The sequence below is a fragment of the Falco punctatus genome (genome assembly GCF_963210335.1).
Source record: "Falco punctatus genome assembly, chromosome: 15".
NCBI classification, from domain to species: domain Eukaryota; kingdom Metazoa; phylum Chordata; class Aves; order Falconiformes; family Falconidae; genus Falco; species Falco punctatus.
Genome location: NC_137595.1, coordinates 478,392 through 704,171, shown reverse-complemented (window position 1 = coordinate 704,171; position 225,780 = coordinate 478,392). Strand labels below are relative to the sequence as shown.

Sequence of the window (225,780 nt, the reverse complement as noted above, 5' to 3'; positions counted from 1 at the left end):
GTACACATCCTCATGTAACAACTCTCACTGAGAGCTACTGCCCAAGGCACCGAAATGAGCAGCACTCACTGCCCACCCTCCGCCTCCTCAAGCCCGGGAAGGCGGGAAGGTTTTGCAGTGGGCCTGGCAGGTTGCAGCTGAGGGGCTAAGCAGTTTGGAGACACAATAAACTGAAGAGAGAGTGCCAAGAGCAGCACTACAGGAAAATAAATTCCCTCCCACACAGGAACATTAGATTCCACACGGCAATTTGGTACATGCTGTGGTGGAGTATGACTTGTGCACAATAATCCTGGGACACTTCCAGGACGACTCCCCCGAACCACCCCAAGGACTGAAGCGGTGAGTCACACCAAAAGCAGTGTCAGGAGTTTAATTCTGAGCGCGAGAGAAGCCCCTGGCCATGGCAGTCCTGCGCTGCCCCCCGCCACGGTGACGCTGCGCTGCCCCGGTGCCGGCCCACGCAGCAGGTGTGTCTGGCCGGCACAGGCACAGCGCCACGGTGCACGCTGGCTCTCGGCGAGGGACAGCCGGGCAGGGGCGCTCCCAGAGGCCCAGACCCTCCAGCTGAGGGACCAAGCCAGCCCAGGTCCCTGGGGCCGCAGCATGAGGCTCCGGGCAGCGGGCCCCCTCCCGCCGCTCCTCCGCGCTGCCGCCGGGGGCTGCTCAGCCCCCAGGACACCAGTGGCCCGGGGCTTCGGTTTTACCACATCGCGGTCAGTAACACCGGGACGCCCTCTCGTTACTCTGCCCCTACGCCGTATAGCACAGCGCGGCTCCCCGGTCCTGGCCCCGGTCCTGCCACTGCCGGTCCCCACCCCGTACCGGTGCTCGGCGCTGCAGATCTGAGCCGCTCCCGAACGCTCCTGCAGGGGGCGTTCATTTGCATATCCCCGCCCAGGCGGCAGCGCCCGCCAATGGGAGGTTGGGGAGGCGGGCCGGGGGCGGGGCGCCGGACTTTCGCCGCTGCCTGGGACGCGCCGTGCTCCACGCGGGGTCCCGCGGAGCCCGGTCGGCCTCGGTACGCTCCGTCCTGCCGGTGCCGCCGCGCTGCGTCCTGCCCGCGCTGCCGCTCCCGGTGCGCTCCGTCCTGCCGGCACCGGGACGCAGGTAAGCTGTGGGGTCCGCGCACCTGCCCGCCCGCCCGCGGGGGCGGCTGTCCCGACCCTCCTGGTGCCGGTATCACCGCCGGGCGGGGGCGGTGGAGGTGGCGGGGGGTCGGGATGGACTGCGGCGGGTCCCGCACCCGGGATACACGTGGGCTGCAGCCGGCTGCGGCAGGCACCCCCGAGGGGCACGGGGGGCCGGGGGCGGCGGAGGCCGGGGCGGAGGGGTGCCGGGCAGAGGGCTGCAGGGCGGATGGGCCGCCGGGGGGCCGTGGAGCCCCTGGCCGAGACGTGCCCGGGCATATCCCGGCGCGCTGCCCGCCCTCCCGCGGCCGGGCGGCGGGGGGCGCCGTCGGGGCCGTGCGGCTCTCGGCAGCCGGTCCCGCGTGGCCCGGGCCGCGGCCGGGCTGGGCGCACGGGGCTGGTGGGCGGCGGGCGAGCCGGGGCCTGCCGGGGTGGGGGGGAGGCGGGCGGGGCCCCGGGCGGCAGCCGCTGCAGGCGTGGGGGCCGCTGCCACCCCCCCCGTGCGCGCCGGGCCGGCGCGGGGGCGCCCTCGCAGGGAGCTGCTCGCCGGGCCGGCTGCGGGACCCGCGCGGTGCGCGCCCCGTGGAAACGTTCAGGGGTTCGGCCTGCGGACGGGTGCCAGAACCGTTTCAGGGGCACGTCTCGGTAGTGTGGGTAAGCACTCGTTGCGGTTGTGTTTGTGACGGTGGCCACTCAGATTACGCGATGCTTTTCACAGTGTAATCTCCGTGATGGTGTTTATGATGGTGTTGAAAACTGCAGAAGAAAACCCCAAAACTTTAACCCAGGCAGTCCAGACAGACTGAGTTGTTGTCGCAAGCAAGACCGTGACAGTTACTAAGAAGTAGATGCGGGGCAAAAGCCAGGCGGGAAGAAATGCAGAGCTTTATGAAAACGGGTAGGAGTTCTGGAAGTCTTTCTTGGGATGTCTGGTAAGGCAGAGAGTGTGGATGCCTATGGTGGACAGCCAGAACTTGACAAAAGTCAGTAGGTATGGTCCCAGTCGATAATTACTTACCTCTATGTGGTCAATATAGGCATAGAGCCTTGTGGCTGTAACTCTGGGGCCCTGGGACTGAAGTCATCGGTGTCCTGCAGGGATGTTGTGGTCCTCCAGAACCCTGGATTCTCCCTTCTCAAGCCTCAGTTGTCCACCGTGGTTTGTAGCCTGGCTCCTGGCTCCCTCCAGGGGCACGCAGCACCATCATTTAGGCCAGGATAAACCTGTGCCTGGGCAGTTGCCTTTGTGGGACTCCACGAAGCTGAATGGGAACAGCAGCAAAGCCAGGAGGGTTGTGCTCTGCCCTGTACTGGGGGAGCTGATCGTGTTTCTGATGCCCCTGGCTGCAGCTGGCATCGGCAAGCAGGAGCCAGAAGTGAGCGTTGCAACCTGGGGGCTCTTGCCATGTGATAAAGGGAGATGAGACCAGCTTGGGGTGCTTTCACCTTAAGCAAACAGAAGTTCCCAGCCTCTCCAAATTAAACAATTAGTGCACAATCTGCTGAGTAGGATTTCAAAGTATATTGAAGAACCTGCTGATTTCCAAGCCATGTGGAAAGATTCAGCCTTTCCCCACCCCCTATTTTTTACTTCTCTGAGCAGTCCTTTGTCTGCAAGGCATCTTCCAGGGTGGCAGAGTCACTCCCAGCATGGTTTATAGCATAGGGAGGTGCAGATAGATGCTGTCCAGACAAAATGAGTGCGGGCTAATGAGCAGGAGCAGAGGAATGACTGAGCAAGAGACTGGGACTAGACACTGCCAAATGCAAGGCATGCAGTAATATTTTCCAGATAACATTTCATTTTTCCCCCCTCCTTTCCACTTGCAGTACTTATTTAGGATTTCAGCGCTCTAGTTTTATGTTCCAATGTATACAAGTCTCTCATCTGAGATGCGGTTACTGCCTGGCTGTGCTGGTCTGTAGTACCACAGAGCAGAAACCTGCTGTGATGGTGACGTGGAAGAGCTGCTGCCAGTGTGCAGGTGCCAGAGCCCCTGAAGGTGGGTCTCGGCAACCCCCTCCCTGTCCCCAGCGAGCAGAGACCCACAGCTCAAGGGGACAGGTCCCACGCCTGGGGGCAGTGACCAGCCCAGTCCATCTCCTGCTGCAGGTCCCATGCCACCCTGCCTGCCCCTGGGTACCTGCTGGCCTGTAGTCAGACAGGGAGAAACAGAAGTGATAACACTTCCACTGATGATGCTTTTTGTATGCTTTTGATTTGAAGAATCACTTTACCAATGTATGAGTGAGCAGAAGTTATCTTTATTCAGCAGCGCTAGGTGCATGGGAGATCACTCCACCAAAGTCATGCACACCTAGGGGACTTTTCAGTCTCTTCTTTATACAAGTCACTCATGTCTATTCATTAACTTTCCGGGAAATCGTTTACATATTCATTACAATTCTGGGAACTCATTTACATATCTCACACCTGCACAATATCCTTGAGGAGTGGTCTTCTGGGGGTCTTCAGGATGAAGATTGTGAGTCTTCCTCCAGTGAACTTTTTACCTCTTTGTCTCTGCACAGACTCTGTTCCTCACTAAACTAGTGACCATGATTTCAAGTCCTTGTCTTTGCCACCTTGCATAGACAGCAAGAACTTAGGACCAAATGACCTTCTTAAAGATAACAAAAATCCAAGGGATTAGCAATTAGTACATCCTTTATGTCAACAATAAGGGTCTTTGGACATTTCCCAACTTTCAGATAAACATCTTCAGGTAAGTGGCACATCTTTCATCATTCACTTTCACTTACTGATTTCCTTGCCCTCTTTCTCCTACCAGAATCCATTACTGGACACAAAAGAAATAGTTTAGATTCCCATATAGTCTAATTTTTTTGAAAGTTGCGTTAACGGAGCTCCAGAACTGTCATGGAAGTGAATGAACTGCAACTTGCATTGTAGCTTTGTTGAAATGCTTTTTATCTCATGCAGTGAAACTCATTCAGCAACTCATGTTTTTGCTGCCTTGAACAACAACACAGCGGGTAGCACGTTCTGCTTGCCTTGCTCAGACAAGATGTCTCTTTAAGACAATAAAAGAGTCCTTTAAGAAACAACGATGTCTTTAAGTTAGAAGATTTCATGCATCTTGAAACGATGGCAGTACGTTTTGCTTCCCTCCAACCTAGAAGCGCATTGATACTGTGTCATGTTTATGTTCCTCGCTTGCAAATAAAATCTGTTGCTCTGGCAGTCACCTTGGGATCCCGTGCAGTTTCCAAAGGGTTGGGTGGGTTTTGTTGTTTGTTTTTGCTTTTTACTTTTGGCTAATTAGGACCAGTTGTTTCAGTTGCTTATTAGACTATCAGAAATCGCTGCTTTACCAGAGCAGTGCTGTGTGGTTTGGACGTATGCTCCACTTAACAAATTAAATGTCTTGGTTCTGGTATTGTTAAAATAAGAAGTATAAAAATCCCACAGCTTTGAATTTCATGCCATATAGTCAACAAAGTGTTCATTCCATCTATCATTATATTGTGGCTTGAGAAACAGCAAGACTGCTCTACGCGTAATGGTTCTGCTGGCATGGTTGCGGTCCCCCACTGTCCCAGAGCGATACAGTCATGCTGGCAGATGGCCTTGCGCATGGAGCTGTACCGGCACGGGATACACTGTGTAACTTTCTGTATTGGGAGAAACTGGTTTAAGCTGTGCTCTTCCAGGGAGACAGTCTGCAAGGGGTGTACCCTTAGCCACAGGCCCTGCTGAAGTGCAGAAAAGTCTGTAAATGTATGGGAGAAAGTGGTTGTGTTGTGTTCGCAGGACAGTTTCATCGAAGAGACTGCTGGTTTGGGATTGTTTTTACTTCTTTATTGTGTTATAGCAGCACTTTGGAGAGCTGGTGAAAATTGGTCCCCTTGTTCTCCCGACTCTGGTGTCTTGGCTCATTTTCTGTTGCCTGCAGTCCTGTTTCACATGTCTTGTGCTCTTGGAACGAGTGAAAAGCCTAAATCAAGCTCCGTGCTCTGAGCCAGAGCATCAGCGGTGCTGAGCCCACTGCATGGGGCAGGGGTGAGCCAGGCTGTGACACTGAGCTCCCTGGGAGGGTGGGTTCAGGGTGGCAGCATGCTAGCCCTCTGAAGCAGTTGTCACCCATTTGAGACCTGTCTCCCCCCTTATTATTTTTCCTACTGGATTCAGCCTGTAGCCGAATGCCAGCGCTAAACCCTGTGCTTCTCCCAGGGCACTGGCACCGAGCTCCCTCCTCGCCACCTTCTGAGATGGTGACGAATCTCCTTTATTTATTCGGTAGTGTCAGTAACCTTTACGCTATTTATAGGCTGTGACTGTGCCCCTCCCAAGATGTTTGCAAGATAAATTTAGCTCCCTTTAGCTTCTCATCGCTGGTCCTCACTGGCTTGCTCTGCCTTCCCTTGTATCGGCTGATGAGACCTGGCCGTGTACAGGAGCTACACTGAGGGGTGACTCACTTTCTATGCTCGTTCAGGGCAGGCTTCATCTCGAATGAATCTCAGTCGTTCAGAGCCTGGGGAGCCTGTCCAAGTGTCCACTTCCAAAAGGCAGCTGGGAGTGGTGGGAGATTAAGCTGAGGAGTGCAGAAAAAGCCTGCAGAGGAATGCTGCCATGGGATGTTGTGTTTGGTGCCTGGGAGGGGAAGGGGGCTGTGGCAGGAGGGGGTGCTCGGGGGCCTGCATTCCGCTCCCCTCTCTGCTGCTAGAGCCTTGCAGGGGACGGGCATCCCGGCCAAGCCCTTCCTCCTCCCGAGGCTGCGGAGCAGGACAGCTCTGGTTGACATGCCAGGTTTGCCCAGGTGGTTCAGGGTGGTGATCTTCAAAAGAGCATTTTCAGGTGGTCCTTGTTCTTGGGGGGTGTTTAGAAGTTAATGAGTCTTGCTCCCCAGGCTGGTTGAACACTGTTTCTGTCCTGATTTGCTGCACGAGGTTATGAGGAAAGCAAAATGAAGATTGGTCTAGTGGGGGTGGATTTTATTTCATTTCTGTCATTGTGGAAGAACCCACCTGGAATATGCAGAAAGGAAGAGACAGCCCCAAAACTCCAAATAAATTGCTGGGGTTTGTCGCTTCAGTCAGAGTTGCTTGCTCTCGGCGAGGTGCCTGTCCCGTGTTCCCCTGTGAGCTGCCCTTGTTGATGGTGCAATTGCAGCTGGGGCGGTTCTGCCATTAGCTTCAGCTAAGCCACTGTTTCACCTTGGGAAGGCTCTGGGTGATGTTTTTGTGGGCAGGGGCTGCTTGTTCTGCTGGTCTTCAGAGATCTCTGCAAGCAAGCCCACACTGAGTTGCAAGTGGGCTTGCAGAGCAAGACCCTGAGCAGCCCACACAGCCCCAGGCCAGCACAGCAGGGCTGCAGGTACGTGTCCTGTTCTGCTGGGGATGCAGCTGGCCACCAGCATTTGGTTGTGTCAGACCAAAAGCTGGGACTTTGCTGGGACTGAGCTCTCCTGATAATCTGGGATATCCAGACCTACAGCCAGGGCTGGCAAAGTCCACTGGCAAATCAGTGACCTGAGCAGTTGGTGCATCTACCTTAATACTGGAAGTTAAATTTAATTTGCTCCATTGTGAAGGCTGCAACGTGATAGCAGAAGCAGGTGGTTCATCACCAGCCTTGCTGGGAAGCCCTCCCTGAGCTGCTGGAGCCGCCTTCCATGCAGTGGGAACAGGCAGCCCCCTCCTGCCAGTGATGTCTGTGATGCACAAGAAATGCAGGCTGCCATCCCACCTGCCAGAGTGGAAACTTCTGCCCAGCGAAGGGCATGCTGCTTGTCTGAAAAGTGCTGGGGCTGGCTGTGACCTCTGTCTTCTCCTCTTCTCAGGCTCCCTGCCCCTCTCCAGCCCTGATGGACTGCCAAGAGAGCGAGTACCTGGATGAGCATAGGAAATGCATCCCCTGCAGAAAATGCATGCCCGGGCAGGAGCTTTCCAAGGTAAATCGGCTGCTCTGGAAGGACCGGGCATCATCTAGCACCAAGGCTTTCACAGTGCTAGGTGAATCCTCTGCCAGTCTTCCTTTGGAGGGGTAATGCTAGGTCCTGGCATGCTGGGAAGAGCTGGGACTTGGTGGGAAAGGACAGTGAATGGTCTCACTCACCCTGGACAGAAGGGTGAGATGATGGAAGTAGGAGATGGGAAGGGATTTTGGGTTGCTGCTGCAGTTGCCTTCTTTTCTTTTGCTGATGGAAATCTTAATATCTGAAATCCCAGTCACAGCCCCAAGTGAAGTTGCGCTGCCCAGCCAGGCTGCACAGTGGATGGTCACGAGCAGGACGCTTCTGCTGGGGGTTTGACCCAGCCTCGGAGGTGGGAGTTGCGGTTCCTACCCCAGGGCCCAGGGGTCCCCCCCCTTCCGGCGCTGCCGGAGCTTTCCTTTTCCCTAAACACAGCTGGGGGAGCATGGCAGGGCAGCAGCTTCCCAGCATGTTTCCGTCGGAGCTGCTCTGGTGGCATCTGCTCTTGGCTGGGTTCTGAGGACCCTTTGCATGAGCAGTAACCCCTCCACCCTTTGCCCCCAAAGAAGGGGTGCTGTTTCCATCGGTACCACTTTGGGACCTGAAGTGGCTTCTCACTGCAGCTGTGCACCCAACCTCGTGTCTTGCAGGACTGTGCCGACAGCGGTGGGGGGGATGCGCAGTGTGTTGCCTGCCCTCCCAGGAAGTTTAAGGACAGCTGGGGGCATCACGGCTGCAAGCCATGCCTGTCCTGCGCCCTCATCAACCGCATCCAGAAATCCAACTGCACATCGACGACCAACGCGGTCTGTGGGGAGTGCCTGCCGGGGTGAGCGGAGCCTGGCTCCAGCAGAGCCGCAATGATCTCACCTGGGAGCATGCAAGGAGGGGATGGACAGAGGGGGCTTTATCTGAGGCCACCCAGAACATGGGACATAAGAGGAGCCCTGGTGAGCCAGGCCTGCCTCTTTGAGGACACTGCTAATGACATGCAGGTCAGACCCATCTGATGGCCCCCTTGTAGCTCCATAGAAGGGAACCTGAAGGCTCCCGTGAATGAGCAGTGGAAGAAAACTTCCAGGCCTGAGTTGTTCCTGTGGACACCAGAGTGGTTAAGCCCTGGAAGATGAATGGCTGTAGACCATTACAGTGGGTGGTTACCAAAGAGGACAGAGCATGCCTTGGGTGGTGAGTGTAAGGGGTTGCTGAAATGAAGGCTGCTGCATACAACCAGTCTGAAATGCTGGAGGGCTGTGGACCACATGCCGGCACGCTGTGGGGCTTGGGACAGAGGAACAAGTCGGTGCTCTGGTTTATGAGACTCTTCCCAGATGCATTTGTAGGCTGGAGTGTTCCTGTGCCTTCATGGAGGTATCGTGCATTTTGACAGACCAGGACAGGGGTAGGCTGTTCGAGTGATGTTGCTCCTTGGCAAAAATGGCTGGCCATGAAAAAGTGGCTGCGGGTACGGCTTCAGCCAGCGATGGAGAGACCTGCTGCCTTGGATTATCCCAGTGTGCCAGGGCAGGAGTGTGGGGGGTTGCTCACCATGGGGCCTGCACTGCTGAGACCCTCTGCTCTGTTGGCAGGTTTTACCGCAAGGCACGGATCAGTGGGCAGCTGGACTGGGAGTGCATCCCTTGCACCAAGCAGACACCCTCCTCCGAGCCCCAGTGTACGTGCCGTCCCTCACTGGTGGCGGGCAAGCTGCTGGGGTAGGGTGGGCACTGTGGGCGCGGTGGGGCAGGCTCATGGTGCACACAAAGTCCCTGTGACTGTGCCAAAGATGTGCACTCGGATGTGCACCATCCTTTCACTGATCCTGCTGGCTGCTGCTGTCCTGCAGACCTGCTGGAGGAGGTGCAGTCATTGTGGGTGGAGAGGGACGGGCAGGGAGGGGTGGCCCAAGCCTTGGGATTAGGCTCCAGCATTGTGTGGCTGGTGTGTTTGCAGGTCGGTCCAGAACAAACCTGGTGAAGGTAGCTGTCCCCACCGTACCGCCGCAGGACACGGCCCTTCTTGCACTGACCAGCAGTGCCCTGGTCATCATCGTACTGGTGCTTCTGGCACTCTCCATCATCTACTGCAAACGGTTTTGGAAGAGCCAGTGCCAGCGAGGTGAGTCAGTGCCTGCAGCGCTTCCCCTTCGCTATTCACACGTGCTTGTGGCCCCCTCCCCACTCTCCAGAGCAGTGCCCCCAGCATTGCTGCTCGTGCAGCGACCCAAGCGTTCCTGTGCTCAGACAGGATAAACGCCTCATCCTGTTTTTTACATCTGCAGGACCTCTCTTGTGCTTTCCCTGCTGAAAGATGCAGAGGAACCTCCCTCACCATTAGTACCATAATTAGGAGGAGAAAGCCCTTTGTCAGAACTGGCGATCCTCTCTTCCTGGGGTTTCTCAGGGGTGGGCTGAGGTTGAGTGACTCTTTGCAGGGCAGGGCTGGAGGACTGGTAAGGGAAGGGGGCGGTGGGTTTGGTGGCTGGGGTTGGGGCAAGTTGGCATCCAGCAGCATGCCAGGCAGCTCCCAGCTCCTCACTGGCAGACATACCACACGGCTGAGGAGGTGCTGGGGACGCAGGCCAAGCCTTTGCTCAGACTGGTTCTCCTGTATCCTCCAAGTCTTCCTCAGGACTCAGAACTTCTCAGGCCAGCGAGCAATGTTCCCGACCATGGCACAACCCAGCAGATTCCTGTGTGAGGAGCAGATGTCTGGTCCCTGCTGCCTGGGTGTGAAGAACCTGAGCCCCTGCTACAGGCAGGCAGAAGGTACCTGCTCCTGCTGCCGTCCCCTTCCTCTGGGGAGGGAGGGTGACGTGGAGCTCCCGCGGTCCTGGGAGTTACTGAGATGCCCTTAGGCAGGAAGGGTGGAGCCAGATGATGTCTTGAGTCCCACCAACGTGAAATCTGGGGCCTTTCTTAAAAAACGCTTGCAGACCTTGGAGCAGAAACACTCCTGCGCAGCCCCTGTGGCTCATGATCCTCTCAGCCCAGTTCCCCTGCAACGGGGGGAGGGATAGACCCCAGGCAAAACGTTGCAGAAGGGCGCAAAAGTGGGTTTGCTCAGTGGTGGTGCAGGGGATGAGGCTCTGACCCCTGACAGGGTGCTCCTGGCGCTGCCCGCGGGCCCTGGGCCAGTGGGTTTAGCAGCAGGGCTGGCAGACCCCCTGTGGGGGCCAGGGCAGATCCCGGGCTGTGCTGAGCCACGCTGGTTTCTGCTTTCAGGCCCCATGGAAGCAGTGCAGTTCATCTCAGATGGGGAAGCCGTGGGGCTCCAGCTCCCCTCTCTCCAGCTGGAGATGGACTTGCCGTCGGGTGTCACGGTCAGCGCTGCCTCCAAAGCCCAGCTGGGCAGGGGCCTCCTGGAAAGCCAGCCCCTCATTCGGGCCTCGGGCTGTGGCGACTGCCTGGCCGGGGTTCTGCTGCCCTCCGACCCCAGGCAGGGCCAGCTGGGCATGGCGGAGGCCCTGGCCCCCCTCTCCTCCTGTGCCTCCGAGATGCAGCACAAGTGGCCACACGCCCCAGTGGAGTGCACCGAGCTGGACCTCCAGAAGTTCTCCAGCCAGGCAGAGTTTGCAGGCAGCGAGCGGCCGGAGGAGGCGGCAAGCTGGGCAGCACAGAGGGTCCCGGCAGAGAGCAGTGGCGTGGGGCAGCAGGGGGCCCGGTGCCCACCCTCCACCTTTGCAAATCCCACTGCTGAAAGCGGGGAGCAGCCGGTAAGTTCCTCCAGCCTCATCGCTCCTCTAAACAGCTGCCAGAGACCCGGGCTGGGGCACAGCAGGTTAGGGATGTAGACTAAGGCTCATTAATATCTGGCACTAACCAGCACTTACAAAAAAGCAATTTGCCAGATGTTTAGTGCTGTGTCACTCAACAGGCCATCAGCCATGGAGTTGTGACCTGCGGGGGTGGTTTCGAACACCCAAAAGACCAGAGTCAATTTATTGAATGTACAAGCATATCTTTAATTGATGTGCTCTTGTGTGGCTCCTGTCCTCTTGCTCTCCAGAAAACTGACCTGGTACCGGGGGGGCTGGTTCCACCTCCCTCTCTGGTGAGCTCCTAATGAACCTGGTGACTAACATCATTGAGGCTCAGAAAACGTCTGGCAGAGAGCTGCGTTTTACAGCCTAGCTCCAGGTGACCGTTTATGGAAGCAGTGTGCTGGGAGGCCCTGCAGCATCCCAAGGAGGTTGTTGGCTCTGTGGGATGGTAGTGCTGGAAGGAGAAGTACTGGTCTCTGAGCCTCAGGGATGCCCCTGTGATGGCCCTGGAGCAGTGGCTGGCAATGCTGTTCTCACCAGGCTGCCACCAACTCTGGGGTCTTTGTCTTGCCAGGTGGATGATGCCCAGAGCCTCGTGACCCAGATCAGCAGCACAGCAAAGGGTAAGTGTCTTTCCAGCCTCGTCTTTGTTACTGGTGTAGTGGGGAGAGGCAAATCCTTGGAAGGAAGCTCCTCCAGAAGCCCACCATGGCTGTGTGGAGGTGCCAGTCATGACTGGGACTTTACTTGACTTTCATGGCCTTTGGTACTAGTTCACAGGGTAGGTTTTTTGTGATGCTGCCTGAATGGTCTGTGGGTGGGTGGCAGATGGATGCCCAGTTGTTACCAGTTACCAGCCTCCCCAGGACTAAGCAAACTGAAGGTGATGCTGGAGGAGGTACCTGCCCTGGCAGGGTGGCATTTCACCTGCTTGGTAGGGACAGCGACTGGAGTCTGGCTGCTCAGTTTATCCTTATCCTAGCTGGATAGGTTGGTTTCTACCCCCACTTTGCTGTGTTGCTGTCCCCAGGTCTCCTCGTAGCAGAGCTGCCCCATTCTTTGGTGCAGTCACTTGCCTTCTTGTTGGACCCTTCCTTGAACAGCGTGAAGAACTTCAGCCACGTGGCGCTGGAGCTAGGGGTCGCACCCCAGCTGCTGGGGCGGATACCTGGATTTGAGCAGCTCGTCGCTCACTTTGCTTACTCGGGAGACGCAGTCACCATCCCACTCCTGGCCCAAGCTCTGCAGCGGCTCCAGCGGTTCGATGCCCTGCTCCTGCTCTGTGACCACTTCGTGCTCAGCCAGGCTCAGGGCCACCAGTGCTAGAGAGGACAGGGAAGGGACGAGGAAGCTCCAGGCACTGTGTGTACTGGTATGGGAGAGGATTTGGTAGTCCTGCGGACACATCATCTCTGGTGTGCATGTGGGGAGTACGTGGAGATGGTCTTTGCATTGGGGAACAGAAGGATGCGACGGGGAGCACCCCTCCTCGGGGTTGTGCTGGGAAGCCGCAGCCATGCCTCCTCCCAGGCTCTGTGTGAGAGGGTTTGCTTGGGCCTCTCCGGAGCCCGTTTTTCTCCAGCTGTTGACACCCTTGTCCAGCAGCAGAGTGCTGCCCGTTGCTGTGCCCTGGTGCTCTCACTCTGCAGCAAGCCCCATGCTGCTCCGCTGTTGGCATGGGGTCCCTTGGCCATGGGGCGAAGGTCTTTGCAGGCAGCCATGCTCCTATGGGCACAGCCATTGCCTCTCCCATTCCAGCTTTCCTGTCCTTCATCTGGCCCATGCTCTGCTTTCCCAGGTGCTGGTTACCACTTTCCCTGTTTACTTTTTCACTTGTTCCTCTCCTGTGTGCTGGAGACTGCCCTCACAGGGGACCTGGCTGTGGCTGCTGCGCTGGGCTCCAGCCTTTGGTCTCCCCGTGCCGCCCTGGCACCTTCGCCTTGGTGAAGCGGTGCAGATTCTGTCATTCTAAGTCTCGTACTGATCTCTGGGTTGGGCTGACATTTGTCCTTGTTACAGTGCTGTGGCTGCTGGCCTGGGGAGGGTGCTGGCCCACTCCCCTGGCTCCTGCCGTGCACCCCAGCCCCACAGGCCTCTGCTGAGCACCGAGGTTTGGCAAACACCCCTGTGGTGGCATGGGTGGCTGGGGCAGGGCTGCTTCGGGGCTGGGTCCCGGGGAGAGCCAGCGCTGTGCCAGTGCTGGGCAGCAGCTGAAGCCATGACCGTGGCTGCAGCACACTCAGTGGTGATGTCCCCATGCCAGTCATCACAGAGCTGGCTTGTTTTGAAATATTTTTTTTCCTCTTTTTGTTTGTGGTTTGTTTTTTTTTTTTTCTTTTTCCCTGCCTAAAAATGGCCTGATTTTCTCATTTCTGGGAGTAGCTTCCAGGGAGGGGAGCACCCTTCTGCTTTTAACTTCTTCCTGGAGGACCTGTCAGGGCTTGAAGCAGTCCCGCCTGCGTCGGGCACCCCTGATTTCGGGTGCTGTGTCCCGGGGCTGGTGGCTGCAGGCATAGCCGGGCTGTTCTGAATCTGCCTCCAGCCCCTGGGACGCTCCACAGGATTTTGCTGGCGGCCCGACAGACGGGGCTGGGGGTTGCAGCGGGATCCCGCCTGGCGGGGGTGAGGCGGGGGCGGGCAGGCACGCGGGGGCTGCCGGGGCCGGGGCAGCGCGTTGCTGCCAGCCCGGCCGCGGATGCCGATCCCGTTGAGCTCATGGGTTGCGGCGGGCGCCGTTGGCCCGAAGCTCCCTGCGACCCGCGGATCTACGCTGGGCACCTTTGGGTGGCGGATGCCAAGCGCCGCCCTGGGTTGTCCTGGGACCCCGGGTGGCGTCGCCGGGGCCGAGCCAGCGGTGCTCGCTCCGCGCTTTGTTCCTCAGCGCCACGGCTGGCGCCGGCCTTCTGCCACCCCGCGTTCCGGGTCCCGGCCGAGCAGAGTTTGCCAGCAAGCGGCACTGTTACCCTTGCCGCCCGCCCGGGCACCCGCCAGCCTTCCCGCCGAGCTCTCAAATTTTGCCTTTTATCTGACCACGGTACTTGGAAAAAAGCGGGCGACCTTCTGGGAAGGCAGCCCTTCCCTCGGAGCTGGCCCGATGCGGGTATTAATAGCTGCTGGGTTGTTTTTTTTCTTTTCCCCGCTCCATGCTGTTAAGACTTGAACACACTCAGGATGCGGTTAGATAAGGAGAGGCATGGCCAGTTTCAGCTGGATATGACACTTTCTCTCCCCCGCTGTTTGTTGCTTCCAAGGTCAAGGTCATTTTATTGCTCTTTGCTCCGCAAGACCCAAAAGTATTAGACCTTGTACCTGTTTTAGGCTAGGGTTAGCCAGGCTCTTGTTACATGCTTGGTCTGTTACGGAGCAGTCAGGAAAAGTATTGCTAAAGCAAACGCAGCCTGGGGTCAGGGTATTTTCATTTGAGGTTTATCTGCAGCAGGGAGAGAGTGTTTGGATTAATCATGTAACAAAATCAAATAAATATTTAATCCCTCTGTGGACACGCTTAGTCACTTCCAGCGGGAATTAAGATAAATTTACCTACAGCTGCCTGAGTAAGCATTCCTGTAGCTCAACTCACCAGCTCTGGCTTTGAAGTTGGAACTAGTCAGGGTGGCTTGTCCTGCGTGTCCCTGTGTGGGTGTCACTGGTGCCACCAGTGGGTTGTCCCTTGGGGTGCCCAGAGCTGTGGCCATGGGGCAGGGCGGCAGAGCTGGGCCGCCTCCTGTCCCACCACAGCCTCAGGAGGAAGGGATGGGTGGGAGTGGGTGTTAAATCAAAAACAGTGAATAATGAGGACATCGTCACACATGTGTGCTGCAGGTCCTCACGTTCATCCCTCCCATGTGTGCTGAGCAGTTCTGCTGGCATGCCAGAGGGTGGGCTCTGGACCCATTGGATGGATTACTTCTCAAATTATTATTTTTTTCCTCCCTTTAAAGAAATCAGCCTCACTCCCTTTGTAGTTTTTAAGGTAAACTATTTTTCAACTGTTTGATGTCTAAGCAATATTATTCACGGCCAAAACTTAACCTCTGCCTTGAGGCTGATGTGGCAGCGTGTAGGATGGGTTTGCACCATGCTGTATACAATGTGTAGGGCAGGTTTGTGCCATGCTGTACACGGTGCATGGGGTGGGTTTGTGCTGTGCTGCAGCTCCTGCCCTGCCAGGCGATGCTGGGTGCGCTGCCTGCGGTGCTGGGCTGGCAGGAGCTGGCAGCACGAGGCAGGGGTGCTTTTAAGTGTGTTTTAAGTGTTTTCAGCCCTACCCAGAGCCCCCACACTTGGTGTGAGTTGCTGTGGTTGGTGCTCCAGGGAGGCTTGACCCTGCACAAGGGCATTGTGGGGGGGTGCTTTTCAGCCGTTCAGCCCCCCCAGCTCCTGCCAGCTCACTGGTGTTTGTGGTGGGCACCCTCCTTCCAGCTGTGGTGGCAAACTCAGCTGTGTTTACAGGGGCAGAATTACTACAGGTGGCCTTTAACGCACCCCCGCGGGGGGACCCCTTTGGCCAGACTGCTAGGAGCCCAGCCGAAGCCCTCAGGAGACTGGAACTACCAGAGCCTGAAAAGCAGGACATAACACTGTGAGGTGGACATGGAAACAGCGACTGTCCCTGGGTGATGAATTTCTTTAGCTGGGAGCCAATGGACTTGACACTTGACTCTTGCTTTTTAATAGTATTTTCAGCACAATACTTGGAATGTAAGCAAAGGAAATTCCCATAGCGCTGAATCTCACGTTGCAGCATCAGGAAGCTGTTTGTGCCAAGCTGGCATGACTCAACAAGAGCTGAAAGGAATCAAATAGTTCAGCATCTGTGCAAAATTTGGCTAGGGCTGAACGTTGGAAATACTCTCGTGTGGCAGGATTATTTTTTTTTACAAGCAATTGTTTTTGACACCACTCTTGTCTGGAAGTCTGATTTGCAGAGGAATTTATATGATAATTTTAAATCCAGCCCTGTTGTGGAAAGCTCTTAAGCATAGACTTAAACTAAGCACATGTTTAAATCCTGTTAAAGTGTTCATTAAAACAAACAAATAGTACATCCTTGGGTGCTTTTCTCAATCAGGGTTCTTTTAAGAATTGTACCTTCGATATATTTTTACAGAAGCAGGCAATACTGAAGAAAACTTGGTTTTAATGATCTGGGCACACTTCCTAGAAAAGTCTGCAACTGGTAGGGGGAAATGCCCCATTTGTTTTGGGTTACTTAATAACGCAGACTCTGGTGCTTTTCTTATTTAAAAAAAAAAAAAATTGAATAAATTTCTGTAGCCATAGCTTACCTGGGGCAATACATGGTGTGTTTTATGGTGGATGTTACTTTTCTTTAAGGTTACAAATAGGTTATTTATATTTTTGTAAATTCTGTGTAATTACCGTTGTAATCTTGAAGTAGTTGTTCCTGTTGTTTTCTGGGGTGATGTTTGTATTCAAATAAAGCAGAAGCCGAGGCTCCTGCCCTTTTTGTTAAACAAGGGGTGTGTGCGTGCCCCACATTCCTCCCAGACCCGGTGCTCTCAAATGCTGTGTGTTTGTGGTTAAATAAATTTTGGAGCTGGAGGTGGTGATGCTCAGAGTTTTGATTCTTCTCTCTAGCCTGTGGGTCTGTGTTGGGCAGCAGCATACAGGCAAGGGTGACTGTGAGCCCCCTGCCTGCCCACGGATCTGACAGAGGGGGACGTCTGGGAGGGGCAGGCATCTCAGAGAGCGATGCTGTTGCAGCTGAGTCAGTCAGCCTCATGGCACTGGTGTGGGAACGGGGCAGCAAAGGCTTAATCGGGTGCTGCTAGAGAGGAGCGGCCGTGGCCTGTGGCCACTTCCCCACGAGCTGCCTATTTCTTCTGCAGGCTTAATCTTCAGAAGGGTCAAATCCCAGGGTGGGGGGTTGTTGCGTGGTCTGGGTAGGAGGCAGAGACCCCGTAAATGGTGCCCAAGGACCTCCGGTTCCTGAAGCTTTGCTGTGGAACAGTTGTTGAAGCTTGGTAATTATAGTGCTTATTAAGTCTGTTCATGCCCTTACATTTGGTCTGTTCTTTAAAATACTTATTAGAATGAAGGATGTGATGATTTTTTTTTCTAATTAAAGTTGTTATACTTGTCCAAACTCTTGCAGGCTTTATACGTGCTTGTAGTGCTATAGCTCATTGCTAGTGTGAAGAACACCCACACGTGATGCTGTTGCGGGCAGTCCTGCATCGCTCGCTAGCTGTGCCTCCTGCTAAGGCAATACAATAGGTATGCATAAAGAAGCCTCTGAAATAAAGCCCAGAAGAACCAGACATTCATCACTGAATGCAAAGCCATAGTATCTATCAAGGTGCTGAGTATGCATGGTTTCCAAAGAAGCCTTTTCGATGGAGCTCCTTGGGTGCATGAAGCCTCTGTTTCCACAGATGCTAGAAATAAAGCACTCCAGGTTAATAGTGCAATGAACTTGCTGCTGTACCAAGGGCAACCAGCCTTACTGAAGGTCTGCAAGGGGGAAGTGATCCTGATGCCTCTGCCTGTACCAAGCCCCAAATGAAACCACAGGTGGATGGTGCAGGCAGAGGTGCTGGAGGCTGGGGAGCACCCCAGCCCTCCCGCAGGCGAGGCTGGGCCTGGGCCTGGGGCTGTGAGCCCAGCCCTTGCCCAGCAGCTTGCCTGAGGCTGCTGGCAGGCTGCAGGAAGGCTGCCTTTGGGTGAGAGTACTGGAGGCATCTTTGTTGGGAGAGCAGCCTCTTGCGTGCTGTTGGGATGGGAATTTGGAGTATGCCTTGCCTTATCTTCCAGTGACTACTGGTTATAGGGCTGTAAGCGTCTAGGACTTTGCGTTCTCTGGTGTCTGAGGGCTGGACACACTGCAGTAGGTAAGGTGTGGGTGGGTTTGGCCCTACCTCAAGGGTTTGTTCTTCTGGAGAAGTCCTTGGGGTGACCACTCCCATGCAAAGCAGATGCTTCCACCCAAACCAGGAGCTCCCTGTGAACAAGAGGTTTACACCCTGCACTGCTCCTTGCCTCAGAGCATTTGTGTTGTCTGGTCTCGCCTCAGTTTTGGCTGATGCACAAGGAGAGATGACAAACCATGTTTGGGGGGATTCACAGGAGTGAACTCAAGGAGAAAGCCGGTAATTAAGTTTCAGCTCATTTTCACATCATTAGGGACAGGCCCAGGTGATGCCCAGCTCCCCTGTGCTCTGCTGCTGTTCCTCACATGGGCATTACTCATCCCTGTAGGCATCTGCACTTAGTGCCGTAATAAACCACTTCTGCCGCTTGGCTCGTCTTGCTCAGCCGCACCTCCGTGCTCTCTTTGACAGAGTAATTGCAGCACTGAACCTTTAAATCCACTCTGCACAAATTTCTGTGTGCTCCTGTCTCCTCTGCATAAGCAGCTAGAGGATAGTTAATTAAATTTTGGTTGTTAAAACTGAAGACTTAAATCCATTTCAGAGAACTGTCTTTCCAGTCCCAAATTTCTTTCCTTCTCCACTTTCCTCTTCTTCTCCACACATGACTTTTTTTACGGTTTGTTCTCTGCTTTTCACATTTTGTATTTTCCACAAGCTTTCCCCTTTTTGTATTGCTGCTTCTCTGCAGGACACAAGGGCAATTAAAGTGAATGAAAACACATTTTACAGCATGTTATTGAATTACTGAATGTGTTTGCCAGGAGACAGAAATTTCTTTTTCTTCTACCTTCCAAACTCACCTTTCAAACTGGTGGGCTGACCCACAGGGACTCTGCAGATGCAGTTTTCAAAAAGCAGCTAAAAAGCTCCATGGTGCATGTATCCGGGGCATCAGCATCTCTGGTGGCTTTCCGTCACCTGCGCAGCATGGGCAAACATCACCCCACGGCTTTGCTGGGCAGATGAAGCAGCACCCGTGCCCTGGGTCTGCCTCTGCCGTCACCTGCCCGCCCAGCCCAAAGGAGTGGACCCCCGCCTCAGGTCACGCTGCCCTGGCTGCGTGGGTGGTGGGCTGGGAAACTGGGCATCGTGTTTAGAGGATTAGGAGGATATTAATGGCAGCAAATGCTTTTAACTGGAACCGAACTGGAAGCAACAAGCAGAAGTTCATTTTTTAAGGCAAAACTTTGCAGCTCCAATCATAAAGCCTTGCTGATGAAAACAAGCACTCACTCTGTCTTCAGGGACAGTCTGATGCCAATAACTATTATTATCCATGAAAAATACATTATTATCCCAGTGAAATTCCTGTATTCCTTCCCTGACTCTTGGTGGTAAATGAGGCTTTTTGAGACTGGCCAGCCCATTTCTGTGTGACAATTATTATGCTAACAGGTAATGGGCTGATTTTGGATTCAAATGTAGCTGCGCTGGGGAACAGAGTTTTAGCAAAAGAATAAAGTCGTTTTGCAACCCATTCAATACCTCTTCAAACTCCCCCTCACCCCTCTGAACTGGTTTTAAGGAGTTATTGGATTACAAATAAATGCCTCAATCAAATCCAACAACAATAGGGCCAGTTTTCATCATTTCTTGCTGCCTACAGTTAATTTAACACAAGTAGGAGCAACAAGCACACGATGCCTTGGGATATTTGCCCCAGCCACCTCCAAAGGCTGGACGAGTCGGACACAACCCCGAGCCGGGGGCCTCTGTCCTGCGTCGCCCCGATGCTGCTTGGTGGGTGCCACAGGACCCGGGGCACGCAGCAAGGACCATGGTGGGGGCTGCTCCACCGGCAGAGCTCCACCGGGGGTAGGGCTGGTCGTGAGCGGCTCTGTGTCCTCGATGAGTTCTCACCCTGGTTGTGTCCAAGAGGTTCCTCCCAAAGCATGTGGCCCCTTACCCCAGGCACTAACGGGGGTGCACTCCTGTCCCACGTGCCACAGAAGGGTATCTGAGATTGCACCCTAGCACCCGCAGTGTGTGTATGTATACATGCATACATATATATAAACATAAATTAAATGAAATGGAGGAAAGGCTCATAACCTCCACTTTGTATAGGGAGGGAGAGAATATATTAGCAACACTTAAAACAACAAATAGGAAAATACTGCAGTTCCTCCCACCTTCACCCTCACTCTCTCCTTCCTTTGCAATGACCAGGAGAAATGCAAAGGCGAAACAAAAAATTCTGACAACCCAGCTTTGGAAAGGGTAGGTAAATTGGTTCAGGCTTGGCCACTAGGCTGTTACTAGCCTGGCATAAGCCGAGCCCAGCTCAGGCAGACAGCAGTGGCTGCCTGACCGAGCTGAGCAGGGAGGAGAGGCTGAGGGAGGTAGGATGCAGGACAGGCAAAATGGGGTGCAAAGCTCACGTTGCCAGTGGGACTGCAAGGGGAGAAAGCAGGAGGCATCTGTGGGAGAGCGGTGAGCACTGTGGGTCCACACCGTCCTTTGACCATCACCCACCATTGCTCCAGCCAGCACTGTGAGCACTGCGTTCCAGCAAAGAGCTCTGGTTTTCGTGGTGGTTAACTTTGCCTCATGGAAGTAACTTCCATGGATTTTTACCACACTCTGACTGCCTCACCCACATCAAGTTCTTATTGGAAAACTCCAAATGGAAGAATGAGGTTAGTGGAAAATGTGTTTCATACACGTATAAGATCTCATTAATCTGGCTGACATTTAGCTGAAAATGGCAATACCTGTAACAGAACGCATAGGCACAAGAATGCCAGTTTTCATGGGAAGCTTTAATTTCCTGCTTTTTTACTGTTTGATTCTCCCACACTCATGTCCTTTACAGCTGTCTTGTAAAGGTTTTGGAGTAGAATATGTTGGTCAAACCCGACATAACATCCCCAAACACTTTGCTGTCGCTTGCTGGCCAAGGCAGATGCAGGCTTTCACCTCCTGGCAGCAGGTTCCCCGGAGGTACCAGCAGCCCGTGCCGGTGAGCACACAACCTGCAGCAACGATTGCTCCATTTTTGCTGGTATGAGACACTGTGTCCACACCGCACACACACACTGTGCCCCTCCCTGCCCACCACCACCACCCCCCCCACCACCACCACCCCCCACACACAGAGGAGCTCCAAGAAGATCTCAGCATCTTTCACAAGCAGGCACCAGGCTGCCATTAAATGGTGTGACCATTGTAGTTTCCACACGCTTGGTGCCAAACCTGGAGTCACCATGGAGGGGCCAGCACAAGATGATGAACAAAATGCTGCCAGAGCTACCTTTGCCTCTGGCGAAAGCAGCTGCCGGCACAGATGAACAGGTCTCTGTTGGGGTCCAGCTGCCCACACAATGTGCTCCTGTGAACGACACCTTAGTATAAAGCCTCCCTTCCCTCTCCCTTCCCTCCTTTTAGCTCCCCAGCTTGTTTTTTATTTCCTATTCTATTCATTTGCTGTCATGCCAACGTTCTAAGATAACGAAAAGACAATCGGTGCTCTTCACTTACCAGACATTGTGCCTTGCCATGGTAAGTGCTCAAAGGAACAACCAGATAAAAGCTTGTAAATCAGAACTCTTAAAGTTTCCAAAAGAGCTTTAGTGTTTCCAAGAATATGTAGAATAAAAATCATGGAAAACTACACGATATTTTGGCTTTCTGTGCTATTTTAAGCTTCTGTAACAAGGGGTATTAGGCAGGCTGGTGTTGCCAGTGTCATCCCTTTGCGCTTTTTTTTTTTTTCTTACCCTTTTTATACCAGTCTGCAAGTGCCCAGCTGTTCTGTGGGCCAGACCCTTTCTGGGCACATGTGACATGGTGCCTCTCCCAAAGGCATGCTCTGAGTGCATGTCCCCGTTGATGAGGACACTCCCTATAATTGCCCCTTATGGTGTTCCATAAAGCAGTTGGTTTTGTCATTAGCAGACAAATTAGATGGTCCATCAATCTGATTTTATAAAGCAATTTGTCTGTTCTTATCTGTCAAGGCAAGGAGATTTTTATCAGGTCTGACATGGAAAAGTCTCTTCAAGTAACAGACTTGTGCTGTAAAAGCAGACACATGGCTTCTGCTGGACTCAGCCTGTTGTTTTGGGAGGGGGGTTTATTACTTTTTTTTTTTCCTCTCTCTTCTGATAAGTGACAGCTGATCTTAATTGTCAGCTCATTGCAGAGGGCAGCATCCTCATGTGATTTGGCATTGCTGAACAAGGCATTATTAGCCAGTATGGGCTCATGGGAGAACAAAACCTTGTTACAAGTGCCAAGTGTGTTACTTCGACCCTTATTACTGGGGCAAAGTTAAAAACAGGGGGCAAGGGGGTAGCCAGTCAAGCAGTGCTCTTGCTTTGCTGTCTGGGGAGACTTCCAGCAGCCTCCTAAGGAAGGTTTGCTCTCTTGCAGCACACCAGACACAGCTGACTGCAGACCTCCCTGCTCCGGCAGTGCCGCCTGGCTCCTCTCCTCGCCACTGTTACCTGGCCTCTCCAGCACAACCCAGAGCATCGCTCAGGCCCTCACCAGAGCTGCAGCAGTGTTTGGCAAGCTGCTCCTATGCTCCTGCCTCGTGCCATCAGCCAGTGACCCAAATGGCTTCAGTCCTGTTCCAACATAGACATCCGAAACGCGGCATTGCCAACACATCTTGGCAATGAGTTTGCCACTGGCATGCCTGCTCGGCACTGAGCTGAGTGGTGCAGGCATCGTTGAAAAGGTATGTGCACTGGCAGTGCTCAGGCATCAAGCTCAGGGGAGCAGTTTAGGAATATATACTGGAATTTGGGTAGGGATTACTGCTGAGCACTGGTGGGACAGGGCAGCTTGGTGAGAAGCTCTGAAACCTTACACTGAGCTGACTCCAGCATTGTGCTTGGTGCAACAAACCTGCCTGTGCGCTGTCAGTACTCCTGCTTGGGCTTCATCCAAAGTCTGGGGAGATCAGAAGCATTTTTCTCCCTACCGCAGTGCAGGAGTGATAGCTCGAGGGAGGCAGGCATGTTTGCTCCTCAGTCGGTGAGAGGGTAGAGCCATCTGCCCTGACTTGAGAGAGCAGCTCTCCTTTGCTGCCCATGGCAGAGGGTGTCTGCTCATCATCTTCCAAGTGTTAATTCTGGGTGTGCCCTTTGCATCCAAGCCTCCTGGGAGAGGTTCAGGCTTTTTCCTCCCTGGTCTGGGAGTGACCCAATCTACTGAGTTATATCTCAGCGCAAGAGGATGGTCTCTGACATGGACCCACCTATATTCCCCCTTCCCAGGGCTTGATCTGCATTTCACTGAGGACATTTATTCCTTCAGCATGCTTTGGACAACCCCTCAGTACTGTTTTCCACTTGAAGAGCTAACTGATGATAATTGTATTCTGTTTCTCCTTCCTGAGCTAATTTTCTGACTCATTGTGGGTATTTTTCTGCTTGCTTTTTGTTAATCTAGTTGGCATTTTGTGGTTTCTTTGTTCATTATGTGATGGGGCTATATAAGGGGATTTGTCTCTGGAATTCAGGTATCCCCTGCACTGTGTTCTCTGTTATCGTCTTCATCAGCAGCTATGCTGAAGGCAGTTAGATGCATTTGGCATGAGCTAACCTTAATAAATCTGGGCTGTTAATCACTGAGACATGTCTCTGTTGAATCTTCACATACTGATTTGTGTGTGCTGAAATAGTTTGGAGTAGACTTCTGGTAACTCAGTGTTTTAATAATCTGCCCCCCAAATTCACCCTCGGGGTCTTGCCTCCTGGGGCTTTGCCTGCCCGGGACAGATCCAAGTCATCTGCCTGCCAGGGAGAGCCGTGCCGCAGCTGCCAAAGACAGGGGGTAACGGCTCGGTCTGCAGCACGGGAGCAGGACCAGGGCTCTCTGGATGGCACTGGCTTCCAGGGGGACTCTTTCACCCCACGCTTCTGTCCAGCCCTCCAGCCTCAGGGCTGCCAGGCCATGGGGCTGCCATGCCATGGGGCTGCAGAGAGCCGAGCATGCTGTTTCTGCTGCCCACACACTGCTGCCTGCTGCCCTGGCCAGGGCAGGACTCTGGGCACAAAACCCACAGCAGCCCATGGGCGCAGCCCCTGGGAACAGGGAGGAAAACACCCACTGGGAAGCAGTGGTCCCATTTTTGGAAGCTCTCCCTTGGTCTCGTTGGTTTTGGTCACTGGGCTGCCTCTGGCACCACTCAGGAAGCCATTCCCACAAGTGAGCAGCATGTCTGAAGACAAATTAATGAATGTTTAAGAATCTGTTTACCTGCTGAGCTGGCTCAGGCCTTGGCCAGTTTCAGCAAAAGCAGACTTTCTTAGGTTCTCTGTTCCCAACCTCGGCTGGCTAAGCCCATTGGCTGCGGCAGCAAGCCTTGCGCCTGCAGTTCAGCAGAGCTGCAATCCCTTGCCCCTCAGTCACTGTGCCTTGCTCAAATCAAACAACATAGCTCAGTTTATTATTTTTTTTTTCTTCATGCTGTACGTCCTATAGTTTGCCTGAGTGCCACTGTGTTAGTCAGGGCATCCTCAAGTGATACAAGAGCCTCAAGGCAATGGGCAAAACGTGCAAGGCTTTCAGGCTCACCCAGGCATTGATAATTACCAGCCTAGATAGCTAAGCCATTACGAAGATGCAATACAGTCAGCTCTTACATCATGCCCATTTAGGGGAGAAAAATTTAGCAATGAGGAGATGTTACAATTGACAGATCCAAAGAAAACCAGCTAGATTATTCTTCACAGCAAGATACAGGTAATGACATAGATCAGCAGAAGATCAAGGGGTATGGAGAGAGACCCACTTCTTTGGAATGAGGTCTTTGATTCCTCCAAAAAAAGATTATGAAGCCATTGAAAGAAAGAAAGAAAGAAAGAAAGAAAGAAAGAAAGAAAGAAAGGGTAAAAGACCAACCTAAGAGGTATTAAAGATGGACTCAACACAAGGTTAAGAGACTTCTACCCCACCCATAGCCATTAGATGTGATGGGGGCTCCCAGAACAGCTTTCCTGTTGAAGGGATGATGGGCAGGTATGACCCCAAGGTTTGCTGGTTGCTCCCCACAAATTTGGCTGTTTCTGAGGAAACTAGCAACCACTGTGTACCAGTATTCTTGGAGAAACACCTCAAGAAACTACTGAAAATTTCTGTCTATCCATCTTGCACTGTAAACCAGCCCTGGGGATGGGAATATAATCCCTGGCTTGGCTCGTCGCCCAGAATTTGCCAACAGTGAGATAGATTTCATTTCAGAATCACAGCGAGAGCCATAGCTTTGTATTTCTTGTGGAAGATGGCAGTGTTAGTGTTGTTGCTATGGTTATTTCATAGAAGCCCAAGACATAATATGTACATTGAAAGAAAACATAGGAACAGCTCTTTAGAAACTGTGTGAGTTTTGTGTGCACAGTGCACCATGCACCTGTGGACAGGCACACGGGGAGCACTGTGGGGCTGTGCCTGGGGCTGTGCGTCTGTGCCAGCGATGCTGCTTGGCTCTGGCCTCACGCACAGCTACCTGAGCCATTGCAGAGAGCTCAGCAGGGGCATGATGCCATCTTCCATCTTCTCTTGTTTCTCTGTGAAGTGTTTGCTTTGCAGGTGTTCGTCAAATAGCCCTGGAAAATTTTGTCCGGGGCAATAAAACATGGCAAATAAAGAATATGCTCGTCCAGGATGAAATTTCAGGTGAGTGTTTTTGTTAAACTCTGCATGGTTTTCGGGTGACACCAGTGGTGTTTATCATAAGTATCTGTCTGAATCAGTTGAATAACTGTGAACAGCAAATAAGCCCATGAATCACAGCTAGCCAAGCTCTGCGTCTGCCTTATTAATTGATGGATGATTTAGATTCTCATACTCAAATAATTGTTAGTTTCCAAGCGAAGTGCCCCAGGGATCACATATTCACCCACTGCTGCTGCCACTCATGGTGCTCTGCTGTCTTTTCATGCAGATGGTGCAACATACACCCGAGGTGCAGGGGTGCAGTGGAGTGGGGTCAAGCGGCCTGGAAGTGAGGACCTCCCCACCTTTCTCTGCTGTTCCTTCTCACTGTGCAAATGGGGGAGGGAAGGGGGCTGGTGAAATCAATGCTTAGTTTCCCTTCTTTGGTCTGTCTTATCCTCCCCCAGGAAGCTGGTGGGAGCATGTCCTTGTCCCCACCAGCAACCCAAGTGGCCCCCACTTCTGTCCAGGCAGAAGCTCAGTCCAGGGTAGACCCAGAGCATCCCTGACCCTGAGCAGCCATGCTGCCTTTAAATGCTGAAAACCATCACTTGGTTTGCACCAATTTGACAGGCTCAAAGCCCTCAGCTGCTCCTCACAGGACATGCCTTCCAACCCTGCCACCAGCTCAGTTGCTCTCCTCTGGACATGTTCAAAGGCCTTCACATCCTTCTTAAATGGTGGGGCCCAGCACTATGCACAGCACTCAACGTGAGGCTGCATCAACGCTGGTTATTTTTTTATTCCAAGCAGTTTGTTTGGGTTTTTTTTTGCTATGAGTACAGTGTTTCCCTAGGACTTTCAGGTCTGAAGAACAGAGAAGAACCCCCTTGGCTGGTCTGTACCAGAGCCCCTCTGTCACCACCGCAGCACATACTAGTCGCCAGCACCAAGCGTTGAAGGATCACCCAGGAGTGGTCAGGACTCAAAACACACGTAGCTTTATTCCTGCAAAAGACTTACGACTACTCAACCCAAAGCCTGGATGGGTAAGTAAGTAATAAATATTTTCCTGTCTTTTGTGTGTCTTCTCCAAGTAACAGAAGTCCCCTGCTCAATCTCAGCCAGGGAAGCTGTTAGGCGAAGTCTGGCTTCTCTGGTCTTGGTGCTAATTTTAAGAGGGACGGTATGATGGAGAGAAAGGGACACGCCAGGCCAGGAGGTCATTCCGGTGCCTGCCCCCCAGTGCCCAGCCACTGCTCCACACTACTTGTGAAATCACGTAGCAATTCTGGTTTCTTTCTGCCTTTAATCTCTCTTTTCCTTGTCTTTCCCCACATACCGCCCCCCCTTCTCTCTCATGTGCTAAATCTTTCCTTTGTTCTGCACCCCTTTTTTCACCTGCCTCCTAAGCATTGCTAAATTAAATGGTATTTTTCCCAGAACCATAAACAAAGCTTTCCCTCTTGAAATCAATTCTGTTGTTGACCTGAAAGTCTTTTACAGCAATTAGTAATTATGCACAGTGATTTCATTCTTCACTTAGTGAATGCTACAGCCCTGATGAAATATTTTGTGGCCTTTTGTTTAGTGCCGGTATAGGTTTATTTCCTGAATTAATATATTTATAATAAAACCCCAAAGAAAATCTCCGTGGACTAAACTGGCCTGCCTGTGTGCTGTCTGAGGCCGCTGCGGCTGCTGCCCCGCACGCAGCCATGCTTGCCCCCCGGCCGGGGCTGGCTGGCTGCTGGCAGAGGTGGGGCAGAGCTGGGGCAGAAGGGACGGCGCAAGCTGTGATGGAGCGATGGGTCCCACAGCCTCTGACAGCAGTAAGATGGGAAACCCTGAAGGCAAATCAAGCCGTCTGTGGGCCTCGAGTCCCCTGCATATATAGCTGCCGCTTGGGTCAGGGCAGCTGTGAGCTGTCAGGGAGGGTGCCGGAGAGGCTGTGCCCACCGCATTGCATAAAGGGGGTGCTGCTATGACACAAGTCAAAAATCGGTAGTAGAACACCAGAGCAGCAACATTCAGTTCCTGAGGGTAAGTGGGGAGGTGCCCTTTGATGCCCACTGCATCCAGCCCACCCGCCTCAGCCCTGCGGCTCACAGCTCTGTGTTGGCTGTCTGGGCGTTCCTGGTGGAGCATAGGGTCTGCGAGGCAGGTCCCTTCCTGTGCCTGGCCTGCTCCATCCATGCCTCGTGGCAGGACGTGACTGCAGGCGGCAGCACATCATCCTGAGCCCGGGGCATCCTCTGGCACATGCAGAGCAGCGCCCTGAGCTCCGAGCGGAAGCTCTCGTTCAGCCAGCAGTAGATGAAAGGGTTGTAGCAGGTGCTGCTCATGGCGAACCAGTGCAGGGCAAAATAGAGGGAGTTCTTTGTCTTGATGCCGAGACTGGAGATGAGCACCACGTAGCAGTTGAGCGGGAACCAGCAGACAGCAAAGACCACCACCACCAGCATCAGCATCTTGATGCTCTTCTTCTTGTTCTTGTGGTGGGTGATATACTGCTGCATGGTGATGTCTCCAATGGCATTGCGGAGCCACAGCTTCTTGGCCAGGCGTGTGTACGTGACAGTGATGATTAGCAGAGGCAGGAGGTAAAGAAGGAGAAAGGTAGACAGGTCCAGATACTTCCAGACCAGCTCTGCAGGCTCAGGAAAATCAGGGAGGCACAAACTCCGGACAGTAGCTTCCCTTGAAAACAAAGAAACACATACATGGCATGTGGCCACTGCCGTGCAAACGGGTGCTGCCAGTTTGGCAAACCACAGGGGGGCTTCCACACCACCCACAATCACCTCCTCAGATGTGTTGTACAGGCAGAGGGAGGCAGATAATGCCCAGCTCAACAAAACAAAGCTCAGTCAAACCGCTGCTTCCCAGAGAGTGGTCTGACGATCTTCTCTGTGTCGGTCTCACCGAGGATAGGACTGGCCACTGTGTATTGTTATCTCTTTTTCCTTAGACTGTTGTGTTGTCTGATAGAAGAAATCCTTAGAAAGACAAACTGGAGTTTCCTCTTAGAAACTGCAGCAGATTTTAACTGAACGAGTCCCTCGTGTCCCCTTAATGTGGCAAAAGTCACCTCTGACGGCCCACTCTTACAAAAAGGGCCACTGTGAAAGCAGCACTGACCCGGCTGCATCTGCCCCTTCCCTGAGCACATGGGCACAGCAGTGGCAGCCTTCTCCTCCCCAGAACAACCCCCGTGCACGGACAGCACTTCTTCCTCCCCGTACCGACCATCCCGTGTCCGTCAGCTTTTCAGGAGAGCGGCTGTTAAAACCTTATTGCCACCTCTTATAACAGGCGTAATTATTAGAAAACCTGGTGCTTAACTCAAGTTTAACTTAAGCCTGACAGTTTAACTGTTGATGGCAAATTAACAAAAGAATGGAGTTTAACTACATGTGATAACTTATTTTAACAGCACGTCTGAAGTCTGTCATGTTCAACCCGGTGGATCCAGGCTCTGTTCACACTTTCTGGCCAGCAGCAGCTCTCAGCTGATGCAGCCCAGCACCCTCCACAAAACACCCTGCGTCCCCTCTGCATCCTGCAGCAAGTGACTGGAAGTGATGAAACATTAGGAGAAAGCAGCACTCATACATTTATTTCCAGTGGAAGTTTTCTCCTTTTCTTTCCTTTTTCTACCTCTTACACCACTTTGCCCTTCTCTCTTCAACCCTTGCCTTCTGCTTACTTGTATTCAGCACAGACTTTAGTCCTCATCCAGCTGCGTTATTCATTGCAGTATTGATTAATATCTTTAATATCCTGTTTCCAACCTCTGGAGCTGGCTTTTCTGCCACAGATAGAAGAGTGCCTGCAGACAGATGGCTGTGAGCAGGGCCTGAATGCGCTGCTGGAGGGATGACAACAAGCACGGGAGCAAGGTTCTGCTGAGCACTGCCATAGAGGTCCCTGGAGACGCTGTTCAAGAGGGGAACTGACACAGAAGGGAAAAAAATCATCTTTTCTGAACTGAGCTCCTGACCTTTTCCTCCCCAGGACCTGGCTCACTGCTGGCATGGGTGAAGCCAGCCCCTGCCTGCAGGCAGCTCTGCCCGTCTGCCTGCCAAAGGGCACCTGCCAAAGCAGCCGCAGATCTGGCAGGGGAAGTAAGCGCCATGCCCAAGGTGACACCACAGCGTGGGGTCAAACCTGCCACAGATGAAGAGCAAAGCCATAGGGAAAGAGCAGAAGTGCCGGGGTGAGAGTAGGGTGGACATCCCTCACCACCCCGAATCAGCTGTTTGGGGAATGCCTTGCACTCAGGATGGTGTCTGGGCTGTGGCCATTGGTGCTGGAGTGCAGCTGAGACCTAGAGTGATGCTTTGGTGCTTGCGGAGCTTAAAAACATATTTGAACAGAGCAGGCAGTAGCGTGAGCCCGCAGGTAATCACAACCCATCTGCTGCCCTCACTGCCCCCTGTCCTCCCACCCACTAAAGAGAGGGGCACAGAGTTGTAGAAGAGGCTTATGATTATTTCAGGGAAGAGGCTGGTTGAGAGCAAAACCAGGCAGGATGCTGTGTTTTGGTAAGTTGCGGTAGGGCTGTGGACTTGGCTGCACTGCTGTGCCCTGCAGGCAGGGCGGTTTGGTGCTGGTGGAGCCCATGTCCTCCCATCCCCAGAACTCCAACAGCTCCCTGGTGGGACTGCTGCAAGCACTGGGGCAGGCTGACCAGGGATGGGGTGGAATTGCCATCCCTGGAGGCGTTTAAAAAACATACAGATGAGATGCTTAGGGACAAGGTTTAGTGATGCATTTGGCAGTGCTGGGTTAACGTCTGGACCTGATGATCTCAAAGGCCTTTTCCAACTTAAATGATTCTGTGATTCGATTCTATGCTCAGGAGCCCCTGGCCCTACAAGAGCTATTAAAAGCCATATTACAACTACAATTTTTATTCAATGGAAAGCAGGGATGAGAATAGCATGTCCTGGAAGTCCTTATATTGCTGAGCTGCCTCATGCCGATGTGAGGCTCGGTTTCCTCCGGCCATGCTAAAGGATGAACAGAGACAGATGCCGTGAAACAGATAGTGGTGTTTGTTCATTCATAAGCAATTTGTTCAATAATACCCCGAACACAGCTGCAAAGCAATGCAAGTAGAGGAGTAATCCAGCACTTTGTTTACAAAGTCTAAGCAGTTGAAGATGTTATATCCCCCCCAGAGGCATCTCTCAGTCAAATCAATCACAAGCACAAGGAAAAGCTGCAAAGCCCCAGACTGCACTCCAGATTTGTGTAACCCCTTGCACACAAACAGCGATAAAAAAGCCCGTGCAGGCAGTCACACACTCCCCTGGCCATGCTGATGGGAGGGAAGTGGCTGTGCTGTAGGAGCAAAGGTGTTTGTCCTCAATACAGAAGCTCAATATCTACATCAGGAATTTTTCTCCTGCTGCCTATGGCTGCCTCCTTACCCTGTTCCCTGGGACGCTGCTCGCCAGCTGAAAATACGGTTCACTGTAAGATTATCCTTTCAGCATCAAGCGCGGCATTCCTGTGAAATGCAGGCATCAGCGGTGTAACACACCACCACAAAAAGCACTGGTTTGTGTAGCATGGGCTGTTTTCTAGCCAGGAGAAGTCACAGCAGTCCACAGGCTGGTGGGGACAAGGGGACCAGAACAGGCCGGAGGAACAGAAGACTGCAAGGGTAAACCAACCCAAACCTTCTGCTTCTTTATTTCTCCCTGGTAGAGAGGGTGACTTCCCAGCAATGAATGCCATCATTAGATCAGCTGGAAGTGGGGGAGATAGGCTTTTTCTTTTTTTTCCCCTTTTCTTTTTTTCCCCTCTAGATCAGAACCTTTTCTTCCTTCTGATACTTCAGCAGTCTTCCCATGGATGTGAAATTGCACTTCATCTCCGTTTAATAGCTCCTGTTGTGCTCAGCCAAGCAAAGAGCTCCTGTCCCTGCCGGGCATGGCAAGGAGGCACACTGAGATGGCTTCGTTTCCCTGCCAAAGCACTGCTCCTCACACCAGCTCTTCGCTGCAGAGGAAGAGGCGGAGGTTTCCAGTTTGCTTTTCTTGGTTTTGAGGCAGAGGAGCCTCAAGCTTTAAGGAAGGCTGATCCTGTTTTGTAAATCCAGATGGATGAAATGCAAGGAAGCTAAAATGGATGAACCAGTGTATGAAGCCTTGGAGTCCTGGGGTACACAGCCCTGCTGACTCACAAAGGCAGCCCTCTCCTCCCTGTTCTTTCTGTACAGTCTTGCTAATGTCTACATTATGATGTTTACACTATGAGTTTTATTTTCTTCCTTTTTCAAACTTCAGCTTTGGCTCTCTCATTCCTCCTTGTCTGAGCAAGCTGGCTAGATGTGGTCTTCTCAAGTGTAAGGAGCTGAGTGAGCACGAGGAGGGAAGAGGAAATTCCCTCTTGGCCCTCAGGAGAAAACAGACTTTTGGGGAGAAAGCCCCTCCTGATGGTACCGTGAGACCGGCGGTCGGTCCCTCGGCCCTGCCATACCCCAGCCCGAAGCCTGTCGCTGGCGTGTGGCTGGGCGCAGAGACTCACCCCCTCGGCTGGCCTGGCCGCAGGGGAGGTGGCACAAGCAAAGCCATGTCCTGAGGACGTGCATGCCCTGCAGTGAGCCAGGCAGCTCCGCCTCTGCTGCGGGAAGATGAGGTTTCACCCAGGCACAAACTCCCACCGACCCCATGAAGTCCCTCCCCAGGCCTGGGAGCTCTTCCAGCAGCTCTCACCATGACAGCCGTGGCTGCAGAGGGCTGCCGCACTGCCTCATGCTCGCTTGGAGGGGGAAATAACTCACCTGTAGTTGTACTGGAAAAGCTTTTGATAGATGGCGTGGGGTAGGGAGAAACACGTTGCCATCAGCCAGATAACGGAGATGCTCAGTGCTCCCTTCGTTAGTGACAACCTCTGCTTCAGCGGGTTCAGGATGACCTGCAACAGAGACTTCAGCATGACTCCTACGCGTGGGAAAGCAAAGTCCCTCACTAATGCACACAGCAGAGGCATTTTTTGACATAGTTTAATGCTGTTAAGAAAATGACAGTCATGATTAGGAAAATGTCCTGCTTATTAGAGTGAAATTGGGAACGCTGAACTTTTCGGTCTGCTCAGAAGTGCTTTCACATAAACTTTTTCCTCTATTTTGTTCTGCGAGGACCGTTTTCCTTAAATTGTGGGTTACATTAGATAGGAATAAAAGAAGATACCTAACACAAGTCTCTCCACTTACAGGTATGTTTGTTTAATCTATATGAATTATGTAAAGAAATGTCCCGTGTTCTAGCTGAACCTATGAAGCTGATCCCTTCTCCCCTCTTTTGAGGCATTAACTCACCTGTTACGAAATTTTCTTTGTTGGATGAAAAGGTGAAGAGCCTATAAAACCTGAGAGTCTGGAAGACAATATCGGACTGACTGCTAGAGATCAGTGCGTGGCCTGGGCCGCCCGCTCTCTCCTGTACGGGCAGTGCAGGGTGCGTCCATTGCAGCAGGCAGCTGAGGCAGCCTGGCTGTGGGCAGATGGTGGGTACAGGCTGAAATCTCCTCCCAACAGAGATTTCCCACTCTGCCGCCCTGCTTTATGCTGGTCCAGCACTGGTCCCATAGTTACACCATGGGACATTAGTCTCAGAATTTCTTTTTACTCCAACTGCCCTGCAACTTGACGATACAGCAAATGCCCAATGGGAAAATAAATGCAAAAAGAACAAACAGGCAACTAAATTAGAACTTAAGCTGAAGACGCTACAGACTAGTGTTCTATGGGGTTTGGGTATCAAAGTAAAAGCCTGGAAAAGTTCCCTGTACAGCTGAAGCAAAACTTTGCGCTCAGCGTCGGCTCTGCTGTCTTTCAAGATGCTCCATGTTAAACAAAGCCTCTTGAGCCAACATGCCCTGCCGCACCCACCAGCTCGGTTGGGCCTGGCTCTTTTCAAACTGCATGAAGGAGGCGTCCTCATGCTTTTCACTGAAAGTCTGGAGTGTCCTGTGAAACCTGCGATGCCACTCGGTTCTTCCCTCCCTGCCCTGTACCTGGGAGCCTACAGGAGTCCATCAAGCCTTCCTACCCCAGACATGAGGGGCGTCCTTGAATTTAGCTCTGGAGCATTCTCACTGGATGTGGGTTTAATCCCCAAGATTCAGCCTCCCTGAACCCACGGCTCGCCAGAGACTGACAAGGGCTTGGGGAGAGCCATGCAAGGGACCGGCGGATGGGCAGCATTTCACCTGGTGCCTGTCCAGGGCGATGGCTGTCAGGGTCAGCGTGGAGACGTGGAGGGAGCAGTACTGCACGAAGCGGCTAATGTGGCACATGGCCTTTCCAAAGATCCACGTGCTGTTCACAAACCGAACCTGAGAGGAAAACAACAGGTCAACAGCCAGCAAGTGTACTGAAAACAAATCCATGGGGAAACTGTTTGGGTTGCACCTGAGCTGGCACTTGGCTGGGCAGCTCCACCTGAAACCCAAAGAAAGATTACCCATGCTGGATTTTGAAAAAACATTACATAAGAGTTTACAAGCTCAAAACCCACAGATTAAACAGCGGTGCTGTCGCGGCCCTCCTGGTCTATTCATATAAACACCATTTGTGAACAGCAGTAATAACTTTCTGATTATACCAACTACTACATTTCGAAAAACTGGACCATGGTTTGGCCACAAAATCCCCCTTCAGGTCCAGAGAGCTTTCACTGAAGACCTTACTGTCTTAAGTGTGACTCTCTAGTCCTTTCCTGCATGTACATTAAAAGTACATGCTCAACCAGGCACTTAATTCTGCATTCCCCAGGAATCTCTTGCTGGGGTTTGGTGGCATGCCTGGAGAGACTTTAGAGCCTTTCAGGAGACACAGTCCGACAGAGCAAAGGGAGCCCACAGGCTGCTGAACGGTGTTTTACTTGCCTGGCAGAGCTGTCTATTAGACTTGGCTGTGTTGGGTTCACACCTCAGCCCTAGAAGAGTGTGCACCGAGGGTGTGACCACCCAGCAGAGCGCTCTTGTGAGAGACTCCCCTGAAAGCTGAAGGGACAGCACAGCCGGCCACTTACCAGGGTAAAAGGCGTGTTGAGCAGCGTGATCATAATGTCAGACACTGCCAGGTTGACGATGAAAAGGCTAGTGGCTGAGTGCATCCTCTTGTTCTTCAGCACCACGTGGCACACCAGCATGTTCCCAAAGAGAGACATGATGATAATGACTGAGTATGCCACAATCAGGAGAGCTTTCACTATTGGTTTCTGGGATTCTGGCTCGTATTTAGCCAGCTCAGCAAATTTCTCCCACTCAATAATGCTGCTGTCTGTCCAGTTGAAGGTGGTCTTGTTGGTTGCTTGGGAGATTGACATGAGTTTGGCCAAGGAAGAGTAATGGTCAGACTCCTCAAGAAACCCCATCATCTGTGACCTGTATGACTGAAGCAGCAAGCGAGGCATGGCGGGTTAACCTGAGTCTTCACCCAGCTCGAGGCTGCTAGGATCACAGCTCCAGCTGATGTAGCAAGTGATCCATCACCTCCACTGCTTGACTTTCTAGGAAGCTGGTGAAGGCACAGCTGCCATTACAAACACCACGTTAAAGCAGAAATCTGGAGGGAGCTTGGAAGGTGTGATGGGTTCCCCAGGGGCAAAGGCGTCACTGGGGAGCAGATCCAACCGGCACCTTGGAAAGGGGCTGGTCTGGGACTGCATGGCTCTCAACTCCTTCGTAGATCAAGAAGGGCAATAGCTCCACAGGCAGGCTGGAAAGAAGAACTAGTTATTACATGTAGCAAACGCAGGAAAACCTCAGGCAGGATCTGAAGTTGTTTTAATTCCACATCAGCTTTTTCTTCTTTGTTCTCACCATTTTTCCTCCAAGTTCCACAGGAGGCTGCGCTGTTGGTGCTTCCATCCTTTTGCTTCAAAACACCCAGTTCTTTTCTGTTGAAAGGTAAAGGCAGAGCCATTTAGGGGATCATTTTTAAGAGCAGAGGTAGAATTTGTCTGCATATAACCCGTGCAATTATCCTAAAGCAATTCAGAACCTGGAAATCACACCAGAAGTTGACTTTAGTCTATCTCATAGTTTCTTCTCCATATAACAACTGAATTCTGCTTCCAGTGTTTCAGTTTCAGCGAGAGAACAGTCTTCCCTGCAAAAGGTGAGATTTAGCAGCAGGGGCATGCAGTTCACAGAGGAGCCACTTACACCCTATACAAACAAACCAACACACAGCAGTAGATACACAAAACAACTCCCTAGAAACAAAATCTCTGCTTCCTCACCTTTACTGACATCCATCTTTAGATACTTCTGCTGAGTTTAGATTGCATTGACCTACTGCTGTTAGGTGGAACCTATTAACTAGGCATGCCGGCATTTACAGATATGCTATGCAAGGCAGGAGAAAGTAATTTAGAAGCTCTGTTGGTTCTCGAGAGGGTGGCTGTTTTGTTTGGCGCATGCCATTGCCATCAAGCCCCAAGGCCATGTGCACAAATCAATGGGCTTCGAACAGCATAAAGGATTAATTAGTGGAGCTTTCAGAGTGCTAAAAGGCCCCCCCATACCCTCCCACACAGCAGACCAGCAGGCTGCCCAGGGCAGCCACCTCTCCTCCTGGCAGGCAGTGGCCCAAAGCAGACCACCAGCAGACCCCAAACCAGCCCACCACTCAGTCATGCTGGCAGTGCAAACACCAAGAGTCAGAGATCAGCTGTCCTCTGACCGAAATAAGATGCAGGGGACTGTTTTTACCCACACGTTTTGGCTTGCCTGCTTCCTCTGGGGAGTGTCGCAAGTACCAGAAGCCCTGCAAGAGAGTGTCTCCTAAAGCAAGTGGATGTTAAAGCAACTGGGTGGGGTGGAAGGAAGAGGGAATCATTCAGGAGACGGAGAGAAGAACCAGTCTTGCAAAGAGGCTATGGCTGTTTTCTGGGCAATTTTATGAGTGAAAGAAGCCTAGGTAGGACAGTGTGACAAATGGTCACGGATGCTGTTAGAGCAAAGCAGCTGCAATGCAGCAGGCAGTTCACCTTCTTGTTGTCCCAACACTGGTGGCGTGGGGAGCACCACGACCAGCCCCAGTCCCAGTCTGACTCATAAGATCTGACCCCGGGGAGCTGCCATGAAAGTGGGAGCAGAACTGAAATCAGGGAAAGAGATGAACATTTGTTTGAAAAAGGCGGTTGGCACACAGGACTCATTGCAGCAAAACATGTCTGAGAGTAGGAGCTCGGCACAAGTCAGAAAGGAGTTAATGCTTACACAGGTAATGAGAGAATCCAGAACTACATCCCTCTGGACTTGTGGCGCAGGAGAGCAGAGGGGCTCTCCACTACACTGAGGGCCTAAGGAGACCTGCGAGGTTTATCCCATACCTGGGTATGGCACACAGGGCTCCACACCTCTTTATTGTCCACTGTGGTATATACCAAGGATGTCGTTCTTTACAGTGCGTGACAGCTCACAGTGGGCAGTGAGAGGAGCCTAAGGGTCATGCAGCATGTGTGTAACAAAAAAGTGTTATTTTAGTCAGCTCCAGCTGAACTGTTTTGATCTTTCAATAGGCACAGCTGGGATGTTCATGCTACACTGAAATGCCATCACTGAGCTTGAGAGAGGATGCTGCAGAGTGACAGGTGAAACCACCTATTCCCTTCCCTGCATCAATTTACATTAGGTTCTCATGTGGAAACTTGTCTTTGCTGGCATGAGATCAGGCCGAGTTTCAAGAAACCGCTATAATGCATGTGTCAAATCAGATTTGCAGTCCGTATGCTTCAGACTGGTGGACAGCAAGAAGAAACCTTTACAGATTATTCAATTTTAAGAAGCCAAACAGGTTTTCTTAAGTGCCTGTGTGCTTGAGAAGCCCACTTCTCAAGGACTACCTGTAGGACCTGCACTCCCGAGTGGCTCACAGTGACCAGGGCACCATGGCCTTCAGCGTGGATGATGAATAGGGATGTTCCTTCCTACATATAGTCATTTCTCTTGTGCCTATGTCCAGGTCCCTGTACAACTAAATAAAAATTCTGATCCATCTGAAAATTAAACAAACATTGTTTTCAGCTGGATTGGTCTGCTCTCCTGACCTGACCCATGGCACAGCTGAATCTTGTTCTTTCCAGGTAAGGAACAAGGAGCAAATGCCCGAGGAGGATGGAAGACCTTGACATGATGGAGCTGAAACCTGATTTTCTAACACAGAATTTCTCCTCAGGTCTTTCTATACCCAGTAAAACATCACTTTCAGTAACCGGTGAGGCTCTTGGTATTGGCTGTTGCCCTGGACGAGACCACACGCACGGCAGAGACAACTCCCCTGGTTTCCTGAGGAAGCGTGTGCTTAAACGCGGGTTACCGCGACGGCCGCTCACCAGGGTCCCGCGGTGCAGGACAGCCTGCCTGGCGGGCCCCATATCGCGACATGGCCTGAAGGGCTGCAGGGGCAAAGCCTGCCCCGGTGCAACTTCCCCGGCTGCCGGCGCCTGGGTCAGAGGCTGCCTGCGGGCCCCCGCCGCTGCACCCATCACCTCTTCCCGACGCAGACACGCAAACCCTCCGGTCCCGCGAACCCAAAGTAACGAGCCTGCGCACCCCGACAGCCGCCCACCGGGCGCCCCGTCCCCGGGCGCCCCCGCACCTGCACCGCGCTCCCCGCACCGCTCACCCCGCCGCTGCCGCCGGCCCCGCCGCTGCTGCGCCCGCCCCGCGCCGCACGTGCTGCAGGGCGGGGCCGGGGCGGGGCCGCTGCTCCATTCATGAAAAGGCCCCGGGCACACACACCCCACCCCCCTTTCCCTTAGGGGAGTCGCAGCCCGCGGTAACACGCGTGGGGCGCCGCTCCACGCGCGACAGTGCGGCTCCGCGGCCGCTGTGCCCCTGCGCCCCTGCGGGCAGCGCTGGGGCCGCCCCGCTGCCTGGGGCCGCCCCGCTGCCTCCGCCCGTCCCGCCGAGGAGCGCGGTCCGGCTCCAGGCGCGTGCGCCAGGTCACTGGAAAGCAGCACCGTGCGCTACTGGCCGTGGCTCGACCTCTTGCTGTGCCGCGGGTTTGCATATGCTTTGCAGTACATTTGCATACACTACAAGAGAGTCTGCACAAAGCAGTTCGCAGCATAGAGAACTCTGCAGGAATCCTGACTTGTGTGTTCCTCTGTGGCATTCAGCAAAGAGCTGCTTACAAGTTGCATGTTACTCTCTTTTTAAAAGTGTAGGAAACAGCAGGTAGGGTGCTCGATGCATGTAGTGGAAATTGTCACTGTTCCTTTTGAAGTCGAGTTGCTCTTAAGGCCTTGTGAAAAGGGAACAAGATTCTTTTCTTCTAAGAGATTTGGCTGGTCTCAAAAGCCATTAACGGCAGTTAGAGTAATGCCTCAGTTTTTTCTTCTGTCTGGGTCACCAGAACACATACATGCTGATGCTGAGGATGAAAGTCTGATCTCCTCCCCGTGTTAATTCTCAGGCTAGCTGGTACAGAAAGTTAGTTCCTGTGCCACCTTTCTGAAACGGGATTCTTCAAAAGCCCGATTTGAAGCCTGCTGAGCCCAATGGAGGTCTTTGCACTGACCCTCTGGGCTCCGATCGAGCCCTCGGGCAGGGGTGGGCAGAGCTGCAGTGCCCGTGGCCGCCTGGTGAGGATGCAGCGACTGCCCAAGAGCAGAGCCTGCTGCAGGCACAGACCTGGGCTGGGTGGGCTTCAAGCGTGGGTCCTGCAACACCTGATCTGGTACGGAGCATCTGTGCATGCAGAGACACTGGCAGCTTAAGTAATGGGAAAAAGGGGGGGGTGGGGGGTGGGGACGGGGGGACGGGGGCGGGGAATCTGCACAAAACTCTCCAAGCCTGAATTTCTGAGATGAGGCCCTTAGTTGATTTTCAGCCTTGATGGATTGTTCTCAGATAAGTGTTTTTCCCATATCTAGATTCCTCTTGACAGATGCTGACACAAAAATGTGAGAAAAAAGACAGTTTAGGTTTCAGACAAAGATTTTAAACAACATATTTTTAAACTAGATATTATTGTCTTTCTTATCTTGTATGCTGTGTGTGTTAACCACATCTTATTGAAAAAGCAAGAAAGAAGGTTTTGTTTTCTGCTCCCTTCCAGTCACCTGTGTGATCTGCTGAGGCCCATGGCTCTCCATGCCCATAGCACCTCTCCCAGTGTCCGTTTCTTGCTGGCAGCACCACGGCCATGTCACGCCAAGTTGAAGGCTGGGCTGGCTCCTGGACCACATGTCATCAGCAGGGGAACAGCTATGGGATGGGGAGCACACAGGAGGGACATGGGACACAGAGAACATCCCTCCTGCTAGATTGAGAATTCTGTTTACAGGTTAAAAGGTCACACACTGATGTGTGGAACCAATTTTTCAAATTTATCATGAGTCTAAGGTTTGAACAGTCCAGTCCAATTCAACAAGAAGATGTTGGCAGTCCCGTTTGTTACAGCGATAACAACACTTTTCCAAATGATCTACTTATTGCTAATTCCAATTAATAATGCATTTAAAATTGCTATACACAAGCTTCCTAACATCTGTCCTGTTCTCTGGCAGGAAGTTTGCCTTTTCTGCCTGCTGTGAGAGTGAGCAGTTGGTGTCCTCAGTTCTTCTCTAGAAAGACGGACTAGTCTCCAGTAGCTGTTGCTACCAAGAAATTAAAAAACAGTAATCCAGAAGCATCCTCAGCCTCAGTTTCATGATCCTGGAAAGCTGAGGCGGTGCTGGCAAGAGGTAGCTCGGTGCATGCCCTCCCCTGTGCTGCCCAAAGCTGGAGCTGCTGGCGGCTGTGGAGCCATGAGCAATTGGTCCGTGTGCTCCTGGCTGCTTGCTGAGCTTTGCTGGGATCATTTGTCCCGGCTCTAGCACGCACCCTAGTCTCCAGCCACACTTGCAACCTCTGTCAAGGCAAGTAAACAGTCATGACAATTTCAAGATTTTTTTTTCCCCCAGATTGGGTATATGTTTGCTGTGAAGCAGACTGAGCATCCCAGCTTGCACCACAACAGCTAGAGGCTTTTTGAGAAAGCAGTGAAGATCTTCCTAGTAAATAGGAGAAAAACAGAGCCTAATAGAGATAGGAATTCCTTCTGTGGGAGAAAAAATAATATGTATTTGATATGTGTTTGTTTCCAGTAAACCAGTTCTTTGCTCAGAATTTTGTATTTATTGCTTCCCAGGGTCTCAAAGGTGCTTCAGTTCAAGGCTGTGGCAAAACTCCAATTGCTTTCAGCAGAAGCAGAATGAAGTCTTGTATTTACTATATGGAGTTCCTTGCTCCAGGGCTGTAGGAAGGACACGCTGTATGCTTATTATCGCTACAACAAGATGATCTGGTAGGCTTCTGCTTTTTCCCCCCCGAAGTCATTCTCGTCATGACTGTGAGATTCCTATGCATCTAAAGAGCCATTTCATTATCGTCTCATGTTTTTCTTGCCTGGCACATATTATTACTGGCTTTATAACTGCAAGCATGTTCAAAGAGGAAAGCTACGAATTAAGTCTAATCAAATTTCCAGCAAAATCCCAGACACGTTATGTTTCTCCAGGTGCAAGTTATTCAATTACAGGTATGTGCTAGAACCTCTTGAAACACTCAAGCACTCATTGGTTGAAGAATGAAGACTTGATTCATTACAATTGCTGCACCTAGCCTTCCTTTGTACAACAAGAATCCTTATTAACCCTCCTAACGGGGGACAGAGACTCTTCCCTTTGCAGCTGGTCCCACTACTGCCCACTTACGCCTTATTGCTTGCTTGGTTCCCAGGCTGAGGATAGGTGAGGAGTCATATGCCTGCTACCGCTCCTGGCTTTTCCTCTTGTCCCAGGTTACAGCCCCCCTGCTTGGTGCAAGGGGAAGAGGAAGGGACTGACCAGGAGCTGCTCCCCTTACCCACCCCACTGGCTCTGTCCACTTCTGTGGTGGCCAGCACTGACCTGTGCCCAGCTGGCCGGCTCCCAGCCCCAGCAGGTCCCCCAGCAGGCGTGGGGGGATTCAGCAGAGCACCATACATGGCCCGGTGCTGAGGCAGCTGGATCAGCTGCTGCACTCATGTCCACACGTGTGCCTCCATGTCTGGGTGAGCTGAACATCTCAGAGGATAGCCTGCAACCTGAAACCCAAGCAGGGACTGGAATCATTGTCAGCCACGTTCTCAAAGGCATGGTTCAAAGCATTCGATTGAAATCAAGCTATTTTAAAAGTACTCACAGCAATGAAATAAATGAGTCTTCCCTTGCTTTAAGGCTCCTCTGACACTGACACTGTGCACTTGTGCCTTTGCTCCACGCCAGCCACCTCCTGTCCCACGAATGCTCAATGGAGCTGCCAGTCCTTTGTTTTCCATGTCATTAGACAAGTGTCTGACTCCTGACTGCGTTTTTACCTATCAGAAAATATTTCAGAAGCAGGAATTGTGAAATAAAATGGCTTAGACTTTTTTGCCTGTTTTCTTGGCAATTCAAGCTACCTGCCTGTCTCTGCAGAGACTTTGCAGGCTGGAGATATTAAAGACATTCAGCATCTTTTTCTGTCTTACTTTTAAATGTCAGAGGGTCTTTTTCTTTCCCGGAGGGCTAGATGCCCTCTAGACAGATGAATTAATAATAACGCGGATAGATACTCAGGCACCAGATGTATTGTAACTTATGAGCTGCAAGAACTCCTCCTTTTGCTCTCAAATATTGGCGTCTACTGTGTTATCACCATCAGATTTTAAGGCACAAAATGTATAGCTGAGCCCTTGAAATATTTATTACAAAGTCTTACGCCTGCATGTACTATTTTATGTGCACAGCTGAGCGACATATAGGTCACTCATCCCTTCTCACTCCCGAAACACATGTTTAAAAAGCAAGCTCGAGTTCACCTCGGGTGTGAGCAGCACAGCCAGGGGTTGAATTAATAACTTCTTGTTCTGGTTTAACCCCATCTGGCAATGAAGCCCCAAGCAGCCGCTTGCTCACTCCCCCCACAGTGGGATGGGGAAGAGAATTGGAAGGGTAAAAGTGAGAAGACTTGTGGGCTGATATAAAGACAGTTTAATAAGGAAAGCGAAAGTCATGCACACAGGCAAAGCAAAACAAGGAATTCATTCACCACTTCCCATCGCAGGTAGGTGCTCAGCCATCCCCAGGACAGCCGGGCTCCATCATGCATAACAGGGACTTGGGAAGACAAAAGCCACAATGCTAAACATCCCCACCTTCCTTCTTCTTCCCCCAGTTTATACAGTGAGCATGATGCCATATGGTATGGAATATCCCCTTGGCCAGCCTGGGTTAGCTGTGCTGGCTGTGTGTCCCCCCAGCCCCCCAGCCCTCTTGCTGGCAGGGCCTGAGAAACTGAAAAGTCCTTGATTTAACATAAACTTTATGAAGCAAAAACTAAAGCATCAGTGTGTTCTCAACACCTTTATCTTGCCACATCCAAAACACAGCACTGCACCAGATACTAACAAGAAAACCAACACCATCCCAGCCAAAACTAGTACACTTCTGAACCGTGGGGCAAGATCTGCACCAGACTGCTTCCCTTCATATTGCTGTTTCATCCAAGCTTGGCTCACTAAGGGTGGACTACAAACCTCCACCTGGATGGAGCTACTCAGCAGCAGCCATGCAGAAGTTTTCCTAACCTGGGGTAAACATGCCAGATTTCTAAACAACTGATATTTAACATTTAAAACAGAAACTACAATGAAATTTTAAATTCATCTGCTACCTTAAGTCAAATTAAAATTCAGGTGGCAGGAACTGGGAAGTACAAACTAATCTTCCAGTGATATTCAGTCACAGTTCCCCAGGGTCAGAGTATGAGCTAGCATTAGCTTCCCACCTAAATTCGAACAGTGCCTTCAAACACATTATTTCAATTTTAGAGTGTGCCATTAGCATATATTCTAAATAGCACTTACATTCATCACAAGCGACTGAGCAGAGGGGTTTTACAAAATGGGCCTCAATAGGAGAAATAAGAAAAGAGCAACAATGCAATAGCAATTGCATTTGATTTTCTATGGACAGTTACAATTTAGACTTTATTATTCAAAATACAAATGGCAAGTATGTAATAGCTACTAATGATGGAACTTTGGAGCAGTTGGAAAAGAAAGGCTTTAAAATGGGTTTGATAGTTCTTGAATCTTCAGCTGAAAGCCTTGGGTGGCAAATCAAAGGAAACCAACATGACATTTTAAATCAGCCCTCTCCCTGAGCTGATGGGTATTGTATAGTGACTCCACTGGGATCTGGAGCTTCAGCCTTGATTATTTATTTTTTTTTCCTTTTTTACTCCTTCAAATCACACAGAATGCCACTGATGGCACGTTCAGTTCCTGCCTGACCGCTGGCCCCATGATTTCTGTCATGGCATGAAAAACCAGCAGGTAACAGTGACAGACAGCCAGTGCCTCCAAGCACTCCAGCCTGGCTCATGCGCGGGTTGGCAACCTTCTGTCCTTCAGATTGGAAAGCCCGTATGTGTGGGAAGACCAACCCCTCCGACAGTCTCTGAAGAATTGAATTTTTCTTCGCTGTGGCAGACTCTTGGCTCCAGAAGCCTCCAAGCCTTTAACACCCCACAGTGTGTGTTTTCTTCATAGGAGATTCTTCTTTAGTTCTCCTTCATGCTCTGTGTAGGAGTACAGGACAGAAAAAAACCCAAGCAAACCAACCAATAAACCAAGTTTTTTGCTTAACAGAAAACTCATTGCTAATAAAAGTGAATTGGCAATGAGTAGAAGGGGTAAGTCATTTTTTTTGTGCATGCTGTACATACAATTGCTACTGTGCATGTTTATTTCTCCATCTCTGGCTGCAGCTTGCTCTCGGTGCACCATCCAGCGCGTGTTGCTTTTAGCCTGCCTGTGAAGATACAGAAACAGCAAACAGGGACACTCCCAAGTTCAGGTGAGACCCTGCAAAAGCTACATTTAAAAACGCCCTTCACTGAGTTCGCAGGGGCCCCTGTGGCTTTTGCTGAAATGTTCAAAGCTCCTTCACTTTTCACAGGCTTAAAACTAAGCCTGTCTTGTGGGTGCATGGATGATTTGAGGCCAGAGAGCTGAAACTCTGCAAGGCAGCACCTTGCCACAGGAAACTGCTGCCACCTTGAACCCTTCTGAAGGTGTCTGAGGCCGGGAGGCAAGAGTGCCGGCAGATACCACAGAGACCTCTCATTTGCAGCTTGCCTGTCACGAGCTAAGGAGGCAAAGCCTGAGATTTGGATGCATTTGACAAGGTGAAGAAAACTCAGGTAGCACCTTGGCATTTGCTGTACATTTTCCTGGCTTTTAAATAATGGCATCCTGTAATGGCTCATCCTCTTTGTCCCCTTTAAGGGCCTGATTAATTTAAAGGCATGATTGGTTTGCTGGGACAACTCACATACCAAAGGGAAGGAGGAAGGAAGGAAGAAGAGTCACCAAAAGTAGTGGTAAAATACACATTTACTTCAAAACTCTGTCCCTTTGTGCAGCTCTGACCAAAGGAAGAGAGGTGACAGGGCCCAGCGTTGCAGAAGCCAGCAAAGGACAGTTGTGTCAAGAAACTGACAGCAGCTGCAGCATCCTCCCAAGCTCCAGCTGGGTCCAAGTCACCCACCAAGCCCCTGGTTTGGGGACCGTAACGTGGTGGCAAGTGTGTCTGTGGGCAGCTTTTAGCAGATGTGCCAGGTCAGAAAACCTCTGAGCTGGGGATCTCTGGTGAAAACTCACTTGGTCATCTGGGAAGGCTCTCCCTGCATTTTCCCCATCTTCTGCGTGGGGTAGAAAAGGTAACAGAGCATCAGTGACAGATATCTTCCTGCATCGCCCCTTGGCCTGCCAGCATTTTGCCTTGACCCTCTTCCTGCAGGGCAGGTGCAGAGGCAGGCTTGGGCCAGGGTTGCAGCTCTGCCCATGCAGCCCAGGGTGGCCAGGCCTGGGGCACCAGCACTGGCACCAGTACGGGCACTGGACAAAATGTGCTGAGGCTCCAGCAGGTTTCTGAACAGCAAAAAAGCCAAGTGTAGCAGTGGCATGCTTGCAGGGAGCACGGGGGAGCAAAAGCCTTCATAAAGCTGAGATTCAGTGGGTGACGGGAGGGCTTGGAGCGGTATTTGCAAACAAACATCAGCAGAAACAAAAACAATCAGGAAAGGAGGGAGGTTCTGACTGTAACTTGCTCTGAAGTATTTAATATTTAGTTTTCGGCTAATTGAGGCTAAAGGGGTTATGAAATTATTGTAATGGAATCTGAAGAGCATACTCCAAATGGCACTTCCTCAGGAGGTCTAAATACAAAATTACTGATTATTATGTTTTTTGTTTTAGAAGGTAAACCTGCCTTACCACCAAGGGAATGGAAAATGGCAAACGTGGCATCCTTTTTAAAATGGGCTCTGGCAGCAGTCCTGGTTACTTTACACCCAGCTTCGCTTCCAAGCAGCCTGAAATACAGGATTAATATGCACGTGGAGAAATGTAATTGACTGGAGAAGTACAGACACCTTTGCTTTGGAGAAAGATCTCCTTGCTTGCAGGAGGCAACATGGATAAGGAGGGCCCCCAAATACGGCCAGTTCAGGTCCTCGGGAAGGTTTCAGCTGGGTTTCTCCACAAAGGCTCTTGAAGAAACTGAGCTGCTGCAGGACCGTCAGCGTGCCTGCGCCAGATACACGGAAAACCACAGGGCTGAGGCTCAGAGAAATTCTTCAGGGGAAACAATGCAGCAGAAGAGGAATGACTTAACTGATCTGAAATGAAGAGGGGCATTTTTCAGGGTTGTGCAAAGCCTTGGGTTTGCTGAGCAGTGCTGGGACTTTCCTGAAGGGCTGGCCTCCAGGTGCTGGAAAAATACTGCAGTTCAGACATGTAGTTATGCAGCACCACACTTGCACCTCTACGCCTTTAAGCAAACAAACAGTCCAGGGGCTCGAGAGTCTTATCAAAATGCAGCACTTAAGAAAATTGGAGCCTCAAAATCTCAGGTCTAAGGAGCATAATAAGAGCACTGAGGGGTGATCTCTAGACCTGGCATCAAACAATAGAGGAAGGTTTCCAGAGCTGCTTGGAGACTTAGATTTCTGTAACAATTGTGGGCAAGGTAGTAATTTTCCATTTTTTTCCTTACTGGTACAGAATCCTAAACAACCCAGGCAAGAAACAAGTAAGCAAAACACCCAGCTAGCATATGGCTGTAGACTGCAGCCAGCCAGCAGCCTCTGTGAAGGCGGCTCCTAGTTTCAATTATTGGGAAAACATATTACAAGTACAAACCTTGGCTGTTTTATCTGCAATATTTTGTACAACTTAAACAGAAACAGTCACACAGTGCAAAGTTGACGCCCATCAGTACAGGTGAAGTTGGGGCAGATTTTTTCCTCTTCACGATTATCTTCTTCACAATATTCACGGTATATTGCTTTCTATGAAAAAAATAAAAAAGCATAAATACACGTTTTCAAAAGGCAGTTTTTTCTATTGCAGTTTGTTTCTTCTAAGATCGGCTATCCAAAAGAAACCAGAGAGCTTAAACTGGGAATGAAGTCAGGCACTGGCCAGTCCCCTCTTCTCCCCGAGGAGCCAGCCGGAGCTTGGTGCTCAGAGCGCTGTGGGCACGAACAGCGTCTGCCACCTTTCCCCGGCAGCCTGGCTGTGGCGGGTTTTGCACTGCTGCTGCTCTGGATTTTAAACTTAAACCTTCCAGGACTGGGGAACAAGCGCAGGCGTCAGCAAAACCAGGAAGAAAATACCTTAAGGCATACCCCCTCTTGTCGGTTCATGGGTCTCTGGTCTCCAGACAGCAGCCTCACCGTGCCGCCGGCGCTGGAGCCTGCTCCCGCAGAGCGATCCAGCCGCGCAGCGATGTGTGTGCATCCTGGGTGTGCATCCGCAGGGAGCCAGCGCAGCCCCCTGACCCCCGGGGCACTCACCTGCACACTCACTCTCTGGGTTTGTTAGCTCCAGGGGAATATCAAGCATTTGCCAGCTTCTGCTACATTCCCGCTTAACTTAGCTTAAGGAAAACCCACACAATGTTATTAAACTAGATTAGCTTCTCAAAGAAAAGAGAAAAAACACCTATCATTAGCGAGCACAGCTAGTAAAGCCACCGGAGCCGTCGCTGCGGCAGTGGGGTCCCATCTCAGCTGCTGGGGCTGAGCGCTGCGTCTCAGCCAGTGCCCTTCACATTGTGGGATTTCTGCAGGGGTGGGTGGCCCTCCCCGGCCGAGGTGGAAAATGTTTTCCTTGCCACCGGGTTCAAATGAAGCTTCAAAATACTTTTGAAACTCTCTGGTTTCCCTCCAGATTTAGGGGAGTTTTGCTGAGCGGTTGGGTACTGGTCAGAACAGATGAGAGGCTGTGAGCCCTGTCCCAAGCTAAGGTACTTCTGGCACAAGGAGAGGATTCAGGAATGCTGATTTCCTGCTTCTGTTCAACTTTCTTGCTCGAGGGACTGATCTAAATCACAGTCCTGTGTGGTTCCTCCCTTTCCAGATGTGAGAGCAAAAATTAGGAACCCCCTTCTGGCTTTTGTACTGTTTAGCCAGCAGCTAACGGGAGGCAGCACTAACTGTCCAACAGGTCTGCTGCTGCTTATGGCACCACCAGGCTTTTCCAAGAAACCACCTTGGACAGGGGGGAAAGGAGCAGGGTTTGGGGAGAGGATGCCCACAGGGGCCCACCTGCTCCCTCGCTGCCTGCCCTCCCCGCCTCATGCCCCAAACCCTGAGACACGTCATGTGGGGCTGTGAAGCATTCCGTGTCAACTAGGAAGAGACCCGCATGTGTTGCAGGAGTCTCCCTGTGGGCAAAAACACAAATGCTGAGCAAAATGCTGCTGACTAAGGCTTTTCCCAGGAGAAAATGCAGAACAGGATTTTGAAGCCTTTGGTTGGCTTAACACTGTCCTCCTTGGTGCTGAGGCCAGCGCTGGGGCCTCTGGAAAGACTGCTCAAATTGCCTGTTCATCAGCCTCCCTGGCAACTGGCTGCTCATGTCAGGGATGCTTAATTACAATGGGTGATGGATTAATTTGTGTATTTGGGGCTTATACAATCTGGAACTCAGGTCCTATTCATTTTTCTTCCAGGTTTTTTTCCTGTCCTAGCTGATATCTCTGTCAGGAAACTTCAAATTGAAGAAGTCCCTTCTGCTTCTCTCTCCTGAGACTAAGTACTTACTGTTGAGTGGCTGTGGGGATCAGGTGGATGTATCTTTCAAATGTTTTTTCTTCTTTTATGACTATAGAGTGCCTGGGATTTAAACACATGTTAATGTTCTGTGCTTTCTGTTTCACTGATTAGCTTGGCAAGCACAGCAGCCAAACCTTTCCCAGAGGCAAATGAATGGCTGAAGAGGAGGAATACTAGGAACCTCTCTTTGTTAAGTTAAGAATATGAACACTTAAAACTGAAGAGACAGGCGTTTCCTTTTTATATAGAAAATCTATTACAAAGTGCTGGTCCTGGAGAGCAATTTTCCTTTTTCTATTCAGTTCATTTGTGCTAATCAACAGGGTATAATCTATGTGAAAGACAGTGCAGGTCAGTGACCATGGTTTGCTGGGCCAGAGGGATGGCTGTCTTAGACTAGCCTAAACGTTTTGCAGTTTAGGCTGCAGTTTAGATTTGCAGACCTGAACCCTAAAATCTTTCTGTGATGAAAACAGCTATCCGTTGTCAACATTGGAGACCTCATATGAGAGCAGACATACACTGCAGGGCAGGTGCCATCTGCTTATTTTTGCAGTCTAAGCCCTCCTGTTCAAATTCAGGAAACAATATTTGTTCACCTCTGAAGAGGAGAAGGTACCAAAATGGCCATTTTGCAGGTTGCACAGGAGCTGTGAACACCGACAGGCCGATGTTCTGCTTTGCTTGCTGTTCAGGTGATAATAAATTGACAGTTTCCCCATGTGCGAGGAGCTTATTGTCAGAAAAGATCTGCTGAAGCTAGGGGCAGCTTTCCAAGCGGCTGTGTCTCCACATCTCCTGATCACACCAGCCAGTGTTTTCTGCTCCAGTTAGTCAGGAATACTAGGAACCTCTAGTCCAGTCAATCAGGACTGCAATGAAGCGATGGAAGTGACTTGCAAAGCCACCTGAGTACCTTCATTGCTGCGATGAGGAGGATGAAGACTTCAAGCAGCGAGATTCTTCTGCCATGCTGCCCAGCAAACAATTTCCCTCTTCTCTCTTTAGTACACCATTGGGATCATACAAGCTGGCAGCACATTTGAACAGAAGACTTAAAGAAAGAAAGAAAAAAAGCGTTGTGTCTATGTATGGGGAAATTGGAACAGCAGAAAAATAGCATCCTATAACTTACACCTTGCCACAGGTCTTCTGGTAGCTTCTGCTCCATGGCACAGGCTGTGCTCCAGCTGTGGCTGTTGGTCAGGAGCTGGGCTAGCGGCAGCTGGCAGGTTCCTGCAGCCAAGCAGCCGAGTACCACAGCCTCAGAGCACAGCATCCTCCCTGAGCTCAGAATTATTTCTGACCCATCTGCAGTTACAGCCCTAGGAAGGTGCCTTGGTTCAGCACTTGCAAAGGCTGCAAAGCCAAAGATGCAGCAGACATATGCCAGAGTGAAGATTTCTTGTGCAATATGAATCCTTGCTGCTTTTGTATCTGTTCTATGACAGTCTTCATTTACATAGTCCAGTACTATTTCTCCATCAGGACTTCTGTTTCCACCCCACCAGGACTGGATAATATTTATTTAATGAGTTATCAACAGGCAGTTGCTCTCTGGAGACAAGCTGTCCAGGCATGACGGAGTCTTTCTGCTGGATGACATTCAGACTTCTTACATAGACATTTTTATTCAAAAATCAAAAAAAAAAGCTTTGAACAATCTGTAGCTCTCACTACCGGATGCTATGCTGGAGATGCTAGTCTGGTCTGGAGATAAACAATGAATATTCAAAACTTCAAATCTGGATGAAGCAGTGGTTTTTCTCCATCTTAGCTCGTGCCTCCTTTCTGGAAGTCAATGCATTGCAATGAAAAGCAATTTAATGTAATAGCACTTCAAAGTACTTTAAAATCATGTCAAGAAAATGCCAGCTCCGGTCCTTGGCAAGCATTTGCCCATACCCCCTTGCATGGGGTGCAGATGCTGGGCCGAACCAGCTCACACTCCCTGGCCCCGGTGTGGTCCCTCTCCATGCCTATCCCTGCCTGTTGGGCTGCTGGAGCTGATCCAAATTATCCACAAGCTTGAGTTTGGGGTATGTGACCAGCTCTTGGAGCTCAGAAATACTGAGTGGGTTTGCATTCTCCTCCAGAAACATGACTATCTCACGAAATCAATTTCTTCTACCAAAGGCTGGACATTAACCAGAAGAATATAATGTTGGCTTTGATGCCGTTATTGGTGTTTGTTTGCCTGTTTCTCAAACACTTTGAAGTATGTGAGTTCTCCTTTTACAGGCTGCATCAAAACACTCCCTTTTCTACAGGGCTCAGCAATTAACACTAATCCAAACTCTCTGACAAGTACCAAACATATAAGGCAACCAGAAGACACAGGGCAGCTCTCCACAGGCTGTGAAACTGCTTTCGGAGTTGCTGCAAGTAAAGTCTTCCTGGATGCTCAGGCAACTTACCACTGGGGTAGAAAAGAGATTTCCTGGGAACGTCTCCAGATAGCCTGAGGATTTGTTTCATTAAAATGCCAGAAAAACACCATCCCCATTCTTACACTCTTCCACCTTGAGCTGTATAGAAGGGCTGTTCATTTCTTTCCAAACCAGGAAAGACAGAAACAAACTTTCTTGAATTTATAAAACTGTATGAGAAGTTTGCAAGGATGACCAAATGGGGATGGGATGCGGGAAGGGAGGAGGAACCCTCGCTGGGGATGGGGTGTACTGCTGCTCCTTTGGTCCTTTCCTTCAAGCTCAGCCTCCTTTCCTTCATGCCTCTAACATAACCCAGTCCCCACATTTTTATTTTTCCACATCTGAGCACATGATTTGCTCTTAATTCTCTCTTCAGCATTTAAAACTGCACACAGAAATTGATGACCATAACATCAAAAATCAAAAGTAAAGATAACTGCAGATGAGCTAATATGTGTATTCATCAAGATGCTTTTTGAGGTTGCAGTCTATATATTATTTCCTTTAAAGGTGTGGAAAGAAGGGTATTTTCTGAGAATTAATTGTCTTTTAGGGCTGCAGGCAGTGGATTGCAACAAACTGTTAAAGATATACCTCTGTTTGCAGGCTATTTCACTACTGATGTGAGATCATCACAGAAACAAGGAAAGAAATACCAACGGGCAATCATACTGATTATTTTTTTTTAACACAGATCAACATCTTTAATATTGAGTTACTCAATTAGAGAGCAGATGTCTTTCATTTTGCTCTTTTGGTGATGTCTAAATAACTCCTCTCCCCTCCAATAGTTCTCTGCTGTCCTGCCCTGCGTTATCTCCTGTCATCTGACCAAACCACAATGTTCCGCTGCCTTCCGCTCAAAATAGTGTGGTCCTGACGCAGGAGAAATCAAGAAATGGATGATCTAACTCAGTGCATCGCTGCTGCCGGCCACGCAGCAGCCTGGAGAAAGAATAACGAGTACAGACGAAGGGCAAAAAGACAGTTGGAAGCTGTTAAGCAAAGAAGCAGTTTACAGTCTACTTAATTATGAGAGAAAGCAAAATTGCACTCTCTGGTTAGAGAACCTTCTGTCTATTTTCTCCTGAACTGAACAGGCTTATGTGAGTGGCTGCTGTGCAAAGCCTGAGGGAGAGGCTCAAGGCAAAGCACAGGTCCCAGAAGCTGGGGAGCTTCTTCCTTGCCACAGGGAACCTGGGGTAAACCATGAAGCGCTGAATTTGTATGAGGTCTGAGTCAGCATTTCCAAGCATCACGAAATAGCACCTTTCTGGGCATTGCAGATCATTTACTGGCCAAACGAGTGAGGCTAGCAAAGGCAAAAAGGTCAGTTTCAGTGGCCACAGGATGATCTGATGCCCTTGAATTCTCACAGGTCTATGGCTGTGCTCAGAGAGGCGAGAGTTGTGAAACAGCTTTACCGACAGTGGAGGAGAGAGGTATTATGGCAAGATTCACAGGAGGGAGAAAGTCACTTCATGACTTTGAAAAGTAGGCAGGAACAGGCAATTATACCACTGTGGGTAGCAAATAAGGCTCGTCATTGCAAAGGGAAATCTAAACTCCTGCTGAAACTCTTAAGTGCTTCGTGATCTGGGAACTGAAACTTTGGCTGCATCTCTGCGAAAAGCAGAGCCGCTTGCAAGGTGCGGATGCTGACCGGGAGGAATCCAGAAACACCTGCCAAGCACAGCCAGCCCTCACGCTGCCACCCCACGGGGAAGGTTTATTAAACACCCAACAGCTCAAGCACAAACCCCAGCATTGCTGGGAGCACCATGGGGATCTGCCTCCCTTCATATACCATTTTCCAGTGATGTACATTAGACTCCTGAGCTCCAGGCTGCTTTATTTATGCTCCTCCTGGTATTGAAGCTTACTAAAGGCAATGATTAATCTCTTTATTCCACCCCATATTGTGCAGCATAAACCTGTTCACAGATTTTAAGGCTGTGAAGGAATTATCAGACACCCAGGAAACACTGGATAATCTGTACCTATTCTCATGTCCTGTGGCCCTCTGGCAAATCACCCTGCAGTTTCCTGCTGGTATGGTGCTATAAAATAGAAGGGAAATTGTTTCCTTATGAATCAGAATGATGAGTATCTCTTGCTTGTTTTATCTGGCTGAGCAATTTGTTCTAGTGGGGGAGAAAATTGTGCCCATGATCCCATGAAACATCCACAGCCAAACACCCATAGACCCAAAGGAAGGCAAAGTGACTCTGGACTTGGGAGCCAAATATCGAGACAAATTTCTAATTATTCATTCAGTCTACCAGCTTTTGATTAGACCTTGCAGGCTGTGCCGAGGTGCACAGGCAACATCTCCGGCAGCCTCAGAGGAGCAAAGCATGGAGGATCGCCTGGAAGCCACCGTGTCAGGTTATCATGCATTGCTGTCCCATATGCTCCCGTTCCTGGAACGGGGCCTGCTGGGCGCTGCCGGTGCAGAGCCGGGATGGTGAACAGAGATCATTTATGGCAGAGACACTGTCGCTGCTCTGCTCTGTGTTTACAAAGTTAAGAGTTGCTGTGGAAGCACAAAGAGCAGGATGTGACATGACAACTCCTCTGCCTGTGACCTTAAAAAAAAGACATTTTTATTAACAGCGAATGAACGCTGACAGGTGTTTCTTTTCTGCTGGCAGCCCTCTGTGGTTTTGCAGGCGTTGCATGCGTAGGCCAGGCGGGTTTCTGCCCAGCTCCCTGGGAAGCAGGAAGGCGAGGGGAGATGGACAGACCCCTGCAGAGCTCACGGCACGAAAGCTCTCGCCCTCTGCTCCAGCCAGGGCTGCCCAAGGGCTGGCAGAGCCACAGCAGGCAGGGAGCCCCAAGGGAGGTGTCTCCTCCACGGGAGCTGGGTGCCCTCCTGCACCCAGTGTAGAAGGCCCCCATGGATCCCTGCTTGAGGCAAAGGTGGGGCTTCCCCCTCTGCCTCCATGGATTATCTCACGGTGACTGGGTGTGAGAGGCTGTGTGTGTTATATTAGCGATGGAGTGAAAGCAAGCATTTCCCTGTAGTGCAAGGGGTAAGGTCAGCAGCTCAGTGATTAGGAAGCCTCGGTTTTGTTCCCAGTTTGCTGCAGCCCCAGGAGCAGAGCTCACTGCATCGCCCTGAGCTGCGAGACCTGCGTCCCATGGGTGCTTGCAGGGAAGGCACAGCAGGGTCCCCCAGCACACACCCCTGCCCACTCCCGCAGCGATACCAGGCATGGAGCAAAACCAGGGGTAAAGGAGAGGTACAAGTTTGAGTCAAATGCGGGCTGAGAGTTGAGCTTAGGTTACACCTTTGCTTACTGAGGAGCAGGTGACTCTGTGCTCCCTATGGCCTGAGCTGTAAACTGATCTGGTTTGTTCTGACTTCAGTGGAAGTCTGGATCCAGAACCAAAATTCAGAAGAAACCCACACTGGCACTGATAGCACTCTGTTCCTATCAGTTGTGTCTCTTGCCTTGGCATGTTTCTGCTACACGTCCCTGGACACAGGGCAGCCCATGGCACTGGGGAAGGATGCACTGGGCAAGGGGCAGAGCCCTCCTGCCACCCAGGCAGGTCTTGCCCTGCAAAGCTGGGGACAAGCGCTCCTAAGTGACAAACCAGCCATGCATTAGAGGCCTGTCTCCCAGCCATACCCCACAGCAGGATCCCCCGCCGCTCGGCCAGATCCTGCTCTCAGCATCCCTGGGCTTTGTCCACTGCTGGCACTCTTGGGGCATGGACAGGTGTGCTGCTCCACATATGGGGGCGCCGGGGCAACACGGGGCACCAGTGGCTCCCAATATACAGGGGTGCAGGGGCAGCACAGGGCACCGGTGGCTCCCAAGCTTGTCCCAAGGCACAGAAGCAGCTTGGCATTTCAAAACCCACGACACAGAGCCTATCCCCCAGCCCTGCAGGAGTATCCAAGCCAGCATCTGAGTCTCATAGCAAGTCTGACAGCAGGCACTTTTCTTTGAAATTGTACCTCTTGCAGTCATATCATTTCACAAAGAATTGTGGATTTTGTAAGCAGTGAGTTTATAGTAGTCCTCTTTCCTGAGCAAATGTGACTTTACGGAAGCTTAAAGGGTTTTAAAAATGCTAATCAAGAGGAAGCTGGAATTTGTTACTGTTTATAATCACATTAGCCAGGGGACACATGTTTTTTACAAGCAGCTCCTCAGGAGTACTGCCATGTAAAACAGTGAAGCTCAGTGTGGGGCAACCCTTTCCCTTAGGAATACCACAGAAGACACACACATCTGGATTTCCTCATGCCCTTTAGATGTTGATGTTCCCCTGGGACATTTCCAGTTTCCTCCCATTAAAAGCTGGCCGTGCTGAGCTGTCCTGCTACTCTCACCTGGATCACTGGGATCCTGTCCACATGAGCTCAGTCTCGTTGGTGCTTATTTGAAAGGTCAGGATCTGACTCATGACTCTAGTATGGTGATATTTTTGGCTCCGTTTTAATCATTTTCTCCTGCATGTCTCATGTGCTGCCTGCCAGAAGTTCTTGTCCTCCCAATTATGGTGAAAATAGATTATTAGTAATAGAGTAATTCAGGAACTATGTTGGCGTTATTGATGAATGTGGACTCTAGTCCAACAGTACGAATTCCTTTCATACTCCTTGTTCTGGTAGTGGTACAGGGATAAACGTTGGACCAGGCTTTCCATGTTAGCTGGAGGGTAGAAAGCAAGGGAGATCACTTTCAACTGCTGCTATGAACATTTATCTTAAAATCCTGATGCTTAATGTTAACTTGCCAATACAAAAAGGAAGACAAAACCCCCCACTGCTAAGGTCCTTGGTGTTAACCTGGCATCTCCCTTTCATTTCCGGGGACAGATGCAGCACTTTGTACTCTGCAGAAAACCAGTGCCCTGCTCCTTAAACCCCACAGTCCCATGACATCAGCCACAGGCATTCCAGTCCAGATCACATGAACTCCCAAGTCTTTTTGACATTAACTCGTATTTCCTCAGTCTAGACCCACCGTGCCCAGCTATTTCAGTCCTGAGATCCCAACAGTTTTAAAACTGCATTTCCTCTGCAGCAATTTCATTCCACATTAACACCATGTCTTTTATATCTCATTATTTGGCAAATATTAATTCATACTCAGCCCTCCTGTGAAGTACAGAAATTGCTACCATTAAGCTCATTTTGTGGAAAGGAGAGAGTGGAGAAATCAAGTGATTTGCTGAGGGCATGAGGGAGAATTAGCATTCACATGGGAGTAAGAGCTCAAAGGTCCATCTCTAAAGCATCCCTCTCAGCATCCCGAATGCCAGGCATCCTTTTTTGTGTAGCCAGTACAGAGACCTACATCACACTTTGCTTACATATTCTCTTCTGGTTTAGTCCACAAACTTTTTAATAAACACCAGCGTTGCCCAGGCATTAGAACAACACGGGCAGTCTACCTTCCCTCCTCTTCTATCCAGCAGACCAGCAACAATGTGCCTTCAAAGTTCCTGCATTCAGTGCCCCTTTTCTTCAGCCTGAAGATGATGCCATGCCCCTTCATGGCAAGAACGTGGTCCTTCCATCCCCCGAAGCAGCACTGGACAGCCCGGTCACTGCTGCCACTGCACAGCTCTGCCGTGCCAGTGGGAGCACATGGTACAAACCCCATGCATCACACCAAGGTGAAGAGGTAATGCTGCTCCCTGACACAGTCACAGCTCAGACATGCAAGACAGTCTCTCTGGTTTCCCAGAAGGCAGGGCTTTCTCAGCTGTTTTTTATTTTTGCCGGGTGACACATTTGACACACAGGAGCAGTTAGCTGGTTCCCAGCTGTCACAGGGCTGAGCCGCAGCAAATGTGCCAACAATACTTGACACTGGAACAAAACAAGTGCTCTCCTCAGCAGTCACTGGGCATCCTTTTTTAAGGCTACATGTCCTGGAAACTCATATCTCAGCTGGCAGAAACACGGATTGCCAAAAACTACATCTCAGCTTGGGAAGGTGTCAGGAAAAATATTTTTGAAGTTCTGGATAAGCTCAATCAGTGAATTGTAATTACTATGAAAAACTATTTGTAAAGAAAAACTGTTGCTCACACACAGAGAGGATTATGTACTCCTCAAATGTAGCCAAAAGATAAAGCAGAGCACTCAAAACAGTTTAGGGGACACACTTTTCTGTTAAAAATGCCTCAGATATTTGGGACTTGAGAGAAGGGAAAGTTATCTGTCTGTACACCTAATTTTCCTTTTCTGTTTCTCTCTTGTTTTATTTTGGAGGGGATTATATTTCTTGTCTGATTTTTTCCTGGTCTTTTGGGTATGTGTTAAGCTTTCCAAGAAATGCGTCCATTAAAAAAAAAAAAAAGTCTTTTATAGCCTGAGATATATGACTTTACCACCAAAAAACCCACCCCTCTACCATAACACCCATGTTAGTTGATTGAGTGCTGAAGGCTGAGCACAATTAACAAGACTTCTCCACAAGGCTGCTCATGGGGCCACAAATGTCTGCTCAGCCCCACCAGCTTGCAGCTGGTACATCTCTTCCTACTTAGGTGATCATGGTGAAAAAAAGGAGTTGATTAGTTCTCTAGTCAACTGCAGAGTAACTAGCTTATTATTTATTTTTTTTTTAGAAGATTTTTAACTTCCACACAGATATGAAGTAGAACAGCTTCCCAGAACAAGGCCTGTTTCAAACAGTCTTCCCATGTGGGTGTCTGCTGGAAGCAAGGGTGTTCTCCAAGGAGGGGAGGCATGCTGGCAAAAGCCACCTCCAGCCCCAGAGGCTTTCCCATGGAGGAAGAAGGCTTCCCCATGGAGGAAGAAGGCTTCCCCCTTGCTGGGCAAGTGGTTTAATTGCACAATTTCAGGACAAGCATAGCTCTGAGGATCACTCCAATTCTGCCTGTGGCTGGCATTCCCTGTGAGAGCTTGCCTGACCAAGCCCCTCAGAAGATACAGGTGGGAAGAATCTCTTTTGTGTCCTACCCAAATTACCAGCCTCCTAAGCATATTGCCTCTTTGCAAAATATTGGCTTCTATGGGAAAACAGAGTTATTAGGAGCAACCAGAGGGGCACCTTCAATGGCTAGAGCTTTTTGGGGGATTGCTCCTGCTGCTGCACTATTCCTCAAGATGGATGGTGACACACACAGAAGGGTGTGAGCCAGTTGTGCTCCTGGCCCTTTAAGCCTTGATCTGAAATGTAATACTTCAGGAATACCATAGTTTAAACAATTTTAGTCAATGAGTCAGTTCCGGATTATCAGCCTACAGAGGGAGGGTAGTGACTCTCCCTCATAAATTAGCAACCAACAAGCTCTTCCCTTTGATGAATGTTATTTTAAAGAGTCATCTCACTTTCTAGCTCCAAGTATGCTGCCCATTACTCACTGCAAAGGAACACTGCACCCTCCTCCCCCTGGTGGCTTCATTCCTGGGGTGACTAGTTCAGAATCATCAGAAAAGAAGAAAGAGGGATAAGGAAACAGAAAAGATATAGTCCCACTAGACACATGGGAAAGTACGTGTTGTTATGGGAAAGTTACCTCAAGTGATGGGAAGGACTGGAAAAAGCACACAAGCACACCTGTGAGACTTCTAGACCTAAAAATATTAGAAAACAACTTAACTTGTGCCAGTCTTCAAAGTTTTGCCTGGCTGGGGGAAAAAAAAAAAAAAAAAAAACAACCCAAAAAAACCAAAACAGGTGGGAAAGGTCCTGTGCCAAAACACAAGCAGTTCAGAGCCTGGGCTCAGGAGGGTCTCGTTGCCTCATCTGAAAGTATCTTACCAATTGCCACACACCCTCCAAGTTTTCATGCGAGTTATGCTTGTCTGTATTGACTGTTGCCGTCTCACAAGTATTTAACTCTTCCACTACTTCAGTGAGCTCCTCAGTTTGGCCATGGGTCTGTACCTCTCTCATTCCCAACAAGCTGCGATTTACTGAGAGGCAATACCAGTTAAACAGATCATAACAGCAGCTTCAGCTGCTGAGGAATAAGTTCCTTGCACATAGTTTGGATTTCATATTTCTAGAAACTGAGAGAATCTGTGATTATCCCTGAAGAAAACTCAGTGATACTGGTGAAGAGCCTCTGGCTATGGCTGAGCAGAAAAAAGTCCCAGAAGTATCCGTTCAGTGCATATTTATTCTGTCTTGCAAGGCATCATGGAAGGGTGGTAACTGCAACAGCTGCCAAGATGTGATCCAATCCTCTAAGATCTCAGATCAAATTTATTTGTGGTCTAATTCCAGTAGTTTCTGTGAAAATGGAAAAGGTCAGCCCTTCACATTCAGTATGGGTGAGAGGGATTGTATTTCAAGTGAGCCTTGTATAGTTATATAGACATACATATATACGTATGTGTACACACTCACATTCTCAAGGGCAAAGATGGGGAAAGCTTACTCTCTGACACTGTGGGACAGAAGACTGATGTTGCTTCATACTTGATTCAGATCATGGGGAGGGGCTCACCCCTAGTTTAACTGGGCTTACAAAGCAATGGTCTGGTAGATGCTAGGCGTTTCCAAGAATGACACTATCCAGATGCTCTGCTCTCGGTGTGATGTGGTAGCAGAGGAATGCTGATGGCTTGTAGCTGATTACATGCTCACAGCATCATTTCTATTTATTCCTCACAGGCTCCATGCCACCCTAATGCCACCTTAGCTCAGACAAGCTAAAGCATATGCTTATTTGGAACAGTGTTTGAAACTAACTCTTCCAGGTGAAACCCATCTTTCCAGAAACCCCTTTTTCTGCCTTCCCAGGAGTCTCTACAAACTTCTTGAACCCATTCTTCTCTACTGAGATCCCTTCCTATACTGGAATCTTGTTTGGACATTGGTCATTTGAGGAGCTACACAAGATTTAAGAGAGTCATAGTCAGTGCTGGTCTTGTAGGCTTGCCCATTTGCTCAGAAGTTTGAGGACCCCATGGACAACAGTGGCCCTGGCACCACTTACTGTTCTTCAAACTATTAACTTCTTCAGATTAGAATTTAACCATCAGTAAAACATGCTGACAAGAGAAGGTAAATCTCCACCTGGCTTATCTTCCACCACCGATTATCAGCAGTAAAAAGATTTCTGTTCTAAATTTTACATGGTGGTGAGATACTGCTGCAGCATCTCTCCCTGGAAAGGGCCCAAAGCATGTTCACCAAGGGAATTACTTTAGCATGCCTTGGTCAAAGTGAAGCACATGATGCCTACCAACCCTCACGTCATGAGAAGGTGACTCCTCTTCCCCGATCACAGAGGCCCAGGAAAAGTTTCATAAGGATTTTTAAAGCCCTGATCGGACCTGATTGAAATTTGTTCAACACGCTTTAAAAATCAAGTAATAAGAGGCCATGGGGATCCTCCCATGAGCTTCACCAGACCTAGCACACCACCACCATTAGTTTTACAATTCTTCCTTCCCATTGTTTCTGCATGTTTTTTTTCTGTGGCTTACATTACCAAGTGCTCCCGAAAGGAGATGATCACACTGTTGTCAGGCTCATTAGCAAAGGCATTAAAATCAAGTCTGAATGCTTCAAAATTAATAAAGCCAAGTCATGGTGCGGAAAGCAGGGAAGTGCTTGCCTGGTTGTGCAGGCAGCCCTGAAGGAAGCAATTTTCCAGCTGAAGAGGATTGCTGAGCAGGAACAAGGTCCACCTGAAGCAGAGGGAAGAGTTTCTTTCATCATGGACTTGCTAACTTAGTGAGGAAGCCTTTAAACTAAGATTGATGAGGTCGGTGACATGAGCCTACAGGTGGGTCCAAACCACAGAGACCTGGAAGGAAGCCTAAGTGCAGATAATCAGGCTGAGGACAAGGAGGAAAATAATGGCTCCTTTTTGTTCACCCTCTTTGATGTCTGTGTCCTAGTGAAAGAAATACACAAATAAGTTCTTTGCCAAGAACAGCAGAAAATTCCCATACAAAGAAATAATTCATAAGCAAAAGTGAGTTGTCTGCAATATGAAAATATTCTAAAATAGTATTATTTTTTAAAGTTGCTGTTGGAAAATATTTTTCACCCAGGATTTTTTCAGTTGAAGATTAATAGTGTAGTTTGTATTTTAAGCTAAAAAAATAAATCTGGTTTTCCCATGGCAATTGGCAACTCCTTTTGCTGGCTGAATCTCCTGTGAAACTAGCATGTTTCATAAAATATTTTGGAAGTAGTGTGACCAACAGATGTCATACTGGCTACATGTGCTCTTATCTCTTTCATCTCCTTCCTTAACTCACTGTATCTCAGAATTATCCCAGGGATTTTTGGGAAACTGGCAAAAAGCCTCCAGCAGAAGCCCCTGGGATGCCTCCTTTCGCCCACACAGTGGTTACAGGTGACAATCAGCTCCAGCCCAGCAGGACACAGCCAGGGACACCCTGCTGCCCCGTGCCCCGCTCCCTGCAGCGCCATCCTGGCCCATCCTCATGCACCCAGCAGCCCCTCAGTTCCCAGGCAGCAGGTGAATTAATAACCCAAAGGGGACTCATTAAAGGCTTTCTTTTAAAAACAGTGTCCTGGTGGGCTGGTGTTTTTTTTTTTTTTTTCTGTCGTGACTTCTTTGCCTATCTTAGAATCAAGCAAACAAAAAAATTTTACAGTTAGAATTTTTCTTTACCTAGAAGCAGAAGTTTGTTTTTCCACTTATTTCTAGAAATAGCAGAAACAGTTGCTTGAGAAAACTGTTTTCAGAAGAAAGAGGAAAGCTTTCATGCTTCGGATTTGAAGCAATTTACACTTTCTTTAAAAATAAATGCTAAAGTTTAACACTTTTTAAAATAAAATAAAAAAAAAAAACAAAAACCAATAACGTCTTCACACAGGGAAGAAAACCAGAGCTTTCTGCATTTTAAATGCCAGATTTTCAAGCAGCCGACAGCCCAGGATGAAGCCTGCCAGCTGGACGGTAGCAACAGCCCCAAGCAAGAGGATGATAGCATCGGTGCAAGCTCCTCCAGCCACCTGAAGTATGGCAGAGCTATCGGATGCCCCCCAGGTCAGGGTCGCCCCCCTGCCCCCCAGAGCTGCCCGGAGCCCTGGGCAGGGTACAGCTCTAGGTGTCTGCCGCTGTGTGAGGGCTGGGCAAGCAGCGGTACGGGAGCCCGACACAAACATGATGGGGCTTTACTGGGAAGGGGGAACCTCCTGCTGTGCAGGACCTGGAAAGGCCAAAAAGACACAAGGGGGGATTGTCTCTTCAGCTAGACACAAAGGCAGCATGGTAACAAGGACAAAAAGCTTTTAAATAGACATTTGTTATCATAGGAAAGAACAAGATTATTTAGTTCAGCTAAAAATCTCAGATCACAAAGAAAATTGAATCAACATTTATACACACACACTAATTACCAGGAACATTAGCATTTCATGAGAGCTTCCTAGACTGAAAATACCACAAAATGCATGTTGTTAGGTACCTTGCTTTGGCAACTGCTGCCAGAAAGCTCAGTCAGCTCCAGCAAATTAAAGAAAGGCAAAACTGTAATCACAATGGTGACAGAGCTCACTGCCTAGAACCAAAACAGTGGAAGCTAAAATATAGGTTGAAAATATCTTCCAGGAGACAACAGGTATTCTGGGGCAAGATTTAAGGGTTTTTTTCTGTTCAAAATAGGAACCACAAGTGAAGCAGAGTTTTGTCAGCTTCCAGCCCTAGCAGTAATCCCTGGGGGAAGCCAGCAATTCTCTGCAGAGAGCAAGAAACTAAAGCACACCTCTAATCCTAAGAGGAGGTCCCCCAAATACATCTGAAACCTCTTCTTGGACACGTGGGGGAACGCAAACAGCCCTTGAATTTCTGTACCTGGATTTACACTTCACAGTACCCAGCTCCTTCTAAATCAAGGACGTTTCCCCAAAATACCTTTTGGTATGTATATACCCTTACTATGTATCGTGACAGGACACAGAGGAATCTCACTAAACATCTTAGTATCTATTCTCTTAAGTTTCTTAAGGCAAGCCCATCAGTATCCATCCTACAGGGCAAGAGACCTACTCAGGAAATTGGAGAATAGACAAAAACATGACAAAACTCAACAGAATAAGCCACTTTGTGGCAATGAGCTTACCCTTCTCTGGGAGCTGGATGCGATGGATCCAGCTATCTGACCAGAACAGCAGGAAAAGAGCAGGCTGCTGAGGAACCAGAGCCAAAGGAGCTGTGGGGAGCAAGGTCCTAGAAATCAGCCCTGGGTGATGAGGTGATGAGCTGCAGCTTGCTCAGGGGACGCAACAGCCAACATCTGACAGGGATGGCCTGACACCTGACAACACCTGACAGGGTCATTGTCTTCCATAAACTTTGATTCCTTTTAAAACTCACATTACTTAACAGCATCCACAATCTCTGGTGACACCCCCATCCACTGCCAGCATTTGTAACCTAAATGCGTGTTTATACTGTCCTAATTTTTTAAAGCAATGAGCCCTCTCATCCATTGCATTAGCCATCTCATCCATTGTCATCCATCCTGACAGTAACAGTGCTCTGCTTTCTCCAGGATAGATGCACAGTTAAACCTACTAAATCCCAGGAGGGGTTTCTATACGTTATATGATACAGAATCACAGAATCATGTAGGTTGGAAAAGACCTTTGAGATCATCAGGTCCAACCATTAACCCAGCACTGCCAAGGCCATCATTAAACTGTGTCCCTAAGCACCACATCTGTGTATTTTTTAAATACTTCTAGGAACAGTGATTCCACCACCTCCAAAGAGGAGCCATATAGGGCACTCTCGCCAGCTTCAACTAATACAGAACAAAAATCTTCAGGGGCGACCTCTCACCAGAACTCCACTTAAACTCCTCAGAGTGTAGGAGAGAGGAGAAGAACAATAATTCTGGGATTTGTGTGAATTTGTTCCTTCCTGCAAAGCCCTGGCTTTAGCCTTCAAGCATCTCTCCAAACACAAGGAGTACAGCCTGGGTAAGTGGCTGTGAATGATCTCGTCTGGCTGATATTTTCCTGAATTTATCAACTTCTAACTTCTTTATGACCTTCCTGAGTAAGTACAAACATTGTAAATTATATAATTCTTGAAAGCAGGAGCTGGCAATGTGCGGTAAAGCAGCTGTCAGGAGCATCATTCCAACTTGAGATGATGGTGGGATTCAAAGCATTTTTAATAATGCTTCTGATTTTTATTTCTATCTAAAATAAAAAAAAAAGGAGAAAAACAGAAGAAATACATAATGAGAACGTGTGTTTTGCTTTTACAGTGCACTTTAGTTGAAAGCTTTGTAGCTTTTCAATCAAAATGAAATGATGAAGCCTTTTTCCCACTTGTGTTCATGGAACAAGAAGGAAGCACTCTCCCAAAAGATTAGCAGAAAGGCCTGATTCCACATCTGGAAACTCAAAAAATACACTGGAGGTGCCTAAAATAGGGCACTATGGTGTAGGTGGTAATGCAGCCACCAACTGTGGGTATTCACTGCATGATGTGCTGCGCAGTCAGCACGGCAGGTGTGGGCTGCTGGGCGGCCAGCAGCGAGGCAGTGCCCCGGGCAGGTGGGCTCTGCCCGCTCCCACCGGGCTCACCTGCCATGCCACAGCGCACGTACAGCTCCAGAAAACCCTGCTGTGGCCTGGGCTTAGCTGCCGTGCAAGAGGCTACAGCTGTGAATTCAGCCTCACAGCCACGGAGATGTTTTGTTCCTTTCCTGAAACGGTGGAAGCAAGTGGTGATTTACAGTAATTTATTTATGGTCTGATTCTGCCACCTTTCCGCAGGCACCGGGCCGTGCCTTGCTCCGCACAGGCTGCTGTGCCGAGGCGCTAACGCCCCGGGACGAGCCTCCTTGCTAAACACAGCAGATGATTAAGGCAGAAGAAAGAGGGGAGAGAGAAGTTCATGGCAAGTAATAGCAGTGTTCATCACTTAGAGCATTCACAGAACTCCTGGAAATATTAATTACTCACAGTACCAAAGGTGAGTAGGTGTTAGTGAGGAGCGGGTCTGAGCTCTGCCCTGCTCCTTCAGAAAAGCTTTACCAAAGCACTCGATAGAAAGAGCTGGCTGAATTTTCTGTCTTCAGCTTTCAGATGCTGGAACAGGGATGAGAAATGGAATTTGGATGGATGTGGTAGGGAGGTGAGGAAGCAAGCAAAGTTTTTGCATGGGAGCTGGCACAGCTCCCTGTGTGGTGTGCCCAGCAGCGGCTGGGTCCTGTGCCTCAGTTTCCCTCTCTCTGCTGTGGCCTGTGCAGAGACTTATGGCAGCTCTTGTCTTCAGGTCTTTCCCCCATCCTGCGCTCATACTTTTTTTCTAAAATAAATCTGCACAAGCGGCAGGCTGGCTGTGCCCAGGCAGCCATCCTGCAGCGAGGCAGGAGATGGGCAGAGCAGCCCTGGCTCTTGGAGCAGCCCTCAATGCCCGGTCCCTCTGGAGCAGGCTTTCGGAAGGCAGATGACTGCAGATGGTGACAGCTCTGCCGACCTGGAGAGGGAGGGGAAGTGGCTCGGGGGTTCTGCCAGCACCAACCCAGGGGGCCAGACATGGGCAGCGCTCTCCTGAAAGGCATCTGCCCACCTGCTGCTGCGGACTGGGGCAATGGGAAGAGGCTGCAGGTCCCACAGCCCTCAGCATGGTCTGATTCCCCTCAGCAGCATCCTCAGCTTTTTGCTCAAATTAGAGATGTCAAAAGGCAACAGCCAGCCTTGGCCTCACAACACCGTTGTTTAATTTTCCTCTGCTACCAAGAGAAGCTGCTACCTACGGTCTTCTCTCCACAAAGCACTGTGAAAACAAGCACTACCACCATCATTTCACACGTGGGAAAAGGTCTTCCCCAGGACAACTAGTGCCAGGGAAGAAAAGCTGGAACAAGGCATACAAGCCTCTTTCTCCCACCTTCCCAGGCAGCCACATGCTCTTTCTCTTCATTCTGGTCCTCCCAAATTAGTCCAACTTCTGTATCTCAACATTGTTCATTCACTCCTATGACAAACATGTACATCACTCTACCTTTTTATTCCTCCACAGACTTTTTATAGTTGTCATTTTTAAAATCATTCTTACCAGACTAAGCCAATACCCCTTGTTCTGATACTTTCTTCATAGCACTCTGATCTTAGCATCCTTTCTTCTGTCAGCTGATGGAAAGCAACCTCACATGCATTGCACTTTCCATATAAAAACCACCAAGTTTTGTGATGTTGAGACTAATGTAGAGGACTCAGAAGAGCAGACAAAAGACAGGATGCCCACTCATGAGGAGAAATGGAGAAAAAAGAAGGCTCATTGTTCAAAACAGCCTTCAGAGTGGTGCTGAAACTCTGGAAGATGTGTTAATGACAGGGAAAAATGTCTGTGGCATTCATCTGTTTGTTTTAACTTCCCCAGGGCAAGTGTTTTCCAGTCATGGGCTTTGTGTATATTTAGGTGCAATATTGTTATTAACAAATCATAACCTGGAAAGGAGAGACTTTATGTCAGAGTACAAAAATGGATACCATCAACATTTGGTTCAACTTCCCCGGAAATCTGTGACCTCTCTTGTCTTTTTTGGAAGAGTTCAAAATTTTAAGTTCGGTGTATCAGTGGTATTTGATACACTGCTTTGGCTGACCATTGCGATTTAGCCGTCAAGACCTATTTTTAGTCATATGAATAACGAAGAACTTTTGGAGTGGATCCTGAAATGTCCTGAGGCTCAACAAGGATGTGATAGTGGCGCTCAGCGGAGCCTACTTGCAAGTGCTTTATTTGTTCGTTTGCACAGTGCCTTTTATCCCAGTGTTTGTAGTGAGTCACATTTCCTCTGCCCACCACTTCCTTGTAAAAAGTATGATAATAATGAGGTACTCTTTTGCAGAGTTGGTATTCAGCATAAGTCCAGGAAGTTAAGCTTTTCTATTGATTGTTTTCTATGGTGGTGAGCACAAAAGCCTCTGACAAAGTCCCTCTGCCAGGCAGGCTGGTTAGGATCTGTCAGTGAACTGTTCTGAACACAATTGCTCCGCTTCCTCCGCTGATCTGTGCTCTCACTTCTGGGAACTCAGGACTGACTGCAGTTACCCAGCTGGGTTGCATTTGGACTCAAGGTCAGGCTACCTTATCTTATTTAATGTGCTCTTTTAATGGGTACAGAGCTCCTCAGATGTATATTATGTCTGAGGCCCAACAGATCTCTGCCAAGGCAGAGGGCAAAGCACCAGAATTACAGCACTGGCTGTGATTAGCAGCGAGAAATTTAAACTGAGACACATCCCTCAAAAAGGAAGGTTGGCTGGGTTATCGGGACCTTGGATTTCTTGAGTCACAGGTGAACTTCCAGGGACATGCATGCACTCACACAAATAACCCTTTACTGTATATTGATAATCTCATCTCCTATCGTTGATGACCAAAATGCTCCAAATAGGTGCCCGAGTATGTGTTGTATTTCTCAAGTCTCCGATTGTATTTTGATATGATTTTTCAGATTCTCTGAGAAAACCCTCTTCATTCATACTGCTACAGCAGTGCTGAAAACCAGCAGTGTAACGAGGGTTGTGTGTCTGATAGTCTTCATCCTATTTTCCATTGCCAAAGCAGCTCGAAAATGAATCAAGTTGCTCATCTCAGGTCATGATTTGGAGGACAGGCTTGTTTCCAGCCTGTGACATCCCTTGCTGGCTGCTTCTGCTGTCATACCGGACACCCCAGGGGAAGGCAGCAGCAGGACCACAGCTCCTGGGTGGGGCTAGCACCAGGGGAAGCTCTTGAGCATCTGTGGCAGTAACCCAGTTACTGGCAGTTACAGTTACTGGTGGCTACACCTGCCACCCAGAAGCTGGCAATGGGCTGCCGGGTGGCACGTGTAGCACTCGATGTTTATGTTGACTTCTCCTGCCTCTGCAATGCCGTGTCAGTCATACCCCTGTCTAACCTAAGACAGCAATGCCCCGCTGAACACCCGTCAGTCTCGAGGGGACAATTCCAGCACCACTTGGCGAGTTGCACAGCAGAGCTATTGTGACAGGTTACCTGCATCCGCGCAGCCTGGGGATGAAGCTGGCAGGACCACTGCTGCTTTCAGCCGGCATGCTGGCAGCCCTTCCACCGGCCCTTCCAAGGGGTTCTCAGGGCGGGGGGCATGGGCCGGCAGGCTGCCCTGGGACAGGCACCCGCGGCAAGTGCATGTCTGTGTGCGCATCTTTCCCCTCGCAGAGCATGAGCGAGTGACGGCCAGTGACACATGCTGATGGAAATGCTTCCAGTGCAGCTCATGCAACAACATACCTGCCAGGCCCAAGAGTTCCTCCCACAGATACCAGTGCCCCTTCACCATGTTATTGCAGTCCTTAGAGTCCCCAGCCCCAGGGCAGCGCTGGAGCCAGCTATCAGCCCTGATGACCTCTGGGGGGAGGAAGCAGGTGGAAGCAGGTGCTGGTGGTTGGGTCCTCACCCCCCCATCACTGAGAGCACTTCCAGCTGCTGCAAAGCTGGGGGTGTAAAAGTTATTCCAGGACTTGCCCTTCTGTCTGAAAAGCATCTCTCATCCTCGCCTACAGTTGCAGCGGAGTGCTCCCAGATGCTGCAAGGTGGGGTAGGTGCAGACTGTGAATCCCCCCCATAGCCAGGAGAAGGGCAGCCAGACCCCCCTGATGCTGGGAGCGCGGGACGGCAGAGCCTTGGCCAGCAGGCAGCTACATGCTCACACTGTGAAGACTTCTGAGGTTGAACACTGATTCCCTTTGCTCCTGGAAAAGCAGCAAAAGGCATTTACTACCAAAGACTTGAGCGTGAGCAGGAAGCTACAGGAATAAAAAGAATCTTGGGTGATTTTCATTAACAGTGAGTTCTCAAAGCCACTTAGATCCTCAGAGTGTTTTTTCTCCCCTTTGGACTCTGTGCACTTTAAGCACAAGTATGATTTCATGGAGCAACATTTTTGTTACCTCCTTGTCTCTGATGCTTTTTGCTTTTTCTCAGTGCCACACAGCTCTGACATGCTTGACACAGCAGTGGGTGGGTGCCCAAGAGGGACCCACTCTCATCCCCACACAGTCACTTGCAGCCCGGAGATGCTCCAGGGATTTTTCTCCACCCTAAAAACTAATAGAACATTTGGACTAAATGGAAAAGTTAAAATATAACACAAACATTTTTCTGAAGTAGGGATAACAGGGAAAAAGAAGCAAACAGCTTCCTTCTCTCTAACATGCCACAAGAAAACTTTATTTATGTAGTTCTTTAGTAGGAGGTACAGGAGTATTACTGAGAACATCCTGAAACTCGCTGTCATTCTGTTTAGCGATGCCGGCTGTTGTGCTTCTCGGTGGCTCTAACTTAGAACCAGTCATCAATTATTAGTATCTCAGCTCTGGGTTTCATGGAACCTCTTATGTAGATGGGTCCTGCTATATTTTCATGCTTATTTAAGACAAAAATTCCTTTGGGAAATAAGGTGCCAAGTGAGCTTTGAATCAGAAAGGCAAAGCCTACAGAAATTACTTCCACGCCACTGCATTTGCACTCCTGCATTTGCACTACATCAGCTCCTTCTAAAACAGTTTTGCATCAAGGTCATGCAGAAAGGGAGAGGTCCTTCCTCTGCCTGAGCCACCCTCTAGTGCAAACAGCTGGACAAAATGCTGTGGCTGTGATGCTGGGTGGAACTCAGCCTCATCATTTGGTGTCCGTATTAACACCACTGTATTCAGTGACAAAGTATTTACATACATCAGACCCCCCTCAAGAAGGGAGTCCTGTGACCCTCCTGGAACTGCATGAGGCTGCTCAAAGCTGGTTAAATGATTTGCAGCTTTGAGTTCATTGTTCTGCTTGCGACGTTGCTTTAAAAGGAGAGAGATAAGAAACAGCTTTTCACACATGACAACAATATATTATTTTCTTTTGGTATAGTTGCTTAATTTTAACACTTTAACACTGAAGGGTTATTTTAATGTAGATGTAGCGTGCTTTGTATTTGGCATATTGCTTTTTTCAGTAGGTTGTGGAGCTGGAAATTGATGTGGCAACTTCAGTAACTGGGTTACCTGTCTGAAACTTTGCTATCATACTTCCAGCTTTGCTCTGAGACCAGGTCTTGCATGACCACACTGTGTGTGTTGTTACCAAGCAGTTCCTTTCAAACAAGCATGATTTCATTAACCAGTTTCAAAGAAGTGTGACAGAGGTGGAGCAGCCTCAGCAGTGGGCATGTCCTGCCCTGTTTGCTTGGTGGCAGGTGAGGGGGAGAGCGAGGTCCCCAGCATGGGGAAGGGGACCCATGAGATGGCTGAAGATCCTGGCAGGAGCACTTGGGAGGAATGCGTGAGAAATCAGGATGTGCTTCTGTTCATGGAAGTGTTTACTGGAGAATAAGAATTAAATTCCAGTTAGATGTGCCATGCTCCTGTCTGGACTGAGGCACCCAGGCGAAGAGAAGTGCTGCTGAGACCAACTATTTACTGCATGGAGCTGCAATGAAATGCATGGGAGTGAAACAGCATTTATAGCCGGCACATGTCCATGGCTGACTCCTCATCTGCATAATCACAGCTCTGCCTTTTACAAAGGGCTTTTCATGCTGAAAGATGTCAAAACACATGCAGACCTGTTTTGGTCATGGTTTTGAGACTGTCGGAGGAGCAGTCTATGCCTACTTGTTAACCCCCTTGTAAGAGGGAATATCCCCCTTTCAAAAGTTGAAAGTTACGCAAAACCCACAGCAAAGAGAAGGTCCTAAACAAGATATTTTATTTGGCTGTTATCACCCCCCCCAAAATTGTTGGTGAATCAAAGGCTGTTGTATTACAAACATATGGAAATTTTAATAGAGCTCATATTAAAACAAGAGCATCCAGTGGCAGGTAGCATATAATGACTGTGAAATTTGCCAGATGTTTATAGAAATGTAAGCTTTTGACAATCACCTTGAGGAAATAATTTTTTTTTAAGTCAGCTCAACAATGCCAGACTGCAGACTCTTACTGAAGAAAGCGCTGCTTGTGTAAGGATTAGCACAGGATGTGCAGTTAGGAAACGAATTTGGATTTCCATCTGGGAGCAAATTGTCCCTTAGAGAAACCTTGCCAGACGCAGGAGATCTCTGCACGCCCGCTGCTGTCACACAGGCAGGTCCTGCATTTGACCTTGCTGCACGCTGGGCATCCCTCTGTACAAAGGCCGAAGGAACCCAGACCCAGCTTGCTGTCCTGCTAAACAGATGAGTAGCAAGAACAGGCTCTGTTAATTTTATTTCAGAGTAATGAGTTTAGCAGTTCTCTGGGAGTGCATTGGGATGTACATGCAAACTGCATTATTTAGGTTTCCTGATGTAAAAAGAACATCTGAATGAGAAGCTGTTTCATTGTTTCATTGAATTACTCACCTTAACAATGTTGTATTTGAGTTTGTGGTTTGTTTGTTTTTCTTAACAAAAGACATCTTGTTTATAGAAACTCTCCAGACACTTAAATTATGGAAATGCCATTTGCAGTGGTATGAATTCCAAGTTTTCCAGACAGTAACAAGCCCAGGGTAGTAGTAGTATCAGGTTAATGCAGATATTTACTTGTAACATAGAATGAAAGACTCGGATGCCTGCCTCCACTGTGCCAGCTCCATTCGCATCTCTGCTTACTCCTCTTTTTTACTGTAAACAAAAAAAGATTCACAAGGTAAAGCACACGTGTTAAACACATTTCTTGTAGGTGAATCAGAGGCTTGGGTGCTTGTTCTCTGAAGAGATTTCTCTAATTCAGTTTCCTCCCCTAAGCGCATCCTTCTGCAGAGTGATTCCTGCAAACACATGGCTGAGGCGGCCGATCGCTGTTTGTAAGAGGGGAGCGTTTACTTGAGGCATTGGCTTTGGAAATGCAGGTGTGTTTTGCAGTATCTGAAGGCACATGAGCTCTCTGTTCCTTGCCTGGTGTGCTTCTGTCCTCTCTCCTTCCCCCAACTACCTTAGAAAGAAACAAGATTCCTGTTTCTCTTACTCTTTCCTCAGCTTCACAGTTTTTTTCAGATGCAAATACTTTTTCTGGTCACAATATCTTTGTACCTATAAAAGCATCTTGATACCCAGATTTGAATAGTCTTTCACTCAGGTTTGCAACTGTAGCAAACTACCAGTGGAAATGCCAAACTGTAGAAGTGTAGCGAGTATTATTTTGCATAGGAAGGATGAAACTTATTTTCCTTTCACTGTCTTTTGAGGCTAAAACCTTTTCAATTACAAAGGCTGAGCCAGTGCTGAATGGACACAAAGAAATAGATTATTCTTTTCAAGGAAGAGAAAGATGTGACTTTGGTGAATTTTCACAGCCATTGGTTTGAAGCTGGCCACATGCTCCTGCTTGATATTTCTCCCTGCTGATCAAAATCCAGCTCTGAAATGCTGGGGCTGCTCCCACCGTGACCCATCAGACAGCAGCTGCCTGCACCCGCTGTGCAGGCACCGCACGCCGAAGCACCCACGTGCCGAGGAATCTCGGCTATTTCCTTACGTACCCGGAGCCGCTTCTGGGAACAGGACAAACCTGCTGAAAGCCTTCCATCACCCCTCAGAGCAGCAGGAATGCAAGTATCAGTATTTGAGGCAATTGCTGTGGCGCTTTATCAGATGCTCAGTTTTACTGAGCAGGAGAGTGCGTAGGGGTTTACGGACAGAACTCTTATCTAGTGCCATCTTTTCCTGTCTGCCACCTTTTGGTTTTAAAACTGCAGATCCATCCCGCAGACGCTGAGCTGCGGTGCAGGTTCCACTCAGGCAGAGCAGGGTGCCCGGTCCAGCAGCTGCCAAGCAGCTGGCGCTGCTGCCTGGTGGCTTTGCTCCGGGACCGCAGGCAAGACGGGCTGACCCACCGGGGTGGGCAGCTGCTCCGACAATGAACCCACGGAGGACACAGGTCTTGAGGACTGGTAAAAATTAAAATATTACTGAAACTGAATTTAGACTTGAAAGAAATGTTGATTAACAATGTTAAAACATAGCAATATACGGTTTTCTTAGGAAATAGAATGATGCGACACATCCTTGAGGGAAAGCCTAGTGATGATAAGGAAACCCTCCGTGTATTGGCAGAACAGGCACCTCCTGGCCAGCAACCCTCAACACACCCCAGCAAGGCGATTCAGACTTCACCATCTCTGAGTTCTTGCATACAGTTTTTATTCTTAACCACAAAGTTTTTCATGGAATAGGTAGAGCGCCATATTTGAGTAGCATATTTGTGTGGATGTGTGAGCCCTGACATGAGCCTGCGACCCGCCCACCCTCACAGACAGAGTGAGACCCCCGGTTTGCTTGCCCACAGTGAGGCAGCGCTCCCAGTGCTAGAGAAACTGGTGGCAGCCCAGTTCCCAGCCCTGTCCTGCCAGCTGACCGCCCCGGATTTGGAAGGGGAGGGAGGGAGGCTGGTCTCCCATGTCCATCAGCCCCTGAGTGCCTCCTCCGGATGGACCCAACAGGCTGTTGTCACCCAGCCCGGGGGGCTGCCCTGAAGTCAGCCAGCCCAATTCGCTGGCACCAGTGGACATGACTGTCATGCTATTAAGACTGGTGTCTCCACTGGTACAAGCTCCATAAAATGATGTTGACTGTTAGCATTTGACTTCCAGTTTAGTATCTTGTATGTAGATAACAGAAATACATCAAAAAAGAAAGTAGAAATGGTACAAAGTACAAAACTGAAAAATTCTTCTGGAACCATCTCTGTCTAGTGGGTGGCTGGTGGTGTTTGGCATTAGTCCTTAGCAAACTGACAGGCAGTACGTTTTAAGAAAAGGCTGGTTCCCCAGCTAGCTAGTGCTTGAGAATAAGCTCACTAGGGCAATTTCTTTCTTGCCCACAGATCGCAGTATAAGTGGTGGTTTACAGTGACTACTAGTAATCCTTACAGAACAAAACAAGCCACTGAAAGAAGAACTCCTGTAAAAATGGAGTGAGGTTTTGCTGTCTTGCTTGTAAGCTGTCCTGCTGTTGTGATTTTTGAGCCATTTCCCCTCCAGCAGCAGCCTGGACATCCGCTGTGCTGCACAGCACGTGCCTGGGTGCAGGGAGTGGGCGCGCAGAGCTGCAGTGCTCCTGTGGCCGCAGGGCAAGTGGCTGAGGTATCACGGGTATAAATTTGAGAATGGCTATAAATGTTAATTCATTTCAAACAGGTGAAAAATAAATAAGAAGGAATCAATACAGTGTTTGTCTATGCATAAACAGCCATCATCAGCCTTTAAAACAATACACATCAGCTGGCCTGTGTGTACAATCGGCATAGGTTCCCCTTACTTGCTTAGGCTATGAAAGGCTCTGTGTGCTGTTAAAGAATTCTCTTTATTTTTGCTGACTGTTCTGATGAAAAATTCACTTTGCACCCCTCCTTCTGGAGCCCATGTGGGGGCAGTTCATCCCTGGAGATTTTTGAAAACCTGACTGGATGAGATCCTGAACAACTCAACTGAACATTAAGGGTAGCTTGCTTTGGGCAGAGGGTTGGGCTAGATGGTCTCCAGTAGTCCCTTCCAACTCCATTTTTCCCATGGTTCTGCAATTAGAACACAATGCTGCTTGGCCATCAGATGGAGGGCTTAACTTTCTGCCACAATTGGCTGAACGCTGGATATGTCTGCCTTTGCAGAGTTCCTCTGGGAGGGTGCCCTTGCCTTCTGGCAGGTGCTGCCTCTTTTATAATGGCAGTTCTCAACCCAGGCATGCCTGAAGGGTGGGGAGATGGACCGCAGAGGATGGCTCTGGGCTGCACTCCTGCGCCGGCACACATAGAGCAAGGACTTCAGCTCAGACCTGAAGCTCTCATTCAGCCAGCAGTAAATGAAGGGGTTGTAGCAAGTGCTGCTCATGGCAAACCAGTGAAAAGCAAAGTACAGAGCGTTGCTGCTGTGGATGGCCCTACAGGAGATCAACACCACGTAGCAGTTCAGGGGGAACCAGCATACTGCAAACACAACCACCACCACCATCAGCATCTTCAGTGTCATTTTCTTTTTCCGTTGATGGGCATAGTATTGCTCCATGGTGAGGTCCCCAATGGCATTTCTCAGCCAGAGCTTCTTGGCGACCATGGTATATGTGATGGAGATCACAAGTAAGGGCAGGATGTACAACAGAACAAAAGTAGTCAAGTCCAAATACTTCCAGAAAAGATCAGCAGGAGGAGGGAAGCTGGGGAGGCAGACCATTCGTATTGTTCTGTTTCTGAAAATCAAAGACGGAAAGAACTGTCAGTTACACTACCAGATGCACACAACATCTGGAGGACAAACACTGCAGATGTTCCTACAAATTTCAGTAAAGGCACAGATAGCAGAACTCACTCAGTATTGTGGGCAAGTGCCACTTTCAATGGAAAATTTTGCTTTAGGTTTGACCTTTGGCCCCAGTGAAGATCCTCAGGAAAAGAAAGTAATGATCCATATAGACATCCATGTCCTCTAATGACAAAGAACACCTCTCTTCTGTGCCTGCCTCAGACTACAGGGCTGAAGCTCTGAGCCAAAATCAACTAGAAAACAAGCCTGAAAGCGATTCCATTGATTTTCATTGTCCTTTTGTGAGAAACACACTGCCTGCTCACAGGGAAGGAGGGCTCCCCTGCTTTCCCGTACTTTCTTTTTTAGTAACACAGGTGGAGAGATGTGTGCCTTAGAATCTGTGGGGTTTTGGTTAAGCTGCGTATGTCATAGTAAATAAAAAAAGCACCATGTAAACATCTTACCCAATATAAAATCTTGTCAAAGTCTGATAAATGGCATGAGGCAGTGAGAAGCAGACGGCCATAACCCAGATGATAATGATGCAAATCCCTCCTTTCACTATGGACATGCGTGGCTTGAGAGGGTGCATGATAACCTGCAGAGAACAACCAGTCCTGAGGATTTACAATGTCTTAAATGACAAAACCAAGCTGCAAGCTTTAGGAAAAGAAGAATGTATCTGTGCTTTATCCATGTCCAGGAGCAGGCATTTCACACTGATCACTGAGTAAGCATCAAATTGTGTGTGCGCTTTCCAGGACAGCGTGGGATGCTCAGCGTGGACACCAAGTTTGGCACAAGCTGAAGGCCAAGAGGCATTCTGGCTTGCACTATAGGGAGTGCAAAAAGTCTCCTAATTACTACAAACAAGGTCTCCAATAGAGATGGCAGCCACAGGGCTCACAACGTTCGGCATTTGGTGGAGTTGCAAGACAGAGTGATGCTCGAGAACCAGAGCTGGATGTAATCCTTGGCGAGCGCAGTGCTAACCAACTTGGAGGCTGGTCTGATACTCACAGTTTACCCTGTGCAGTACTGGCTATGACATGGTGTACTCCTTGTTTGCTGCTGCGCAGGGCTACTTTATCTGACAATGTCTTGGACACTCTCTGAGCCTCACATTGTGGTTTGAAGCAGCTCTGCGGCCCTCCGGTATGAAAAGGCAGAAAGGAGAGACTCATCTTACAGCACTTAAGAGTCTACGGGCTGGAAAATGCAAAGAGTTGTGCGAGTATGAAGCAGTACTGCTGGCCTCATGCCCTGAGCAGTGTCACCCATCAGTTTGAGTTCAGAGATCATCATGATGGTTAGATATCTGTTGAGTGACAGGAACTATGGGTGATTATATTAGGCAATGAAACAATAATTAAAAATAGACCTATCATGTCATCCAAGTGATCTCTTGGCTGATGAAGTCTTTGGTATTTTATGCATGTCTTTTCTAGTCTCATTATAACTATCTACTTAATCAAGCTTCTACAACTCCCCTGGAGCATCTGTCTGCTCTGGTACCTTTCAGGACTAGCAATATTTTTAGAGCAAGTGTTGATTTCTCTTTTCTCAGTGGCTTCTCCTTACTTCTGCTCTTATCTCTTTGGGCCATACAAGCTCATTCCAGTTCTGAGGAACCTTCTTCACTGAATTTAAAGGCAGATACTGTGTTTGCCCTTAATTAAACAAACACTTCTTGATACCTAGCCATGCTTTGCAATCAATGCAGAATCTACTGATTAAAACGAATCATTATCAAAATGCTTTGCTTTCAGGAGCTACAGTGTTGCACACAGCATGGGCAGGCTACCAAACCTCTTGTGGTAAACCAGACAGAAACGGATGATCTGTCCTCTGACTGTCACTGTAAGTTTCTGACACCAGATTGAGCACATCCCAGCCCATCAGAGTGGAATCTGTCATTGTTCTGAACTCTAGCCATGTCATCTATCATGTGAAACTGCTTTTCTGTAACAACTGTTTCAGTGACTCCAGCACTGCCAGAAAAATAGTCTGCCTGAGAGCGCACCTTGCAGGATCGGCTCCTCCAGTGCACAGCATTTACCCGCTTAAGCAAAAATTACGAACTGCATTACACTTTAAGGAAATCCTTCGGCTGGCTCTCATTGCTTGACCTGTAAGGCTTTCCTGGTTGGTATGTGCCAAAAAGTATCAGGGCAGGGGGATGGAGAGGAGAATTTCTCACCTGAACTGAATGTGCTAACACAGTTCTCACTGCTTCCAGTCCTAGGCATCACAAAGAGATGGAACAAGCCTAAAAACTGTACAACTCTTTCTAAATACATGCTGTAGGAATGCATTGGCTTGTTGGTGTTTGAACATCAGAATATATTCCTGCCATGCTTTCAGGGTTGTGCTCCATGGAGTGCCTGAGGTCGGCACGGGCCCCGGGAGACCTTATAGCTCAGCGCCCCGTGCAAAGCAGGGTCAGCCAGAGCAGGCTGCCCAGGGCTGCTTCTGCTTGGTTTTGGGGATTCTCCAAGGATGCAGACTGCACAACCTCCCTGGGCAGCCTGATCCTGTGTCTGATCACCCTCGCTGTATAAAACCACAGTTTTTTTGTATACCACTATGAAAGCTAGAGTCCCTTGATTCCCAAAACAATGCAGGTTGCCAGGTACTGGGATAGAAAGGTGAAAAAAATATGTATTTACTGCCTTGTTTTCTAGCCAACACAGGGGTGATGTTATCACTTACCTGATGCCGATCCAGGGCTATGGCAGCAAGGGTCAGCACAGACACATGAACTGAGCAGTACTGAACAAAGCGGCTGATGTGACACATCAGCTTCCCAAAAACCCAGGTACTGCTTACAAACCGCACCTGAAGAACAGACAAAATTGGATTAGAAAGTCTGTGATATCTGAAGAGTAGCAAATAGGCTTCCCAGGAGTATGGTAAGGAAGAAATGCTTTAATATAGTTTCCATATGCTTTGCATTATACTCAGTTTTTCTGGAGAAACAGTGACTATGCATGAGGCTGTGAAACAGGTGAGATTTACTGTACTGTGCAAACAAACCCGCTTGAGTAGTGCTTGTGTATGTGTGTTTAACATGCACGTGTACATATAATGTGGCCCTATTGGAAAATGTAAAGAAATCAAGAAAGCCCCTTGATAAGGCTCTGCAGGGAAAACCAGCAGCTTGCCTCCTTAAAAACAGTTGCACGTTTGAATTTGTGGACGCTGGAAGTTGCATGGGTTCAAAACTCAGTGAGGGAAATTCATAGAAGAAAAAATCATTGAGGGCACTGAAGTAGCGAGATAACACCTTAGAGGTGGGGACGGCCTGTCTGTGGAGCATCCCTGCCTGCCCCTGCCTGTACAATTCCTGGGGTCTGCAGGGACCGTCTCCATGCGGGCGTGAATCCAGGAGCTGGTGGGGGTGGGGGTGAGTGTTGGAGCCCCGGCATTCCATATGAGTGCCCAGGGAGGTGTTACTTATTGTGGCTTTTCTGCAGAGGACATTCTTCCAAGTAATCTTTGTCTCACTCACTTGTCATTCCTGACTATGCAATATTTATTCCAAATTAATGTAAATCATTATGGAAGCAGATTAACCTAACTTGAAATAAAGCACATCTATTACGAAAGATCTGTCCACACAGAAAACTAGTGAAGACTAGCTAATCTGTTTTCAATCCATCTATATTAATTTCCCTATAGAGACAACTCTAGTAGTAACGACTCTGTCACTGGATGCGTAGCACTGTGCTGTTTCTTTGAAGCTGATGTAGAGCTGTTTCCTAGGAGAGATTACAGTTATTTAATCACTTGTGCCTAATGTGTGACTATTGTTGTGCAAACACACCAGAGGGCACTCTCCTTTCCCTGAACGGATCCCGGTATGCAAACGCCGTCAGAGGAGGGCAGAGGAATCACACCAAAGCAGCAGAATCAATTTAAGAAAAGGTGAATTCGAACTGACAGTTCAGCAACTGCTTTTAGAAGGCAGAAGAACACTACAGACAGCTCTGGGCAAGGACTGAAGCAGGAGTATTTAGGATCTTTTGGACCAGAGGTCTGTCAGCTTCTGCTATACGGAGTCTACTTAGACATTGTGTATAGATTATGACAGTGGGGCAATAAATCAATCTGTTCCTCTCAACTCATTCTTTTGAATTTTTTTATGTCTCATATTATTTAGTAACTGAATATAAAAGTGCAATCAGCCCCAAGAAGCACAGTTTGTAGCACCCGAGGAAGAGGTATGCCAGGCTGACAGGGCTCAGCACAGACCTAGCAGTTTCACCCTCACAAGGACCAACCTCATTTGCATCATTTCTGCAGGAAATTGGCAGTTAATTGGACTTCCTACTGTCAAACTTGTCCCTGCTTCCTTCCTCATCAAAAGGGCTTCAACATCCGTGCCTTGCCACCTTTCTGGAAGAGGAAGGAAAGCCACAGTGGAGCGGTGCCTGCCAGCAGCATCGCTAGGGGCACAAGCCCACCAGTTCTGCTTGCCGAGCCCTGCCTGCGTGCGAGGGCTGTCGGGGACGGGGACGGGGGACTGGGGGGGGGCGCACGTCTCTGGCTTCTCCGGGAGGCAAAAGGAGAGAGGAGGGGAGCCAGAAAGAAACTCTGCATGTTAGCCTGTTACTGGCCCATTCAATACATGGGTACACAGCTGACAGGCACACACAGACACCAGCAAAACACAGAGAAGCTGAGTGCTCACCAGCGTGAAGGGGGTGTTCAGAATGGTGATCATCACATCGGCAACAGCCAGGTTCACGATGAAGAGGCTGGTGGCAGAGTGCATCCTTTTGTTCTTGATCACCACGTGGCACACCAGGACGTTGCCGAAGAGCGAGATGCAGATGATCACAGAGTAGGCTACTATCAGCAGCACCTTCACCATCCGGCTCTGGGACTCGCCCTCGTACTTGGTCCCGCTGCCAAAGTCTCCCAGGTCCTCCAGGTCCAAATCACTGTGGAAGAAGGATTGGTTAGGGAAGCTGTACAGTGTAGAGAAGAAGTTGGTCGTGTTGTGATTCTCTGCTCTCCAGAAGGGCTTGGAGATGTACTGCAAAGGGAACCACGTGTGCCTGCTCATGGCTTAGGAAGCAGAGCTCCAGCACTGCCCACGTCCCCAGGCAGGCTGCACGTTCCTATCTGCCCTTCTTCCTGGCAGCTCAAGTGCTGAAGTCAGTAGCTGCAGGAGGAAACACACACACTTGCATTTTAAAATCTGCCCCGTGGTTGGAAACTACATAAAAGAGTTGATAAATGGATCCTTCTTGCTGTGCTGATTACATGTGAGCTTTGCTTTGGGGACTCTCCAGCTGCTGTCCTTTTTCAGTCTCATGCGCCCTACATACAGAAGCTGATTCGGATGCTGAAATATCAGAGATCCCAAAACGCTTTCTCTCTGCACCTAGGGAGAAATCCTAGTGAGTATTTCCTTTTGGGCACTGTTCTGCTTCTCTCCTGCAACTTCTTCTTGGAAATCTGCTTTATTGGTTTCCCACATAGTCCTTCATCTGTCACATTTCTGTTTCCCAAGAGTTTTCACAGCTTGTCAGAATCAAAAAAGCAAGGGCTGCTGTTCCCTTTACTTTCCATCCTCAAAGTATCTCTGAGCTATGCGCCGGAGCAGCTTTGCTCAGAGGCTGAGTGGTCCCTGCTTTCCCTGTGATATATACAGCTGCCAGATGACAACCACGCACGGAATAGCCAATAGCATATCTCTCCCTAGCTTATCCCAACGTACTGCAACCCCACGCAGACGATGGGAGAGTCTGACGTGCAGATCTAGCTGAGCAGCAAAACAGAGGAGGAGTGGATGTGCCCTGATCTTCCCTGGCTCCTCTCTCCTCCTCTCGCCTTCTGGGTACCCGGCACAGCAGCTGCCTGGGGTGAAGCATCTTTACTGATTTGCAGCATTTGTATTTCTCTGCGTTCCAGAGTTGTAGCAGACAGAGAATGTCTGAGGATTTCTGCCTCCAGAGACCTCCCAGCTTTGTGCTCGCCACTGGCCCCTTCTCGCTGTCCCATGGTGTGGAGGTCAGTGTAAAAACTGAAACGCAACCTGAAGATGAGGACAGAAATTTCAGGGTTCTGCTGGGTGCCCAGGGAGGCTGCTGCCGCAGCCCAGCCGTCTGTGCGCTGAGCCAGGAGCGGGGGCAGAGCAGCAGCGTGGGTGGAAGCCCCTTCCCTTCTCCTTCCCTCCCTTTGCAGACACTGCCACTTGCAGAGCAGCTTCGGGCTCCAAGCTCAGAAGCAAAGAGCCGCTCTGGGCTACTCTCCTGCAGCGCTCCCACAGCACTGGCTGCTGGGCGGCTTGGGGGCTGAGCAGGGGGGGGCAGGTTTGCAAATGGAACTGGAAGCAAAAGTCACCTTCTTGTTTTTGACAAACTCGGCATCCCAACATTCACTTGGAGACACAGAATGTCATCTTTTGCTGTAAGTGTTTTCATCGTGCGTGTCTTCAGAGATGTCACCAGGCTTCTCTGCCCTTCCTCAGCACCCCAGACCCCTTGAGGCCCACAGCTGGCCCATACCTGCACTCTGCCCAGGGGCTGAGCCAGGCATGCCGCTGGGTCAGGGCACGAACCAGCAAGCGGGCTGTTTCATCTTTTTCTTCATAGCGTAAGGATGCCAATTAGCTCAGGCTTTTATCTAGAGGGCAGTAAATCACGTCCCTTAGAGCCGTAAAGGCAGAGGGCTGTGGCACGCATCACAGCAGAAGCAGGGCTCTTGCTGCTGAAGGAGGAATGGCAACCATTCCTGCCATGTCTTCTGGAGATGCAGGCTGTCAGAAACTGCTGCTGATGGCTTGGCAGTGAATGCCACCATGCACATATAGGCATATACATACACACACACCCTGTCTGACACAAATGTGCTCATTTGCCAGTGTTCCCTTCCATTTGTCATGCATTAGAAGGACAACTTGGCAGAGCAGCATTTAGATGCACATGCATAAACATGATCCTTTCCATTGCCCCATGTGCCAAAGGCATGATATTCCCATACTTCAGTATTCTTTGCAGAACTGTTTTATTCTGTCAAAGGTTCAAACACTTAAGCAATCACATGCTGGTTTGCTGCAGTTATTATCCACTCATGAACATTCTGAGCTGCTTCTAGCAGACTTCACTGTTCACCATGCATCATAATGCCTGTGCTGGCTCTTCTAAGTCAAACAGAGAAAGCGAGGGAGAAACATACTTTTTCAAACACATCCAGCTGAATTGCACAGGGTCAGCCTTTGTTTCTATAGGAGATTTTTGACTTTCTCGCTTTCACACCACTTGAGTAAAAAATTTTTGGAACTTTTCATTTTCATTAATTGATTTAGCATTTTCATTTCTGGTGCTTTTTTTGTGTCAGAAAGAAATGTCAAATTGCTGAAACTTCAGCTGAGATGAAGATCTATTCTCTGAATAGATCTAGTGTAGACCAAGTGTTACGAGGGCCAAAGAAATGGGCTGTACTATAAAAATTGAAATCCTTGTTTGCTCAGTAGTCTAGCAAATCTAAATACCAAAGAATCAAATTACTTAAAAAAAAAAAATAAACCACATACATTTTGTTGTAGTTTGACAGGGAAAATAAGAAAAGGTCTGAACTTCCCAGTTAAAATTTTCACTCACCAGATACTAGTACCATGTTGTCATCACTTGTATGTCACATCAGCATACTGATGTGACATCATGACTCAATTCCTGTCCCTGACCTCGTAAATGTACCTGGAATTTGACATGCACATTTTTAAAACATAAACTTGCACCTCACCAGTGCAGCTAACCCCGCTGCTGGGAGCGGCCAGGTCTGGCTCTGGAGGCTCATAGAAGTTTTGTCCCACTTGGGGACCTGAAAACACCAGATTATGAGCATTTTCACAGGTCATTGCAATGGTTCATTTTTCGTGGCATTTCACTTGCTCTTCGCCTTTCTCGCTCAGTGCAGCCTCCCAGGACCTGTGACACAGGACAGCATCTGGATAGAGGCAAGGACTGCATCGCCTCTGCTCAGGAAGGCCACGAGCTGTTGGGAAGGAACCACTGATGTTGCGGGTTCCTGGCGTCTTCCCAGCACATGCCTGTGGGGACTTGTTCCTTTCTGACAGAGATAAGGCAGATAATTCAGAAGTCAGTTCCATCGTACAGTATGTAAAAGTGTCTGGGGTCAAGGCTACTTACCCTTGCTCCTTAATTTAAGCTAATTTTAAAGAAATGGCTTCCACAGGCAGGATTCATCTTCATGACTGGTCGGTACTTAACAATTAGCCAAACCATACTAGCAATGGAGTCTTTCTCCCCACGCTGTATCTCCACAGGCTTAGCAGGTATATATATGAAAATGTTTGTCGCTGTCTGCACCCGTGAAGATGTGAATAAAACATCTTCATTACTGGAGTACTGAGCTTGCAAAGCTGAACAAAATTGTCCCTACGGGTCTCTGCAGATTATTATGCTTCATATTTATGAGGTATGTAAACACCTTATAAGAGGGCATAAGAGAAACACAGAGAGTACAAGGCCATCACATTATACATTTTCCTAATGCAGAAGTTCCCATCGGGCTCCAAAGGTGCATTTTTGGCTGCTTGTCCACGTCTCTGCCCATCCTTCTCTGAGCTCCGTTGCTGGTGCCAAGCACAGGCTGGCGGGGAAAGGTTGTGAGAGCTGCTCGAGAAAAGGTGCTGCTCTGAAGCTGCTCCCGCTTTTGAGCCATTCCTGCTTCAGAACATGTAGGGGAGCTTCCCGGAGCAGCCCGCAGGGACACCAGCCATGCCTCTGAGAGCACATTACGACAAAACCTAAAACAAGGTCTGCTGCTGCAATAATAAGATTTCTGGCTTGAAAAAGAAAATGTCTCCGCTTTGCCATTCAGAGTAAAAAGCAACTGGAGTAGAAAGGAAGTTTCAGTGCTTGAGCCTTGTTCAGAGGGAGAAAATTCAACAGCTAAAATTCCCAAGCCTGAACGAGCTGAATGAGGAAAAATAAATTTAATGTGCCTGTTGCATTAGCCAGCCTTTTGAAAGAGTCCTGTTCCCTAGAGAAGCTAATTGTTTACACTTTTCTGTTTTAAATACAGGTTTGATAAACAACAGAAACAATGAGAGCTACATATTATCTCCTAATTTTTTTTTCTTTCACTCTAAAGGTGGATTATAAATAACAGTTTGAACAGTCCTTGGAAACCATGATCTGGGAACTTTTTCTTTTTTTGTGTTTGCTTTAATGCACTGAGGACACTATTCCTCTTCATTCGCAGTGACTAGTGCTGCTTTTATGACTCAGAAAATGTGAGAAGAATGGGCACAGAAATCTTGCAGGACATTTCATGGACTTGATAATATGACTTAATAAATAAACCATGTTTACCAATAATGGAGTGAATACCCTAAGTAATGAATTAGACAAGGCAGCGCTGTAATTCAGGCAGATGCTAACAATTCAAAATCACAAATATATTTAACTTAGGGGCTGTTTACTGTGCAGAACAGCTTAACATCATGGCAATAGCAAAGCCCGCAGCAGACAGGGAAAGGCAGGCAAGATTTGGCACGCCTGGACGTGCTCAGCAGCGGCGTGCTGCCACCGTGCGTGGTGCGGGGAGGGCCAGAGGGCCGGCAGCCTGCTGAGACCCTGCACCGTGCCTGCCAGCCCTGCCGGCATGGCTGCGACTGCAACCACAGCTGGAAACAATGCTCCAAATGGCATCTGATTTAAAAGGTATTCAGAGCCCTTTTACCCCGTGAGGTAGTAGGTGTAGGTACACTGAGTGCTTTGGGGAACACTTTTCCATGCGGGTACACCAAGGTTTGGCTCCTGGGGAGGAGGAGACCTGCACAGCCTGCAGCACTGGGCAACACGGTCCTATCTGTGCCTTCCTTCTTCCCCACTAACATTATTCACCACAGGCTTTCTCTTGTGTCCCCCTCTCGATATGTGAGCACCATTGCAGATACAACCCAACTTTTACAAAATGTTTTTACTAAGAGTGGACTTCTGGGTGAAATCAGAACATTTGCCACCCTGAAATAATAACAGCTGCTAACATATAAATTGGAAACACTCCCTGACAATTAACTCCTTCCATCTCTGCTTCATGGCTATAAAACTGATGGGTGTGTTTGGTGCAGATAAGGGTTATTTAGAGACTCTACAAAGTCCACAGTTTGATCTTTGCATTGTGAACACTTACAAGATTCAGTGCAGCCCAAAAACGGGCCCCCCTTCTGTTAAGTGCAGCACCCCACACTCTTGTCAGAGCAGTTCAATTCAGACCTGGGCAGGATCCCTGCAGCTGTGACCTGCGAATGATCACACATCCTACCTGGCATCTGCCAAGCTGTCTCACCTACCAATCAATGCCCCGTTTAATTATGGGGACATGGAACTAGAGCTCTTCAATCATCTAGCATCAGTCAGGGAGCTGGCGGCAATGTCTTTGGCTTTCAGGACAGGCAGTGGGGGGCTGTGGGCCTTGACCCACAGCCTCCCCCGGCAGAGCAGCGCTGCTCTGGGGAAGGGCAGCCCGACAGGCAACACTGGCAAACCTGGTGCTGAGGTGCTCTCAGGAAGGGAGGGGGTAGTGACTGCGGAGAATGGGGAGCGCTGAACTTCATGGTTGCTGTTGCCTGTGGTGACATACCATTACCCACTGCCAGTGTTACCTCCAGCACCGTCAAGGACCTGCTAAGAATCAAATAAGTGCCGCAGCATGAACAAGTGAACAACTTTGTTCTCCCATCTCAGCAACCTGCAGTAAAGAAAAGAGGCTTTTGGTAGGAAACACCTTACCGTATTCCTTCTTTGTTTCAAGTTCTTTCAGCCCCAACTGTCAGAGTGAAAGGTGTGTTTTAGTCATTGCTTTTACTAATTCTCCCTTAAGTACACTGAAATAAACAGCTGCAGCGCTGTCCTTCCACTCCCCTTTTCGTGCTTGGGCATTCAGGGTCACTCTGCTGCCTTCAGCATCACCCAGGCATGACACGAGAACGTCACATATGCAGGGACAGTCCATCAGTAGGTACTGCCCTGTGACTTCGAGGTTGGATGTCTGCAAGACAGAGGGAAATTATTTAAGACAGTTGAGCTATTTGGGCTGCCACTTCTCAGGGAGCCAGCAGGAGGTAAAGCCCGGCATCTCCCCCGTAACCTGCTCTTCCTACTGTAGGATTCTTGAACCAGAGAAGCCAAATCCTAGCTCAGCATGTGAACTCACAAACTCCTTTCCTGAAATCCTTATGCCCATTTACTCCCCTGTGATACCCACCAAGCTGCTTGGGAAAAAGCCCCTTCAAGGTGGGGGACTTCTTGCAGCACACACTTGTCCAAGAGCTTGCGCCGACTCACTGCAAATCTGCTGCAAAACTTTCCTTCCAGCTAATAGGGCTGAAGGGGAGACGGATGACTTTCTTTGCGCTACTGTTAATTGCAAGTGAAATTGCCAGTTCCTTCTACCATCAGGCTCGTCGACAGGTGCAGATGAGGCAGAGTCCACTATTAAGAAAACACATTATACGGAACAAGCTCTGCAGGAAAGGCAGACCTATTCCAGCCAATTATCTGGAATTGAAACGGATGCTGCTCTGGTGCACGGCGAGCCGAGCCAAGCTGGGCACTACGTCCTCGCCGGCACCCAGGCAGTGTGCAGAGGCTCAGCTCCCTGAATGGCAAGGCTCCTCTCACATGCATTTGCATCTGCTCTCCCACCCGCTTTGGCCTCCACATTGCTGAGAATTACAACGCCTACAGCTCCGAGTGCTCCAGATCATGCCCAAGGGCCAATTCCAGCCCACCAGCCCCACGTGCACGGAGTGATCAGCGTTTTCCCTCTTGAAGCCAGGAGGCGATGGGCTGCCTGCTCAGCCGGGAGCATGGCTGGTGCCCACAGCCGTTTGCTCAGCACCTGGGGTGGGCTGGGGGCCCTGGCCCACTGGCACTGCCGTGATGCCGCTACTGCAGCCGCACCTGGCAGGGCTCGAGTTAACAGCCGTCCATACCCTCTTGCTTCTGTGGAGCAGCAGCACCAGTAAACAGGGTGATAAAAGAATCATGTGATGCGAAGATGCTCAGCCGAAAGGGAGTGTGTGGAGCACAGTTTGTTTAGTCATGCCAAAGTAAACTCACTAATTACTTTCAGGTCCTCCTTGAAGTGCTGTGCTTTCTTCCCAGTGGAATGAATTGCCCTGAGGTAAACAGACACTGTAAAACTTCAGTGTCATCCCCCCCCCCCCCCCCCCCCCCCCCCCGAGAACAAAAAATTATTCTTTGCGGGGAAAAATATGAAAGAAAGTGCTGGGCACAGACTATCTGCCAATGTACATAACTAAATACACCCTCCCACCCCCCCAAAACAGCATTTGAGCTTTTATTCTCACAGCTTTCCTGGGAGGCAGTGAAATACAATTCCCATTGAAAATAGGAAATATGATCTGCAGACAGAGGAAAGGCACAGATGATCAGAGGACCTGTGTGGGATTACCCAGAACACAGATGCCTGAGTTAGAAGCTGACAATGACTTCTTCGGATACTCTGGACCAGCCTTTCCACAGCGAAGACTGACACATAAGCAACCTGTTAAAACAGGCACTGTGAACCAATGCGGTGAGGAACTACATGACCTTGTGATCCAAACAATGTACAATCACAGGCCAGATTTTGCAAATATAACTAAAAGAAGCCATGCACAGCACCCTATAGATTTATCCTGAAGCACAGCCTGGAACAGCACAAATCTTTCCAATATTTTGTGCTAAGAGACACCTGAATATGTTTGCTACTTTCTTTTTGCAACAGCAATTGAATTCAGCACAACCTTTTGTCATTTAAGAGAAATATGTCCCTTGGCACCCAGAGCATCTCTGCAAGCAGGTCCCTGGCAGGCTGGTGGAGCTGGACCACAGCTGCTCTCTCATCCTGAGGGGCTGAGGGAGCCCGAACCACCAGCCACCATTTGTCTAGGTCGCTCGCAGCCTTCCTCATCTCAGCAGGACTACTTGCGAAAACAAAAGTCTCTCCATTGAATTTCTTCTCAGAGGAGTTTATATTTGTTCCTACTGGCTCACTTATGGTGGGGTCTTTGGAGAAGGGGACGTGTGTAAGTTATCACATCTTATTGCCAAATAAGCACCTTTGCTTTAGATATCCAGCACCGTTTCTGAGAAGGACCATGGCTCCAAGGGCCCTCTTTCACTCCTTTCCCAGAGAGCTGCCTTGGTGAGGTGTGTGTCCCTGGCCCGGAGAGGGGGAACTTCCCAAACCCATAGTGGGAGTAAGCTGTGGCCAATTGTCTTTATAAAGCTGGGTACAAATGTACCTGACAGGTTTTCCGTGACTCCTCTAATGTATCTGCAATTATTTCTAATTCAGTGTGCCAGACACACAGCAGAGATCAGCCGTAGTACATACAGGTCAACCACAGCAAAATGCTCAAGTGGATTACAGGCACATAATTCTAAGCAGTGAGAAAGTACAAAATTATATTTTAAAATTTCATGTTATTTCCTATTTCCTGTCACTATGAAATGGCTGTAAAGCAAAAACAAGGCAAAGCAGCCAAGGGGCACACTATCAGTTCAGGACATGAAATTTGACATCTGCTAATCTGGAAGATTTGCTCTTGACAAGGAAGATTTGATTGATACAGCAGAGACAAGACATACAGAGGAGGCATCACTGGCAATGCAGCAGCTCCTGATCATAGTCCATCAGGAGGTGTAAATGAGCACTGCCAGGTTTTGGTAATGTGTTTTCTTCCTTTGAAGAAAATTTGATACCCGGAGAAAAAGCCAGACAGCTTGTTCTGGAGCCAAGTCCCATTGGCAGAGGCAGGCAAATTGCTGTGGAAGCTTCTGTCATGCCTTTTTTTTTTTTTTTTTTTCCTTTAGTTTGAAGAAAACTCCTCTTGGAGGGTGGGAAGACGCACTAGCCTAAAAACTGTTCTGAAGTTTCTGAAAAATAACAAAAAAACCCCACCCTCGTCTGACTTTACTAGCAGCTACAAATGTTCTAATGGGAACTGAGAACCTCATTCCTTTAATAAGTGATGCAGAAGATAAAATATTATTTGAAAGGAAAAGTGAAATAAGAAGCCTTGAAATGCTTCTGAAGACTCCCTGGAGACAGGCATGACACGAGCCCTGAAACGCACAGCTGCAAAACCCATCTGTGAAGGGTGGCTGTTTCAGAAAGTGACCAGAGAGTAGGTGGTGGTCTGCAGGTTCTATTTGTGTTCTGGAAATGCTGCATTTTTCACTGAAAATCTGAATGAAAGCTGCGACATAAACGTAATTCATGCCAATCTGAAATTTTAGCTATGGACAACAAATTCTACCCCAGTCAATTAAAAATATAATTTTAAGAAAATCTTGTTTTCCTTAGCAAGCAAATATTTCTCTACAAAACCAATAATTTTCAATTTCAGTCTCTTAAGCCAGCCCATGGTTACTGAGTTTGGCTGCTGCCAGCTCATGAAGGTCTTGCTATGGAGCTGAAAGAGGCAAATGGCTTCAGAGGACACAGCCCTGCGCAGGGAGCACGTCTTTCAAGGAGGAAAGTCACAGTAAAATAAGTGAGAAGCCAGCAATGGGCTCATCTCAGGTATGTGGGAGGTAGCCCTGGAAGATGCCTGCCCTGGGATAGCATTGCTTCCCTTCACCTGGGCTGCGCTCACCTACCCTACAGCGTCCTTCTACATCCCTCCTGCCCCAGGCATCTCCCACCGGGATTCTTTTGTCCTTATAATCACAGTCTCTTTCAGTGGCTCTTATTCATTCTGGGATACTTTGGGGTTTGGGTTTCGGTTTGGGGGTTTGGTGGGGTTTTTTTTTCATTTCTTCAAATATCTCAGTGTTTCAGAGGCTAAGTTTTTGAAACACCAATGAGTGTTCCAGCTTGGATTATTTTGCATTTATATTACAAAAAAAACATTCCTTGCGTTCCGTCCCTTCTCTTTTCAACTGCACTTCAGTCAACTCTGCTCCAAGAAAAGCAGAATTAGCCAATGCTTCATTTTCTCTTCTTAACATTATTGCCACATCCCCAGCCCCACTCACTAAAATTCCTGGCTTTCAAGGAAAAAAATTTATATCTACTATTCCCTTGAATGCTAGATGCTGCTTTCACATTCCTGAGTAACCTATGAACTTCCACATCTCCTTTCAACATCCAAAAATTCAGGGATGGAGACAGCACACACTCCAGAAGGCAAACCTCACTCTTTTGCACACTGACGGAGATGAGGGCACCATCAGTAGGATCTCCCTTTCCTGAGAGAGAGAGACATCTCCAATGCTCTGCGCTCCCAATGGCTCATGGGCAAGCTGCAAGCTTCCCGTCAGTGTTTTTTACTTTGGTGCTCAAAAACTGGGCACGAAAAAAGGGCCTGTTAGCTGGAGAAAAAAATTGTCGGGATGTCTCTGTAAGCATCCTCCTGCCCAGCCCAGCAGCAGGGAGCATATGGACGCAGCGGGATGCAGCTCCACGCTGCAGCTCTTGGAGGAGGGGGCAGGTGGCTTTAGGGGGTTGGTGACCATCTCCCAGCTAAACTTTACCACCTGCTACCCTGTGCCTAGGCATCTCTATGGAGATGTAAGCCAACTGCAGGAATCAAAGTAAGACCCCACAGCTTCACTTCTGCACCTGATCAAAGGTTTATGGTTTTAACAACCCATTTCTCACACCAAGCCATTTCAGAGCGCAGCCCATCCGTAGCTGCATCAGCCACACAAAGAAAGATGTTACTATGATACAAGAATGAGCTGAAACATCCCCAAATTGCTTTGTTAAGTAAAATTACACAGCTGCTACGTTCTCTCTATAACATCCTAGTTTTCCTCTGCTTTGCCTCTGGGAGCGTGCTGCCTCTTTTTTCTCATTCTGGGGGAGAAGGCAGGTGGGTCACACTAGCAGTTAGCTCAGAGAAACTGCGAGAAAAATTAGGAAAAGCTAAAACGCAGAGCCTAAAACTCATTAACTTGGTTTTGGCTTTTGGAGATGTTTTCAGTGCATTTCTCCCTGGGTGAGAGTGTGGAGGAGCTATTCCCATGCCTCTTGGGGGACAGGAACCGGCAACCCCCCACCACACCGCCCACACAGCACCAGGCTCACCCCACGGCTCCCACTGGGCTGATCCCACCCCGAGCCGCATGAACTTCCCTGGAACTGCAGGCTCCCTGAGCTGCACAGCAAAGTGCAGGTGGCAGCAAGCATTTGTCTTTTGGAACTCCATACAAAACTTGGATTTGAAAGAAAACAGGACAAAAAAGACGCAGAGCGTATGTCTCACCTCCCCTGCCCTGCTGGCCACACTGTTTTGGATGCAGCCCAGGGTAAGATTGGCTTTCTGGGCTGTGAGTGCACATCCCCAGTACCCCCAAGTCCTTCTCCACAGGGCTGTTCTCAACCGCTTCATACCCCAGCTCATACTGATACTGGGGGTTGCCTGGACCCAGGTGCAGGATCTTGCAGTTGGCCTTGTTGAACCTCATGAGTTCACATGGGCTCACTTCAGCTTGTCCAGGTTCCTCTGATCAACATCTCATCCCTCAGCTGTGCCAACCACACACGAGCTTTGGTTCTGCTGACCCAGCTGGTTTCACACAGGCGACCCCGGGAGCTTCTCTTCAGACATTTTCTCAGCTGCTGCCCCTGCTCTGCAACAGGCAAATTGTTCCAGCAGCCTCCTGCACCCGGCTCCCTAGAGCCGGCTCAGTGGCTGGGACAAACCAACCCCCGTGCTGCTGGCATCTTCCCCCCCAGAGGTAGGGGCAGCTGATGCCAAGCGGTGGGCCAGGGCCTAAGAGCCCCCACCAGCAGCTCTGTCACCTAGGGAGCTGCAGGAGGCAGGGGACTCACAGGTGTCAATTCCAATTAACTCAGCTGTGGTGATTTCATTGCTATTTTCAATAATCTTGATTGAATACTAAGTGATAACTTACTAAGTACATTGGGATAAATTAGTCTGTCTTTGTTTATCACTGATTATTTTCAGGTGGACCCTGCAGTTCAGGTCACAGTGGTCCCCGTCCTTCCCACCTGTTGCCCTACGCAGCCATTCACTCGCCCCCTTCTCACCCAGGCTGGAGGGGGAGAATCGGAAAGGAATGTAAAAGGGGCTGAGATAAGAACAATTTCATAGGTAAAGCAAAAGCCACACACACAGGCAAAGCAAACCAAAGAATTCATTCACCACTCCCCATGGCCAGGCAGGTGCTCAGCCATCCCCAGGACAGCCGGGCTCCATCACAGGTAACAGGGACTTGGGAGGACAAATGCCATAATGCCAAATGTCCCCCCCCCCTCTTCTTCCCTCAGCTTATATACTCAGCATGACATCCCATAGTATGGAACACCCCTTTGGCTAGTTCAGGTCACCTGTCCTGGCTGTGTCCCCTCTCAATTTCCCGCACCCTTCCAGCCCTCTTGCTGGCAGGGCCCAAGAAACTGAAAAGTCCTTGACTTCATATAAACATTACCCAGCAACAAACAAAACCATCAGTGTGCTACCAACATTGCTCTCACACCAAATCCAAACCACAGCACTGCACCAGCTACCGAGAAGAAAATTAACTTCATCCCAGCCAAAATCAGGACAGCGCCAAAGGCAGGAGATACTTTGGTGCTGCCCCGAACAGGGGAGATCAAGCAGAAGGGCTACCTCAGCAGTGACTCATGTTGTAGGAGAAACTTCAGAGGCAGCCTGACATTCCCAGCTATCTGTTCTTCCTGCCCCTGGGTGAGCGCAGAAGTAGCAATGCACGGAGCTGGAGATACTGCCTGGGGCAGCCTGGCCCTGAGGAGCAGCCGGCAGCTCTGCTCCCACCAGCACACCTGCCCTGCAGGCCGGGGGCAGATGGCCGAGCCCACCAGTGGCTGCTTGGCTGCCGCAGGAGCAAGGCTGGAGCACTGACACCGCAGGCATGCGTCTCCCTGCTCGCTAAAATGGAGGAACCGCTCTGTTTCTGAAGTACCACCAGTAATTTGATGTGGTGATTTGCTACAGGCATGATTACAGTGCGCAAGCATGGTGTGTTTATAAAAATTACCGCATAAAAATATTACCAAGAGTGAGCACAGCTGGGCCTGATCCAACTCTCTGTTGTGCCAGTTGCACGTCTGTGAAAGCCTCCCCAGTTTCACCCCGCAGGGTATTTCTGCCAGCCCACCGTGCACATGGGAAACCGTCCCTTTTCCAACGAGCTATGCTGGTGTTTTCTAGATGACAGGCTGGCGCGTTGCCAGCAGCTTTAAACCAGGTAACAGCTTCAGGAAACCAAATCCTACCTCTTGTGCTTCTCTTTGCTGACAGGTGAATCCATTTTTCCCGACGCAGTGCGCTGGGTTAACGGCGGGGATCCCCGAGCCGTCGGACTCGAGGCTGGGATGCGCTGCAGCCCAGGACGGCCGCGCTGCGGAGGCAGCCCGGCGCCAGGCGGCCCGCTGAGCGCGGGGCGCGGCAGCACGCGGGTGAGCCCTCTCCGCCGCCGCACGCTGCCCTGCACCGCCTGCCCGCAGAAAGCAGAAGCAGCGTTCGCTTCACAGCGTTCGGGGCGAGAAGCCCGCAGGGGCACAGGGAGGAGCCCGAGGAGCGTGTGGGAGCAGGAGCAAGTGCTCTGGAGCGAGCCAGCCCGGGGACCTCAGCTGTGCCTGCCGCGATGTGCCGAGCCCTGTGCCCGCTGCCTGCCCCGGGCACCCAGCGACGCACCGCAGGCTGCAGCCTCCACCCAGGGCGCTCAGCGGGCTGTAGGCATCAAAATGCTCTCGAGGAATGGGGCTTACCTGACCGCTCAGCCTGTAGCACAGGTGAAGCTCGGCCAAGAAAGCATCGCCCCCACCTCCGGCACTGCTCTGCCTCTGGCTTCCAACCCTTGATTGGTGACAGCACCAGGTGCTTCTGCAGTCCCACCACCATCATCTCCAGTCACCTCCAACTCTTCCCCAGTAAAACACCTCCCCCTTTAAAAGCTTTCTTAAAATTATTTTTTAGTTCTGAGTAACTGGTGTGTCAAAGTTCTTGGCAATACTGTAAATTACCAGTGATCAGCAGAGCAGAAATTATTTGGTCTTGTTTTTCTCCCCAGCATGCAAGTATTCAAGAAGAGTTACATGGAAGGGACTGAAGAAAAAACAGGTAAGCCTGCTTATCTTTCTCTGTAATGTGATCTATGAGAACGAGTGAAAAAAAAATACAAAAAAAAAATAATATCAGAGGCTTCCTTGTAACTTGTGCAGCTAAAATAGGGGACAAGAAGAGCATTTTCATGTTGTGTTCCCTGTGAAGCAGAATGAACACAGCTCAGCAAGACCCATTAGCAAGCTCTGAATTATTCACTGTCCTGGAAGTAACTACTGTAACAATATAGGCAAAAATGTTCTGAAAGAGAGATAAAGCTGTTCTTCTCCTTTACTGAGCTATTCTAGAAGACTAAGGACTGAGTCACTGAAAATAGGAGTTCATTGCTGCAGGAAAGCACATCTTAGGGAAAGAAAAAGTTACCGAGTGAAACTCTCCTAAAGGTTTTGCTTTATGATTCAGTCTGGCAAGACCTCATATGCCTCCAGAAAACATTTTTTAAAAGAGCGTCATTCATTTCTTTCATACTGGTGAATTTCAAACAGGACTGATGCCACTGGGGCTGCAGTCATCATCATAACTAATTTCCTACAAGGACTACAGTTGTGTTGAGGAATTTCTGAGGCTCTCAGCTTAGAAGAATCGCTTGAAAGGAGGGAACTGCAGAAGAGGAAGAAATAGCATTTGAGATTGTGTTACCTCTTTCCTAACAGTCAGAAACTGAAAAGAAATGGGAGAGTTCCTATCTGGGAGGTTTCCAACACAGACTACAACTTCCTACAGTTTTTCTTTTCTGCTGCTGCTTACTTAAATTAAGGAGCATCTCTTCAGGTTGGACAGACTCCAGCATTAAACAAATGCAGCTTCTCTGAGGGTTTATATTCCCTTTGCTCATCACAGCTCATACAGCAGTTGCAGCTGTCCTGAAATCAGCATGGGCTGGGGGCGAGGGCAATTCTGGGGAGTCAATTAATCTGTTAGAAATGTTGCTCCCCATTCACTTCTTAATTATTTGATTTTTGACTCATTACAACTTTACTTTGCAGGTCTGTGGTGACTTTGGAGTCGGTACATGAGAGGAATAAGGGAGGAATGAGCAGAGCTGGCCAAAGTCACGAGCCACTCACATTCTGGAGAAGCCCTGGGTCTCTTCAAGTTCATGGAAGAGAAAAGGATTTGCATTCAATAAAACAGGAACCATGTGATTCTTCTCTGAAAGAATTCTCCTGCAGCCTGGGCACTTGAAGAACTGCTTGCTCTCTAGCAAGGCTTCCTCTACAAAATTGCCAGTTAATTATTCATCTCCATAAAATGAGCGCCTGGGACTCTCTTCAATGTCTTAAACTAAGAACAGCTGTGACTACATTAGTGGTAGTGTAAGTGGCAGTGTTAGCAACAAAAAGGGGGGTTTGGAAAGGTGCAGTACTCTGCCCTCAGCCTTGGAGCTGCTCATCTCGCTGGCTGTGGCTCTGCTACACCAGGCACCATCAGGATACCACTGCGGAGCTGGGCATTAGGGCTGGCAAGGTGTGCTGCCTTAACCTGCTGCTGCTGCTGGCACTGAGGAGATGGTGACTGAAAGAAGGAAGATCACCTGGACAAAGGTGACTTACGTACTTGCTGTCCTGTACAGGTTTCCTTTAGCTCAGTTGAGCTGGAAACTGTTTGCAAGCATAAGACTAGTTGCAATGATGTCCCAGCAGCTCAAACGATGCTGACCAAGGATGAAGCCAAAATCCAGAGAACTGCACCTAACTTCACAGAAGTAGCTTAGAGGTGAAAGCTGTTATTCCTTTCTTTACCTCTAATCCTGCTCCCTTTGAAATGAATAGCATTCTTATTGTCTGTGCTTTCCTAAAATTTCCCAGAATTCAGCCCCACGGAAGACAAAAAATAATAATCTGGCTGGGAACAGGATGTCTTATTTTGTATACTTGAAACAACAACACCTCTAACACTGGCCAAAAAAGATTTTATGTGGCTGACCGCTGGCTGGGGTGTATCCAATTTGCACATAAATCTTACCTCCAGAAGGTATTATGAATTTTTAATTATAGACAATCTGAAGCAAAGTAGCTCTGGGTTACATCCAAACTTCTCCCAGACTGGGCAGAGGGTTCTGTGCCTGGCAGACTTGTAAAGCCCTTCAGCCAACTTAACAGGATAATGCTCAAACAGCCTTGAGTCTTGAATGGGAACGGCTATTAGTACAAAGTTATTATTACCAGTAACAGCACCTTAAGTTGCTGAACCTCAGATGCTAGTACAGAATGTCTCCATAATTAAATATCGGCTCTTTCTGAGTCACATTGGAACATTTGCTGTGAGTCAACCTGAAGCAAAAAAACAAGCCCTGCAAACAAAGGATGCCTTTTTATCCCGTGATCCATGGTTGTGCCTTGACATGTGTTGGGCAGTACGCTTCTGGAGCAAATGAGGAGCAGCTAGAATTGCTGGAACGTAAAGCAATAATAATCATGGCCAAATTTTCAAGAATGTTGAAAAGTTCCCTATGTGTATAAAACAGAAATCAAGGAAAGTACTTCAGCATAAACATTTGTTTAGGGTTTTTATTTGGTTTAGTGCCTTTTTGCTATAGAAAAAACAGGCCAAGTGAAGATAAAACCAGCCCTGAACTTCTAGTTTCCACCTTGGTCAGTCTGTTACTAATTAGCATCTTGGAAAATAATGATTTTATTTCCTGTTTTCTATGCAGCCAACTTCTCAGAGCTGAAACACAGGGCTTGGAAGGTGTACTGATGTCTGTCTTAAACGCTTTGACAGCAACGAAAACCCTGCCTTCCTGCCACTGAGCCACCTCCTTGCTAGTGTACAATTGTGCCTAATAACACATGCTTGCCAGCAGGTATCTTGTACTTGCCCATATGAGGCATCTTATCCCTGCCTGACTTGATTTTTACTTAAATATTAGAGAAGAAAGAAAATATATATAGGAAGGAGATAAAGCAGCAATCTGTAGGACTGTGAGATACATCGTAAGGTTTCCACCTTATCTAAGCTATGGTTTTGCTTCTTAAGTGATCTTTGCCAAGATGCTGCCACCCATCATGACAGGGGGAATCTGCACTTGGGTTTCACTCACCGCAACAAGAAACAGAAGTCTGGGAGTTCAGCACTTTCCCTTATCTCTGTTCTGACACAGCTGCCTAGAGCCCAGAAAAGGGATAAAACAGTTTTTCTAGAGCACATTCCTCACATTAATATGTTGCTAAATTTTATTCTGTTCCTTGAAAACTAGAAACAAAACGTGTATTTGTAAACTGATGGCATGTTTTGACTAGCTGCAAAACTCAGTAAGTTCTTTAAAACATGATCTTCCTTAAGTAGCAGCAATCTTTTCCTAACAAGTGTAAGGAATCAGTCATTCCCTCCTCTACCAGACCTAGAAGGCTCCTCAGGAGCTGGTCAAACACCAAGCCATGATGGTAGGTGCGGAACCCGGCTTCCCCAAGCCATTTGCTGGTGTCTGATCTCTTTCTAGGAGTCTTTATGTTTTGGAGGGGAATCCTTGGCTTCCTCCACACATGGCTTTGTTTTGGGTACTTGCATCTGGTAGCTGATGACACTTTGCCAGCAGACGATGGAGTGGGCCACCTCACAGGTGTCTCACGGATGCATGAGCTAAATTAAAATCACTCCTTAGGAGAGGTCTACTTGGAAGCCACGCAAACAAACTGCAATTCATATTTCTAAGGCTCCACCAGCAGCCTCCTTCCCTTCTAAAACTCCTGCAGGCTTTCCCTCAATTAATTCTCTACTTTCTGCCTCTCTGAACTGTGCTCTGCAGTTTTGCCTAATTAGTTTTCACGAATCCTGTTTTGCCACGGCCAACTGACTACTACTGTAACACATAACTAGGGAATGCCAGGGAGGAGCTTACTCAGCAGTAATAAACCAAATTGTTTCTGTATGTCCATAATGTTTTAGCATCAAAATGCCAAATGCAACAGGTAGATGACCTCCTGAAGAGATTCTTTTCTATCACATAAAGCAAATATGAATCTCTCAGAAGCCCAGCTGGGCTCTGACACTCCCAGGATCGTGCCCTGCAGCGGGGAGTTCGTTGTGCTGGGCAGCCCAGTGCAATGAACCCAGTTGACATTTGCTGTCTTTCCATTCCACAGGGTGACATTTATTTTCCATTACCTTAGAACAAAGCATACAGGAATCTGCTGACTCTCCTTCATTCAGTTTGGTAATTTACATATCTCCAGCCTACAGAAAGCTGGGCAACCACCTTCATCTTGCAGTCTAAGGACAGACCCCAGAAAGATGCAGATGAACATACGTCAGTCCTCAGGTGGGGTTCATCCAACTTTAAAATGCCCTATTTCCATCTCCCCTGAATGGCTCAGCCAGCTGTATCTCCAGGCATAACTTCTGGAGCAAGCTTTCGATCGTTATTTTGGGTAGAGCATTCAGGTCTATAGCTGGTTTCCTAGGAGGAGCGCACAGGCTGGTGTGTGCAAGATGTGTCTGGGTAGGCTTTAGCATTAGGCTTGATCTTTGTGTAATGGAATAGAAAAATCCACCTCCATGGTTACCTTTGTAGCAGCAAGCATTTCGTACACTTACAGTCTTACTGTCAAGCAGCGTGAAATCTCAGCTGCTGCCAGGCCCTGGAAGTCTGTAGTGCTTGTTAGAACACACGCTTTGCAATCACAGCCCAATTACACAGCAATGCTGCCGCGGCGTCTGGAAATGGCACTGGCTGAGCAGGCAGGCGAGTGCCTCAACAGCCATTGCTGCTTGAACTTTTAAAAGACTTCTCACCAGCAAGGGAAGCTCATAGCTCATTGCAGAGCTCTTAAGAAAAGGAATTATTCTTGACATGCTCTTTTGCAGAGTCACCCGTGGGTTGAAATGGCTGAGAACAAACGGCAGGTTCCCAGGCTGCGCTGAACATTTATAAATGACACTGGTTTCTGCATTAAGTGAAAGTAATCTAAAAGCAAGCACCAGAATAAATATGTATGGCTGCCAGGTGAGCTGATGGTCTTACTGTGTTTGCAAAGCAGTGAGTAACATGTGAGAAAAATGCCTGATTATCCACATTGTACTGTGGGATAGAAAGAAAATGGTCGAGTGAATGAACCTGGGACTTCATTAATCCAGTCTAGATTTAAAACTTTCCATTTAAGTGACAGCTAGATAAGGTCTGAGAGCTTAGCCATCAAGAGGCAACAAATTGTCTCCATTTCAAGTGTGGGAGAGAGAATCTGCATCAGCAATTGTTTCAGAGCTGTTAGAGGAATTAGTCTGGCAGGCAGAAAGTGGTTCTGTTTTACAGAATTCGCTTGATTCCTCAAGAGCTGGGCAATACTCATGGCATACATCACCAGCCCTGGTCTCTCTAACACACGCTTTGATAACTTCCTGGGCAGTGTGTGAGCACACGTGCATGCCCTGTGCCATCAGCACCATCATCCCCTCCACTGACCGCAGGCTCTCAGGGTTACAGGAAGGCGTCCAGCTACAAACAGGCACCTAATGCATAATTGAGGCGAGTCTCATTTTCCCTGATTAACAACATACACTTCCCAAATATTTACAAAATCATAGATGCGGCATTGTCATGGCAACACGCTTTTAAAACAAATATGCTATTTTCCCAAGACTCACAATTTAGACAGAAAAGGCAGGAAAGCTTGACATTACAGATGACCCAAAGAGCCAGTTCAAGGTGCCTGTAGACCATAAGCAACCCCTGGGAGAGGTGGTCAGCGAGGCAGGACCTGGTGGGTACGCAGGGGTGGAAACCACAAAGCAGCACCGAAGCAGTGAGGTTGTGGAGAGTCAGTTAAATAAAGCAGCAGAAAGCAGCCCAAGAGAAACGCATTACCAGGGAAGCCATACTGGACCGTGCTCACCTCACTGAAGAGCTGACAGAGATCACAGACCAACTGCAGCGGTTGTGTGGCTCAGGAGACAGGTATCTGATGGTTACTGAATTATTGCTCGCAAGACTGACTGAATATAGGCAAAATCTGAAAAGGTGTTTGGTTTGATCAGGTTTGATTTGGGCAAACTGGAATGAGAAGAATTTTAAATCCTGGTTCCATTTCACTGGACTATTCAAAATCTGCCAAATCATGGTGTGGTTTTTGTATCAGCAATACTGATGTTCCCCTGAGTAAAAATGAAATTGCTGTCTGTAACACAGCATGAAATGCCAACATTACCTGTTTAAATTCTTACAAAATAAAGCAGCTCACAGCAATATAGTCCTGAAGCCTTGTGTAAGCTTTCAAGACGCCAGCTCACTCCTTATAGTCCCCTAGGTTACAGCATGTAGGCTTAACCATCACTTCAACTAGACTGGTGCCCCATGGCATTTCCACCCGTTGCATTACCACGGCTGAGCTGCACATTTCAAGACTCCCTTGCCCACAACACTTCCACTTCTGTTGTGAGCCTTGTAGCGCCTTGTGAGACTTGAGTCTTCAGGCTTTCAACACGCCAACTTACTTTGACAGTGATTTTTCAGAGTTCCTCAAAGAGGTAAAAGCTGTGGCCTTGTCTCACATACTGAATCAGTGGTGACAGCGGTTGGATGCTATGATGGATTACCAGCCTTTTGGGAATTTGCTGACTAATGAAACGCTGTAATCTGTTTTATCAAACCTTTGTACAGCTTCACCCAAGGGAAATCATGTAACTCGGCTATGGCACCAGCAGCAGATTTCCCAGAAGGTTCCTTATAAAGCAACAGTAAAACCTGGTATTTATTACATGTACAATTCAGAATTTCACAGCAAACCTGCCAGCCTGCAGGTCCCGCTCATTCCAGGGACAGAACAGCACCCATGAGCAAGCCATTCCTGAGCTGTGCCCTGGAGTGTTAACAAAGGCATAGAAGCCATGGCTACGATACCCACAGGTGGTTCATCACACACTCGGCTTCTCAGGCTGGCAACCAGCAACATCAAGGGACGCCAGCTAGTTCTTCCAGCCTGATTCATCATGAAACACCTCCAAGCTCACGAGCTCTAAAGGCTGCAGAGAGAAAACCCAAGAGCTACAAGCTATCCCAACACAAGGCTGACTGCCAAATCTTTCAGCAGAGCACAGGTGGGCAAGGAGGTGGCGGGAGGGGCGCAGGCTGATGAGGAAGGGGCAGCCCTTGTGCCCAGACAACAGCTTTGCCTTAAAATGTTCCCTGGCGCTGCCCCAAAGGCTGTCTTGCTTTTGTGCCAATGGCTGCAGAAAGGGACAAACTCAAGGCCAAGCTGATGTAGGCTCTAGCCCTAGCCTGACCAGCTGACCACCTCTTTGACCATCAGCAAGTCAGGGATTTGTTCCTCAAGTAATTTTCTGGTATGAAAACAGGCACGCGTGTTCCTCCTGCCTTACAGTTTGTTTAGATAGCCAGCATTTTTAAATAAGATATACGCTTACTCTCTAAGTTTCAGATTGACAGGAGGGATTGGGTAAATCTCCAGAAAGGCAAAAAGGTAAGAGATGGGGGGGGGGGGGGGGAGAACTTGTGTCAAGACTTTATAGATCTCTGGTTTTTTGAATAGTTTCAGTTATACCTTGCAAAAATCACAGGAAACATTCCAGTAGCATCAAAACATCTTTGTAAACTGAAGGGTAATTCCCATTTTCCATCACAAACACCTTTTGAAAGAGAGGTCATAGTTTTGACATAGATCTCCCTCAGGATTTTAGAAATCGGAGCTGGAATGTCTGTTTCTATTTTACTGAAGCAAACCCTTTCAGTCAGGAACTGACTGCATTGTCAGTTGGCTACTTCTGTGAAACAAAGAGATTACAACTTAAAAGCATGCCATACCTTGAGAAATGGGAAAAGGTCACACTTGCTCAGCTTTACAGGGAGCTGCACACATGAGAGCACGGCAAGAACTTCATGCAGGACAGGAGAGTGCACAGCACCCGGGGGAAGGCGGGGGACAGTGAGGACCCTCCACTCAGGGCCAGTGCAAAAATGAGTGTTTGCCCATCAGCATCTGTGCACAGGTTCACAGACATGATGTGGAACGTCTAGGCCAAGGCCCAGATTAAATGGAACAGCAGCTCTCTACCCAGGAAGGATGATTTCTTTTGCACCGAAAAAAAAGGAAGCAGAAAGGATGCTTTCTGGGGCCACGTGCTGTTTGTGACCTACTGACCTGTGTGCTCACAGAGTATTGGTGAGAGAAGGCTGAAGAGTATTTCAGCCTGATGCACCACTAACGAGCTCCTCTAGACCAGCCAGAACACCGCAGCACTTGCAGTTACATGCAACCCAGCTAACAAGCCAGTGTTTTAAAATCCACCCTGCTGTTACACTTCAGGGTTGAGTTGTTTTTTTCTTTGATGTTTTTTCTGTGATGTTTAACAAATTGAGAGTTTTTACATAGGACTAGTTTAGGTTTTGCACAGCCCACCCACACCTCACTATAAGTTGCTCAGCCCACTGCATCCCAGCCACGGCGATGGCCGAGTTCTGTACAGTGACCGATGGGCGAACACCAAGGCTGGAGTGGCTGAAGCTAGGAGGGGTCCTGGCTGTTACTTGTGACTTAGGACCTTGCAGTATTTTGCACTGACAAGCAGAGAAGGAACCTCCTCACTGACAGCCTGAACCTCCCTCCTGCAGCAAGTGTTCTGGACACGGACTCTGGCACCCCGGGGGGGGGGTGGGGGGGCAGGGACACACTGTGCTCTCTTGGCATCCTGAGCTTCGGCCTCTGTTTCTCACAAAGCAAGTCAGCCTGACCAAAAGCAGATGACTGTTCTTTGCTTACCTCTAAAGCAAAAGCTTTTATTTGAAGAAAATAACCTCTAAATATGAAAAATAAGGGTCTGACAGGAAGGTCTTCAGGCAGGGTTTTCTGTAAGCTCCTTACAGTGAGATCCCAGTACTTCCCACTATATCAACATCCTTCAGCACACAAAGACAAGACATCATTTCTTTGTTATTCATGATGACACTGAATAAGAGAACTTTTCTCTTCTGTGCCAGTCAGACATGCTGCCAGCAGCACCACACCTATTTAACTGTCCCTTATACAACAGGATTTTTGCCCAAACTCTCTCATGATGGACTGAATTACCCCCTTAGTCTTCCTCTAGGACTCATCTGGGGTAGGTGACTGTTCCACCTCTCCAGTCCTTTCCGGGGTTAAAGAACGCAAAATGAAACCTGTCTCTCAAGAACACCAAAGGCTATGAGGTTTACAAAAAACACCTGCTGAGTATTAGATATACTTTCCCAAAAACAGAAGCAAAATGACGAATTGATTTCAAAGACAGCCTGTCTTTGAATTTTAACACCATAAACACTAATTTCCAGTAATAGCTGTTTCATCAGTCACATGCCCAGTCCTGCTGTCCTCACATTGCCAGAATAGTCTGTGACTAAATTCACCGATTGTTTCTGAGGCTAATGCTTTGGCAAGTTTGGTACTTTGTGTATACGTATTGCCTTATTCCTATATTCCATAAGCTGGAAGCCAGCTTTTACTTCTACTCACACCCATCCCCTAACTGTGATCTGGCAGATTTCGGCAGCTATTGTGCTTAAATTCCTTTCCCACGGCCATATATATGCACATAGCTCCAGGCTTATAATCACTCCTGTAAGTCGCCGTGCCAAAAAAATTATAAAGCACTGTAAACAGTCCATATGGTAATTATATATTACAAAGCAAGCTGCACGTTAAGCCACACATTTAATTCAGGACCAAAGACTGTATTACACTTGAAAAACATTCAAATCCTTTTACTGACAATTACCAGTATTGGGGGGGGGTGGGGGGTTATGGTGTGCCTTAGGTTAATTTGACATTAACTTTTGTGTTTTGAGAAGAAAATCAAGACAGCATTTTATAGTTCCATGGGCACATCCAAAAGGTACCCTGCTTTTGACTTGCACCTCTCTGACACCCACAGCATGAGTGGGAGCATAAAGGAATGTCAGCTGAACACTCGCCCTGCACTGACGTGGAGTAAGGGTGCAATTGTCTGCCTGCTGAAGTAATGCAGAGCTGATGGTGCCGATTACTGAGCAAGATGACAGCACTAATAAAGGGATTTTCATCTCAGCCCCGCTGCAAACATCCAGCTGCTGCCACATAAAGGAGTAACTTGGCTTTGCAGTCACCCAAGACAGCCTGGAAGAGCGGGGGTAACTTTAAGTAGGTGAGTGATCATCTAGGTAAACTTCTGAAAAGTTTATCATATCTAATTGGGGCCTAGGAGGGGTGATACTAGAACTGCAGACAGACAGCCCTACCTGAAGTGAATGCAATAGGAAATACTTGCTGCTTCTTACCTTTATCCCATACAAAACCTGAGAGACTAGTTTTTCTATGAAGATAAACATCCAGCAGTGTGTATCACAGTGGGGTGGGCTTTTGGGGGAGGTTTTCTTGTTTCCCATAGCAAGTTACCTAAAAGCACATAATAGATGTATTTTTCTCCTTCTGTCCCTACATAAGCTGAGCCACCCTAATAGATTACCCAAGCAATACTAATCTTTTTCAGTGTGTATTATTGCAAACAATTTATCCTGAACCACCAGAGGATGGAGTTTTACCTCAGCTAGTTTATGTTGCACTAGCAAAAGAAGTGGGAACACTCGCATGATCTGCTGCCTCTGCTCAGCATGGGAGCTTTGCCGTCCCAGCACCTCCCTGGGGAGCAGCAGTGCCAAGACCCCCCTGCCACCTTGCTGCCTTCTGAGCAGGTGATTCCCTGGCAGCCATACGTGCATCAGTGATAAGCACAAACAAGACACCGTGGGATGCTCACAGAAGGCTTCGCTGCCAAAGCAAACATTTGTTCACAGGCTCCAGCTCAGAGTCACCAGAACTGTGAAGCATCTCTCCTCCTCCTCGTACCCCCACTGGCTGGGAGAGCCAGATTCTGATTAGAGGCAGTTGTGAAGTTGCTGACAAACTGTTCTCTGTCACAGTTTGTTGCCACAGCAAGTTTTAGCAAAATCATCTGATTTATCCAAAGCCTTCCCCTTCAGTTTTCTCAGTCCAGGATGGAACCACTTAGCAGAGGACACAGCCCTCAACACAACAGCCACTCAGCTGAGGCCCCTGGAGCGCCCTAGCTACCAACATTGCAGAGACCCGGCCACTGATGCTACACTTGGCCCAAAACAAATTACACTGGAGGAACTTTGGCAGCCTGCTGTTTATGGAATACATGCAAATTTGGAGACCCAGCTCCAGTCCCTGTGCTGCCCTGCTTCAGAGCCAGCGCTGAACCCAAGACCACCATCGCCCAGCTTAGTGCCCTAGCTACTGGCTGGAGAACTGGACAAAGGGTGACTTCCTTCTTTCTGCTTTCTTGGAAGAAAATAAATACATCTACAATAACTCTGTTGTCTCAGCGTGGGCTGAGTACATTCTTTAATCTATGTTTTCACAAGCCAAGGGACACGCACCCCCCTAAAGGTTTCCTGCTTGGTTCTTACTTCTGATGACGTAACTTCCATAAACGACCCAGGACAGGTGGGCTTATAAGTCTCTGGTTTGCAACAGCAGCTGAACCAGGGCTGACAACGAGCAAAGAGTACCCACATTCAGAGCATTCAACAGCCCTCCAGTTCCTCACCAGGCTTAACGAAGTGTAATGAAAGGAAATTAATGAGCTTTGTCCCTATTGCCAAAGGAAAGGACAGCTGTAAATATGCAGGGACCCAATATGAACTGAGCATGATTAAGTACGTTATAACTATTGTTCTGAATAAAATGGTGCTGTTATACCCAAATACCCTACAGCAGAGTCCCTTGTCATTACAGCTACTTAACTGGCTCTGCTTTAATTGCCTCTGAAAGCCACTCAGAAAGGATTTCTCTTACACCCCTTCAATTTAAAACCAGGAACAGAAATATGTAAGCACTAACCTGCATCCATTTAGATAATGGGGATTCTGTGGGTGAGCCAGTAAGACAGATACTTTATAGGGAACCGCTTAGTACTTGGAATGCAGGGTGACGTGAGCACATGGGCACAGCTGCCACTGGAGGATGGCTAGCACAGCCTGCAGGGTGGGCTATAGAGCTCTGCAGTTAGGCAGAGGATGCACCACCACCCCCCCGAATGTGACTCAAGGCCGCAGGCACCAGAAGCCAGACCCCAACCCAAAGGCACCCCCGGGCCAGAGGGGAGGCACTGTGTCCCACCCTCTCCTGGCTGCAAGCTGGCTCCCTCCAGCACCCAGCTCCTCTCCCCCTGTGGACTGTCATTAGCCACAGACAGCTGGCTCAGTAGACATTTATTTATCAGTACAGGCTTCTCCGTCTCTAACACCCATGACTCTGTGCTATCTAAAAGGCAAGGGTCCCCTTAGTACAATCCCTCATTACGGCAAGCCACATTCTCAAGCCACACTACCTCACACTCCACAGACTGCAGCTAATTTGCTCCATACTGCTGAATTCCACCTGAACTTTAGCTTTCTCCTTCACTGTTGCCACATTTGCCCAGACAAAACTGCCATTGCACCACAATGGGGGAAGCAGTCCCTGCCTTTTTCTGTCCCAATGGTAAACTCCAGCTCACACAGGACTGCATCCTTGGCTTGGCTCACAGCAGTAACACAGCAACAGCTCAGCTCTAGAGATAACTTCAATACAATTTATTTGAAAGAAAGAGCAAACCACACCACAGAACATCACAGCATCCTTGACCCTGTTGCAGAAGGAGCTGCACAGGTGCTGAGTGAGGTACAGCCCTTCACACACATAGACTGAACCGCAGTGCAGGGAAGTTACGAGGACACTCTGCAGCACTTGGAAAACCTCCTAGCACAAGACACAAGATGCCCAATATCAAAGCACATTGCCTGCAGTGCAGAGAGCAGAAGGATGTGTCACAGCAAGGCTGATGGTGAGGCAACAACAGCCGTTGTCATGGTCCTTGTTTGAGCTCTCACACCATGACATGTACAGCCCTGAATTTGTGTCTGTCCTATTACTCATCAAAAACAGCAATTCAAATCTAAAATAACATTTTCTTTTCTGTATTCACAACTGATTCACAAAAATGAGAAGATTATCTTTCCCCTTTAAGATTAATGATTTTAAAGGCTCACAGTTTCTTGGGAGACAATTCCCAACTCTGCTCTAGCAATGGAGCAAGACTGGAATCTGGCCTAAGCTAGTCTGCTGAGAAAGACCAAGTGGAGTTTTTCCTGGAGAGAAGAAAATAGAATAAGTATCTCCTCTATCTCAGGGAACAGGAGTATTTTTAGAAGGACCTTTTTACTCTTGTTACTTGTCTTCAGACAGTTCAAAGGCTCCTTGGATCTTTCCTGGATGGATTTTTCCTTTACAGGGTGCCGAGGAGGACATATGAAGAGGTCAGTGCTCCAGTCTTCCCTCTTCAACTTCTAGAATTACAGTGTATGACTGAAATGATGCCCCCAAATCTTTGCTGTAGACAGTAATCCAGCCTCTGCTCCAAGCACACAGCCCAAAGTTTGTACATGGCTTTTATAGCTCTGAATTCTTTTTAGACATGAGTTTGAATCCGTCATCCAGGATGGACCTCCGATTGCGTCTTAACTTCTTTTGTCTCTCGAGATAGACGACTACTCCCAGGAGGAAGCAGGCGACCAGCAACAGCACTATTCCTGCAACAGCTAGAGTGATGACTGTGGCCTCAATCTGCCCTGGAGCCAACTTAGCTCCAAAAAGCATGATTTTCTGGGACTCATCCTTATCCTCAGGTAGCAACTCTGAGAAACAAACAAAAAGACAGTTCCAATGAAAGCCAGAAATACCACAACTGAAATGTTCCAAGAAATAAAAAGGGAGTCATAGAAAGACCTAATGCAATGAAAGCAAGTCAAAGGAGACCCAGCCACCATGCAGTAACAGATCCTCATCCCTGAGGTCACACAGAAATTTGAGAATGAATGGTTCTTTCCCTGAGCCATTCCATCCCAGGACCTCACCATGTCTCACAGGTATTCAGCCCAATCAGGAAGGCAAATTGAGGCTGTGTGAGGAATCAGTGGCTGGGCTTGGAACAGAATGGAGATGAGAATGTGCATCTGGACCAGAGCTGCTCTGAGCTCCCCACACATGGCTGTTGTCCTAATCATCACTTTTTAGAGTGCACTTGCTCAGTCATGCCAGTGGCGAGTCACTTAAGATCCTGAGCTCTCTTATATTTCCACACAGAGGCAGCAGCAAGCTCTTGAGAGAAGTGGCTATTTGCACAGGTAACAACTGTTCATCAAGGCTTTTGCCTGGTGAGCATATACAGGTTGATGCCCGAGTGTGGTATAAAAAGTTATTTAATATTGTCACTACTGCTCCAAGACATTTCCTACTCTTCTTTACACTCATTTTGAGTGACAAAAACATCACAGGGAAGGAAATGACTAAAATATCAGTAGAGAAAGACTGAAGACTTGTAAGGCTGTCTTGTCATCTGGCCCAAGCTGGCTCTGAAATCAGCTCAGCTGGATTTATTCACAGCAGCTGAAGGAGTTGTGGGAAAAGATGAAAAATCAGAAAATAGGTCACCACCATAAACTATTCTGACTTTTACCCCAGAAAATTTTAAAGGGTTCTTATCTATTACTCCCCTTCTCCTTGATGCTGCTCAACCAAGTATCTTCTCACATCTGTTCTTTAAAATACCTGAAAGACCCAGGGCACGTGCTTAGGCTCTTTTCTTGGGGCAAGAACAGACCAGAAGGCAAATGTGCTTGTTTGCATGGTAACTGAGCTCCTTTAACTAGTAATGGTGAATGTTGAAATTCCTTAAACCACAGTCACTGACAGTCCAGGAAGGGACGACAACTAATCTAAGGCGCCCCTTGGGTTTTGAAAGGGAGAAGAAAAGTCTCCTCCTTTGCAATGCCATCCTTTAAAACCCTCTGAATCTCTGCCAGTTTCTAAGCTTGCACTCTCCTCTGAAGATGAATCCTTCCATCCATACATCCACACATAGCACATCTAACAGGATGCAAGGCCACTAAACTTTTTCATCTAACATGGTCAAACAAGCCCCACAAGTGCAGCTTCCTTATTCTTATCATCAGAGCACAGACATTTGGAGGACAGAAACTAAACTGGAACCCTCCCCGTTAGCCAGGCCTCAGACTGACCCGCTGGCCAGCCTGGGAGGGGAGAGGCTGTAAGCAGCATTGATGCTCCTCCCTTCTCCTACAGATCTGAATCACCCTGCTGAGCAGAGATCTCCCTCCCTCCTCCGCCTCACACACACAGACAGTATTTAGCAGGGCAACACACACTGTACCTGCACTGTAGTGTATGACTTCAGGCTCTGGCTCTGAAAGGAAACAAAAAGGGGGTGAGAAAGTGTTGGGCTGAACAGGTAAAGTCCAGAACATGGCACATTTGGCAAGGATCAGATCCAGAGGCAGCATTGTTTTCCAGGGTTTGCAGGTTTTCTTTTCTCCTGTCAATGCCTTCACTCTCCACATTACATCAAGAGTGGTTTTGTATTACCTGCTTCAAAAGCAGGCCCACTTCTGCTGCACAACCCTCTACGGCTTTCAAAGAAAAGCACAAAGTCTCTGAGCACGTGGTGGGCTGACGTGGCTGGCAGGGTTGCTTGCTCACCCCTCAGTGGGATGGGGGAGGCAATCAGAAGAGCAAAAGCAAGGAAAAAACATGTGCCTTGAGCTAAAAACAATTTAATAAGGGAAGGGGGAACAAACCCAAAACAAAACCCCCAAAAAACCCAAGTGATGCAAAAGCAATCAGTAGCCACCAGCAGACCAATGCCCAGGGAGTCCCTGAGTGACAGCTACTTTGGAAAAAGTCCCCCCCTATTTTTATTGCTGAGTATGATGTTATATGACATGGAATATCCCTTGGTCAGTTCAGGTCAGCTGTGTCCCTCCCCTGCCTCTTGCCCACCCCAACCCACGAGTGAGAAACATAGACCTTGATGTTGTACAAGCACTGTTCACCAACAGCTAAACACTGCTATTATCAATTCTGTTTTGGTAACAAATCTAAAATACAGCACCATACGGGCTTCTAAGAAGAAAATTAACTCCATGGCAGCCAAACCCAGCATGGAATGTCACTCACCTCCGAGCAAGTTTCCTGGTGAAATGAGAAGCCTTAGGATGTGCATTTAGATTGCAGGTAGTATTCTTTGTAAGAAAAATTACTAGCTGATGACTGAACATTGTTTCTCAGATACAAGCTAAAATGAAACTCATAATAATAATGTAGGCAAAGTAAATCCCAGAAACCAATTTGTTATTAATTCCAGCTGCAGGTATTACCATATTCAAAGGGAACAACTTCAATTAGTAGTAGTTATCTGCTCAATTAAATGGCTACTTACAGTATGTAAAAGAGGTGTAAGTATGATGCAAACACTCAGAATTTAGCAGCAGTAGTAGAAAGTGCTGTTAGATGTTTTATGGTAGCAATCAGTGACAGCTCCTTACCTGGTCTAGGCAAGACTGTGAAGAGTATCTCCATACCAGCATGAATATGATCAGAGACATGACAGTGAAGCAGCCACGTACCAGGGTTCCCAACCAACATCTCCACCATCTCAAAGGTCCCAGGGAACAGATCCACAACATCTGCTCTGTAGCTTTTCCCATTCTGTCAAAGGGAAGGGAGCCTGTCAGCCTGCAGTGCTCTGTGCATCTTTTCAGAAAGAAAATCCTGTCAGTGTCACTGGAGGCCACTTCAGCACTACCGTAGTTTTTAAAGCTCAAAAAAAAAAATTTCAAAGAGCAGCTCCAGGGCTGTAGCTGGGAAAGCAGACACACTCTTGTAATCTCTAATCCTAAAAAGGGTTAATCTAGACAGCACAGTACAGAGGCTCAGTGGGTCAGATTCGGATGTGTAAAGTCACATCCCTTTCCTAACTGGGTGAAGGCACTGTAAAGACATTCAAGAATTCAAGTCCATCAGAGTCAGTGGTCAGCCTCTGCTTTATCAGCAGCAGGATATTCTTACCTTGTATATGAAGGTCTCAGCATGAAAATGGACTGTGTGGACATCAACCTCCTGACCCAATCCCAGCAGGTACCAGTTTACCCACTCTCCCTGGAACATGGTCAGCCCAGGCAAGTTCGCATAAAGCCTCCCATTGATCGCTGTTCAGAAAGTAACATACAGGGAGAGTAGAAAAGGCTGTTACTGAAATGGTAAACGTGCTGAACCATCTCAGAGGAAGAACATGCAGGGCAAATTAGATGCTACAAAGCTCACACAACACCAGTGCATCAGCAGTCCCCATATGACAGTCCCCCAAAAGTTTGCCAGTCTCTCTCCAGCTCAACTGCTTATCCGCTCTGTTAACAGATAGCAAAAGACTTGCAGCCAAGCCATGCTGTAGCTCAGCTCAAATAAATCTAAAAAACTACCCTTTGATGAAAACCTGCAGTCAGTCAGCACAGGTGGTTGCTTCTACAAGTCAAGATGCATAAAACCAGCCTTCTTAGCCCTACAATAGGGAAATATATATCTATATACACATAAACCTTTGAACAATTTCCTTGCTGAACAATCAAAACGGGTAAATCCTGCCAAAGGGCAACCCTGTCATTCTATGTCTCATGCTGGCTGCACTCATTACACTCTGATCACTGATAAAATCACTACATGGCAGGACTTTATTTCACAATTAGCACGGCCAGAAAGAAATGCAGAAAAGGGACTGAAACAGTGAGTGAGCTGAATGCAATGGCACATACATGGAAGCTTTCACACTCTGGTGACAACAGAGGCAATAAAGCTGAAAGAGACATGATCTGAGGGCAGCAACACCCGTGTTTTACTCCCATATCTGCCATAGGCACTTCATGTAGCCAAAAACAAGCATTCAACTTCAGCACATTGGTTTTGCTAGCTATAATATTGGTTAACAATTATAACTTCATGGACAAGTAAGCTGGAGATTCTTTATATCACCTGTACAAAACCAGTAGTAATAACAGTACACAATGCATTCTTGTCTCCACAACTGCCAAGGGACTTGTTCTGCTGAGAATATTTAAATATTTTTCTCCATACTATTATCTGGATCTAATCATAAATAACATGTTAATTTAGAAAAGCGTGCTCACCCTCCTGTGGTAGAAATAGCTTTTTGGTAATCAGCTAAAACAACTGAGCCATGTATTGCAGCCACATAGTTCAGCCAATTAATTTGAGATCTAACATATTCTAACGGTCCCAACACAAACAGAATGAAATTAATCTGACAAGTTAATTTCACGTTTTATTTCTTGCCCTGAGTTACTCAGACACATCCAAGAATAACCTCTCTAGTCTGTATCTTGCTATTCCTCCCAACAGGGACAGCCATAACTATTAGCCTTCATTGTAGATCAAGGATTTGTGCTGTATACATGCTGCAATATGGAGAACAGAAGACAGCTTAATTCTGTTTGTGCCACTGACAACAGGAAAGGATGAGGGCATTCACTAGAAGTCGGGCTCCTGGCTTTTGGGTGAATGACTACTTATAGACATCACAGAGTCAACATCAACTCTGCATAGAGAGTAATGGGTCCTCAGGTACCTAAAAGGCATTACCATGCATTTTGTTGCTTTCCACGAATTTGTCATCCAGCAGGTTGATGTCCTTGTGATTTCCCTTACTGTAATGTTCCACATTCTCCTCCAAGTACCAAGACTTATTTTCATCAAAAACCAGGAAGAGCAGAGCAAACTCCCTCTTTACATCCTTTCTGATCCCATTGGACTGCAGTGCCCCTCTCTGGCAGACCTTCAGGGGTCCAATCAGACCGCTGTACATATCCTAATCAGAATGAAGGAAAAAAAATAATCTCCGAGGCAAAGATCTTCTCATCCTCTCTTTTGTATGCAGCTCTTTGCCTTTCAGCAACTGTATTTTCTGTTCCCTGTATCACCCCTCTTAAAACAAATGGTGCTACTGTGCAAGTATTCTCACTGGTGAACATCAGCAACCAAAGCACAAGAACAGAGACTATACATGCTTGTATGAATGCAAATCCAAAAGTCATAAATATGAATGGATCTGTGACTGCAAAAACATCTGCAAACATCTGCAACTTGAGATAAAAAGGGAATGATCTCTGGGTTGAATGTGATTGTTTATTGCAGGATCCTCTCCAAGGTTGTTTCCCTGTGAAATCAGTGCTATGACAACTGATTCTAGCAATGCTCAAATCTTCCTGCTTTATCCATGGGGCCTAATTTTGGGAATTTTGGATAATTTCTGCCTTTCTAGTTTAGCCCTATGGCTCTCACCAGTAGAAACCATGACTGACTGGGAGATGTTCTCAGTATCCTGCAAGTAACTGAAGGAAGGCTAGTGTCAATGCAACAGTGGAATTGTTTTATGAAGGCTTGTGTTAGGAAAAAATAAGGACAAACATCCACACAAATCTGGAGGATTTCCTCTCCCATTAGAGTGTCGGACTGCTACCTTTCAGCTGGACCAATCCCTGAATTATATTCAGCTCACATTGTTTTCTGGAGGGCATTAAAAATGGCCTAATTGGGCTTTTCTGGTTCTAACTTCTATTTTACCTTTACTGGGTCCACCGTGGAGTAGTAGATCCAAGGAACACAGGCTGAATCATTTGGCCCTGGACCAGCTCTCTCAGGAACTTCCCATCGGTAGGTCACAATGTTGCCTGTGCGACAGAGAAGCACCACTAACACCAGTGTGATACACACACTTGCCAGTCTGCTGAGCAGCATGCAAAGCAAGACAAAACAAGACCTTGCCTCCAAAGTGCAAATTCAATTCTGCTTGTGTCAGACATTGCATCTTCTTTCCCCAAACACTCAAAGAGCAGGATGGAAGCTCCCCTTTCACAAGCAAAGCAGAGGGGTCACAAGATGCACATACTATCTGGTATCAGCACAACTGTTTTATCTGCCACCTCTGAAGGTGGACCTGACCAAGGAAGTTCCACCTCTTCAGTACAGATGGAGCTTGATGATCTTTCCTCTTTGAGGTATATCTATGATGCTCATTCGATTTGTTTTCAAAATTAATATTTTGCACATTAGCAATACGTGTCAAAGACAGGGCCCAACTGAAAACCTGTTTGTTGCTTAGACAGCCTGTGCAAGTTGAAGGGGACCAAAAATTACAGAAATTGGCATCTGGACTGTGAAACAGAGCTATGATTTCAGTCAGCATCCTGGCATTTCTCCTATTCTGTACTATTTTCATGCCATTGTGCACATCACAAAAAAAGCATAGGTCCCAAAGAAGAGTGGCTGGCTTCCTCCACCATGGGCAGTCAGCCCAGAGCTACCAAGGACTGACTGAGATGTGAACTGCCACCACCTCTCTTCTTCCTGCAGACAGGCCACACTCAGTCAAGGAGAAAAAAGCTGCATGCAGAAAAGTTTGTGCTACACTTATCCTAGAAGTCAGAGCCGAGTATGAACTTCCAGGGCTGCCAATTCCCACACAAATGATACCATTAAAACCATGGTGAACCTGAAAGACCAGTTATTGTTAAGTTCCAGTTCTCTACCATAAGAAAACAAGTACTTTAAGCCTACTTAAGGAAACAGTCTAGCTGCAGGGTAAAATTAGCTTCATAAGCCCATACAGGCATACAGCTGGAGACCAGTGACTTACCAGGGTTTGCTACTTGCAGCTGTCCTGCCTCTCTCTCCAGCACCCCATGTGCATGAACAGAGTAGGGCCGAGTGGCGTTGTTCTTAAACACAATGTTGAGAATATCTCCTACTTCTGCCCACAGAAAAGGACCTTGAGATAGGAAGAATGTACTCTGAGACAAGCAAAACCCATCAACTTATCTCCTGAGGATATTCCCACCTCTCTCTCAACATCCTCTCACCAGAATATATTCCCTTATAATATTTATGATGTTCCCCTCCCTCTTCTGGACCTTATCTCTACCCCACAAAAAGAGAACTGGAGGACAGTCCCAACTCAAGCAAGTGTTAGAAAACCAGACTGAGTTTCACAATGAGGTAAATGAAGGTTGTTATGCATTTTTAACTGTGCCCAGTACATCTAAGGCTTGATTTCTGAATACCACCATGCTAAACTCCACATCTTGATCATTCCTTGCTGCTGGTTTCACAAAACACAGTAATATTCAATCTGGTCTGACAGCATCACAAATCGGAGCTGCAGCCTATTTTGAAGAGCATATACTGCCTCAGCCTTGCTGCTTTGCACCATAGTCCTGGGGTTCATAACAGAGCTGTGCCTCCACAGACTTCCATCAGTCATCATAATGGGCTCCCCCACTTCCCAAGGCCTGCCTCCTTTTGCCCCAAAAGCATTTCTCTCACAGATTTTCACCTACATCTCTCAGACTGCCCTCTAGAAATCAGCAGTTCTACAGTCAGAGAAATGCAGACATGAAAAATGCTCTGTCTGAGACAAAAGAAAACTAGTGCAAAGGCAGGCATGAGCAGCCAGCCTTTACTACAAGCTGTGTTCAGGGCTCTCTTCACTGCTGTCTCGAAAGCTGGCAGATGTGGATAGAAGACAGTCCAAGTTTCTCCTCGCTTGCAAACACACCAGATGCCCAATATCTAGGAGGCCTTCAGATTACAGCCCTTAGCCACTGAAGCTCTACAGTCCAAGTCCCACGGCTGTGTGAGTGGAAGATGTACCCACTGCACATATCCTTACCTAGTATCCCTAGGTGTTCATCACCATTTATCCTGTCCTTGGGGGTCTGGAAAGTACCGTCGGTGTACTCCCTGTAAACTGCTTTCTTGTACCTGGAGCCAAGCAGTCCGTTCTCATTGCTCAAAAATACATCGGCATAGCTGAGAAATGCAGAATAGGTGCTGAGATACCCAAAAGCTCATGAGGAATAAACAGCTAACTTGTGGCAGGGGTTCACTAGTTGAACGGGTTTCCCAGAGACCTGCCCTGGTTGCACAGGTGGGCACAGTGGTGCTGCAGCTCCATCAGCAGCACCTCCAGCAGGATCATGTGCACCAGGTCACAAGATGGCCAAGATACCCAATAGGCTTCACCAAGGTCTACTGAGAAACTCTGCCAACGGCTTCCCCAGAAGATGGGCACTACCTCTCTGCAGAATGGTTGTGCCGTTCCTTCTCCCAGCTTCGGTCAGGCATGTAGTCCCACACCACCTCCTCTGCCACAATGTAGTATGTCCGCACCCTCTTGTACTGAGGGGCAGGTGCAGGATCCCTTTTTCCACACTTGGAAACGGAATAGTGTTCCCTCATCCCAGCCTGGTAGTGATTGCTTGTCTGGCAGTAGATCTCAAAAATCCCTGAGGGAGGCAGCACAAACAAGGAAATCAGTTACTGTTAAAGGTTCTAGGAAACAGCTGCTTGCCATGCAGTGCTTGTGACTTGGCAGGCTTCAGTATGTGTGTTTGTGTATCTATGCATTTGTTTAGGGAGCTTGGTTGCCACAGGCCAAGATTAAAAGGGGTTGTTAAGAGAAATGAAGCAGGAATAGCACAAAAAAGTCCTACACAAAAACCATCTCTGTAGTCCTTCTTCTGCAATAACCAGCTTGAAACCAATAAAATGATATAACTGTGCTACCACTGCTGAGATGCTGATTAAGTAAAAGATCTAGCCTGCAAATGCTGAAGGGGAGGAGACAACTAGCAGCTGAGTCAGTCCATCACATTGTGTGATGACGACACAGTATTGTGTACCTGTCCTGCAAACTGGGAAGACTGGGGCCTGTCAAACATGAATCTCTGCAAGCCATGGACAGGGGAATTAAGCTCTGGCAACTGTCTGCTACTTCATTCTAAAATACATATTTGCATGTTTCTATGGGTCACAAGCAGCAATGTCCATCGGGGCTGTTACTACAAATATTTAATAGAAAGTGTCAGCAGAGAGAATCAGTCTGGGACAGTATCCTTTTATCTCCTGTTCTTCTCCAGAATCAGATGCAAATATAGGAGCTGTGACCTTGTAAATGGGACCAAACAGGATATTAAAGCACAGCTCACCCAGTAAGAGTTTACACTGTGCTTAAGAATCAGCCACAGGAGCAAATACTACAAAGAGACTTTTCCTGCTGCTAAGTTAGATGTGCAGGCGCTTACCATTGTTATCAGGTTGCATGAATGCAGTAGCAAATGTGTGAGGGAACAGGTTTACTGAATCTGTCCGCATCCCATTCATCTGCAGGGTATTTCCCTGAAACACAGCTCCATGAACATCTGCTTCACTGCCCAAGCCCAGAAGGTGCCAGGACACATTGTCTCCTTCACACACATTCAGCCCAGGCAAGTTACCAAACATGAGTCCATTGATAGCTACAAAGGAGAGAACAATTAACTCTCTGCAGGTAGGCACCAGCCAAGAGATTCATTCTGCGCATACATTTTGACAGGGCAGGCCTGTCAGTGGAGATGCAGCTTGCTTGTAATTCACCCCCGAATATACTCAGAACATGCTTCCTGAGACAGCTGCGCTTCTTGTCCCACATCCATCCCACACCCCAGCCACTGCCCCCAGCCTCACCAGATTTCAGGCCAATACAACACAGCCATTCCAGGTTCCCAGGTCAATCTTTAGGTGAAAAACTGCCCCATGTCCTGCAGGTGCATTCCTGCTATATGCAGAACAGCATCAGGCCATACCATGCATCCTGTTTGATTCCTCGAAGCCATCATCCTTTTTCACAGAAGTCTCTTCCATCCTCAAATAGTACCTTATGTTTGCATTTAAATACCAGCTGAGGTTCTCATCAAACACGCTGAAGAGAAGGTAAAATTCTTTGTCGATCCCTTTCTATAATTACAATGATGGCTGTTAATTTTTAAAATGCACCAGTTAACTATCCTTACAGTTAAAGCTATTTTGCCCAGTTCTCATGTTCCCCTTTCTCTTAAAACTGGACTCACTGAAGGCCAGGGCTCCATTCTTTTACTCATGTTGAATGTTCCTCTTTTGTTCCATGAGAGGCACCGCTTGTGGATTTTGTTCCATGATATTTCATGAGTAAAGTGATCAAAATCCAGTCAAGGATATGAAATCATTGCCTCCTTCCCTCACCACCCCTACGCTAAGGTGCAGGTTTCACCGCCTGTCCAAGCCAGAGCTGAGATCAGAGCCCAGCCCACGAGACAGGCTGATGACTGTGTTCCACCCTTCCTTCTCCTATCACAGGCCTGGACTGGGAATTTTTTTGTTAGCCTAAATCCTTGAGAATGTTAATTCTCTTAAGAAACACATTCCAAAGCCTGGCGTGTTTCCCACTAGAAGATCACTGGTGCTGTCCAGACTCTTGCTCTGGCATCAGCTTCCTCAGCTGTGCCCAGGATGACAGCCTGCAGTGAGGGCTAAGCCACTCCCAGCCCACAGCACTTGGGTGCACAAGGAGTGGCTGTGCACCTCTCCCAATTAAGCATTCATTAAAAGGGCTGCCTCAAATTGCAGTCAGAATTGCTGCCCCAGGTAATTTTTTCCCCCATCCTACCTTTACCAACAAGTCTTCCTGTTTTGTTTACATCCTTTCAATATCTGCAAGTGTTCAATTATCACAGCTCCTTCAGAGTGGCCTGTATATATTCAGGATCCTCTCTGCTCACATTTCTGCCCTGTGTAACATGCCGATCTCTTCTGCACTCTTAATTTAGCCACATTGTGCCACCACTGTAAGTAAACTCCAGGGAGGTTCTCCTGGCAGCTGTTTTCAGCTGTCAGCCACTCCCTGATCCATACCACAGGCTAGCCAGGATGGCAGCAGGCTGTTCTTCTGCCGCCCACTGTCTTTCACAATAAGGCTCTACTAATCTGTCTTCCACTTCCCCAGCATATCAATTTACTGTCTTCCCTAGACTTACGGCCATGAGTAGACTATCCCCGAGTGAAATTCCAGGAGGAAGCTCTGGCTGCACTTCAGATTTCACCTCTCTTTCATCAAAAGCATAAAGACTGATACACATTTTCACATGCTTTTTTGTAGCCAACTCTGCTTGAAAATGAACTGATCTTGCAGGAGAAATGAGGTTCTCCCAAGCCTCAAAGCACTGTACCACTCAAGCAAACCACCCGTAAGTGAAAATATCTTTCCAATGTTTTCGAGACTGCAATTAATATTCCGCATGCATCTGAAAGCAGCCTGCTATCCAAGTCTCAGGACAAAAGCAACCTATAAAAGTCACACCCTAGATACGGTTGTTCAGTCAAGTTAGAGTTTTAAAGCTGAGCCCAGAAACCATTTTAAAGGGCAGCCCCTGGGAGCCCAGACCACCAGCCTTCCCCATGAGACCTGCGCACCAGCTGTCCTGATATTAACCTGCCTCGTGGCTTTGATTCGACTCTCCCGTACTCATGCTACCGTACGATTTTCTCATCAGGTTCCCTAACGTTTTCCTGATGCTTCTTTTCTTTCAGCAAAGAACCTGATAAAAGTGTGGTGGGAAAATTTCTTTTACCTGTTTGCCATTGCTGTCCAAAGTGCCGGGCTTGCAGATGACCAGAGGCCCTACTAAGCCCGAACTGGGGTCTTTGATGGGATTTGCAGCTGAGCTGTACATCCAGGTCAAGCAGGGAGGGTCACTGGACGTGGGCCCAACATGCTTCGGCACAGTCCAGCGGTATGTGAAATTGTGTAGTGGCGCAACAGAAACTCCATTCTGGGACAGACCTTTAAAACAGAGGTTGGCATGGTTATTCTCAAGGTCTCTGTGCAAACTTGGTTACATCTTCTCACAAGCTACATTCATACTGGGCTTTACTTCATTCATGTCACTAGACTACTGGCATCTTTGAAGTGTGATGTGGGTGTGTTTATAAGGCACACGCTGCCCTCAGTAAATTCCCCCAGTGCCATGGCAGAGATGGGCACGGCAATGGGAAATAGCACAGCAGATCCAGCTGCACCTGGCGAGATGAATGTTGGAAGCACATGGAGTGCACAGGGCACATTGCTCATGGGGTCTACAAACAGCTAGAAATGGTCTGAGCTTTGTTTTACAATTTTCATCTGAAAAACAGCACCCTCCAGCACGCTCCCTGGGCACTGATTCAGTGGAAGGTCTCCATCAGTGGGGCCTCAGGCAGGCTCATAGGAGCAGTCTGGCTTCCACCCAGCTCCTGAGCACATCCAGTCTTTCCTGGCTGCAGCAGGGTCCATGGAGCTCCACCACCAGCATAAGCATTGAATCACTCAAGAAAAAGGAGCCACAAACCATCATGGTACCACATCCCTTCCCACGCCTTCCCATAGTACACTCCATGAGGCTGGATGCTGAAAGGCCAGGAGGCTTTGTTAACAAACATCACCAGGATGGTGTCTCCAACTTCAGCTTTGATCACTGGACCTGCACAAATAGGAGAGAGCACGTCAGCCACAGAGCAACTCCACAGATGACCAGGCAAATCACCAAAGCCGGGGGGAGCCTAAGACACAGGAGAGGGGGAAGTGCCAGCACTGCCGACAGCCACTCAGCCCTGACAGTGGGAGCAGGGCGCTGAGCAGAATCAACTGAAAGCTTTGGATTTGTGGCAGCAGAGGCTTCAGACCTTCACAGGAGTAACAAAATGGCCAGATGTGCTGAAATGCCCTCAGGAAAGCGCTGTGTCTCTCACAAAGGCTGAAGGGGCCTCAGGTTGAAGGCGTGTGCCTCAGGCAGGCACATAAAGAGGGGTGCAGGATGCCCTAAAGCCCACCACTGTCTGTAGGCCACGGCCCCAGCCAGCCAGAAAGGAGCCATGAGTCTTTAATAAGCCTGTCAGTTCCCACCAGCCTGCAGACCCCTGGGCCCACAGCCCACTCCCAACAGTTGCGAGAGGGGATGAGGAAAGCCAGGCTGCTGCTTAGCTAAACCAGCAGACCCATGCCTGGATATGCACATCATTTAGGTTGGAAAAGACTTTTGAGATCATCAGGTCCAGCCATTAAACCAGCATGGCCAAATCCATCACTAAACCATGTCCCTAGGTGCCTCATCTATGTGTTTAAGCACTTCCAGGGATGGTGATTCCGCCCTCTCCATGGGCAGCCCGTTCCAGTGCTTGACAACCCTTTCAGTGAAGAAATTTCTCCTGATACCCAATCTAAACCTTCCCTGGCGCAACATAAGGCAGTTTCCTCTTGTCCTGTCACTTGTTCCCTGGGAGAAGGGACCAACCCCCAGCCCAGCTCCAGCCCCCTCAGGCAGCTGCAGAGCAATGGGGTCCCCCCCTAGCCCTGTTTCTCCAGGCTGAGCACCTCCAGGGGCTCTCCACCAGACTGTGCCCAGCCCCTTTCCCCAGCTCCATGCCCGTGGCTGGACACACTCCAGCCCCTCAGTTTCTGTCCTGTAGTGGGGGGGCCCAGAACTGAACCCCACATTCATGGGGTGGCCCCCCCAGTGCCAGGTACAGGGGTATGGTCACTGCCCTCATCCTGCTGGTCACCTGTTTTGGATACAAGCCAGGGTGCCGTTGGACTTCTTGGCCACACTCTTGATGTGCCTCCACATGCTCAGGTTCCCCAGTGGAGAGCATCTGAAAGCCACAGGTAACCATGGTGTCCCCCAGCCCTGCTCTGCACCCCAGCAACTGCTACCTCTGGGCTTAACATCTCTTTTGCCTGGCACCCCAATTCCTCAGGGGAACCCCAAGCTGAGCCCTTTGTTAGTGTACCACTCTCCTTCCACTGCAGGAGAGGGATCACCTCTCTGGCCTGAAGCCATGTCCCTCTCAGCTCCAGCAATTAAGACTTAGGGCTGGACCGCTCCTCACAGTTCAGAGGGACCCCATTAGCCCACTGGTCTACCACAGGGCAATCCCACTGCAATTGTTGCACCAATGAGGCTCCCTCTTCCTCTTCCCCATCTCTCCCATCCTGGATGGCCCAAACTCCACCCCCACTGTTCATTAAACACCTTGGGCAACTGATGTAGGCTGTAAAACCAACAGACTGAGAACAAAAGGCAAGCAACCTGCTGGGTGGTTGGTGGCCTGGATGGGCTACCCACAGTGGCTGGTAAGCACACAGGACTTTGGGCAGCACTGCAGCCAGCCACTGCGAGGGAGAGCACAGGTCAGGCTGCAGGGGCGAGCTGCAGGGTGATGGACAGTCAGGTGCCCACAGCTGGTGTGTCTAACAGCCTCATGAAGAAAAACAGCAATGCTAACAGCCGACTACCCAGCCTTCCCCACAGTATAGCTTTGTGTAGTTTAGGGCAAGAATGGGCAGCATAAGCCACCAGTGCATGCCCATGCAGCATGGGCTGTCCACACCATGCCACATCACATTCAGCAGCTCCCTGTTCCAGAGCACAACAGTGCTCCTTATTGTGCTGCATCTCTCCTATGCAAACTCCACCATTTAACTTTTATTTAGCTTCTTATACTTCTTTTTCACTTTTCTCTGCTACTCTCTCCCCCATCTCCCAGCCTGTATTTTACTCCACATGCTCTCTCCCTTCTGTGGCCTCTGCTGGAATAGTTGTTGCTAATTTCTGGTGTTATTAAATTATTAGTCACTGCTGATGCAGGAAATTGGACCACACCTATATGCTTCTAACATGCACATCACAGCCTTCACACACAATTTGTTTGCCTCTGCAGACTCCCCATTTTCTTCTTTCATTCTCCTTCACCACCTTCCCTGTTAGCTATAATAAAGCAAGCAGCTGCTTAGAGGATGAAGCTTTCTGTGAGAAAGTGGGGTTTGTTGCATGCCTTGAAGACGTTCAGTCAAAAAGACATAACCAGGGGCTACTACTGGCCATTTAGCTCTATTTACAAATAAGACACTATGTCCCTCAGCCCTTACTACCAACCTCTGAAAACTGCCCTGGCAGAATAGTGGTTCTATGCTACCTTTCCACATCCTCAGTCTGCCCCCTCACCTTTGGGTGTAACTGCTGCAAAACACCTCCTGTGCCACTCACTGCACCACAAAACGAGAGGACAGTTACAGCTGTCTGGCACTCCTGACATTAGCACTGACATTCTCACTGACACTGAAAGAGGATTTGTGTTACTGGATGATTCCTACCAAGTATCCCAAGGTGCTTCTCCTCTTCTGATTGCTGCTTTTCCTCACGGAAGCTCTCATCAGTATACTCCACGTACTTTGCCTTCCAATAGACTCCCCCAATTCGGTAAGTGCTACGCTTGAAAAACTGCTCAGCAGGCCTAAATGCAAAAAGCAAGTATCAGGTCATTTCTATGAAAATCAGTCCTGTTATTCTCCTGCTCCCTTCCCCACACCCCTCCCCTTCAGCAGTGCCAGCAACATCTCCAAATCAAGCAGCTTTTCAGACAAGGACAGCATCTCTAGTTTGGAAAAAGCACAGCTTGTCTCTGAAGCTTTTTCATCCCACAGGCTCATTGACCCGTGTGTTCAGGGAGCACTTCTGACACGCAGCCCTCTCCCAGCTGAAACAGCCAGGTTTGATGGCACTGGTCTGAACAGCATTTCTATAGAAGATGTGCAAAAGAGGGCACTGAACAACAGTGCAGTAAAGCGAAAGGCAGTGCTTAAACACAGTTCAGAGGCCAGGGGACAACTGCAATCATAACTGAAAGAAAACCCCACACAACAGCTGGAAAGAGAGATTTATTTCCTCTGCTACCACCCTCTCCAAACATACAGACAAATGTAATATGCCTTGCAGGAAAGGAAGTTTAGTTACAAGGCCAGCTCACTGGTCTAAGGAGCTTTCAGTTCTAAGGTCTGCAAGAGAGTTGCTGCATGACTTTCGGTAAATCATTAACCTCTCTGCATTTCTACTTCTCCATCTGAAAGAGGCATATCCTCTCCCAACAGCTTCCCAGGGAAAGGAATGGAGGGAGAGGAACACCTTTGTTTCAGTTACTCAAAATCTGAATGGGGAAACCACTCACCAAGTACTATCACAACCATCTGACATGTGGGATGGAAGGTTGTCATCCAGGTCACTATGTCTGATTTCCTAGAAATTGCTTGCTGCAGCAAAGCTACACTGAAGAGTATCTGCAGGCTAGCTCTGCCACCCTGTGTCTGCTGCAAGACGTGCTTTCTTAATGGTTCATCAATCATATGGATCTGTTCCTAGCTCAGGCACAGCAAGCAGAAATGAAACGTGGTGACAAGTGTGGCAGCTCATGTTCTACATAAGCTGGGACTCCTGGCATCTGTGGCTGAGACTACAAAACACAGCATGCTTCCACATGAAGTCCCTTGAGGTACCTAGTACTGCTCTTGGTACAGCCTACCTACAACAGCCCATGCTTCCAGGAGTGATCCACCTTCCCAGGGAATGTACTCCATGTGAACTGCAGGCATGTATTTTGGCAAGAAAGAAATTCCATGTTTTCCATAGCAGCCCCCCAAATACTGCCCTAGCCCATCAACTGCTGGCTTACCTGCCTGCCTCACTCAGCAGTTTCCCACTGCTTTGGTCGAGCCCTGAAGGTCCATAGTCCCACTGCACTTCCTTTGCAGCTATGTAGTATTTCCGAACTCTCCCTTCCAGGGTGGATGCTGGAGCTTGTCGAGAACAGGGCCGGACTTCATAGAGTGCCCCCATCCCAGCTGTCCAAGACATGGCAAAAGACACATGCTTAACACCTCGCAGCCAGTCTGGCTAGGCAATGAACACAGTCCCACCTTCCTTTTCTATCACAGACTGGCTGTTTCTCCTCTGTTGTCTCAAAAGGCACACAGCTGGGAGAAGGGAATTAGGTGGTTTCCACAGCAAGGAGTTTTTTGCATTAGTGAGCAGAGCCACTTACCTTGCATATTGGATGCTACGGAAGTATGGACAGAAAGCAAACAGAGCCTTCTGCTACTCTCAGATGTACCATACAAGTGCCTCTCAGAGGGACTAGAGCTCTTCAGGCACTGCCTCATCCTAGCTTTCAGCTGTACCAAACTTACTGTCTTCACCACCTATCAACGTGGAACATCACACAGTGGTGCAAGTCATCCCCAGTAAGCCTGGCCTGCACATTAATAATCAGTCCACCGCAATTTATAAAGACATATCCCTCCATTCACCTAAGGATGTTTTTAGTGGGAATGCTGCCCAAGGCACTGTCCCCTAACACACTGTACATCACAGGACCACACTGGGGGGGGGGGGAAGCTGCAGGGTGCAGGACATACTCCAGCCTCTGCCTTACCTTGGATGTGATCATTGATCTGACAGCTCAGTAGCCATCTCCCGGGATTACTGGGGATCATGTCTGCTGTAACAAAAGTGGCTGGGAAGAGGCTGGCCACATCTGTCCTATGGCCTCGAATATTGAGTGTTTCTCCATGGAAGTAGGCTGTATGGACATCAATTTCATTGCCCATCCCAAAGAGATGCCATGAAACATAATCCCCAGCACACATCGTCACCTCAGGGAGGTTCCCAAACACATAACCATTAATAGCTGCAAAATCAAGCAAGTCAAAATCAGAGATTAGAAAAGGGCCTTTCAGAGTACAGATACATTTGGAGGATAGACCTAACCAGAAATCCTCCTTCTCTTGTTCTGGAGAGCCCAGCTCCACAATTCACTCCTAAAATTAAGCGCATTCAAAATCTCCAAGCAACTTAACCAAGTCTCACTCAAGCCAAAGATTTATTGTGGTTTACACTTCTTTCTGGAGTTGTTGCACTGTCCCTGTGACACAGTTTAGCATGTGATCTCAGAGCTTGCTATCTCCCGTTTACCCACACAACAGCAGAATGCACATTTCAAGATACCAGACCACAGACACCCCTGGAGTGTCTGGGCAGAGTCAGCAGCTTCACAAAGGTGACACTGACCATGCATTTTGTTGCTGTCTTGGAATTCCTCATCTTCTTTGTCTACAGAGCCCGGATCTGTGCAGAATGATGCGATGTTCTCATCCAGGTACCAGCTTAGGTTCTCATCCACCACACTGAACATCAGAAAGAAATCAATGTCCACATCCTGGCGCCTCTGAGAACTGCCAGTCAGTATTCCTAGGGTGAAAAAGACAAATGAATACTCACCTATGCAGAAAATCAGACATCAGTCAAGGGCTCAACACACCAATAGAAGAGTCACTCTTACCACACAAGTTAGAGACAGATGCTTTCCCCACCATCCTTAGCACAGCTCACTGCAGAGTTCTAGCAAACTCACTTCTCTAACATATCCCTGCTAATACATTTCTCACTCCCAAGCAGTTCTGCTGCTGCATGAATGAACTGCAACACCTTCAGTGTTCTTACTCCTGCTGAAATGAAACAGTCCCCCCTTTTTTTTTAATACACAAACTAGGTCTTTGACAAGATTCCTGCTTTTAATATGGATATTCAGACAGCTCTCAAATCAAGATGCCTACAAGCCCACCTGCCCAGCCACTAAGGGATAAAGACAACATAACAACCAGAACACAGGTACTGAGGGCTGCATTTTCCCCTGAAGCTGGGAACTGCCCACCAGAGTATCTTATCCTATCCTTGTTCCAAGTCACCACAAAATCTTCACAGTATGAAACTGCAGCCCTCAGCTGCTTTCTATTTGGAGTTTTTACCTTTTTTACATGTAAGTAATGGCCCAATTAATCCAGATGCAATGTCCTTTGGTGCATCAATGTGAGAGTGGTAGATCCAAGTCAAGCAGTTTGGGTCATCAGCAGTTGGGCTGTGATCTTTAGGGACAGTCCAAGTATAAGTGTAACTCCCTCCTGGGAAAACAGCATCATCCTTCTTCTGATCCTGGGGGGACATATCAGGATACAGGGATCCTAGAACAATTGAGCAATCACAACATCCATTCAACAAAAGCAGAGATGCCCACACACGTAATCTTATACTGAGCTGCTCTCACTCAGAGCACTGCACATATACACTTGGGTAGCAAATTTCAAAGTGAGATTCACCATCCCAAGGCTGAAATAGTATTTAATCATCATTCCCTCAAAGAGAAACTGAGGCACAGAGCCATTATAAGGCAACCTGCCCAGTAAATAGTTCAGCACAAAGTCAGAAAGATGATTCCCATTCTGCCTATTGCTACTTTGCCTTCAGCTCTGCAGTGTGCCACAGTCAGCTCTCTACAACTGTCAGCTCTCTTGGGTTGCTTCAAACAGCAGTTCTTTGATCTCATACTTCACCATTCTTGTGAACTCCCTGAAGCTCATCACATTCACGTCTTCTACTACAGCACTTCAAAAAATGAATACAGCTCTCTTCCTCCTGCACCTCTCTCCCACTAGCAAGCTTTGGAGGTTCTTCTAAAATCAAGAAATCTGGGCTGTGTACCATATTGCCCAGGTCAGAAGACTACTCCCAGAGCTGTGAACCTGCCAACCCAACATCAGCTGACTTCACTAAACACCTAAATGCAGTTGCTGGAAAGCTTTCGGCTAACCAAGTCTGTGGCTTTACAGTGCATATACTCCTAAGCTCCCATCAAGAAAAAATTGTCTCCTTTATAGCAGTGGCTCATTTACCTTCAGAGTCCTTTTCATAGAAAACACCATGAGGATGGATTGTATATGGTCGACTAGCAAAATTTTTTAAGTGTACTTTAATGGTATCCCCCACTTCTGCTCGGATGATGGGCCCAAGGAACCCCAGCCAGCCAGGTTTGGGAATCTCAGTGGTGTACGTGGAGTCTGTGTATTGCTTATAGACAGATTTCTTGTATGTGCTTCCCACCCTGTCTTTCCCAGGATGGAGGAATGTTGAGGCCCTGCTGTTAAATTCAGAAAAGGGAGAGACACCATGAGTCATACATTATATAAAACAGCTGGTCAATAACACAGAGTGACAACAACACACAGCTTTTCCAGGTAAGCCCAAAGGCTTTGGCAGTACAGAGGACCATCTGTGCTCTACCCTAGCATGCTTTAAGTCATGAACTTTCTCCTCCCACTCCTCTGACTGCTGTGACACTGGTAGCACAGCCCTCTTGAGAAACAGGCAGTACCAGCCATTAGGCTTGTCTGCCTTCCAAGCATGTGAAACAACAGGGAGACATCAGCATGTTACCACCTTGGGTAACGCCTGGGACCACAGCCACAAGTATGGCCAGACACCTGCTGCCACGCACAGCCCCATCCCCAGTTCTCCACAAATGAACAAAGTGCACCCCTGAACTGTGCCATGCCTTGCAAACAAGGAATGGGAAGGATGGTGCCTCCCTGACGTTCACATGTGGTTGTCACAGGGAAGACCGAAGCCCTTCTCGTGCCAGCTTCAGCCTTCATTAGGCTTTTAGAAACTTATTTCAATACCTTCATGGCATTCACAACTAAATCACAAGAGGCACGGGGAGGGGTGGGGTGGGGGGGGTGGGGGGATCTCCTGAGCTCTCTGACCAGAATTCACAGTCTACAAGATGATTTTTCACTTAACAGATTCTGAGTTACTTGTAAAATAGCAGACAAGTCAGGCAGGCACGTACCCAGCACATAACCAGCTTCCAGAGTTAAAGCCTCATAGAGGTACTAAAGTTCAACTCATGAGCGTATTTGCTCTTTATGACTAATTCTTAACAGATAAAGAGATGAATCATGGTCCAGGCATGAGTGGGACCAGCTAAATGAGAGCTGAGGTTACTCCTCCTACTTGCCCATTACTATCAATCACTGCACAGTAATACAAGTAGCCCTGAAACAGGCAAACTAAGCGCGTACCACCAGAAGATGAAAAGTGAAGACCAAAATATTAAGCATTGCCCTTGCCATTCAAAATTGCGAAGGGCTGGGCTCTAGCTATACAATCTAGAGCTCAGCCCTTTGCAAAGTCATCCCTGCAGCCACTATTAGGCAAGAATGCACAGATAATTCATACTTCATTTTATAGATGTGCCTCTTTTTCCATCCCACATAGTCCATTTCTTCCCCCCAAAAAAAACTTCAAGCATTTTTACTATCTCTGTCATTCATATCACCATCACAACTTTTTCTTATTGCTAGCGATTTGGTTTCTGCAATCATTGTACAAATAAATCTCATTAGCTAATTGTTTGCTGTGACAGAACAGCTTTTAAATTGCTTTTAAGTTTAATAGCCTTGAATTTCATTTCCTTCTCTTCATGTATTATGAGATACAGCAAACAAAACCCAACTGCATTTGTTATCACTGCAGGAGTCAGTGATAACATCTTCATTAATCTTGAATTCTGGGGGGTTTCCTTTTCTGTGAACTAATTTAAGTCTATTCAGCAGCTTCAGAGAACTAACTTTTCCACACTAAATTGACAGACCTTGATGGTTTTCTGTGAACCCTTCCTACTCCTGCTGCGCTGTTTCTGAAAGGTATGTATAAATCCAAGTGTTATTTATTACAAAGAGGTAAATGACTAAGAGCAGGTCAAGAAATACAGGTTATTTGCCAGAGAGAAAATTTGGGGGGCAGCAAGTAGGCGTGGCAGGGAGAAGCACAAATGCCTTTAAAAGGCTCTGGAAAGCTATATAAAAACAACCAAACAACAGCCACCAAAGAAAAAGGATTGGCATTTTGAAACCTAAAACCAGAACCTGTTTTTGTAGTGACTCAAAGTAATTATTGCAGTTTCCAGATTTACTTTTGCAAAAAAAAAAAACCCCACAAAACATTTTTCAAACCACCCCTAAAATTTCCAGCAGAAAATTCCATTAAGTTTAAGGCTTGAAATTCCATTTAAACAAAAACAAGCCAGCTCTGTAAAGTCATTTACATCAAGGCAAAAAGTCATCATGCCCCAGGATACACCAGCTAATCACCAGCTGGAACTAAGGAAAATGAAACCCCAGGGCAGTGTATTGCACAATCTGTTCTATTACAGAGCGTTGGTACTTCTCTCTCGAGTACAGGCACTGGATGCTCCACTAAACTGACCATTTATTTTCCCACTGATACAGTTCCTATGTTCCCATCATAAAACAAATTAAATATTAAGCTCATAAAGATCAGGCATCTATCAGATCACGTCTCTCACTTGCTTAGATGCCTCAGAATACTTGCATGAAATTACTCTCAAAATTCCTATTTTAAGCCAGTACCAGATTCAACTCCGATAGAACTAAACATACAGGTTATGTGCAATGCTCTGGTTAGAGAGTACGTTCTTTCCTGTTGGAGCATAGTTCCAGTCCACCTCATGGATCCCCAGGTAATAGACTCGGGTGACACCTCCAGCAAACAAGGGTCGCAGCACATGGATGTAAAGCAGCAACAACCAAAACAATCCCATCATAACCTGAAGTGAAGGCACTTTTGGAGGTTACACCTATTTGGGAGAACAGAACAACAAAGGTAATGAAACACAAGTAGAATATGACCAAATGGTTTGAAGGTACTGGACATTCTGAGAGGGTCTGAAGAAATTAGGTGGAAGTCCTATTTGGATCATTATTCAAATATCCAAGAAAGAAATCACTCCCATAACAAAATTAATGCACAAGGTGGGTGAAGATAATGCCTTGCTAATCAGCCCCCAATACAAAATATCCTTATCTCATAACAGTTTGATTAACCTTTGGTTTTGTCTGTAGTTGTCTTCCAAATGCTTTGCTTCATAGCACTAAGAAGATACTGCTAATTCAGTAAGCTTTCACACCGTAGGAGACAAGGTCAGCAGATTCACAGCAAGCACTATGTTAGCAGAAAAGGCACCTGCACTAAGACCAAAAGGCACTTGGACTAAGTACCTTCCAAACCTTTCTTTCTGATTTCCAAACATGCTGTACTATCCTCAGAAGCTATAGTAATAAACTATTACTTATTCCAGTCATTAAATTGAGAAGTTGAGAGACAGCAACTCTCAACTTGGAAAAACCTTTTTTCCCTCCTTTCTCAAAAAGGGGCTGTAGGGATCTCTCTAAATCCAAGATGGTTTTGATCCATCAGCACAGTATAGCCCTGCTCCAGCAGCAAGCCCTTCAGAAGGACCTGTCGCACACCTGAAGCGGCTCAGGCACAGAACAGCCCCCTCCCATGCAGTGCACTACAGAGCAGTGATGATGGCAGTGCTTGCTCTATCCTGCTGCTACACACTGTCTGCTAACCTCACCAACCTCATTAATGCCCCGCTACCGCTGCTCCAGGAACCAGTGCTGTTCAGAGAGGTGAAATACCTGCACAGACCAAACTCCATGCTTTGCGACCTCTTAATTGGCACAGAACGAGTGGGAGAGCTGTGCTCATGATCTTTCGCACACACACACCCCATACTAGCAAACGGCAGCGGTGAGAGCAATGATGAAAGACAGCGCCAGTGGCACCAGCCCTCAGCCTGAAACCTCCCGTCCTGCCAGCACACACCCTGCTGGGAAGGGCCACAGGGATGCTTCCAACTCAGCTGAAGCAGCAGCCTTCTTGTCAACGTAGGTCAAAGTACATAGGAGCAGTTTTCCAGGGAAAGCACGCCCAGCACAGCCAGCCTCAGGGACTGGTTGCCGCTGAGCCCTGGGGGTCAGTGCAGGCTAATCTTTATGTTCTCTTACGTTGACAGGTTTTGTAAGCAACACCAAATCCCTAGGAAAGGACAAAGCTTAGACTTTATACCAAGGGCGAACAGTGAATCTTAAAGTTGGTTGTGAAAACTGCCTACTGAGACAAATTAGATAAATCAGACAAAACCAGAAGTCATGGCAATCTAAATGCCTTGTGAACATGCTCTGGTGTTGAAAAAAAGTCTTTGGGACAGCCTTAAGGAGGCTTTACAAAGGTTCCTGTCCGGACCTCAGGCTAGAGGTGGATCACAACATTACATGTACCTCTGCAGCAATTTTAGGGAATGGCAAAACATCACTCAAGGAAGGCTCAACAGGCTAGACTAATCCCACTCGCACATTCTCTTCACAGACTAAAGCCATTTACTTACTCTACTAGTGCAAGATGAAGGAAATCAAGTTTAAATTATTTTCCAAAAAGTCAGTTTTTCTTTGAAATACCACAGAATGGTCAGGGTTGGAAGGGACATCATCAAGAAATATATGGCTTGATTAAGGAAAAAAAGGAAAAAACCCAAACCCCAAACTCTGTACTACATTCATCCCTGAACCTTAGTACTCTATAGCAGAATCCTCACTCCCAAGACTCGCCTTTGCCGATTCACTGACAGCACAGGAATTGCGAAAGCAGCGCTGCAGGACGGGGAAGATGCAAAGAGTGAGACACAAGGGACCAACAGGAGACCCCACCTCTGACCACCCCTCCCTGCCCACAAAACCCCTCAGTGCCACCCTCTCAGGACTTAGTTCCTCCCTGTTGGGCTTTTTTAATATATATATATTTTTTTTACACAGCTTAATAGTTCCTTTGACTAATCAGCTTCCATGTTACCAAGCAGACAGGCTGAGGGGCGGGTTCTTGCCCGACCCCTGACTCCAGGCGAACCACTGCCCAAGAAAGAGGGGAGCAAAGTGCTGGGGGGGGGAAAGCACGGCCCCCCCTCTGTCCCCCTTACCCGTCCCCCTGCCCGTCCTCCCCCCCACCTGCCCCCCCCCGTTCCCCCTGCCCGTCCTCCCCCGCACCTGCCCCCCCCCGTCCCCCTGCCCGTCCTCCCCCGCACCTGCCCCCCCCTCACCCGGCCCCCTGCCCGTCTTTCCCCTCACTTGCCGAGCGGGGCCGCAGCCGGCGGGCATCCCCGGCGCGGGAGCTGCAGGGCGGGGACGCACAGGTGCCCGGGGGACAAAGTCTGGGCTGCAGAAAGGGCCGGCGCGGCCCCGCCCGCTGCCTCCGCCCCGGTCGCCCCCACTCCAGGGCCCGGCGCCCCCGCCCCGGGCGCCCCCGCTCCAAGGGCCCGGCGACACCCCAGCCCCGGGCACCCCCGCTCCAGGGTCTGGCGCCCACCCCCCCGCTCCCCCCGCCCGCGGGGACTGGGCCGCCCCGCCACACACCTGCGGGCCGCGCACACGAAGCCCGGGCCGCGGGACCCCCACCAGGGCCTCCCACGGCGCGCGCCTGCCCGGCCTAGCCCCGAGCTCAGCGCCCCGCGGCCTGCCCGGGCGGGGACTCAGCCCCCCGGTACGGTGAGCCCTGGCAGCGCGGGGCAGTGCCGGAGCTGCGGCACGTGGGTGCCGGCACCTACCGACGGGGCGGCTAGGGCGGGACGCGGGCTCTCCCCAGGGACACAGCAGGCGCGGCGTCGCGCGGCGGCCCCTTTAAGGGCGCCCGGCGGTGTCACGGGGCCGCGCTCCCCCGGGAGCACAACAACAGTCACGCTCGCAGTCGCCGGGCCGGGCGGCGAGGGGGCGGGGCCAGGGGTCGTGCACCAATCAGCGGGCTCCCCGCGCCGGAGGCCCCGCTCTGCGTAGCGTCACGATCGCCGCTGCCCGCCCCGCCCGCCCTGGCCCGTTGCACGGGAGCGCGGCCCGGCCCGAGGATGAGGGAAGGGCCGGCGCTGGCCGGTGCGCCTCCGGTGCCCGGCTTCCTGGCCAAGCTCTGGGCGCTGGTGGAGGACCCACAGAGCGACGATGTCATCTGCTGGAGCCGGGTGAGGGTGGCCCGCGGGGCCGTGGCCCAGCCGGGCGCTGCTTGCCGGCGGGGCGCGAAGGCGGCCGCGGGGCGCGGCGGGGCCGGCCGGGGGGTGCCGGACGCGCCGGGTCGCAGCGGCGGGGCCGGGCGGGTAGCGCGGGGGGGGCGGCCCCGCTGCGGGGAGCGGGACCTAGGCTGGCGGCAGGGGAGGGCCCCCTGTGTCCGCCCGTCCCCCCCGCAGAGGCCGGGAGCGCGTCTGCTGGCGGGTGGCGGCGCGGCCCCCACGCCTGATCGGGCGTTGCAACGGCGCAGCGCGCCGGGGCGTGGAGATGTCAGGTGGCACCCGTTTAGCTCCGGGTGGTGGTGCTCCGTAGGAAAGACAGTGTCAGAGGTAATTAACTTTTAATTTTTGTCTCCTGAGATTGGGAAGAGAGGCCTGGCTGGCCCCGTGAGCTTTCAGGCGCAGGACGCTACACGCATTACAGGCTAGTGAGGTGTTCAACACAAACCCCATGTTTATTTTTGTCCCCTCTCACTCTTTAACCTGTAGGATTTTCTTCACTTTGGCCTTCACAGGGCTAAAGATGGAAAGAGACGTAGGATCTTTGTTCTCTATGTGAACAGCACAAAAATGATACAGAGACCCGCCTGGTTTCAGGAAGTTTGAACTTGATACTACAATCAATCTGAGATGGCTTGTGTCACAGTTACCCTCGGTCACCGCTGGGTAGTGCGGTCTGAACTTTTAGTAACTGCAGCGTTGCTCTGTTATTTTTAGTGGTGACATAGTACGTACAATGGAAGAATCTTGTCAGGAGCTGGGCAGACTGATCAAAGCAGATAAAAGCCCTTCGGTGGCATGAATTCCATTGTGCTTGAGCAACATTTAGGTTTCCTGTAGACGAAGAAAGCAGCAGATACACAGGGTTTTAGAACAATATTTCTTTGGATTGAGATCAAAACCTCCCGGCTTTAAAAAAATACCCCATTCAGTAGACGTGTTCCATCCAACCATCTTTTTGGATGCAAACTTTTTAGTACAGTCCCAAGTACTCAGAAGTGCTCACGCAGACAATTCCCTCTGCAGAGTGTTTTGCCTTTCCCTGTTGTAAAAACTGTCCCTGTTGATTTTGATCTTATGAGCAACACCTTAGAAAAACTGTGCTTATTCTCTGACTGTTACTTTTGCTTATTTCCTAGAATGGTGAGAACTTCTGCATTCTGGATGAGCAGAGGTTTGCCAAGGAGCTGCTCCCCAAGTACTTCAAACACAACAATATTTCCAGCTTCATACGACAACTTAACATGTGTAAGCATCAGCTGTCCTTACGTATTCTTTCTGCCAAGTTCATTGCTACTTTAAATGAACCAATTGACTTAGTGGGTCTTTCATCCCTGAAAAGTGGAATTCTGGTCTTGAGCTTGCTTTGCAAAAGAGAAGAATGACAGCAGAGCTTGGCTTAGCCTTTTTTTTTCTGTGTTTCAGCTCTGAGTACTTTTGAGCAACAACTGTAAAAATATTGTTTCATGTGCTGGTACCTAAAGCTTGCGTAGAGTTCAGTGCACTCCAGGGTTAGCATTAATGGTAACAACGAACTTATGTTCACCTAGAGGAGCAAAGGCCGTATCTATGCCCATGCATCTAGTATATGAAAAAAATTGCCTAGGTCATGCTGTTGCCTGCATTGCTTCAATTGAAACAAGATTAGTCATGCCGATGGATCGAGCTGGACTAAATTTCTCATTGTGTTTTCTGTGGTCAACTTGTGAGCATCATGTAGCATTCTGTATGTAATGTGTACAACTTGTACAGGCAAAGAAACTGGAGTGAGGTAGTAATTCAAAGATACAGTGCAATGTGTGGGGCCACAGCACACAGCAGAAACAGCTGTTTTGCAGCAGACAGCTTGTGGGCTGAGTGAAGGTACAAACTTCATAGAAGATGGCCACCTCATTTAATATTGCAATTCAGAGTAAGGAGGAGGAGTCTCTGTCCTTGCCCACTAGGTTTGCCTAGTCTCTCTAGCTGGTGCCTATTTAGATACTGTCAGACATGATAGAGAAAGCATACATTTAGCCTCTTGACACAGGGTGGATGCTGTTGTTTGTGTCAAGTGTTGAGACTCCATCACTTGAGTGTCAAAGGATAATGCAAACAAACAATTGTCAATTGCCTTGTAGCAAGGATAAACACTAAAATGCAAATATTGCTATGAGAGATGCAATGCAATGGCAGCCTCCTTTTCCTGCTGGACCTATACTAGCTTCAAGTAAAGTTTTCTAATCATAGTGCAGTGAAACTGAAATACATTAACTATGTTACAAACTCGAAGGAGGAGAGGGATGGAGTGGTCTGTCAACTGTATTTTGCGTCTACTCTGTAGTACTTGAAGCAGTGACAGAAACAAAGCCAGCAATGTCTTACTTCATGGAGGCAGTCTGGTGTGGAGAAAGTACTCCGTGTGTGTGCGTTTGCATAGGCTGAGAACTAACTTCTCTTCCTTACTTTATTCTGTAGACCCTGGTGGTACATGACAGCATTTGTTTTGATATGTGGTTGTCTGGGATTATAGGCACGAAAGGGAAGGTGCGCCATTCCTCTGCTTCCACTGAGACAAAATTGTATTCAGGATGTCTTAATACATCTCACTTCTAACTAACTGTGTTTATTTGGACTTCACTGTCTTGCTTGCAGACATAGCTGACTTCTGCCATGCATGCTGTTTGTACAGCCTGCAAGGTCATTTGATAGCATTGTGCATGTGTTCTCTAGCTGTTGAAGATCAGAGCAGTCAAATCATTCAGCACCACGAAGAAAAGCTACTTTGGCTATTTTTCATAGTTTCTGCTCCCAGTAACTAGTGCTGTAGGTATTTCAGTAGCCTTGAGGTTTTCTTTAGCTATGTGTTTTAACACTCAGCTTTGCACTGAAAGAAATTACTTATTTAATACCTCTCCACAGATGGTTTCAGGAAGGTGATTGCTCTGGAGAATGGTATGATCACAGCAGAGAAGAGCTCAGTCATTGAGTTCCAGCACCCTTTCTTCAAGCAAGGGAAGGCACATTTACTGGAAAACATCAAGCGCAAGGTACAGTCTAAGCAAGAATACGTGAATACTTCACTTTGTTATGAAAAGTAGCTTATCAAGAGCATCTCCATGGGTTTCAAACACTTCACAGCCAATAAATTCCATGGGAACCAAGGTTGTGCATCATGATGCAAGCCTTTGTAACTCCCTCCTGAGTGCCAGGCTAATCCTTGGTTTAGCCTCCTCCTTCCAGCTCTTAGACAAAACACACCCTGCAGTTATTTAGCAACTAGAGTAGGAACACATTCTTCATAGCTGTCAGATTAGAGCCCTTTTTCCACAGAGAGTTTATGTACCCAATTATAGTTTAGCATGGTCTTCCATTCTGCCATCACAGCAGAGTTGGAAAGAGTCACAAAGTAAAAGAAGTAAAAGAAAATACATTCCCTTTTCGTGCTCATTGAAAATTAGCAAGGGCATAGGTAATCAGTTCATTTGGGTGAGTTTGCATAAATTACATTGTTCCTCCAAAACTATGTTGCCACTAAGCTACATTTTTATTAGCGCTTTTCAGTTTTCTTTTGTACATTCAGGACTTGCCTAACCTGTTTCTGCACTGATATTTACCCTCTGTTGGCACATTACAGCCCATAATATCCTGGCTACCAGGGAAAGAGCATATTGTGATACATCATGTTGACATTTGAACTGCAAAATCTTTTCTTTAGAATGTCATAATGTGGTAGCTACATTACCCACGTTAATAAAAGCACAGGGGTAGGCTTGAGAGTCACAATTGTGTTTTGATTGATTCTTCACTGAGCTGTCTCTGCTCAGAATCACAATTGATTAAATATAGTTGTACAGTCACTTCTCTGACTCAGGCCTGTGCTCTTCCCAGATGCTGTAATCGCTGACTTGTCTTGGCTTGCACACCTTGCTTGCTGGTATGGGGCTGTCAGTTGATGATGTTGTGCATGGCTCCATGTATCCCAGGAGTGTTGCACTGGGTGGAGTACTCTCGATGGAAAGACAAAAGGACTAGCTCTAGTTAGTGCCAAGCACATTCATATGAAACTTTTAAACAGAGTGGTGAAACGTATTCTTTGTTGCGCAGGAAATGTTAGTGATTTTTTTGGAAAATGTGCATTAGTTTTTCTTGCTCTTTTATTGTGTCCTGATTTCGGCTGGGTTGGAGTTAATTTTCTTCTCAGTAGCTGGTGCAGTGCTGTGGTTTGGATTGGCTTGAGAACAGCATTGATAGCACACTGATGGTTTTGGTTGTTGCTGGGTAATTAATGTTTATACGAAGTCAAGGACTTTTCAGTTTCTTAGGCATTGCCAGGGAGAAGGCTGGAGGGGCACAAGAAGCTGGGAGGGGACACAGCCAGGACGGTTGATCCCAGCTGGCCAAAGGAATAATTCCATACCTTAGAATGTCATACTCGGTATATAGACTGAGGGGAGTTGGCTGGGCGGGTGGGATTAGTGCAGGGGGAGTGGCTGGACATTGCTCAGTGAGTGGTGAGCAATTGTGCATCACTTGGGGTTTTTTATCCCTTCCCTTTGGATTTTATTCCTCTCCCCTTCTCCCTCCTTTTCATTATAATTGTCGTTATTATTGGGGATTTCTTTATTTTATTTTAATTTTTAAATTGGTCTTATCTCAACCCTCAAGTTTTACATTCCTTCCTGGTTCTCCTCGCCATCCCTCAGTGGGACTGGGGCAGGAGGGTGGAAGTGAGAAAGCAAGCAGCTGCATGGCACTTAGTTACCAGCTGGGGTTAAACCACGACATACTGTCTGGACTGGAACAGAGTCATAGTTCAGCACTTGCTGTAAACTGGATTTCAAGCCTCTAACAGGACTGCCAGTTTGGATGCAGGACTTCCTTTATGTACTGCCTTTTACTGTTAGCTCTGCTCGTGTGCTTCAGTCTTGACACCCTTATTATCTAGTTAGAGACTCTGAAGACAGCAACTCCTTGCACTTGGGCAGAATGTTTTAGTTTAGCCCTTTTCTTTAGAGGCAGGCTAACTGCATTTGAAATTTCCACCTGCGGTCTGCATCTTTTGCGTGTCTTCCCCGTAGAGAGGTGGCATGCTGAAGAGAAATCAGATGACCATGAATTTTGTTTGGGATACAGCTCGTGTACCTTAGCATAAGGTATTATCTGCAATGAAACGTCTAAAAATGTAGACAGAGAGGAGAACTGTCAGGCCGTTCAGTCCATCCTTTGTAATACTGGATTATGTGAAGAAGGCAGGTAGTTATTTCTGTGGAGTGATTACATAACAGGTATGTTCTGTTTCATCATGAGGTGATGTGATATTATTTTATAAGACCATAAGTCCATTCTGGCCATCACATTCTCCTTTAAAAAAAGGGTCTGTGAGCCTACCTGCAGGGAATTTATCCAGCACTTCAGCAGGCTGATCCTGGATGCTTTCACCTCCCCTTTGGAATTTAATAGAATAATAAGAAAAACCATAGCAAGCAGTAGGTTGACTGGGATGTCTGGTGGGTTTCTGGTGCAGCTCTGTGTGGTCAGTTATGGCCAGTATTTGGCTAAATGTTTTTTAAAATTATGCCCACAAACCTGGGCATGTCATTCAGACGTATGATGCACCAGACCTGTCTTTTTCAAAATCCTGAGTTGTGTGTTAGCCATCAGTGCCACCACTTCAGAGAGAGTTGCTGAAGGAATTGGAAAATTTTTAATATGGAAGTGTGGAGAGGAGAGGGTGAGCTTTGTGCTTTCTGATGACTCTTTCACCATCATCTGAGGAGGTGGCGTTCATGGATTCTTCTTGGGCAGAGAAGCAGTTTGGACTCATGACTTTCTGGAGACATGTCTACATAATTTTGGAATGTCACTGAGCAGAGAGGTAATAAAGGAAACACTAATATGTGAATCTGCAATTCAGGTGGTGTGGGACAAATTTTCAAATCGAGTAGGATGCATCTAATTAGACACCTCCTCCTCCTCACTCCCCCAGTAACTTAATGGAAATTTATTACTCTTGTGATGGCAGATTTACCCACACGTAAAAGGAATATGATCATCTTGGTCTTGCTCCACTATCAAGGTTAAATGCCATTATTTTTAGCTGGTGTCTTAGTGTTGGACACAGAGGGCAAGCTGTCACCAGACCTGTCAGAGAACCCCCTATGTAAGGCTGTTTTCAGTCAGCAGTAGGTTTTTATCGTGAATTAAAACAGTGAATCTGCTGTCTACATGTACAAAGTGCTAATCTCACGTTTTCATTGACATTTTGTTTTTTCACACGTTGTAGGACTGTCCTAAGGACTGCCATCTATAGCAATTGCAGTGTTTTGTGATCCATAAAAGCAGTAGCGTTACCTAGTCTTTTAGTAGAGCTTGTACCTGTTCTTCTACAGACTAAGAACACTGGTCCTGCAAAAAGGAGTACGCAAGGCAACGTTTGTAGTAAAACATCTATAACCTGGTCCCATTTTAGGTATCTGCAGTAAGAACTGAGGACCTCAAGGTCTGTACGGAGGATTTGCACAAAGTACTCTCTGAAGTCCAGGAAATGAGAGAGCAGCAGAACAACATGGATGTCAGATTGGCTAACATGAAGAGGTAGACTCTGAGGCACTTACACGTTGAATGTTGCTTATATCTAATGGAACTTGACTGTAAATGTGGGTTTCATTTGAACTGGACTTTTTTTTTTTTTTTTCCTAAGAATCACTATTCCACCCCACAAAACATTCTGAATTTTGTTTGTGTTTATAATGCAGTTACAGACCAGAGATTAAGACTGGGAGTTCGTTGACTATCTTGAGATTTCATTTTGGTTGCCGTCACCTGTGGTAGATTTTTAGGGCTATCAAAGCATTTCCTTTTCTAAACACAAAACAGGGTGATGTAGATGCAGTGAGGGAGAATTAAGTCTTCGGTTTTCTTTCTATTTGGAAGTGTATTTTGCACATCGTCATCTCTGTTCCCTCAGATCCTTTTTGAACTGGCACTGGTAATTCATTCAGATCATTGGTATGCAAGCAAGTATCAACCAAAGTTCAGGAGATACTATCACGCCATACCCTCTGTTCCTTTAAAAAAAAAAAAACAACCAACCAACAAAAAAAATACCCAAACCCTTCAAACACAAAGTTTGAAACTGTTCTGAGGTGGTCTGTTACATGCAGCCTGTTTCCAAACACCAGGTCTTTATTCTAAGGCTTTGAGGCTTTGAAGGAGTACCTCAGATGAAGATTGTTGGTGGAGCAGTGGAGGATGAGAATGTCCTTATTAGTGACTGTTTGGTCCTGCCTGATGGAAAATGGAGTTAATTTAACGCAGAGTTTATAGTAGTGGATCAGATTAACTGATTGTTAGTTATCCATGGAACGAATGTTGCCATTGGTCCTGCAAGGTGCTGTGAAAGTTTGAAAGGTGTAAAACTAAAGCATATGAAGTAAACTCTGTTCATCCTCTGTCTTCTGATTTATTCTGCATTGCAGAGAAAATAAGGCCCTGTGGAAAGAAGTGGCAGTTCTAAGGCAGAAGCACAGTCAACAACAGAAGCTGCTGTCTAAGGTACCATTGCAGCATCTTCAGTGCTACCATCCTTATTCCTGCCTCTGTGATACCTGATGGCATTCTTTGCTTATGTAGAATGACACAGAGCTGAACAGGCTATGTTAATACAGCATACAGAAAATGTTCACAGTTCCTGAGTGTCCTAGAAGTAGCACGGCAAAGAACCATGAGCAGAGTACTAAGGAAAAGTCATAGTAAAAAGGATTTCAGTGGGTTTGAATTCTCAGTGAATCTTATCTGGAGAGAAATCGGTAAATCAAGCTGACCTCGAGTAAATGTGGGGCTGGAGGGCAGAGCATAGCAACCGGAACCTAAAACAAGAGATGGCAGGGACATGGAATGGAGTCTGTGAAAGATCTTGGATCAAGACAGACTTAGACCGCTCAAGAAGTCAACTTGGAACCCAGAAACTATAGCAATTTCTGTACTGGAACAAATTTTCTCTGGTTTAACCCTCAGCTGTTTCTGGTCTGGAATCCTCTAGTGACTTGAGGTGTTGCATTACATTTTTTTAAAAACCAAAACTGTCCAAGTGGGTTTATTTTTCAATGATATTTGTAACTATCATTTTGGGGTTTAAGACATGAATACAAATGGATTTTTAATTTACCTATTAACTTCAGTCACATAACTGCATAATTTTGTAGTAGAATATGAATTAATAATTTAATGTTAGGATTACTGTGCTGACCACTTATTATTTTTTTGTTTTTCCTTTTTAGATTCTTCAATTTATACTAAGCTTGATGCGAGGAAATTATATTGTTGGGGTCAAAAGAAAGAGGTAATTACTGAATAGGTCACAAAACAGCATCAGATGTGAATTAGAGGTATAAATCAGCTTCTGGAAGCAAGATAATTTTCTTAAAGTGGATGAAGAACATTTTTATCACTTGTATATTCACACTTGAGAAAGCTGATGGAAGTGGAATAAAGCATAGAATAAAGATTTCCTCTTTTTTATCACTAAAAAAATGGGGGGAAAGAGAATATATACACACTTTAAATTTTGAAGGGCACAATTGTCAGAAATGGTAACTCTTTCAAAATGTTCAAACGTGACTTACTCAAAAGAAAAAGCGTGTTTAGAATGCAGCCTGCCTGCAGTAAACTTTACTGAAAAACATTTCCAAACGCCAGTTTTCTTAGAAGTAGGAGAATGATGGCTCTTACCCTTGCTGCATGTATTTGGCATAGCTACAGCTTTTGACTGTGCAACCATATACTAAAGCCGTGTTTTATCTTAGGTCTCTAACAGATGCCGCAGGTGCTTCACCTTCCAAATACAGCCGTCAGTATGTTCGCATACCCGTGGAGAGTGGCCAAGCAGTAAGTCTTCCCAGGGAAAGAGACAGTGGGTTGGACAGGGTGATGTACAGTGGTCTCAAAGTCTCCCTTGTAACTATTAATACCCTAATTTTATAATCCAGTGCACTCCGTTTTGAAATGGGCGGCTTTATTAAGCATTGCTCTGTCTGTGAAATCATGCAAATCAGTACAGCTCATCAAAGATGAAATTGAACAGGAAAGAGAATCTGCAAGAAGAATGGAGCTTCAACATCAAAAAAAGTCAGACCTTTTGGTTTACTTATTGTTTGCTGTATCCTGCAGATGGGTTTTTCTGAACATAATGCAGATGATGAGGATGGAAATGGTACTGGTCTCATCATTCGAGATATCACTGATACCCTGGAAAATGCCACCAATGGTCTCCTTGCTGTGGCACACACAAGTGACAGAGCCAGGTACGTTCAAAGGACGTGGAAGTATTTATGCCTGAGTTGTTAACCAGGTGGTTATATTAGTGTAAGTGATCTGTGTGAATTCTGGGAAACAGCCTATTTGCACATGACAGGTCTGTTTGTAGGCTGTCTTTTTTTACAGCATATAGCATTGGTCATGGTCAGCAGAGCTTTTTAAGAGCTTGTGTCTCTTCAGGAGTGCCTGAAGGCCTGTCAGGCTGATTGGTGCTTAAAGTTCCGTTTGCTGAGGCTTTTCTGTCTATTCAACAAGTAAGCACATATTTTTTTCACCAAACAGGGACCTGGAAGCATATATGGGTTACTAATAAACAATCTAAAATGTATACGGGTTGCTAATAAACAAATCAAGATGTTTTGTCTCCAGTTTCAGTACTACTGTCTCTAATACTATGCTAAGCATATCTGAAGGGGAGGCATTCTTTTGTGTGGCATCATATTCTTGTGAAAACCCATTTAGTTGTTAACATTTAGAGTGAAATATGGACCAGTTCAGGATCTTTTATTTCCAGAGACACAAGGTTAGGAGTTTCCTCCAACCTGATTTCCATATGCAATTTCACTGCTTTTGGTCTGGCAAAATGGGGTCTTTTGCTCTGTTACATGCTATCTGTATAACCTGTAACAAGAGATTCTTCATCTGCCTTTAGGAAGGCACTTCTTTTTCTAGAGATGAGTTGGTTGTTTAAACTCTTGACTGGCTTGACCTTATTAGGTATTAAGATTTGAGATACTAAACTTGAAATGAGTAGTAATACGTTGATGAATTCTCCTGTGTGTTGTTTCTCTTTGGGTCATCTTTTAGAGAGACACAGGCAGCTCTGGATCCTGGCTTACCTATTTGTCAAGTGTTGCAGTCAAATGAGTTAAATTGTGCAGAACCTATTCCACCAGTTCACATAAACGATGTCGGCAAATCCAGTGAGATAGGAAATGTTGCTGTGGAACTCCATACTCCACAACCTAATGCTCCAGAAGACCCTGTGTCAGTGATTGACTCCATCTTGAATGAGAACAATTCTGGAAACCAAAACGATCCTTTACTGGACAGGTAGTAACTTGTTTCTGGAAACTGTTATGCTGTCATCATCTCGTGGGATCCTGTCAAGGTTTTAGAGGATGCGTTCAGCAAAATATAGGGAATTAGCTTTTTTAATGGCATTGATGAACTGAATTTTCTGCCCCTTCATTAGTGAATCTTGAAAAAGACAAGTGTTAGCATCAAAAGCGGGGCAAGCTCATCTGTCACATCTCTGAGTGAGCATGCCAGACTTGTGATACATCAGTCTGAGGACTGGTGGGGTCAGTCTGTCACAGCAGCCCTCGTAATGCTAACTGCTGGCACTGCCACGTGCTGCCAAGCCACAGATCCAGGGGAGTGACTTCAGGAGGACCCTGTGCACTGCTTTGTTTCTGAGAGCTGAATATGGATTTGTATCAGTGGTAGTGGCCCCTGAGCTTTATCAGTGCCGTCATTTCTGTGGCTGCAGCATGAGCTGGATCAAGGAACAAAATAAAGTTCTTCCTCCTGATAGCTCTTCTGCTGTGGTTAACTTCAGGTGGGAAGTATGGAGATGATGTGTCACAGCACTTGGAGTAATCTGCAGGCCCTGTGGTACCTTACCTCGCTGGCATCGCAGCATGTGGGCGATGCCTTGGAACTGTCTGTTGCTCATAGCAGGGTGTTCCAGTATCAGAGGTGGCTTGCAGCACAGCGAGAAGCTCAGTACTGGTGCCATGCATGAAGCTTCCTTACAATTTAATTCACTGTCCCTTGCATCCTGCCCACCGTCCTTGAAAATGGTGTACAATTTGGCAACAATCTGATGTTTCAAAATCGGTAGTGTTCATTCAGATTTGAAATATTTCCAGCCCTTTGCTTATCATTTATTGCCCCCAGGTGAAAGCCATCAGACCTTAGTTTAAACAGATACTGGTATATAGGCTGGGATCTGAAAACATTCAAAAGATATTAAAAAGAAGGAGGAAGTAGGCATGGGAGGAGGAACTGCTTTTCGATATGATAGCTATTATTACACTTGTTGTTCAGATAGTCTTCCTTGTACCTGTCCTTCAAAGATTTGGACTGTGCTACAGGAATGCAGTTTCATTCATTTACATTAAGCTATTCTGTATTGTTAGCAACCTGCTTTGTGGGGCAAAAGAAGGTCATGACTGCCAACTGTTTCTTACAGTACTATATGATTTTGTCTTTTTAGAGAAGAAATTCAGGATTTTCTTAATTGCATTGATGCCAGCCTTGAAGAGCTTCAAGCAATGTTATCTGGGAAGCAGTATAACTTTGGTTCTGAAGCTTTCAGTGATGTGAGTGTTTCCGCAATTTTTTTCTGATTTCTGAAAAATACTGATGAGGTTGCATCGTGACATTTTACTGGTTTATTCCGTGTTGTCAATGGGCAAAATGTGGGGAAATCCTGAAAAGCAAATCATTATGGATGGAATGGTACGTAGTCATTCTAGATATCTAACAATGTACAAGGTAACATTGAGAGCCCTTTTCAGTTCATAAAGTATTTCTGTTCTACATAACTCAAGGGTGGGGGGAGGAAAAAATTTGATCCACTTCTTCTCAAGCCTTGTCACATATCATCACGTGCTGATTATGTGTTTGATTGTGCATTATGATATGGAATGTTGGCTGGATGCCAGGTGACCACCAAGCAGTTCTATCACTCCCCTCAGCAGAATGAGGGGGAGAAAATAAGATGGGGAAAAAAACCCTGTGGGTCAAGATAAAGGCAGTTTAATGAAGCAATAGCAAAAAGTTGCACACGTGGAACAAAAGATGTTATTCTCTACTTCCCCTCAGCAGGCAATTTTCAGCCACTTTCCAAGCAGCAGAGCTTCAGTACCTGTAGCGGTTGCTCCAGAAGACAAACATCGTAAATAACAAATACCCGCCGCTCCCTTGCTCCTCCATTCTCTTAGCTTTTATTTCTAAGCAGATATCATGTGGTATGGAATGTCCCTTTGGTCACTTTTGGTCAGCTGTCCTGGCTATGCCCACTCCCAGATCTTCCCCCCGCCAGCCTACTGGTGGGGGGGAAGGTCGGAGAGACAGCCCACAGTGCTGTGCAGCACTGCTCAGCCACGTAGCCAAAGCCCTGGTGTGTTCTCACCACCTTTCTAGCTACCAATACAAGCACAGCACTGTGAGGGTGCTTTGGGGCTCAGCCATACCCAATACAGAATGAAACTGAGCCATATACCTGGCATCACTGGGAAATACGGTGTCCTTTTCTCCTGTGACCTCAGTTTACTGCCACTGGATGAAAGGATCTTGCTGTAGGCCTGTGGAGGAGCCTTCCCTGGGCTTGAGTGGATGGAGTGGTGTGCTGGATCCTGCTGTCCTTCCAGGAGCTCTCAGAAGTTTTGTTTTAAGGGCCTTATTATATGACATATGGTCTGTTTTTATTTTCAGACACTTAATCCTGAGCTGCCAGCCCTGGATATGAACTTGATGGAAACTTCCCCTGGTATGGAAAATGTAAGAATAAGATTTGCTTCTATGATAGGGAGTGTTAATACGATATTGAGAGCTGAGTTGTGACTGATACAGTTTGAGGGGAGGGACTGGATTGATGGCATGGGGTGAAACTGCCATTTTATCTAGTCATGCTGACTTAATGTTTTCTGTTATCACAGCTGGCATATATGACTTTAAGAGAGTTCTCAAGATAACCTCAAGTCTTACGTTCCTAGCTGCAGTAATACACACTCAGTGGGCTGATTTAAACTGCCACTTCACTTTGAATAATGTGTTCTTTGCTTTCTGGATAAAACCGAGAACATAAGGAAGAGGGAAACAAACTAGTGTCTGTTTGACCAACTGTCTATGTTGAGGATTTCTTTTACTCCTGTTACTTCTGTACTTTCTGTTTAGAATGAGGAGGCTAGAAAATCTTGTCGTCTTTTGGTGTAAGCGTGTGAGAACAGCTTCTTGGCTTGTTTCTCCTAGCCTCAGGGATTCCCATGATGTCTTTCAGCCAAGTAATAACTAGGTCTGGGGTTACAGTTCAGATGAGATTGTGTGTCTTTAGTCTGTCTGAAGACCGAAGGAAAAGTTCTAAATGAAAAATATAATGCAATATACTGTATTTATTCTGAACACGGCTGTTTGAAATTTCCTCAGAGGACATACAAAAGTTCAGTGCAAACTTATTTCTCCTGGTCTGGTTCCTAAAATTGACTCATGTTTTAAAAAAGCCTTGCAAGTGTCATTTATTTTGTAGTCCTGAAATAATACTTAAACTAGGACTTCCCAGTCATAAGAGCTTAGACTACAACTGGGGTTAAATGCAGCTGTGTTCAAGCAGTGCTTGCAAAATTTAACACATGATTTCATCAATATAATTATTCCAACAAGACAGACTTTAATAAAAGCTTCTGGTTTGGGAGGTAAAATTGATATTTGCTAGTCAGAAGCTTGTTTGGCTCTAGTAAGTTAAGTTTGTATTTCACTGTGCCACCTTCTGAGAGCTGCTGCTTGCTGGCCCTCATGTGCAACAATGGGCTCATTGGTCAGCTGTTGCGTTTCTCTTCCCTCCTCCTTTTACCTTTAATTTTGTTAACCAGTCAGTGAAGACTTGGATTTTGTTGTTATTGTTGTTAAGCATTCTGTGTTATTCTCTGTCCATTTTGCTTCAGATTGCAAACTTGGCAGAGAGCACCGAAGATCTGGGAGCAAGTGAGAGAGAAACAGCAGGAAGCAAAGGTGAGCAAGAAGGAACACTGAGAGCTGTGACGGCTCCAAACTCTTCCAAAACTGTGTTTTGAAATGGAATTTTTGTAGCCTGTGTATGGTTTATCTCCTTCTTTGGTCTGGACTTAAAATTTTTGTGAAGGCTGGGATGTTTCTCTGATCTTGGTGAAGCTGTGCCTCAGTCTTCAGAGGCTCCATCCTATGCCCCACGTTGGTGTTAACCACTTCATTTCTGTTATATGTGACAGAGTGCCACAATGGGGAGCAGAATTGCAAACATCCGTGTGGAAGTATCTCTCCTATACGGGCTGCAGCCCCCACACATGCAGTGCTACTCATTACTACTTCAGTGTTGCCATTGCATGCCGTATGTATTAGGGGCTTGGAGTGTGCTTCAGGTACTGATCTTAACCAACGCAGGAGCCTTCACTCCACTCTTGTAGCTGTGGAGGTAGTCTGTCAGAGCTCAGCTGTATGGTTTACTTTAGCAAACCAAGTTTTGAAGCAGCCTCTCCTGTTTTCCATGTCTTGAATAGAAGCCTTCACTTATGCGACACAGGAGCCTGGAGTTTAAGCTGTTTGTTTTCCCTTAGATATGCAGCTGATACAGTACAGGGCCAATCCTCTGCTTTCATTATTTGAAGAAGTACCTTCAAGTGAAGCTGCGGGGAAGACAGAGGATCTGAAAGACCTGCTGCTGCCCTCCCTGGAGGAGAAAACTGCTGTTCATTCTCCATCAGGTAGTGGAACTGTCTTGCCGCTAGCAGCTCCAGTAAGCCAGGCTGAGCCTCTGGACACTCTGGGAATGGGTGATCCACCTCTCCTCTCAGAAGATGGGAATGGAGAATATAAACTGTTTCCACTCTTGCTCCTCAGTCCTGTTGCTAACTTCATAGAAGACGCTTCTGAGATAGAAACTTCTTGAACTTACGTAACATCTGTAACTGGCTTAGTGAGGTGACACAGACAACAAAGAAATGGATCCACAAGAAGTTTGACTTCCCTCCTTACCTGCTTCCTGGGTGCCATATTCTGTATAGGCAAAAGAAAGTTCTCTTTCTACAAGCAAAGAGCACATCTGCAAAAACTGAGAACAAGCTCAAAGCAAGAGCTGGTGAGAGTGAAGGCACTGGGCGGGAGGAAGAACAGCCTCCCTGTAAATGTACCGCTATGTGTTCTGTAACTTTTTATCCGATATCCTTATTGCAAGAGGAAATCTGTTTGTATCCTGTTGGTAAAGTTTGGCTGGGGTTTTTTGTTGAATTTTTGGTTTGGGTTTTTTTTTTTTAATTAGCTGGATAGTAATGTGGTGTGTAATATTTTAAACATGGGGTTTACTCTTCCTGAGAGCCTGTTTCAGTAGGTGGCTTGTCTACTGTTTGAAATTAAGATATTTTTTAAAAAATGTAGGTTTTAATTTGAGATTTCTTTTTTGATAGTTTATGGCTGCAATTGTTTGCATCTGCTTAGATCACTTTTGTAATCCTAGATTTGCTCCTAGGTACAGGGAACATTTTTCCTATGGAAAATTACAGTTTAACTGTGGAATATTACTTTTTAACATGCTAACACACATCCATTGCCATGGATTGTAGGTGTTGTGGTAGGAAGTGCTTGCCACCCTGCATAATGCTGATTTTTCATGCACATTGCATGGCAGTTCTAGGATAACTTGCACCTAACTCACAGGTCATGTGTCCTCAGAAATTTTGAGTAGAACTGATTCGTGTCTAGCAAAGTCTAGCAGCTGCCCTTAAAATGAGAGGGGGGTAAAAAGAAAAGGAGTCATGGGGTAACTTGCATCGACATTTAAGATTTCTCTTCTGCTTGCAGTAGCTGCTTGTCTATCTGACTATATGTGAACACCGGACTTCTTGCTGCATTTTCTGCTTGTGGAATGTTAAAGCTACATTAACCAGATGCATTTGAGTCCTTTGACAGTGAATTACAAAAACTAGTGCTTGTTTAATCAAAAAAATCTTTCCCTAAAATCCCTTTCTACACTGTTTTCCTAACTTCTTTGCGCAACTGTAATGTAGACATCAGGCCCTGGTGTCAGTGGAATAGCAAGTTCTCCTTCACCAATCCCCAGTTCGTAGCCCACACAAACCTGAAATTTGCTGTAGGGATACAAAGCTGCTGGGGCTAGAAGAGGCCTGGAGGCAGGTAGAAAACCCATTATATAATATCACATGATATTTCTACCAGTGCAATTACTTGAAATTTTTTTCAGTTTTAGGAATGCAGGCTACCTATGGGCTTTGTTCTCTCCAAAGTGTCTGAACTAATAGGTTTGGAGTTCTTTTGTATTCAAGAATCCAAGGTAATTTGATATTCTGAAGCCTGTTAGGTAACGCATGTTATCTATGCTGGCCTTAGTTAGATTTGTGCTTCATTGTCAAATCTTCTGCTTGCAGAGGAGGATCTTGCTACAGTGTGTGTATGTGTAATGCCTTCCCACTGTCACTTTATTCCCATGCTTGTATAACTATTCTTTACCTTGTTACCCTTCATGTTGGTATCTTTTGAATTACCTTTTGTCAAGTATGTCTTATTCTAGCTTTTTCCAGTCTTTCTTTTGCTTTTTTCTTGAGACAAAAGGGCTGAATAGTGTCAAGTTTTTGTGAGTTAGAGAGGGGGAAATTAGTGAATTCCATCTCTGTCTTGGGTTCTGGTTTTGTTTTGATTTTTTTTTTTATATATCTTGCCAAAGGCTTCAATTTTGCCAGCAGTGCAACAGTAACTAAAACAGACTCTTCTGTGCTGTTTTGACAGCACAGTGCAGACAAGTTCTTTGAAAGACTCATCTTCTCTAACTCTGACTTCCTGAACAGGTTAGACTGAAGTGTAGTTCCTGTTAAGGATTACTGTCATGTTCTTGCATCATCGAGTCCTCTGATCTCAGTGCATCTCACCATCAGATATTTGATCGGATTGCATAATAGTTTTTTAATGCACTTTCTCTCTTAAGAAGTTAAGTAACCAAGGCTTAAGAAAGCTGCAAATAAAAACTCGTGCATCTGAGTCTGGTCCACGAAGTGTTTATTTATGCAGGTTTCCTAAGAAAGATTGCAGTGGAAAGGGGAAAGCTGAAGAGTAAGAAAACCCCACATGCTGAAGTAATTAAACTCAAGAATTGCAAAACCCTTACTGTGTTTCTTGTATGTTCTTTTTGTGTGACTTCCTGTGTGTGCCAATACTTCCCAAACCTGTTTACTGGATTTGCTAGAAAGGAGAGCTTTAATGCTCTCTGGGGATCTACTCAGGAGTAGGGCTATCCTCTGAGTAATATAAGCAGTATATGTAAACACAAATAAACTGAAGCAAAAGGAAGAATAAGAGGAAAGACAGGATGGAAACGATGAGGACCAAGTAAATGGAAACTGGATGCCCAGAGATGCATTGCCAAGGTGCAGGAACCATCGGTGCCCTTTAACAACCTGGCGCAGGCAGCAGGGCTAGTCCTGGAGGATGAAATGGCGTTAAGTTGGTAAGAGTCCAGAAGTTTGGGGGATACTCAGTTCCTCTGTTACCTGTTGAAAAAAAGCTTTTCATTAGTAGTTACTTTTGTTCCCAGAGCTGGAGTATTTTCCTTCATAAAAGCACCCAGTATACTCATCTTCTTCCCCCCCACACCTCCATTTCTCCATCTCCCCCTCGCTTCTCTATAATAGACAGATAAACTTCACCTTGGAGCTTAAACGAGTAGTTGGTGTATTTATGCATGGACACTTGCCATCTTCTCTTTCCTCTCCTTTAAAAGGAAGGTGTTAGCACCTTAAGATCACGTATCATACAGCGTTAACTTACATTTGCTAGGTTACAGCTGTTAAGGTTGGTTATCAGACAGGTCTGAGTGCCTTCTAATACTTATCTATGCCTTCTTCCCTTAGCATTACCTCTATGCTGATTTCTAGATTTATTCTGTTACTTACGCGTTTGTTTAAAAAAAGAAAAAATTAAAAAACCAATGACTCTGTTCTAGACCCATTGTCCTAGTTTCTCTGGGATTTTGCCAGTTAGTTTCAACCATGACCTGCAGTTCTCCAAGGGTGTGACCTCACACAGAGATGGTGTGAAAGGTTGTCCAGGGTCCCCATAGCTCATTCATAACCTGTGGTCCCACATTACGACCACATGGATCCCAGCCTTGGCCTTGCACCTGCTGCTTCTTCTCGCTGCTGGGGCACCTGTCCCAGCTCTCCCAGTCTCGGCCTTGTGCCGCCCTGCCCGGTCAGAGCTGCCCAGCATGCTTTGCAAAGCGTGTAATAGCACAACCAACTACCTTGTAAATTCTGCTGCGGTTTATATCACGCTTTCCTTTTCCTTGGAAAATCCTTCATGCTTATGAAATATAAACAAGCTGGTATTGCAGCTGGGGTGGGGCACCCAGGTTGCTCTTTCCCAGTGCTCCGGCTGGCAGGATGGTGACTGAGCCCAAAGGCGGCACAAGGGCCCCCACACCTGCCAGAGAGGCACCCACCTGCCCACACAGCGCTGCCCTGTCCCAAAAAGCCATTTCTCACCGGGGCTCTGCCAGCTGTGCCAGATGTAGTGCAGCCCTGCCAGTGTTCTTCCTAGATGCCAGCAAGAAAGGCCCTCAGCTCCATAAGGTATTGATGAGAACAACATTCACTGGAGGCAACATGAGAGGGAAACCGGGAACAGCACCGATAATCTTAGCGTCACACAGATCTCTGCTCAGAGGCTAACAGGCTCTGTGGGCTGTAGGGTGGAGCTTTTTGTAGGGTTTTCCTAGAGCCAAAACACTCTATTCATCATTTCCACTGATGAAGAAGGATGATTATATATATTTCATATGCTATATTTTCTACATATGTATATATTATAAAATATATATATACTATATGTCAAGATAACTTGATCTTAAAGGTCTTTTCCAACCTAAATGATTCTATGGCTCTGTACGGACGTGGCCAGGGCAGCAGCCAGCAGCTATGGACAGGCTCCTCCGTTGCACACCTGCGGCGCAGCACAGCCCCAGTGGTGGGCAGAGCCAGGGGCTCGTAACCCCCTGATGTACAGCAACCTGCTGGTTAGGACTACTATGCCACTGCAACTTGATGCGTAACAAGTCTGTGCTACCCGTGACTATAATTGCTTCACTGTAATGCAAGTTTCCTTCCTCCTCAGCACCAACGCACATAGCTGCCACTTTTACTTCTTGGTTTTAGTGTCCCGTGTCTGGAGAAGGAAAGGTTCCTTTCCCTTGACTGCCACATGCTGAGAATTTACAGAACACACCCAGACATGACAAGCACAGCGTGAGAAAGTGAAAACTGCCCTTCACATGCTCCTTTCATAATTGTTTTTCATACTGCTCCAGACTAGCCCTCCCCACACAGACCATGTCAGCCTAGCCGTCAATTTTTTTATCTCATATTGCTGTGTGCTTCCTAACACAGAGCTTTCCAGAGTACAAGAAAAACTTACATTCTCTCCTGAACTGTATGATGCCACCTCCTCCAGCACATGCCCAAAATGGTTTGCTCTCTCCTAAAACAAGATTGCAGTTTTGAAAAGCAGCATCTGTGTTACCATGGTTTCCCAAGGCAGATACAGGAGATTGCTGCCAAGGGCATCTTAGCGTACAGGTGTCTGTGCTTGCATCTTATAAAGGACAACAGATTTCTCCTGCCACTGCCCCCCCCATCCAAAAACGTAAAGGTAAATGTAAATATAAGTACATAACTATACATATCTCTTTTTTTTTTTCTCAAGCAGTTTGAGCTCTAGCTTCCTGGTTGGTCTGCACCCTGCTAGCGGCATGTTCCCTTATGACTTAGTCCGAGACAATTTAGCCTTCTGGCCACCTGTCCAGCCAGCCACATTCCCCAGGAAGGGGTTTCATTAACTTGAACTTAACATCTTCTTTTACCTTCCTTTTTTGAACCAAGTAGTATGTGAACACTGCATCCTGCACAAGCTTTTCCTGCTTCTCCCCGTACCAGCCACCGTAGGTCAGAGCTGCATCTCACGGAAAATTTCTGATGAAGGAATACAGGGCTACAAAGGGGAGGCATGTGAAACCAGGTCCCAAAATCTCTGAATCCCCGTTGAACCTTTTTCTCAGATTTATCAAGTAGGGTATTTTCTGAAGCATTTAGACCTTATGCACATTAGATGTCCTCTTTAATTACAGGTACAACTGCAAATGTAGTAGATGGTAAGAAATTAATTCAACAGATGATTCCCTAGGCCATGACCGATAAACAACTGCAAGGATACAAAGATTTTCTAACCAAATAAAGGCATGAAAATTGTGTGTAGTAAAATCACCAGCTTCAGGAAAATAGAGATCAGAATGTTATAACCTGAAAAGAACCAAATTCAAATTCATACCAATAACACTGTCATAATTACATCAATCCTCAAACAAGTAGTCAAAAAAAAAATCAGACCTATATGCATATACGCTTTTAAGCACCATTGTTTTGCAGAATGAACTATCAATTACTCCAAGGTAAGGATACATGTAAAAGCAAGCAATCACAACGACAGCAAAGACTTCAAAAGAAAAGGAACAAGATAATATCAGAGCTCCCAGAGCTGTATACACAAATCTCCTGGGTTTAGTGTTAAATTACATAACAACCTAATGAAGCTTCCTACAAATAACAATGTGGGTAGAGCCATCTGTAAGCCATATATAGGACTATAAGAAATACTTTTTTCCCTACATTGCCACTACTTCCGAATCAGGTACACAGCTTTGATTGCTCTGGTATCCTGTACATGCTTCTACAGGTGCAAACATTGTCTGTTACTGAAGGAGGGTTGTAATTTAGAACACGGCCTAGAATTTTGTTGACTGCATTTAATTATTCTGGTTACTTGCATTTGAAGACTGGATATTGAATTTGGATGTAACAAGAGCATAGGGCTCATATCGATTGAGCTGAATACAATGAAGGAGAAGACATTTCTGTCATTAGAGCAGAAGGAAAATTAGGAGCTGCAGAAGACAGAAAAAGGCATGTAAAATCCCTTGAAGATAATGTTTCAGTAGAGAGCAGATACTTCCAGACAGGTCTAGTGCTCAATTACTTAATAATACAGATTAATTATAACTAATATTACCCTTAATAATATAACATCTCATTACAGTTAAGAAGTCACAATTTCATAGTCTCAAAGGCTTTCTGTTTTAGTAACTTCCTTTTTTTCTCTCTAGGCATACAATTCTTTACTTGCCTCCAAAGCAGTCTACAGGGAGATGCAGGTGCATATGGCCCTAATCTGTGCTTTTAATTGAATGCAATTAACCAATTCAACCAAGCAGCTAAATTGCCACATGGGAAAGGAAGGCTGATCTGTGATGTACAGTGGGATGGTCAAATCTGGTACCTGCAGCTCTTGGAAATTTTTTTTTTTTTCCTTCCAGATTTGTATACATAAATTTCCCACCTCTTAAATGGGATGTAATAATATAGGATATTTTTGTCTCATGCTGTTAATGCAGCTATTTAGGGTGTTTCATTAATCTTAATTTAAAATACAGTGGTGAGCTTCACAGAAAAGCTGGTAAGAAAATGAATAGTAAGGACCTTGGTTGTTTAGTTCCTTAAAGAGTACTCTCTCAGACCTTCTTGTATGTAACAGGCATGTTAAAACTTATTATTTAGAATAAAAAGAAACAAAGAAAATGGGTTTTTTTAAAAGTGGAATTAAAAAAATGAAGGGGGGGAAGCATACTCAGGAGGAAATATGAAATAGAGTTGAAGTAATTCTTAAACTTTCCTCTTTTTTTACCCTCCCTTAGGACTTCTGCCCACACCTCTGACAGTCATTGCCAAGACACTTTTTTTTTTTTTTTTTTCTGAAAAAGAGGAAGGAAAGACCATCAACAGCTGTCCTGGCTTCTCGATGACAAAGTGAGCAAAGAAAGGGAGGTGTTCCTGATTTACCCCTGACTTTGAGAGAACAGGGCTGTCCTGCTCGAGCAGGACAAGGCGCAGCACTGGGGAGGATGCGAGTGCTGGTAAGAGCAGCTCTGCTTCTGAGTCCTCTTCTTGTCTGCAACGGTGAGTCTTGGGGAAGGCATCCTGCCCCGGCAGCTCCTCCCAGGCACGGGTCTGCCTGCCTGCGGGCGGTTGTGCGTGGGGGGCTCTGTGTTGGGAGCGGGGCTGTAGGAGGAAGGCCAACATCTTTGCATGCTGATGGCTCCATGCTAGATTGTCGCAAATCTAGTGGCTGCGGTGCGCAATGGTGCGTGAAGGCTGTGGAGATGCTGCCCACCTACTTCAAGTGAGGGCTGTTTCACAGAGCACTGCAAGTGGCCCAGCACAAAGGGTCTGGGTAGTTCTTGTGTTCCCAGGAACAGGGAGGTTTGCAAACCAGGAGAAAAGGGTAAAGAAGTGTCTGTGGAGGTGTAGGTTTAGCCCCAAGAGTGACAAAAATGTACTGGGACAAAGGTGATGGACCTAATTTTTACAGGAAAATTTAGCTACTTTGATCCATTGCCTAAGTTCCTTAAATTCAGTTTAGTCTGAAACTGCAGTTTCTTTCAGAAGAACAAACGGGCAGGAGAGGAGAGAAAACTGTTCATACGGTGATTTGCTGTTGACATGCAGCGCTTGCGAGGAAAGCCCCAGGCGTGGTGTGAGGTGGCGGCAGGCACTGTGCAGCTCGGGATCCAGGCAAACTCCTCCTGCAGGTCCCAGTCACCTGCTAACCGTGGCCCCTGCTCTGCCCACATCTGCTTGCTTGCAGGTACACGTCAGGCAGAGCAGGTGCCAGGCTGAGCAGGTGCCACACTGCACACATGGCACATGTCAGTGGCCCTGACAGTCTGCTGCCTCCCACCTGTTTTCCTCGTGCCCCGTTGCCTTCTTGTTAGCTTATCCCTGGTCACGCCACCCCTCACACCTACGCTGGCTGCCCATGCTCTGGCTTTGGTGGATTCCACTTGCTGATGCTCTCACCAACACTTCATCACCCAGGAGCTGCCTTCACCATGATTGCTTTGTTTTCTGTAAATTTTCTTTCTTCATTCTTCCTGCAGCTTTTCTGGACCTGACTGGCCCCAGTGAGGTCAAAGGTGTATGGAAGGGGTCTGCCACCTTGCCGTGTACCTATGTGCCTGTGAAGGGCTTTGTGCAGCAAACCCTCAAGTGGACTGTGGTACATGACCACAGCTCCAGCACAGTCTTTTGGAGGGATGGCTCTGATGACAACATTCTCCTGTCCAAGTACAGGGGCAGGGTCAGCGTTCCAAGGGACGCCCCAGGGAACGTGTCTCTCCACATCCAGAACCTGCAGATCTCTGACAGGGGAACCTACGCTTGCCGGGTCACCTGGAGAGCCAGCAACAACAGCCTGATAGCAAAAGAGATCACCACTGAAGTGGAGGTTGTTAAAGGTAAACCCGAGAGGGAAGCTGCGGAGGGGTGGAAGGCTTGGCTCGGGAAGGCTTTCAGGGATTGCACAGATCAGGTAGGCAGTGACCACCCGCCTTAAATGCAGAAGCATTTTGCTGAGTGGCACCAGGCTCCATCAAGAAGCAGCAAATAGGTCAGAGGAAGAAATTCTGCCCAGGGTGCTGCACCCTGAGGTTCAGGAGCTGGGCGAGGATTTGTGGCCTCTTGCTTACCAATTTCTCCCTGGCTCTACTGGTACTTGATGGCTCAGCGTTTCCAAGGGGGACAAGCCAGAGGGGAAGTCCCTGGGATATTGCATTGCTTTTCTTTGACTACACTTCATCAGCACAAGCCCGGTCTCCCTCTCCCTGGGCAGTGGTGACTTATAAAGGAATGGAGAGGGCATCAACACAGCAGAGCAAGCCTCCATGCAGGAGGTGCAATGGGTGGCATAGCTGGTACAGGCACGGGTGAACTGAGCTTAACGTGCGCAGAGAGGCAACACAAGAGCCGTGCCCCTCCTCCTCCTGGGAAAGCGCTGAGAGCTAGAGCCAGAGCTGCCGTGGCAGGGGGACCTTGCCCAGCCAGCCAGGGCCAGCGTGACCTGGGCCCTGTCTGCTTTGTCTTCCAGTTGCTGTGACCAAGCCCGTCATCAGGGCGGGCGAGCTGGGGCTGGCAGTGCCGGCAGGAGCCAGGACCAGCCTGACCTGTGTGGCCGACGGGTCCCCCCCCATCAGCTACCGCTGGTTCAGGAGCACCCCGGGAGGGAAAGCCCTGCTCCTGAGCAGCCAGGCTGAGCTGGCGTGGGACCGCCTGCAGCCCTCTGACGCCGGGAAGTACTACTGTGAGGCAGAGAACAGGGCTGGAGCCAGGGCAGTGCAGCAGAGCGACACCGTTGAGCTGACAGTGAGAGGTGAGTCCCCAGAGCCACAGCTCGATGAGAACATCTGGAGTCCTTCCATACTGGAATGGAACAACGTTCCTGCTTCCTTTCCCTGAAAGAAGGAAACACAAAAAGCTTTTGCTTTCGGTACTCTAAAGCACTTCTCACCACTGGCTCCGATTTTTCTATCCTTTATTATATCCTGTATTGTTTCCCTCCTCCTCTTTAGAGGAACTGCTCTTTTCTCATGCAAAAGAGGTTTTAAATACAAACTGCATATTCATTCCTCTTTGGCTTTTTTGAAGTTCTTGCTGGCTGTGTAATGCTGCCTCTTGCAGTTTAGCAAGTTTAGACGAGGAATCAGCACTTCATTTGGAGTACCAGAAACACATGGGTGGTAATTCAGCAGTTGAAAAAAATAAAACCAGCCTTTGTTTTTTATAACTGGCTACATATTTCAGGAAAACACACTGCACTTCAGACACACTCTATGTTCTGATGCATCCATCTGCAAGGTGGTACATGATGGATGCCTTGTGGGAGACTTGCTCCTTTCATTGGCTGGTAACTTGGTCATCAGTGCCATGAAGCCTGTGACCACAGAGCCAAGCACAGATCCCTCAGGTGACCTTTGAAAAAGGCAAAGCCTGCTGAGCTCCCAAGGGCACTAAGGCAAGGGCTGAACAACACATTGTTTTTCACAGCAGTTGCACATAGGAGCGTACAGCAGGGAACAAGATTTAACGATGGCCGTCCTTGTTAATGCTGCTAGCATGCAGACCCTGCCTGTCCTCTGGGTAGTGGCTGCTCCCTTATGGTCTTTTCCCACCGGTGGGGAAGTTCTGTATTGTAGCAGCATCGTAAACATGGTCGTACTCCAATGTGAGCCTCTCTCGTTCTCCTTGCAGATCTGCCCACCACAACAGTGGCCTCGCAGAGCGATGTGGGAACCTCGGGAAGACATTACTCCAGCACAGGTCAGGGCAACGGCAGCCATGGCTGGCAGCAAGGACGAGGGTTCAGGGGAGGGTTTGACACTGACGGATTTTGTGGCTGGGGAATACAGTGTTGTGGTTTAGTCCATACATCACAGCTCTTAATTCAGAAGTTTCTGAACGTAGAACATCCTCCTTTGCTCAATCTCCAGTCCGCAGAGGGCTTTTGGCTTGCTCTTACAGAGGTCGTGTCTCTGTACAAGGCTCTGTATGTGTCTTAGGGCTCCTACAAACACCATTTCCTAACCTGTAGACCATATAGGATGTTCCTGGTTCTGGTTTTGGGTTTTTTGGTTGGGTTTTTTTAGGGCTTCTCTGCTTGTTTTCTGGCCTTGAATGAAAGCTGCTGAAGTGGGAGGCAGAGCTAGTATTGCTAGCAGCACATCCAAGTGATGCAAAAGCTGCCTCAGACCCGACTGGAAACAGTCTGCCTTACCAGGGACAGTTGGTTTGAGGGAGGGCTTGTGATTTCCAGTTTGGTTTTGTGCTATGTGGGAATTCAGACCTGTGCTAGAGTAGGGCTGCTTGTGGAAACTGTATTTTTGGGTTATGTTTAATGTTAATTTGTAGTGCCTCACCAACCAGACAGCAGGCTGTGGGAATCAGTGTCAACTAGCAGAAGCTGAGGGAAGATGTTAATTGTTGACTACTGTTACAGAAAAAAACCAAACAGAGCTGGTGTTTGGAGGTACCTCAGGAATCCTTTGGACATCACTGGGCTCCACTGTTGTCACAGGTGTGTGTGTATAGACATACACGCATTGGATGCATACGTATATGTGTATATATAGTTTGTGTGTACATAGATACTATATATGGTATATAGACACTACATACTATCTATTATGTATATACAATACTATATATACTCTATATATTATAGTATATATATTGTATTAATTTCTAGAGTTTGCATATTTTTGCTGCCTTGTAAAGGTGATGGAACCGTTCTTTGTTGATCCTACAGCTGTAATCCCAGATCTCCTGGTGCTAAAATGCACGGTGAGCCTTTCACTCCTGTTTGTTTTGCAGATCTGCCCGTAACAGTAGCAACTTCTTGGAAGGGTGTGGGAAATTCAGAAAAGAATTCTACAACTCAGAGTAAGTGGAGAGCAAAAGAAAGTGAAGAACAAGATTAGGGACCCAAATGGCTGCTCAGCACTTTCAGCCTCAAAATTAGTTTTCTGCCTTTTGGCTGCAAATTGTATTGATGGCTGTTCCCAAGGGACCTAGGTGATTCATGGTGGCTCTTTAAAAGACCCTGGATGTTTTTATGTGGGTGGGAAAAAACCAAAGCTTTCATAGTTGGGGCATACGGAGTTGTTGCTGTGTTCCCGAACGGTAGTCACCTTCAATCTTTTCTTCGAGTGTCCAAGCTGGAACAGCAGAAAAGCCTCTGTGTGCAACTCAAACAGATGATCTCTGCCTCCTCTCACTTTGCAGTGCCGTGGTAGGTTTAAACATGTTCCAAATACAGCTGAACAGTGTCCTTTATTGAAAAGCTGAGACCCTTTATTTCATGTGTAGTGCAACTACTGTGCCCAGCTCACAGCTGCAACTAACCTCAGCGTTAAGAGGCTCAGTGGGCTGTCCTCCTGGCCGAGATGCACGTGCGGTACATCTGGTTGGGTCACGCAGCTGTGCCTGTGCAGAGCCCTGTGAGCAAGGTGCTGTTCAGATGGGGATGAGCAGGAACAGGCACACGTGCTCCCACCCTGCATGCCTGCAACAGGGCTGGCTGCTGTTGTCCTTGGAAGTGGTCAGCATCACGCAGCTGCTGCTGCCCTGACCTGGGAGGGCTTCTCTGTTCAAAAGTCTTCTGCTCTGTGTTGTTCTAGATGTCCAGAGGACTCACCTGCCCCTGTACCTGGTCATCCTGATTGCTGTGGTCTGCGGTGCTGTTGTTTTCCTTGTCATCTTTCTTATCATTTGCATTAGAAAGCCCAAAGATGGTGAGTAAAATGTTCTGGAAAACTTAAGTATGTTGTGCCTGCCCAGCTTGGTCTGACTATTGGTTCAACTGACTATTGTTCAAACTTTGAGGAGTCTGGGGGCAGGGGCTGGCACTGTGCTCCCAGCTGCTGGGAGCAGCTCTGGCCCCCGTGCCACACAGGCAGTTGAGCAAAACATGCCTGGATCAGAGCAGGTGGGGGAAGGTCTGAAAAGGCAGAGAAGCCCCTTTTCCTCAGGGAAAGCCAGTGGCAGCAGCTGGGGAGCTCTGCCAGGTGCTAGCTGGTGAGGACATGCCGCAGGTGGGATGGGCTGGGGTAGCAAGGCAGGCTCTGCAGTGCCGCTGCCTGGGGGGATGTCCCTGACCCCCCCGGGCCATCCCATGGCACTCAGCTGCAGCTGTGCCACCCTTGCTCTGCCATGGTTCCTTGGGGACAGTTACTTCCCAATGGTCCTCACGGGCATCCTGTGGCTCTCAAACTTGCTTGCTCCACTGAGTTTGTTGATCATATTGTTTAAGGTATCTGGTATGAGTTAATCTTGTCCTGCTGCTTTAAAACACCTGTTTGCACCAGCTGCTGTTTAGTATTTCTGCTTAGTTAGTACCTGGTGGAAAAGAGGCCATCGTTAATTCTCCCTACTCAATATGAATTGATTTCCTTTCTAGTCTTCAGACATAGGACATACTTACTGAATGCTTCTGTCTCCTCTGCACTAACAGCAGGCGACTCTTGACAAATGCTCTCTTAGAGCCCCTGTCCCACCAGCAGCACTTGGCTGGGTACAGAGAACATGGGGAGGGGCTGGGGTTTGGCATTTTTAATACTGATGGCTGTCATTTTCTCCTTGACCCTTTGTTCCTTTAAATTGTTAATAATTATTGGCAAATATGCCTCTTGCCTTTTTTCTAAAGGAATTGGGAATAACCTCAAAATTGTTCTTTATTGAGCTTCTAGCAATAGGAAAATTGTTGGAACTGGCAACTTCCAGTTTCTAAACTCAGCTTTACCTTTGACCTTAGGCCAGTTATTTTGATCCAGTTGTGCTACAGCTGGGATATGGATTGTTTTAATTTTCTTAGGCTGAATCCTGGGAATAGGAGTCACCATCCACCTAACGTGATACCTAAGGTTCCTATTTTCATTCTGTCTTCAGAGGTCACTTTTTTATATCAAGAGGAGACGTAGGAGAAATTCCTTTTGAGAATATAAACGCAAATTATTGATACACATTTCTGATTATTCTTTTCCAGCTCGGGTCTATGAAGTAAAATTGTGAGTATAACCCTTTATCTAACATGCTGATGAGTCTTTGGGGACTGTATCACAGCGGGGCAGGGGGAACCGAACGGTGCTACTCAGCAGTCAAGATGAAAAGCCTCTTAAGCAGTATGGAAGAAGAGGTTCAAAGTTAGCTCAGTAGTGCATCGTACTGATGGTCTGGTGGCTTTCCACATCAACACATAATGTGAGGAAGAAAGATCTTTTCCTTTGCAATATTAGTATCATAAAAACGAGCAAGAGCTGTTCAGTAACTTCTCAGCCCAATGAGACCTATTGAAGATCATTGCCAAGGTTAAATTCCCAGTGATTTTTCAAATTCAAAGAACAGGAATTTCCCTTCTGGAGAGCTAAGGCTCCTGATGCACAGATTATACTCTGATTTATCCCTGAAATATCCTTATTTGAACTTGTCTCTTTTAATCATAGCTGTGGCAGGAAGTTATAGCTATTTCTAAACTCAGGTTTCAGCATACGGATCTACTTGTAACCTATGGAAGCTACACTGAAAAGCCTAGGAACCCAGTCGAAACGTACAAGGAGAACCACTTACCTAGATAAAAATTAAAGTGCTGATGACTTGAATGCCATGGCAGAACATGCTAGCAGCATTTGCCCAGGGGCTGTGCTTTCCAGTTTACAAAGCAACATTTTAAGTTAACAGTTGAACCCTGAGCAACCAAAGGAATGGCATGGTAGCATTTGTCCTCAGAGGATTTACCTTCATTTTAAAGATACTAGACATCATAAGCCACATGGTGGATGTGGGTGCATTCAGCTCACCATTTGCCGTGCCTCCACCACTTTAAGTATAGATATATAGAGATAGGTATTTACCTTGCAAAGAGTAGCTGTCTGGTTGTGCCATTTCAAGAAATGGTGGCAATCCTTGTGTTGCTTACACACCTTCTTCTGCCTCTGAAACTCTCCCCGGGTTGGAGGCGATGCTGCTATAATGCTCAAGGTTCTCCTGCCACCTGGAAGCAAAGGACAAGATTCTCTCCTTCAGAATACTCTCAGTATCCAGTGGCCCAGGTTTATGTGGGTTAGAATCAGACCACAATCTTACTCTAAATCTTGATGGTTGGGAGATGCTTTGTCTGCTCTGGTTGCAACTTGTCTTTCATTTTGTATTTTAATTTCAGCCATAACTCGAGAGCAGCAGCTTCTTCAGGGTGTGAAAGTACAGGTCATTATGAGGAACCCATCTCCTGCACTGAAAACAACTATGTGATGGAGCCTGTGAAAAACCAAGGATCTGAAGAAATAAATACAAAAGAGAATGAATATGTCTGTGTTGAAAATACCCAGGAATCCGAATATGAAGTAGGGGATGCTGTATGAGAACCAACAGTGCTCTACAAGTCGCAGTCCTGGAGCTTACCTTCATCCAGGCAAAATTTACCTTCCTATTCACCTTTGCCTCTGAAAAATAGGTTGGACAAGCAGGTTTTGCTCCTCCATGATTTGTGGAGCCTTAACAATCTTTGCAGTGAAAATGCAAACCTCTTTTGGAAGTTCAGTTACAGACCACTGTATCAAACTTCTGATTTTGCTTTTCTTTGTTCCCCTTCACCACCTCTGTAGAAGAACACCCTTTGAAAGCTAGCGTATGCAGGTCCCAGGCCAAAAGCACTGTACTAAAGCTGTGGCTTTATATGACCAGAAGGGTCCATGTTCACAGCCTTCATGTGGTGGGAGCAGAACTGGCACCAGCACCAAGAGCTGCTGAGTGTCTCCATCATCGTTGGGTAAGAAGCGCAGCACAAGGCTGGCCTGGGAGCTGGCGTTTTTCCTCCCATCTGCCTCAAGTGCTACGTAAGTGGTAGAATGTCCTTTCAAATGTGAAACAGCCCTTAGAGAAACACTGAAAGACAGATTAAAGCCAGGATCAAACCAAGAACCTGACCACACCAGCAGCAGCAGCACAAAAAAGACTGTCCCGTGCACCCACTGTGCTGCACTGTCCATGCCTGGCTGCAGCTCATGGTAAGGTGTGGGCACACTGCGGTTCTGGTGCTGCATGGCTTCGGTGACTGACTGCAACATGGCACACTCCTTGAGTTCACCTTCTCTATTCTCTTTTTAATGCATGTTTAATATTTGAAAGAAATCAGATACTTTCCCATAAGTTTGTGGATAGGATTGTTTACACATGCCTAAATAATTCTGATATATAAGTATTTTTGTACCATTGGCTCATCTTTAAAATGCCAGCAAGCACTCACAATTACAGCTCCTTAGTAGATACTCATGAAGGTACTTTCCTCCTGGCTTCAAAGGCCTGAGAAGTAAATGGGGAGCTGAAAAGCTTTGTTATTCATAATTTGTACTACACTGAGTAAATCTAAAACACGGATACTTCAGAGTTATGGAAGAACCTTTTTATAATGAATGACAGGGCAAGGCCATGTCCAATTAAAAGCCATGTGGACAGATGTAAAACAAAACAAGGGGTGAGAGGGAAATTGGTGACACAGCTACAGTATTAGTGGGGCCCTGGACTTGCCCTTCACACACAGGAAAGATGTGCATCCGCAGTTCTTTGCAAGCATCAGCTCAAAATTCACCAGCATTCAGAAGGAGTGCTGGGTGCTATTGGGAAAGGCAATGCAATAGAAAGCAGGATCGCAGCACTGTAAAAACCTGTGGAATGCTTCTACCTGATGTATGCTTGTAGGGCTCTCATCTTGAAAGGGTTTGACATAGCTAGAGAAGTTACTGAGAATGAGAATAAAGGATGATTAGTGACCTGAAACCACTTCAGTGCAAATGCATTATAATCTCTCAGCTTGGGGGGAAGGCGGGGAGAAGAATGAGGCTAAATAAGCAAAGCATAGTCATCATGGCCAGCATGGAGAAGATGAATAGGGACTATTTGTTTACAGTTTCTCCAAAGAGAAAAGGAAGCAGACATTAGCTAAAGTTAACTGGTAGCACTTTTAAAGGGGGTGGAAAAGTACTTCTTTTATGCAATACAGAAATAAGCATGCTCTGAAAACCCAAAGTACACAGAGGTCCTAGAAGGAATTAGAGGACTGAAAAGTACAACAGTTCATTGCAATTCACAGACTGCCTGGCACGCTTCACAGGTACTTATCAGTGCCCTTGTACTTTCTCTCTGAATTTCCTGTATGACAAGTTTTATTTCTCTTTATTAAGAATATATTTAAAAATCACAGGCTGGGAGAACTTTGATTTCCAAAAGGAAAGGGAACAATGAGCAGCTTTTGTTGGTGATGATGTCTTGGTAAAAATTGTCAATATGCACATGCAGCTTATTGCAAACATGGAGAGGCAAATGAAAATCATTAAACTTCAGGACTGCAAAGTCAGTAGATTTTCTCATACTTCTCTATTTTGCCTATACAAGGTGTGTGTGTGCATGTGAATGTCTGCATGTGCCCAGGAATTATGCTTTTAGGAGCATATTAGGTCCCTCTACTTGAAAGCAGAGGAATTATTGTGAATCTGCTGGAGTCTGGGATACATTGTGAACGCTGTGTCAGATGATGTGTGTAGGCTGTAGTCAGAAATGCAAGAGCTGCTGCTAGTCCATTGTGAGGTTCAGAGCTAATGAAATAAGACATTCAGGATGTGAAAGAAAATTACTTCTACTATGAAGAGTGTAAAAAGCCAGTGAAGTCTGTTGGTCTTCCTTTCTAAGCAGGAAGGTGAGTAGGGAAGGAGAACTGTTGCAATAGTATTGCAAGTCACACAGTTATCACAAAAAGGGTTTTCCAGAGAACAACAGGAAAATCATGACTGGATGGCGTGTTAATGTGATGACAAATTGTCAGTGTTGCAATTTTATGGGAAACTGTCATATTTTCTTAATCTTTCAATTCTACATGAGGTTGCAGTTTTTGCAGCCCTGCAATAATATTCTTTAGAATGAGGTTTCAAAAGTGCGTGTGTGCATGTGCTTGGTAGGGAGGGAATGGGAAGGGAATGTCACTGTTACTGGAAATCAGCCCACCTGCCTAAGCTCCATTCCAGAAACAAACTTATTTCAATGGAAATATAGAACTTCATTGCTATATGGAGCAACTGGAAAGCGGAGATACACCAAAGTCAAGCAACAGGCTGAACATCTGAGCAAAGAGGAGGGCATGCCATGTGCTGCTTGGCAACTGCAGAGAAAAGAGCTTGTCCTTTCTGTAAGTGGTGTTATGGGTACAGCCATCCAGACTGGTAGGCTTGGCTCCTCGGAGGAGAGCTGAGCTCTGCATGGACAGAAGGACACCAATGCATGAGCTCTTCCCTCCCTGCCTGTATTTCCACCACTAGTGGCCTTGACCTAGCCAGGAAAGACCATCTGTGCTGTACTAGGCTGAGGCAGTTATTTTAAGCGGCATCACCCCTACTATCAACTCTTTTGGGAATTAGCTTGCTTTTCCTTCTCCTTTCATCCTTGTTTTCAGAGAGGTGTTGTGGATTTGGCACAAGATGCCAAAGCACCACTAAGGGCTCTGGGGAGGTCAAAGTGCTGGACGGAGAGACCCAGCGTGCACGCTGGGTGTGTTTGCTCAGGTGGGAGTGCAGTGACGCTCGATATGCTCAGAATACCCCAACATGACTGCCACAGCTACCCAAACGGGGCTTGGCTTGGGCTGCCTGAGACAGCTCGCAGTGCTGTGTCTGCAGTGGCGTGATGTGGCCAGAGCACCAGACCAAGAAGAAGAGAGCACTGAGGCAAGATAGAGGTATGGAGCCAAAGGGCCTTCCAGGAAAAGGCAGGCTGGCCACAGCGCGGGCTGAGCACATCAGGTATGCTCACTGTTGGCACCCTATGGATGACGGCTGTCAGGTATCCCACAGCTGTGCCACAAAATAAAATAAAAAAAAAATCAATTCCAGTTGCATTGCAAAGCCGCAGGCAATGTAGCCATACTAACATGGATAAACAGCAGGTTTATACTGGCTGGACAACCACAACCAGGAGCTGGTGATGTTAAATAAAACTGTTTTAAGGCACACAGTAAAAGACAAGCTCATAAAACTGAAAAGAAAGACATGAAATAGGTTCCTTGTGTGTTTTGTGTCTGCATGCGCTGTTGGCCAGCTGGGCAATGCAGGAGAGGGCCTGGAGCCTAACCACCGCAGTGCGGGGCACCGCTGGGGGAAAAGGGCAGTCGCTGCGCACCTTATGCAGCACACCAATGGCATCCTGTAGCATGCCAGGAAGGCGAGCCGAGGTTAAGGCAGATCTTCCTAGACCAGCACTTGTGTTTACCAAAACCAGAGCTCAACCATCCTTCGTGGGCCACTGAAGGGGGAAATGGGAAGCTTGCAAGGAGCAAGCATTGTGACAGCGGCGAGGCTACCAAACACGGCAATAGCTAGCGTGCGTGATGACTGCAGGTAAAGGTAAAACCTGTATTACTTTAACAGCTGAATTTGTGAAGCCCATCTGTGGCACCAAGTAGGAAATGAGTGCTCAGGTGAGATCCTGTATGTGGGTCCCTTTCTTAGTGCTAGGAAGTATTTACAAGGAGTTGGCCAGAATAATCGGTAACTGAGAAAAGATGTCGTTGACCTGGGAATTCCTGGGAAGAGACGTTAATTTACAGAAACAGAACTTGTGTATCACATTTCTATCGCACAGGTCTTGAAGGAGATGTTCATTTACACTAAGCTTCTGTTTCTTTAGGTGGACCAAAGGTCACGTTTCCAATACTGTCTGTACAATTATCTGGTATATGTGAAGAGAATTGTGGTGTACATGACTGCAGCAGCTCATACAATTAGCTTTTGTGGGACATCCAAAAAGGGCTTAGTAAACCACAGTCTGTTTAATCAGATCTCTGAGCTGGCTATGGCTGGACCAAATCAGAATATCTTAAGTCTTGCAGTAAAAACTGCCTTTTTTTTGAGTGCAGATGGTTCAAAAAGAGCACTTTTGAGACATTTCTTCTTCAGATACCTACTTTTTGGTCGTTTGCTGAAAGCTTAGTACTGAATTTCACACCCTTGCAGACTAAAAATCTTATTCCATTGCCAGGAAAACTGTAGCAAACTTCTCTAGCCTCTGGCAGACTATGTCAAAACATGAGTGTAAGATGCAAGCTCTGCAGAGTTGGTCCCTATGACTAGGGTCTGAGGTCCCATCTGCACTCCTTTTCAGGGAAACGGACTTTACTGTGCCACCTCTAGCCTGTGATGCAGTAGCAGAAACTGCAGAACAGAGAGCTATACTGGCTGCTTTGCCTGAGCTGTGATACTTGAAAGAAATTATGCTTGAAAGCGTGTCATGTCCAGTATGTGGAAGGAAGGTGGGTACCTGCTGGGGGGGAAGGCTGCAGGATGCTTTGTCAACCTGGCACTGCAAGGGGGAAAGTGACGGACTCAGTCCAAAGCAGAGACACTGAAATAAATAGAATTAATTATAATAAAACAGGTAACTAGCCACAATGCCTGGGATATTAAAGGTTTTTTCTTCATGTGTTCAGATGCAAAACTATGAGGAGTCCCTCTGGTAAGAAAGAAATGGGCTGACTGTGACTCAGGGAGGAGAAAACTAGCAGCCTCTCTGTCCCAGGGGGAGAAAGATGTCATGCATATCATGTTTGAGGAACTACCGTTCTTCACATTTTAGCTAAATAGTTATTTTTTCATCCTGTATAATTACAGCTTCAGGAAGTGTTGCATTTCTGGTTCGGAAAGCAGCCCGGTCAGCAGTTTTAGCTTGGGTTTTCAGCTCGTTCCAGGGCATGTTCCCCAAAATCCAGCTCCTTTTAAAAATCTTTCACATGTGATAGAAGCTTGTCCCAGCAAATTATCTTGAATCATGGGCCAGGGTGTGCAAAAGGTTGAGTTTAAATCATATCTCTGAAAATGGACTCCTATTCACTCCTTCAGTGACATTGCTTGAGCTGCGCCTTCTCCATAGCCCCGGCAGGTCTAACTGCATCTGTAGCTGCACTGCAATAGGGCACCGTTTCTGGGCAGGTGGTAGAAAATGGAGCTTTTGCAGGGAAATTCCTATCACAGTAAAGAGCAGGATGTTGGGGTTTTTAATACTTCTTCTCTGGACATTTTCTGTTAAAACAGAAAAAAGCAGTAGAAGTGGCATCCGAAGTTTTGTGGTCTAAAAGGCTCAAACTGTTTGGCAAAGAAACTAGTGCTGGTTGTCTTCCTTGCTCAGGTCACAGAGTGACCTGCTCAGAAGGTGAACCGGGCCTCACTCAGGGAGTCTGCTGCTGCCGAAGCTGGTACATGCGTGTGGTGGAAAAGCTGAAGGAGCTGAAGACATGAAGGAAATGGAATTGAGCATCAACAGGTTGGTCCCTGCCTCATAATCCTGCACGGTGCTAGGTGAGTCAGTGCACTCGGACCTGTGCTTTTCCATCTCTGGATGCCCAGTTTTGAGCTCTCATGGTACAATGGAGATGGATGCTGAGCACCTGAGCACTCTGCTGAGCAATACCATCACACACACGTCAGATGAAACTGAGTTCATGCTTTACAAGCGTACTCAGGTTTGCTTCTCCTTGCTACCAAGTGCTTGACTGTGTAGTCGTCATAAAGCTCTTTCACTGTGAAGTGAATGTAAATGTGGAAGAAAAGAAATTAAAAAAGAAACACACAATCACCAGCATCTGTTCAACATATTTGTCAGCAACATGGACACAGGGATTGAGTGCACCCTCAGCAAGTTTGCCAGCGACACCCAGCTGTGTGGCACAGCTGACACGCTGGGGGGAAGGGATGCCATCCGGAGGGACCTTCACAGGCTTGAGAGGTGGGCCCATGGGAACCTCATGCAGTTGAGCAAGGCCAAGTGCAAGGTCCTGCATGTGGATCGGGGCAATCCTAAGCACAGATACAAGTTAGGCAGAGAATGGATTGAAAGCAGCCCTGACGAGAAGGACTGGAGGGTATTGGCTGATGAGAAGCTCAACATGACCCAGCGATGTGTGCGTGCAGCCCAGAGCCAACCGTACCCTGGGCTGCATCCCCAGCAGCATGGCCAACAGGTTGAGGGAGGTGATTCTTCCCCTCTACTCCACTCTCATGAGACCCCACCTGCAGTAGTGTGTGCAGCTCTGGAGCCCACCAGCACAAGTAGGTCATGGACCTGTCGGAGCAGGTCCAGAAGAGGTCATAAAGATGATCAGAGGGCTGGAGCACCTCTCCTATGGAGACTGGCTGGGAAAGGTGGGGCTGTTCAGCCTTGGAGCAGAGCAGGCTCTGGGGGAGACCTTGTGGCACCTTCCAGTACCTCAAGGGGCCGACAAGAAAGCTGGGGAGGGGCTTTGTACGGGGGGGTGCAGTGACAGGGCGGGGGGGAATGGCTCTAAGCTGACCGAGGGCAGACTTAGGGCAGATACTGGGAAGAAATTCTGCCCTGTGAGGGCGGCGCTGGCAGAGGCTGCCCAGAGCAGCTGTGGGTGCCCCATCCCTGGGGGTGCTCAGGGCCAGGCTGGACGGGGCTGGGGGCAACCTGGGCTGGTGGGAGGTGTCCCTGCCCATGGCAGGGAGGTGGAACACAATGATCTGTATGGTTCCTTCCAATCCAAACCATTCTGTGATTTTATGAATAATAATAAAAAAGAGCACTAGTCAGAAAAGTCAAGAGGATGGTAAGAGAAGTGGGTGGGGACAGGGGAACATGCAATGGAACTGGAAAGATCCTTATAGTCTTTGTCCATCCTTCACTCTTCACCTAACTCAGCAGTGAAATGGACTCGTGATATTTCAGAAAGAGGATCTGACATGACAAAGGACAGAAGAAAGGGAAGTGTTCTTCACTTGCATTCTGGTCCCAGGAGTGTGGGGGTCTCTCACAAATTGCAGGGAAAGGAGGACAGGCCTGCAGCTCTGGGAGAATGGGAGAAGTTGTGGGGATAGTGGTGTTTGTGATGGCTTTCATCAACTGCAATGGTGAGTAAATGCTTCAATGCATAGGAACAAAAATCAGAGTACTAAGAGGATAGGGAAAATCTTTTGAATTACAGTGTCTTAATTTTTAAAAATTGTCAAGTGTAGGAAGTTTTAGTTTCTTGTATGAAAAAATAGAGCCTAAGAATTTGCAGGAGTCTCCCTTGGTATCAGATATGACAAGGTGCTTTTAAGAGTGGGGGCAAATGGGGCAGTATTGGGCAGAAGCTCAGCTTCCACACCCCAAAGCAAGAACAAAACATGATTGCTGAGGACCCTTGGAAAGCACTTGCTCGGTGTGTTAGCTTCTGAAACAGTCTTTGTGAAGCTGGAATATACATTCTTCTGGAATTTCATAATGCATCACCATTGTTCTGCTACCGTGGTCCTGGGAAGCAGAGCTGTAATTGTGCAACAAGGTGCAGGCACACGCATGATCCCCCTTGGTCTCTCCCGATCTTCTGACTCTCTAGGCACACCAGGAGAGGTGATGCTGGAATCTTTGCTTCAATTCATATGCCCATGAGGCATATGTGCCACTCCTAGGGCACATATGACACTGACACTGGAAGAGGAAGGTTTTGGGAAACAGGAGAAAGGTGCTTTAACAAGCTGTATACAGAAGCACAGAATTGCTCCTGACATTTAGAAAACTGGGTTGAAGTTTTCCCCACTTATCATAAAAAAGGCAGCTTTGCAGATTTCTGGGATCTGCCTCTCAAGTGACTTATTGTGAGTTAATGCAGCCGAACATAATCAGCCTTTCTGGGGAGGATGGGAAAGGGGGAGCGAGATAAGGGGGTATGGGTAGAGGTGAGCCAAGTCCAGCTAAATTCAGATGACCTGCTATTTACATGAGGCACTTCCCAGAGGAGCTGTGGTCTCAGTGGGCCGGCAGCTGGAGGCATTGCAAGAATGAGCCGGGTACCACAAAATCCATCCCCTCTTCTCCTGCACCCACTTGAGTGCCTGGCAGGGTACTTATCTGGTTGAAGCAGGTAGGATCCAAATAGGTCAGATCTGAAGTTTTCTAAGGCTAAAGAAAAAAGTTCGGGTTTGGTCCACCGTTCCTGTTCCAGGTCCAGTACTTCAAAGTACATTCCTAAAGGCTCCTGCCTGCATGGTACTTCCAGGCCACCAGGACAGCTGGTGCTGGCAAGCTAGGAAGGAAGAGGCTCATTCATTTTAGAAAATGGGCCAGAATATGACAGTTCAATTTTTTTCTTTTCCGTTATCATGCATTATACATAATTTAAATAAATCCCTCTGATCAGTCTCTAATATAGCCCTTCAGGTTTTTGTCTGGTCCAGCTCTATTTCCCTCTGTTGGGAGAATTCATATTGTTTGTCTGGAAGGCTACATCCTAGTTTAAGTGTCACTGGGAGGAAATACTTTTTAAAATGCTGTCTCAGAGATTTTTATTTTGTTGAGTTTCTCCCACTCCTTCCAATCAGCTCTCCTTTGGAATCATCCCCACTAATGTTGAAACTGGTCATATACAGAGTGCAGCTGCTCCACAGGGAATCAGTGCACACTGGCAGCTATTTCAAGGCACATAGCAAGGCAAAATAATATTGGAGAAATGTTTAAACAAAATTATGTCCAGATGAATACACTGAACAGCAAACATACTTGAACTTGAGTGCATCAAATGCCTTGAGGTTATTTCTGAGCAGCTTTCTAAGTAGCTTCCACCCTTCTTAGTTTTTCTTGATGGGAGCTTGTGAAAAGAAGAGGAGGAGCAATGGAAAACCTTTAAAAATTGATATATCAAGGAGTTGCATTTGACTGGCATGTGAGATTTGAAAAATGGAGCTGTGCCTGCTCTATGTCAGCCAGTAAAGGAAAACCAAGGCTCCATGTCAGAAATAATCTTCCACCATACTCAGCCCCAGCTGTCCCCTTAGCCGCCCCTGCAGACCCAGGTCCATAGATGCTCGCCTGCCTTTCTCCTTGGCACTCCCTGTCAGCTCTAGGACAGGCTGTTGCACAGAGAAGTGCCGCTGGGTCCTGTGAGCACCAGGGAAGTTGCACTAAAAAATAGTGACATTAATGAATGCAAACATGTTGCATTCACTGTTAATTGCAGTGAAGCAGTAAACTTGCTTTGTTCATCCTTCCTCCCATATAGAAGGTAGAAGCCAACATTGCAAGTGGTGTTAGAGCATCCCATGTCAGTTGCTGTTTGACTCACCATGTGCAAGCGGGAGCAGAAAGCCAAGCAGCAGAGGTAGGGTGTAAAGGTTGGGGCTAGAGAGCAGGAATAAGAGACAGAATATAAGACTATAGCTGTGATGTTGCCACCAGGAGTAGGATTTGTGCTTCTCTGTACCAAGAAGGAATTAAGAACTGGCAAGTGTTCAGAAAGAAACAATAAAAATAGCCATGAGGTTGAAGCAACTGTTCACTTCCCTGTGCTCAGTGAGTGGGGACAGGCCCTGATTTAGCTGGTTGTGGTCTACAGGACATCTAAGACATGGCTGTGTGCTGTGGCTTCCACTGCCTGCTCATCCTATCTATTCTAAGGACATTCTCCTGCTGCATTCTTATTTCTTCCTTTTAACTGTTGTTCCCTGCAGCCCTCCTGGATCTGTCTGGTGTCCCCCAGGTCAAGGGCACGTGGATGGCAACCACCACTTTACCGTGTGCATACATGCCCTCAGAAGGTTTCACACAGCAAATGCTCAGCTGGAGCATAGAGCGAGACCATAGGACCTCTACCATCTTTCGGAGGGACGATTCTGGTGACCACATCCTGTTGGCTCAGTTCCGAGACCGGGTCAGCGTCCCAAAGCACAGCCCAGGGAACGCCTCACTCCTAATTGAGAACCTCGAAATGCCTGACAGTGGACACTACACCTGTAAAGTCATCTGGAGGTCTGAAAACAACAGCTTGGTAACAAAGGAGGTGACCACTGTGGTTAAAGTAGTCAAAGGTAAATCCTGCCACAAAGCCCTGCTCTTGCGTAGCCAGTCTAACCCACAGAGCACATTGAAGCAGCTGCTGGTGGGAACAGACTTTCACACCATAATGTCTACCTACATCCAGGCTGGATGTGAGGCATCCTCCTCCCTCCAGCCCCTCTTCTCCACTCACAGAGGCATAGGGGCAGGCTGAGGAGGGGGGATCGGTCAGTATACACCACAATCTGGATCTACCAATGGGCCACTTGAACCTGTGGTGCTTGAGAGAACATCCAGCTCTGGTTTTGGTTCTGTGCAGGTAGCCAGCATCCCTGTGGTTCTTGTAGCAAGAGGGACAGCAAGTGGGTGTTGTACTAACCAAATCTGCCTTCTCCCCATCCCGAGCATCTTCAGCAGGTGCTAGAAATAATTTTCTGCAAGGGGGCAGCCATATGACAGAACAGGACTTGTGTGATACAGCAGTAGCAATGGCAGTATAGCTGGTGTAAACCTGGCTTTAGGCAAGAGTAAACTGAGCTTAACGTGCGCAGAGAGGCAACACAAGAGCCGTGCCCCTCCTCCTCCTGGGAAAGCGCTGAGAGCTAGAGCCAGAGCTGCCGTGGCAGGGGGACCTTGCCCAGCCAGCCAGGGCCAGCGTGACCTGGGCCCTGTCTGCTTTGTCTTCCAGTTGCTGTGACCAAGCCCGTCATCAGGGCGGGCGAGCTGGGGCTGGCAGTGCCGGCAGGAGCCAGGACCAGCCTGACCTGTGTGGCCGACGGGTCCCCCCCCATCAGCTACCGCTGGTTCAGGAGCACCCCGGGAGGGAAAGCCCTGCTCCTGAGCAGCCAGGCTGAGCTGGCGTGGGACCGCCTGCAGCCCTCTGACGCCGGGAAGTACTACTGTGAGGCAGAGAACAGGGCTGGAGCCAGCGCAGTGCAGCAGAGCGACACCGTTGAGCTGACAGTGAGAGGTGAGTCCCCAGACCAGAGCTCCTCATCTCCACTGCAGGGAGTTTCCTCTTTTACAGCAGGATCAGACATGCTAAATATGAATGGTGTCTCAATTGCCCCAAGAGGAAACCACAGGGGCTGGCATCCTCCCTGCTTCAGAGGGTGCCTGGTCATGGCAGGGGTCAGGAAAATGTCCCCTGTGTCCCTCTGGGGCCAAAGCTGTGCAGTATGGGAGCCTGACTCCTGCACTGGGCATGTCTTGCTCTGTTTGGCTTGTACTGTAGACAGGGAGTGGGGGAAACAGCCTGATGACCTGACTCTCCTGCAGGGTCCCCAGTCACACAGCAGCCCAGTGCTGGGACTGACAGGCATGCCAGACCCCCGCTCACCCCTCGAGGCAGTGGGACCCAGCAAGTGCCCACAGGTGAGTGACCTGGGCTGCAGGGAAGGGCTGCTTTCACCCTGGCACTCTGTGAGTGACCAAGAAGGTGAATGAGGCAAATCCACTTGATGTTCCTTTTGGGCTGTAGATCCTTTCTGCTTGTGGGAGAGACAGGCCACCCTGTGCCCCAGATGCAGGTGCTTGCCTGTGGGTAGCTGGGTTGGAGCTCCCCAGGATGGCAGCAGAGCCAGTGCTAGAGCAACCACAGCCTGGGAAACTGGGGGATGAACAGCTTCAGCCCACCTGGGGCAAGAAGCCTGGTGTGGGGCTTCATGTGTCAGGCAGCCTTAAGGTGCAGCTGCTGACAGTAAAGCCCCCCAGACCAAGAAGTCACCGTAGGAGACATGTAGTCCTGTGGATGCCTGGATGTGTCCAAGCAGGACAAAGCCGAAGCCATGCCATAGCCAGCCACAAGTGGTGGTGCCTAGAGCTCTTATGCACCAGGGCTGCCAGGGACCCATGGGCTGATGGCCGGGGAGGTGGGGAGGCCAGTGCCACGTGCTGCCCGCATGACTGCCGGCGGGACACACATCAGGGATGAAAATCCGGCTGGTGGCTCCAAGAGCAGGTCCGGCGGGTGTTCTTAACGCGCACCTCAGGCGCGGCAGCTTGCGAGAATCAATGTGTGGCGCGCTCCTCAGAAGGGGACAGGCAGCTCAGGACAGCCGTCACGTCCAGGCTGGGCCGGGCAGCGGGCCGGGCCCGCCAGCCAGCGGAGGGGGCTGCCTACCCCAGCCCGGGAGGGTCCCGCTGCGCTGAGCCTTAGCTCTGGCAGGGCTTCCTGCCGCCACGCCGGGCTCCGGGAGGGATGCCGTGCCGGAGGGGCCTGCCACTGCCGCAGGAGAGCGGAGTGCGCTGGACACGGCCGGGCTGGCCGACGCGTCTGCGGCCCCAGCCTTGCCGGCAGCCGCTGCCGCGGGGAAGCCACCCCCGCCCCGCCCGGCCTCGGTTTTTCCCCGGGCGGGAGCTGCCCTGCTGGCTGCGCGCCCACGGGCCTGCCCGAGCGCGGTCGTGGCCCGGCGTTTTGCCTCCCCTTTCAGACCGAAAGGGGCCGAGAACACCGGCCCCGGCCTCGGCTTAGAGCCGCGGGCAAGCGCGGCCCGAGGCGCTGCGCAGGTCCCAGCCCGAAGTTCGAGGGGTGGGGGTGGGGGGGGCTCCCCCACGCCCGCCGCTCACAGCGCTTCCCCCGCCCGCAGGGACCCCCCAGGCCGCACCCCCCGCGCCCCTGTACGCGCTGCCGGCCGCGCTGGGCGGGGCCGCGCTGGGGGCGCTGATGGCCGCGCTGTTGCGCCGCAGGCCCGGCAAGAAGGGTGAGCGGCCGGGGGACGAGGCGGGGCCGGGCGGCGGTGGGGGCCCGGGCCGGGTCAGGGCCGGAGGGCGGTGGGGGGCCGGGCCCGGAGGGCGGTGGGGGGCCGGGCCAGAGCCGGGGCCGGAGGGCGGTGGCGGGAGCGGCGAGAAGCCCGGCCCGAGGCGGGACGGGGGCGGGGGCGGGGGTGGGTGTGGCCCTCGTCCGAGGGGACGGGGCGGGACGGCGCGGTGCTCGCCTCGGCTCCATCCCCAACCCCGGCAGCCACATCCTATTCCCATCGGCCCCAGTTGGTCCCTTCCAGGGAGAGGCAGGGTGGGAGGGTTATTCCTGAAGGTGGGAATACCTGGAAGCAGCTGGGTTTTTTCTGTGACGCATAAAACATATTGATGCACATCTTTGATTCTTCTTTTGTTTTTCCAGAACCTCTCTATGAAGTTGCTTTGTGAGTACAGATTTTCATGTGGATCGTTAAGAAGACTTTGAGGGCATCATACTGATGTCCCCAAAAAGCCTCTTTGCTCAGTGAAAAACCAAAGATTTCTTTGACTTGCAGAAGGAGGATCTGAATACCTTGGCAGTCCATTTAGTTAGCAGCATGAGGGCATTAATATTTTAATGCATGAGGTAGCAAGAGTCCACTCTTTGATACGTTAGAATGAGGGAAAGGTATTCAGGGTCCTTCGATCTGCCTCATAGATGCCATGGGAAAACCGTTCTCTGTAGTAAATTCCCACTATTATTTCACAAAGAAAAAAAAAATTCATAAAAAAATTGTCAGCTTTTCCCTCAAGCTCAATTCCTTCTATACATGCCTTTCACTTTAAGAAACATGTCCCAGTCCTTATCCAAGTGTTTTTGTATTTTGTGCAATTCCTGTTTGTTTACAATGATACAAACATAACTTCTGCCTTGTCACGATCTCAGCCTTTAATCCCTTCATGCTACTTTTCTATTCTGAGAAATACCTGTGCCATCTGTAGTCTCACACATTGCCATTTTCCCAGTTACTACTGGTAGTTACTTTCTAAAGGCTAGGCCATCTGCTGGTAACTCTTGAGTATAATACAGTAATGCTATGTGAGTTTATGGTACATAAACAGTGTTTACATACATGTACATGTGTACATAGTACATAGCAGTGTTAACTGTTCGTTGCCTCTTCTTGTGTGTGTAATTCTTTTAATGTTACTTTCTATTGTCTTTCAGAGCCTCCCAGGCCCTCACTAGATTAATATAAATTTTGCTGTTCCACGGATTATGTGGTAGTTCTTGTCTTTGGCTAAGGTGTAAATCAAATCAATTCTGATGTAGTCATCCTTCTCAATAGCGTCTCTCTGTTGTTTCAGCTGCAGCACTGCAGATGTCATGAGATTGGAGACTGATGTGGAAGTCCCTGTTAAGTGTCTACACAAGAAGACAAATTGTAAGACTGAAACATTCAATGATACTTTCACTGTGAAAGATGACAGCCACAACAGCGTATACATCAGGAAGAATCCTGAGTATGAGAACCTTGTGAGTGCAATGGAATCAGAATATGAAACAGAAAGAATTTAGTAGAGTACCAGCTTTTCCTCATGAGCAGCCGTGCAGGGCTGCAGATACTCAATGGTAAACTTTACCAAAGGAAAATCTTCTTCCTGTCTGCCTCCTGCTGTGATAAATGTACCAGTCTCACTGCTTTCCTTAACCTAGGGGAACTACATAATCTCGGGCTTTGGCAAATGAAGCTCATTGGTGGAGAAACCCTCAGCCAGGTGATTATCAACCTACTTTTATAGAGCAAATAATTTCTGAGCCTGAAGGGCCAAGGTGAGGAAGAGAGGATCTGAAGGAGTGGAAACACTTTGGCCTGCAAATTGAGGTGTAGCTGGGTGCAGTGCTGCTAGCCAGTAACACTGGTAAGGTGTACTTTCCAGTGCATGTTCCCCTGTTAGGACATCCCAGACTGCAAGGAGCTGAGGAGCCGGGGATTGTGCTGGAAATGGATGCCGTCTGGCTTTTCAAGTTCAACAATTACTGGTTGTACATCCTGCTTGTCCTTGAGTCCTTTTTATTAGAGCATAATAAAGGGACTGCAGAGGGGGGGAGTGATGTCCCAGGAATGTAATTTTTGCTATCAGACTGGAGCTCATTGCTTAGAGGAAGAGGAAATGGCCCTGTGGGTGATGAGCCTCCTAACTGCCACCCTCTGGTTTTCTCCCGGAAAAGCAGAATTGGTGTTGAAGGAAATGCTAGCATTTTCCTTTTACCGTGTGGGGACCAAACGCATAATAAAAGAGAGAAATCTGAGGCATGTGGAATAATGATGGAGCGAGGGACCTCCCTGGACACAACAGACTGATGTTGATTCACTCTGTGGGACTTGAATCAATCTGTCTTGATTACAACAGAGATATTAACTCTGACCTATGTTATGGGAATGCTGTGAGTGCTCATGTTTGTACCTTGAAATACACTTGAAAAGTGCTCGATTAGTGCAATGTGTTTTCTTTTCCAGGGCAAATACAAAAGGCTTCAAAGGATTTTGTTGCATATGAATTCTGACTTCCTTGGTATTTCACCATGCAGTGCCATAATTTTTCTGTTGCTTGCAAATTTGTCCTTTTTCTCAGTCTTCTGATTTAATTCTGCAGAACAGGCAAGAGTACAGTCATGGCCATGGTTTGACTTGGAAGTTTGACTTGGGTTTCCCTTTTAAAGAGGAGAGGACAGGAGGGGGGTGTCAAGTCAGCCCACACTGGACTCCTCGCGTGACTATACCTCACCGCATCCCCCAAAGCCAGTTGCTGGGGTCATGGTGCTGCCTCCACATGCAAAGCCACAAACCTGCAGCTGCCTACTACTGCAGTGAGAGACCAGTAAGTCACAGTGCTCCAAACTGTGCCAGCATCAGGCTGAGGCCTGGAGTCAATGGAAAAAACTTGTTTCAGTGTGTTAGAAGCATCAGTGCTTGAGCTGGGCACTTTTAGGGCATGACGGTTTGCCATTAGCACCTTTCTTCCAGATGCTTCAGCTAGTTCTAGTTGTTTAGGCATTTATCACAGCAGGATGTAAAGTGTTAGGCTACTAAATTGCTGTCAGAGGTTGGGAGGACTCTGGGGATGCTTAGTACTTCACTTCCAGCGGAAGGCTAAATTACGCTCAAAAGCTTGGGAAGAGAGGTCATCTAAATGATATTACAAACTTGCCTGTGATTTAGCTCAGGAGGTAAAATCTTTCACTTTAATTTCATGCCATTGCTCAACGCATTGGTTTGCTCTAACAAGCAGTTACTTAAAAAAAATGCTCTGCATCTCCCTATATACTGGCTCTCCGAGACTCAAATCAAATATTCTCTTTCAAGTAAAAACTAGCTCTGTGGCCAACCTGGGCAACAGCTGAGCACACTGCGGTCGCAGCCTCGTGGGAAGGCAATGGCTGTGCTGGCTCCACAGGGCTGGTGGGAGCACACAAAGCCTTACGAGTGCACTGCTACCCCAGCAAGTTAGCACCCTGACTGAATCTGATCCCTGGGAGCCACGGTGAGGAAAGGTAGCTCTGCATGCTGGAAAACCATTTCCTATCCACTTTTTGAGCACAGGGAAGCTAGGAGGATAAGACACAGAGCAAGGCAGAAGACATAACTGAGACACAGGAGTTTCCTTGCTCCTGACAGACGTTTCCTACACACATCTTCCATGCCAAGGCCAGGCCAGAAGTTGCTGCAAAGCACAGTGACTGTGGCTTTGGAAACACCATGGCAGTGAATGCGCAAGCACTGCTGGGAGGAGGGCAGAGCAGGTCCCACACCACTGCTGTATGGAGTCCACATGCAAGCCCAGGCAGTTCTGGAGGGCCAAAGGGGTGGGCAACCAGGTGGGTAGTGCAGAGCTGTTGTGATGCTGCTCTGGGCATGCATTCACTGTTCTGCTTCTGCTGGAGCACGTCTGAAGGACCACAGCTCCTGCCTTAGCCCAGGAGAGCAGGAGGAGGTGGCTGGGACCCCAGCAGCCTTACAGAAGGGAGAGAGGAGGCGGCTAATCCTCCAGGAGCAATGAGAGGTGCTTTGTGGACAGAGTGGCAAGAGACTGGGTCCAGCTCCGTTAGTGGACTGGAGCAACTGCAGGGAAGAAATACTTCTGCTCAACTGAAGCACGTCAGGGCTCAGAGTGAGACACCGACTCTCAAAAAGGGTGCCTGAAGCTGAGGGAGCCCACTGTAAGGCAGAAGTGAGGAAGTGCTGCAGATGTGTGCTCAAGACATGGGGGTGGGGGCAGAGGGAGCATTATCATCCTCCTCTTCCACTGCTTGCAGGCTTTGGAGCTATTTGGCCAGTGTGTCTTCTAGATCAGCCATACTGCTGTTCCTGACTGCTCTAGAATAATGAGACCAGCTTAAAAACAAGAAGTCTACAGGCCCTGCATTAGGTTTAAGGTTATTCTTGGGATGTGCATTTTGGCTTCCTCTTTTTTGCCAGGTGGTTCCTGAGGTTCAAGGCCATGCTTTGCATTTCCAAGGTCTTAATCTCAAGGAAGAGGGCTGAACTGTACTGTCTGTAATGCAAAACCCATCACTTTCATTAACCCTGCCTTGCCGAGGAGTCCCGAGGCTGTGAGGCCAGTGCTAGTGGGGTGCAGGCTTTGCTGTGGGGTGTGCAGTCTGTCACCACTGCTTAAACCCACTGTAGGGCATTCCTGGCTCTCTGGCAAAAATAAAACAGAAGAAAAGTTCCTTTTTATAAAAGCAGCAAGGCTGCGTGCCTTCAGCTGCAGTGTGTTTCCTGCAATATGCTCTGTTACTCAGCAGCCTGGTTTGCTTCCTCATTGTTAACCGTTGGCATCTTGCATGTGCTGGGATGCTGCTGCTATGCCCTGCCTTCTGTGTCTGCCAGACCTCCAGGCAGCTTGGCAGGCAGGGCAAGGGCAGGGACGGGGATGCCACTTGGCTTTAGCAAAGTAAATTTATAGGAAGAATTACTGCCTTTTATTAAATCGATCAGTCCAGCTGGGGGAGCATGGGGAAGCAGATGAGCTCTGGGTCCTGCAAGCCCTCCTTCTTGGCACTGACTTGGACCCACACGGCTTTCATCTCTGCCGCCACAGATCTTCCCTTCCCAGGCCAGCAGCCTAATACCAGGTTCATGTTGTTCTTTGTGGCCTGAGTGCTGGGAAGAAGAGCCTAGCTTTTGTGTTCAGTGCTCTGAGTTACAATGACTCTTCTTCAGGACACTAGGTGATTATCAGGCAAGATCAGAGAGAAGTCTCCTGGCTGTGTTTTGAAGGTTTCATAAACACAGCAGTGGACGTGCAGGGGCGGTTGTGCTGCAGTGGCAGGCTTCCCAGGGGCGGCAGGCAGCAGCTGAGTGGGCCTGCCTGTCCTTACAAGGTCCATGGCAGTGCCAGGCCCCCAGCTCCAAGCACTGGTCTCCCACCTTGTGTATTGGTGCTGTGCTCCCAGCCTGGGCCGGCTGCCTCATGGAGAGCAGAAGAACTGCTCCCTGACCAAGGGCGAGAGGCACCGGGACCCTGTGAAATGTGTGTGAGGGTCTTTTGTGCTTTACACCTGGGGTGAGGTAGTTCACCCCACGCTGCAGCATGTTGGCACTCCAAGAAGCTGGCCTTGGAGACGCCAGGCTGGAGCTGCTGGCACCAGCGGTCTCAGTGGTGGTGCAGAACATAAGAAATTAGGGAAATGGGGAGCTGCGGCTGTGCTCATGCAGGGCAGAAGTGTGCAGTGGGAAGCTGATGCTGTGTGGGAAGGGAGCTGAAAAATTCTCACCTTTAGATACTCACAACCTGTCTGGACATGATCCTGTGCAGCCTGCTCTAGGAGAACCTGCTTTAGCAGGGGGTTGGACTAGATGGTCTCCAGAGGTCCCTTCCAACCCCAAACATTTTGTGATTCTGTCATTCCCCATCCTCACCTCAGCAGATCCAGCCCCAAAACACAGGACATGGTGCTCTCTTTTTGTCCCCCCCAAGCGCCGTCCTCATTCATTTTAATCATCCTAGTGCTTTATGCAATATTTCCTGCCATTGTAAGGTCCCATCTCCAACTTCCCTCACTGACTGTGTAACACCATGATTTTTCCAATTTTTGATTCCCCCCAGCACTGACCTGCTCTGAGGAGGTCTGGGCAGCTTCCTCAGAAGGCCTGGTGCCTGGGAAAAGCTGCAGAGGAAGAAGGCAACAGGAGTTAAGAAAGGAGCAGCAGATGCTCCAGCTGGAGCAGACCCTATGTGCTTCATGTTGTCACTGCCTTTCATTTGGGCAACAAAATGGCTTTGGTCATAAGCAGCAGAAAAATGGAAACACAAAAAACTTCTTTTCTGAAGAAGGTTTGCTGAGGTTGTTGTTTCTCCCTGTGTAACAGGTGTGTGATTATTTTTTATTTCTATTTTTGGCACATTTTGTAGTAAAACCTGTTGTAAACAGACTATTTTTCTTCTGAAAGTCATTGAGGGGTTTGCAGTGTTGCATCACCACCAGACAAGAAAACTTCTCCTTTCCTTGTGCTGGTCACTTACCCAGGGACATGACTCATCTGCTGAATGCCAACTCTGCTCCAGCACAGAAGGGAAACCTCAGCTTCTGCTCTGAAACTACACTGCCTCCAAAAAACCTGCACTATTTCTAGTGGCCAGCACAATGTCATGGGACTTGCAGATCTCCTTGCCTCAGAGCAACTGAAGTGCATGCGCAGCAAAGGGGACTTGTTGCCTTTTACACTTGCCGAGTTTGCCCTGGCCATCGGAGCTCTTTTGCACTTGCCGCCCTCAGCAGGGAGAAGGGAGAGAAAGTCTCAGAGAAATCTGACCCACTGTAATTTGGCATTCTTGTAAGAGAGGAAGGGATTAACTTTCTTCCCCTTCTCCCCAGCCATCTTGAAGGAACTGCGGGCTGGGGAGGTACCTAAAAAGCAGAGAGACAAACTCTACTGAAAGCAAAAACTGGAAATGCATGAGAAAACAATGACGGAGAGCAGAAGAGAACGCTTGGCTAGCTGTGGTGCAGAAAGGTTTAGGTCTGTTGAAACCTTGAGGTCTGTGATGACAGCAAGGGCTGGAGTTGACACAGCTGCCTGCTACATTAAGGATCCACTGGGGACAAAACAAACCCTGAAATAAAAGATGTTGTTCTCTTTTGAAGCTGACCTCAGTGATAAAGATCAGGGTGATGTCTGTGAGTCATGAGTAGGTGCTTGAGAGAGACCACGGGAGTGTGAGTCATAAGCAGCAGGACTATGTTTGTCCAGAAGTGCACAATAAGCTCTACCGATAGGACCTATTAAAAAAGCAGAACACAATTTGCTTAGGCAATGATACATATTTATTGGTCCCAGCTTTGTACAAACTCCCAACTTCTTCAAAATATTTGGCAAGAAATAGTTGCAACATAAAACCTGCAAGCTTAGTATTAAAGTTTATCAATAGTCTCAAATCTTGCAAAATTTGCTGGTGATTCCGTCCTAAACTAAGTCAGTGAGGTCTTGGGATTTTTTTCTTAGTTTCTGAGTTTCCAGTGTTAAATCCTTTTGGAGCTGGATTTGTCAAACTGAGCTGGGCACCCTGACTCTGCCCTTTTCCTCACCCTGAGATATCTCAAGCTGCAGATCTGATATGCTCCAAGTCAGTTATTAAAAATGCTTACCCATCATTAGATCTTCAAGTGGGGTAATTTAGAGGGAATTGCTTTAACTAAATAGCAGAAATGCAAGAAAAGCAATAGGCAACCTTACTACTGTAAGTGCTGACTAGAATAACCATCAAAAAACAAGGAGTCTTCTCCAAACAACAAGGCTCTGAGAAGTGATGGACTCCATGGCCTAATTTAAAAACAGATTGAGCAAACACGTATTTTTAGCTGGCTGATGGGATAGAGGAAAGTTAATCAGCAGCCCCATTAGTTTGTACTACAACTTCAAATAAATTAAAAAAAGATTCCTACATGTCCAGAGAAAAGATTCTGGATTATGGATAATGCTGTCCTTACCCATGATGTTGTGATTATAGTTGCCAGAATCCTTGTCAACTGAGTAGGATTATTAACTAACAGCAGGGTAGTTAATGCTGTGGAAGAGAACAGCATGGTCTTTGGCTGCAAAGAATAGGGAGCCAGGGCCCAATTCTCTGCCTTCGCAGCTCTACCAGCAACACCTCCGTACAGATTTGCAGGGAGGAGTGCCCCAAGAGGCGCTTCCAAAATTGGGCTGGAAGGGAAACCTGGCAGCACAGGATCAGAGCCAAGCATCCAGTAACAATGGGATGGGTTGTTCAATACCTTGCTGGGTTTATGGAGAGGAGTAGAATGCAGATAGGAAGGCTCCCACCTGAGTGGGAGGAAGGAGATGGTCCCCTTGGTGTGCCGCCATGTCGCTCAGCAAATGCCTCACTTGGGGTATTTGACAAACTGACACTGCACACTGAGTGTCGAACTCAGCTTGTCAAATACACGCAGTGCTGCACTGCAGCTCCCGGTGCCCATCACAGAGGTCTTCACTGGGCTGCTGTCCTGGGCAAATGAAGAGGGAAAAGAAGGGCTGAAGCTGGTGTTAACATCAGAGGCTTTTGCCAGTTAGCAAAAAATATCATTATCCCTCCCCTATTTCCCTTTCCAACGCTTTTCTTTGGGCAAGAGACACCCACGCAGGCAGACACTGCCTTCTGCTGAGGAAAATGTCCACTATATTAATACAAAGACTGAGGCTCTGCATAGCTGAAAATGAAGCTGAGAGCTGCAGACTAATCTTCTGCCTCAGCTATAAGGCCTACATTGGTAACTTGAAATATTGACAAAACATCCCTGCAAACACTCAGCCATGCTGTTTGGGTACAACGTCATGAAGACCAATGTCTCTCTAGATGCACAAAGTCTAGACAAAGACCCAGAGAACGTACTGCAGGGGAGCAATTTTTGCATTGGGCAGAGATAAGGGTATGATAATTTCACAGACTTTTCACAGCTTTCATTTTTAAACTCCTAAATTTAAACAAGTTGTTCAGGTTTCTCACATTTAATTCCTTCTGTTTGGGTCCCTGTGGCCATTTTGCATTTAAGTGGTCATATATGCCCAAGTGTCCTTGTATCATAAGGTACTTCAGCTAAATGCCTAATTCTAGATATGTAAGTATTTCAGTTGTAACCAGACACAGATCCCAAAGCACATGGGATGGGGCCTCTGTATTTAATGCAGGTTGGTAGCCCCGTGCATGCCAAAAACAAAACTTCTATTGGCAGGAATAGGCTCAGGGTTTTATCTCTTACTGTACCACCAATAGCTAAAATCAGTAGGGTTTTTTGGGTTTGTTTGTTTTTTTATCTAGACCTGAGATCTGAAAAGGCACTTCTTCAAGCCTGTCTGAAAGAGATGTACAACTCTGGCCCCGGGCATACACATTGGCTCTGCTGGAGGCAAGGTCAGCGGCCAGCTCTGGCCCAAAGTCCAGTGCCATATGTGTTCGCTGTTGCAAACCAACAAACAAAAATCAACCATAGCAGCCTCTGGTCCCCACAAACTTCAGTCCCCATCTCTGCCTGCCCACAGGCAGCTCTGCTGGTAGGCAGGATTGCTGCAAGGGTTGTGGTGCCAAATAAAAAACAAACTCCACATAGGGAAACAATTCTTCAGGAATAACATGAAACTTTCTCTTCTGTTGTCAAACTAACCCCCTTCTGCCTCATTTCCAGCAGACAGAAGAAACCTCTCCTGCAATAAATGGAGCTTTCCACCCCCATATGCTGACTTAATTGAGCCTTTAGGGATGAACACACACACACACACACACACACATCTTTTGCACAAAGACCAGAAGATGCTGTTGGTTCCCTATTCTTTTAACCAGGGTGTGCATTAAATGCACTTTAAAAAAATTAAATAACAAAATATACACAACAGAAGATATTTTTAAGTATTACTGTGTTCTGTGTTTTGACCATTCAGAATTTCAGTCTAAAAACAGATTTGAAATTCTGATGCTGTGCAACTCTCTCGGAAAAATTCATCACTGCTCCTAAGCTGCACCTGTTCTATATAACACTATTTTAATGTCATTCATATTCTCTGCAGCCAGGCCCAGACAAAGCTGAGTTCTAAGCATGGTGCTTTTAGCTTCTTTCCCAGTTCCCTGATTTTAATTTCATGTGACCAGCAGCAACAGTTTGTGAGAAAGCAGCTGTGCTAATTTTAGTATCAAAATGAAAAACTAAAATGAGTATGTCAATTATATTTTGGAAGGTGGACCATTAAAGACACAAAAGTAGAATTCAGCTGAAGTATATTAACAGCACCATACACTGGGCAATTTATTAACCCTTCTCCGTCTGTAACTTCTGGGACTGTTTTATACAGATGATCACAGGATCCGATCTAATATTACACACATAGGAATACACCTGGAAAGGGCAAGATTTTTCAAGTGAAAGCACAAAATGAAAAATGGTAGCCTAAAACATGAATTCTTTATATGTGCTCTGAAACCAGCAGAAAGTGAAATAAGATTTAACAGCAAGGGAACAGCTACAGCTTTAAATATAAAATCAGTTTCTAGACTGGGTTACTACAAAGGCTTCGCAATTCTTACATTCCCCCTGCCCTCCACACTACAGCCTTTGGTGAGATGTAGATAATGAACAGTTCTTTGTTCTGGCTCCCTAATTCAGAATGAATTTCAACAGTGGTTGTAGATAAAGGAAGTATGCTGCAATGGATAAAAGAAGCATGTGTATTTCATGAGCATTAGAACACAGCGCTAATAAACTGATTTAAGATCAGCCTAGCAAAAGACATACTGGTTTGAGCACAGTTAAAACTGATTTCTGTTATCCCTCAAGCTCTTGCACCACTGTAGTAACACTCTGCAGCATGAAGCAGTGTGGGCAAAGGGATGCCAAGCTGTCTTCAGGGACCTGGGCCTTCCCAGCATTTTGCCACCTGTGTGCAAATGTTTTAATATAGCCAAGGCTCTGGGTTAACATTTCTTAATCCAAAATACGCTGATCTGGTTTTAGCAACAGACCCATCATAAAGACACCTGGGTCCTTGCCTCAAGTTTATCAGTGCAGTTCGTCAAAATTACTCTCCTTCCACATTGAATTCTGTTGTACCCTGAAAAGTAAAAGTTTTTTTTTTTAACAAGTTCTGAATGGTTTGCATAGTTGTTGCTGATGTTAATAAAGCAGGGATGCGCTTTCTCTGCCTGAAAACAATTTTCAGTGAGAGACACCACACACTACTGAGAGCACAGGGGGGAAATTAAAATGAACCTGTCATCCCCAAAAGGGCTCTCGGCCATATCAAAGTGTGATGAGGAGGCCAGACAAAGAAAGGCTAAGTGAGCTTTTCAGCTGGTATCAATGACCAGCCTTCTCTCAGCTTCACTGCTGCTTTCTAACAGTGGAAGATGTGGTCTCGGGGCAGGGGAGGGGGGATGGGCAGGGAGAAGACAGCACTGCTTCTGCAATTGCAGCTCAAAATAATCGCCTGGTGTGGCTTTCTGAGGGGAAAAACAGCCACTTGAAATGTTGCTGTGAGCAATAGATAAGAGGAAGGTACACAGTGGAGATAATTCTATCAGCAGATGGGAATGGAGCTTGCTACCCCAACCCCACAATGATAGTATCTGATCCAAATGGATTTGTCATTGTCAGAGCTTCTGGTTTCAGGCCGAAGTGGGTATTTCCAAGTAAGAGCTCAGTGTTATAAAACAGACTGAGCAATCAACTGTGTACTCTGAGAGGAAAACAGAATTTCTTCCTGCATTCTTCAGTCAGTCCCTTATCACAAGTGTCACAAAAAATCCCTCTCCGAGCTGCATGTCATCTTCCAGATACCTGACAGGGCTGTCAGACTGCTCTGCATCTTGCAATGAAAATAAATGTAAAGTAAAATTATTGGATAGACTTGACTCTAAACTTAGTAACAGCATGCATAAGAGTGTGGCTGCATGGTTTTCACATGCTCAGTAACAATGCCCCAAGATGCAGGCTGCACCCATTTCAAGACATGCACTTATTATGCGGTATTTGAACTGGAATCAAGGTCATCTCTGTTTTCCATTTTGTGAAACCCAAATCGCAGCCTGGATGGAAAGCAAGAATCCCCACAGATCTGGGGGCAGCAGGGTCTGCTGAACCCCCGCCCATCAGTAACCTTGTGGCGTGCTTCTCCTGGGAGCCTGAAGCCTTCATTATAACAAAGCCAAACTCAGATGAGCTTTGCTCATGGCAGACTCCCACTGCATGCCGTCCTGCTCCATATGGGATCTTCCTGTGCTCCCAGCTCTGCAGCTGCTCCCACTGCTGGGAGCTTTGCCTGATAAATGTTGGAATAGTTGGCTCAGTAAGGTCAATCTTGTCTATCAGGCAGGCTCCAGCAAAGCCTGGAGCTGCAGCCCAAAGGGCTTGCTTCATCGCAGGCAAGCCGGGCCGTATACCTAAGCATAGTTCTCTGTAGCACATCTGCTGACTTGGATGAGACAGTTAACAGTACAAAAACAGAGCAAGAGGCCAAATGGTGCAGCCAGCTAATTAGTAACTCCTGCTCTCTAGCTGGCAGGTGTCAAAGCAGCTCCGTGGCTTTGCTGCAGGGAGCAACTCCAAGCTGAGGATGCTATCGCTGCCAACGAGGCCATGCTCTGTTTCCCAAGAGGGATCATGCAGGCAAAGACAAAGCCTTCTCATGGCACGCAAACCACTTGCTCCCTAGCAGGAGCTGTGCAACAGCAGTGCAGGGCAACAGATTTTGTGACACCCTTGTCCCTGCCCTCATTAAAACCAGGAGGTGTCAGGCAGGAGGTGATGCCCTCTCCCTCTGGCTCTAGAGTGACTGCGAGGTCCCTTGCCACCTCACCCCAGGCATCCAGCTGTCTTTGGGCTGCAGTTTACTGGGCAATGTGCTGAGCAACTGCCCCATCCTAAGGAAAGCTCCTGGGAAATGGGATTTGGCAAGTACAGCAGTCGTCCCAGCTTTGGAGAGGATTTAGGTGAGAGAAACCCTGAAATGCTCCATCAAGGTCTGTCCCCAGGCAGCTGCAGGAAGCATAAAACCAGCCATGTGTCTCCACTGCCGCCATCCAAACTACCCTGTCAACCCGACAACCCTGCAGCCCTGCATACAATGATATTTTTTTCCTTGCTTTTGTCACAAGGCTGAAAGCAACCCCTCCTTGCTCAGCCCAAGCTGGACATCCCTTCTGCCTAGCCCTTGCTGCAGAATAAACTTCTACTCTACCTTGTCCTACAAGTCCCAACTTCCTCTTCAAATCTGCTCCAAAAAGTGAAAAACATAATTCAGCGCTTTCCTTCACAGAGAAATATGCATTGCTTCGAACAAGAAACCACACGGTTTCATACCTTGTACCTGAACATCCCCCTCCATGCCCTCCTGCCACTGGCATCTCGGCACTGGGGTGGGCTGCCCTCCCCTCCGCCCTGCGCCACAAGGACATGCCAGTGCCAATGCCATGCTGCTGCCCTTGTTTCATGTGGTCTCCAGCAGCACATGGAGCTGCCCCGCTCCTGACACAGGGCTTGGGCCCCAAATCCCAAGGAGATTTCCCCAGAGTGCCCAGGAGCAAAGCATTCCCTCCCGGCATGCAGCCACTTGCAGCAAAACCCTGCCCCGTGGGAGCACCCGGAGGATGGGGCAGTGCCGCTGGGTGAGCTGCTGGGAGCAAGCACAGCCATGCTGGCAGCAGATGCACCACTGAGGCCGGGGACATTCAAAAGACAGATCCAGCCTCCAGGCCTGGGCCGACTGTGCGGGACAGAGGGGCAAAGCACGAGCCATGGCCCCGGCTGCACCACAGTGGGGGGCGCAAAGCCCATTGCACATGCAAGGTGCTGTTCCGGCAGCCGGCAAACACTTCAGGGAGGAAGTCATGGATTTCGGCAGCAGCTGTGGGAACAGCTCACGAGGCCAGGAACCAGAAACACTGCAGCTGGCACCTCATGGTTTACCCAAAAGCACCCAGAAAGGGCCTGATAGACCCCCCCATTACCTGGAGGTCACTGGCCACATGCCGTCCCACAGCTCCCGTACTCACCTGCGCCCTGCAGCCCCCACCCTAGTGCACCAGACTCTGCTCCCATGGCTGCTCACACCCCCCATGCCTGAAGGTGCTCGGTGAACCCTCGTCCACTGTCCTGAAGCCAGAGAGACAACACGAAAAGGAGCTGCAGAGCACACTTGCACCCAGCTGGGACACCGTCTCTCCCTAGCAAAAGCCTCCTCCGTCCCACAACTTCCCCTGCTCTTTGTGCGCTGTCTCATCGATGAGTAATTTAGATCAAAATCTCCCCACTGCCAGCAGCTCATCTGCAGCACGTGTGTGCATGCAAGCTGGAGGAGGGAAACAAGCATGTGCATCCCAGTACCGAGCAGGGCTACATACACACCACTATCAATTGTTATTCATCCTCATCAATGAATCATGGTTCAGAGGGTGGCACTCCCTGGCTGGGGCCCATGGTGCTGCATCCCTTAGCCTTCCCTCACCAAAGCCCACCCGGCCCAGCGCCACCACTCTTACCCTGAAGGGAGACACCAAAAAGCACTTTGGCTCAGGCAGATGCACTCCCAGTGCCAAGGGGAGACAGTCCAAACCCAAGCAGGCATCACACCCCCCAAGGCTCAATGTGTTCATGGGGTGGGAGCACAGCTTTCTGCATTGCCAGGAACACGGACACCCCGTGGGTTTTGGTGTCCCAACCCCCGTGGTCTTTTGGGACTTCCAGGGGGACAAGCCTTTTGAGGTGGCCCCCAAAGGAGCGATCCTCCCCCATCCCAGCCACCCCTTCCACTGGGAGCTGGCACCTACCATGCTGAGCCAGACTGGCCCATGGTGCGGGGCTGGCGCAGGGCTGGCACGGTGCAGGGCTGACAGTGGGGTCATGCAGGAGCAGTGCGGTGGGGGTGCAGCCCAGGCACACAGCTCGTTTTTGAAGGGGCTGCTCCTCCTTCGAGAGGAAGCTGCAAATGGGGAAGATAAGGCTGAGGTTAGATAACAGGAAATGTCTGGATGCAAGTGACAACAGGGCCAGGTTGTGAAAGCAGCTCTCCCCATCCTGCCACCAGGCACAAAGCTCATGAGTGGGACGAGAGGTGGCGGGGGGAGGGCAAGCACCTTGCACCTTCGCCCCACACAGCCATGCCACCGCTTGGGCCATGGGGAGCTGGTGGCCATGCTTCTGGCACCCCAAGCTGGAGGTGGTGCGGGGCAGGCTGCCAGGGAAGCCATCCCAAGGCTGGCCACCCCATGGCCACACAGCCTGCAGCAGGCAGGCCCTTGTGCTCACGGCTGCGGAGGAGCCATGGGGAGGGTTGCAGCAGAGGGCTGCGGAGGCAGAGACTGCTGGAAAGGCTTCAGCTTGAGACAGGCTCACGGCTGTGCCCAGAGGGATCTCTTACCCCTCCATCTGCATCAAGGAGGGAAGCAGGGCTCTGCTTACAGTGGGGAGCCGACTCCAGCCATTGCAGGCGGATTTGCTCCCAAAGCTTCCCCACGGCGCTCATCTCCCTTTTGAACACAGGCTGGGGTGCAGGCTGCAATGCTTCAGCTCCTCTGCTCCCTGGCACTCACGTGGGCGGGCAGGCCTCACTTTCCCGGTCGCAGTACCCAGCGGAGGCACCAGCTCTGGCGTGCTGCCGCCAGCCCCTCCGCACACCTGCCAGCACCAGCCCAGGCCCCGTCCCGGGGCAGCTCGCCAACCACAGCGCCTGTGCAGAAAAGTAGATACCAGTGTTTTGGGTTAGTTATAACCAAAGCAAGTTCCACCGTTTCTCACCTCCTGCCCCCCTGGACTGCCCGCCACACAAGGCACTCTAAGGCATGCAGCCATCGTCACAGGGTGGCTTCCGTCTCACCTGGCTGGCCCAGGGCTGGCCACCAGCGCAGGGGCAGGGGCCAGCAGGCTCTCTGCGCTCAAGCCAGCAGCACAGCTAGCAGTGTGAAAGCCAAACCGATTCAAGGGAAACCATGAATTTTAGAGAGTCGTTCCTCGTCTCTGCACACCAGTATAGTTTATAGCATATTTCATAAGGCCAGGACTCAAAAATATGTGACTCTGCGCCTGCATTATCACAAGCACATTTGCCATCAGCTAGCCATGCCAGTGCGACAAAGACTTTGGGATCCTTCTCATAGGATCAGTTTTCTCGCTCCCAGCACTTGGCTGCTGCCCTTTCTTTCCAGTTTTTGCCTCTCAGGTTCTCCTTTCCTAGCCTCCCCACCGCTGTCCAGCTCTGCAGCCAAACTGCATGGAGATCCTCCCGTGCTTGCTGCCGGGGCCTGCATTAATCCAGCAGCTTTCAGTTATGTTATCAGCACGCTTGGGCTGCAGCCACTTATTTTATTATTTTCCTGCAGCTCTGTCCAAACATCTGATCTGGAAAACACTTACTTATGCCTCCAAAGTAACTATGCACACTGAGCTCCCTGGGAGTGCTCACAAGCTACTCCGATGCCTGCACGCAGGCACTAGTGAGGCCAGCCTTTCTGCTCAAAGTAAAACCTGGCCCTTCTGCCCAAGGGATAGCTAGATAATGAGGAATACGGTTACTGTCCAGTTCCTCTTTCATCCGCCTGTGTTTTAAAATATACAATAAAAGAGGAAGGGAAAGGTCTGAGTGGTTTGGTTTTGTTTTTGCTTTGGTTTTAGATAGGGGAAAGAAGTAAGTTTGTTCATGTAGTCTGCGCAGATTTTTTCTAGGCTTTCTTTTTCACTCTCTCTTTTTCCTACTTGTACCCAAACAGCTTTGAAATGGGTGACCTTCCAGGCCAAGGCCTACAGAAAGCAAAAAGGGCAGATACTTTATTTCCATTCTTTGTGGGGATGCAGCACAAAGAGAGTGCTGAGAAAAAATGCTTGATCACTCTGATTGGAACATAAGTCAGTCTGAATTTTTAAAAAAGTGAGTGACTGAGACCATCCAAAGCAAACAGCACTACATTTTGTGATCTCTAAAAGCTCAGACCTAAATTCAGATCCAAAATCCTCAGTCCATATCCATCTCTAGCAGAGATCTTCCCAACTGTCTTCTCAAACAGAAGCAGTTAACTATGCATCTCCCTTCAAACCTTCTGCTCACATAGCAGAAAATTAACTAATCACTCCTTTTTGCTAGTTTCTACACCAACTTTGCAGCATGATACCACAGTTTATTTCTGACCTTACTCACATGTCATTTACATATATGGGACACCCTCCCTTGCACTTTACTGGGACTCGTGCTGATGTGCAACAGTGTGGATCAGAACTGACTCAGGGCTCCAGGCAAAGAGACAAACTCAGGACTAGGTATATGCATGCAAAACATATAGACTATTCAAATGGTTTCATCAGGAGAACAAGAGCTGTGTTGACATATTCCTCCACAAATTAAATAGCCCTGAACAAACTGCAATGCTCAGAGAAAGACAGGCTTCATCTTCACAGCAAACATCCCCATACTGCTCTAAAGTTAACTGGCAAAATGCACTGCATTTGTTACCCAGGAGGTCAGAGCAGATAAACAAAATTATCTTTTTTGGCCACTGCATCTCAAAAATGAACTGTGAAAAGCATCAAACCTGGATGTCCAAATGCAGGGTATTAAATCTGTAGATAGGCTGGTAGGTAAAAACAGCCCTCTGGCAAAGGTTGTGGATCCCTGGACTCCAAACTTCAGACTCCTGCAGATCAGGTCCTTCGGATCTCGGGAGGTTAGGAGACTCTTACAAGTTTGGTGATTTTATCCTGCTCATTTTTGTGCCATCTGGCCACACTAGGTAGCAAGCCTTGCGAACCTGGGATCTGACTTGCCTGGAGAAATGCTCTTTGGATATTTCATGCTCCCTTTGGGTGGACGCACAAATTATTACTGACTTTACATGTCCAGGGCAAGAAACAGACTAACAAAAAACCCCAAACAAAATAGTAATGAAACTGAAGTAGTGTGAAAAATAGCAAGACCGTTGCATACCCAACAAAAAGGCCTGAGGATGTCTGCAATCCAAACCTCCCATTAGAAGCTGAGTTTCATTCCTGTTGACCTATACCAGATCCCCTGCCTGCATCCCATGGCACTACCCAAATCAGCTGGCTTAAAGCTCATTTATGTATGCCAGCATGAGCTTCAATCAATGAAGACTTTCTAGCCAACATGCCACCACAAACCTGAGACTCATTAGCCAGGACAGCAACAGATCAAGTGTCTCCCTCCAGGCAGGACACCCTGCCTGGCACTGTGCAGAACAGCTGCACAGTCCTGCAAGCCAGCATTGATGTCCCAGGAGGATGGTTCACAGCAAGGCCGATTTCCTCTTTTGCAGATGTCAACACACTACCCCAGTCTGTGTAACAGCCTTGCAATTGCACTCAACATTTCCGAATCCAGCTAGTTTTTCGGTACATTTGCAGCATGTAGCTCTGTGGCTTGCTCTAGGAAGAGGAAGAAAGGAGGCAGAGCAGCTAGGGGGATTACAGGCTGCCAACAAATACCATCTCAGAGGCTTCTGCATACTGTTCCCTAAACCGCAAAATTTTCTTGGAAAACAACTTGAAAAAAAGTGGCTAAAATGAGTCACACAGTCCATTTGATTAGCATGCAGCAAGTTCTCCCACACTGTAGCTTCAAGTTCTGGTACTCTTTACCTGCCATGGAGTAAGGCATGAAGGATTAGCAGGTTTGTACTGGGCACAGGCAGACTGGGGCTTGTTCTGCATTGGTGCTGCTCTGCACTGATTAACCCCTACAGGTTTAGCCAAGGCCATGTGAACACAGGGTTCGGTCCATTGGTCAGCATACCGTCACAGGATGCCAGGAGATTTTGCCTTGGGACAGTTTGGTGCACAAATATCTTCAAAGCCAACATACTCCTCTTGATGAAGTAATTAAAGCTACATGTTACCCAGTCAGGCCTGGTTCCAGTTGTCAGTGACTGTCTTTCATTTCAGTGTGCTCAGTCAACCCAGTTCTGCCATCAGTTTTGAAGCCACTTTATGAAGAGACGCAAATACAAATTATTCATACACCAAATTTAAAAATAACAAACCCCTCTCAGCTTCTCCTCTCAGGTGAAGAATGTCATTTACTCCTGTGCTGTTAACTGTTCTAAGTATCATTTTCAAATTATTTTCCTCCATCCCTGGGTCCTGGAGAGCTTACAGACTAAATCTCAAATGGCCAGTTGCTCCCAGGCTTTCATCTGAGCTGTCTCTGAACAGCAGTTGCTGAGTTACCCTGCAGCACGATGTCAGTGCCCCAGGCTCAAAAAGCCATCAGTGAATCCTTCAGCAGTCAGCTCTAAACACCACCCCTGGCAATTTGTCCAGATGTCGCTGAACTCTGACACTTCTCAGCATTACAGGTGCTGCTTGGGCAAAGCTGAGGGGTCCAGTGTGAGCCTAGCATGAATGCACATAAGGGAAACACAGTACAGAGAGGGTCTTTCACATGAGTGACCATCATGGAGTGAGGGGAGGAGGAAACAGGAGACAAGGAGCAGTCCTGAGCCTTATATCTGGAAGCACTCATGGTGCTGGGTTTTCCAGGGACCAAGATGGGGCAAGTGTTGCCATGGTTCCTCCCCTCCAGAAAATGGTTAATGAAGCCACAGCTTATCAATAGGCACTAAAAAAACCTACAATGATGCAGGAAAAAATTACAACTATTCCTTGAAGGCTGAGCTGTGCATGGAGGAACTCACTGGGGAGATCCTCCCGCAACCCTGGCCTTTAACACCTGCAGCTGGGCACTGGGGAGGAATCTCCTCAGCCAGCAAGCTAGGTCTGGGACATTGCATCCTCACCTCCAGTCTGCCTGCGGGTACAAGACTCCATCACTGGGCTGCCTGCTTGCCAGTTCCTTCAGCAAAATGCACACTCAGCTGAACCCCGCCTCACTGGCTAACCCGGGCTTTCAGTGGCGTGAACACCTTGTTTCGATTTCCGTTCCCTACCTCATTCAGAGGAGAAAAAAACAAATCAACATACCACTTGGTCGTCCCAGTTCTGCTGTTAGTGATCTCTCCCTCCCTTCCTGCCCCTTTTCAGGCAGGCACACAGCGGTGAGAGTCAGAGGCTGGACTCCAGCAAACGAAGGATGTTTCTGTTTGCGGTTGATTATGCATTTGTCACTTTTATTTTAGACCTCTGGTTAAGAAAAAAAAAGAGAGTGAGAGAAAAAGAAAGACACAAACCAGAAAGCTCAAAGCTGTTTTCCAGATGGACAGTGAAAGATAAGAAAATCCTGCTAACTGCCACAGCCACTGAATGACCCAAAAGACATCCTGTACAGCACACACTATTAATAATAATAGTATACAATGAATAATAGTAGTGCTAATACTGTAATTCTAAAGCAGTAAAATAGCACCAGCCAGTTTGGATTCATTCTTCTTTCATCTTAATTAGCACATCCAGATGTTTATACGAGTGGAAGAAAATCAGACTTCCTCTTGTTTTCCCCAAGTCTGCCATCCCCATTCTGCCAAGAGCAGTTCTCCGTTCACAGGTGCCGAGCAAGAATCACAACCTTGCCTAGATGTTTTGCCTCAATATAAACTCATATTACAGCCATCTATCTCCTTAATTCCAGCACATCATTGAAAAATAAAGCCACATTTTCCCATATTTACTCCCTCAAAGGACTATCTCTTCTTTTGCAGTAATCTTGTTATGTGGCCAGGCAAAAAGTAAAGTCTTACTCTGGGTGTCAAAGATCGATAAACTTTATCTCTTAAAGAAATTAGGAGCTATGGAGCTGCACTTATTCACTGCTGATGTCAATACAGTTACTCCATACCCATTATCCCTGAGAACAGAATCCAGCCCTGGAATATTAGAAAGACAGTCACAGATTTACTTCTTTTTTTTTAACATCAAAAATTTTTAACAGGCCTTTAAGTTGTCAGACAGGATTGTGTTGATTCTTTTTTACAGACAAGGAAGGCAGAGAGCAACGGTGCTTCTTAATTGTTGTCTTTTACTGAACATGCTAAATTACTTCTCTCTGCATATCACTTCTGGAAACCTCACATTAGCCAAGTTTCTCTGTTGCCCGTTTCTGGAGATTTTAATAAAATCAACATCCTGGGTACAAAGCACTGCCAATTGCTACCTGGCAGAGCAAGCAAAGGCCTGTGCTAAACTCACACACTCCTGCTCTGCAACTACCGTCTCTGAGCTACAGCAGGCTCTCTCCTGCATGGGGATGCATCAGGAAAACTGCTTTGTAGGGTGGTCTTCTGAGGTGGTGGTCTCAGCCTGCTCCCTTCGCACTGCTCAAGGGGCTGGCACATTCAATTGGCAAAGTCAGGGAGGAAAAACACATCAGGCCTTTTAAGCTCAGAGATACTGCTTCTGAAAGGCTCCCAAGTCACAGATAACTGGAAACTGGGACTGCACTAGAGAGATACCAGTTGCCCTGTTCTTCCATCCTTCCCTGGGCATCTGCCGCTGGTGAACCCCAAGCGATAGGGTGTTGGGTTGGCTGGCCCCTTGTCTGACCCTAGGCAGATATTCTTCTCTTCAGTTAAGCCTCAGAAACGACTGCAGAAACAACGTGGGACCCCCAGCACCAGGCACACCTGTAGCACCAAAATGGTGTGTTTATCAGACCCATGCTTCTGCGGGCAGCCACCACAGCATCACCAAGATGTTAGCATTTGCCATTCTCTGACCCTTTGCTTGGGCTTCTGGGAGAAGGCAGATGGGCAGCTTATCACTCACCCCACTTTTAGGGCACAGAGGGAATTTCAACACCACTGCCTTGCTTGCAGAGTCATTCTCATAGGGAAGTATGTGACCACCGGGCTCCAGCTCAGAGCTAAGCATGCTGTGTTGCTCAACAGTGACCGTTGGGTTTACATCAGCCGTCACCCTCTGTGGCAATGAAGTGCTTCCCCACGACCAGAGCTGCTCTTCAGCAGCAGAAACCATCATAACAGAACAAAAGGGGGGTTTTCTGGACAACACACATCTGTCTCTCTCAGCCCATGGAGGTATTACACTGCTGAGCCTCCCTGTCACCATTGCACCAAACCTCTCCTGTTTGCACACAGATGATCTTTGTGGCCATTGTCCCCAAACCGCACTCTCACAGCAGGATCACCTGTTTCATCAGACCCCTTCCCAGTGGGAACAAGAAAAGGCCAAACACAGTTGTGTGGGTTGGTACAATTGCCAACAAGTTTTGTAAAAGTGGGAGCCCTGTTTTTCGTAAGCATTGCCTTAACTGCACAATGATTCTCACCCTTCCCTGAAGGAAAACTACACTTTGAAAGAAGATCACAGTCCTCATAGCCTGGGCAGCTCTTTCTCTTCTTCTGAGACTGTTAAGAGAGTAGTCATTAAACCATATGCCTCCACACTATAGCTGAACTGGGATGGACCCACCAAACAGACCAGAGTATCTCCAACAGCCAGTATCTCTTTCCAGCACGTCCTCCCTCTTGTGATGGAGCTTTTGAGACGTTCCAGGGTACCTTCCAGCCCAGTGAAATTCCATCAGCACACCTCTTCCCACTACAGTGCCATACTGCCTGAGGCGGTGAGGCGGGCTGGAATGCAGCATGTAGTAATTGGGGATTTCTCCTGCTTGCCCAGAGCAGCTGAGTTGCTTGACATCCCTTATTCAGGTATGAACCAGAGACTCCTTCAGGCAAGAGCATGGAAAAACAAGGGAAGAATTTTTAATGAACCTGGTGGCTTAATCTTATCCCAGGATGTGAGTGCCAATAGGCTTTGAAACCCCTCAGTCTGAAGAGTTCAAATATATAAACAACTGTCTCTTTTCAAAGCAGTTTATGGAACATGCACAAATCCAACAAGGCACATAAAAATTGTATTTTAAGCAGCACCCCAGCCTTATCCAGACAGCGAACTTACACCCGGCACCAAGAGAGACAAGAAATTGCTCATCAGAGCGTGCTGCCTGAGCAGGGTGTCAGTGCCAGGCACCGATGCCCCAGCCGAGCACGGTGCCATGCCGGTGGGCAGCAGTGCCAGCCAGCTCCAGGCTGCCCGTGCCGCTGCACCTGGCCTTGATGCTCCCATGGCTTCGTGTACAGGCTGCATAAATATAAATGTTGAATCTTAAAACTGGAGCAGACAGGGTAAATTTTAGGCAGTGTAATTCTTCTAAGCAGGTAAATTCCTGGCCTGCTGGGTAGATTTGCACGATGTGGTGTTCTCAGGCAAGGGCAGAGCTGCCCAGGCTGCGCTGTTTGGGGGAACCTCAACACCGAGTTCAGCAGGGCCCCGAGTATTTAAGCACCGTTCTGCTGTGCAGTGCTTCTGTGCGCTATATTAAGGTTTTGCTGAAGGATTTGCAACTTTCTGGTAGACACAAAGCCAAATTTAGGGTGACTGATGTGAGGAAGGGGAGAGAACCGTGGTCAGGCACATGCTGTGCCCCCCAGGCACTGCTCCAGCTGCTCGGGCCTGGCCCCTGCAAGGACAGGGTTAGCCTTGGTCTGGGGGTGCAGGGGGGCAGCCTGCTGCGGCACCATGGCTGTCACCACTGCACCACACATGGGGCCCTCAGCAGCCTCGCTTCGGCTGCCACCTGTCCCTGGAGGGGCCAGCGGGACCGCGCGGCCAGAGCCCACACAGGGGCCCAGCCCGGGGAGGTGGCCAGCCCTGCCCCGAGCCCCCCAAGAGCCGCGGAGGGGTGCCCAGGGAGAGCGCGGTCCCGGCGGGCTGGAGGACGGGCCCGCGGGGAGCAGCCCCTGCCCGGGCCCGCAACCTCGGCCTCGCCGGGCACCGCCGCCGCGTAGCGGGGCCACAGCTTCCTCCGGTCCCGGGGCCGGGCCGGGCTCGCCCCCCGCTGCCAAACCGCGGCCCGGTGCCGCCGGGCCCGGCGGGCACCGACGGCCGCGGCAGCTCTGCCAGCCCGGCGGGACCCCCGGCTCCGGCCTCCCTCCGGGCTCCTGCCTCCCTCCGAGCCCCCGGGGCCCCGTTCTCCCTCCCGCCGCCGCCGGGTGTCGCCTCCGCCCCGGCGGTCTCGGCCCCGCCGAGGCCGAGGCCGAGGAGCCGCCCCCGCCCAGGCATGCCGGGGGTCCCGGGCCGCCCACGCCCCGCTGGCAAGGACCCCGTTTCCATGACGAGTGGTGCTGTGGAAACTGCCTGGGAACATTCTTTGCAATCCTGGGCTTACAGTCTCTCCAGGGAAAGAGCCGCTGGTCCGAAACATACAAGGACAACTTTTCAGTCCAAGGGCTGGATTTTATTTTTAAAGCCCATGTACACGTAACGCAAATAAAGGTTTGTGCCTGCTTGCAAGCCCAGGAGCCTGGGTGGTGGAGCCGCAGCAGGGACATTTTCCCAGGCAGCTGCCCGCAGTCCCCTGAATAGCTGCAGCTGAAGCAAAAGCAGCACCACAGAATCCTCTGCCCTGAGAATCACCTCCCTGCCAGTCTGAATGCCACCCCTGATGTCATTATGTCACCTACACTGTCCTGCTGGGACCCGATTAAGGAAAGAAAACAAGGAAGAGTCTGCTAATCACAGTAATGGCAACAACCTGGTTCTTGTCAATCTCCAAACCATCACAGCTGCCACCTACCTCCCCCAGCCTCATGCCACCCCTTCTCCCTAGAGCCAGGGTGCTTCCAGTGGCTGCCGACAGCAGTGCAGCTGGGGCCGGGGGCCCGGCACGCCATGGGCCCGCATGGGTGGGTGCCTTGCGCGGAGGCCGGCAGCTGGGGGCTCCCCCGGCAGAAGAGTGGGGTGAGCTGCCTGCTCGTTTTAGCAAGCACTGCCTCTGGCTCATGCTGGCAGGAGCAATGGATCGCATGCTTTATAGTCTGGAGACGGAGAAATTGAGAGGACAGTAGGGGAGGAAACAGAAACATTTCTGCTTCTTCTAGCAGACAGGTAAATGCAAGCACTGCATCCAGGGAAGGTCACCGGAGGTGGTCTTGCGTTACCAGCTTCGTGCTCAGCCTCCGTGCTGCCACCTTCGCTGTCCCTTGCGGCATGAGGCCAGTGGGAGATTCTCGCAGGGGGCCAGCAGGGAGCGTGCAAGGCAGAATAAGGACAGTGAGAGGTCGGGGCTTTCTGTGAGTCATTCTCCAGCCCTGTTTTCAGCCATGTCTTTTTAATTGTAAGTCAAAATTTTTCTCTAAAGCCTACTGCTGCCTGTCATACCCCAGATATTAGAATACTTGCCCTGAACAGGACTGCAGCACCCTCTCCTGTACATCCCTCCTCCAAACCTCCATCTGCTATACTACCTGGATGGAGGCAGGCAGTTTTAATTGACTTTAATACTATCACGGGACAGACCCACAATATAGATTCATTGTCACATTAGACTTCATACCTTGAAAGGAATGCCTTCCCCTTTCTCTTAGCAATTCATCCACCCTGTGTTTCACACTCTTCAAGGCAGGGGTGGTACTTGTTACAAACACTCTGCTGAACTGTAATGCGATACAATGTATTTATATATGTATTTGTATGAGAGATCAGGGCCTATAAACAGGGAGGGGGGAAGGCAGTGTCTGCCTCGGAGGACCTGCAGACTACGAAGCACAGACAGAACTGAGAAGGTGGCAATCAACATGATTGAATTACCAGCTGCAGGATCACATGAGTGGTCCTCGGGTTGAACCCCTGAACTGTTGATGACAGCTTCAGGCTTCCATGGTAAAGTGCATCTTAAATATAGTGATGATTTGAAGTTGCTTGGTTCCTAATTAACATGTATTACTCCTACTGTTGCCCCCGTCTGATGCCATGCACCTAATTTCACTTCCCAAGCTAAAAGCCTAGCTCCCTTGCTAGGCACATCACTGATGTAGAAATGTAGATCCCATTTTGCCTAGAAGTGCCTCCAGAAGATACACCATAACTGCTGTTTACTCTGAGCTGGCCTCTGGAAAGAGCTCCCCTCCTGCATGGGCCAGAGACCACCAAGCCTTCCAACTTCAGCTCCATTAGAGATGCCTGCATTAAGCAGCATAACTAGTCTCCTTCTGATTCCTGTTTAAAAGATTCTGAACTGTCCAGATCATGTTTGGGTGGCTCTTTCTTGGGCCCCTTTGAGAGCTTGTGCAAAACATCTCTGGAAATATGCTTTGCATGACTCCAAAGCTGGTCTATACCCCCCATCTGTCATTGCCTTAATGGAAGACATGTGCAGGAATCCCCGTATGATTTTTACACCCCAAGACCTGGAGATGCACTCTTGGCCTTCCCAACTTATATTAGGGGTCAGAAGCAAGACAGCAAATAGACAGCCTGCATGAGAGCAGGTTCAGAAGCCACTCTGCAGTGGCAAAGTAGCCCTCCAGCACACAGAGGCAGAGCAGCTTTGACTGTCAAGGCACAGACATCAGCTCTACCACCTTTCCTCCACTGGCATAGCTTTGCGTCCTTCAGCCTGACCCTCGCAAGGTTCTTTCTCGCTATCTGGCAGTTACAGTCCCACAAGTTTTGCAGGTATTTCCAGCTGGCATGAGCACTGTAAGAAGTTTCATGCTACTAATGCCTCAAGATAGGGAAAACTTGAGGAACAAAAGGGATAGGTGGGTGAAAGACCGTGCCACACAGCCAGCACTTGGGCGTGTGGATGCGGCTTCAGCTGTGGTGTGAGTGAGTACTCGCCACTGGAATGTCCCGCAGGAAAGGGGCTGGTGGCTGTGCTGGGGCTGAGAGTATGCAAAGGGAGGTGGGGAACTGAGCTGACCCACAGGCTGCTCACATCCTGAGGAAGCGGAGCCAGCCCCAGGGAGAGCAGTGCCAGCATTTGGCTCTAGAAGTGCAAGCAGGTTGGGTTTGGCTGGACTGCAGAGAGTGATGGCAACCGCAAATCACAGTGGAGCAGGGGCAAAAAAAAAGAGACATTATTAATCTGCAAGGGCATCTGCGCTGAATCATCAGGAGTGTCTGCACTTCACAGCAGAGATCAGAGTTCCCATGAGCGTGTGGGGAGGGAGAGCACAGGGTAATGCTGACAAAATGGCAGTGCTTGTTCTGTAAGCTGCTGGCTGTGCCGATGTGCCTCACTCCTGCAGCAGAGCTAGAACTCCCCTGCCGATCTGTGCAGGGCTCTGGCTCCCATTCCTGGGGTCCCATGAGGTTTCCTGCTCACAGCTACACAGAGGTCATTTATCCCCTCCCACATCACACTGTCACTGGTGTAATTTGTCTGTGAAAATGTGTTTCACAGTATCATTTTCTCAGGGACTGAAACATTTTGTTTCTCTGTTTAGGGGCACCTTCTTTCACTTTAATCAATCTTTTGGAGATTAATAAAAATATCTATGCATACTGAGTGGGGCATGGTCCTCCTCATATTTCCTTTCATTTATCAGATAAAGTGAAAGGGTTCCTCAGTTTCTTTCCATATGTAACATTTCTGACTGGCAAAAACATGGGAAGAATAAAATAAATGCATATTTCAGAATCTTCTTTTCTTTCAGCTGTTGGTTCTTAGCCTGTTGCATCAGGTTCCCGTGAGAAAAATAAAAAACAAGGACTTACTGCATATGACCTGAGAGTCTGGGGTTCTTTGTCTTCTAAACCTTTTAAACCTTTATACAGATACACAGACTCTCACACACACACACACACAGAGTGTGGCCATAGCTTGAAAGCAAGCTTGTCTTCTCCTAATTTTTCAGCTCACATAAAGAAAGATCAGAAGCATTTTACTTCTGACAAAATCCTGGCTTTAGTGTCTCTTCAGCTTGCCACACGCTGAAAAGGTTTGACAGGTTGGATCGTACCTGCTACTTTCAGTGTGCTCCTGCCAGGCAGAACTGGCCATCAGGCTCGGTGCTAACGCGCAGCAGAGACACACACAGGGGCTGAGGCAGATGCCATGTCCCAAGAGGGCTTGAGTCCACCAGGGCCCAGGAGGCCAGAGAGGCTGGGAGCTGTGGCAGCCACGGGGGATGCTGCTGGGACAGCCTCACCACCACTGCCCAGAGCCTGGCCTGCTGCCACTGCCGGCAAGCTGTTCTCCCGCCCATCCGGTTAGAAAAGAGGTCCCAGGGAGCACAGCGGTGCAAACTCTTTCTATCAGGGTGAACGTGAAAGACAAGTGCCCCTAAAACCTTCTGCATTTCAACTGGGCCTGTTTTCAATGTGTTAGCAATAAAGTCTGCCAAGGTGCGGCCAAGGCTGCAGTGGCACAATGGGACCACTTCCCATTTTCTTTCATTCCTGGCTGGCCCTCGTCAGGCTTTAAAGGAGAGGTTTTCTGCCAGAAGAAAAGCCCCCTCCCTCCTAACCCACGGCCTGCAGTGCAGTGCTGCCCCGGGGTGCCCCGGCTGCCCAGACCCGAGCAGACAGACCGGGTGCCCGCCGTGGGATGTGGGCCAGCACTGGCCATGTGCCAGCCGTACCCCGGCAGCTCAGAGTGGGGGAAAGCAGCACCTCCCCATGCAGCAACCACGCATGCCTGCAGCACAGGGCTGCTGGCACAGAGCAGGGCACAGCCCTTCCCCATCGCATCCTTCCCACCGGGACCAGACTTGGTTCCTGTAAGGAGCACCTCGGCACTGAAGAGAACAGGCCATTCCCTGAGCACCAGGGTCAGGCAGCATGGCTTTGCTTGTGCCCACGTTGTGAAGCTCTTGGTCCTTGGTCTCCAACATGTGGAGGTCTTATGATCCTAAGGCATAAGCCTTAATTTTTCATGCAGTTTTTTTCTAGTTCAGAGCACACAAAAGAACACCCATCCTGTGCTGCAATCCATCAGAGCAGTGTTTTCATAGCATGACACTGTACGCTTGACCATGCTGCCTGTTGGCAGTGGTTCCTGATTTATGATATCATCCAAACAATGTTCAGGCATCGTTTTGGAGAGTATTATTAGAAAAAGCTAAAATAGTGCCAGGGTGTGAGCTAATAATTAAGCAGTACAGTCAATCACTGTCCAGTACTTAAGCTGTCAAGCTGGCAATGTTTTGTTCAGCAGCACAGACTTAGCCTGGGAATCAACTGAAGCTGGAGGGACATGATCTGGGAAGTATGTAGTTTATACACTGTTCTGCCAGCTGGGACAACCTGGGGCCTTCCTACACTGTTCTTTGTTTCTTCTTTTTCAGTGACCATCAGCTGCTATACCATGACTGAAGCACTGTAATATTTATATCCTTGTCTAAATCATCACAAAATCAGTTCTACTACGACAGTTGTTTTGAAACAAAAGAGCAAGAACATGAGTGATGAAGTATTGCACAGTGTGATGCAGCAGTGGGATGCAGTGGACGCACTAGGTCTGTGCAGCAAGCAGAGGATTGCCACCTGGAGAGCAGGAGGAGGCTTTTCTCCAAGGAGAGTGACAGCATTTGAGCATCACAGGTGGCATCAGTGGTGCCATGCTGAGGTACTGTGGATACTAAAGCAACAGGGATCAGGGCTGCATGCAATGATTATATGGTTTTGAAGGGCTGCCTTGGTTATTCTTCAAATGCACAGCAAGCTACTTTGCACCCACTATTAGTAGGGAACACAAATACCATGGGTAAAGCATTGGGATTGGGAAGAAATCATTGCTGATTGTTCCTAAAATCGAGGGTGGTCCATACCTGGTGGAAAAGTAGTTAAAAACATTTCATGGTTGTTAAGCTAAAAGAAAAAGCATTTAAGAACAAAGACTTTTAATGTGTTATTAGAATCTTTTTAACAGCTCATTTTCATCTCCTGAGTGCAGCAGGAATTACTCACAGTCAGTAATTTATGCAATACAGTTCAACCTCTGCAAGATCCCTGTTCTGCTCCCCACGCCCCCCCCCCCCCCCCCCCCTTTTTTTTTCTGTTTGACTCGATATTTAAAACTATTGGATTGTTCCAGGTTAGAGCACGCCCACCATGTGCAGTCATTTCGCAGGCAGGTCCCAGCTGAGATGCACTGGTCAGCACTTGACCTTCCTGGTGGCTACACCTGGCTCATAGGGGGTGCTCATAGGGCGTGAGTCTGTTCCCAGTGAGATGGCCATTACCAAGGGACTGCCCTTTCTGCTGCTGTTTCCTAATTTATTATTTGTTCTCAGCCAGCCTTGACATTAGTTCACATTTTCTAATATATTTCTACCAGTCAGTAGTGGAAAGTGAGGGCAGAAGAAAGTCAAACTGCTTCATTTTCAAAAAGGGAGAGTACAAAGAGCTGCCTGCCCTCCCTGGCATCTGTTTCAAGCCTTACATCTCGGGTGGGAAGGTTCATACTAGGGAAAAGGCATTTTGGCCCAGCATAAGTTGGTTCTCTGCAGCACATTCCCAAACTGCATACCAAGCCCAGATTAACGTGATTTAAGTGGCAGGGCTTCCATCCCCTCACCTTGGGAAATGCTGCCAGGGTTCTACAGATCTTGCTACTAGGACATTTTTTAACTGGGTTTCAATTGTAAATGTCCTTTACACAGTTTCATCCCATTGGTTTCAAATACAAGCTAAAATTAAAAGGAATGACATGAAATAAAGCCAAGGGAAATGCATTAAGTCATGTTTGCAGAGCACATTGAGAGAACAGGACAAAATGTCCTTGGGAGGACAAAAAAATTGATCATTAATAACACATCTCACTGTGCAGACACCAAAGAAGTTTTACAACTGCTGTGAAGTTGATGTGTATTCACCTTCCAGTGCAGATCTGCAAAGTGAGTGCAGGGATCAAGGCAGCTCAAGGTACGAGATTACAGGGTGTGTGTCTAGATACTGTGACACACCAAGCAGCCCCGAGTCCTGCAACCGTATGCTCAGAAGGTCATCTCCAGTGCCAGGCACCCACACAGGAATCTTCTGGATCTGCTGCCTTGCTGGATACACACAGCAAGTGGGTAACTCTTAGGAGTGGGGCTCAAACTCAAGAAAAGTCCGTTAATCTGACAAACCTTGTTTAATTGTATGAGCTTTAAACAGTATGGAGGGCATTGTATTGGTCACTTATTTGAAAACGGATTACTGTTCTCAACCCTGTGTAGAAGATCTGAGTCCAGCAACCTCTGACAGTAGCTTTGATCATTCCACATATATCTGGCGAACAAAAGAGAGTTTTAAACTTTTATACTTTTAGGTAACACATTGGAGTCCTAATGGCAGCAACATGTATAATGAATGAGGTCACCAGAACTAATATTATTACAACAAATTCCACAGGAATTAATCACATTTAAGCCATAATGATAACAGAGTGGTGGTTAGTGAATTATCTCTCAAGCCTTCCAGCTCATAGGCCAGTTTCTTGGGGTGGGGCGGGGACTATTTTCTTTCAAAAGAAAGCAAGCTTTTCTTTCAAAAGAAGCAGACTTATTTAGTCCGATTCAGGTTTATTTGAGGTAGTGTTTTGTAGTGTTTTCCCCTCCTTTCCATGCAAAATACTGTCAGGACCATAGGAAAGTTCCCCCACCAACCTTCTGGCTTTGAGATCAATGTAATCTCTTTGTAAAAACACACACTTAATAGCTTACATCAGCCTGGTGCTGGATGTGGTGTTTGCTGTAAATGACACCACTTCACTGCCATACCAAGGCTAAAACACAATGAAAGAAGCATCTTAGTGAACACCCATCTTAATTTTTGTTCTTCAACAGCTGGAAACCCAAGTGAAAGGTTTTTATTTGTCCTTGCACCAAAAGAAGCTTGTGAGATCTCCAGATAAAGATTTTCCTTCATTAATAGTCAACATAGATGAGCATTTATCAATAAACAGAAACTCTTATGACCATGAGAGGGAAAACCCACACAGGCGGATCTGCTCTGCTTGCATGGCTTTGTGTGTGAGATGGGTGGGTCTGGTAACGGAACTGAACTCCAGCATGCCTACCCTCCCTGCTGCTGGGTGTCTGACAGGCTTTTACCAAAGGAACAAGAGAAATAAAGAGAATGAGAACTTCGACCAAGCTCCGGGATATCAAAGCAGTTGTTAGCTGAAACATGCATCACAATGAAGGTCGAAGTCAGGTTAGTGGCAGTGGGTTATCCACGGGCTATTTTTCTCAGTCTGGTCATCCCAGAATAGCTGCTGTGCTTCAGTTTCCAACACAAAAGCTGTCTCTGTTGCTCACATGTAGTAAGTAGGAACCCAGCAGGAAGGAGTGAAGATTCCACAAAAATTCTGCCTTTTCCTGTATTACTGGCTGTGCTGATGCTCTCTCTGCTCAGCTCTTGTTTTACTCCTGGGCACCCATCCAGATTCACCCTCTGGCAGGAGACAAAAAGTGCCGTTCGTAGACTGAAAATTGGAACTTCAGTCTTGAGAGACCATTTGGCTGACAGATGTTTGTGCTCATCTGTCTCCATCATCATTTTTTTCTCCTACTAATTCCTGTCCTTGGAAGTGCGTGGCACTAGTGCAAAGATGGGAGGGGGAAAACCCACAAAAAAAAGACATTTTAAAAGCATTGGGACATGAATTCTTCATCAAACACTGTAGGTCCATTTGCGCCTGGAGGGATGCGCCTGTACCTCTGGGTCGGGATGGGAGTGTGCCTGCAATGAATTTTTAATGCAAATCAAAGTGCAGATGTTACACAATGTCTCCCAACTCCCGTTTCACAGAACAGGGAGCGTCAGCAGTCCAATGGTTCACAGAAATGTCATCTTAGAAAATCTGCAAAGTTGAGCTGCAATGAGTAGGGACACCTCTGTCCATGCAGAGCTTGTTGCCAGTGTCAAGGCCTTTGACTTCAGGCAGTGATCTTAACAAGGGATGTGTTCGAGCAGGAGGTCGGTGAAGTGTTGGGTAAAACTCAGGAGGAATTCTGCTTTCTTAATTCCTTGAGAGGATCTTAGTTTTGCCCTTCAGTGAGTCCCTGATGGATTAAACTATCCCACAAAAACAGAGGACAAAGCTCAGTATGTTTTGTCTTTTGAAACTGCCTTCACACACCCCTTCACAAAACCACCTTACACCCTGACAGCTCTTTGACTGCCCATGTGCCCTATCCTCCACTGCTTCTCCCTGCCTCTAACCAAGTGCACCCTCCTGGAGGAAAGACCGGCCATGTCACTGCTGGGATAAAGGGAGCTGCTCGCAAGAGATGTGCAATAACTCCTGAAGCTGTGCTTATAAAGCAGTTAAGGAACAAAGGTGGTGTGTTGATAGCAAAGGTGTAGCCCCTGCTGTCCCGTGTTGGGATGAGCATATAAGTGATATGAAAGTAAGTGATATTTTACTTTCTCTGGAAGACTTTTGACTGTAGCTACAGCTTTGCTGCAGCCCATCACCTGCTCAAGTAAAGCCAAAATCAGCATAACCAGCCAGTATCTGCTTGGCTGATTATATGAAATTTTTATGAAATAGATGAGTGTTTGTCAGGTCCTGCTCTGCTGCACAGGTATAATCATGTACCTATACCACAGCTAAACAGAAACCATTACCTGCAGTTTGGTGCAGAAACCACACCCACTGGAGCTGGACTGTGACCTATTCAGTCGTCCCCATCAACATGAAACCACAACGTCAGGATGTAGCTGTACTTCAAAACTTGCTGCTACCATTTACTGGGATGGGTAGTAAAGCAAGAGAGAGTGGTTTAGGATACAGAGTCACCTTCACCAAGGACTACTGAAAGCTTGGAAGATAAGCAGGTCCTCTGAGCCTTTGATATTGAGTAAATTCAGGAGCAGGTTAGGTAAGCAATTGCTCATCACACCAAAAAGTGGAAACTCCTTTGTTGTTTAGAATAAATGATAATTCATGAAAAGCTGTGTTACAGCTCTGCCTTCTGTGAAAGATGGTTTACTTTTTTGTGTATGACTGGCTTCTCTACATGAGACATGAGGCTGAGTCTTGACCAGGGATGGAGCAGGGCATGAAAATGAAGGGGTTGGGGTTTAGTTTGTCAGGCTGTGTTTCTAGGCCCTGAGGACCTCCTCCAGATCTCATGCCCTGTCCCCCGCGTCCCCCCCCTCCAGCTCTGACACGTACCAAGGCCCCAAGGTCTGCAAAGGGCACTGGAATATGTAGGGCTTCTCAAGAGAAAGTGAATACTTTGAGCTGTTGTTTTTCTTCCTACCTCCCCAAACAACCAGTGGCACAGGATGGGGGTCCTCCAGCTTCTGCAAGAATCAAGATAATTTTCAATAGTGTTTCAAAACAATGCCTTTTAAGGAGAAGAAACCTATGCCAGCAAGTGGTGTACATGCGTCAGCCACCCAAGAGCCTGAAGCGGTTTCCACTGTGTGGATCTACAGAGCCACTGTGGAGCTGCCACAGAAGCTAATGCTAGCAAGTCTGGGGCAAGAGAGCCAAAACCCAGCAGAGCTCACACTACATTTTAGCTTAACCTAACCCTATGTCTTTGGATGTGTGAGCCACCATCCAGCTCCATGTAATGCGCCCACTGCAAAAAACAGGCAAGATATGAGAGGGGCATCTTTACTCTTTTGAAAAGGCTTAATGGCCTAAATAAAAGCGTGAGAAAAGAAGGAAAAGAGATGTCTACACCTGCAGTGCGATGCCAGTGACCCAGCGAGGTCCCCTCTCCCTGCTGGTCCCCAAGGAGCCTCCCCAGCAGGCTGTGACAGGCAGGCACCAATGCAAACAGCACATCTTCGTTGAGACAGTAAAACTGTAGCCCCTCACACAAATGGCCAGAAGTGTTAAGGTTTTGCTGCTGTTCCCAAGGTGAGCGTGGCAATTCAAACCAACGGAGAGGGTGACAGAGACAGAGGCCACCCCTTCCTCCTGCCGGGGTGCTGGGCAGCCAGAGTCCCAGGCTCCCTGCTGCCCTTGCAGCGAACCCCAGGGAGGGGTTTGTCTGTCAGGGGGGCCCTGAGCAGACATCTCTGCCTGGATGGAGAGGGGAAAGGGAAGAGGAGGGAGAGGCTGGGACAGTGCACGGCCCCGGCAGCCCCACGAGGCTCAGGCTGCCCTGCTGCTGGGCTGCGCACAGGCTCCCTGCCAGGGTCCTGTGAGGGGACGGAGATGAGCAGTGGAAACAGGAAATATTCACAGCAGCGAATTCCCCTGCTCTGAGACAGGGAAATTGTTCCATTTAGGACCTGTCATTTATTTTTAACATGGGCTCTTGGACTCACATGCTGTTGTTACTGATCTTACAAAAGGAGGGTGGAGGGGTTTCCTTGCAGCAAGGCATCTGTGTTGCACTGGGCACAGGGCGGGCTTGGGAGGTTTCTGATTCCAGGAATGTGACTTTTTATAGATCCTAATTCAGGAAATAAAATGATGTGGCTGACTTCTACACTGTGATACACATGCCATGCAGCCCTTGCACACTAGGCAAAGAATAACCAAAGAGGCACAGAGGCAGCAAAGGCACACACTTGGAGACATGAATACCAGGGAGAAATTACATATTTTGGTTGGAAGTCTACAGCTGAGAGGAACATGAAAACTGTGCCAAGGGGACATTAAGCTAATTAGTAACCTGACAAGTAAAACATCCTTATAGTGAGATATAAGCTCCCAAGAGAAATGGCAAAAGCCTTTGTATTTTGCTTGTGCATTTTTTACACTATTGCAACCCCTAATCAATTTTAAATCCATCTCTCAGGCCCTTCTATCCTATACTAGAGAAGTCCCTGGAGCATATTTTTAGAGGATACTGTACTTGTACTAAAACTAATTAAAACACCAGTGGAGGCAAAAGGCTGAAAATCTAAGTGTAGTGTACAGTTTTTTTCAGGGTTGAAAATAGTGGACTCAGAGAAGTGATGCGTGCTTGTGCTTATCCACACAAGTGCACAGCATGAAGGAAAAACACATAAAAAGACAAAAATAGTGCTTTAGATTGGTTTGGGGTGGCCACACAGCTCCATGTCACCTTCTCTTGAGCTTGTATGCAAATTGTTGAAGCAGCTTATCAACTTTAATATGCTCAGGGAGCTTGACGAAATCAGACCACTCTAATCATCACCTTCTTTCAGCCTGCTTTAATGATGAGTTAATTGTCCATGATGAGACTTTGATTTTCTTGGAATGCCTTAGTCCTGTGTAATTTTCAGGTTCTGGCTCATTCACAGGCACTTTCATGAATAACTGCAGTCCTAGAGCAATAAAGGAAGGCAGTCCCAGAAGGGAAACTGAGCTACTTATTTTCTATGTGTGCATGAGGTACCTGTCAATTTGGTTCTTTCAGCCTTTAACCAGCTTTCATCTGCCCCCATGAAAGTCCATCCAACAAGGCCAACACCCATTTTCTCTTGAAACTGTACCTCTACATGGGATTTTTTTACTCAAGCAATGACGCAGATGAACGGAAAATAATCATGGAGCCAACAGTTTTCAACACTGAGCAAAGCTGCTGCTGCTGCTGGAAACTAAATTGGACAGCTGGAGGCTTTGGGGCTTTGCAGCAAGGACTCTTTAAAATAGGAATGTGTAAAGACTTCCCTGTGGTTTGGCACACGGGCAGCATTCCATAAATGTATCACAGAAATTAAATATAGAAAAGACCTGCTGATAGGTCTAATCCATTTTGCTTGGATAGTACAGAATTGGTTCCTAAGGGGACAGCTTGCATTGTTTGCTTGAGAAAAGTTTTAAATTTCCTAGGTGATGATGCTTCTACCAGTTCTTTTCAAGAAACAACAGCCTAACACACCTCAGTGTCAAGAAATTTTTTCTGAGATTCTTCCTACATTTTTTCATTTTTGCAACGTACAGCTCTTAGATATGTCCTACTAGACTGTTATAATTTCCTTTCCACCTGAGTGCCTATACTTCCAAATTTTCCTGGTGTGCTGCATGAACTAGGCAGACGACTGAGCTATACATATCGTGATCTCTCAGTTCAATCCTTTTTTATTCCTTCACATAAGTTTTTCCTTTAAAAAAACCTAATCAGTAATTTTTTATTTTCTAGATCCTCCCTGGTTAGATCACTGCTTTTTCAGCAAAATGGTAACACGGATGGATGAAAGTCTTACGAGCACAGGACACAGCATATGCTGTTCAGCATTTGCCTTCCTAAGGGTGGGTGTGCTGTAGGAGTTTTTCATGGGATGTAATACCCTATATGTTTCTGAGCTGTCAATAATTTTGGCATTTATTTTATCTTTGACCACAAGTGCAGTTTTTAGTATTGGAAAGTATGCCAAGGCTTTAGCAACCAGAGCACTAGCTCCTCTTCAGTACTTGTTTTGTTCAAGTTCAATGCATAATGTAGGTCTCATCTTGCTGTTTGTGGAAAGCTTGCTCACAGCACTTAGCCTTTCTTTAATTTGGCATGGTGGAAAAAAGTTAGCACCGTAGCTCTGGAACGAGGTGTGTTGGCAGAGGTGCTAGGTCTGGGGCTAGAAATGGAGCCGTAGTTAAGTGCCACAGTTGAAGAGAGCAGGTGAGCCAGGACCTGAGATTACAATACCATTGACCAGGACCAAGTTCATCAGTGGGGCTTACAGGCAAGATAGCGTGGCACCGTGTAAACACAGCTGTGTGAGCAGTCAGGACTGCAGTCAGAACAGGAATGGGTTAAGAATGGCTTTGGTAGAGAGCACTTGGAAATTTTTACCTTTCAGTGGAAGACTTTCTGAGACCTCAAAGACATTCTGATTCATCTATTTTTTGAAGACAGAGCACTGGTCCAGCTTCTCACTTGTACAATGAAGCCTGAGATGTACTCCATTCTTTGCTAGGTGCTATGATCTGCAAATGAAAGGTGCTATTTAATTTGGTAAATCAAATCCTATTTGCATGTATTTAAATAGAATGCAAAAATGCAATTTTTGAGAAAATAATTTTAATATTAAAAACACCACTAAAGGAAGTCTGTTGCCTTTTGTTCCCTCACCAAACATGAGTGGAACAGTGAAAGTGATTATTCTGTTCCACTCCAGTCTGGTGCTGCTATGTCTGATGATGAGTGCTAAAATACTGTACAGTGAATTTAGATGAATTTGCCTGATGGGGGCAGTTTCTACATCTTCTGAGAATAAACTTTGTCCTCTCCCAAATTCTTCATGACTGGCATCCCCTTTCCATGGACAGTTTGAAAGAAGGAACAAACAGGAATAAAGCAGGACTCGTGGGACTACAGTTCAGTGCAGCCCTAACACCCAAATATTCAGGTGCGTGAGAAGTGACAAGCCCAAGACTGACTGCAGCCAAGAATGTATATATTGAGTCTGCTTAACATTTTCCGTGCCTTCTTTCCTGATTTGTTTAGCTTTATTATGTGTACAGGAGAGTCTGAGGCTTCTCCAGTAGGGTTCATGTCACTTCACTAGAAGTTTATAAACATTTTGACAGTTCTTATACAATTAAGGTTGGTTTTATATTCATAAAGTAAAAAACACTTATATGTACTTTCAAGTGCTAAAGATTTATTAATTTTCCTTTGCATTTCCTAGAAATATAGTAGCAATTCCTAATCTGACCAGATTGCTTTGAATTTTGGATTTTGCTCTAGAACAAAGTGTTTTTCTGTGACAGAGATATTAAAACTGGATCAACCCTAAGCTAGAAAACCACATGCTCAACTTCTACCTTGATCTATTAACATAAGTCTTTCCATCAGGAAAACAGTCCAAAATCATAGCTGCTATTGCATTCTCTCATTTCTGAGGGGTTTTTATTATACTTTTCTGTTTATTTATGGTTTTGATGAATGAAATCATAGTGAAAAATGATTAATTCAACCAGAGAAGTAACTGTAGCCTCTGCAGACTGCATAATTTCCTGTCACTCCTAGAAATGCTCCCACCATGCTCCAAGCTCAGGAAACCTTGCTGGGGCATTCACCAGAAAGATCAGCACTGGGCACTTCCCAGCAGCAAGGTATGCAGGGCAAACGGTTGAGAATAGATGTGCCAGCTGCCCACAGACTGGTGGCCATAGTTCCTTCTTCCAGATGAAGAAGTGAATAACCTCCTAGCTCATTTTTTGAGACTGATAGTGATGTGAATCATCCTTTGAGAAGACAGGTGCTATTTCCTCCAAGTGGCAGGTGAGGAAATGGGCAGAGGAGTAAATTCTCCAAGGTCAGGTGCCAACCACTGGCAGGAGCTAGAGAAGAACCCAGGGCCCCTCTCTCTGTCAGGTAACCGGTGAAGATAAGGCAGTGCAATGTGCACCTCATGCCTTTGCTGCCTGAAGCCTTGCCCTCTCACGCTGCGTGCCATTGTTAACATCAACACATTGTCAGCAGCCCCAGGCAGCCTGGAAACGGACAATTTCTTCAGGAGGGATTTGCAGAACTGGCTCCAGTAAAACACGTTTCTCATGCATATTTTGGAGCACATAAGAAACCGCCATCAGAGAGTGGGTACCTTGTCCTCAGAAGCATATCAGTGCTGGCAGCGTAACTGCAGGGTGGTTCAGCAAGAATGGGATCCTACGGTGAATAAGCCACTCTGGGCACTCTCTGCTGGGAGAGAGCCTGGATATGGCCTTCACAATCTTTCTGGAGCTGTTGAGAGAGCGAAACCAGGAGACAAAAGCTGGGTCCAGCAGCAGTTTGCTGTTTCCCACTTCCGCTCCCCTAGCACCATCCGGCTCACATCCTCTTGCTGCAGCCCCTGCTCCATGTCGTTCTCCAAGTCCCTGTTTCCTTCCATTGTTCCCCTGCAACTCCTTGGGCAATACCATCTCCTTTCCCGGCCTCATACGCAGTCTCAGCCATCCAGCGTGAACCAAGGGTTGGGATTTAAACAACAGAACAGAATAAATATTTGCTTCTCTTCAGAAGCTTCCCCCTTTCCAGAGACCCCACACCCATGCACACACTGCAGTAAAATGTCCTCTCCCGCCCGTCAACTCAGGGATGGAGAGTGGGAGGGTTTCAGAGAGATTCTTGTGTTGTCTTGTCCCATGAACAAGTTGCTGTCCTGCTAGAGCCACCAGTGCAGCCCAGCTCAGTGCTGAGCTCCTGGGCTCTGCTACCCCTCTCCTCACCATTTCCTTCCAAGCATCAGGTGTGAGCTGTGTTTGCCAAGGTGCTGAGCACCTCCACCCAAAGCCTTAAAGGCCAAATGGAAGCCAAAGTCCTTAGAGTTTATTCCTCTTTTCTCCTGTTTTCCTCCTTTATCAGCGAACCTGTTTGCCAGTGAAGACAGGCAGAAGGAATCAACAATCCTGAGCGAACTAGGAATGCTTGTTCAGACCAAATGTCCCCAGTATTTCCAGCAACAAAAGCCATCTGTATCCAATGTATTTATCCAGAAAACCTGAAAAACTGAGAGAAGACAAAATATGGTAATTTTTTATTCTTTAATAGTTTGATTTCAAGCTACCTAAGGTTAATTTGAAAAAACAAAAGCATACAGTGGGGTTTTTGTTTGTTTTTAATGGTAAACAAACCAGAAGAAAAAGAAATTTTGTTTGGCTTGGTTTCATTTCACTTCTGAAGTGATTTGGTCTTGCTGCAAAAAAGTAAGAAAACAGAAACAAGTGTTATTGACTTTGGTAATTTGTCACGGGAGCTACAAAAATCCATTGCAAAGATTGTTTTATTCCTAACTAATGTCTGTTAACTGTATGGTGTCCCACAATGACTCCATAAAATCCCTGGGAATATGGACAGCAGAAGAGCTGCTCGTTCTGTGCAAACACCAAAGTGGTGAGGAAGGGTGGCAACATGACCACCCTGCCCCAAACTCGGTCACATTGCTCACTAGCCCCAGTGCTCCAGCCTGCCTGATAAGCATACTCCGTGCCCCGTGTGTCCCAAGACTTGCAGAGGGATGGACTCATATTTCCTGATAGTGCAATGGGCCTCACTGTTCAAGGAGGGACGATGGCAATCGTTTATATGTGGGCATTTCCGCATCTTTGTAGAAATCTTCTGGGGATTTCTAGCTTCCTGGAGAGCTCTCAAGGCTGGTCCACCTTTGGAAGCATGCAGGACAACGGTGTTAGAGGATGAGATTAAAATTGTGGAACTCTTCCAGGCTGTTTTACAGGGCGAGCGAGGTCACAGGCAAATTAGCAAGTTGTTGGAATGAGATCGGGACTGTTTCTAAGCATCTATCATGGTCCTTCAAGGGGTTTTTACCACCCCAGTAAGCGACCATCCAAAGCAGGAGCCACTTGAGGGAAACACTTTGATCCTGCTTTGGGCGATCGGGGCCCCAGTGATGCCTCAAAGGTTTAGACATCTCTGCAAAGCTCCTCCACCCAGTTCAAACCGCTGTGACTAACTCTCCTGCATACAGCCCATTTCCTCAAACAGCAATCACAGGCCGCAGACAGCAGACAAAAACTTCCCACAGGAGACTGGCCATGCCCGGGTGATGTCCTCAACACAACTGGCTCCCTGCAGCATGGCAGAGGCAGCGTTAACATGGGTGTGATACCCTGCCGAGGAATTCCAGTGTTACTAAGTAATTATTTGTAATAACTCAGAGTAACAATTTCCATATGTAGGACCCAAAAACAAGAACTACAGGTCAGGAGATGCCTTCTCGAGCTTGTTAGATGAGAGCTGGATTTCCATCTCCCCGAAAATAAGATCTATCCAGTTTTCTATTCTGATCTCCACCACCCCACCAAAATAAAATCAGCTGAAGACAGATATGTCAGTGAGCAGAGCTGGAATTTTCACTAGAGGTTTGAGGCGGGGAGGAGTTGGCATGGACAAAACTCTCAACACCGTGATCATATTTTACTGATTAAGGAGCCCAGACAGATGCACCTTTCACTTCCAGTTTAGATGAAAACCTTGACTGTCTCCTCCAGGATGGTGAGTTTCATGTTCAGGCTTTTTCAGGACTGTCCAGAATGTGGAAATTCATAAACAGAGTGAAACCAGGTGGACGGACACAAACTAAGAAAGTGGGACTGAGGGCTTACTAAGAACTTCCCTCCAAAGAGGCCTGTGTGCTTCCCTGCACAGAGGAATGGGATTTTCCCTTACCCATCCCTCAGAGATCTCCTTTGTCCAGCTGGGCAGAAAAAGCCAGGGAGGTGAGGGTTAATGCCAACGAGGTTATTTAGCTGAAAGGTGTCTTTTCTTTCTCCTCCACCGCCGTTCCACCCCCACCCCCCCACCCCCACCCCCCACTCACACACACAGAGTCTGGCACACACACACATCCACACACACACATCCTGAAGCAAGAGGAAAGGAATTCCCTGTGTAGCCAGACAGCAGGACATGGGCCAGGACCTCTGGTGACACCACAAGCTGGTGCGTCCTTCTCCTGTCATGCTGCTGCGCCAGCACCACCTTCAGCCCTCCCGAGTCGCACTGAGAGCCAGGTCACTGGCTCCATGCGCAAATGTTTTTCTGTTCCGCGGTCCACAACATCATCCAGGCTGTAGCCAGCACAAATCCTCTGGCTCCCGGCCAGACCATGGGGTTTTCCCTCTCCCCCCCGCGGTTCTCTCTGCCAAAGCAAATCGACTTCTGACACCTTCCCTTATGCTTTCATCCTTTCAAGGGTGGAAAGCTGAAAGCCTGGCTTCGCTGCATTCGCTTCCATGACTTCTCTGTACTCTCCTGCTGGGATATTAAATAAGCTCTTTTAGGGAGGAGCAGGCACCTGGGTCACTGGTAGGTAGCTGCTTGCAGGCAGGGCAGCACGCAGTGTGCATGGGCACACGTGTGTGTCTCTGTGCTGAGGACCACAGCTGTGTGCGTGGCAGGAGTGCCTCCCCCAGCCCACGGAAAGCAGCTCTTCCCTGGGCTGTGCCCCCAGCTTCCTTCGCAGCCACCCCCGGCACCCCAGCTCCCTGGGCTCTAGCCACCCTGCTCTGTGAAGTGGGGGTGACAGGCCTTGCCTCCTTCTCCAATGTTTGCTAAAAGGTGTTCCTTGGGGACTAGGTGTGACAAGCAGTGCCTAAAACTGACAATAAGCAATATTTTGATAATTATTTAGCACTTATTCCTGTAAGAATCCATCCCTGCTGCTGCTGTAGCAAAACAGATCTTGGAAAGCCATTCTAGAAGAATCCATTAATTATATTGAACCAGCACAGGACCAAAATATTTCCATTCTCTGCCTTTAAGCCTTCCTGATGCTTTTTTTAATGTTGCATCCTTGTCATCTCAAAACCACTTGTCAATTCTTAGAAATATGAATCTATCTTAAGACTCAAACTGTCCAAAAACACACAGTGTGGGACTGCTCAGGCCTCCCAGCTTGATCCTGGCAAGTCTTTGCAGTGCCAGATCAGCAATTCTTCCAGCAGCTGGGAAAAAAATCCTGTTCAGGACCCTTTTACCCACCAGTAAAAGGCATTGAGCTGGGAGGAACAGCGTGGATAAGTGCACATTGACTGCACACCCCAGCTCAGCTCCGGAAGGGAGACCTGTTCTGTACTGGGCTGAATTCCCAGGCAAGGACTCTGGGGCCAAAGTCTGTACCAATAAGCTGTCATCAAAGGTGCTGATGTTGCTGCCCTAGGACTTGCAAAGGTATCATGTGGTTGGGATGAACCAAAGGCCTGCGTCACAAATGTCAGTCAAATGATTGACTTCATTCTGACTTGCTGTGTTTATACTTTTTGCTCCAATGATGATATTTTCCACTAGAATGTTGTCACATTCCAGCCATTTCACGTGCCCATAAAAAGATCATTTTAGCCTTTCAACTCATTAACCCTCTAGAATGTAAGCTGGCTGAATTCACAGAGTTAAGGGAAATAAAGGATGCTTTTTATCCCAGCCACTACTTACCTCTCTCTCCTGAAATAGGCTGCTGGACAGCTGTGAAATTACTTTTTCATGGGCCACCATGCCAGCAGTTTTCCAGCTGGAATCAATGACAGAGCTTGGAAATAAATTGCTGACTGTTTAGAGCAAGAGGATAAGGACACACAGCCCAGTTCTGAGCAAGAAAAACAACAGAAACCACCACCAGCAGCCATCACACCACGTACCTCTCGCGTCCATGCACTTCTCGCAGCCTCCCTGACTGTTCATGGGGTTGCACATCTTGTTCTGCAGGTGCAGAACAGAAATTGGCCATCTCAGTGCCATCTCAGAAGTTATCCAAAAAAGGATGAGATTTTGGCTGTTGAGCAAGGAATGATCAAGGCTTTTAGCATGTGGAAGGCTTTGGAGGTGCAAGAAGGCCCTTGCAATAAGGAATCACTCAAGTCATTTAGTGACCCAGAGGGACATGTATGTCTCTTTCTGTCTTGCGGACTACACTTGATTAGAAAATCTGTTGTAGGCTTGTACATAGCTTGCAAACCAGCAGCCCTATTACCACTCACCTGATGCTCCATAACGGTCGTTGTTACTGACTGAAGTTCAGGCTTAATGAATTTGTGATGAGTGTGCTGGGCAGAGATGGCTCCGTCAGCAGGTTCATGCAGTGAATCTGCACACGCAAGGGCAGAATGTAGCAGGCCAGTTGACATTGGAAAATATCTGATGGTGGAGTGGGGCTTCAGAGACCATCCTTAGGTAATCACGTATGTGAGCTGTTAGAGGCATTGCAGCATGCATGTTACAACTCATTAGGCACTAGCTCTTACAATGCTTCCTGCAAAAACTCCTGCAGTACCCTAATGACTACTGGGAGTAGTCTGACACCGCAAAACATCTGGACCACAAGAAAGGCAGAGAGCATCAATGGTGTCACCCCAAGAGTACACTGACCATAGCACCTGTGTTCTGAGAATCATTCACCAGCAGTGCAGACTTTCCCAGTTGGAAAAAAAACACTGGCTCTTGGAAGAGATGAAGGATGCCTGTTAAGCAGCTATTGCTGCTAATGCTAAACGTGTTCATTCCCAGGAGAACTTTTTCAACATCTTGAATGGCAAATGAGTGGTAAGAAAGGCTTTTGCCAAAACATTTGGACTTTGAACATTTTTAAGGATTAATTTTTCTCAGCGCTGTCTTCTTTTAGTGTTGTTTCTTTAGCTTCTAAACCAGTAGCATTGAATCTCACTGTGGCCTTTCATGGAGGACAGAAGAACTCAAAAGGAAATAAACATATCCCAAGATCTTAGCCCTGTGCTATATATGGACATGATCATTAAGGTTTGTTCCATAGTCCACATTTTCAGTCTTCAACACATGAGAAGACATGTTCTGACATATTCTTCCACTGTAATTGCTTCATGAGTTCCAGGAAGAGCATTAGCAGTTCCAGGAAGAGCATTAGCATCTTCAGAGCTTATATAGTAATACATTACAAGTAAAAAATTCCCTTTGTAAAATTGTAATGATAACCCACATCATATCAAATGTCACACTACCTGTATTATGGGTACAGGCCAAGTAAGACTGTCTAGAAAGTTTTGCCTTTATATGTGCTTGCTTTGTGATCTTTATCTGTCCCTGAATTTAAATATGGAAAAGTTCCATTCACTGCGTAAATAAGCTTCACTAGCTGTTTGCCATTTCCAAATGGTTTGCTTATCTATGGTGACGTGTCCACATCTGGTTCAGATTTGAGGACCATATGGCTTTTTCTTAGGTGACTGACCAGCACTGGCCTTCCCACCCAACCCCTGTACCACATCAGTTAATGTGGACCTGTGTCTCATGGTAGCAGCAAGAACTAGGTTCTAGGAGGAAGGTGGCTTAAGTCTGCATATGCTATCTTCCCTCCAGGGTCTGCATGGTTTCCAGTTCTTGTGCCTGGGCTTTTTGTGACATCCAGCTGTGATGGGCATGAATACAGACCTTGACTGACAAAGCCACATCGGCAATAACTGTGGAACCAATTGCACTTGCAAAGATGCATCAGTTTCACCACGCCAGCAGTATACTGTAGTACAGGCTACTCTTGGAGCACTTAGTAAAGATGATCAGGCTTCTCATGGAGATTAAATGCTCTGAAATTGTAGTACATCATAAAACATGGCCAAAAGCTATAAACTGAATATTCTCTCTTCATGGGCCTTACTCCCAGGGGAATTTCAGTAAGACCTAGATGAAAAAAAACAGCAGAGAACTATTTCATGCAGAGACACCTACCAGGCATCCCACAGAGGGTCTTTTTTGAGTGGTAAAGGGGATCTAGTCCATTGTTCCTTAGAGACCTCAAATGTATTCTTAGCTTTGTTTTGTGGTAAAACAAAGCTTTTACTATAAACCCAAGGATATGTTATTTTTTTCTTAAGCTTTGGAAAAGTTTCAGCCAACCTTTTCTGAAGTTCTGTCATTTTAAGGTAATGAAGTTTCTACAGATTTTAAAAACATGAGGCCCTGGGTTGAACAGGGAGATCTTAATGCTGTTTTCATTTCAGAAAAGAATATAATATAGTTCGTCCCTTATTTGACATAATAGAAAACATAGCAGATTGTGACTGAAAGAGAAACAAGAATTCTTGCCCTGTGGGTTATGGATCTTACTGTCCTCTTAAAAAAAAAAAAAAAAGTATTTATGACAATATGTTACAATCTCAGACAAGACCTTGTGCTGACAAGCAGATACCTTCTTCTGCTTCCTTCACTTTAGCAGAAACCTAATCCACTTCATATACTCTAGCCAAACTCATGTTCTTGATCATATACAGTTCACAGCAATTTTTCCAAAAAGAATAAGAAAAGGATTTTCTGTGAGCTGAATGAACTCTGCCTCTTCTCCTCCTCCTCTTTCTCTTGTGTGAGATTATGAGGGACAATGTCTTGCTTTGTGCATATGTGAAATTTAATACTGTGGTATTATAAGAATCCAATCAGTAATAAACAGATTAATAATAAAGCTGATGTCAAAACCAGATGGGATCAGCTGGCAATTTGTTTAGCTAACAAGGGCACAAAGGGCCAAGTCCAATGTCTAGTGGATGGCAGCTGTGAACTTACATGCAGCCCAATGAACTTGACCTTAGCCAGCGAACCCATTAGCTTTGCCTTAACTGTAACCAAGATGCACATGACCAGATCTAGTGCACAGATGACTAGAAAAGCACTCTGTGACAGATGAGTGCAAGAAAAGTGCTTTGCCAGAATCTGTTCTTCCTTTGTTTGTGGTGCAACTTGTTTTATTACCAAAGCAGGAACTTGTAAGACATTCCTTTGCTATTCCACTGCTATGGTGAGGACCTCTCATCCCAGTTTGTTACAAGTTCAGGGCCTGGAGGTAAAAGTGCCACAAAACATCAGAATGTGCCATCTGGCTTTGGAAACTGGGAAACAGAGAGCTTATAAATACACAGGGGCCTCCATGTGTTCCTGGGACCACATAGCAAGAAGACAGAGAAACTCAAACTTATATGTCTCCCCTCCTCCCTTTGCATATGCTTCAGTCAGGATGTTTGTACAAGAAGAAAGTCAGTTGAACAATAAAACCCATATGCCAGATGTTGAAGGGAAGTCTGAAGTTGAACATGCCGAAAGAAAAGATTGAGACCAGTTCATCCTTATGATAAGATTACCCACAAATATGCACATCACAACATACTTGTTAGGGGACCAAACTGACAATAGGACCAGTGTGGCACTTCATATGTAGAACTATTCACCCAAGAGTTGCAAAGCACTTTACAACAAAGACTAAATATATCTTTATGTGAGGTGGGAAGGGCTGTAAAGAGATAGTTTTGCTTATTTTGAGTATGAAAAACACATTATTCCATTCCAACAGAGAAGGCTCTAATTCACCTGGAAATAGTGCTTTTAATGAAATTTAATGGAATTATACCCGGTCAGACTCCAAGGCCAGTGGACTTGCATGTCTTCACACTTAAAAAGAGAGTTCCTGTGACCCTCTGTAGTTACATTTTGATACTAAAGAAGATACAAAAAAATGGATACAAGAGTCCCCACTTTATTAAGCATTTCATTTTTTATTTCAAAGTGGAACACCTTTCAAAGGTGTTTCAAAAGCAAAGCTGAGAGGTCCTCTTGGGTAAGGGATAAACCGATAGCCCCAGGGAGGTGCTTTTGAAGACTGAGTTGAAACCCAGAGCCAGAGGGAGCTTTATCTGAAGATGGAGCTACTCCATGACCAACTCCAGACCTTCACAAAGATGTGACTGTGAAGAACTGGGCAAAAAAGCTCATAAGAGTTAAAAGCTCTGCTGTGGGTTCTTGAAATTTTCCTGCTGTTACTATGGTCGAAATGCTGCAAGAGCAACTTTTCTTAACATTCTTTGTTCAGGGCTACATTTATTCACCCCTCAAATAATGGAGTGGGAAGGAAAGTGTTGTGGACCGAGTCTGGTGAGGCAAAAGTTGAAATGAGATCTAGGCACTGGGAGGTTTTACATCAGAATACTTGATTTTCATCAATTTTTTATCAGATTCATTAGTTTTGGGCGGACAAATGTTGGCCTCTCATCTGTCTGTGTGGGAAAAGTCCTTGCTTGCAAAGTTTCTTTTAACATGTAACCCAAAAGTAATTAAGTTTGTAATTAACTGAACTTTGAACAAAGTTCTGGCAATGACAGTCCCTGGCAAAGAGAGTCGGCAGTCCTAACTGGACTGGGGGTGTCAGGCACTTCCAGAAAACAGCATCAAGCACCTCTCAAAGTTCACAACCACTCCTCCTGCTCCTTCTGCCCTCCCCACCATCAACCAGCCCCTTTTCATCTCTCATTGCTGTAGGCAGCTCAAAGAGATGTTAATGTTCCAGAACTGATCCTGGAGCCAAGTTTCTCTATTAAAACCATCTCCAGGCAACAATCAGGTTTGCCACATGCCTGTTGTCCTCATCATTCTCAGGCAGTCACAGCATATCAAGGATTGGGGCTGGTTTTATTCCATGCCTTTTGCTCCCGCTGCTGCTGTCCCCAAGTTCAGGAAGGGCTGTAAACAATGAAGGGAAGATGAAGGGTTGGGGGGTGCATCTTTTTATCTCATCTGGCAGTTAGTCCCTTGCCAAATGTACCAAGCCAAATGAGGAGGGGAAGAGGCTGATGAGACAGACATGTGGTGTCTTCAAATTCTGCAGCTTCCCTGCTGCATTTATTTATCTTCTGTATTTCTATAGCAAGCTTGAGTGAGTGACTATGTCCCTGGATGAGGAGTTAGCAGCATGGGCTGTTACACTCCCAGCCTTGGCACTAACTGCCAGAGGGTTTTGGCTCCCGCGCTACCCTTTACCTGTGTTTTCATAGTCTCTTTAAATTGGCATAAGCTGACTTCACTGCCAGATGTGGCAGTCTTGACACAAGTTTCCATGGTGCTGCCACTGGGGGATCTTACTCCAACACAACCCAGCAAAAAAGCATACATATTTTACCCTGAGATCAGGCCTGTAAATGGCTGTGTAAGCCAGCTCACAGTGACTGTGCTACCAGGGCATCTCTTGGTCTTACCACGTTAGAGTCTGAACGCTTTGGGCTAGGGAGTGTCTCACTAACTGTGTATATAGCCCCTGACACGATGAAGCACTGATTTCTACACGTCCTTGGACCCTGTACAGCATCACTCACCCTTCAGCGGCAAGGTGCACCTTGATAATAACATACATCAACACTAAAGGTAAAGCAAGGACCATAAGATCTTAAGTGCTTTGTAACATGTTCAC

General features: G+C 47.9%; 7 protein-coding genes and 1 long non-coding RNA gene across 29 annotated transcripts; 4 read left to right on the top strand and 4 right to left on the bottom strand.

Annotated features, from left to right (window-relative positions):
- The first annotated feature begins 403 nt into the window (after nt 1-403).
- EDA2R (ectodysplasin A2 receptor) lies at nt 404-23,310 on the top strand. 10 transcript variants are annotated; one of them, XM_080366246.1, is made up of 9 exons: nt 404-470; nt 6,938-7,048; nt 7,720-7,898; nt 8,659-8,744; nt 9,023-9,187; nt 9,691-9,837; nt 10,294-10,784; nt 11,407-11,455; nt 11,863-14,332. In XM_080366246.1, exons 2-9 carry the CDS (start codon nt 6,962-6,964, stop codon nt 12,156-12,158), a joined length of 1,500 nt encoding a protein of 499 aa, XP_080222372.1. In that variant the 5' UTR covers nt 404-470; nt 6,938-6,961; the 3' UTR covers nt 12,159-14,332. The 10 variants fall into 10 exon arrangements, with proteins under 10 accessions (XP_080222372.1, XP_080222379.1, XP_080222376.1 ...); XM_080366253.1 differs by lacking the exon at nt 404-470 and adding an exon at nt 519-716; XM_080366250.1 differs by lacking the exon at nt 404-470 and adding an exon at nt 833-1,110.
- A 3,011-nt stretch (nt 23,311-26,321) lies between these two features.
- On the bottom strand, nt 26,322-38,242 carry LOC308054068 (G-protein coupled receptor 83-like). Of its 5 annotated transcripts, none has more exons than XM_080366274.1 (6): nt 37,992-38,242; nt 35,180-35,256; nt 34,387-35,075; nt 33,563-33,688; nt 32,133-32,266; nt 26,322-28,036 (listed from the first exon to the last, which is right to left on the bottom strand). In XM_080366274.1, the coding sequence occupies exons 3-6, from the start codon at nt 34,768-34,770 to the stop codon at nt 27,442-27,444; spliced, it is 1,239 nt and encodes a 412-aa protein (XP_080222400.1). In that variant the 5' UTR covers nt 34,771-35,075; nt 35,180-35,256; nt 37,992-38,242; the 3' UTR covers nt 26,322-27,441. The 5 variants fall into 5 exon arrangements, with proteins under 5 accessions (XP_080222400.1, XP_080222401.1, XP_080222404.1 ...); XM_080366275.1 differs by lacking the exon at nt 37,992-38,242 and adding an exon at nt 36,352-37,975; XM_080366278.1 differs by lacking the exon at nt 37,992-38,242 and adding an exon at nt 36,430-37,975.
- Nucleotides 38,243-45,473: 7,231 nt separating this feature from the next.
- LOC308054066 (G-protein coupled receptor 83-like) lies at nt 45,474-106,637 on the bottom strand. Of its 2 annotated transcripts, XM_080366271.1 has the most exons (7): nt 79,817-106,637; nt 77,836-77,961; nt 75,588-75,721; nt 65,944-75,067; nt 49,419-49,556; nt 48,491-48,562; nt 45,474-46,732 (listed from the first exon to the last, which is right to left on the bottom strand). In XM_080366271.1, exons 1-4 carry the CDS (start codon nt 80,192-80,194, stop codon nt 74,443-74,445), a joined length of 1,263 nt encoding a protein of 420 aa, XP_080222397.1. In that variant the 5' UTR covers nt 80,195-106,637; the 3' UTR covers nt 45,474-46,732; nt 48,491-48,562; nt 49,419-49,556; nt 65,944-74,442. The 2 variants fall into 2 exon arrangements, with proteins under 2 accessions (XP_080222397.1, XP_080222396.1); XM_080366270.1 differs by lacking the exons at nt 48,491-48,562; nt 49,419-49,556.
- A 136-nt stretch (nt 106,638-106,773) lies between these two features.
- On the bottom strand, nt 106,774-133,217 carry HEPH (hephaestin). 7 transcript variants are annotated; one of them, XM_080366216.1, is made up of 21 exons: nt 133,081-133,216; nt 130,079-130,275; nt 127,511-127,755; nt 126,590-126,802; nt 125,853-126,032; nt 125,218-125,472; nt 124,459-124,627; nt 123,107-123,246; nt 120,306-120,437; nt 119,550-119,761; nt 117,750-117,900; nt 117,210-117,422; nt 116,201-116,411; nt 115,796-115,935; nt 114,764-114,895; nt 113,692-113,798; nt 112,711-112,936; nt 111,127-111,266; nt 110,604-110,766; nt 109,433-109,465; nt 106,774-107,897 (listed from the first exon to the last, which is right to left on the bottom strand). In XM_080366216.1, exons 2-21 carry the CDS (start codon nt 130,240-130,242, stop codon nt 107,653-107,655), a joined length of 3,471 nt encoding a protein of 1,156 aa, XP_080222342.1. In that variant the 5' UTR covers nt 130,243-130,275; nt 133,081-133,216; the 3' UTR covers nt 106,774-107,652. The 7 variants fall into 7 exon arrangements, with proteins under 7 accessions (XP_080222342.1, XP_080222346.1, XP_080222343.1 ...); XM_080366220.1 differs by having other exon boundaries at nt 127,511-127,752; XM_080366217.1 differs by lacking the exon at nt 133,081-133,216 and adding an exon at nt 132,890-133,068.
- Nucleotides 133,218-133,292: 75 nt separating this feature from the next.
- Nucleotides 133,293-150,695, top strand: LOC308054063 (heat shock factor protein 3). Its single transcript, XM_080366257.1, has 13 exons — nt 133,293-133,485; nt 134,667-134,775; nt 136,429-136,556; nt 139,979-140,103; nt 140,988-141,063; nt 141,789-141,850; nt 142,314-142,395; nt 142,678-142,811; nt 143,632-143,877; nt 145,046-145,151; nt 146,269-146,334; nt 147,495-147,561; nt 148,143-150,695. The coding sequence occupies exons 1-13, from the start codon at nt 133,375-133,377 to the stop codon at nt 148,472-148,474; spliced, it is 1,644 nt and encodes a 547-aa protein (XP_080222383.1). The 5' UTR covers nt 133,293-133,374; the 3' UTR covers nt 148,475-150,695.
- Nucleotides 150,696-155,388: 4,693 nt separating this feature from the next.
- LOC308054067 (V-set and immunoglobulin domain-containing protein 4-like) lies at nt 155,389-165,370 on the top strand. Of its 2 annotated transcripts, XM_080366272.1 has the most exons (9): nt 155,398-155,594; nt 156,575-156,931; nt 157,561-157,842; nt 158,721-158,789; nt 159,466-159,543; nt 159,840-159,908; nt 160,646-160,759; nt 162,010-162,031; nt 163,183-165,370. In XM_080366272.1, the coding sequence occupies exons 1-9, from the start codon at nt 155,540-155,542 to the stop codon at nt 163,379-163,381; spliced, it is 1,245 nt and encodes a 414-aa protein (XP_080222398.1). In that variant the 5' UTR covers nt 155,398-155,539; the 3' UTR covers nt 163,382-165,370. The 2 variants fall into 2 exon arrangements, with proteins under 2 accessions (XP_080222399.1, XP_080222398.1); XM_080366273.1 differs by lacking the exon at nt 159,466-159,543 and having other exon boundaries at nt 155,389-155,594.
- A 117-nt stretch (nt 165,371-165,487) lies between these two features.
- Nucleotides 165,488-179,000, top strand: LOC308054069 (V-set and immunoglobulin domain-containing protein 4-like). The gene is made up of 7 exons (XM_080366279.1): nt 165,488-170,923; nt 173,501-173,857; nt 174,514-174,795; nt 175,104-175,199; nt 176,414-176,527; nt 176,947-176,968; nt 177,873-179,000. Exons 1-7 carry the CDS (start codon nt 170,869-170,871, stop codon nt 178,081-178,083), a joined length of 1,137 nt encoding a protein of 378 aa, XP_080222405.1. The 5' UTR covers nt 165,488-170,868; the 3' UTR covers nt 178,084-179,000.
- LOC308054074 lies at nt 178,671-200,509 on the bottom strand. The gene is made up of 2 exons (XR_013923940.1): nt 182,626-200,509; nt 178,671-179,156 (listed from the first exon to the last, which is right to left on the bottom strand). It is a non-coding gene; the product is annotated as an uncharacterized lncRNA (long non-coding RNA).
- Nucleotides 200,510-225,780: the final 25,271 nt, after the last annotated feature.

Excerpts from the sequence above, each read along its gene's own strand:
- HEPH (XM_080366216.1), bottom strand. The coding sequence starts at position 130,242 with ATGATGGGATTGTTTTGGTTGTTGCTGCTTTACATCCATGTGCTGCGA. Across the intron at positions 125,473-125,852 it reads AGACAGCAACAAAATGCATG|CTATTAATGGTTATGTGTTT; the intron begins GTCAGTGTCACC and ends TTGATTTTGCAG. Across the intron at positions 123,247-124,458 it reads CTGCTGAGTGAGGCAGGCAG|GCCTGCTGAGCAGTTTTTCA; the intron begins GTAAGCCAGCAG and ends TTTTGCATTTAG.
- LOC308054069 (XM_080366279.1), top strand. The coding sequence starts at position 170,869 with ATGGGAGAAGTTGTGGGGATAGTGGTGTTTGTGATGGCTTTCATCAAC. Across the intron at positions 173,858-174,513 it reads TGTGGTTAAAGTAGTCAAAG|TTGCTGTGACCAAGCCCGTC; the intron begins GTAAATCCTGCC and ends TTTGTCTTCCAG. Across the intron at positions 175,200-176,413 it reads GACCCAGCAAGTGCCCACAG|GGACCCCCCAGGCCGCACCC; the intron begins GTGAGTGACCTG and ends CCCCGCCCGCAG.
- LOC308054067 (XM_080366272.1), top strand. The coding sequence starts at position 155,540 with ATGCGAGTGCTGGTAAGAGCAGCTCTGCTTCTGAGTCCTCTTCTTGTC. Across the intron at positions 157,843-158,720 it reads CGTTGAGCTGACAGTGAGAG|ATCTGCCCACCACAACAGTG; the intron begins GTGAGTCCCCAG and ends TTCTCCTTGCAG. Across the intron at positions 159,909-160,645 it reads AAAGAATTCTACAACTCAGA|ATGTCCAGAGGACTCACCTG; the intron begins GTAAGTGGAGAG and ends GTGTTGTTCTAG.
- LOC308054063 (XM_080366257.1), top strand. The coding sequence starts at position 133,375 with ATGAGGGAAGGGCCGGCGCTGGCCGGTGCGCCTCCGGTGCCCGGCTTC. Across the intron at positions 141,851-142,313 it reads GTTGGGGTCAAAAGAAAGAG|GTCTCTAACAGATGCCGCAG; the intron begins GTAATTACTGAA and ends GTTTTATCTTAG. Across the intron at positions 147,562-148,142 it reads AGAAACAGCAGGAAGCAAAG|ATATGCAGCTGATACAGTAC; the intron begins GTGAGCAAGAAG and ends GTTTTCCCTTAG.
- EDA2R (XM_080366245.1), top strand. The coding sequence starts at position 1,224 with ATGGACTGCGGCGGGTCCCGCACCCGGGATACACGTGGGCTGCAGCCG. Across the intron at positions 9,188-9,690 it reads GAAGAGCCAGTGCCAGCGAG|TCTTCCTCAGGACTCAGAAC; the intron begins GTGAGTCAGTGC and ends GTATCCTCCAAG. Across the intron at positions 10,785-11,406 it reads CTGAAAGCGGGGAGCAGCCG|GTGGATGATGCCCAGAGCCT; the intron begins GTAAGTTCCTCC and ends TTGTCTTGCCAG.
- LOC308054066 (XM_080366271.1), bottom strand. The coding sequence starts at position 80,194 with ATGAGCAGGCACACGTGGTTCCCTTTGCAGTACATCTCCAAGCCCTTC. Across the intron at positions 77,962-79,816 it reads TGAACACCCCCTTCACGCTG|GTGCGGTTTGTAAGCAGTAC; the intron begins GTGAGCACTCAG and ends TCTGTTCTTCAG. Across the intron at positions 75,722-77,835 it reads TAGCCCTGGATCGGCATCAG|GTTATCATGCACCCTCTCAA; the intron begins GTAAGTGATAAC and ends TGTTCTCTGCAG.
- LOC308054068 (XM_080366274.1), bottom strand. The coding sequence starts at position 34,770 with ATGCCTCGCTTGCTGCTTCAGTCATACAGGTCACAGATGATGGGGTTT. Across the intron at positions 33,689-34,386 it reads TCAACACGCCTTTTACCCTG|GTTCGGTTTGTGAACAGCAC; the intron begins GTAAGTGGCCGG and ends TTTTCCTCTCAG. Across the intron at positions 32,267-33,562 it reads TCGCCCTGGACAGGCACCAG|GTCATCCTGAACCCGCTGAA; the intron begins GTGAAATGCTGC and ends TCTCTGTTGCAG.